This window comes from Engystomops pustulosus, chromosome 4 (assembly GCF_040894005.1).
Source record: "Engystomops pustulosus chromosome 4, aEngPut4.maternal, whole genome shotgun sequence".
NCBI classification, from domain to species: domain Eukaryota; kingdom Metazoa; phylum Chordata; class Amphibia; order Anura; family Leptodactylidae; genus Engystomops; species Engystomops pustulosus.
In genome coordinates this window covers 107,886,211-108,135,938 of record NC_092414.1, presented here as the reverse complement: position 1 = coordinate 108,135,938, position 249,728 = coordinate 107,886,211, and the positions used below count along the sequence as shown (strand labels likewise).

General features: G+C 41.2%; 1 protein-coding gene and 1 long non-coding RNA gene across 8 annotated transcripts; one reads left to right on the top strand and one right to left on the bottom strand.

Moving 5' to 3' along the window:
- Positions 1 to 43,346: 43,346 nt before the first annotated feature.
- On the bottom strand, positions 43,347 to 166,129 carry LOC140126957 (uncharacterized). 2 transcript variants are annotated; one of them, XR_011854932.1, is made up of 4 exons: positions 165,731 to 166,129; positions 164,434 to 164,567; positions 68,447 to 68,510; positions 43,347 to 43,387 (listed from the first exon to the last, which is right to left on the bottom strand). It is a non-coding gene; the product is annotated as an uncharacterized lncRNA (long non-coding RNA). The 2 variants fall into 2 exon arrangements; XR_011854933.1 differs by lacking the exon at positions 43,347 to 43,387 and adding an exon at positions 58,635 to 58,797.
- On the top strand, positions 165,728 to 201,781 carry POT1 (protection of telomeres 1). 6 transcript variants are annotated; one of them, XM_072147031.1, is made up of 16 exons: positions 165,731 to 165,907; positions 165,991 to 166,105; positions 169,058 to 169,158; positions 172,143 to 172,273; positions 173,586 to 173,876; positions 177,178 to 177,333; positions 179,038 to 179,207; positions 185,221 to 185,285; positions 187,468 to 187,527; positions 191,544 to 191,700; positions 192,363 to 192,568; positions 193,313 to 193,445; positions 195,045 to 195,133; positions 198,972 to 199,066; positions 200,841 to 200,946; positions 201,346 to 201,781. In XM_072147031.1, the coding sequence occupies exons 4-16, from the start codon at positions 172,196 to 172,198 to the stop codon at positions 201,459 to 201,461; spliced, it is 1,722 nt and encodes a 573-aa protein (XP_072003132.1). In that variant the 5' UTR covers positions 165,731 to 165,907; positions 165,991 to 166,105; positions 169,058 to 169,158; positions 172,143 to 172,195; the 3' UTR covers positions 201,462 to 201,781. The 6 variants fall into 6 exon arrangements, with proteins under 6 accessions (XP_072003134.1, XP_072003132.1, XP_072003131.1 ...); XM_072147030.1 differs by lacking the exon at positions 169,058 to 169,158 and having other exon boundaries at positions 187,471 to 187,527; XM_072147029.1 differs by lacking the exon at positions 169,058 to 169,158.
- The last annotated feature ends 47,947 nt before the right edge of the window (positions 201,782 to 249,728 follow it).

The window sequence follows — 249,728 nt, the reverse complement described above, 5'->3', positions numbered from 1 at the left end:
TCATCCGTGGGCACGGCGCCATCAGTCGGTAGCTCTAGGCACAGCAGCAGTGCCGTCGCTAAGCGACAGCAGGCGGTGCTCAAACTGCTGAGCCTAGGCGATAAAAGGCACACCGCCCAAGAGCTATTACAGGGCATCACGGCGCAGACTGATCTGTGGCTGGCACCGCTGAACCTGAAGCCAGGCATGGTTGTGTGTGACAACGGCCGTAACCTGGTGGCGGCTCTGCAACTCGGCAGACTGACACATGTGCCATGCCTGGCCCATGTGTTAAATCTGATAGTTCAGCGTTTCCTCAAGACATACCCCAATCTGTCTGATTTGCTCACGAAGGTGCGCCGCATCTGTGCGCATTTCAGGAAGTCCAGCACAGATGCTGCCACTCTCAGGGCAGCGCAGCGCCGCCTCCAACTGCCCGCTCACCGACTGTTGTGCGACGTGCCCACGAGGTGGAATTCAACACTGACCATGTTATCCAGAGTTTACCAGCAGCGCCGAGCCATTGTAGACTGCCAGATGTCAACTTCCACCAGAACTGGTAGTCAGGTCAGTCAGCTTCCTCAAGTCTACAATGAGGAGTGGACGTGGATGTCTGATATCTGTCAGGTGCTGAGTAACTTTGAGGAGTCAACACAGATGGTCAGTGGCGATGCCGCCATCATCAGCCTCACCATCCCGCTGCTTGGCCTGTTGAAAAACTCTCTGATCAGCATGAAGTCGGAAGCTTTGCACTCGTCACAAGAGACGGGGGAAGAAGATTCCCTTGTTGATAGCCAAAGCACCCTTAGGTCTGTTTCTCAGCGCATATCGGAGGAGGTGGAGGTGGATGAGGAGGAAGAGGAGGAGAATGTTGGCGAGACACAAGAGGGGACCATTGTTGAGTCCTTCACTGTTCAGCGTGTATGGGCAGAAGAAGAGGAGTTGGAGGAGTTGGAGGAGGAGGAAATGGACAGTCAGGCCAGTGAGGGGAGTGAATTCTTACGCGTTGGTACTCTGGCGCATATGGCAGATTTCATGCTAGGCTGCCTATCCCGTGACCCTCGCGTTCAAAGAATTTATTCCAGCACCGATTACTGGGTGTTCACTCTCCTGGACCCACGGTACAAGCAAAATCTTTCCACTCTCATCCCTGGAGAGGAAAGGAGTGTGAGAATGCATGAATACCAGCAGGCCCTGGTTCACAAGCTGAAACAGTATTTCCCTTCTGACAGCGCTAGCGGCAGAGTGCGTAGTTCTGCGGGACAAGTAGCGAGGGAGAGTAGGCGAGCAGGCAGCTTGTCCAGCACTGGCAAGGGTACGCTTTACAAGGCTTTTGCCAGCTTTATGTCACCCCAGCAAGACACTGTCACCTGTCCCCAGTCTCGGCAGAGTAGGGCTGATCTTTACAGAAAGATGGTGAGGGAGTACGTAGCTGACCATACCATCGTCCTAAATGATCACACAGCGCCCTACAACTACTGGGTTTCAAAGCTGGACATGTGGCACGAACTGGCGCTGTATGCCTTGGAGGTTCTTGCCTGCCCTGCCGCTAGCGTCTTGTCCGAGCGGGTTTTCAGTGCAGCTGGTGGCATCATCACCGATAAGCGTACACGCCTGTCGACTGACAGCGCTGACAGGCTGACGCTTATTAAGATGAATAAAGCCTGGATTTCTCATAATTTCCAATCTCCACCAGGTGAAGGAAGCTCAACCTGAATAATTTATCCACTCCTCCTCCTCCTCATTTTCCTCCTTCTCCTCCTCTTTGTACAGTAAGCAGAGGAAACTGGCTATTTTTTGACAGGGCCCACTGGCTCTAGCTATAGTACTTTATGCATTTAATTTTTCTGGAGGGCCACCTACCCGGTCCTCTGTTTTAAACAATTTTTGGGAGTGCCACATACAGGCACTCAATCTATTAAATTTTTCTGGAGGGCCACCTACCCGGTCCTCTGTTTTAAACAATTTTTGGGAGTGCCACATACAGGCACTCAATCTATTCAATTTTTCTGGAGGGCCACCTACCTGCTCCTCTGGTTTGAAAACTTTTTTGGACTGCCACATACAGGCACTCAATCTATTCCATTTTACTGGAGGGCCACCTACCTGCTCCTCTGGTTTGAAAAGTTTTTTGGACTGCCACATACAGGCACTCAATCTATTCAATTTTTTCTGGAGGGCCACCTACCCGCTCCTCTGGTTTGAAAACTTTTTTGGACTGCCACATACAGGCACTCAATCTATTCCATTTTACTGGAGGGCCACCTACCTGCTCCTCTGGTTTGAAAAGTTTTTTGGACTGCCACATACAGGCACTCAATCTATTTCATTTTTCTGGAGGGCCACCTACCCGTTCCTCTGGTTTGAAAACTTTTTTGGACTGCCACATACAGGCACTCAATCTATTCAATTTTTTCTGGAGGGCCACCTACCCGCTCCTCTGGTTTGAAAACTTTTTTGGACTGCCACATACAGGCACTCAATCTATTCCATTTTACTGGAGGGCCACCTACCTGCTCCTCTGGTTTGAAAAGTTTTTTGGACTGCCACATACAGGCACTCAATCTATTTCATTTTTCTGGAGGGCCACCTACCCGTTCCTCTGGTTTGAAAACTTTTTTGGACTGCCACATACAGGCACTCAATCTATTTCATTTTTCTGGAGGGCCACCTACCTGCTCCTCTGGTTTGAAAACTTTTTTGGACTGCCACATACAGGCACTATCCAAATTAAATTGTCTCCATAGCAGCCTCCACACGTTGTCTCCATTGCTACCTCCAAAAGTCGTCCATATAGCTGCCTCCATACATCGTCCCCTTATCAAACGAGGTGTGTCAGGCAGAAATTTGGGTTGTTTTCATGGATTCCACATCAAAGTTGTTAACTTTGTCGCCACCCTGCTGTGTTATCCACAAAATATACTGGCAAACTTTTATCATTTACCAATATTATTTCAGCGCTTCTTGCGCATCTGTTTACATTCCCCTCACCCGGCATATCCTAAACTTATAAGAACGCTACTACACTTGATCTTATACAAAAGGTTCTTAGAAGTGCTGTTTGGGGAGTAGCCTAGAGACAGGGGCTTGGATTGGCGAAAGCTCGCCTGGCAGCGGAGCGCCAGCTCCATGCGCATCATGCGCTTCTTGCGCATCTGTTTACATTCCCCTCACCCGCCATATCCCAAACTTATAAGAACGCTACTACACTTAACTTGGTGCAGGCTGGGACCGAGTCTGACCCTGGGGCTGGTCATATACTGCCGACGCAGAGAATTGCGGGGCCTACCTCGGTCCAGGTCTCAAAGGTCTAGTATACCTCCTCCTCCTCCCACCCCTCCTCCACCTCCTCCTCCTCCGAATTACCATCCGTGGCCATGGCGCCATCAGTCGGTAGCTCTAGGCACAGCAGCAGTGCCGTCGCTAAGCGACAGCAGGCGGTGCTCAAACTGCTGAGCCTAGGCGATAAAAGGCACACCGCCCAAGAGCTATTACAGGGCATTCCACATCAAACTTGTTAACTTTGTCGCCACCCTGCTGTGTAATCCACAAAATATACTTGCAAACTTTTATCATTTACCGATATTATTTCAGCGCTTCTTGCGCATCTGTTTACATTCCCCTCACCCGCCATATCCTAAACTTATAAGAACGCTACTACACTTGATCTTATACAAAAGGTTCTTAGAAGTGCTGTTTGGGGAGTAGCCTAGAGACAGGGGCTTGGATTGGCGAAAGCTCACCTGGCAGCGGAGCGCCAGCTCCATGCGCATCATGCGCTTCTTGCGCATCTGTTTACATTCCCCTCACCCGCCATATCCCAAACCTATAAGAACGCTACTACACTTGATCTTATACAAAAGGTTCTTAGAAGTGCTGTTTGGGGAGTAGCCTAGAGACAGGGGCTTGGATTGGCGAAAGCTCGCCTGGCAGCGGAGCGCCAGCTCCATGCCAAGATCCAACTAACATAGTTTTAACTGCAGCACCTTTAATCTACTACTAGTTCACTGCCTCCATACATGGTCCCCTTATCAAACGAGCTGTGTCAGGCAGAATTTTGGGTTGTTTTCATGGCTTCCATGTTAACTTTGTCGCCACCCTGCTGTGTAATCCACAAAATATACTGGCAAACTTTTATCATGTACCGATATTATTTGAGCGCTTCTTGCTCACCTCCTTTGGTTCCTCTCTGCCACCCATTGGTTTGAAGCCTGAGTCCATTTAGGGTATGTCGCCATGACACTCTCTAGTCTGCTGCCGCTGCCTCTGCATGCCGTCCCCTATAGTGTCAGGGTCAATTATTGGATGTTTTAGATGCTATCTAGCTTCATTCTGTCACTCTGTCATGGCCATGCTGTTGCCCATAATTTTGGCATAATGGTGCGATTAAGCAGCCTCAGAGGCATCCATGCATGCTGCCCCTGCTGTTTCCTGTCCATTTCCGTGGTGTTTCCATCCTTTTCTGAGGTTCCCAGGTGTTTGGCCAAGCTTCCCTGTGCAGAGCCTTGGTCCCCTTGAAAAATGCTCGAGTCTCCCATTGACTTCAATGGGGCTCGTTATTCGAGACGAGCACTCGAGCATCGGGAAAAGTTTGTCTCGAATAACGAGTACCCGAGCATTTTAGTTCTCGCTCATCTCTAATCTTCATCTATTCAGATGGTGAATTAAGTATTGAACATGTAATTAATTTATTTAAAGTAAATATATTTCGAATGGTGCTAATAACACGAAAATCTTACCAGATGTTAGTAACAACCCATCCAATCCGCACTGGCAAAGAAATCAAACCATAAATGTCTATGAATTATGTGTAATCATGCAAAATGACACAGGAAAACACTATTGAACTCACTGAAATGTATTTCATACATTGTACAAAAACCTCTGTAAGTGACAAAGGCTTCAAGATACCTCCTGCCACATGTGTTGCTCAGATGTGATTTTGGCCCATTCTTCCAATTACTCTTCAAATCCTGGCTGGGCCATCTTTGCAACCCTTATTTTTTGGAAAACAAATGAAAGATTCCTTGGCTGTGTGTTTAAGTTTAATGTCTTGCTGAAATGTCCACCCTTATTTCATCTTTATCATTGTTAGGGATTTTTATGCAGGGCCCCAACAGCCCTCTTGACTTTTGTAAGGTGAGTCCTAATTAACCCTTTGAGGGAGGATGAGATAAAGACCAAGACATACACGTCAATCTCTTAGTCAAGATCTTCTATCCACATCAAAAACTTTGAAATGTCCCTTATCGCCTGTCTCTTTCTTCATTGGGCACTCTGAAGGATTCCTGTCACTCTGTCCTGGTCCGTCCGTCAAAGTCAGAGGCTATAAGTGTCTGTTTCCAAATCTGATCAAGTTTTCTCACTTGTACAATCATCAGATCATCTGACACATCCCAAAACCTTCAAACCTTCAATATTACTTTTCATTTCAACACAAAACTACCAGCCCTTATGTCCGATCATGTCAACTTACACTTTTCCATCAGTCCTACTTAACTCAACAACCTTCTGTCTCTGTGCATCTTTCCCCTCCATGTGGGACACAATCTGAGTAGCTTTTCTAGGTCCGCACCCTTGGCTTACTTTACTTTGCTTACTTCCCATCACAAATGTCTACAACTGCAACACTGCCAAACCTGTCCCCCACAGATACAACGAATCCGACACCTTGTGTGACCGACCCCAAGGAAACTAGATACCAGACTTCCACAGAGGACTCTTTACCAAGTCTCCCTTATTGACTCTTAACCAAATCAACTCTCTTTACTGAACTACTCTCTCCTTGACTCTTTACCAAGTCAACTCTCTTACTGACTCTTTACCAAGTCACTACTAGTTCTTACAGTCATCCACAAAGTCGTTCAGACTCCAAAATGAAGCTAAACGCACACTTGATCAGAGTGGGTCTCCGCTGCATGTGCACAAATTGAGCTCTATACCTCTATGGGTAACCCTATTGACACTAGTCAAACAGTACTATAGACACTATGATAATCTGACAATCACAACAAAGTATCTCCTACTTTAGCAGTGCGGACCTCTAAGGGCTACTCCCTCCCGTCCCACAGTTTCAGCTAACACCACAGACTGTCTGACCATCCGTCACTGTCCAGTCTCTGTCCAGTCTCTGTCCATCACCTTACAAAGTGGTTCTTTGCCAAAAACTATGAGCTTAGGTTACAGTGAACAACAGTCTTACCCGGTCCGTCCAACCAGTGAACCAGAAGTGACATATCAAGGTAGACAATAAAAAACAGCTTACCCTGAGAGCTCTCTGGTCAGTTCTGTTCACCAAGCCGGCGGGGACACTTCACGGAGGCTGTCTCGGTGCTGTTGTTGCTCACTCCTAAACCCACCCAGGAAGGACGCCAAATATTGTTAGGGATTTTTATGCAGGGCCCCAACAGCCCTCTTGACTTTTGTAAGGTGAGTCCTAATTAACCCTTTGAGGGAGGATGAGATAGCTGCCGGCAGCGAGCTGACAGAGTTAATGAAAGACACAGTCGGTCTTCCGATGCACTCAAATCAAACTGTTTATTTCAAACAGATACAGCTATATACAGATACAGTCCCCGGGTTATTTACAAGATTTCTGTAGGTTTGTTCTTAAGTTGAATTTGTTTGTAAGTCAAAACTATATTTTAGAATTGTAGCCATTTTTTTTTTGGTCTCTGTGACAATTGGATTTTAAAAATGATGGAATGTCATAAGAAACAGGATTATCAATTGCAGACACCTTTGATAACCGTTACAATTGACCATTGTAGCCTGGGGCTAAAGTACAGTAAATTACCAACATCCATAGGTCCGTGTCACGGGTGCTCCCGCGATCCATGTCTCGGATCGCGGGCGCATCCGTGCTCCTCCGTGCCCCCCCCCCACCCCACTGCAACTCACTCACCTCTCCCGGCTCCTGCCGAAAATTTAATGGGCTAGCGCACCGCTAATTGGTGCACTGGCTGAACACCTCACCTTTAAGAATCCTGCCTCTTCCTGTGTCCCCTGCCGGATCTTTGTGCCTCACAGCCTAAGAGAAAGCTTCCTGGTGATTATTCCTGCGTTCCGGTGTATTCCTGCGTTCCGGTGTATTCCTGCGTTCCGGTGTATTCCTGCTTTCCTGTGTGTCTCCGCTCCTGAGTCCTGTGTTGCTGTGTTACCAGAGTTCCTCTGTGTTGCTGTGTTCCATGTGCCTGTGTTCCCATTCCTACCTGCCTGGACCTCCCATTGCTGACCCCGGATTTTGACTTGACCTTGCACCTCTGCCGCCTGCCCTGACCCCGAGCCTGAACCTGACTACGAGACTTCTGCTAAGGTACCTCGACCTCGGCTGCCACCATGGGCTAGTCTCACCTGAGAGCGACCTGGTGGTATCCTGCCGCAGCAAGTCCAACCCGCTTTGCGGCGGGCTCTGGTGAAAACCAGGTGCCACTTGGATTCCGGTCCCAGGTGTCGGCTAGTTCCATCTCCCGCGGTGGTCCAGAGGATCCACTGATCCTGACAGTCCATTTGTGACTTGGGGTCGTCTGTATAGTCAGGTGTAAGTAGGGGACTGCCTGTATATTCTCCCAGTATTTCATAGGCTTGTCTAAATGTATACAAATGGAGTTTTGCACAAAGGGCATGCATACTGGCAATTGAGATTGATTGCATTACTTAATGTTTTCTTTGAAACAATTTTACCTGCTGATTATAGATCTTTTTGTAGTGCTGCACAAGTGGTCCTTGACTTTTATAAGGCATCTTGATAATGATCATTGTCTTAGTTTGCACCTAACATAATTTATGGATATATATGACTTAAAACGACCAATTTGGCATGCTTTGTGCAGTGCTAATCTGTGTGTGCTATATAAATAAAGAATGATTATTAATTACATTAAATGGGCTGTTATCCATTCATCTGGTGAGAATTTCATATCAATAGAATCTATACATATACATACATATACTTAGGTTTAGAAAAGACAATATTCAATTTTTCATGCCAATGGTGTATGATGAAAAAAATGCCACACAGTGATGTTCCCACCACCAGTTCACTGTTGGTATGGTTTTTTGGAGTAATGTGCTGGGTTGTGCTTAGTTTACCCTACTTTAATACCATGGTCCATGTTCTACAGCAGTGTCAAAGGGATTAAGCACCCAAGAAAATACAGCCCAGCAACGGTCACAAGCAGGACACGTCTTCTGATATGCCATAAAAATTCAAAAATTGGATATGAAAAAAGTAAAATTATTATGCACTATGGACATTTAAAGTTTATACACTTATATACCTACAGATGAAGGAATATATGCCATCAGCAATAAATTATGTGAAGATCCTTCCCTTTCTAATGCACAAATTAGTTTCTTACTAACACTACTAGAAATTATACTCAAGAAGAACTACGTATATACTCGAGTATAAGCCTACCCGAGTATTAGCCAAGACCCCTAATTTTACCACCAAAAACGGGGAAAACTTATCGACTCGAGTATAAGCCGAGGGTGGGAAATGGATTAGTCACAGACCCCCCCCCCCACTATATAGCCAGCCAGCCCCCTATAGTACACAGCCTGCCCCCAGTAGTATACAGCCATCCCAGCCTGCCCCCAGCAGTATACAGCCACCCCAGCCTGCCCCCAGTAGTATACAGCCACCCCAGCCTGCCCCCAGTAGTATACAGCACTGCCCAGCTTGCCCCCAGTAGTATACAGCACTGCCCAGCTTGCCCCCAGTAGTATACAGCACTGCCCAGCTTGCCCCCAGTAGTATACAGCACTGCCCAGCTCGCTCCCAGTAGTATACAGCACTGCCCAGCTCGCCCCCAGTAGTATACAGCACTGCCCAGCTTGCCCCCAGTAGTATACAGCACTGCCCAGCTCGCCCCTAGAAGTATACAGCACAGCCCAGCAGTGGCTGCGTGGCTTGCAGTGTCATAGTTTGTGGAAAAGAATTCACCAGCAGCACCACAGGCACTAGTTACAACATCAACATCTTCATTAATTGTCGCTCCAGAGGAGTCATTTACCTAGCAACCTGTATATGTCAGAAACAGTACGTAGGGAAAACCTACCAAGAATTCCGCCGCCGGGTCGGTAGCCACCTAGGAGACATCCGAAATAATCGCGATAAAACCCTAGCCAGACATATACATGACGAACATAATGGCAACATAAGGGGACTTACTTTTATGGAGATCGACCTAGTAAAACCCCCCATAAGAGGGGGAGACTGGGATCGTACCCTTAGACAGAGAGAAGCAAAATGGATCTTTAGGCTTAAGACAGTGACACCAAGAGGCCTTAATGAGCAATTAAGTTTTGCCTGTTTCCTCTGATCCCCTTACCTCAATACTCAGCCATAACCCCTTCTTGACCCTGTTTCGATGTTTAGTTTTTCAGTCCTCCGACTTTACCTACTTTGACAGCCCTTTTAGGCCCAATCACCAGCCAAAATCCCTCATACTACTTGGTATCCGTATACCTTTTGCTTTTGTGTTATTTATCTCTAACAGCAAGTATTCGGTTCCCTTTCTGAGGAAGTATTCGCTTCCTCTGGCGTAGGGATTGGCGATATTGCCAATAATCCCACCCCCAGGTCCGCCCGGCCTATTCACCTACAATAGGGAACGGATTTAGCAGGTACCACTAATATTCACATATTATAACTGCATCCGTCAACCCTAGCGCCCAGTGTCTGTCAGCTGGACGCGCGCAACACTTTTTACGCGCACGCGCAACACTTTTTATGCGCATGCGCGAACACTGTACACTGAGGAATCTGGCGCATCTCCCAGACACGATACTGGGACATGCGCAGTAGATTAGCTGGCACACCGGTACTCGCACGATGTCTCCGAACATCGCGAGACTAGGTGTCCCTGACGCATCTCCTCCAGGCATGCGCAGTTGACAGACCGACACACCGGCACCTGGAGTAAGTCATGCGCATACACATGGGCGGGCCTTGAAGGTAAGCGCCTTCCGGTTTATTCCTTTAAATACTCCAATACATAATCACTCTTGAGGGACCCACTGGTTCACTCAAGACAGCGGATGCTCCTCACCGAAGGCACCGCCAACAAGACACACTCCTTCGGGATAAACACTTATTTCCCGGATAGGAGACATCTTCTCACACAGCACCCTTGTTATTGATCAAGGTAAGAGAAACTTTGCTCATTTTACACTTATGTTTATTGTCATATTGACTTTTTGACATATTGTTCCTATAGAAAGTAATCTTACCCCCATTTTTGGTTTCTTTAATTTTTTGTCAGGTGGCTGCATTATTTATGTCCCCTGATGAGCCTTAAGCAAGGCGAAACATGACATGTTGGGACTTCCACCTGATTATTCCATGAAATATACTTGTACATACCTTCCCCTAGACCTCTAGTCTTTTAACAGGGCCAGATTTACCAGGGATAGGTTCCTGTCGGGGTGGCAGCTTTATAGGGCTGCGGCTCCGAGGTTAGGTTGCACAGGGAATAATAGCCATCTGTCTCATCAGGGAATAATAGGGTCAGTACTGTACGATATTCGTATCTGTCCTTCTTCCCTCTTGACAGCTGTATCCTTGTGCACACTCTATAACCTGCACTGTTCCTCCGTGACTTCTTTTGGACCACCGATTGGATTATCTACACCAACTCCAACCTGCACAGACAACACGGAAAGGTCTGGACGATGGTGCCCCGCTTTTGGTCCGAACACTACTTCTGGTGAGTCCGCACCGTTTAGAGATCAGTTCTACTTACGTAAAAAAATTAACGAAGTTACTGATAGACTCCTCACGGTTAGAAAGGACACCAGGAATTTAGACATCTGACGTTTTAGGCAGTCATTTTGTTTAGGAGTAACCGTAACCAACATACATCTTTGCACTACTTTTATTTAAACCTCAACTATGGGAAGTTATTTAAAGAGAAGCCACAGTTTGTTTATAGAAAAGGGAAGTCATTAGCAAATTATTTATTGAGAGCTGATATAGAAAAAAAATACCACCAAATCTAATAAACAATCATTTATTAAAGCACAGCAAAAGGGGACATTTGCATGTTTAACATGTCAAAATTGCAACTCTATTATCAAAGGAGACAAACTATATCATCCTATACAGGGTACACCAATTCCAATCAAAGGGTGGCATTCCTGTAAGATTAAAAATGTTATATACATGCTTAAGTGTCCATGTGGGAAAGTATATATAGGACAGACATCTAGGAACATCAAGATTAGATTTAATGAACATAGAAGTGCTATCAGATTACATCTAAGAACAGGTCCTAAAGAAGATAAAAATAAAAAATATGGAGAGACTACAGTTGCAAGGCACTTCCCAGATGCTCACCATCAAGTATCGGACCTTAGATGGATGATAATAGAAGAGGTAGAAGGTAGCGATAGCGAACAAACTAAACTACGATTGTTACAAAGAGTCCAAAAGGTCTTAACGAGGAATGTAATTATAAAGTATTCTTGAAATAACATATAAAACATAAAAGGGAGAGTGCAATATAACTGCTCAACTATATACCTCATGTTTAGACCATATGTTATGTCATTGCTTGTATTGTAAATCTATTTATAAATAGTGGTTTGTTTTTAAAATAAGTATTATATCTAGTACCGGCTTCCGGCCAACAGGGTTTAAATAACCTTGGAGGAGTGTATCGTATACGTCTGAGGAAGGGGGCGTGTTCCTCGAAACGTCACTGCATGTGGATGATGCCACTCTGTCCCAACAGTCAGAAGAACGTACGTCTCAGCCCTGAGGTTTCCGAAACAGTGAGTGCTATGATTGCCGAATAGGAAACTTAATAAAACTATGCATATAGCATCAACATTTACAAGGAGTTTAAGAATGTTTGCTAGCCGATAACTATATTTATGACAAGTGAAGATACGTTGACTTGTATGAAAATACACAAGAAAATGTATATATGTTAATATTCAAGCAAAGTAAAAAAGTTTTGAAAACGCTGAAAAAGTTTTGCTGGTCAATTAATAGGACATTATTCAATACTGCATATTTCAGGAGGAAGAGGAGATCCTCCAGTCCTAGACCAATCGTATACTATACAACTCGGTACTTTATTATCTTTATCCCTATTGCACTGTCCCACTGTACTCATTATTTCATGATATATACAATGGAAAAAAATTATTTAGTCAGCCACCAATTCTACAAATTCTTCCACTTAAGATGAGACAGGCCTGTAATTCACATCATAGTTAGACCTCAATTATGAGAGACAAAATGTGAAAACAAATCCAGAAAATCAAATTCTCTGATATTTAAAGAATCCATTTGCAAATTATGGTGGAAAATAAGTATTTGGTCAATAATAAAAGTTCATCTCAATACTTTGTTATATATCCTTTGTTGGCAATGACAGAGGTCAAATATAAGTCTTCACAAGGTTGGCACACACTGTTTATGGTATATTGTTCCATTCCTCCATGCAAATCTCCTCTAGAGCAGTGATGATTTGGGTCTGTCACTTGGCAACACAGACTTTCAACTCATTCCAAAGGTTTTTTATGGGCTGAGCTCTGAAAACTGGACCCCTTCAGGACCTTGAAATGCTTCTTATAAAGTCACTCCTTCATTGCCCTGGCAATGCTGAAAGACCCAGCCATGTTTCATCTTGAATGACCTTGAAGGAAGGAGGTTTGCACTCAAAATCTCATGATATATGGCCCCATTCATTATTTGATGTATATGGATCAGTCGTTCTGGTCCCTTTGCAGAGAAACAGCCTCAATGCAGTCATGCTTCTATTAAAGCGTACTAATTTGTTTTAATCTAACCATATGACATTCTCCCAATACTCTTCTGGAACATCCAAATGCTCTCCAGCAAACTTCAGACCGGCCGGAATATGTAATCACTTAAGCAGGGGAAAACATCTGGCACTGTAGGAGTCCCTGGCGGTGTAGTGTGTTACTGACGGTCGCTTTTATTATGTGGGTCTGAGCTTTCTGCAGGTAGTTCACTAGGTTCCCCTGTGTGGTTCTGGTATTTTTACTCACTGTTCTTGTGACCATTTTGACCCCCACAGGGTGATATCTAGTGTGGGGCCCCGATCGAGAGATTGTCAGTGTTCTTATATGTCTTCTATTTTGTAATTATTGCTCCCACATTTGATTTCTTCACACCAAGCCACTTGCCTATTGCAGAATCAGTTTTCCCAGACTGGTACAGGTCTACAATTGTTTCTGGTGTCCTTTAAAAACTCTTTGTTCTTCAGCATTAGTGGAATTTGGAGTGTGACAAGTGCCATTGCTACAGGTAATGTGTGGAGGACATAGGAGCCTCTTAAAGAAGAAGTTACAGGTCTGTGAGAGCCAGAAATCTTGCTTGTTTTTTAGGTGACCAAATACTTATTTTCCACCATAATTTGCAAAAAATTCTTTAAAAATCAGACAATTTGATTTTCTGGATTTGTTTTCACATTTTGTCTCACATAGTTGAGGTCTACCTATGATGTCAATTACATGTGTATCTCATGAGAACTTGCACAATTGGTGGCTGACTAAATACTTTATTCCCAACCATATATAGCAGTGATGGCAAACCTTTTACAGACCGAGTGCCCAAACTACAACAAAAACCCGCTTATTTATCGCAAAGTGCCAACACAGAAATTTAATTTGTGATTTATACTCCCTTCTCTGTCACAGTTTTCATTTATACCAGTCCCTGAGGACACCAATAAAGCAGAAAATAGTCCCAGGTAGCGCTGTCACTTTAAAATAGCTCTGTGCACAGCATGTCCTGGGCTGTCTGGGACTGTAGGAAGATACCTGGAGTCATCTCTGGTGATGGCCTGAGTGCCCACAGAAAGGGCTCTGAGTGCCACCTCTGGCACCAGTGCCATAGGTTAGCCATCACTGATATATAGTATTAATTCTGGTGTCTCTTTATACATACATATGCTCTACCGTACCAAACTATGCTGTATTTGATCGAGTATTGTTTTACTAAATCTGCCAAATTTGTATAACCACGCTCAAGTGTTTGGGAGAGGTTTGTACTTACCCCATATTGTTTGGAGTAATTTAAATGTTTTAAATAATTGTGTTATTTTTAATGAGTATGCCTGCTGCAGTGCTTGCAATACGTCAACAATATGGTCAGCACTGATGATGCCATCATTAGCTCTAACATCCCTATCCTTTATCTGCTAGAAAAAAACACTTTAGGCCATGATGGATTATGCAATGGTGGCACAGGAAGAAGCAGAGGAGGAAGAGGTGTCAGGCCAGTTTTCACATAGCTCGCAGGGTGGATTGCTGGTCCAACAGTGGACAAGTACCTTACTGTTCAGCCAAGGAACAGTTTTGTAAGATGAGGAAGAGAAGTAGTTTATCTCATAACAGGGTAAATCCCAGTGCAGATCATGGGCATAACTGGAGCATGTCTAGGGGGGATGTGAAAAGGGAGTAGGCACCTCCCAATGAGGACAGCTTGTCCTTGCATGTGGGCAGTAAGAATTAGGATCAGGTTTTTCCCATTGTGTCCTTTATGGCAGCAAGTAAAAGGGTCTAGAGAGTATATATATGTAATTAGTACTGTCACTGCAACATACTACCATATGAGCTTATAGATGTAATTAGTACTGTCACTGACACTGTATGGATTCAGTGAATATGGCCACTGCATTTAAGAAATACATGGATGCAGGTAAAATTTCAAACACAGGGTTATGGGTGCCACACCACCATGTTCAGTATGGACCCAAATTTGGGCATACCCATCGCTTACCACTAGTGACTACAATACAATGAGCCTCACTACAATCAGCATGGAGCTGTGTGATTCTTGTTTCATTCCCACAGCTAATCTGTGGAAATGCTGGGTATTGAGCCCCCAAAAATCTCACCTAAATTTAATTTGACCTACAATATTTAATGGTAACACCCTAGTTTAATTGAAGTATTAAGTATTTTATTTCTATTATAAGAATACAGATAAGATGCATATAATTACTATTCTTTTTCATGAACTACTGTTTATCAGTCTATAATTGATGAATATGCTTAAATTCCCACTGTCATCTGGCCTTCACTGCATTATTGGGTTACACATCAGAGTACCAGATAATGCCGCATAAAACCTACTGTCTGTCACACACTGTTCTTCTGATCAGATGACACAAATCAGCCAGCTTGTCGTGCATACCAGGTACAGGAGGATAATTCAGAATGTGTTACTGTATATATCTCTATAAATGAAAAATAGAAAAGCAACCTGTCAAACTCATCTTTCTGCTACATGTATTAAAGTTTTTAACAAGGGATAAAGTTTGAAGTCCATGGACATAAATCTACCAATATCAGCTGGTAGGGGGCCCAAGTGGGTCCACATATAGAATGATGGCTTGCTGCCATCCGGCACTTGGGCATAGAAGGAAACAAGGGTTGGATCCACTGTGGAAGCAGAAATTACAACTCAGCTTATGTACATTTCATAAGCGGTTCACATATATTACATTTAGATGAGAAAAAAGAATGTTAAAAAAGACACATGACTAAATAAAAATAGGACAAGTTGAATAAGGAACCTGATCATGAGGGATCACAACTTCCATTATTATTATTATTATTTAAATTTAGAGAGTTTTTAGTTTTCCCCTATTCACAGGGGACCTTCATAGATCACAATAACAGGGCTCCAATGTACCCCAGTAGGTTGGACTTGCATGTTGCAACTCCTTTTTTTTATTACCAAAGAGATGAATTAAGTAGCAAGTGCATATGCGACAAGCTACCCTGTTTATTTGGGGGCTCAACAGACCCCGTTCTAATGATCCTTGAATGTTCCACCACTGGGACCCCCACCGATCAACAAGTACAAACTCTTTGTCAGTACCTGTCCAGCAACCGTACAACCACAACCAGGCTTGGCGCTAGCTGTCAGACTAGGTAAGTTGTGGCGAACTCACCCTGAAACGTCCCCGCGGGCTAAGGCCCTGTCTAAAGCAGATAAACCGCCCTGATAAGGACGAACCCACTATCAGGAACCTAACTGCTGGTCCCTGAGTCACCCTACAAGATGACAGGAAAGACTTACTTTGTCTGACACCTGCTGGATGATGGAACGGACAGGTAACAGTGTTCACACTGGTGCACAGAATACTAACACAGGTCCGAGAAAGTGAAAGTGGAATAACACTGGGAGAGACACAACACTGAGGGACCAACAACCGATTCAGACAGACAAGTCAGATGGAACCGGGTCAAAACCAAGATGGCAGCAAAAGTACAGAATCATTTAGCAAATTAGAATGGTCAGTAGGCAAAGCATAAGTCGATACACAGTATAGCAAGAAACAAGCAAAAGCACTACATAACACAGGAGAATGAAATAACCAGCAAGGTCTGATGGGAGTAGGCATTACCATAAGGCAGTTCCCAGACACGCCTCCAGCAGCACACTGGGGGAACTGTCAATCAGACTAGTAACCCTTGCTGGGCAGGGCTGAAATGGAAGTAGCAGGGTGTGGCTCACATAGTAAAACCCAAACACTAAGCAACAGTTCACACACAAATAAACACCACCTATTCTGACAACTGTGCAATGTTTTGGCACGGACGTTACACTCCTGGTTTCACTTTACATATAAAAAAAAACCCCACTTTTAAGGCAGTTAAAGAAAAGGTTGAAAATAGAATCTTTATCTGTAGCTTTCATTCCCAATGAATTTATCTGCCCATATCTCTGGTTCTGCTGCTTAAAAAACTCCACGCCTGATAGGTTTGGAGAGATAAAATTCTCTTCTTTAATCTGATACCATGAGTTTAGCTGCTATAGAGCCCAAGATATAGGCATCTAAAATTACATTACATTCCAGCCCCCAGGCCTGCCTCATCTGTGGCAAAAGATAACAGCTTTTTTCTAGTTTATTGGGATAAATATAGTTGACAGGCTTCCTTCAAGGTTTGAGTAAAAGACACAGTGGCACATTTACTTACCTGTTCGACGATACTGCACTCTGCCCCAATTCACAAAGATTGTGCGCCCGATATCCTGCATGTGTTACTTCACCGCTCAGGTACGCCGGAGTTCACCTTCTTCTTCCTGGTGCATGTGAATGCATTGTCTTGTGACACAATCTGCAAGTTAAATCCAAATCAGTTGGATCGTCCGAAGGCACGCCCCCAAATTACTGTCGCATGGAAGCCAGCATAGCTGTGCCAAAATCCAATCACGCGCGACACAATCCCAACGCAGACCCCTGTTAAATACCTGTCAAAGCCGTGCAATCCCTGAAAAACGCAAATATGCTTCATAATGCTTTCCAAATTTAGAGTACTAAACTTTTAAGTTTAGTAGGCAAGCGGACATATTACTCTCCAATACTATAACAATACCATTGCCTGACATATAATGTTTAGCTCAAGTAGAGATACTTAGAACTACAAAGACATCTGTTTGTATTTCTTTGTTCTAGGGGCGTTTATGTCTGATTTACGACCTTCTGTTACTAGATGCTTCCAAAATTTAATTAAAGCCAACAATTACAAAATGACTGCATTTCTGCCCTATATGTCTGGCAAAAATGAAAATGCAGTAAGTGAATATGGACTACTGGCAATTAATATTTTTATTATTGCGGCAATTGTTAAATCTCAGCATGCCTTATTGCTATAAGTGTAACTTGAGATTGCTGTAAATTGAATCGACTGCAAAAGGCTTACAGTTATATTATAAAAATAAATTAGATGATTTTATTCAGACTGAAATCAGCCAGCAGGACTTGCAATATAACCGAATGAAAGTAATTAAGTCTTTAAATGAAATTAAATTTCAAATTTTAGAATAATAGAGAAAGATATTACTTTGTCATTTAATTCATTCCGAGTTAGTTACTTTAATTAGTTTAGTTATCTGTTTGCATTAAGTGGAATGAATGAGAATACAATGCCATTAAATTTATGAATTAGTATTTTCGTCTGACTACAGATAAATGTAATTATTCAGTAATGTAGAAAAATGTATAATGCTTCAGTGCAGTTTCATGCTAAAATAATCCAGTTAGAAGTATAATGAATACATAATTCATGATGGATATTACATGTCCCCGCCTGCAGTCACTACAGTCCAGTATGTGTTGTGATATTGCTCTCATTATCACTCACTGATCTAAACATGCAGAGAAATATTATATTTTATCTTACCAATGTAATATTTAAGACACAATTAATATCCAATTTATCGAAAACAAAATTATCATGAAATAACTTTGATTATGCAATTTACCTATAGTAAGTGCAATTTTAACTATAGTGCTGCCGTTTTAGAAAATTAATAGTCACAGCATTTATCTTTTATGCCTTTAATTTCCTGTTAATACATGTGATTTCAATATATCAGCATTTTGATAGTATATAAATGGACTTTTTCATTATTCATAGGTATATGCCATCTTTGTAATAATGTGATTTGTAATGAGTCTTTTGTGGGCAGTTTCTTACTCAAAGTCACTAGGGTTTAGTATGAGATGGATTAACCATATCATGTGCCAGAAGAGCAAATTATAGGGCAAATCTGTGTCTGCCGATAGAAGGCATAGATTAACATTTCTGAAATAGATTAGGTACTCTGCACCTGCTATTAGTTGGTCCAGTTCTCTAGTCACACTATTGAATTTTGTAATGCAAAAACTGAATTTTCTGGCACATGAGCTATACCACACCACACCAATTTTTACCATTGGCACCCCTCTTTTTCAGACAAGTCAGAAGAATGGCGTAGGCAGATTTCTACATATCCCTTAATACATATGGTGCATATGAATAAAGTAATTTAGTTTAAAATTAAATAAAATAGTATAATAAATAAAAAAGCATGATAATTAGAGATGAGCGAGCACTAAAATGCTCGAGTGCTCGTTATTCGAGACAAACTTTTCCAGATGCTCGAGTGCTCGTCTCGAATAACGAGCCCCATTGAGGTCAATGGGAGACTCGAGCATTTTTCAAAGGGACCATGGTTCGGGAATAAAATGTGTTAATTAATTGAAAAAGAATGTCTTCTGATAAGTTATCAGGTGTATGCAAACATCTGCAATCTATTCTTCACTGTTCCGCGCGTATATTATCTCCCGACAAGTTAGCAGATGTGAAGAACAGTGAAGAATAGAATAAAAACAGTGAACACAGTGAACACAGGCTCATTTAAGTGAAAAACGCAGTGAAGAATAGATTGCAGATGTTCGGCACATCTGCTTACTGTCCCGGGATCCGCTGCTCTTCTTCCACTGAAGTCTCCCCGATGTCTCCGTACTGCTCCCCGATGTCTCTGTGCCGCTGCTCGATGTCTCCTTGCCCCGATGTCTCCGTGCCCCGATGTCTCCGTGCCCCGATGTCTCCGTGCCGCTCCGTGCCGCTGCCCGATGTCTCCGTGCCGCTCCCCGATGTCTCTGTGCCCCGATGTCTCCGTGCCGCTCCGTGCCGCTGCCCGATGTCTCCGTGCCGCTCCCCGATGTCTCCGTGCCGCTGCCTGATGTCTCCGTGCCGCTGCCCGATGTCTCCGTGCCGCTCCCCGATGTCTCCGTGCCGCTCCCCGATGTCTCCGTGCCCCGATGTCTCCGTGCCACTCCCCGATGTCTCCATGCCGCTCCCCGATGTCTCCGTGCCCCGATGTCTCCGTGCCCCGATGTCTCCGTGCCGCTCCGTGCCGCTGCCCGATGTCTCCGTGCCGCTCCCCGATGTCTCCGTGCCCCGATGTCTCCGTGCCGCTCCCTGATGTCTCCGTGCCGCTCCCCAATGTCTCCGTGCCCCGATGTCTCCGTGCCGCTCCCCGATGTCTCCGTGCCGCTGCCCCATGTCTCCATGCTGCTCCCCGGTGTCTCTGTGCTGCTCCCCGGTGTCTCTGTGCTGCTCCCCGGTGTCTCTGTGCTGCTCCCTGCTGTCTCTGTCCTGCTCACTGTGTTCTTCAATGTGTTCTTCACACATATATATTGTTCTTCACATGCTATTTTGTTTGCACCGTTCCGCGCGTATCTTCCGACAAGTAAGCAGATGTGCCGAACATCTGTAATCTATTCTTCACTGTGTTTTTCACTGTGTTTTTCACTTAAATGATCCTGTGTTCACTGTTTTTATTCTATTCTTCATTGTTCTTCACTGTGTTTTTTTAATTAAATGCTCGATCTCGAGCAGGGGAAATACTCGTCCGAGCAACGAGCCGTTTCGAGTACCTTAATACTCGAACGAGCATCAAGCTCGGACGAGTATACTCGCTCATCTCTAATGATAATTCCTCAGTGGGGAGAACAGTGTATAACAATTATTATCTCAGTCGTCATAATTGGCTGGAGGCTTTCTATATATGTAAAATATTGATGGGGAATCATATATTATGTAACTAATTGGTGGCACAACATCTACAACAATTTTGTAGTTGTGTGTTTATATATACATCGATTTTATTATTTATTACTATTATTCAGGGGCTATAGTATATATTATTTATTGAGTGGTTGCAGTTACTGGTTGCAAATTCTGCAATGATATGCTACAGTGTGAGAAGATGCAGTTCTTTATCTTAGTCACCTGTACGTTGATGGATGCCAGTTTTACCTGTGATTAGAGATTTAGTTACTGCCTTCTAGTGTGCAAAACCATTCTCAGCATGTGTGGTGTAATTTTCAGTGTCATTGGGCCATGTCTGCCTTCTGAATGTGGTGCAATGACCTCAGCTGTACAGGTGGGTATGGTCATCAGTTATTATTAATGTAGGGATGCATTCTTTTTTTAAATTTGCCTGGTAGTTTTAGTTAACATAATATATACTGGGGGAGAGGGGTACATAGAGGATACATGTTGTTTATGGATCTTCCAGTACTGGTAATTTTTCTATGTGGTTCTAGTAGGGTGGACCCAACACTGAACACTAAATACACATTACAGTGTTTTACACTTTCATAGAAAGATCATTTTATTTTTATTTATACCAAACTTGAAATAAATGTTGTTTATTTACAGTATGATGTAGTTAATTACTTATATACATGAAATACAAATATTTAATAATCTTTAAAGCAAAAGTTTTAGGGCTTTTCTGCTAACACTTCAACCAATTTTATAATATTTAAAGTTACTGTGGAACAGAAAAACTTAAAATTTTGAGTGACAAAAATTTATGAGGTCATGTCGTTTGCAGATATTCATTTTTGTGGGAAAAGAATCTCTGTCACAAGGAACATCAAACTGTGGCAAACAGTGCTAGTTTTATACTTACTGCACATCTTTGATGTTGAATGAATTGTGTTCAGGGAGGCAAAGTTCACCGTACCTAAGCTATTTCCTTCTCCTGCTACAGCAAGTATTGAAAGGATAGGAGTACACTGAGGCTTGGGTCTAGTTAGTTTCCCTTCACAACCAAGATCCAAAATGAGGCCAAAGTGCGCAAACACAAATTATGGATGCATCAGAATAGTTCTTGTATAACTTTCACAGTACTACACGTTATTGTATATTCTTTAAAGTGCACAGAGCAGCACATGTAGAGTCTGAACTGTTCCTTTTAAAGATGTAAAAATAAGAATTACATACTGAAATTGTTCTTTGCTTTGGTTGATTTTGCTTTAATAAATTATCTGTCATCTCTATGGCATGCTTTTAACTTACAAGGAAGGTGATAATGCTTCCTCACCCAAAACTTAACTGAAAAATGGGTGTTCAACATTTCTGGGGTGGGGGAACATATTTGCCACAATACTGCCTGAGCTCTTGGACCCTTTGACCCCATCATGAGGCAGTAATCTTTTACTCTCTGAGGTACCTATGGTTGTCAAAGAATAATTTGAATTGGTTGAAATTGGTTGAAAAGCTGAAATAGTAAAAATATATTCAGGTAAGGTAAAAAGACAAAACAAAGAAACAACAAAATTAAATAAATATTCTCATAAACATCTTAGATATCCCTGTATCCCAAAATATAAGAACAATTATCCCACGTGGTGAACCCTGTAAAGTGAAAAGAATTGGACAAATTGACAAATCACATAAATGTTAGTTATATAGAAGAATTTAAATCAAAGTGACAAAAAACTTGTAAAGTCCCCAAAATGTCGAAATATCAATAGAAACGTTTTGTCTTATAAAGAAATAACACATTACTCAGCTCCGTACATCAAATTACTATAATTAGGGAACTGTGTTGAAATTTAAACAGGACAAACGACATAAGTGCAAACGACATGTAAATATAAGTGTAAACATGACAAACATAAACACATGTGATGGTACGGAAGTATGAATGCAACTTAAACACAAGAACAGCTTAAGCATAAACACGAGAAATACTCGACATAAACGCAAATGCTGCATAAGCGTAAACGTGATGCAAACAATGCGTAAGCATAAATGTGATAAACGTAAGCACATACACCACAAAATCTTAAACACAAAGCAAACTCGACATACACAGAAATTCTGAATAAGCATAAAAGCAGCGCAAATGCTGAGTAAGCAAGCCACAAATTGCGCTTTACCATAAATGCAACACAAACGCAGCGTACACGTAAAAGTGGGGAAAACGCCACATGAATGGAAACGTGACACAAACGCTATGTAAGCATAAACGCGACACAAATGTGATGCAGATGCAATGTAAGCTTAAACACAGCACAAACACAATAAACATGACGCCAATGCCTTGTAAGAATAAAACACCACGCAAATGCTGTGTTAGCGTAAACATGACAGAAATGCCTTGAAAACGTGATGCAAACACCACATAAGCATAAACGCTGCACGAATCACCTGAAAGTATAAATGCGATGCAAACACCACATAAGCATAAACGCAATGCAAACTCCACGTAAATTGAAACGTAGTGTAAACAAGCCATGTAAACGTCAATGCAACGCAAATGCCACGTAAGGGTCAACAAGTGAAGCAAACACGACGACATAAAACACCACATAAGCACACTGTTTACAATGGTCAGAAACTGGGAATTATATCTCTGCAACCGCGGGGGCGAAGAAGAAAAAGTGCCCCTGAAACTATGTAGCAGCCCCTACAGAATGCTATGCTAATCTCCACATGTGTGAGGTGGCGAAAGGTCATCTTTAAGCAAAGTGATGTACAGTCATTACTATTTCCTGAAAAACAGCTTTTTTTAGAGCACTAGCCATTCTGAATTTCAATTTTATTGAAGAACCCTAGTAAACTGTCAAGTGAGACACTTGCATAAAGCCAATCAATTCAGCTGTTGAAAAGTAATACGCTCAATGTGTGTGAAATCTAAATGAGATTGTTCTTTTTTTAAGACTTGAACAGAAGAGTCATTTAGGCTTTGCCTGTGAGGTGAGCAGGGTGCACCAGATTCAAGAATTGTGGCACACGTTCATCACGAATCTGGCGATCCCTGCACTGCTCCGAGAGAGTGCACCATCTTTTTTTCGGTCACCTTTAAAGGGAACCTGTCACCAGGTACCTCATTTTCACTAAAGACACGTTGCAGGAGCACATTACAGCTGCATTTCAAACATGCTTTCTGCCCTTTCTAAGCACTTGCATGACAATATAATTGTGTTTTTTTTTAACTTACCTTGCATCCTGTCAGAATCTTCTGCTAAGTCCTAGGGGTTGGTCTTTGGTTTGGATGCATTTCAAAAAACATGTGACTTGTCTGTGCTGCAGACTGCTCAGCTCTCAACCTCCATCTTTGTGCTCCTATACAGCTCCTCCCTCCCCCACTAATGTCAGCTCACCAGGCTGTGAGCTCTGCTAAGGAGCAGGAGGGAGGAGTTGTACAGGAGCACAAATGTGGAGACTGAGATCTGAGCAGTCTGCAGCATAGAAAACTCACATGTTTTTTGGATTGCAACCAAACCAGAACCAACCCCTGGAACTTCTATCAGGATGCACGGTGGGTTAAAACACACAATTATATAATAATGCAAAAGCTTGGAGAAGGCAGAAAGGCATATTTGCAATGCAGCTATAATGGGCTTTAGTGAAAATGGTTAAGCTCCTTTTCCAAGCTCAAACAAGATTATAGCAAAACAATGGCCAATCAAACATACATATAAGTTGGAGGTTGAAGTTAAAAATTTAGGACCAGCATACATAATAGGCCATCTAAAACTAATCCTAATTCTGCTTCAGTTTCATTTCCATTGTTCAGTTATTTCCTTTCATATATATTACTTAACATTAGATAAGATAATACTTTATTAGTCCCACAGTGAGGAAACATGTAGTGTGCCATCCCAATTGGAGGGAAGATTGGGCAAGGGCAAGATGGATGATAGTGAGAAAAGACTGGCATGATAGTTGTTGTGATAACTGCAATATAATATTTATTCATATTTATCATATATATAGACAAAACAAAAATATAGGAACAAAACTGAAACTATTCCAGATAAATATTCACTGGTGGTCAAAAGAAAGGAAGATGTCAATGTCCTTTACTGCACACAATATCTTTCAAATACACAAGCAGTAGTGACATACTGTACACAAACAAACATTCCTGCTCGAAACAAAGTGTAAATACAGTATATGTATACACTCAGCACTAATTCACAGACGGGCTGTGCACAGCATATTCTCATATCACAAACACTACATGCATACATACACAGCACTGTTCTGGTCATTTCCAGAGTACATCACTATACATTATATGATGATATACATGTTCTTTACATTAGTACCTAGTCCTGTTTGCCAGGCCCTGCTTTCTCTTTCTCCTAAATTGTGCATATGTAATGACCCTCTGGATAGAGGATTATTATGAACTAAGCCAGGACTCAGTAGCTACCTGTTTGATCAGGTATGCACAGCTCTGGGTAGTAGCACATATGGCTGCTAACTTGCTCAAGACTTAATGGGGTTCATGAAAAAAAATTCTCAAATTTCAATCCCCTAGTGATGTTTACACAATAAAGATCATTTTTAACCCTTTACTTTACAATTTTATGCAGTTTTATTGCTGACTTAGCTCCTATCACTCAGTGATGGTCAGTGTAAGATTTCAGGGTGTGAGTGGGGACTCTCTAAGCAGACATTTCACAATTCTTCTAGTTCTGTGTGCTGACAATGTGATTATATTATTACAAGATTTATATACACTTTCAGTTAGCTTCTGAACATTCACTAGTATCTGACACATGGAAAGAGAGATGAGACAGATCATAGATGATGAGATCAATGAGATGCCTATTACACACAATTTTCCAGCTCTTGCTACATGTCAGCTATACTAGCATACTAGCAGATCTGCTGTGCCTCCCTCCCCGGATTGATAACTTATATTCCTGTAGCTTGTAGCCCTCCTCACACTGTGTACATGCCGGCAGGAAGTTAGTGTCTGTGTTTCAGTGAGAGCACCATCCTCTAATTCAAGGGGAGTGGCCCCTGCAGAGAGCAGAGAGAGATGAGCTCCATGAAGCCTCAGGCAAAATGGCTGCCAACCCTAAAGTCAGTCGATCCAGGGCCATGTCCAGGGCCATGTCCAGGGGCAACTGAAATTGTGTATGCCAGGACTGGAACAGACAGGTTGGAATTATATCTGTGAGAGCTGTATTTTTGTTAATAACCATGAATTAGAGAATGTGTTATTTTGTTATCCTGAGTAAATTTAAGAAACTTGCCTTCATGGGAATACCCCTTTAATAAATGATCCTTCACACTACCTGTATACCTGTAGCATGCTGTGGGCTATGATTCTTACAACTCTTCTTAGTACTCTCCATAACACGGAGCGTGCACTGATTGCTTTATCAACAATTTTAACAATGGTTAAACCTTTATCTCCGGACCTCTTTTCCACATTTATGACCAGGCTATTTTAATTTTTTTTCCTTAATGCCTTCTACAAGCTATAACATTTTTCTGTCTCTTTAGATGTATGGGGACTCTTTTTTTCAGGACGAAATGTAGTTTTTCAATTTTGGGTTTCATATATCCTATGAGCTTTTATTAACCCTTTTTGTACAGTATAATTTTTCTAAGACAAGTTTCCTGCATTTATCATGGAAGCTAAATAACATAAGAATATTTCCCCTGGAACAATGTGCACTGTAATAGGACCCTGTAGTGCTATCAGTTAGTATGCGTTATAACAATTAAACTGTACTGTTTACAACAGGGGTCTCAAACTCAATTTACCTGGGGGCCGCTGGAGGTAGATTCTGGGTAAGGCTGGGCCGCATCAAGTTTTCCACACAAAATGCACTTACAAAATATCATTATTCAGATTCAAATGTCATGGCGTCTCCCAGCGCAAGGAAAGCCCCAAGCTGGGAGACGTGTTTTCTCTATGAACGGTTCTGTGCACCGAGGGGTCCCAAGCTCCTACCGCACTGAGCCCAGTCAGGGACACTCCACCCCCCCTCCCCCCCGGTACTTGCCCCCCCCGTGTCCCTCCCATCGAAGAAGATGAAGTCGCCGCTCTGACCTGCACCAAGTGCATTCAGAGCGGCGACTTCATCTTCTTCAAGTACCGGAGGGAAGGGGATTAACCGGTTACGGGCCCTTTCCTGTTTTTTCATGTCCATTTTTCACTCCCCACCTTCAAAAATCTATAACTTTTTTATTTTTACACGTAAAGAGCTGTGTGACGGCTTGTTTTCTGCGTAACAAATTGCACTTCATAGTGATGGTATTTAATATTCCATGCCATGTACTTGGAAGCGGGAAAAAAATTCCAAATGCAATGAAAATGGTGAAAAAACGCATTTGCGCCATTTTCTTGTGGCCTTGGATATTGCATCTTTCACTGAGCGCTCCAAATGACTTGTCTACTTTATTCTTTGGGTCGGTACGATTAAGGGGATACCAAATTTGTTATAGGTTTATAATGTTTTTTACAAAAATTAAAACCTCCTGTACTAAAATTATTTTTTTGATTTTGCCAACTTCTGGCGCTAATAACTTTTTCATACTTTAGTGTACGGAGCTGTGGGTGGTGTCATTTTTTGCGAAATTTGATAATATTTTCAATGATATCATTTTTAGGACTGTACGACCTTTTGATCACTTTTTATAGATTTTTTATATTTTTCAAAATGGCAAAAAAGTGGCATTTTCGACTTTGGGCGCTATTTTCCGTTACGGGGTTAAAAGCATTGAAAAACCATTATCATATTTTGATAGATCGGGCATTTTCGGACGCGTCGATACCTGATGTGTTTATGATTTTTACTGTTTATTTATATTTATGTCAGTTCTAGGGAAAGGGGGGTGATTTGAAATTTTAGGTTTTTTTATTATAATTTTTTTTTTTAAACTTTTTTGTATTTTTATTTATACTATTTTTCAGACTCCCTAGGGTACTTTAACCCTAGGTTGTCTGATCGATCCTATCATATACTGCCATACTACAGTATGGCAATATATGGGGATTTTCCTCCTCATTCATTACAATGTGCTATCAGCACATTGTAATGAAGGGGTTAAAACGAAATAGCCTCGGATCTTCGGAAGACCCGAGGCTACCATGGAGACGGATCGCCGCCCCCCGATGACGTCACGGGGAGCGGCGATCCCAGGTAAGATGGCGGCACCCATGCGCCGCTATCTTTTTGAGGCTGCTGGCAGCTTTGCCGGCAGCTATCGCTGTGCAAACACCCGCGATCGGTGCTAGCACTGATCGCGGGTGTTACCGGTAAGCCTTTGCTGCAATATGCAGCAAAGACTTACCGGCTATGGAGAGGGCTCAGCCCGTGAGCCCTCTCCATGCAGCGTGACCCGACCGCCGCCGTGAATACACGGCGGGCGGTGCTTTTCCAGGTGGGGGCCGCAAAATATTGTCCCGCGGGCCACAGTTGGCCCGCGGGCCGCGAGTTTGAGACCCCTGGTTTACAATATACTGTATCTTCTGTTTCTAGTTTCCCTGTGTTGTGTACTAGCATTTACCACACTCAGGGTTGATACTAAAATATTAATTAACACATTAAAAGCATGCAATGCTAAAACGCAGTACTCACAATATCCACAGAACCACCCCACAACACTGTATACACATCCACACACATATAGTAAACCATACACCTAATTATCCCTATTATTACAGAGAATGAAGGGGAGCAGAGAAGAGGGAGATTAACAGGGGAACATATTAGCAGGTTAACAGGGGAACAGATTAACAGTGAGATTAACAGGGAAACAGATTAGCAGGTTAACAGGGAAAAAAGGGACAGAGGAATAGATTAACAGAGAAACAGGATCGGATTAACAGGGAGAAAGGAAGGGATACAAGTACTCAGCCAGCTCAGGGAAAGAGGTATGGTGTCTTCTGTGTGGTAATCCTCCTAGATGGTCTTGAGGGGAGAATCTTCTCTTCTCTTCAACCACTTTGCCGTTATACAAGTCTATCCTTTGTATCTTCCCCCAAGATGGTGGACAGCATATGTTTTTCACATCCTATACTGCAGTGATGGCAAACCTTTTGGAGCCTGAGTGCCCAAACTTCAACCAAAAGCCACTTATTTATTGCAAAGTGCCAGCACAGCAGTTTAAGCAGTAATGTATTTCTCCTTGTTCATTGACAACTTTCAATCCTTCAGCCTCCCAAGGACACCAACACAGTTGAAAGGAGGAGGGCAAATTCATTTATCATTGTAGGAAGGTTCTGCAAGCAGATTCTTTGAGTCCTGTCTAGTGAGCTTCATTCTGGGGTGATGGCCTGGGTGCCCACAGAGAGGGCTCCGAGTGCCGCCTCTGGCACCAGTGCCATAGGTTCGCCACCACTGCTATACTGTATATCTAGTACAGGATGTGTATTTAGTCACCCATTCAGCCCCCCACTAGTGGGGAGAAACAAAAGAACCCAGATCCCCATTCTGACATAGAGAAGTGAAGTGCCTTTTAATAACTGGCCATTGGAAGTTGGAATTATTGTTTCATAATAAAAAGAGGCTGAGGTGTGAGGTGGCTTTCAGAACATCCTGAGTATATGAAACAGGAACTATTTGGTGTGCCACCATTTATTTATACACATACATACCAATAAATACCTATGTAAATTAAAATAGCCATGGAGATCTGGGATGGGGGATCGAGTGGTGTTCATAGGGCACCCCAGTGCAAAAAAAAATGTATATATATAGAATAAAATTGTGACACATTTCAGCTCCGGACCGGAGCCTTCACCAGGTATGAGGAAAACAGGACAAATCATAGAGTTATACATACTTATAGCATTAGAGAACCAGATATATGCGAGGAATCACATGATTTAGCGGAGTTCAAAGGATCACCATTTCGTGATCTATTAAAATAGTTAATAATTTCTTACAAAACTAGATAAGCATATAAAACATATGTGTTAAAACAGGGACATATATACATTGGCAACACATTTCTACATGAAAAAAAGAAGAAAAAGGCTATCCTGTTTTGTCACGATCGAGGTCATTGGTAGGACGAGATGTGTACCTGTGTCTGGAGTGTGAAAGATCAAGAGGTGTAGAACAGATCCAATGATAGAAGTTGCTATGGCTGGATACATAGTCTGGACGTGCATAAAGATTTCGGAGTAGAGCTTCGGTTGTTGCTATGGGGATGAAGGACTACGGATCGCAATAGGAGTCAAAGGTATACAAAATTAATTTGTCAGAGCTGGCTGGGAAGTGAGAGATTGTTGGGTAGAAGCAAAGGACTACAGGAGCAGAGAATGTGAATGTGATCGGCAAATGAAGGTAAATGAGTAAGTTATAAAGACTCAATCACTTCATTTAGTCCATTTGGGCTCAATGTACAGTATTCAACTGTATAGGAATAGGATTCTCTGCGGTTGAGTGTTTTTACCCAATCCCCTGTTTTTGTTGGGATTTTCTCTATTGGGGTAACTCATATAGAGTTGAAGTTACCTTCATGTACTGAAGTAATATGTTTGGAAATGCTTTGTTTTAGAAAGCCTATTTTAGTTTTATGGCGATGTCCATTCAGTCTCATTCTATCCTCAATCATCTATCCTCAAAAAAGGTTTAGAGAGAAAAATTACCGCAAAAAACTGATAGATGAAGCATATTTAAAATTTGCCAATAAAACACAAGCAGAATGTCTGGTAACTCGGAAAAAATCGTCAGAAGACTTGGAAGAGCACAAACGCTTTTTTAACTTTATCATCACGTATGATAGAGGGAACAAAAAATTAGAGATATTCTTTCTAAACACTGGAACATCTTAACAAAGGATCCTATTCTACGTGATATTTTACCAAAACAACCTAATATCACGTTCAGGAAAGGCACTACCATCAAAAATATAATAGCACCCAGCAGACTAAAAACCACCATGAAAACACGATCTAGCAATAATAAAAACACTCTGGGCGTTAAAAAAATGCAAGCAAAAACAAAAACTACCTTTTCATCCCAGAACACTGGGGAAGTTTTCAAGATAAAATACTGTTTATCTTGTTCTTTAAATTTTGTAATATACCTGGTAGATTGTATGTGGGGCCAACAGTATGTGGACTGCACAATTCAGTCGCTAAGAATGAGACTGAATGGACATCGACATAAAACTAAAATAGGCTTTCTAAAACAAAGCCTTTCAAAACATATTGCTTTAGAACATGAAGGTAACTTCAACTCTATACGAGTTACCCCAATAGAACAAATCCCGACAAAAACAGCGAATCGGGTAAAAACGCTCAACCGTAGAGAATCCTATCGGATTGGTGTTTTTTTCTAATAATTTTTTAGACTTTTTCCCAAAAGGGAACAATGACAGGAGATCTTTTATATACTGCACTACAGGAAGTGCTCGCTGCACAAGTGCTAAGGGGGCCGGGTGATACAGTGTAACAATCTGAACAGTCATATCTTAGAGGGAATAGGGTAAACCTTCATGGGCATAGGCATAATTAAAAAGTTAATTTTAGAAAGAAGAAGGCCTTCTTCATACACGGAGAGTATTTGCGGCATATTGCAGCCAACACCCACTGGTAACACCCGTGATCGAGATTAACTCTGCAACCACCACAGGCAAAGCTACCAGTGGTGCCATAAAGCCGGTTGGCTCCTGAGTGCCGCCATCTTGGAATCGCCATATTGGCTAGCACTGATCGCGGGTGTTAACTCTGCGATCACCACCAGCAAACCTGGCAGTGGAGATAAAATGCCGGTGGCATGTGGGCGCCACCATCTTGGCTTCAATCGCTTGGCTTCAATCCCTATAGACTGCCATACTGTAGTATAGTATTATATGGTAGGATCAATCAGACAACCTAGTGTTAAAGTACGCTAGAGAGTTTGAAAAAGAGTAAAAAATAAAAAAGTTAAAAAATAAATAAACAAAAAAACTTCAAAACTTCAAATCACCCCTCTTTCCTTAAAACTGATATCAATATAAATAAACTGTAAAAATCATAAACATGTTAGGAATCCCTAATGTATCAAAAACGACACTTTTTCCCCTTTTTCAACATATAAAAAATGTTATAAATACAGTAGTTATGGACAGGCTATACAATCCTCAAAATAGTAGCATTGAAAATGTTATATCATCTTGCAAAAAATGACACTACACACAGCTCCATACACTGAAGTATAAAAAAGTCTTCAGCGCCAGAAGAAATTTTTTTTGTACAGGAGGTTTTCATTTTTGTAAATGTATAAAAACATTATATAACCTAGACAAATTTTGTATTTCCATGATTGTACTGAACCAAAGAATGAAGTAGACATGTCATTTGGGGCTCACAGTGAAAGCTCCAGCTTCCCAGTACACAGCATGGAATATTAAATACCATCACTATGAAGTGTAATTTGTTACACAGAAAACAAGCCATCACACAGCCCTTTACATGGAAGAATAAAAAGTAGTTTTTGAAGGTGGGGAAGGAAAAGTGAAAACTCAAAAATAAAAAAGAGTGTTAATGGGTTAAGCAAGGTTTATAGTTTAAAAACAGTCATTTTTCAAAGTTTGTTTCCTGATACTCAGCATATACCGTATATACTCGAGTATAAGCCGACCCGAGTATAAGCCGAGACCCCTAATTTCAACACAAAAAAACAGGGAAAACCTACTGACTCGAGTATAAGCCGAGGATGGGAAATGCATTGGTTACAGCCTCCCAGTATATAGTCTGCCAGCCCCTGTAGCATACAGCCTGCCCAGCCCCTGTAGTAGGAAAAAAATAACACTGTACTCATCTTTCCGACGTCCCCCATAGGTCCTCTTCTGTCTCAGACTGTCTCAGACAGAAGAGGACCTACGGGTGACGTCAGAGAAGTGAGTTTTGTCTTTATTTTTTTAGTTGACTCGAGTATAAGCCGAGTTAGGGTTTTTGAGCACAAATTTTGTGCTGAAAAACTAGGCTTATACTCGAGTATATAAGGTATATGTTATGTCAATATATTTCTGTGTGCCAGAGGTCAAATGCAAGGTGTCAATAAATCCATTATACAGAACTGATCACTAGGACATACTATTATATATTTCATATTCTATAAATGAAAGCATTTATTCTTTGGATGAAAGATGACATACATGCATTTTAACCAGATTTAACCACATTAAAATATTCTAAACATGTTAGAATTAAGTATAATAAATTTGGCTCTGTCACAGTTTCTATTTATTTCTCTGCTGTAACATTATATTCATGGCCCCCACTGTAATTTCTGCACCGGTCTTGGTACACACATACCCATAGGACACACGGCAGGAATAGCCCCTATCTAGTCTGTGAGATATTTCACCCACTGATAAGAAATTGCAGAAAGCACCACTTTGAATTTTAAACCTAAGTGGATTCAAAAGTCTTTGCTGTGCAAATGAAGAGACATTAATAAATCTAATTCAATTAGCCATTGCCATTATGTTTGGTGATTTTTCCTTGTAATTATATTTAAATATTTTCATGCCGTTCAAAGCTCTGATGAAACCAGGACCTTTATCTAGAGCAATGATTATTGTAACTATTACACAAATCATCACTGCTTATGTAGTCACTTTATAAGAATTCTGAAACGTAGTATAGCATAATAAAGTCCAAGGAGGTTATTTATAATTGGTTTTCCTGGGCTTTTTTGCTGTAAAAAAGTCTCAAAGTAGTCACATTGAGGTTTTTTAAGACTTTTCACTGCTAAAAAGTCTCACAGGACTATATACTGTACAACTCTTCAATAATCTGACCTAAACATACAAGTACTGCTAGTGCAACACTGTGCAAAGCCAGATTCATGACTTGAGACTTTTGCAAAAAGTCTCCTAGTTACTCCAGTAACCCTGCTGGTCTATATGCCAAGACTTTATATACATTTTGAGACTTTTTTGAAAAAAAATCCCAGACAGAAAATAGACCATAAAAACATTTTTTAAAGTGCCAAAACGACTTTAATAAATCTGATGGGCAGCTGAGATCCAAAAATAAACAGAGCTCTCCCAAGGAGCTGGTCTATTGAAAAATAACCCCCCTAGAGTCCAAAGTCTTAAAGAAGGTTAGATATCCTGTATAAAAAAAACTGTGGCCTCAAACTGTTGTACTGTACAGTGGCAGACTTGTAAATGTTTTATATGGCATCATGCTCTAGTATCTGCACAGATTTTCAGCTGTGTGTGATCAAAGGAATATAAAACCCAATTTACTTGTATGGTACTATCTGATTTTGATACTTGGCATAAAATCAACACCACAAATCAACAATGAATTTCTCACTTCCGGATATGACCTGTTGTTCATGTTATGATTTTACAGAAGGTATATTGTTTATACAGGTCATTTTCAATGTAATTTCATTTTTTTTGAGCAGAAATACTAATGCAAATTGCAAAGTTAGAAGTAGGAAATGAAGACCACACAACAGGGCAATTTATTCCATCTGCCAAATGCATCATTTTCATGATTTCATTTTTTTTTAATCTATAGAAAACATCAATTCGATCAACACTAGCAAAGCATTTGTAATTGTAATTTTCTTTAGATATCTCATTTAAATATTCTCGATTTAATTTTGCTGTATAATGGATGCATCATTTTAATTCACTACAACATGTCATTGTTTGTGCATTAAGACCACATCAACTTATTTCAAAATTGGCACAAATAAGCAAGCTGGCATTTGAGGTTTTGCCATCAGCCTGAATTATAATTAAAGAGGGGACACGTACAATATACAGCCTAGAGACAATTTACACAATGAAATATGTTTGTTGACAATAGAATCTACAAGCTTGAACCAAACATCACAACCCATCAAATCTGTTCTATTATTCTTTCCAAGGGAGTTTTCAGCAAAACTGATTACTGATTGCAATATAAAGAGCGGTGTAAATTAATGTAATTGTCATGCTTCTTATAACTGGGAATTGGATCACGTTGTGCTTTTTTTTTTCACTAGCTTTCTGTTCGGTAGGAGATTTTTACAGTTAAATATGGCAGCTTAGATGTAATTTAAATGTGCTATTACCTTTTATAACAAACCGAATGGTTTGATTTGGGGCTAATCTCAGGGCACAATCAAAGTGATCCTTTTAGTCATTACCTTTAACCCCCTCCCCCCGCATCATAAATGATTTGGACCTTGCTGTGACATGATCACAAAGCCACTACCTCTTACAATTGTTTAGGTACTGGTAGTAGTTAGGGGATGCTAGTGCAGAGTAGCAAGTGGTCAGACAAGGATACTGACAGACAGAACAGGGCAAGAGAGGGAGGTGGATAAAGAAAAGTATTTGTATACTGACCCAGTGTGGGAGCCAGAGTTTACTTCCTTTCATTTTCCTGTTGTATGCCTTAAAACCCAGGTTCTCTGTTGCAATCCGCAAAATAGGTTGTGACTAAGCCAAGATTTCCAGGTGAGCTTATTCTCCGTAGTTGTTGTGTGTTGAAAGAAAAGTCTAGTACAAAGCAAAGGTCAGGGTGGGGAGCAACAAAATCACAGGTCAGTCTTACAACAAAGATGGGGTTAAGAACTAATCCGGTTTTAAAGATACACCTAGAGACTAGTACCTATATAGCAAATGCACATTTTAAGTTATCTAAATCCTTTTCCCATACTATTATTCCTTACTTGGTGTAGCCTAGGTCTTGCTTTTGGGGTATTATAACTTTCTTTCTGAAGAAGGTGGCTTTTATCACAAGTGATTTGCTAGGATTGATCACACATTACACATGGCTGCACTCTTCCTATAAATTTCATATCTCAGATCCCATTCTGAAGTGGGTTTTGATATTCAGATCATCAATTGTAGTTTCTTTGTGGAATAGGGGAGTTTTCCCCTTTAGTGTTGCCCTTTGCTAAACATTATTCTGTACAGCATACAAAGTATGTAGTGTTGACACTGCATGCATCAGAAACAAGCAAATTATTATCTCAGCATATCTGAAAGCAGGAGAACAGCTGTAGTCAGACACATATGCAGTTACTGAATAAATACAACATACAATGAAAGCCCGAAGATATTAAATATTAATGGTTAATTTAATATATACAGAAAATCTCATTGTCTGATTTAAAGGAATTTATTTGCAAATTATGGTGGAAAATAAGTATTTGATCAATAACAAAAGTTCATCTCAATACTTTGTTGACAATGACAAACTTAAAGGTCAAACTTTTTCTTTAAGTTTTCATAAGGTTTGCACACACTGTTGCTGTTATGTTGGACCATTCTTCCATGCAGATTTCCTCTGGAGATGGGCTTGAGATCTGGAGACTGTATAGGCTACTCCATGAAATGCTTCTTACAAAGCCACTACTCCATTACCTGGCACTGTGTCTGGGATCATTGTCACACTTAAAGACCCAACCACATTTTATCTTCATTGCCCTTGCTGATGGAAGGAGCTTTGTACTCAAAATATCACAAAACATAGCCTCATTCATCTTTGGATGCAACTTAGCATTCACTCTCCTCAAAACACAACAAGTTGTGTTTCTACTTTGGATTCATCTGAACATGTGACGTACTCCCAATACTCTTGAGGAACATCCAAATGCTCTCTAGGAAGCTTCAGACAGGCCCGGGTAGGTACTGGCTTAAGCATTGGGACACGTCTGGCAATGCAGGATATGAGTCCTTGGTGTTGTCGTGTGTTACTGATGGTATCCTTTGATACCTGATATGTTGGTCCCAGCTTCCTACAGGTCCCCCCATTCATTAAGTCACCCCATGTGGTTCCTTGGAGTGTGACTGTTTGGGATTGTGGACAGGTGTCTTTTATACTGATGCAAGTTAAAAAAAAGTTCAAATAGGAGCCATTTCTACAGGTAACGAGCGGAGGGCAAAGGAGCCTCTGAAGTTACAGGTGTGTGAGAGCCAGAAATCTTGCTTGTTTGTTGGTGACCAAATACTTATTTACTTATTTGTATATAGTCCACCATAATTTAATTATTTACAAATCAGACAATGTGATTTTATGGATTTGTTTACACATTTTGTCTCTTATAGTTGAGTTCTATCTATACTTTACAGGCCTCTCTTATCTTTTTAGGTGGAAGAACTTGCACCATTGGTTGCTTACTAAATACTTTTTCCCCAATGTAAAAAAAGAGGACAATTGTATATATATAATAATATATTGATGGAAAAGAGGTAATGCTTTTTTCTCTATACAGATGCATGCTCAACTTTATAGGGATGTGAAAGGGTTACAACTACATTAACCTGGCCCTTTTTTGTTTTTTCATTTTCATTTTTCACTCCCCATGATCAAAAATCCATAACTTTTTTTATTTTTCTATGTCCAGAGCTGTGTGACAACTTGTTTTCTGCGTAACAAATTACACTTCATAGAGATGGTATTTATTATTCCATGCCATGTACTGGGAAGCGGGAAAAAAATTCCAAATGCAGTGAAATTGGTAAAAAAAACGCATTTGTGCCGTTTTCTTGTGGGCTTGGATCTTACAGATTTCACTGTGCACCGCAAATTACATTTCTACTTTATTCTTTGGGTTGGTATGATTACTGGGATAACAAATTTATATAGGTTTTATAATGTTATCATACATTTTTTTTTGGGAGATTTTGCCATCTTCTGGCGCTAATAACTTTTTTATACTTTAGTGTACAGAACTGTGGGTGGTGTCGTTTTTTGCAGATTTTGATGACGTTTACAATGTTATCAATTTTAGGACTGTTTGAACTTGTGATCACTTTTTATAGAATTTTTAATTTTTTTTTAAATGACAAAAAAGTGCCATTTTGGACTTTAGACGCGATTTTCTGTTACGGGATTAAACGCAGTGAAAACCCGTTATCATATTTTGATAGATCGGGCATTTTCGGACGCTGTGATACCTAATGTGTTCATGATTTTTACTGTTTATTTATATTTATATCAGTTCTAGGGAAAGGGGGGGGTGATTTGAGTTTTTAGGGTTTTTTATTATAATTTTTTTTTATTTTTACTATTTTTCAGACTCACTAGGGTACTTTGACCCTAGGTTGTCTGTACGATCCTATCATATACTGCCATACTACAGTATGGCAGTATATGGGGATTTTACTCCTCATGAGACCCAAGGCTACCATGCGACGGATCGCCGCTGCCCAATGACGTCACGGGGAGCTGCGATCCTCGAAAAGATGGCGGCACCCATGCGGGAAAACAATATGCAGCAAAGACTTACCGGCTATGGAGAGGGCTCGGCGCATGAGCCCTCTCCATGCACCCGCGGCCGACCCATGATGCGCTATTACATCATGGGTCGTGAACGGGTTAACAGCCGACTTCAAAACAACCTTTTGTCAGGTGTAAGTTAGAGTTTTAAAGCTCTAAAGACCACGTGGATGGCTAAAACTCTAACTTGGACACTGTTTAATTTTAAAAAACGGCTAAGCATATCATAGTTTGGTGTAAAATGCATTTGTTGTCATAGCACAATTCCAATGGGGCACATTTACTTACCCTGTCCTGCATGATCCCCGATTCGGAATATCCACCTGAATGCACATCTGCCGCAATTCAAGAAGATCACGCGCCCTATTTCCTGCCTGAGTCGCTTCCCCGATCAGGTCCGCTGGAGTTCACCATCTTCTTCCCAGTGTATGTAAGTGCATTGGATGCAACACAAATTTAAATGTTAAATCCTGTGCTTAGTCTGAACATGTCGGATCGACAGACAGCCCTCCCCCCAATACCTGTCGCATGAAAGCCGGCGCCGATGAGTCAAAATCCGATCGCACGTGACTCAATCCCCGGCGCAATCCCTGCAGAATCGGGAAACACAACGAAAATGTGGCCGCGGGACCCTTAGTAAATAAGCCCCAATGTCTTATCAAATTATTTGTAATTTCTGCCTCTGGCCGGTCTCTTGACATATATGGCTGGAAGTATTATGATCCCGAGTTGGATGCACATTAGTGTTTTTAGAATACCTTTTATCATATTTGATCCATCAAAGTATGTCAAGCTTTAATCATTGACAGGAAGTTCTGTTCCACAGCTATTAAATGACATGTTTTAGCTAGATACATACTTTGTAACTTTGCCAAATGAAAGTGATTTCACATTTTCCCTACAAAATGATACATTTAGAGCAATAATGAACTATGCCACTTCTTTTACAAGTTCCATTAAAAGTGTATATAAAAACATCTTTAAGTGTTTTCTAGATTGTTATATAATAGAGGGAAATTATATCCAAGTCTACAAAAACTTTTATCCTCCATTAGCTGTACACATAAATTGTTATTTCTTTTAGCTTTCTATCTGAATGAAGAAGATGCAATATGAATGTCTGTGTTGTCTTGTGCCAGGAAGGAGGCATGTCTTCTGAATTCTACACTCCATAATTAAATTGTTGATATTTTTTGTTATCATGAACACTCGTATCAGTTCTGAGAATATTCTGTGCAGATGGATGACTTACTTGCATACTTGTTTCACTGTATGTAATATGCAGGAAAAGTGAGGCTGTTGTCATCAGTAGCAACCAATTTGATTGAAATGTTATTGTTTTTGGTGAAATAGACAGAAATGAATACTATCTATATATATATAATATCTAGAAATTTAAGCCATAAATGAGGTCTCATCGGATTACTCAACAACCTATTTTTTTAAGATAAGATAAAATAAAGCCATTTTATCCTACTGCAAGAGCACACAGACAGCAACACTGGTCCTCAGCTTGAAGAAGTGCATATCTACATGAAACAGCCAGACACCATGGACTGTACCTCCTTGAGCATGAAACGACTGTAGTTTGCTTTTGTGAATTTTTTCCGATTAAAAAGATTAAGAATTTTAAATTTTATAGACAAGTGTCGGAGGTCCAATGGGGGAGAGAGAAGATGAAGGTCGATGTAGCAATGTAAGTGGATGATGCGGAGGAGCAGGAACACTAACAAATTAGACACATGGCCAAACCTTGCCCTCTATGCCATGCAGGTGCTTTCCTGCCCTGCAGCTAGTGTGCTGTCAGACGGCGTATTCAGCACTACCGGTTGTCTCATCACCTATAAGAAGGTCTACCTCTCTACAACCAATGTGGATATCCTAACATTTATAAATGTAATCCAAGTAAGAAAGAGTATAAGTGGCACATCCCATAAAACTTCAAAACTTTATTCTTCTAACATTAAAAAGTGCAGGAAAAGTGACAAGTAGGTAATCCACCTACGCGTTTCAGCTTGCTCTCAAGCACTTTTTAATGAAAGAAGAATAAAGTTTTGAAGTTTTATGGGATGTGCCACGTATACTCTTTCTTACTTGGATTACTTTAGGACAAACAAGCCAGCAACACGTGGGCACTCCAAACAAGCCTCCACTATCCTCAAAGCAAGTTTCTGGATATAAGGGTATGTGAGATATTTTTCCCTATTTTTCTCTACGTTTAACATTTATAAAGATGAACATGGATCCCACACAACTTGGTTTTGCCAATGTCTGAATAAGTCACGCATTACCATAACATCACTTACTTACTTCAAATTCAGTTATTTTTCAATTCCGGTATAATGGTAATTCAAATAAAAAAAATTTCAATTCTAGATTAATGGAAATTTAAGTTAAAAATGTTCAAACCCAGATTGATGGAACTTCAAATTCAAAAAAAATTTAATTCCAGATTAATGGAAATTCAATTATTTTTCAGTTCCAGATTGATGGAAATTCAAACAAAATTTTCAATTTTGGTTAAATGGAACTTTAAATTCAAACATTTTTCAATTCTGCATTCAAATAACTGGGACTGAACACCCAGAATTCCTTTGACCTGAGTGAGAAGAATAATTTGTGGTTTCATATTGCTTCCAGAATGACCAACTGGGTCTGAATAGCCAGAGGACCTGTCACCTGAAATAATCAATCAAGGAGCTTCTTACTGAAGTAAGTAGCTCCCTAGCCCTACCCCAGTTATAGCAGTGTTAAGTCACTAGCTTTATCGGAACATACTGATAAAGATAGCAAACACTGCACTACATAGCCCATCGAATGCCAGACAAAGCTTACAGCGGTCCCGCTGAGGAGGTGGTCATGACTGCTGCATGAAGCCTGGTAGTCACCATCAGCATATGGTGCTGGGAGTGGCGGTACGGAGCAGAAGCTGAGGAGAGGGATGTGCCTCAGACCACCCCTTTATTAATACGCCAGACTGCTGTAATCTTGCGATATAACACTGCTATTACTTGGGTAGGGGCTAGAGAGCTGCTTCCTTTAGTAAGCAGTTCCTTGATTGATTATTTTGGGTTTAACTGCAGTGAGAGAAATGGTTTGTGGATTCCCATTGCTTCTTTTAATGCAGAGAGAATGACTAACTGGGTAAGGACACCTAGAAGCCCGATAATCACAGTAAGAGGGAGGGTCTTATGGTTTCCCATTGCTTCTTTTAACCCTTTAAGGACCTTGCTCTTTTTTGTATTTTCATTTTTATTTTTCACTCCCCACAATCAAAAATCAATAACTTTTTTTTTTACACGTAAAGTGCTGTGTGACTGCTTGTTTTCTGCATAAAAAATAGCACTTCATAGTGATGGTATTTATTATTCCATGTCATGTACTGGGAAGCGGGAAAAAAATTCAAAATGCAGTGAAATTGGTGAAAAACGCATTTGCAGCATTTTCTTGTGGTCTTGTAATTTACGGCTTTCACTGTGCGCCACAAATGTCAGGTCTACTTTATTCTTTAGGTTGGTGCGTTCATGGGGATACCAAATTTGTATAGATTTTATAATGTTTTCATACATTTACAAATACATTTTTTTATTTTGTCATCTTCTGGCGCTAATAACTTTTTTATACTTTGGTTTACAGAGTTGTGTGTGGTATCTTTTTTGTAACTTTTGATGAAATTTTCAATGCTATGATTTTTAGGACTGTATAACCTTTTGATCAATTTTTATTGATTTTTTTAAATATTTTTCAAAAGTGTCTAAATAGTTCCATTTTCGATTTTCTGTTTTTTTCCCATTACGGGGTTAAATGCAGTGCAAAATGGTTATTATATTTTTCATTTTTGGATGCAGCGATACCTAATGTGTTTATGATTTTTACTATTTATATTTATATCAGTTCTAGGGAAAATGGGGTGATTTCAATTTGTAGGTTTTTTTATTATAATTTTTTTAAAAACTTTTTACTTTTACTATTTTTCAGACTCCCTAGGGTACTTTAACCCTAGGCTTTCTGATTGATCCTATCATATACTGCCATACCACTGTATGGCAGTATATGGGGATTTTCCTCCTCATTCATTACAATGTGCAAATCAGACATTGTAATGAATGGATTGAAACAAGAAGACCCAAGGCTGTCATGGCAAAGGATCTATGTGCCGCCATCTTTTTGAAGCCGCCGGCAGCTTTGCTGGCGGCGATGTGCGGGTTAACCCCCAGCAAAGACTTGCCGGCTATGAGCCTGTGAGCCCTCTCCAAGCACCCACAGCTGACCCGTGACATGCCATTACGCCACAGGTCGTGAAAGGGTTAATGCCAAGAGAATGACTAACTGGGTCTAAACAGCAACAGCACCTTTAAACGATGTGACTATTTTAGAGCCATTTTTTGGTTGTTGAAATACAGGTCACCATTGACTTCAATGGGGATCTTGTTCGTGTCAGAATGAATGAATCAAATTTTGTTTGATAATTCTGATGAATCCATCAACCCATTTATCACGAATCACTACTTTATATATATTTTTTTTTAACTATGTATCAATAAATTTTATTGAATTTGAACTTTTTTGGAACTAGTCTCGCTGGTGCTGAATACCAAACCAATTTTTCTTTTATGCTTTCTCACTGGGACCGCAGCAGCCATTAGGTTTCCTGTGTATATTGAGAAAGACTTGGCACTCGTATTAGTTGCGTTTGCAAGTTAGTGAGTTTTATTTCACAAGTGTATAAGCGTGGCAATCCAAAACTTTTATACAACATTTCGGTCTACATACGGACCTTCGTCAGGCACTATATACAAGAAACAGAGTGTATACAAATCAATAATGGTGAAGTAATATATACATAATATACATAAATGTACAAAAAATAGGAAACACATATAGGGCGATAAGTTTGGTCAAGGATGATGCGTTGTTGCCACTTGGTACGTGATCAAGGTGAACCTTGAATAAATGTGGTCTCCTGGAGTTTTTTAGCCAAGGTCAGTGGGCTTGGAATCACGGCTCCTGGATGTGTGAGACAATCCTCATAGGACTATGTGTATAGACCTAGGGGTGTATGGACAATAGTTGTCTATGTAGGAACGATAAAAAAGTATGCACGTGACAGTATACTGGAGGATACAACGGGTATAGCGGTACATAGTAATATACACTGATATACATGATGGGTACATGTTTTGGGCCATAAGGCTCAGGTACTCTATATACATAAGGACATATTCGCTATATTCACTAAGTACATAGTGATATCCATGATGGGTACATACTAAGGATATATAGGCACAGGTTCTCTATACTTACCGGATTGCATGGTATATGTTAAGGAAGAGAATGGATAGATTAGGCTTGCGGCGCAATGGCCGCTGCAGCGCTGGAGAGTAGGTAGCGGAGGTCCGCTATGGAGGAGAGCGCTGGCGTTCTGGGGCGATCGCTGTGGTATATGAAGGAGCAGACCGGAAACCGGAAGTGACGTTCCGGTTTCAGCTGTCGGTCGCTTGCGTTCCAGAGTGGAACGCGGAAGTTAAACAAGACAATCAAGCGATCGCGCAGGGAACGGAGCTGAAGATAAGGTAAGAAGGTGTGAGCGATATGAACATATGCTGTATGGAGATCTGGAATGTAAATGTGATAGTGCCTGTAATTAAAGAGTGTAATCAGTGTGTGATATGAATATGGGAGTAGGGTTGTACTATGTGTATGTTGTAAATGATGTGGTCTGCGTCTAATAAGGGATGGGTGTATGACTATATTGTCACCGGTGTGTCAAATATGTCAGGAGTGTGTCTATGTGGAGAGAAGAAGGGGGGAAGGAGAAGAATATATACCTATTGCAATGCGGTCTTCAGGAAATCAGGTAATCTGAAATGAAACAAAGCATAATTAGTGAATAGGAGGTTTTCGGGATTAGTACATATTTTGTATCTCGTATTCCCTGTTAAGTCCATATGGGGACATTGCATTGAGACGATGTATCCAGAATGCTTCCCGTCTCAATAGTTGCTTGATCCTGTTGCCTCCACGTCTAGGTATAGGAACATGTTCTACCACCTGGAATCTTAGTTGGGAGATCTTGTGTTTTGCTTGGGCAAAATGGTATGGAAGGGGTAGTAAAAGTTTATTGCACCGAATGTCTGATTTGTGCTTAGATATACGGTCCTTAATGTGCTGGACTGTTTCGCCTACATATATTAGGCCACATGGGCACTTGATGACGTATATTACGAATGATGAGTTGCAGGTGAAGTAATCTTTAATGGGGTAAGTCGTACCAGTTCTGGGGTGGGATATTTTATCCCCCCTCAGTACGTTGTTGCATTGGGAGCAATTGAGGCAAGGAAAGGTACCGTATTTGGGTGTTGACAGGAATCGTTGTCCTGTTTTGTTTTTAGAGGAACCTTCGTCCGCTTTCACCAATCTGTCCCTCAGATTGGGCAGACGTTTAAAGCAGGGGCGAAATTGTCGCGTGAACTCTGGAATAGAGGGATGGCTGTTGGAAAGTATTGGCCAGTGTTTACGTATGCTCTTATGCAATTTGAATATTGTGGGGTGGTATTGGTGTATAAAATTGATACAGGGTTCCTTCTGTGTTTCCAGTCTCATTGTGTGTCCCTCTGTTTTTAGTACATGTTCGGGATAGCCACGTGTTCTGAATTTATTGCGCATCTCTTGGAGACGTGTTTCTCTTTGTGTGGGGTTAGAGACTATCCTGTGGATCCTCTGCATCTGAGAATTTGGTAGGGATCTTTTGCAAGGATTGGAATGACAGCTAGAGTAGTGTAGAAGGCTGTTCCTGTCTGTAGGTTTAGTGTATAGATCTAATGTGCCTAATGTGTCCTTGATAATAGTGGTGTCCAGAAAATCAATTTTTTGTTGGCTATAATTGATGGTAAACTGTAACTCTGGCCATATAGAGTTCAGGTGGGTGTGGAAGTCATTGAGTGTGTCTAGAGGTCCTGTCCATATACATATAATGTCATCTATGAATCGTTTCCATAAAATGGCATGGGAGTGGAAACTGGTATTAGGATAGACAAATTGTTCTTCGAAGTCTGTCATGCAACTATTGGCATAAGGGGGGGCTACATTAGAGCCCATGGCTGTACCCCTTACCTGCAGATAGAATGTGTCCTGGAACATAAAATAATTCTCACGTAAGACGAGAGAGAGTAGGTCAAAGCATAATTTTCTAACTTCAGGGGGATGTTGTGATTCTTCTAGTAGTTTGTTAACTGCCTGGAGCTCTTTGTGGTGTTGTATGCTCGTGTACAAGCTTGATACATCCCATGTGACCAAGAACGCTTCTGGTGGAATGGTGTGTAGATTGCGAATATGGCGTAGGAAGTCGTTTGTATCAAGTAGAAAGGAACGAGATTGTTTGGTTAAAGGAGTAAGCATTTTTTCTATAAAGATGGCTAGTGGGGATAATATCGAGTCGGTCGAGGCTACTATGGGTCTGCCTGGTGGTTTGTGAAGACGTTTGTGGATCTTCGGTAAGACATAGATGACTGGTATGACGGGGTTCTGATTGAAAAGAAAGTTATTAGAGATGAGCGAGCACTAAAATGCTCGAGTGCTCGTTATTCGAGACGAACTTTTCCAGATGCTCGAGTGCTTGTCTCGAATAACGAGCCCCATTGAAGTCAATGGGAGACTCGAGCATTTTTCAAAGGGACCATGGTTCGGGAATAAAATGTGTTAATTAATTGAAAAAGAATGTCTTCTGATAAGTTAGCAGATGTATGCAAACATCTGCAATCTATTCTTCACTGTTCCGCGCGTATATTATCTCCCGACAAGTTAGCAGATGTGAAGAACAGTGAAGAATAGAATAAAAACAGTGACCACAGGATCATTTAAGTGAAAAACACAGTGAAGAATAGATTGCAGATGTTCGGCACATCTGCTTACTTGTCGGGAGATACGCTGTCTCCGTGCCCCGCTGTCTCCGTGCCCCGCTGTCTCCGTGCCCCGCTGTCTCCGTGCCCCGATGTCTCCGTGCCCCGATGTCTCCGTGCCGCTCCGTGCCACTCCCCGATGTCTCCGTGCCCCGCTGTCTCCGTGCCCCGCTGTCTCCGTGCCCCGCTGTCTCCGTGCCCCGATGTCTCCGTGCCCCGCTGTCTCCGTGCCCCGCTGTCTCCGTGCCCCGATGTCTCCGTGCCCCGCTGTCTCCGTGCCCCGCTGTCTCCGTGCCCTGATGTCTCCGTGCCCCGATGTCTCCGTGCCCCGATGTCTCCGTGCCGCTCCCTGATGTCTCCGTGCAACGATGTCTCCGTGCGGCTCCCCGCCGCTCCCCGATGTCTCCGTGCCCCGATGTCTCCGTGCCCCGATGTCTCCGTGCCACTCCGTGCCGCTGCCTGATGTCTCCGTGCTGCCGCTGCCCCATGTCTTCGTGCTGCCGCTGCCCCATGTCTCCGTGCTGCTCCCCGGTGTCTCTGTGCTGCTCCCCGGTGTCTCTGTGCTGCTCCTCGTTGTCTCTGTCCTGCTCACCGTGTTCTGCAATGTGTTCTTCACACATATATATTGTTCTTCACATACTATTTTGTTCGCACCGTTCCGCGCGTATCTCCCGACAAGTAAGCAGATGTGCCGAACATCTGTAATCTATTCAACAACGTACTGAGGGGGGATAAAATATCCCACCCCAGAACTGGTACGACTTACCCCATTAAAGATTACTTCACCTGCAACTCATCATTCGTAATATACGTCATCAAGTGCCCATGTGGCCTAATATAGGCATATACATCCTCCATATCAACCATGCCAGTATCTCAATAGCAACATAGATATCAATCAAAGATCACTAAATAACCCCCTTAGAAGAGAGGGCAACAATAGACAGGGAAAAACAGGCTCTAATAAACAAAAAGTAATCGGTAGGTCTCATAGATGTCCAGGGATTCTTGAGTTCTTAGTGCCTCCAAGAGTGAGCATCACCTCTCTGTCCCTCTTATACTGAGGGTCCCTAACCCCCAGTGAATTGACTCACGTCATAACAACTCTTCTTTTACAAACTGTTATGCCCTAAGGTCCCTATGCCTTTCATGTACCACAGGGGTACAATCATCATGGGAATATTTTTTTTTAGATTTGCCACAGAGCAAATGCTCAGGTAGCCTGCATTGGTGTAAGCATTGCGGCACAGACAGGGGTGTAGCAGAGGTTTGGCAGTGGCACTAACTTGACCATAGGGCGACTTAGTGGCAGGTCCTAAAACATTGTGACGTGCAAGCTGTTTGATCGTGCTAACATGCCATTTAAAAGATATGGCTACGCCCCCTCAGTAGTGCCTATCCATACATGATAGGCTAGAATATGCAAGTGTCCAAAGTAAACATGAGGGGTGTGGCATTATTATTTGGAGCACTATCAGCGTCTCTATTGGTATGGTCACACCTCTCTAATGACGTCCGTCCTTACATGACAGAATCAGCCTACCCATTTGCTCCAGAGGCTGGTGAGGGGCGGACATCTATGTGACTTAGTGCATGGTGCACTGTGAGGAGAGGACGCATAGGTCTGCCTTTTACAATGTGCTTAAAAACAGCAAATATCCTCAAGTACTGAAGTCATCGCTTAGTTAATTGCTCAATTAAAAGAAGGCAAGCTCTTATGCAAATTCCCAATGCTAAAGAGCTGGATCAGAAATACATTAAATGTTTCAGTAGTGAAGGGGGGCGCTCTGAGAGTATATATTCTGCTCATATAATAGAATTAACTAATATTGAAAGTACACTTAGCAATATGAGTATCAATGAACCAAGCATATATGGAACAGATTCCAGCTGTAATGACACGGGACATCTATGAACAACCGTCATTATTCACTAGCATAATAAACAAATATTACACTAAAACTCAGTTTGGAAAAAAGAAGTAAACACATTAAACCCTAAGATTATTTTTGGTAAAAAAAAAAAACACACATAAGACAAATGACAACTACTTTCAAGTGACCAAATATTACAGCTACAGAAAACATCCATAGTCCAGGGCTTCATTGATGATATTGGGGTGATATATATATATATATCCTGCAGTGTAAAACTAAATCTAGATCTTTACCTTAAAGGAAACCTACCAGTTATAATGGCAGGGGTAAGCTGTAAGTACCGAGCACCAGCTCAGGGTGAGCTGGTGCCGGTACTTACTTTTGTTAGTGTTATAAACCGCGGTATCGCGGTTTTAACACTTTTTAAACTTTAGAGCAGAAGGGGCTTCGGCGCTGCGCGCGACCGTGCGCGCGCAACATCTCCGCTATTTCCTATGTAGGCGCGCGCACGATCGTGCGCTCACAGCGCCGAAGCGTCTTCTGCTCTAAAGTTTAAAAAGTGTTAAAACCGCGATACCTCGGTTTATAACACTAACAAAAGTAAGTACCGGCACCAGCTCACCCTGAGCTGGTGCTCGGTACTTACAGCTTACCCCTGCCATTATAACTGGTAGGTTTCCTTTAAGGTAAAGATCTAGATTTAGTTTTACACTGCAGGATATATTTATCCCAGTCACCTGGTAGTGGAAGTGCCTGGATGCCATGAAACTGAATCTTCTATATGTCACCATTATGTACCATATTAATATGCCAGTCCAAGGGGTTTTCTCTGTGGTTTCTCTAAGCCTGCATATTGTTTTTCAAATATATTCTATTTTGCAATTGCAGATTGCACTATAGATATACCCTTCTGTTTTGCAGTTTATAAACTGCTTGATACAGTAGGTTTGTTGGGCAACAGTCGAGGTGAATGATTTTCAACTTAGCATGGAAGGACATGCCACACAACCACTACCTTGGTTTTGGCCCTATCGAGCCAGGTTGTGTTGGGAACTTGTTTGTAGTGGCTATGAACTAGCCTATCTTTGAGTGAAGGTCCCTTCCTATAAGTTATTGTAGATCTATATGTTAACTGATTACTTTAGTTAGATTAGGGTCCATAAGTAAGATGTTCCAATGTGAGGCCAGAAACTTTCTGGCTTCATCGGCCCTATTATTGTAAGTTGTGATGAGTCTTATTATTTAACACTATTTTTCCACAGTTCTCTTTTTATTTAAAAGTTCACGTCGATTGCCATGTAAAGCCTGTTGAAATGCTTCTCTTAGGATTTTATCTGGGTACCTTTTCTTAGAGATGTTTTGGATTCCGAGCAATTGCATCTAAGATGCAAATATTGGCCCTTTGATATGCCATTCCTCAAAGGTGCAAGGTGGGAGCTTTCCCACCTTAGCAATGAATTGGTCACTGTTCTAAAAACCTCTATTATGAGGTTACCTCCAGTCCCCTTAGTAATGTGTACACCAAGAAAGGGAAAAGAGGTATCAGAGACTTCATGTGTGAAGCTTAATCCTATTCAATTTGTGTTAAGACATCAAACAAACTCAATGAGAGATGTCTGGGACCACTGCCATATCACAAAGACATCATCCATTTTTTATAGATGCCAGGCTTCTATCCTGCATATCTGGGACAGATTGGCATAAAAAAAAACACCAGGGTTTCTTCCGACCATCCTAGGAGTAAATTGGCATAGGTTGGTTCACATGGCCAGTTGCTGTACCCCTCTGCTTGTGGTAGAATTTCCTATTGTTCCCCCTGCGAGGGGCATATGTTTTGGCTGTCCTATTGTAAGGCATCTTTTTGCTTATTGATCAATAAAATTTTGTTGAAACTAAACAGAAAGTAATTCCTATTGAGGCAAAATTCTAATGCCTTGAGGATGAAGATGTTCTGTTTGGCCTGCTGTCGGCCCCTTCACCTTAGGAAGTGTGCCACCGCTCTAAGGCCAACCTTAGAAATATATGGCCTCTGCATCCACACTTCCCAAAATCTGTTCTGTCCTTCAAAAAATTAAGACGTATATCCTTATATTTAAAAGTATTGAATATAACAATATTAACCCTTTTGTCAGATGGCATTATAGTAATTTATCAGTCTCCAGAGCTTTCCCCTCATCACCATGGTAGTACTTAACTCTGTTAAGAAATACATCCAGAGGACGGAGGTCTCAATAACAGTTAAGGGATGTGTTGACAAATTAATTATTAGGTCAGTGTCTGATGAAATCCCTGTTTAAGCTTATGGGACCTTATTTCCACCTACTGTATTCTCTTTATCCTTACCTAATTTGAGACTTTTTTCATTGCTTACCTTGTTGCTTTCTTTGTGGAGAACCAGCTTGGCAACTATTCTTATATATTTGTATTGTTTTTGTTTACATGTAGATGTACTTGTACGTTTAGGGAGGAGTTGTCAACTAGTTGTCCCATACATGAGTACAAGGTACATGAGGCAAGCAGGTAGGGCTCTTGGATGGTACGGTTTTGAGGCTCACGGTCTTCTGTGTTCCTGTATCTGCTCCCTTCATTACATTTAAGATGCCATTTTTATTTGTTCATTTATATATTTACGTTCAATCAAATATCATTAAACACTTTTACATGCAGGGCCTACAAATTAAAGAAATAGCAAAGAGTTTAGGGAAGGGATAGCAGTACAGGAAACTAGGTATGTGTCATAGTACCTATGACGTTGTGACATAGCCAACATGTATCAGGCACACCAGGGTAGAAGCGGCTTTATTGTGTTGGGACACTTTACTAACATGTCAAAGCTTGCTTGTCTCAAGCAGCTTGTTGCCCCATGAGCGCTGGCCATTTTCCAGAATCCCTTATAAACCAGCCTCTCACTGCACACCCTACCGGAACTTTGTGCCTGACAGCCTTGCCACATGCTATTGTTCTGTATTTCCATTGTGACCTTGGTTCTCCTATTGACTTTGATCCTGTTCCTCCTGCCTTGACCTATTGCTATGTTCCTGACTCCAATCCCGTACTTCCGCTCCTGACCTCCCGCCTGTCCCTGACTACAATTCTGCCTAACATCTGTGTACCTCACCTTGGCTGCCACCGCAGACAAAGTTGCACCTGTGGTACCACACCGCAGCAAGTCCGTGTTGCAGCAGGCTCTGGTGAAAACTGGGTGCCACTTAGAATCCAGTAGCAGGTGTTGGCTTACGTCATCGTCCGCAGTGGTCCAGTGGGTCCACTACCCCTGGAGCCTGACAGCAAGACCGGGGCATGGATCCCGCCAAGGTTCCACTTCCTGAACTGCCCACGCAAGGTCAACAGCTCGGGCAAGTTACTACCATGCTGCAGCAGATGATGGCTACTCAGCAACAGTGCCAGGGTCCTGTGACTTTGTCTGCCACTCTGGTTTACCTGCCTGCCGCTGAACCCAGGTTGAGACTTTCCATGCCATCTAAGTATAATGGGGAACCCAAGTTGTGCAGGGGCTTTATCACTCAGTGCTCCCTGCAAATTGAGCTTATGCTGACTTAGTTCATCACAGAACGGTCTAAAGTAGCATTTATCATCAGTCTCCTCTCCAGGAAAGGCCTGGCATGGGCTACTCCCCGCTGGGACAGAAAAGACCCAGCAACAACGGACATTACCTCTTTCTTCACTGAATTCCATTCGTCTTTGAGGAACCTGCATGGGCACCTTCAGCTGAGACAGCAAAGCTGAATCTACATCAAGGGGATTCATCCGTTGGTGCCTATGCGGTTCAGTTCCACACTTTGGTCTTAGAGCTAGCCTGGAACGAAGCAGCCCTGATTGCAATCTTTAAGACAATGATATACTGAAAAAAGGATTTGTTTTGCTATCTTTGGCCACCTGTCTTTCATTTTGTACTTTGGCTGATTTTATTTCCTACTTACATATTTTGGCAAGTGTTTTGTATTTATTGAATGCCTCAGATAATCCATCAGATTTTTGCCCTTTTTGCCCTTTTAACTGTAGCTGTAAGCCATGCAAGGTGTAATCTCGCCCGTCTATACTTGTTACCTTTAGGAATAAATTTAGAAGTATAAGGACCCAGTATAGATTTGGATGTCCCACATTTAACATAAGTATCATAATGTTTCGATTTTCCACGTTTTTGCTTTTTAAGAGGAAAATAATTATGTTATGATCCCTATTTACGAGGGTTTCCCAGACAGTGACATTTTGGACAATTTCCCCATTGTTAGAAATCCCAAGGTCCAACAAAGTATCAACTCTTGTGGAATCTTCTACAAGCAGCAAAACGTTGATAAAATGTCTAACCTTCACAGATGATTATTTTTGGAATAGTCTCCCGCGATGATTACTACTGTCCCTCCCTCTCCCACCATTTGTTTATAAAGGTGAACCTGTATTTCCTAAGAGATATTGGGGGGTCTATAAAATTGAGCCATGACTAAGAGCGTGTGAAGCGCTTGAAACGCGTAGGATTATGCCTGTAGCCCACCATCTGGACACAGTGCTGTAGTGCGCTTTCCCATTGCTTTATCTGGAGTTTGCAATAAAATTTGGAGGCATCTTTTAATCGTATGCGCTGGATCGTTTTTTCCCTTGGGATCCTTTCACTCATTGAACACGCTGGTCACTCGCGGAAGTCCTCGCGGAAAAATCTTCCAAACGGGTGAGCCATACGCTGCTTCCATGCAAATTTTTCTCTTATAGACTTGTCTATAAATTACACCAACAATATTTCTCAAAGCTATCCTTCTTTTGAAAATGTTTAAGCCTCCTCATACTCTTCAGTGACCACTGTCTCATTCACAACCCCTTTAGGTCTTTTCTGACATACAGACATATGCCACATCCTCTCCTATTTGCTCTGTCTTTCTGAAAGACTGTAAAACCTTGAATATTAACACCCCAATCATGTGATGCATCGAGCCATATCTCTGCTACACCAACAACATCTAACTGTTCGTCTAATACCAGAGCCTCAAGTTCACCCATTTTACCTGTGATACTTCTGCTATTTGTGAACACACCCTTTGATTTTCCACAGTTATTTATTTGATTTATAGTAATTTTACTGGCACATATATATTCACTATTGTTTTTAACTTGTGGATTTCCCTATCCACTGCTTACTCCCCCATTAACCACCCACTTCGCCACCCACCAACATAACTTGCCCCCTCTCTGACCTGTCTACCCCTTTAGGTTCTTCCTTATCCTCCTCCCCAAATCCTAGTTTAAATAGTCAGCACCCCTGCTAGGATCTTCTCCCCCAGCACAGCAAATATCTGCAGAAAACAGCTTGTACCCCAATGAAAAGTCAGCCCAATGCTCTAGGAACCCAAATCTTTGCTCAGCTCAAAACCAGGATTTAACTCCCATGCATTTAACTCCCTAAGTAATATTCCACCTTTTCCACCAAATGCCGAACGCAGACACCATGGAGACAGCAAACCATTCGGTTGAGACGGTTTATTCTATTATTCTATCCATCTTCCTGATTATAGAGTCCCCTACAACCACTAGCTGCCTTGGCTTACCTGCACTACCACCCCCCCTACTACTAGCTCGTCTGCTCTCCCGGATGTTCAGGAGAGCAGGATCCGCTAGGCCTGCCATTTCTGACACTGACATCCTTACATCATTGCACAATCTTGCTAGGGTGTTCAGAGTCAGAATAAGTCTCTCTTTTCTTGGACCCCTTTCTATCCCTCTATCTCTAGTAACCCAGCTACCTACCTGGTCCTCCTGGCTTTCTTTTCCACCCTACACTTCTATTCCGCTTATTGCTTGCTCTGTAAGCAGAATACTCCTCTCAAGATTGTTGATTGCTTACAGGCATACAATATCTTCCTCTAAATCTCTAACTCGAGCTTCCAGCAGAAAAATATGGGCCCATCTATCGCAGTGGTATTCACCCTGAAACTCCTTCTCCAGTAATGTATACATACAGCAGAGAATTGGAGCATACCACCAATCTTGTTACAGATCATCCTACAATTCTGTGAACTCCTTGTTTTTTGAACTTCACTTGTTTAAACTTCACTTATGTCCACAAGTCACTTAAAAGCACAGGCCAAAATAAGCAAGCTTAAACGGAGTTGCTATCCCTTAATTTATCACCTATGCAAACTAACCCCTCCTTCCAATTAGCAGACCGGGCAAAGAATGGAAAAAAAAAGATATTTACATTGTGACACTAAGGCCCCTTCCACACTTGCGTTGCAGATCACGTCAGAGTTTGATCAGGGTGCGATGAGTGTTTGGTCAGTGAAAAACGCACATTTTGCATCAGAGTTCAATCAGTTTTCAGTCAGAGTTTGTTCAGTGTCTCAGTTTTTTACGCACGTTTTCAATGCAATTTCAATGCAATTTCAATGCGTTTTTCACACGCAGAAAATGCACGTGAAATGGACTGAGCTCTATCTTTTCTATGGCAATTGATGCATGAAAAACACATTGCACTTGCATTGCACTTGCAAGTGTCTCAGAGTGAAATGCGTTTTTGGTGCGTCTCCGTAGACTTGTATGGTGCGTTTTTCACGTGCGTGACTTGCAAAAGTAGAGCATGCCGAGATTAAAACACACATTAAAAAAAAAGCGTGTGTGTGCGTGAAAAAAAATGCAAGTCTGAAAAGACCCATTGGTTACAGTGGGTTAGAGTGCAATGCAAGTTCTGCGCATCAAAAGCACGCGCAGAAAACGCGCGTGAAAAACCCAAGTGTGAAAGGGGCCTAAGGGTGGTGTCACACGTGGCGTTTTGAACCCGTTTTTAGTCCGTTATTAGTGATGCATCTTTAAGTCCGTTAAAAACCGCATGTGTTCAAAAACGTGTGCGTTTTTCAAAACGCGTGTGTTTTTGCCCATTTTTATTTAAGATAATTGGAGAACAGGACAAAAAACTGATGTGTTTTCAAAAAAGCATGACTAAAACGAACTAAAAACGGATTCAAAATGCCACAGTTGTCTGAGAGTAAAACTGTTCTAGTAGCTCATGACAACCAATGAGAGCTTATTTTTATCTAGCTCCAGCAATTTATAAAATGAAAGCTGAGCTCTGATTGGTTGCCATGAGCAACTAGAACAGTTTTACTATCAGACACTTCTGATAAATCTCCTCTAAAGAGTTGTATTATTGTTTTGTAGAAAGTTGAATTAGTAAAGTGTAAGGGAGAAGGGCACAATAACACTTGTATGTTACTTACAAGGGCACATTTACTTACCCGTCCAGAGGAGTTCACAGAAAGTGCATTGTCAGACGATCATGCACTCTGCTGCGATTCACTAAGATCGTGTGCCCGATATCCTGCATGTGTCGCTTCCCAACTCAGGTCTGCTGGAGTTCACCTTCTTCCTGGTGTAAGTGCGCAATTTGTTAAATACCTGTCACAGCCGTTTAAAACCTGAAAACGTCGGAAAGTCTGACGAAAGTGCGTCCACGGACCCTTAGTAAATAAGCTCCATTGTGTGTACATAAAATGTACTATTCTACTATTCCAATTTTTGGGAACTGTCATGAACATGAATGCAGTAAATGCAATACTTTTTAATATATAAATGCACATGTCCATTATTCTAAAAGGTGTGCATATCCTAGTATGAACCATTTTTCATGGATCACTCATAGACTGCAATTTATGAGTATCCATGAAAAGCGGATGCCAAACAGATGAAAAGTAAAGAATTGCTGGGTATTAATACCTATATAGGCGGTCCCTACTTAAAAACACCAGATTAACAGACGGCCCCTAGTTACAAACAGACCTCTGGATGTTGGTAATTTACTGTACTTTTGCCTTAGGCTACAATAAACAGCTATAGCAGTTATGAAAGGTTTCTGCAATTCAGCTTTATTGTTAACCCTGATTCTGATGGCAATCCAACATTTTTAGAAACCCATTTGTCAGAGACCAAACAAAATTTCGCTGGGGTTACAATTATAAAATATACAGTTCCGACTTACATACAAATTTAACTTAAGAACAAATCTACAGAACCTATCTTGTACAGACCCAATCATTTAAAAATATGAACCCTCAGGTTGGTTCATCCGGGTTTAGCCATAAACATATTGGGGCACATATACTAAGGGCTTTGCACCTGTTTTCTGTCGGACTTTGCACGTTCTTTTAGGTGTAAATGGCTTGCACAGGTATTTCAAAAGTGTCCACGCCGTTATTGTGCGGCACGCAACCCTTTTGTGGTGCAGCTGCGCTAGTCACCATGCAACACAAAGTAGTGCATGTTCCAGCACTCAGTCAGACCTATGTTAAAGGTGCAACACAAAAAAGTTGGTACACTCTGTCGGGCCACTGCAGGGAAGTGATAGATTCATGATATATGGTGCACATTCTTAATGAATCTGGTGCAGCATTATACACAGGCAGAGCACTTTTAGTGCAGTTTCCGACAATCTTAGAAAATGTGCCCCATTGTTCAGTTGTGGTTAATGCTATGCGATATCATATTTTGCATGCTGTGATGCATTCTGTTTTCTTACACCTTTCTATCATAGTCACCATTAACACCATTAACTTTATCAGAAATCCACAATTGTCTTTAACTGCCCATCTATGTAGTGAATGCCCTTCATAACATTCCAATCATTTTCATGGTTCTTCCCGCTAGAAGTTAAAAATAGATGTGTAGAGAACCTTTCACTTTGTGCACTGTCAATCTGATGTGTTTACCTGCATCAATCTGCAGATAGGGAAGAGCTGATGGTATTAGAACAAAGTTATATCAGTTCTAAGTCCATTGGGAAACAGCACTTTGGGGTCAAGAATAAGCCATATAAAGTAGAGCTTGTTTTTTCAATGCATCATTTTGTCAGAATAAAATATAAAGAAACATATTTATGTTCTCATTTAAATAAGCGCCTATTACGAAATATTATAGTTACGATTAGAGGGATGTCCTCATTCTAGACAAGTGATTTTGATGTAGTAATAATGCTCTTATACAGTAATAATACTGCTCTTATACATTTGAGTATACAATGGTAATATGGTTGTATAACAGCAGAAAAAAGGCCTACTGTATTTTATCCTGAAAACATGCCACTATATAATACTCGCCTTTATATTTTTAGCATTGGCCTAAAAAGGATACAAGTAACTCAATTATTTATATTAATACAGAACAAACCGGTATTATATACTTATTAATGATTGATATCACCCGTTAATCTTCTGTACAAGAATAGAAATTCATACATAAAAAATTATTTCTCCATGGCAGCACCTTTCTTCAAATTGTATATATACCGTTTTTTCTGGAGCAGGAGCTAGGTGTGATGGTTACTCCCACATTCCAGGCCAGGGCTTACAAACCCTGTACATAGGGTTTGTAAGCCCTGGCCAGTAGTGACAGATGACAGTTGGTGTGGTACCCTACCTGAGAGTGAAAACCTGAGGACAGAAAAGGTGCGCCTATGGCTACATTCACACGAATGGCTACATTCACATCGCAATGGCCTCATGGCTCACGGCGCTGTGCAGGAGCAGTACAACAGCGGCACTGTTCCGTAGCCTGTAGAAAGATAGGGCATGTCCTACCTTTCGACGGAATACAGCGCCGGACTCTATGTTTTAAGCTATGGAGAGGGGCGGGGGTGAGTGTTCTCCCGCTGCCGATGTATGCCTGCCGTACTACAGTATGTGAGCATTCATTGTGTGCATGCAGCCTAACCCAGTGGGGGTTAAAGTAAAGACTGTGCTTTATAATATGGACTCAGTCTCATAGTAAGGACTGTATTTTTTTGCTGGCTGGAGCAAGCCTTTGCAGTTTTTTTTAACATTTTTGCTGTTTTGTCTTATTCCAAAAATAAAAACAACTATTTTTTTCATCTGAAGAAAAAGCTACCTGGTGTTTCATTAAAGGCTACTCTTTAATCTGAACCCCAGAAATTATATTTAAATTTTCATAAACATGCACATTTTTTTTTGGCTAAGAATGCATGTGTTCTGAAATGAGAGGCCTAAAGGGGGCAAGGCCGGGGGTGGAGTGAGTCTGCAAACTTTCTTGACTTCTTGGTAGGGCTGGGTGTAAAATTTTGAACTGTGAAGCCCAGCCATGGCCTCCTGATGTATCTGGTGCCACTGGAGAACTTCTTCATATGCCAGCACATAATAAATCCCCCAGGTTAACTACTAAAGAACCAGAGCATGAAGGAGACTGTACAGGTATGGTGTAGAAAAAGTCAAGGCAGCCAACAAGCATAAACTAGTGTTAATATAAACCAACACAAATCAATACAATGATCAAATAACTTCATGATATCAAGATTTTTTATGCCTAAACCGAACATATAACCTATAAATCATATAACCTATAAAAACATTGATACAAAACAACAAGATGTCATAGATCAATATTTATTAATTACAGACAGCAATTGAGATAAAAAAATACCCCAGATAAAAACATCATATAAAAGCATACAAGAACCATGGACAGTGAGACATACATAAGCACAATGAAAAAATATTTCCATGTACAGGCTCTATGTTAATAAATGTTAAAGAAATCCAATGCCCAAAACCACCATATCAGAGCCGTGGAAAATAACAAACAATATACATGGATACAATATACTGGCTTGTAAAGATTCCCTTTAAAGTGCAAGTGCTAACACTATCAAAAATCACACATGTATAATACTAAGAATCAATATTATTTACATTATCACAGCATCATTTTATATACGGTAAACTCAAACATAACATGTGCAAAAAGTGTCACTTCTACAGACAAGCCACGTCCAAAGCCAAAAATGAATAAATACTAACCACTGCCCAACATGCTGTGTAAAATGCAGACATGCTGTCCAGCACCCCTGGGCAGCCAGCCAGCATAAGCCAGTGTTCACACAGCAAAGTTAGAGTGAAACACAGTGACACAATCAACGCCTCAGATGCATTCCACAGATATGTTACAGAAAGCCTTTTCTTTGCATATAATACATATGTTTGCAGAGAACAATAAAGAAAACTTTATTCCTGCTTCCTCCAAACATTTTTACACCTCTCGGAATCTAATTTGCTTTAGCTGTGCTTTCCTTGCATAATCTGGAAATCTGACATCCTGGCTCCGAGAACCCAACTGTTAGAGAAGGATTTAATATATCCTCTTTATAGTGCGTCAATTGTTGTGTTTCAAATCAGTTTTAAATGCATTTGTGCACAGTCGTAAGAAAATGATTCAGACAACAGCTGATGCAAGTCTCGCTAATGCTATTGCCCTGGGCAAAAATCAGCACTGTGCAAGCTTTATTTGTTCTATCAGTCTATATAGAAAAGCAAGAGAAAAGCAGAAAAAGGAGGAGCATTCAAATCATAACAAATCAGGTTCCAAGATCTTGATTGGAGAGTTTCCCTGCCGTCGCACATTTGCATCACACCCACATTCCTTTAGCCTCAATGTTTTGGCTGCGGTCCACAATGCCAGCGGCATCATAAATGTATTCTCTGTTACAATGCTTTTAGGAAAATAAGACAAGTAGAAATGACAGGATTGGATGTATCAGCTAGGTTTACCTTAACACAACAATTTAGCAATAATGGCTTTGGTAAGGCTTCCAGGGGTGGACACTTTCCAGGCACGGGGTACAAGTCCTACAACTCTAAAAAATTTCCAGAACCACTTACACAAGAGTGTTTCCAAAGCTATGTCAATATCTTTCTTTGGGAAACCACCAATAGGTACATTGGATAGCCTAAATCTATTTTGAAGATCTGTTAACTTGTTATTTAGTACCTTATTCCTTTCATCACATTTTCCACAGATTATGTAATAAGCAGTGTCTTATTCTCTAAAGTATTTGCATGTGTAAAACAGTCGGAGAGCTTGTCCCTAAAAAAGTCTCAAAAATATTATCCATGGTAACAAACAGCATAAATCTGCATGCATAAACAAGTCTCAGAACTATGCTAATTTCTAACTATAGGATATAACAATAAAGCATATACAGAACACAAGGTAAAAGAATCTATTTAAAGCTAATAAATATACATCTGTAATTTCTACATTCACGACCAATTGAACTGTCTATTGGAATCCAACTGTTTTATGGATGCCTTAATCTCTATGTAGAATTATACCATTATGCTTATACTGTTCTTTTTAAGGCATAGCAGACTAAAGATCCAAATGAGAAAGTAATTTGCACTAATGGTAATGGCAAATTCTGTTCTCGATTCAATCTAATTTCACTCCACTTGTAACAAACTAGAAAGAACTCAAAGAAATAAACAGTCGCTTCTTCTTGTAAATGCAATGCTATTACTTTTACAAAACTTTCAACTAAATGAAAATTGATAAGCTGTCAACAAAACCCCATACTATACTTAAAAATATATTGTTGAAGAGTTTTCGTCTGATTACTTTCTCCTGACACATACAAAGATTTAAAGACTTCATGGGGGGATTTATAAACGCACTTGCACCACAATTCCGGTGGTTTAGCGCCAAAAACACTGTCTTGCTTTGTACCACAGTTATCAAGGCTTTTAGATCTTTTTTCCAGCACTTTCCCGACTTGTCCAATTAAGGGGACGTGGCCTTCTGGAAACGGAAGTGACCTTGTGAGAAATGGGAGTGGCTTGGGAAAATCATCTGTGCACACAAAATTCTGGTGCACAGTTTAGACCAACTGAAAGTAAGTCTAAACTAGGAACCTACAGTCTTGTACTGCATTAGAATTCATCATCACAATGATAAATCTGGCGCAGCTAAAGACTAGTGATTTATCCATCTAGAGAATGGCGGAACCTGAGACACATTGTTAAATCCCCCCCCCCCCATGTCTCCTGAAGAAATCAGGGCACATTTACTAAAGGCTTTGTGTCGGTTTTCAGTCAGACTTTGCACGTTTTTCTAGGTGGAAACTGCTGGCAAGGGTAATTAAGAAGTGCCTGCACCACAATTGTGTTGCATGCGATCCTTTGTGGCGCAGCTACACTAGGCATCATGCAAAACAAATTTGGGGCTGTTCTGGTGCCAAGTCGGACTGTGCGCCAGATTTATCATGCAAAGTCCAACAGAATTGTATTGCAAGCTCTATGTTACAGGTGCACCAAAAAAAGTGGTGCACTCTGTCGGGGCAGTGCAAGGAGCACCAGATTCATGAAGAAGTAGCTCCAGAAATCCTGAATCTGGCGCACTCTGCACACTACACAGGCAAACTGCACATAGTTCAGACTGCACTGTTCTTAGTAAATGTGCTCCTATATTTCTAGATACATAGGTGCACATTTAAAGACTTCATACTTTGCCGCACATCTTTTAGGGAATGGAAAGATGGGACACATTAGGTAGTGGATATACAGCTTCACAACTAACCTTTAACAATTGACAACCCCTTCCCATGAACGCATCAATACTCCAGACTGTGGACTATTAACAGAGCTTACAACATTGAACAGAGCAAACTAATGGTAAGAAAGAGACAAACCTCATAATCCACAAATGGGTTGGTACTAACCTACTGAGGCACAAAAAGATATATTTTTCAGTAGATGCTTCTCTGGAGAATCCACTCAAAACCTATTTCCTTTTGAAAGAGGTGACCAAACACACACAAAGAATACAGCAAGTCATATCACAGATCTTCTAAGTCCCCTATTATAGCACCTCTATGTAGTTCACTGATCTAGCAACACTTTTTTATATCTTTTTAAAAAGAGATCACATTTATACAGCACTGTTATAAAAATAGAGGAATAGACAAGGGCGATTGTAGGGTATTTGCTGCCTGATATATATACAGCCCCATTTTCTATTCTATATAGACCCCCTGTTTCTATTATGTACAGCCCCCTTTTGCATTATATACAGCCCTCCTTTCAATATATACAGACCACCTCTTTTTTATATACAGCCCCCCCCCTTTGTACCCAATTATATCTGGTGCAAATAGTTACTTCTTTTATGTACTCAGCATTGCAAAGGTTTGTCTCACTTGGATCTTTATCAATACTTATTAGTTATTTTTTATAAGTATAAAAAAAATAACAATTTGTATCAGATACAACAAAGTGATCCTTCTTCCTTCAATTTCCGTGCTACATCATTCAAACACAATGGAGTAGATTTACTAAGGGCTGTGCGCCAGTTTTCTGTTGAACTTTACACATTCTTTCAAGTGAAAACTGCTTGCACAGGTATTTAAGAAGTGTCTGCACCACATTTGTCGTACATGTGACCCTTATGGGGCGCAGTTGTACTAGTCTTTGTGCGACACAAATTAGGGGGTGTTCCGGTGCTCAGTCAGTCCATGCACCAGATTTAACATGCAAAGTCCGATAGAATTGTGTTGTATGTCCTGGGGGGATTTAACAATGATTCTCAGGTTCCCGCAGTCTATAGCTGGAAAACACTAGCCTTTTGCTGCGCCAGATTAATTACTATGATGATGAATTCTGGTGCAGTATAAGACTGTCAGTTCCTACTTTAGACCTACTTTTAGTTGATATAAAATGTGTGCCAGACCCGGGGACCCAAATTTATGAAGAATTTGCACCAGAAATCTTGTATCTGGCGTACTCTGCACTATGCACAGGCAAACTGCACATGGTAAATGTGGCCCAATGGGTACATAAGCATACAATTGTCACAGATTGTAACTGATTCTCAGATCACAGCGGTCCCAATCTCAAGCACAGAAGATAACAGAAATAAATTACAAATAGAATGGAATAGAACAATAAAAGTATATATGATTACAAACATAGTACAACCACATGCAAAAACAGAGGATAGCTACATTCACATTAGCTCGTCTCGGACCACCTGCTGACTTTAGATGTCAGCAGATGCAGCTACAGCAACGTCCTTTGATGACCCAATGGTCACATGATTTCCAGGTCTGCAGGTATTAATCAGAGCTACTTGGTCTGATCATCCCAGACAGGGGGTTGTTTCCCCCTCTAATTGAGGCTCTGACTTATATGTATGTGAAAAAGTTCTCAAATTTTAATCCCTCAGTGATGTTACAACAAAGAAAATCATTTTTAACCCCCTTACTCTACAATTATAAGGCTTGTATAGCTGTTTAGCTCCTTTAACTCCTAGAAGTGATGGTCATTGTAAAATTCTACAGTATGAGCAGGGACTCTCTAAGCAGACACATTGGGGGTCATTTACTAAGGGCCCGAATCGCGGTTTTCCGATGTGTTTCCCAAATATTACCGGTTTTCCCTAAATTTGCCCCGGGGCTTTGGCGCACACAATCGGATTGTGGTGCATCAGCGCCGTGATGCACGCGGCGGAAATCGGGGGGGGGGGGGGGCGTGGCCGTCGTAAAACCCGACGGATTCAGAAAAATTGCCGTATTTAAAAAAAAAAATGTATCACTTACCTGCACCCAACCTAGCTTGGTGAACTCCGGCGGACCTCGGCAGACTTCAGCTCAGCAGCGATACCTGATGGACATCGGGGGCACTACCTTAGTGAATCGCCGGAAGACCCGAATCAGCGTCGGAGAACCGTCGCTGGATCGCGAATGGACTGGATAAGTAAATGTGCCCCATTATGATTCGTCTGTGCTATGAAATGAAATGTGCTGACAATGCGCATAGATAATCAGGGTACAGGTTTATCTATACTTTTATTTAGCTTCTAAACATTCTACTAGCATCTGCCAAAGAAGGAAGAGAGATGAGGAAGATCAGAAATGAGAGACAATGAGCTTTATGAAATAAAATGCAATCACACTCTCAGCTCTGCTAACTTACCTATAAAACACACAGAGTCAGATCTGCTATGCCTCACTCCCAAATAAAGACCTTATCTTGTCTGTAGCTAGTAGAGTAAAACTCTGCATGCTGTTTACCGGCAGAGAGGAGGGGTAGGAGGCAGAGAGCACTGCAGCACGTAGACATGAGAAATTCATGAGAAGATAGAGACAGGTTGGAATTGCATCTGTGATATGCTGTATTTTTGTTAATAAAACTGAATTTGTAAATGTGTTATTATATTATCCTGAGTATGTGTAAGAATCTAGTCTAGGTGGGAATAACCCTTTAATGCGTTAATTCATTGATAAACTAGTGACACATGTTTACGCCATAACACAAAAATCTGGTGGAGTATAGCGTGTATTCCTTGTGCTGTAGTGCAGTGGGTGCTGCTATAGGTGTTACTTGGTGGTATTTACTTTCCTTGTTATGTTAAAGTCATAGTTTGGAGAATAGCAACATTTTCTGCATATACATTACATCTTACTTTCTATCTGGGAGGTTTACACACTCATTTATATTTATGAAATAATTATTTTGTTCCAGAACTTGACATGCAGTTTTGTCTCAGGAAAATGTGTAAACAATTACAGCTGTGGTCGGATTAGACCCCTGTGCTTTGCTACAAGAAAGTGAAAAAATAGATGTCTCTACTGCCTTATTTAAAGGGAACCTGTCACCAGGAGACCCATTTTAGCACTCCCCCAGTCCCCACAGAGCATAGTACATACACTGCCAAAGTGTTTTTGTATAAAAAATAGGTTTTACAGAAAAAAAGATATGTTATATTGTACCTTTCATTAGCATCTGCTGTGTGACTAGGCAGTTGCCTTTTGGGAGGAGCTGGAAAGGAGCAGTTTCCCCCCACCCTTGGGAAACATGTGACCTTTTCAAATATATGGATAACTCCCAACACTCGGGATTGGCTGTAGAGGAGCAGGGGGCGTCACTAAGCCCAGTGATGGGTGTTTTCACATATTTGAAAAGGTCACATGGGGAAGCTGTTCCCAAAGTGTGGGGGGGAAACTGCTCCTTTCCAGCCCCTCCCAAAAGGCAACTGCCTAGTCACAAAGCAGATACTAATGAAAGGTACAATATAACATATCTTTTTTTTCTGTAAAACCTATTTTTAATACAAAAACACTTTGGCAGTGTATGTACTATGCTCTGTGGGGACTGGGGGAGTGCTAAAAATGGGTCTCCTGGTGACAGGTTCCCTTTAAAGGCAGAGGAGATACATTTTGTGTATCGTACCTTTTGGTGTAAGATCGTTAATTGTCAGACATCCCTCTACAATTACCTCATAGATATAGACTATGAGAAGGTGCACATTATTGGACTAAAGGAAGCAGGACAGTTGTTTTGACAAACTTCCCAACAACCTTGGCCATTCTGATCTAGCTGTTAGGAGGTGTTGGGAGTAGTAGTCACTTGAGGACACAAACACAAGTTTGAACAGGCCCCAGATGGACAGTAGAGAGGATATTTTTTTCTCCTGACAAGCATGAGCGTCCTCCACTTTTATTATCGACCATACAGACTATGGGTACATACATTGACCTCGGAATCGTTTAATATTCAAGTTTGGCTTTGTGCATCCCTTTGCAATATATGGGGCTCGATATTTATATCTGAGGTGCCCTATCTGTCCTGCTGTGGGTATGTATAGTACCCCGAATTTACTTGTTCTGTTCTTCTCTTATCCTTGGAGACTCTGCTTTTGGCAGATATTCTTTCTACTTATTGCTCTGTCGTTTAGGCATAATGGTAACGCCGCAATACGATCCCCCGTTATGTATATGAATTATGATAGGAGGATGTCGGGACTAACATATTTTATGTCCGAGCCCCAACTACACGATTGTGGTTTTGGTATGGTAGAGGACATTGTTCCTGATACGTTGGATTCTCCACTCGGCATATTTGGACTCATTGTGAGGTCCTGTATATGCCGTGCTTTGTACCTGGAAGCAGCGCGATTGGTCTTCTGAGGTACGAGCCCTCTTCTCTGGGAACGCCCCCTTGATCCGGATTGGTTAGGCGGCTGTCGAGGACCGCCCTCTGGGCGGGTGGTTCCCTTTATATTCTCAGTGTGCGCTCGCCGAGAACTTTCAGGCGGCTGCACATGAGAGAACAATGTGATGTGCAGTCGCTCTTGTATTTACATCCTTTCATATGTTTACATGCCTCTGATGACACGATACCCACACAATGGGATTGTAGAAACGTGTCAGGCGTAGAGTGTGTTAGGCAGATTAGGAATGCTGACCAACCAAGGCATAATTAGCATCCAATGAATAATACTCGGCAGAGTGCTATGATCTGAAACGGGAGTGGAATGTAGCACTTTATCTTCAGCACTACTTTCACTTTATATTAGCACCTTGGTCCACTGTGTGCATAGGCATCAAAGAGGAGCGTTATTTTAGAAGCTATCTTTACAGAGATAACGCTGGTTGCCGCACATGGTGGATTAGATAACACTATTTAAAAGCACTTTATTTCAGTGTGTAGTTACGGACTAAACAACCCTTGATCTGAGATACACACTGGATAGCCTGAATAAACATTCAGTTTACTGAAGAGTGGCCTTCGAATTTTAATATGGTAATAAAAGTTAGATTTTAAGTGTTCCTATTTCAGGCAGATTTAATTTTCAAACAATCGAACACAAATTTTTGTATCAATTACTTATTTTGAGCATACAGACTATTTACTCAGCACTTTGTAGACACAAATTGGGTGGCAGGTCTTTGTCATGAATGAAAAAACTTTATTCTTCTTTATGGCTGCAATGGTCTGGAACAGTTTGATCTCTAGCAATTAAAATAAGGCTCTCTTTGGGATCCAACAATGCACAAGTTTGAATATTTTATATGAATTCCAAGGACCAAAGCAGTGATTTATTCAGACAAAGCAACAAGACAAGACTAAGAAAACCAATTGAACAAGTGATGTTTAATGTTGACAACAGGACAGCACAAATGGGTACAAAAGAAAAATCATAGTTACCATGCATTAGGAATAATAATAATATTATATAGGCCACTATGTTCTGGCATATACATACAGAATATAGGACATATGCATGATGCCATTAAAAAACACGGCATCTTGTAATCTTGCTTTTTAGAGATTGGATACTTACATAAATATACGAATTCAAACAATAAAACCCAATATGTCATTATACACCAGTAACTTTCAACAAGAGCTATAACTGATAAATGGCAAAATTTACTACCAACTTGATCTATTTTCACAAAATGATCCATAATTAGGCTCAAAATTATAGAAGATGTAAAATAATCTTGTGCATTCATATGTGAAAAAGGGTTTACTATCCTTTATTAACAGATAGGGAAGATATAAGATGCCAAATGTTAAAAAATAATTAAAACAATGAAACTTACAGACTGCAATCATATAAGATCCTGCAACCCACCATCGCCATGTTCAAAAACTGATTAAACATAACACCAAGAAAAGCAAATATCAGGTGTTCCATAGAAAGAGGTCTATAATATACATATATCATACAAGGTGTCACAGAATACTAAATTCTCTAAATTGAGGATGTAAAAGTATGAAGAAGAAGACCAGTAGTGTTAATACTTAAGTTTATGGCGCTGGCATACTCTGCCACTGGCTGTGTCCCTTCATGCCTTAGTCGCCAAAAAATTGAGCATAGCAAGAAATGGTGATTATTTCAGTGCTTCTATATCTGGCTTAAAAGCACTAGTAAATCTCACCCAATGTGAGTAAAGTTACAATACTACGTGATTGCAGTAAGTAGACACCAACTACTTGCCTAGTGCTGTATCACATAGGCAATGTCTAGAACCACTGTGTGTTGTTAAGCCAGCCACAGGATAGTGACATTTATTGATCATGGCTAGATGTTAGTAAAGCAGAGAGATAATTTGAAGCTACAGCATCTAAAAGTTCATATGAGGCGCAGACTCTTCTTTAATACATGTGTAAGCAGTTTTCACATAAAAGAACAGGCAAAGTCCAACAGAAAACTGGCGCTTTAGTAAATGTGGGCCATTGTGTCTCACCACACCTGTGCCTGAGCCATGCGTCCACACCGGGAAAAATAGAGCAGGTCCTATTCCTGCCCGGCTTTGCAGCGCGCCTGCTCAGCTCCATATGGAAAGGAGAGGGTTGAGGAGCTCTCACCTTTCCTCTCTCCCCAGACTTGTGGCTCACACATGTCTGCTGCTGCGGATGTGTGCATGTAGCCTTACTCAGTGGTATTCTTAAATGCCATTAATTGTTTGTAAATAAAAAAAATGAAACCACCAATTCATCATGAAAAATGATTGCCCCTTTTAGTGCAGAATGTTGTTTTGCGTTGGGTATAGAGCAGTCGCAAAATGAATTAGTCAAGCAGTTTTCACATAAAAGAACAGGCAAAGTCCAACAGAAAACTGGCACAGGGGCTTTAGTAAATGTGGCCCATTGTATCTCATCACAATGTGCTTGAGACATGCGGCCAAGCTCCGTATAGAGGGGGGGGGGGGTGAGAATCTCTCACCTTTCCTCTCTCCCCAAGCTTGTGGCTCACACATGCCTGCTGCTGCGGATGTGTGCATATAGCCTTGCTCAGTAGTATTCTTAAATGCCATTAATTGTTTGGTAATAAAAACATGAAACAACCATTGCATCATGAGAAATGTTCATGCTGTGACCCTAAAAGCAAAGTAAAGGTTATGCATTCTGTATAAAGATGAAATTACCCAAACTCAAATTAACCATTAAAATTAATTTGTCCTGGCATTTCCACAGAATATGACTCTGTGAATGTAAATACCACTGTTACTTTTCTTGAGCGCCTCCATATCGCACATGAAATTAGATTAGTTCCATTCACCCGGGGTAGATATTCATCCCAAACATTTGATTTTTCTGTGAATCACTAAATTCACTGAGGAGTAAATTAAATCTATAATGAAATTATTTATTGCTAGCTGCATGCTTACAGCAAGCACATTTCCCTGGAATAAAACGTAACTATCTACCAAGATACCAACATACCGTATTAAATGTTTATGCAGGCTTCTCATGCATTTGCATAATTCCCCTTACACTAAGTTCGTGTAACTATTAATTCCAAGTTACAAAAAGTAAAAGTGAGACATAATTACATCTGATATGTTAACAACTCCCCAGTCTAAAATCAGAAACATATCTTTCCGCAGATGGTAAGGACTTTTGATTTCCTGTTAGCCAGAAGCAACACAAAATACTGCAGTATATGCTTGGTTTTTGAATTCTGACAAATTTCATTAGTTTGCTAAGGATTATTCTGTCAGGCATTTTAGGTAGACATTTTATTAGACTTGTCTTTTTAAACATTAAGTGACAGCAAGACAGCTGCATGCTTACCTTGGAAACAACATGCTTAATTTCTGCACGACTGAATGCTTCAACTCTGCCTTCATTTAGTTTCCTTTAAGAAAACAAACAGCTTCATTCATCAACAGAAATCCATAATTGAAATTAAAACAACAACTTCTAAGAGATAAGGATGAATATGGTGGTGTAGAATGCAATGTGTATTATTGTCTTGGTGTACCCCATTGATGAAAACTCTATTTCTTTTACACACCAGTAATCATAAAATGAGAACAGGCAATTTACATCACAACTTAGATACAAGAGAGAACGGAACAAGAGAAAATGATGAAAAGTGAATTCTTGTTGAAGCATTCCCGGGCATGAAATCACAGATCCTGAACAAAGCTTGCAGTAATGTACAACTGAATTAAAGGGGTTTTTCCATGAAAGAAAATTCCCACATCTCAACCCCCTAGTGATATTAACACAACATAGATCATTTTAACCCCTTACTTTAAAATGTTACTCAGTGGTTACTCGGCTTCTCAGTGCAAAATCCCAGGGACTCTCTAAGCAGACACATTATGGCCCATCTAGTTCTGTGGTGTGACAATGTGGTTAGATTATCAGGGTACAGGTGTATACACACTTTCAGATGGCTCACAATGTACTAAGACACTGACACATAGAAAAAGAGATGAGACAGATGAGAGATGCATGAGATCAATGAGATGCCTATTACACACTATGAGCACTGCTACATCTCACAGATATGTGCCTGCCTCCCCCTTCTCCCAGATCACTTATCTGCTTGTAGTTTGTAGTTTGCAGCTCATCTCTCCTCACAATCTCCAGGCTGGGAGTGAATCAGTGAGTGTCTCTGAGCTTGTGCAGGGGGCGTGGCTACAGGCACACAGCAGAGAGAGAAAGACAAATGCACAGCAAAATCCAAGATGGTGGCCTGACCCTAAAGTCAGAAGTAACAGGGTCATGTCTAGGGCCAACTGAAATTGTGTACACCAGGACTGATAGAGACAGATTGGACTTATATCTGTGAAATGCTGTATTTTTGTTAATAACAGTGAATTAGAGAATGTGTTAGTTTGTTATCCTGAGTACATATAATAAACTTGTCTTTGTGGGAATGCCTCTTTAACATCCAGTTGAACAGGACCAAACTATTTCCGTAATGCAACTTCTTTGACACATGAAATGCAACTTTGTAATGAGGTATTTTTTCACCTTTCATCTGTGGTGTGCTGCTCATTTCATTGGACTTTTGTGTGAAGCACCCGACGCCCAGCCTAATAGACAAGAACCCATTTTGTACTTGCTCCTCTATGTTTGATTAGTGCTGCTTGAAAACTTCCTTGTTGCAACTATGATTAGAGATTCTTATGTAAAATACACTTTGGTGGGTGTAAGAAGAACAACACAAGCACACAACAGAAATATAGAATAGTCCAACCAGTGCATCTATAATAAAAATGATAACAATAAATAATTGATCTTTGAAGTATAGTAACTGAAATTACACATCATCCAATGCTGCTAGAGCATGTCCTTGAGGTTTATCCACCAGGAATATTGTCCCTGCAATTCTAAGACATGTGGCTACATCCATAACGTGTCTATTAGTGAAGTAATCTGTGTCCAAAGTATTTGGATGGCTTGAATTAGTACCGTGGACTATTTCAATAAAGGATTGACATACCATGCCTTTTATAGTATTTATTCCAAACTTTTTTTTAATGATAAAGTGCCTTGTTTAATTAATTCATTCAAAAGATATGGTCCAGTTTATATATAAATCAGTTCATGGACAAAGGGGTGGTGACTTATTGGGGCAGATTTACTTACCCGGTCCATTCGCGATCCAGCAGTGCGTTCTGTGTGGAGGATTCGGGTCTGCCAGCGATTCACTAAGGTAGTTCCCCCGATGTCCACTAGGTGTCGCTGCTGCACTGATTTCCATCGGAGTGCACTGAAGTTCACCAAGACAGGCCGGGTGCAGGTAAGCCCGTGTCAAGCGACACTTTTTTTTTTTTAATGCGGCTGTTTCTCCGAATCCGTCGGGTTTTCGTACGCCCACACCCCCCGATTTCCATCACATGCATGCCGGCGCTGAGGGGCCACAATCCGATCGCGTGCGCCAAAAACCCGGGACAATTCAGGGAAAATCGGCGCAAAACGAAAAAATTCCGGTAACCCACCGGAAAAACGCAATTCGGCCCCTTAGTAAATGACCCCCATTATTTTGTACTTTGTTGCAGGTCCTCATTAAGGGCACATTCACACTAACACTATTTGATCAGCAATTCCCATCAATAATTGGAAGCCAACACAAGTGGAACTTTCACAAAGGAAAGATATAATTGTAAGATTTGTATCTTTTCCATGTTTGCACCCACTTCTGGATTTGGCTTACAAATACTGATCATGTAAAAGTGGCCTAGCTCTGTGTAAGTATATGACACGTGACTTAAAGTGTATTAACCCCTTATCACCAACGCTTGTTTTCAGCTTCATGACCAGACTCCAGGTACAGGTGATTTTGAGATAGTTTTCTCGTGACACATTGCACTTCATGTTAGTTGTAAAATTTAAGTGAGAATTTTTGCGCTTCATTCTCAAAGAAAAATAAAATTTGGCAAAAGTTTGGTTTATGTCTTCTTTATGTTGGATTGATATTTTGTCTCATTTTTCTAGGATGTTATGAGGCTTAGAACTTTAGGTGCGATTTTTCCAATTTTCATTAAAATTGCCAAAACTCACATTTTGAGGGACAACTCAGGTGACTTAGAGGCCTAAATAATAGTAAAACCCCATAAATTACCCCTCTATAGAAGCAACACTCCTCAATGTATGTAAAACAACTTCTAGTAAGTCTATTAACCCATTAAGTGTTTCACATGGGTTAAAACAAAATGGAAGTACGATTTCACAAAATTACACTTTCATAATATATAAAATGATAAAATGCTCTGCAAAGTTGGATGCCAAAGTTCTACCGAGTGTAATGATACCCCATATGTGGTGGTATCCTGCTGTATGGGTGCACGGCCGGACATAGAATGAAAGCAGCGCTATTCAGAGCAAATTTGTATTGTCACATTGTACAGGCTATAAAATTTTCATTTTTTTTTTGTAATTTGAATATATGAGGGCTTATTTTTTGGGGGATGAGATACAATGTATAGATAATTCATTTTGGGGGTCTATAGCTTATTCATGAGATTTTATCAACTATTTCAATGGGGACACAAACAAAATCATCAATTTTTATTTTGGATTTTAAGCACTTTTTTTACCGCTCGCCATAACATTAAAATAACATTTTATCTTTATATTCTGGTTTACTGCGATTAAGGTGATACCTCATTTATATATTTTTTCTTACCTTTGCTAAATTTTACTGTTCAAAACCAATATTGGAGAAAATCCCATTTGTTTTACTATCAACAAATTTTCAGGGGCATAACTTCTGTATTTTTCTGTTGACAGATCTGGTTGAGGGCTTATTTTTTGCAAAAAGAGTTGTTCTTTTTCTTCGTATCATATTAGGGAACTTTTTTTGAGGGTATTTGAGGAAAAATTGTATATTACCGGTAGTTCTTTGTGTTTTTTATTGTACGTCATTCGAGGTGAGGTTAATATTGATTTAGACTTATTGTACAGAATAATACATATATGGTATGTATTACCATGTAGCTGCAAAGTGGTTGATTTGCTACTTTAGCATCTCAGGGTTTGTGAGTCGGCCAAGGGACACCACAGGAGGGCGCCTATCAACCCTAACTTTATGGTTGTGCCTCATACTTACCCGAGGCGGATGTTGTTGACTTTTGTGCATTGTTGTAATTTTGAAAAATGGAAAACAGACTCCTTGGCCTGTTTACTGTATATAAGAAACAAAAACAAAGGGAATCAGCTCACTTCAACATGTGCACAGTCCAAATGCAGATGTTGCTTTACAAGAGATAAAAGCATATCAAGACAAAAATTGGGCAGCGCTTCCCACAGTGAAAAAAATCTTACTAATAAAAAATTCTAAGAGCTGGTGTATTTCTGATCCAGTATATCTATTGTGATAGAGAACCATCAAAACTACAATGTAATGAAGTATAGAAATATTGCAGTATATTGTGCAGCATACTTAAAATACAATTAATATAGAATAATGTCAGGCACCAAGTTTTCTGCTAGACAGTGAAAGTATTTTCACTCGGCATGTCAGGTAGCAATGCAGTGCTGAGGACAAGGACAGAAGAGATGATGGAAGAGCGCATAAAAATATCATGAGACCTGCAATCTTGTTGGTTGCAAAAGCTTTGATAACTCCACCTAATATATCTTTTAGTATTTCCATATTTTTACATGCCTGGTATTGGCACAAGTAAAAAGGACTCGCACGAGAATATAGGCGATGTATAAAATGATACAATATTGCTGTGAAGTAATTATAAAAAATACATGCCACAACTTTTTAAGATATATTATATTGTGCACATTTCTAAAAGGTTTTATATATTGTAAAGATATCAAAACATATTTATGAATATGTCTTATAAGCAAAAATCATGTTGCTAAGGCTGGATTTCAATGCCCAATTTACTCTTTCATCATATTACCCATATCCCCCAATGTGTGATGATTGTTCCTAAAACTACAGCAAGCGTCACAAATCAAGAAACTAGCATTACACATACACAATAGAAACGTCTATCAACGTGCAACTTTTACAGCCGGCTGTTTTAAACATAGAAATTTTATGTTTTTATAACTGCGCCAAATGTGTTATTTCAATCATTTTTCATTTTTATTATCTTTATTTTTAAACATTATAATAATAAAATGTTGATACTTCCATAGAGGCATATTTGAAATTAAAATGCGGAGCTGAGGTACGGAAATATTCATCACATCAGTGGACGTTCTGCAAGGCAGAGAACTGTTCCAGAGATAACTGTTTTATGGTAAGATAATGATTAATCTATTGTGTTGTCCGCGCATGATTACCCTTTATATCACAGCTAGCCTTGTATTTCAATAACTTTAAAGCAAGTCATTAAATGATAATTTGTATGCATTGCTATGTTTATTTAGAAATATTGTGGACCGTACAGTTATCGCTGCAGCAGATGAATTAGTTTAAACTGTTACATTTTATTTCCCAAGTCTGTAGATTTGCTCACAAAATTCACGAACATAAAAAAGAAAGTTGTATTTGAAGTAATTCTCACGTCAAGTGGACAGGAAAATACATAATACTTAACATCCAGAGAATTGTTTGTATTTGTGTGCAGTAAGATCATGTGAACTGTGTATAAGAACCATAAACACTGTCATGGGGTAAATATGTTTTGCAATTTTTACAACCTGAACAAAATTACTGATATATTTTCCTAAACCCATAAATTGGAGAAAGAATTTCGAGCGAATACGATGCAGAAGTAGAAATCACAGTGAGAAATTGTAGATCATATTGAAGCTGGATTTTATATTTCAGAATAATGTTGCTCTATGCTACCATATGTCTCCAAGTTGTCTATGCATAACAGTATCAGATAAATATGTCCTCATAGCACATAAACAATTTACTATACAGCTCGTTCAGCAGTGCCGAGATAGATCGTTTTATACTGACAACCAAAAAGATAAAGCTGTTTTCTGCCACCTAAAGTTGTGTCAGAACAGGGTACGCGCCACTTCACTTTAGGACTTCACACATGCGTGTCCACTTGAAAATGAATTTATTTTGTTTTCAATTTTGTTCCCATTTTGTATCCGCATCTGTTTTTTTTCCCGACCTCTTGATTTCTATTATCATCCTTTATCTGTAAAGGTGGAAAATATTGCACATAAATGTTTTCAACAGCCAACAAATAAAAACCATAAATAAACATGTGTGGATGTTGTGTGTTGTCACACAGCACAAACCCTTACCATTTTTTCTTAACTGAAAAGCTACTACATTTCTATATTAAAGATGTCTGAAAAAAATGTCAGGGATAGTAGAAAATTGCATGGATAACTATTGTCTGAGCAAATTAATCAAATCCCAAAACTAGACTACTGCCAGTACTGGTCATTTTTAAATTGGAGCCTTACAGGGGGAGATGTGCACAAAATGTGTAAGAAAAATCTCATCTTTTGGACAGTGATGGCAAACCTTTTAGGGACTGAGTGCTGAAACTTTTTCACAAAGTGCCAAATGCCAATTTAAAGTAACTAAAGTACTTTAGTACTTTCAGTGGTACAATTAAGGGGTATTCCCATATCGGCATACATATTTAATGTAATACATCTGCCATACATTTCTTCAATTGCATGTGATAATTTCCCATAAAATATCCATAAATGTGGTCATATGATCCCTTAGAAATTAAAGACAACTGTCCTTGGATATGCCCACATGCATGCATATGCTATTGAGGCATCTGACAACCTGGATTCAGCAATCATTACCACAGGACAGCTGTGGGACATGCAGCAACTCCCAGCCATTTTTTTAGCCAAAAACAGTTTGTTTCTTTGCGCCATTACTCCAGCAGTGGTGGCCGTTTCAAAGGACAACAATCTCGATTACATGACTACATTTATGGGTATTTATCTTTATAAAGGTACAATTTTTAATAACAATAAATGTATATGTCCAGTTGATGATATCTAAAAATCCAAAATTGAATTACAAAATGGTCTTTTTAAGGTGGTTTTCTAAAACAATGGCTAGAATACATAGAAGATATAACACTGGAATTTTTGTCTGCATAAGTGGGTGGTCTTCACAAAGAGATGATCTTTTGGGGACTTTTCACTACAATGTATTTCTACAACCTGCTTTATATTTTACCTAAGTAGGATGTGCTCACTGGATAGGAAATAATCGTGCATGCTACAGTGACACACATTTCATTCGTAGTTTATAACAGTCACATAATTAGTGGAAGGGATAGATTAACAATTAAAATGAGCTCTATGCTCCTAGGAAACTGCAGTAAATTAATATAAATATCCCCATTTATAGTTAATCTGAATGATGTATAATTAAAAATTCAATTACACTGATTCAGCTTAATTTCTTCAAAGACATGTGACTATGAATTGGTAATGACAAAATAATTCTGCTGTAATTATAGGGCACAATTACAATCTTCAAAAAAAATATTCTTAGCACTATTGGCCATAGTTGGTGAATCATTTTTACAAGCGTGCAAATGTTTAATATATCTATTCAAATATGGTTCAGTACATAACCTACAATCAAAGTCCATTTTAAAAAATGTAATATTTAAAAACAATATTTTAACCCCTTCCCGCCGCAGCCCTTTTTTGTTTTTGCTTTTTCATTTTTCACTCCCTACCTTCAAAAATCTATAACATTTTTATTTTTTGTACAAAGCTGTGTTATGGCTTATTTTTTGCGTAACAAATTACACTTAAATGGTGGTATTTAATATTCCATGCCGTGTACTTGGAAGCTGGAAAAAATTCCAAATGCAGTGAAATTACACATTTTTGCCATATGCTTGTGGGCTTAGATTTTACAGATTTCATTGTATGCCCCAAATGACATGTCTTTTTTTTTCTTTGTGTCGGTAAGATAAGGGGGATACCACATTTCTATAGGTTTTACAATGTTTTCATACATTTACAAAAATTAAAACCTTCTGTACGAAAAAATTGTTTTGGATTGTGCCATCTCCTGGCGCTAATAACTTTTTATACTTTGGTATACAGAGCTTTGGGAGGTTTTGTTATTTGCGGCTTTTGAAGACATTTACAATGTTATCGTTTTTAGGACTGTACGACCTTTTGATCACTTTTTTAGAATTTTGTTATTTTTTAAAAAATGACAAAAAAGTGCCATTTTTGAATTTGGGCGCTATTTTCCGCTACAGAGTTAAACGTAGTGAAAAACTGTTATTATATTTTGATAGATCGGGCATTTTCGGACACAGCGATACCTAATGTGTTTATGATTTTTACTGTTTATTTATATTTGTATCAGTTCTAGAGAAAGGGGGGATTTGAGTTTTTATGTTTCTTTATTATAATTTTTTTTTTTACTTTTTTTTATTTTTACTTTTTTTCAGACTCCCTAGGGTACTTTAACCCTAGGTTGTCTGTACGATCCTATCATATACTGCCATACTATAGTATGGCAGTATATGGGGATTTTGCTCTTCATTCATCACAATGTGCTGATAGCACATTGTAATGAATGGGTTAACACGAAGCAGTCATGGTGACGGATCGCCTCAGCAAGATGGCGGCGCAAAAGACTTTAACCTGATTTGTCATCTGAAAAATAAAAAAGTTATGCATATGAAAAGATGGTGATGCTAAAATGAACAAGATTTTCTCCAAATGTTTTTCTTTTTTGGCTAAAATACCCAAAACTCCCACATATTTGGTATCACTGTGTCCATAGCAACCTGTATAAAAAAAACTGAATCATTACTGGACCTGCATAGTGAACCTCGTAAAAAAAAAAAAATAGGCACTTCAAAAGGTTTTAAATTAATACCCTTTGAAAAATGCTCTAAAAAGTGATTTCAAAAATGTTACAAGATAAGATAAGACCACTAAAAAGAACAATGCTTTTCGCATAAAATAAGCCCTTAACCAGATTTGTCAGCCGAAAAAAAAAAGTTATGCATATGAAAAGATGGTGATGCTAAAAATTTGAAACGTTTTCGACAAATTACTTTTTATTCAGTAAATTGGGAAAAAAAAAAAAAAATCTTTTTAAATGAGGTATTTTCGTAATTGTGGCGACCCATAGAATAAAAATAATATACTATTTTAATGGTATAGTAAACAGGCAAATTTTCCTAAAAATTGATGATTTTCATTTCCTCCACCAACAAAGAGTTAATAAAATTTCAGCAATTTTCATACAATAAATGTTGTACAAAATTGTGTACCAGAAAAGTGCATCTCATGTGGCTAAAAAAATAAGCTCCTATAGGCCCACATTAAAAATTTTTTTAAAAATGATAGCTTGCATAATTTGACAACACTTAAAAGTGATTTTTCATATGTTGAGGTGTATAGCTTCCATAATGGGGTATTTTACTAATCTTGCTATTATTTAGGCTGCATTCACACGACCGCAAGGGGGACGTATATACGGCCGACGTATATACGGCCAATATACGTCCCCCATAGACCGCAATGGGCGTGCGGTGGGACATGTCCTATTTTTTCAGGGCATACGGCGCCGTGCACCATATATCCCTTTGGAGAGGCAGCGCTCTCCCCCTCCTCCTCTCCCCGCATGCTGCCGTGTGCCCGCCGTGCTACGGTACGGCGGGCATCGGTCTTGTGAATGCAGCCTTAGGCCAGTGAAAAATGGCATTGTCTGGTTTCTGGGGTAGTGGTGCCACTGGACCACCACAGATCATGATGTAAGCCGACACCTGTGACCAGAATCTAAGTGGCACCCGAATTTCACCAGAGCCCGCCGCAAATCGGGTTGGACTTGCTGCGCCGTGGTACCACCAGGTCGTTCCACAGGTGCAACTTTGTCTGCAGTAGCAGCAAAGGCGAGTTACGAGCAGAATTGGGGACAGGCAGGAGGCTAGAGCAAAAGATTAGAGTCGGGGACGTAGCAATAGGTCAAGGCAGACAGCGGAGGAGCGTAGTCAGAAATGGAACTGGTGTCACAAGTGGAAATCACAAAACTAGCAAAGTGCATGGAACACAGCTTTCTCTAGGGCACAATGCAGGAAGGTCCGGCAGGTTGTGCAGGGAGACGCAGGTTTATATAGAATTCTGGGAAATGGCCAGCGCCAATTAACGGTGCGCTGGCTCTTTAACTTTACTCAAGACGCACATGCCCTAGGAGACGAGTACGTACACACACCCCGGGGACTGGGTTCAGGATTGGGGGGGGGGTAAACCAATTTAAAATACAGTGTCTGTCAAGAAAACAATCTCAAACTCCCATGGATATGTTGTAGCATTCCAAAGCTATAACCACTTATAGTGACACAGGGCAGATTTGAAAAATGGGGCCACGTCTTGGAGGCAAAAATATGCTTAGTCCCAAAGGGGTTAACTGATCAAACAATGACCAATGACCGTAACTCTTTGGCAGCAGGCCTTCTGTCTTAGGGTGGTGCTTGATTCCGACCTCTCATTTATATTACTTATATACAAACTCTTGCCACATGCATCTCATTTCAAGAATCCACCCTTTTCTAACCATGGAAACCTCTAACACCCTAATTGTCACTCTAATTCACTTTAGTCTACTAATCAATTTTCCAATCTATTCTTAACAAACCATATACCAAACCACCGAAAACACTGATAGAAAACCAGTCTGATCACTATTTAAGTCACAAAAATGTATGAAAGCTATGATAAAAAATTACTAAACTTACACACATAAAATGGTGAATCGCAGGTGAGATAATAGGTACTACTAAGTAGCAGAGCTCAACAGTTATAAAAAAAATATTAATATATATCACCACATGTATAAATATATAATGACAGACCTTCAGAGATAAAACACAGTAAATGAATGCAGCAGGTTACATTTTGCAAATTATATATTTGCACATGCAGGTCTAAACATGGAATAAAGGATCATCTGCACTAGGATGATAAATTATACAACATGCCTTTAGTGGCTACACAAAGCTGACACAGCAACTAATCCATGATTGCAGGTGAGCAGATCATGAAAATCAGGGTAAAATACTACCTGGCCTGCCTCCCTGACATGCGTTTCAACCGCAGATGGACTTTGTCAAGGCTTTAACAAAGGCCATCTGCGTTTGAAATGTACTTGTGTTTGAGTGTATATATATTGAAAATAAAAAGGCATAAGCAAAGTACACTGTAAAGATTGTTAAATTTGACTTCAGTATTTTTCGGACTATAAGGCGCACCGGAGTATAAGGCGCACCATCAATAAATGCATGCTAAAATGCCTAGGTTCATATATAAGGCACACTGGACTATAACGCGCACCAGACTATAAGGAGCACCTGAATATAAAGATGAATGACCAACAGGTGGCAGACCTGTGCACAGTTCAAGGCAGCTGTTGTCTGTAAGTATGGTTCAAATATAAGGCGCACTGGACTATAAGGTGCACCTTTGATTTCTAAGAAAATCAAAAGATTTTTTGTGCGCCTTATAGTCCGAAAAATATGGTATATATAATAAAATTAAAAAGGAAATTATGCAAATGTATCCTTTTGTCCTTTAAAGGCTCCCAATGCTAAATGAAGATATCAGAGTGCGACTTCAACAGCTCTTAATTCAGCAAAGCTTTACAATAAAACTGGGTGAATAGCCACTATAAAACTCTAAGAACAAACAATTACATTTTGTGCATATTTTAGAATTGTGTTTACATCGCAAAAAAAGTGATGACAGATCTTATAATTCGAAAGAATTGTCTTTTTTAGTATCTCTTTCACTGAAATGATGATCATATAACACTCAAGAACTAGGCTTTAGATGTAAATGTTATCATAAAAAAAATCACTTTGACAGTATTGTCTCCTTGTAAAATAAGTAAATTACATCAACAAAAACAAAAATAGTCCAAAAAAATAATTACAGTTTAATAAATTCTGAATACGTGTTGTGTCAAAGCAAAATGCAGATGAAGTGATTGGTTTCAGCGCTCATGCACACGAATGTTGTTTCCTGCCATGGTTTTTGTATCTGTCTCATGGCTTGTATTTCAATGGGCTCATACACACAGCAGAGAATACCTCATCTCTGTTTGAACCTAGTACTCCTGAGAAAAGCTCAGAGCAGGTCCTACTCTTGGCCATATTGGCAGCTCTGCTCTTCCATGAAGTTTGAAAAGGTTGAAAAAGTCGGATGACACACGTTTTTCATCTGTGTTGCTAGGTAACACAATCATCTGCCACTCTGAACTGGGTCCTGACACCAGCACATACAACTATCATCAGGAGGTAGTAGAGGACCAGGGAGTGGTGAATACTTGTCAGATATGCTAATTGCTACCTGGCCTCCTGAAAAACCTTAAAATGTAGCCTGCATCCTGCTGCCCAGTAGAGACTAATGAGCGTTTCCTTAACTGAAAGAAGCACTCATGAGTCTCTACTGGGCAGCAGAGTGCAGGCCACAATTTAAGGTTTTGACAGTCATGGTTGTACATCCCAGCTCTATAACAATAGTTATGAAAATATTTCCTATGCTCCCTAAAGTTTAAGCTACAAATCCTTGTGCTATGTTTTCACGGTGGCAATACTTCCATCATCTGTTTAATATTACTTTTAAATATGTACTTTAACCGTAGGTCTCTGCTCTTTTACACAAAAGAGACCTTGGCAATAGTCCTTGATCTGAGACAACTCCAATCACAGACCATTAAACCATCAAATTCATGGGCGTGTCCTAGCACCACATGGTATAGGTCGCATACTGCTCAGCTCCTGCTCCCGGGACCTCTTTACAGCGACATAGCCTTTTAAAACCTGACTGCCCAACCTAAAAGGGTCCCAAGAGGGGACTAAGTACTGTACCATACCCACCCATACCTTGGAGGTCGCACTGATGGACCTGTTCCTCTTGCCTGCACAGAACTCCAAAGGGCACAAGGCGGCTCCGCCACATGGCTAACCAGCCCAGACAAGAAGATTGGGTACATCCTGCCTGCAGATTCAGCAGCCCCTGCTGCTGTCCAGCTATGCAACAGTCACGGCTTGTTCTGGCACTGACAGGTCCCATGGACTGCCACAAGAAGCACAGCACAGTACTGTCTGCAGTGACAATGACTTCCAGTCAGCCGCCACCAATACAGCAGCAACACCTCCCACCACAACATTGGGGAAGGGTAGAGAGCGAGGGGTATGTAGAGAATTGGCCATCGGAGGACTCCTCCTTACCAGCCTGCAAGAAATCAGGCAGAAATACAGGCCCCCCAATAGAGACCCCCAGTGGCCCCCAGAACTGAAGCCTGACCCCCCACCCCCACCACCTTACACAGACATTTGATATCAGTGGGGATTCCCATTTCCTTTACTGGCATCCCTTAACCCTGTTGGGGCATGCGCTGTAATAGTATGGCACATGTCGGCTGTGGGTGCTTGGAAAGGGCTCACAGAGCCCTCTTTATAGCCGGTAAGTCTTTGCTGCATGCTGCATATTGCAGAAAACACTTACCGGTAACACCCGGGATCGGTGCTAGTACTGATTGCAGGTATTAACCTGTCCATTACATGGGCATCGTCATCTTGGTACACCTGTACACCGTAGTATAAAAAAGTTATTAGCGCCAGAAGATGGCAAAATAAAAAAAAAAATCTACTCAAGTTTTAAATTTTTGTAAATGTATGAAATCATTATAAAACCTATACAGATTTGGTATCCTCATGATCGCGCCTACCCAAAGAATAAAGTAGACATTTGTGGGCACACAGTGAAATCCGTAAATTCCAAGCCCACAAGAAAAAGCAGCAAATGCGGTTTTTCACCAATTTCACTGCATTTTGATTTTTTTCCTGCTTCCCAGTATACGGCGTGGAAAACTAAATACCATCACTATGAAGTGCAATGTGTTATTCAGAAAACAAGCCATCACACAGCTCTTTACATGTAAAAAAAAGTTATAGATTTTTGATTGTGGGAAGTGAAAAAAAAAAAAAAAAAAAAAAAAAGAGCGAGGTCCTTAAAGGGTTAAACAAAGTTTTTCAATAAAGTATTTATTTTTGGTTATTTTATTTGAATGATAGGTTACCTTTAAGTAACTTTATGGTGATTGTTGCTTCCACAATCTGGCTATTCCTGTCCATATAAATTGAAGAGTATAATGAGATTATGAGAGTCTGGGTCCATTCCATTATATAGTATTTTTGTAGGCTGTAGTGAGTATAAAAACAGAACCCTGTTGTGCAGATTGACACATCATTTGTAGAATTGTTTGTATAACATTCATGCTGTATTACTGCATAATAATGAATTTGTGTAGTAGGACGCATTGCGTCAATAAGCCACTGATAATTGAAGAGGTAATGTTTCTTGTTTGGCTTAAAATGAATGTCTTATCCCTCCAGTTCTTGTTTCCTATCTTGTCCTCCAGTCATTTTTCATAGAAGCTTTTCAGCTTACACAGTTAATTTCATTTTTCTTGCTTTCAGCTGTGCTGTTTCAGGTACCTTATAAATTTCATTCTGTCTTCTTTGTGTTCCTGATATCATTCATGCTTACAAAAAGCTAAGTTACAGTTGGTAAAAATTTCATTTTAGGCATCTAAGACTCTGGTAATTTTATGTCACTTCAAAGGGCAATCTTTTGCAAACATTTCATCTCCACAAAGGTCACTGTATAAATCAATGTTATTCTAAAATCATATGGGAAAGGATCTCCTATATGTTGGACCTATTATGAATTAGAAGATGAGATGATTTTACTGTAAAACTGCCATTAACAAATCTATGACAAATCTATGATTAAGATTCTGTATTATTCAAGATACTGTATAACCGGGATAGAGTTCAATAGAATTGTACATCTGTAGCCCACAAAGGAGGCGACTGGTTTTGGCCATTAGGACCTATCTTCTCCTTTTATTGTTCCCAACAAGTTCTAAAAGCTTTAGCCTTTTTTTATATGTTTTGCTGATTGAGGGCTTCGTGTTTTGCAAGACAAAGTACCGTATATACTCGAGTATAAGCTGACCCAAGTATAAGCCGAGGCCCCTAATTTTACCACAAAATACTGGGAAAACCTATTGACTCGAGTAAAAGCCGAGGGTGGGAAATGCATTGGTCACAGCCTCCCCAGTATATAGCCAGCCAGCCTCTGCCCCAGTGTATATAGCCAGCCAGCCCCTGCCCCAGTGTATATAGCCTGCCAGCCCCTGCCCCAGTGTATATAGCCTGCCAGACCCTGCCCCAGTGTATATAGCCTGCCAGACCCTGCCCCAGTGTATATAGCCTGCCAGACCCTGCCCCAGTGTATATAGCCTGCTGCCGCTGCCGGACAGATCGCACAGAAGATATACAGGGGTCGCTGGAAAGGTGAGTTTAGATATATATTTATTTTTTTGACTCGAGTATAAGCCGAGTTTGGGTTTTTCAGCACATTTTTTGTGCTGAAAAACTAGGCTTATACTCGAGTATATAAGGTACTTGTAGTAGTAATTATGAACTCATTCTGGAGAGGAAAAACACAAATTTTGGCATTTTGTTAAAAATGTATTATATATAATTCTTTATATTAATTTACTGTTTACCATTTGGCATACATTTTGGCATAAATTTAGCATAAATAAAATTCTGTAGGTGAGCACAACTCCAACGATATTATTATTTTATTATTATTGCTAATGTTATACAATAAAAACATTTTTGCATTAGCATCTTCTTAAAGGTTTAACTTATTTTACCACCAACACAGCTAGTTAAGCGCATGAAAAGCTGTTATTTTCATTGGTATCATATTGGTGTGTATTTGTCACTTTTTGATCACTTTCTATAAAGCAAATTATCAAAACAAAACATTTTTATACAATTGTATTATATACTATGTACTTCTTCACAGCCCTTACTAAGCGATTTCAAGTGAACCAGTCACCAGGAATGTCATTTATAGCTGGTGGCAGTTTCCAAAAGCCTATGGTATGCTGATTTTAAAAATGCCTTTGTTGGCCTTCTCAATCATTTAATTACTTTATAAAACTTTATTTCACATTATTTAGCTCATTGCCAGCAGCATGTGGTGGTGAGTCCAGGGAGGGGTGCAGCATTCTTCCTCTACTCCTCACTCATAATTCCTTAGATGTGCATACAAATTAGATATAGAATATCATGCAAAAACAAGTTTAATGTGAGTTATTTTTTCATAAAAGTTATGAGTTGCTAATATAAATTATTCTAAATGGATAAAAATTGCACATAGCCGTTTCACTATTTGGGAAGGTATTCATGTTTTGTCCCCATAGTGTTTCTTTAACAGAGTTATCTTGACTGGGTTTCTCTGCTTATTGGGGCTCATTTGCGCTGGCTTCCATGGGGAGTGCCGTCGGATGATCCGACTGATTCAGACTGAGCCCGGGATTTAACTTCCAAATTGTGTCACATGACAATGCGCTTACATGCACCACAAAGAAAGTGAACTCTGTTGGACCTGAGTGGGGAAGCGGCCCATGCAGGATATCGGGCGCACAATCGTAGTGAATCGCGGCAGAGTGTATTATCGTCGGACAATGCACTTTAGTTTAACTCCACAGACCGAGTAAGTAAATGTGCCCCATTATGTCTTATCCTTTTGGGAAAATATTTTACTCTCTTTTAAAACAATTAACTATAACGTAATAAGACTCTTCACCTAGTGTCTCTAGAATCTCATTGATTCTCAGCCTGCAAAACGTATTTACCAAAGATGTACCAAAAATGTAATACATACCACTCCCTGTCCTGTCCTGTTGTGTCTCCCAGTGAATTTGCTATATTGCAATGCAAACCTATCCAGTTATGATAGGAATGAATAGAAAAAACAACTTTCTGTGCACATATAAGATGCCTTGTCAATTGATGAGTTCAGAGGTGAAACTTGATGGGGGTGAAGGGTGTGGTTGAAACAGTGCACCAGTGGCTTAAAGGACCCCTAAGTTGTATTTTTCCCATTTGAGACAAATAATACAATAAACCATACTTTACAGTTGGAGGCCTAGTATAGATTTTGCACTAGGTCACTGAGTCTGATTGCTGATGATAGGATATAACTGAGCACCATAAGGGAATTAATAGTTCAAAAATACAGACCTTCATTAAAATTCATACATGTATGTTCTAAATGTCCATAGAATTAAAAAAGTAGAGTGTTGGGACATATTCCATAAAATTGTAATTCTGTATATGTTGGGGCAGATTTATCAAGTGTCTGAAAGTCAGAATATTTCCAGTTGCCCATGGCAACCAATCACAGCTCCCCTTTAAAATATTCATGAACACTGGTAAAATGAAAGCTGAGCTGTGATTGGTTGCCATAGGCAACTGGAAATATTCTGACTTTCAGACACTTGATAAATCTGCCCCATAGTCTGGAGCAACAATTATAAAATATACTAGTTCTGATTCAGATACAAATTCAAATTAAGTACAAACCAAAATAACCTATCTTCTACACATACTTGCTATATCGAACAGAATAGTAGAGCTGTATTCAAAAGATTTATTTTTTGACCACTTAAATGGATTGAAAATGAGTGGAATACTGAATGTGCTTTAACTGAAACTGATGTCAAAAATAGCGATCTGCCCTTCACACACAACAGGCAGTTGTGAATCCATAGAAAACCTAGTTCCTGAAATATATCATGTAACAATGTAACTTTTGTCTGACACTATAATACAACCTCTGTCAAAAGCAATTTGCCAAGCTTATTCAAAAATCCAATAGTAGTTATTGTTTGTTGATCCCTTTGGTGAGCATGTAATATTTTTATTTTAGCCTTAGTGTTCAATAAATACTGGGTATTTTATTAAATACTGTTATAGTTCAAAAATATGAAGCAAATTTAAATTTGATGCTTAAGTGGTATTCAGTTGCCCCTGGTTTCCGACCCTGTATCTTCTGCCTTTAGGGTTGGCAGATATCTTGTCTGACACTGCGGAGCTGAGCTTCTCTCTCCCTTTGCTCCCTGCGGCGGCCCCTCCCCCCTGCATTCCAGGACAAGCTCACACTGATACATACTGACTTTATGCTAGCAAACAACAGCAGAAGAGAGCTACAAGCTAGCAGAATGGAGAATGTAATTTTGGGTAATATGCATCTCATGGATCTCATCATCTCATTTCTGATTTGTCTCATCTCACTCTATGGGGGTCATTTACTAAGGGCCGGAATCGCGTTTTTCCGACGGGTTATCAGAATATTTTTGATTTGCGCTGATTTTCCCTGAATTGCCCCGGGATTTTGGCGCACACGATCGGATTGTGGCGCATCGGCCCCGGCATGCACACGACGGAAATCGGGGGGCGTGGCCAAGTACAATTTTTATAAAGTAAATGAAAGTGAATATAAGACCTTCACACTGACCTTCACTGAGAGTTAGAAGCTAAAACAACAATAAAACGGAGTAAAATTCTAAAGTAAGAGGTAAAAAATTATCTTTATTGTGTAAACATTGCTAGGGGATTGAAATTTGAGAATAATCTTTTGTGGACAAACCCCTTTAAGTAAGAAGACAAAAAAAACTATTCCATGTTGTATCAAATTTATGTTGGCATTAACTTCTTTACAAGGGGTGTAGCAACAGCGTTGCACAGGGGCCTGGGATGGACAGCAGAACCAAAATTTATACATGCAGTTCTCTGGCTGGGAATTTAACAGAATTGGCAGCTGTCCAGCGGCAAATATCAGTGTGTTGGCCCTTTAAATCTCCGGAAGCCAGCACACATGCGTACCCACCTTCAAGGGCGCGCACGCCGGCTTCCGGAGATTTAAAGGCCCCACGCGCAGACAATTGGTGGTGAGGAGGTCCAGGGGAGCGGAAAGGAGCATGGGCTCGCTTGTGACTGGAGACTGGGTCGCAGGAGCACCCGTGACAGTACCCCCTGCCCTTTGGCCTCCCCCTCTTCTTGGACTGGAGTGATTTTTGCAGAAGGTCATGGTCCAAGATGTTATCCATGGGCTCCCAGGATCTCTCCTCTGGCCCGGACCCTTCCAGTCAACAAAGAAGAAACACTGCCCTCTAAACGTCTTCATATTCAGGACTTCCTTTACCTTGAAGACATTGGTGGATTCAGCCTCAGGAAACGAAGGAGGCTATTACCAAGAGAAGCAGTTCAGGATGACTGGCTTCAAGAGAGAGCCGTTGAAGGAGTTCGGGATGCGCATGGAGGCAGGAAGGCGAAGCTTATACGCCACAGGATTAATGCATTTAGTACTTCAAATGGACCCAGGAATCGAGGACCAAGTTTATAGCTGGGAATCTTCAAATGGACGTACCTAGAAGACAGCCATACTTTGTCACCTGGGGATTTTGGAGGAGACCTGCGCTTCTTGTCCGCTTGGGTTTTGATGCGGGTGGATACCCAGAGTAAAGACGGACATGTTTGCTGCAAGATGGATCGGAGATCTCGGACCAATTCTTCCACAGCAGGAACATCAGAGCTCTCAGCAAGAGGGAGAGGAGGATGTTGTCCATACACTATGAAAAATGGAGTGGAGCTGGCAGATTAGGAGTCTAAAGAGTTGTTGGAGAATTCAGCCCATGGCAGCAGAGTGGACCAGTCGTCCTGTCAGGCAGAGAAAAAATTGTGGATATCACCAGAAACGGGAAACAACCTGGACCTAACGGTCCAGGACAATCAGCTTAGCGAAAGCCTCTTCAGCTGCCGGAGGTCAGAGTTTAAGATTAGTGTTCTTCTTGGTCAGCACCACAATAGGAGATACCAGAGAGGAGAAGTGTGGAATAAATTGCCGGTAGTAATTGGCAAAGTCCTACTGGGCGAGGCGACTGAAGAACCACAGATAACTTAGTGGGATCCATCTGTAGGCCCTTGTCGGAGATGATGTACATGAGGAACAGAAGGCTCGTCTGGTGAAACTGGCACTTCTCGAGTTTATCATAAAGCGATTGGACCTTAGACGTCTGTGGACTTGCCATATGTGGGACCTGTGGGATTCAAGAGAAGACCAGGATATCATTGAGGTAGACCATGACACAGGTATATAGCAAGTCTCTGAAAATGTCATTGACAATCTTCTGAAACACCGCTGGAACATTGCAGAGTCCAAATGGCATGTAGAGATAAGTGTTCATCATGAATATTGAAGGTGGTCTTCCATTCAATGCCTTTGCAGATGCGGATGAGATTATATGCCCCACATAGGTCCAATTTGGTAAAAGACCTCGGCTCCACGTAGGTGGTCTAAAACTTCCGTGATATAGGGCAATGGGTAGTGTTTCTTCACGGTTATTTTAAGGCCGCAATAGTCAATACATGGATGGAGTGACCCATCCTTTTTGGCCACAAAGAAGAATCCTGCATCATCAGGAGAAGGGGATTTGCACATCAATCCCCTCCTTCATGTAGTCTGACAAAGCAGCGGTTTCAGGCATGTATAGAGGAAACACGATAACCTGTGGAGGAGACGTGCCCGGAAACAAGTCTATGGGGCAGTTGTATGGATGGTGTGGTGGCAGAGTCTCTGCTTGCTTCTCCTAAAAGATATAGACAAAGTCCATATACGGATCGGAGAGACCCACCAGAGACTTGGAGGACAATGGAAAAGATACATTGGGGACAGGACAAGGTACCACAAAATAGCGTTACAGGCATTCTGGGCCCCAGCGGAGAACTTTACCGGTAAACCACTTGAGCTCAGGAGCATATCTTTGCAGCCACAGGAGGCCCAGTAGAACTGAAGATGTGGACTGGGGTAGGACATAGAAGGACAGTCTTTCCTTATAGAAGGCCCAAACTTGCAGGCACAGAGGCTCTGCACGATACTGGACTGAATTGCTGAGGAACTTCTCACTTAGAGAAGCAGTGAATTCTCTAGGCGAACCACGGGGAAATCATTCTGGGAGACCAGGGCAGCATCCACGAAGTTCCCCACAGAGCCGGAGTCCAGGAAGGCTGAAGCCTGAACCAGATCGCTAGTTCCATAGCTGAATAGGACTGGAACATTCAGACGAGGAGAAGCTTTGTTCTCACCTAGGGGTGCTTTTCCCAGGAACCCTATGTACATGCATTTCCCGGATGCTTAGGACGAACAGGACCCATCTTAAGAAAGTGCTCCGGACTAGCACAATAGAAACAAATTCTCCTGCCTTCGTCGGGAACGCTCTTGAGTAGACAGCCGAGTTCTATCTACCAGCATCGGTTCCTCTGCAGCTGACATGGCAGGTGGCCGAAGTAATCTTTGGAAGGCAAGAGCCAGGTAGAGCAGACGTGGATCCTGACTTGCACTTGTTCTAGACACTCCTAAGAAAGCTCAGTAAACTGGATGTCAATATGAGTGGCCAGAAAGATGAGACCACTCAGGGTAGATGGCAGGTAACATGCAGACAGGGTGTCTTTAATTAGTCCAGAAAGTCCCTTTTTAAATGCAGGTTCAGCAGTGCGGTCTCAGCAGAAGACGACCGTGCAGGTTCCTCAATCCCTCTGAGACTGGAACAAGTGATCATTTGATTATTTGTTCAAATTAATACACTGTCATATATTATGTATGGCCGTGTATTAGAAGAGTCAGCCTATGCACATGCACTGCTAGGTCCTGGACCCCAAAGTTGCTGTGGAGGGGGTGGGTCCGGTCACCAGGTGGAGAGGTTGGTGACACCTTTAGGTGCTGCTGTCATGTTTGACCTTGGCGCCTATAGGGTTAAACAGCTGGGATTGCGACTATCATGATCCTGGCTGTTGGTGCAGAGGCTCAGCTATCACATACAGCCGGCCTCCTGCGCGGATCGCACAGGCTTTGCCTCTGAGCTCATTTGAATGACGTTGGAGAATGTCATGGTGCACTAAATAAAAGCTCACCATAATATTCCACAACATCATGATGTGGTAAGAGGTTATAACTTTAAAGTGCAGTCAATGGCAAACAGACCTTAACCAATTTTTCCTGTTACAATAAACTTATACATGCTATATTCACAATTCTAGCATGCTACCTCATTTAAAGTACATGGCAAATCAAATGATGAAATGGTAATGAAAGAATACATTCAATATTCAACTTTTTTACTTAACATTTTATATTTACAATGAACTATTCAGGGTTTTAGGCAGAGCAGTGTTATTGAAGAGAGATGGCCTTTTACACTACACTATATTTCTTGTCATTATGAAACACATTTGTATTTGTATGTGATCTAGAGACTGTTTAAAACATTTCATGCAAGTGATTTCATTCTGTATTTTCTAGGATTTCTAAACAGCCATTTATGAATACATCTTTTAGCATTTATATCTTACTTACATGTTGCGGAGCCAATATTAGATATACGGTATTGTCTGCTTTAAAGCGGGAAGCTAGTTTCAATGTAAGAATGGGTACTCTTTAGAAACTTTCCCATGCTGCATAATCATTAAAGCACTCATGTAGCTCTAGTGTACCAGTAAGTATTAATGTATTTTGAAATAAATAGATTTACATTTCACATTTTGGATGTAAATCAAAAAAAGAAATTTCTAGGAGCCCAATAAATCTCTTTAAATGTTCATGCAGCTGATATGTATGTGAATCAGTTTCATTTTTGGGCTAGAACAAAGCAGTTATATGCAGATAAATCAATAATCGTGTTGTCATGACTGGTGCCAAGGTAATGACTTGATTTACATTGTAATAATTTAAGGAAAGTTGAAAACATTCATGTATTAATTTTAATAATATTTCAATCAAATTGAATAAAAAAATATTCCAATATAAATTATTCTGATGATACACATTACTGTAGGCAACAGTATGTCTCGCTAACTCATCCCGCACATGTATCTCCATTTATCTTCCTGTCTGCGTATTCTGCTCTCCTTGTAATTATGGGGCACCTGTGAAAATATCAGCATAGTGCCTAAAGGGCAAGCAGATCTGTTTATGTAACACTTCATTTAAAACTGCAAATAATTACACAACAACAAAGCCCTAGCGTTAACATCTTTGCCAAGACAGTGAAGAGTTCATTAGTTTGTTATTCGAAGAAGAGTTATTATTGTTAATAGTATCCTTCTCATAGCAATACAATGCTATGTCTTTACTCAAGAAAAGATCACTAATATTTCCATCTAATATACACTCACCGGCCACTTTATTAGGTACACCTGTGCAACTGCTCGTTAACACTTAATTTCTAATCAGCCAATCACATGGCAGCAACTCAGTGCATTTAGGCATGTAGACATGGTCAAGACAATCTCCTGCAGTTCAAACCGAGCATCAGTATGGGGAAGAAAGGGGATTTGAGTGCCTTTGAATGTGGCATGGTTGTTGGTGCCAGAAGGGCTGGTCTGAGTATTTCAGAAACTGCTGATCTACTGGGATTTTCACGCACAACCATCTCTAGGGTTTACAGAGAATGGTCCGAAAAAGAAAAAACATCCAGTGAACGGCAGTTCTGTGGGCGGAAATGCCTTGTTGATGCCAGAGGTCAGAGGAGAATGGGCAGACTGGTTCGAGCTGATAGGAAGGCAACAGTGACTCAAATCGCTACCCGTTACAACCAAGATAGGCAGAAGAGCATCTCTGAACGCACAGTACGTCGAACTTTGAGGCAGATGGGCTACAGCAGCAGAAGACCACACCGGGTGCCACTCCTTTCAGCTAAGAACAGGAAAATGAGGCTACAATTTGCACAAGCTCATCGAAATTGGACAGTAGAAGATTGGAAAAACGTTGCCTGGTCTGATGAGTCTCAATTTCTGCTGCGACATTCGGATGGTAGGGTCAGAATTTGGCATCAACAACATGAAAGCATGGATCCATCCTGCCTTGTATCAACGGTTCAGGTTGGTGGTGGCGGTGTCATGGTGTGGGGAATATTTTCTTGGCACTCTTTGTGCCCCTTGGTACCAATTGAGCATCGTTGCCATCCCTTTGTGACCACGATGTACCCAACATCTGATAGCTACTTTCAGCAGGATAATGCGCCATGTCATAAAGCTGGAATCATCTCAGACTGGTTTCTTGAACATGACAAAGAGTTCACTGTAGTCAAATGGCCTCCACAGTCACCAGATCTCAATCCAATAGAGCATTTGGGATGTGGTGGAACGGGAGATTCGCATCATGGATGTGCAGCCGACAAATCTGCGGCAACTGTGTGATGCCATCATGTCAATATGGACCAAAATCTCGGAGGAATGCTTCCAGCACCTTGTTGAATCTATGCCACGAAGAATTGAGGCAGTTCTGAAGGCAAAAGGGAGTCCAACCCGTTACTAGCATGTTGTACCTAATAAAGTGGCCGGTGAGTGTATAAAGCTGAGTGTATGTCTTTGTGTGTATGTATGTATGTCCGCTGAAGGAATCTGCAATGTCGCGTTTACACTCACCAAATTTAGAACAGCCGCTCTCTGTTTTGAGCCGAAATTTTCACCCCATGCTTTTCAAAATCCACTTATTAACCACCGTATACAGGAGCCATTGTCTGTTGCTGTGGCAGTTTGAAGCTGAGCCGTGATTGGTCGCTGTTCTATAGGCAATGAGCATAATTCAGCTTAGGTGTGAGGTAAGATGTGAAGTTATACGTGAGGTAATATGATAACCTCCATATACAGGAGCTTTTGTCTGCTGTGGCAATAAGCAACCCATCACAGCTCAGCTTCTATTTTGCCACAATTCTTTAATATGAGCTCTGAGCTTTGATTGGTCACTATAGGCAATGAGTGTACTACAGCTTACGTGTGAGGTAAGATGTGAAGTAATATGTGAGGTAATATAATAGCCACCATAAACAGGAGCCATTCTCTGCTGTTGCTGCTGTGGCAGTTGGAAGCTGATTGGTTTCTGTTCTGTCACAGGTCATTAATATGAGCTTTGATAGGTTACTATAGGCAATGAATATAATACACCTTAGGCAGTGTTTCCATACTGCGTTTTGTTTGCATTAATGCATGCATTTTCATACGCATCACAATAGCTGAGAAGAGGAGATTTGCCTAATCTCATTTTTTTCAACATTGCATTTACAAAACGTAAGCATTAGCTCCTCATTAGAAACATATGTTAACAAAGTATTAACACACATATATATTAACAAAATGTTAACAAATGTGTTAGCATTGCATTAACGCAATGTTGACAGCAATGTAATTAGGCACATCTCCTGTTCTCAGCTGTTGTGTTTCAAAACGCATTCGTTAACAAAATTTAACATGTATATGCAGTCTTAGGTGTGAATTAAGATTTGAAGTAATATGTAAAATAATATGTGAGGTAATATGATAACCACCATATACAGGAGCCATTGTCTGCTGTGGCAATAAGCAGATCTCAGCTTCCTTTTTGCCACAGGTTATTAATATGAGCTCTTACCTGTGATTGGTTACTATAGGCAATGATTATCCTACAGCTTAGGTGTCAGGTGAGATGTGAAGTAATATGTGAGTTAAGATGAGGTAATATGATAACCACCATATACAGGAGCCATTGTCCGCTGTGGCAATAAGCAACCAATCAGAGCTCAGATTCTATTTTGCCACAGGTCATTAATATGAGCTCTGAGCTTTGATTGGTTACTATAGGCGATGCCTATAATACAGGTTAGGTGTAAGGTAAGATGTGAACTAATATGTGAGTTAATTTGATATACCTCTATATAACCAAAGAAAGACATACAAACAGATAAATAGATCAGACAATGAGATATATCAGACAATGAGATAGATCAGACATGCAGATAGACAACTGTGCAGACAGACAGACATATATGTATATATAGACAGACAGACATACAGATAGATAGACAAACAAACATACAGATAGACAGACATATAGATTTTGTTATAGCTGAAAGCAGTTATTTAATATCCGGGGCAACGCCAGGTGCTACATCTAGTCTTTTTATATATAGCTGAAAAACAGAAAATTATAAATCATGTTGGTTTTTGTAAGTCATGGCATTTAAGAGGTTTACATTTATACTTTGAATGTATATTCAGAGGGTACAGAGAGCATTCAGATGCCTTTAAATTTTGCACTCTTTGTTTCATTGTAGCCGATTGGTAAGATCAAAAAAGTAAAAAAGATTAAAAGTTCTTTTTTTTTTTTTTTGGTCATGATTGAACAGTCTGCTTAAACACAGAAACTTAGATATCTATAGATATTTGTGCTTATTTATTAAACAAGAAAAACTGAAATATCTTCTTAGTAATGATGCATCAAGTTTTGTACACCTGAATTTGGGGATCCTCCACCATTCTTCCTCGCAGATCCCCTCCAGTTCCCTCAGGTTGGATACGCAACACAACAACAAAGGTCTTTATAAAATCGACATGCCAGAGGCTATAAGAACTTCTCATCATTTAAAAATGAACCTTCTGATGACAGGTTCCCTTTAAAGGTTTGTAAGGAGGCCTATTCACATTACAGCCTGGCAATTAGATGTAATTTATATTCAAGTACTGTGGTTGAGCATTACAGCTTACATACTCTCTTAAGCAGCTCATATTATACATCACCTATTTATAACTAATATGTTTTAAAGGGTTGAAAAGGTAACAATGCAATAAAAGACCATAATAAATTGGCTATCTCCTATCAACAGTGCTTCAGAGAGGAATAAAGCAGCAGGGTGAATATGCAACCAGTTGCTCTATAAGTTTAGGAGCACAACAGACCTGTGAATAGGGAATAATTGATGTCCCTGGCATACCACCTTTCATCCAGAGTCGTTGGAGCCATTTCTTTAAGCAGCTCTTTACTGTGTACGAGTGTATCATTTATGACATTTACATACTCTTTGTTTTGACAAGAGGTTGTACAATGTTAGCAATTTAATTTTACATTAAAAGGAACCCGTCACCACATTTTTCACAAATACAGGTAGTAACAGGTTCCCATAGAGCCCTAGCAACTAACTGACACCCTTCTTTTAACGAAAAATAATTCCCCTGAGATTCCCATAAGTTCAACTTTATAGTTTTACCTGGTATCTAAGCATGGCTACAGCAAGTTGAGGTGGGCGTGGCCTGCTCAGACTGAATCCAGAAGCTACTCTCTATTCTATCTCTGTATGCTGCTGTAATGTCTTGTGACCAGGGTGACATCATCACAGGTCCTATAGCTTTTGTAGCATTAGAAACTGTACACCAAGCATATATATCATGAAATCACAGCATAGTTTGCATGGAGAGGAGTAGGAGTCCATGGAAGCTGCTGTGATTTTTTTATGTGGTCAGATATGTACATGAGTACAGTTTGCCAATATTAAGTAGCTTAAAAGAAACCTACCATTTCAAATGGTAGGGGTAAGATGCTCAGGGTGAGCTGGTGCCGGTGCTTACTTTTGTTAGTGTTATTAACCGCTGTATAGCGTTTTAAACACTTTTTAAAGTTTATAGCAGAAGCTGCTTCAGCGCTGCGCGCTACCGTGTGCGCGCAACGTCTCCGGCATTTCCTATGTAGGCATGCGCGCGGTCTTGTGCATGCAGCGCCGAAGCAGCTTCCGCTATAAACTTTAAAAAGTGTTTATACCGTGATACAGCGGTTAATAACACTAACGAAAGTAAGTACCGGCACCAGCTCACCCTGCTCGGTATTTACAGCTTACTCCTACCATTTGAAATGGTAGGTTTCCTTTAAGGACCTTTGAATATGTCACCTGGACACATGACATTAGGCCACCCCTCGCCATCCCCCCCCCCCGCCAACTAGCTCCACAGATGCATAGATACCAGGCAAGATTATAACGCTGATTTTATTGGGATCTGAGGGAAACTATTGTTAGCTAAAAGGAGGGTGTCAGATAGTTACTGGAGCTCTATAGGAAGCTGCCACTACCTGTATTTGCGAAAAATTGTGTTGACGGGTTCCCTTTAAGTATGACACAAAGGATCAGTTTTCTTAATTCTATATAAGATTTAAGTCCAAACTTAATGTAGTTAAGTCTTAAGTTGTGCCAGATTTATTACTGTAACTGATACTGAATGATAAAAAAATTGGTTTAGACTGTCTAGCCTAAATTTACATTTTGCCTTCTATTGTAGAACCAACAAAACCAAACTCATCAAATAACATTAATTATATTCAAAGTATATTAAAGTATAAATTATTGTTTTACGCTCAAGAGCTTTGCTTTCATAGAGGTCATCTATTATTTACTTACTTTGTGGCAAAAAATTTCCCCAGAATTTTTTCACACAAGGGCTAAACTAAAATCTGTTTTAGAATATGCTGATCTTCCCCCTTCACAAGAAGCAGTATGCCCTATTTTCCTGCTTTAGTAGTGGAATTACTAAAACTGTGGCAGATAAAAACTGTTATAGATTAAACTGTGTGCAAATAGCAAACTTTACAACTAACTTTATTATATCCTACACACCATTAACCTGTTTAAATAAAAGTATAAAGTGAACTGCATCCCACTTAGTGTAAAGTGCTCTTCAGTAATCTCTCACAACATTATATTTCCTTAACCCATTGGGGTCAATGTGTTTAAATTCAAAAACCCTCTCTTCTATTGAGTTTGATATTAATATTATTGCCCCTCCAGTGTCCCATAATTTTTTCTATAGCCTAAAAAGGCAGAAAGGATGGACTTCCCATCTGTATATATATATATCTGTATATTTAAAATGGGCAGAAACACGGGGGCAGATTTATCAAGCTGTCTGAAAGTCAGAATATTTCTAGTTTCCCATGGCAACCAATCTGATCTGTTCAGTTCTGTTATTGCTGTACCACTGTCTAAAATCTTCAGGGATTCCGTAATGTCTGGTGTGGTGCCAAGTGACTGGTGCAAGGCAAATGTGGTGCCAATATATAAAAAGGGCTCTAGAACTTCGCCAGGCAATTACAGGCCTGTAAGCTTAACTTCCATTGTGGGGAAAGTGCTGGAAGGGTTAGTAAAAGACTACATACTGGAGTATGTGACATCAAATAGAATAATAAGTGATAACCAGCATGGGTTTACTAAGAATAGAAGTTGTCAAACTAACCTTATCTGCTTCTATGAAGAGGTGAGCAGGTGCCTGGATGGAGGAGCAGCTGTGGATATTGTGTTCTTGGACTTTGCAAAGGCATTTGACACTGTCCCTCATAGACACCTGATGGGTAAAATTAGGGCTATTGGTTTGGCAGAAATCATTTGCAATTGGATTGAAAACTGGCTGAAGGATCGTATCCAGAGAGTTGTGGTCAATGATTCCTACTCGGAATGGTCACCAGTTATGAGTGGTGTACCTCAGGGTTCTGTGCTTGGCCCACTACTATTTAATATATTTATTAATGATATAGAGGTAGGAATTAATAGCACTGTGTCTATTTTTGCAGATGACACCAAACTGTGTAGTGTAATACAGTCTATGGAGGATGTTCATAGGCTGCAGGGTGACTTGGTTAAACTGAATGTTTGGTCATCCACTTGGCAAATGAGGTTTAATGTGGATAAATGTAATGTTATGCACCTGGGGGCCAATAATCCAAAGGCAAAATATGTCCTTGGGGGAGTAAATCTGGGAGAGTCCCTTGTTGAGAAGGACCTGGGGGTACTAGTAGATCATAAATTGAATAACAGCATGCAATGTCAATCAGCTGCCTCTAAAGCTAGTAGGATCATGTCATGTATCAAAAGTGGAATGGACTCTCGTGATAGGGATGTAATATTACCACTATACAAGGCACTGGTTCGACCACACCTGGAATATGCTGTCCAGTTCTGGGCACCTGTCCATAAAAAGGATGCCCTGGAGCTGGAGAGGGTTCAACGTAGAGCCACAAAACTGATAAGGGGTATGGAGGGTCTTAGTTATGAGGAAAGATTAAAACAACTAGATTTATTTAGTCTGGAAAAGAGACGACTACGAGGGGACATGATTAATTTATATAAATATATGAATGGTCCATACAAAAAATATGGTGGTAAGTTGTTCCAGATTAAATCAAATCAAAAGATGAGGGGGCACTGTCTCCGTTTGGAGAAACCAAGGTTTAATCACCGGAGGCGACAGGGCTTTTTTACTATGAGAACTGTCAATCTGTGGAATAGCCTGCCTCAGGCGCTGGTCACAGCAGGGACAGCGGAGAGCTTCAAGAAGGGTCTAGATGCCTTTTTACACCTAAATAACATTGATTGTTATGCTATATAGGATTGTTTCCCCTAAATCCCTTAATCATCCAATCCCTACCCTTCCTTGGTTAAACTTGATGGACAAGTGTCTTTTTTCAACCGTATACACTATGAAACTATGAAACTATCAACGCAGGAAGTTTTCTTTGAATCATGTAGCACAAAGACCCGGTGGGGATAGATGGGAACAGCCAGTCTTTAAGGAAAACTCGGAAGTGGCCGAGGCATGGATCACAGGGACACCCGTGACAGTAACTTCCCCAACCCCCCACCCTTCGGCCTCCCCCTCTTCTTGGCCTGAAGAAATCTTTGGAGAAGACTACTGTCCAGGATATTCTCCTCAGGCTCCGAGGATCTCTCTTCGGGTCCAAACCCTTGTCCAATACCTCCTTGACATCGTAGATGTCAGTGGAGTCAGCCTCAGAAGCAGGAGGAGCAGATTGCTGAGAGAAGCGGTACAAAATGACTGGCTTCAGGAGGGAGACATGGAAGGAGTTCGGGAGGAAGGCGGAGTTTGTAGACTACTGAATTGATGCACTGAATCAACTCAAAGGGACCAAAGAACAAAGGACCAAGTTTGTAGCTACAAATAAAAATAGGATTCACCTCCACTATGAATAGTAAAAGGTAACGAAAATAAAGCCGGCTCACCCAACCTTCGGACCGTCTTGGCCGTACTCTCACTGTGGCAATGTCCTGGTGCTCGGAAAAGGCGAACCATAGCCATGTAGCATAAGTGAAACAACGTGGAACCGGCACGACAACGAAACACTCCACAGGGGTAATATGCCAAATTCTTCTTCTTTATTGAATAAAATTCAAACAACATGAGGAGACAACAACGGTTGACGCGTTTCGACGGTTCCCCGTCTTAATCTTAACCTGTCTGCTGTATGGAAATACGCTCACCTTTATAGTACTCTGTTAAATGAGTGAGAGAGGGGAAACGCCCTCCTTCCTGTGTGGTTGCTCGGAGACCGGGCCGCGTCTTACGGTCACATGACCAAGCCACATGACCGGAAAGGTGCCGCCCCCACGGTCACATGTCCAAGCCATATGACCGGGAACGCAGCCTAGCAACGGGACAACCAAAATATTGTATAAAGATCAGACAACGGGCCGTGCCTCCAATAAATTGCGAACCACTTATATCGGGTCTGCGTAATCGGAAGCACTACCCGGGATCAAGATTCATAGGTGAGTAAGTAATTTAAAAAAAGGGAACATCTATAAAAATTGTCACTGTCTAATACAGGAAAAACACATGCTAGCTAGACATAAAATTCAATGTACTAGGGAAATAGAAAAATACATTCTTACTGAACATCTAGATATTGTGTCTACTATTGCATGCACCAATACACTGAGGATGATCTTTTGTCATTAGGTTGCCAAAGCGAGTTAAGCCATATTAACATATATAATCTCAAAATGTAAACAAATTGTAAACAAATTGTTAACAAAGCAACAGAAGGAGTAGAGGGAGTATAAGATCAAATATGCGAAATATGCAAAATACTGCAGTAGAAAATACAATACATATATAATCTCAAAATGTAAACAAATTGTAAACAAATTGTTAACAAAGCAACAGAAGGAGTAGAGGGAGTATAAGATCAAATATGCGAAATATGCAAAATACTGCAGTAGAAAATACAATACATATATAATCTCAAAATGTAAACAAATTGTAAACAAATTGTTAACAAAGCAACAGAAGGAGTAGAGGGAGTATAAGATCAAATATGCGAAATATGCAAAATACTGCAGTAGAAAATACAATACAGGGTTATAATGACTCTTAATATGACAGTATGATGTCCTGTCTCTTACTCAAACAATACAGGGTTAAAATGACTCTTAGTATGTCAGTATAATGTCCTGTCTCTTATTCATACCATGTGGTATCCTGCTCTCCAAAACAAAAATCCAATAACTCTCCCTGTTTAATAATTTTCTCTTCATATTGCCACCCCTAATTGGAAGTGTAACCTTTTCAAAACCCGTCCATGTAAAGTGCCGGGTAGATTTGCCATGTATTTCTCTAAAGTGTCTCGACGCTGCTGAGATACCAACTGAATCATTAGTGATGTCTGACAGATGTCTGCGGATCCTAGTTTTTAGAGGACCCGTGGTATGTCCTATGTATTGTGTCTTACACATATTACATTTGATAGAATAAATGGCATTATTGGTATTGCAATTAAGGTATGACTGAATAGGGTAGCTCTTGCCCGTGCTGCAGGAAGTTATGTTGGTGTCACTTGTTATGTGTCTACAGGCCTTACAAAGTGTGTGTCCACATTTATGGCAGCCCTTGGTACTTAACCATGTCGTGTTGATTTTTTGGCTTTTAAATAAACTTGGTGAGAGAACACTGCCTATCGTGGGAGCTCTCTTGGCCACACATTTGACACCATCATTCAATAGATCATGGAGAGTCGGATCCTGTAGTAAAATCGGGACATATTTCTGAACTATTCTGGTTATGTCCCTATATTGCTTGCTGTATGTTGTGGAGAAGATGATAGGGGACTTACTCTCTCTCTTTTTTTTATCTCTTACAACATTACTGTCATTTAATCCTCTCTGTTCCAATTTGTCCGTTAGTAAATCCTCCTGTTTCAAATTGTGTATTTTATTTATGGCTTTTTCTACTGTGACATTGCAATACCCTCTCTGATTAAGTCTGCCTTTGAGACTTTCCATCTCCTTCTCATAATCAACATCGTCGGAGCAATTTCTCCTGAGGCGTATTAATTCTCCATAGGGTATGTTTCGTGTTACATGGGGAGGATGGCATGAGGACGCTAGCAGGGTAGTGTTCCTAGACATTTCTTTTCTATAGGGCACAACTCTGACCCTATTTTGTTCTCCAATTAGGGTAACGTCCAGGAACGGGATTTTGTTCCCTCCAAACATAAATGTAAATTTGAGGTTCATTGAATTATTATTAAGATAATTAACAAATTCTGCGAACACAGATTCTGTACCCCTCCACACCCACACCAGGTCGTCTATATATCGACCAAACCAGATTACAGACTCCCGGTGCGGGTTGGAGGGTGAAAAAATGTATGTCTCCTCCCATTGCGACATATAAATGTTAGCAAGGGAGGGGGAAAATTTCGCTCCCATTGGGGCCCCCTCCACTTGCAAATAATAAGTGCCATCAAAAAAGAAAAAGTTGTTTTGGAGTAAAAATCCGGTGGTAAGAATTAAGTATTCTTTTAAGGTTGTACTATATGTACTAAACCTATCCAAGTGCCTCCGCAAAAGGGAAAGACCTAATTCGTGCGGGATAGAAGAATATAAGGCAGTTACATCGCAGGACGCCCATTTAAAATCCTCCTGCCATTCAAAACTTTTCATGATTCTTAACAAATGTTTTGTGTCTCGTATGAAAGAGGGGGTGACTCTGGTAATAGGCTGGAGGAAATGGTCCAGCCATTCACCCAGTCTCTCACCCACCCCCCCTATTCCCGCCACTATAGGTCTTAAAGGTGGCGGAAACAAGTTCTTGTGAACTTTGGGGAGTGAATGAAAGACCGGAGTGATGGGGTCTGTAACATATAGATAGTCCATTTCTCTCTGTGTGATGATACCCAGTGCAACTCCTTCCTCCAGTATTTTTAATAATTGTTTTTGAACTTTATTAGTGGGGTTGAAATCTAAAGTTCTATACGTGTTGTTATCTTTTAACATATTTTCATTGAGGATCTTATAGAGGGCGGCATCCATCACTACTACAGCCCCCCCTTTGTCTGCAGACCTAATAATTAGGTCTGGATCTTCCTTTAGTTGTTTTAGAGCCTCCCTTTCCCCCTTTGATAAATTCTGACGTGTATAATGTGAACGATTATCCTGCAATTCTTTATGTAGAGCTACCAATTCTTTCTCAACTATATCCTGGAAGTGATCTAAAACAGGCACTCGTGAGTTAATAGGATAAAAATCCTTATTTTTAGTACAAAATTCATTATTGACACAATCATTGTTCTCTCCTTGTTCACACTCCAATAACCGCAATGCTAATAAACTGTTTTGTTCTTGAAATTTGTCTATAATGACATCTGTTCTCATAAGATCTGCTATATATTCATTATGGTTATTGGAAGTGGACATGGAACTCTCCCCATCTTCTGCTACAAAACTGACTGATGAATTTACACCATGAAAATGTTTTTTCACCGTGATATTACGAGCTAGTTTATTGACATCCAAAAGTGTATTAAACAAATTAAAGTCCACTGTAGGAGAAAATTTTAAACCTTTCGTTAATATTCTAATTTGATTATCGGACAATATTCTGCTGGAGAGATTGATGACAGGTTCCATTAGGTATTCTTCTTGGCCCGGGTTTTCACTCCTGGATCTTTTGTGTTTGCTTCCTGCCCGTCTAACCCGTTTTTTGACGGTTTATTCAATTGTCTCTGGTTTTCACCTGGTTTTGGTTTATGCATAGAGTCTTTATTTTTGCGCTTAGCCCCCGTGCGTTCTTCTTCCACTTGTAGAGACAGCTGGTTCGACGTGACACTATCTCTAGAGTCCTCTGTATCCGAAAAGCTGACTCTGGAGTTATAGTATCTTTTGTTGCCCCTTTTATTACGTTTTTTCAAAATGGATTTAGGTGTACTCGTACTGGCATATGCACCTTGTTCTCGTCGTTTCCAGACATAGACCTCGTCGTTCTGGTAATCGATGACATCACGCTCAAATTTCTTTCTTTTAATTGCGGTAATGTTATCTTCCATCGCTTTAACTTTCTCAGCCACAATAGATATTTGTTGCGTGTATGTTGACTCAGGTACCTCCTTATGTAGTGAATCTCTAATGCCATTGATTTCTGTTTTAATATCCGTTAACAGTATTTGTTCTTGTTCTATTATCAAGCGCATCAATTTCATCGAGCATTCACTTAAGGCTTCATGCCAATTCTCTAGAAAGGTTTTTGAGTACTCGGTGGTGGGTATCTTTTTTATTCTCAACCCTCTGGGTATCATGTTCTTCTCTACGTAAGAGCTTAAAGTTTCAGAATCCCACCAAATACGAGCCTCTTTTTCACACAGTTTCAGTAATTTGTCCCATAGTACAAAATCATTAGACATAGAGTCAGAGTTTGCGGAGCCTATATTGAAAATTGCAGCTGCTCGATTTCTCCTGCTATCATTTTCGGAGATGTTCGTGCTTCCGGACTCTATGTCTGACTCCTCTGGTTGTGACATCTTATAAAAAATCTCAATATAGGGTCTAGGGTTTACGGGGAGACTACGGCTCCTGGCTATGTATAAGCACAAATAAAAATAGGATTCACCTCCACTATGAATAGTAAAAGGTAACGAAAATAAAGCCGGCTCACCCAACCTTCAGACCGTCTTGGCCGTACTCTCACTGTGGCAATGTCCTGGTGCTCGGAAAAGGCGAACCATAGCCATGTAGCATAAGTGAAACAACGTGGAACCGGCACGACAACGAAACACTCCACAGGGGTAATATGCCAAATTCTTCTTCTTTGTTGAATAAAATTCAAACAACATGAGGAGACAACAACGGTTGACGCGTTTCGACGGTTCCCCGTCTTAATCTTAACCTGTCTGCTGTATGGAAATACGCTCACCTTTATAGTACTCTGTTAAATGAGTGAGAGAGGGGAAACGCCCTCCTTCCTGTGTGGTTGCTCGGAGACCGGGCCGCGTCTTACGGTCACATGACCAAGCCACAAGTTTGTAGCTAGGTATCTTCAGCTGGACGTATCTGGAAGATAACCACACCTTGTCCGCTGGAGAGAAGACAGGAGCTTCTTATCAGCCTGGGTCTTGGTGCGACCAGTGGCCCGGAGGAGAGACTGGCGGGTCTGTTCCCAAATGGATTTGAGGTCCTGCACCAGATCCTCTACTGCAGGGACATCAGAGGAAGTGGGCAGCGGAAGAGGAGGGCGAGGGATTTGTCTATAGACAACAAAGAACGGGGCTGTGCCAGCAGACCCAGAGTCCATGAAGACGAAGTGGCGGAGGTAACAACCCAAAGTCTGATTCACCCTTTCTACTTGACCATTCGACTGAGGGTGATAGGCAGAAGAAAAGTCCAGATTTACTTGCAGCTGGTTACACAAGGAACGCCAGAACTTGGACACAAACTGGAACCCTCGATCGGACACGATTTGTTGGGGAAGTCCATGCAGGCGGAAGATATGCTGGAAGAACAAACTGGCAAACCATGGAAAAGACAGAAGAATTGGAAGGGGAACAAAATGAAACATCTTGGAAAACCGGTCCATCACCACCCAGATGACAGTATTGCCAGAGGAGAGAGGAAGATCAGTGACAAAGTCCATATCCATGTGAGACCAGGGGCAACTGGGTATCGGCAATGAAACCAACAATCCAGCCGGTTTGAGACGAGAGGCTGGGATTCAGGTGCTGTGCTGTCTGAAGGTACAGTAGGTTTGTGTGGTTTGTGTACACACAAACGGGATGGAGAGCTCCCTCCAGTAGATACCGCCACTCCTCCAGAGCAAGTTTGTTGACTAACAGTTCTCTGTCACGAATACAGTAATTTCTCTCTGCGGAAGAAAAAGTTCTGGAAAAGAAACCGCATGTGAGAGTTCAGCCCTTAGGCACTTTCTGGGTGAGCACCAAGCTCCCGGCTCCCACGGAGGATGCATCCACCTCAAGCATGAAAGAGTTTCTCAAAGTCTGGCCTAGTGAGAACAGGAGCCGAGGCAAAGGCGGACTTCAATCTGGAGAAGGCTTCTTCAGCCACAGAGGGCCAGCAACTTTCTTGGTAAGTGACAAGATGGGAGACACCAGAGAGGGAAAAATGCGGAATAAACTGTGGATAATAGTTTGCCAAACCCAGGAACCTCTGCATGGCTCGTAGAACTTCTGGGCGTGGCTACTGAAGAACTGCAGACAGTTTAGCAGGATCCATCTAGGGGCCTCTATCGGAGATAATGTAGTCGAGGAAAGGGAGGCTCCGCTGGAGAAAAAGACATTTTTCAAGCTTGGCGTAGAGATGGTTATCCCGTAGCCAGCCAAGAACTTGACGTATGTGTGACTGATGGGTCTCAAGGTCTGGAGAATAGACCAGGATGTCATCCAGGTAGACCACAACAGAAGTAAACAGAAGTTCCCTGAAAATGTCATTCACAAATTCCTGGAAGACAGCAGGAGCATTACAGAGTCTGAATGACATCACTAAATGTCCAACCACCTTCTTCCATTTGTCTCCCTTACGGATTTGAACGAGATTGTAGGCCCCGCGAAGGTCCAGCTTGGAGAAAACTTTGGAACCGCACAGCAGTCGAAGAGCTCTGTAATCAGTGGCAGGGGGTAACGGTTTTTAACCATGACCTTGTACAGCCCGCGATAGTCTATGCAGGGACGCAGAGAGTGGTCCTTCTTGGTGACAAATAAGAAACCTGTGCCAGCAGGAGAGGAGGACAATCGTATGGACCATGAGAAGTCTCTGCTTAATTTTTGGAAAAAAATGTCAGCATAGTCCTAGTAACACATTGGTAGCCCCTCCAGGGACTTGGAGGTCACGGAGGAAGTCAAGACAGGCAGAGGGACCACCATACAGCGGGACTGACATTTTGGACCCCAACGTAGGATCTCCCTAAGTCTTCTAGTTGAGGACCGGAGCATGGAGTTGCAGCCACAGAAAACCTAGGAGAAGAGATGAGGTGGAGCGTGGCAGCACGTAGAAAGAGAGTTTTTATTTCTGAAGAGCTCCAATTTGATGAGAGTGTTTCAGTGCGGTACTGCACCAGATTGGACAAGATTTGTCCACTGACTGAAGATATGGCTACGGGCTTTTCGAGAGGAACCAGAGACCAGAGCGGAGACCAGAGCGGCATCCGCAGAGTTCCCCGCAGAGCCAGAGTTCAAGAAAGCTTAAAACTTGCATAGTGCACATACCGACACTGAGGAGCACAGGAAATGTCAGGAATTTAGAAGCTGTATTCACACCTAGGGACACTTCACCCTAGGGTCTGGCGTTTCCCGGATGATGGGGGTGTACAGGACAAGCCCCAATGAAGTGCTTAAGACTGGCACAGTACAGGCACAGATTCTCCTTGCAATGTCTGGAACGTTCTTGGCGGAGAGACGGACCTTGTCCACTTGCATAGGCTCCTCAGTAGACTGTGCTGCCGGAGGCTGGAGCGGCCTTTGGAAAACTGGAGCCAATTGAGGTAGACGTGGTAGCTGGGCTTGTGGTTGCTCGTGACACAACTCTTCAGCATGCTCCATGAACCACATGTCTATCCGAGTGGTCAGGTTGATGAGACCACTCAAAGTAGCTGGCAGGTCACGGCGGGCCAATGCGTCTTTGACGGTTTTAAATGTTGCGGAAATGGCTGCGTCGTTCCGAAAGAGCTCAGAAGCCAGGTTACGGAACTTGCCAGCATATTCGCCTACGGACGAGGCGTCCCCTTGGCGTAAGTTCAGCAGTCCCGTTTCAGCTGAGGAGGCTTGTGCGAGTTCTTTCAATCACGAACTGGAATGCAGTATGGGTAGCCGTGACTGGATTGCCTCTGTCCTTGGGAGGCGGGCGTGGCCTAGCCGGGACGGGAGCAGGAGCAAGGAGAGGTGAGTACGGGGCAGTGCTGCCACGCAGAGCGTCATGAGTGTGCCTGCGATCCGAGGCATGGGCGCAGGGACACCCGTGACAATGATAATGAGGCTCTGCCACTCCTGCGGCTGCCCCAGCGTTTCTTCTCTTACCCTAATTATGCACTGCTTCAGAGAACACTGTATTCACTGGGGCAGATTTATCAAGCAGTCTGAAAGTCAGAATATTTCCAATTGCCCATGGCAACCAATCACAGCTCCCCTTTAAAATATTCATGAGCACTGGTGAAATGAAAGCTGAGCTGTGATTGGTTGCCATGGGCAACTGGAAATATTCTGACTTTCAGACTGCTTGATAAATCTGCCCCACTGTGTTGTCCCTGACAGGTAGAAGTTATCAATTGCTGCACCATCCAGCTTCCAGGTTGATTAGTCCTGCCTGGACAGTTCGGGAAGCACTGTGTAATGTGTTAGCCAGTATAAACCCATCTTTCCCAAGGTTGAATTTTATAAATGTTTTTTGACATCAAGGATTAAACAAGATATGTTTCTGCATCAGTGTAGCTACAGCATTCTCAAGGTATGTTTGGTTCACAATTCATAAAAACAAATGGTAGATTTCCTTTAAAATTCCTTTCCTAATATTCCTAGAGTATTCACTTATCCTGGTCCTTATTTTTCTCCTCGTTTTCCCAATACGCCAATACTATTTTTATAATTTCTACCTGTGTCTGAGATTGCTCTACATGACTGCAATTCTTTTCTATTCTTTTTAGTTGTCCCCTTGGTATACATATCCATGGCCAATAATGACAATAAGTAAAATCAATAACTATTTACATAAACCAGCTTAAAATAGTTTTTATTAAGTTTTTCATAAAAATGTCTAAATCAAAAGAAACTAACACTTTCTATACCTCTTTCATACATAAATTTTAGATATCATAATCATTAATAAAACTTAAAGTACTTTGAGTACAATATAATCATTAAAAATATATTGCCTTTCTTAATATACTGTATATACTCGAGTATAAGCCTACCCAAGTATAAGCCGAGCCCCCTAATTTTACCACAAAAACCTGGCAAAACCTATATTTTTTTACTCGAGTATAAGCCGAGTTTGGGTTTTCAGCACACTTTTTGTGCTGAAAAACTAGGCTTATACTCGAGTATACATTCAAATAGAAATTTGGCGAAGCAGGCGATGAATTTCGCCCCCATCACTGTTTCTTATTCTTGAACAAAAAATGTTACATCATACCAGAAATAGTTATGATTCAAGCAAAATTTAACCCCTTCTATACCAAAAGTTTTTTTATCCACATGTAGTCAACTCTCCGATACCTTCACACTCAAATCCAGTGGGATCGATGTGTACAGAGAGGAGACATCACAAACTTCCTCCATTCTCTCAATCTGCATATCCCTCAATATTTCTATTAGACATCCAGAATCTCTAATATACAACATAATATCTGTAACTAAGAGTTGAAGGAAAACATCAACATAATCCCCCGTGCTGCAATGTAAGGGAATTTATCCCAAACACAATTGGTCGACCTGGTGGATAAATTAGGCTTGTGAGCACCTTGGGCAGATAATATATCTCAGGTTTTTTATACATTAAAGGGAACCTGTCACCAGTGGGTGACCACATGCTGAAATATCACCTTATATTCTAAGTCATCTACTACTCAGGGGGGGGGGGCTTTGGGGTCGACTAGTCACGCATGCACCCAGCCTCTGGACAGGTGTGTCATCAAAACTTCGCCTATTTCTCTTTTCAGATGATTCTAGCACCACCCTGTCTTCTGCAATTTCGTCCGTGCAGTGCATTTAGTATCTCTTCTCCTGCGCGTATCCAGAGAGAGAAACGCGCACAGAGCATGTACTGCAAGTTGTGCACCTCAAGTCACTTTCGAGCAGGCACTGAAGGCAGGGCAGGAATCGCCTGAAAAGAGAAATGTAGATGGAGTTTTGATGACACACCTGGCCGGAGGCTGGGTGCGCGCTTGACTAGTCGACCCTGAAACCTGCCCCCTCCCTCCCGACTAATAGATGACTTGGAATATAAGGTGATATTTCAGCATGTGGCCGTCACACTAGCGTTATAAGGACATGCCTGGATAGCATTTACTACACCCTATAAGGTGTTTAGGGGATTAAAAGAAGTCCCGCTGGTGACAGGTTACACAAATGACTTTTTTCACCTTTTCAGCCAGTCAGCTCTAACAACATTTTTCTATATGTATTAGTTGGGTCACCTCTTAATTTTAAATGTTCATAATCCTTCATATTCAACAAAACAACCCCCCCACCTTTATCTGCACTTTTTACTACCACATTTTTGTCTTGTTTTAAGTTTTTTAATGCTTTCCTTCCACCATTTATTAGGTTATCATTCCACCATGGGTTTTTCCATCTGATTACACTCCTTATGCAGTATTCTTTTAAAAGCATCTATACAATCATTATTTCCCACCGGAGATGGAATAAAGCCTGATATTTCTTTTAATGAGGTATACACAGAAGCTAAATTGGTTTTAGCAGGTACATCTCTACTCATAAAATATTTTTTCAAAATAATATTTTTAATAAACTTTGAATGTCTTCATTTGTTTGAAATGTATTTATTTTTGCTAAGGGGCATATTTCAAACCCTTTTCTAATAAAGATATAGGGTCAAAAGAGAGTATTTACGTGCTCAAATTAAAAATTCCTACTTTTTTATTCCCCTCTGACTTTTTCTCCTTTTTTTGATGGAAACAATTTTACTTATTTATCGTGGGGCTTTCTTGGGTCATCAGGGCAATACATCTATTTTTAGTTTGTATGTTGGTATGCCCATATATTTTTAAACTAGAATTATCAAGTCTATCTGGGTGGGAACCATAGTTACAATTATATCCCTTGAAATATTTATTATAGGGCTCTCTCCATTTCCTCCAGAGTTCCAGTGATCATAGTGGAAAATCTACTATCCTGAATATTTCCTCCCTCCTATTCATACTAATAGTCCTGTAATTAATGCTTTCACTATAATTCCAATTTGTCTTCTTTCTTTGGATCTCCCACTTTTCTCTTTCTATATGACTAGCCATTTCCTCCTTAACCAGAAGATTTTTTTCTCGCCAATCCAGTTTTCTCCAAGAAGCAAGCAAAGACTTTGCCACCGCATTGTCCCTATGATTGCCCTGTGGATTTCCTTCCGAGTGCCACTCTTCCCAGAGGTAGTGTCTATCTGCTTTCTGTTCCCAAGACGGCTGCCATGTCCGAATACATCAAGGAGAATACCTTGCCGATACCCAGTCGCCCTTGGTCCCACGTGGCAATGGATTTTGTCACCGATCTGCCTCCTTGGGCAGTACTGTCATCTGGGTGGTGACGGACCGGTTTTCCAAAATGTCCCATTTTGTTCCCCTTTCAGGTCTTCCGTTTTCCCCACAGCTTGCCAGTTTGTTCTTCAAACATATATTCCGCCTGCATGGTCTCCCACTACACATCGCGTCCGATCGAGGAGTCCAATTTGTCTCCAAAATCCATGTCTAATCAGCTGCAGGTTAACCTTGACTTTTCTTCTGTCTACCACTCTCAAGTCAAATGGTCAAGTAGAGAGGGTGAAACAAACTTTGGGCTGCTACCCCCGCCACTTTGTCTCAGCCCATCAAGACAACTGGTCTGACCTACTATCTTGGACTGAGTTCTCCTACAATTCCCTGGACTCAGGGTCTACTGGCTCGGCTCCAATCTTTGTGGTCTATGGACGTATTCCTCGCCCTCTTCTTCCGCTGTCTACTCCCTCTGATGTCCCTGAGGTAGAGGATCTGGTGCAGGACCTCAAGTCTATTTGGGACCAGACTAGCCAGTCCCTTCTACAAGCTACAGACCGTACCAAGAACCAGGCTGATAAGAAACGTCGAGCTCCTCCTGTCTCCTAGTGACGAAGTATGGTTATCCTCCAGATATGTCCGGCTTAAGATACCCAGCTACAAACTTGGTCCCCTTGAGGTAATCAAGCGCATCAATCAAGTGGCCTACAAGCGCCACCTCTTCCATCTACGTGCATCCCGAACTCCTTCCTGAAGCCAGTCGTCTTGAACCGCTTCTCACAGCACTCCCCTCCTCCTGCTCCTGAGGCGGATTCCCCAGATGTCTATGAAGTTAAGGAGGTTCTGGAAATAAAGATTGTGAGTGATAAGCAGTTATTTCTTGTACACTGGAAGGGGTTCGGGCCTGAGGAGAGATCCTGGGAGCCTAAAGAGAACATTTTGGATCAGACTCTTCTCTGGAGGTTTCTTGGGACGAAGAAGAAGAGGGGGAGGCCAAAGGGGGGGGTACTGTCACGGGCACCCCCGGGATCCATACCGCAGATCGCGGGTGCTCCTGTGCCCCTCTCCACTGCCCCGGCCCCGCTCCTGTGGACTTACCTCTCCACGCTCCTGCTCTCGTCCGGACTAGGCCCCACTCCCTATGGGGCGTGCATGGCAATACTGCAAGATTTAACGGGCCCTGCCACATCTTCAAGCCATTTCCCTGAAGAGAAAGCCCTCCTGTGTATCCTGCATTCCTGTGTATCCTGCGTTCCTGTCCTGTGTGCCAGTCCGTTCCTGTTTTACTGATCCATGTGCCAGCTCCTGTGTTTCCTGACGTGAGTCCTAGTGTTCTCCTGCTGGTGGTACCCCGCCGCAGCAAGACCATCCCGCTTTGCGGCAGGCTCTGGTGAAGACCAGGTGCCACTTAGACTCCTGTCCCCCGTGTCGGCTAGTACCATCTCCTGCGGTGGTCCAGAGGGTCCACAGACTCACAGCCCTGACAGCTCCTAAATGTCTCTAATCTCTTCTTATATTTCAGAAGAAAAAAGGAAAGAAATAAAATTTTCAACGCTTTATTCTTGAATTAAAAACCGCACATGGTTGCCACAGGATACATACAGTACAGCAAAAACAGTCTATAGGTTTTGGATATCACATACCCTTATTCATGACTACCTCTAGCATATACCTCCAGCAATATATATTGATTAGATAGAGTCACATGGTAAACCAATCGGATCAAAATACAGTATTATACCTGGTACATACATAGAAACACAGGAACAAACACAATCTAACAATAACATACGTATATTTAATAATGGCAAATCTATATCTAACCTTTTATTAATGCCTTTAGCAAGGTGAAGATCCAGAAGGTCTCGCGATTAAGCAATTTCCGTCTGTGATCTCCACCTCGGACAGGTTTCCACACCTTCTCGATACCCATGAATGTAAAAGAACTTCAATCCCCATGATGCACCACTTAAAAATGACGCGTGGCCATGGACATATTAACTGTGTCCAGGTTCCTCGAATCAAGTAAGTGTTTTCTAATACGGACTGCATATACTGTTTTTGCTGTACTGTATGTATCCTGTGGCAACCATGTTCATTTTTTAATTCAAGAATAAAGCATTGAAATTTTTATTTCCTCGTGCATCCTTGGAAGCTGGATTGAAAGAACTAGTTTCTTTCCTTTTTTCTTCTGAAATTTTTCTACTATCAAGCCAAAGTGATCCGTGCTTGGATGATCCCAAGTGCTACGAGCCATTTCATCAGGGTGAGCCGACTACAATTTTCTCTTTGGTTCTTCTTAGATACTTCCATAAAAGCATTCTATTTTGCATTTTTTCTTTCTAATTATTTCTTATTTATATTATATTTATCTGTATAAAAGAGCTTTCACTTTAAAAACATGTACATACTTTCTGGCAGTTTTAAGGGCAGTTGACCTCTTATACCCTCAGGAATGCACCTCTCCTTAATTACACTGGGTACAGAAAGTATTCAGTTTTCACTCTTTACATTGTTACATTGTAGCCTTTCGGTAAGATCAAAAAGTGTGGTTTTTTTGTTTGCTCATTAATGTACACTCTGCACCCCAGCTCGAAAGGTAATATAGAAAAATGGAAATGTAAATATTTTTGCTAGTTTATTGAACAAAAAACTGAAATATCAGATGGTCATAAATATTCATACCCTTTGCTGTGACACTCATGTTTAACTCACATGCTGTCCATTTCCTTCATTTGAGTCCAGCTTTGTTTAATTAAACTCATTGGACTTGATTAGAAAAGGCACACACCTGTCTATATAAGACCTCACAGCTCACAATGCATGTAAGAGCACATGAGAGTCATGAGGTCTAAGGAACTGTCCAAGGAGCTAAGAGATAGAAGTGTGGCAAGGCAGAGATCTAATGGTTTCCAAAAGGGCACAATTGCCTCCATAATCCTTAAATGGAAGAAGATTGGGATGACCACAACTCTTTCTCGACCTGGCCCTCCAGCCAAACTAAGCAATAGTGGGAGAAAAGTCTTGGTGAGAGAGGTAAAGAATAACCCCAAGAGTCCTGTGGCTCCAGAGATGAAGGGATGGAAGAAAGTTCCACAAAGTCAACTATTACTGTTGCCCTTCACCAGAGTGTGCCAACAAAAGCCTCTTCTCAGTGCAAGACATATGAAAACCTAAAAAGAAGGGACCTATAGAGAAAAATGATGTTTGCTTTCTGAAAAATGTGGACAGATAATAATAAGTCTTCAATTTTATACTAAGGGTTTTCATTAGATCTAAAATGCGCCATGACAAAAAAACCTCCTCTAGTTCAGGTCTGCAGCTGGCTCACTCGGCTCACAGTTGCATGAAACAAAATAATCCTTGATTCTCGGGCACTGGGCTTTGCAGAATCATGGGTGTGCACTGAAAACAAGAGGACACATCAAGAACTGGCACATTGGCCTTTAAATCTTTAGACTTACCCAGGAGCTAGCTTGGGGCAGCAGTGGAGAGTCCAACTATTTAAGTTTCACTAATAGTAAACGGAGCAGAGGTCATAAATGCACTGCTTGGGGATTTCTGAAGACTGGGGTCCAAGCAGCCAGACTCTCAATTATCAAACTTTACCACATATGTGATACATTTACTGTTCTATTTACTACATAACTCTTCTAGATATCAATATAGAGGACCATATACATGAATGGTCAAGGTTACGATATGTGACTGAGGTAACTCGTATGGTAAGAGCTCATGTTAAAAATATATCCTGAATCTAATTTGCAAGCACCTTTTTGGGAAAAAATGGTAAACAAAGAGCACAGTTTAATGATTAATAAATGTAGAATAAAGGATTAAGTAGAATGAACAGCAAAGGAAGTACATAGGAAAAATCTATTACTATAAAGGACAAATGATGCACAAGTCTGAATCTTTTAGCATTATCCTTTATCTTATTTCATCCATGAAACATGTATTTATTTAACAATAATTTAATTTTATGTGTCTGTGAAAGATTTTGTGTAAGAAAACATTTGCCAGAATTCACATAAGGTGCCACAGTTGATAAGTTATTAAGTCTAAATAGTTTAGTATTCTGCTAATGTTTTTAAGAAGTAGATCCACAGCACATATTAATCTACTACTATTTACAATATTAATGTTTTAATGTGTAGTAACATAAAATTTACCAAAAATGCTAATTCAAAGAATAAATGGGGACCCGGTAATAAAATACAAAATAAAAATGTCAAGGAATTTTTTTTCTCTAATGCTTTCATAACGTGTTGGTTGTGAACTGCATAAACTTTTATAAGATCATAAGACTGTCATTTAAAATATTATAGTTTGTTTATAATAAAACAAGTTCATCAACAACAAATATAATGCAAAATATTTTAGAGGAATGAGTTATATTAAAGAAATAAATAAACCTGTAATCCTGAAATTAAATCTTAAACCTATTTTTCTGGCCACAAGCTATTAACACAAACATACATACCAATTATTTTACTATCATAATCACTTACTGTATTTCATATTGCTTGTGCTGTAGTATGTTTCATAAAAAATAGAATATCTCACTTCCAGATCACAGTAGTTTTTGTGTCTCATGTAGCTGCATTTGTTCTCATGCAAGTGCATAAGACACATAGCCCCTATACCAGTGATGGCGAACCTATGGCACTGGTGCCAGAGGTGGCACTCAGAGCCCTTTCTGTGGGCACTCAGGCCATCACCAGAGATGACTCCAGGTATCTTCCTGCAGTCCCAGACAGCCCAGGACTTGCTGTGCACAGAGCTATTTTAAAGTGACAGCTCTACCTGGGACTATTTTTGCTTTATTGGTGTCCTCAGGGGCTGGTATCAATGAAAACTGTGACAGAGAAGGGAGTATAAATCATAAATTAAATTTCTGTGTTGGCACTTTGCGATAAATAAGCGGGTCTTTGTTGTAGTTTGGGCACTCGGCCTCTAAAAGGTTTGCCATCACTGCCTTATACCATGGAATTAATGGTGGTCAATAAATAACTAATAAATATAATGATGAGCCAGAAAAAATAGGTTTTATCCACAAGTAAAATCTAATGTATTGTGTTACATTAGGCTAACATGGCAATTAGGTGTTATCTTTTATTTATGTTTTTCAGTAATAAAGGGGTTTGGGGAATGGGTCACATTAATGTCCTTTCACATACTAAATACAAAATTTATGTAGTCAGTCATTCAATGGGAAAGGTAAAGAATAATAGAGGATAAGAACAGAATAACAATATAAACATTGTACAATCTTCTGGTGAAGTGACCTAAAAGAAGTCTCTTTTGGGAATTCTGCTGACTCCCCTGGTCCTGTGTCAGGGCTATACTATGTATCAGGACTATTACTATGTACATACACCGGAGCTGCAGGAGGGGAACGCCTAATGTGACATGTGTCAGGATTTGAACCAGCGGCCTTTCTATTTGGTTCTCTACCACTGTGCTGTGTAGCCTGATTGTTTTTACCTGTCTTTTTGTTGCTGGTGCTTCTGCATTACCTGCTGGTGTTTTTAAGTCTCAGCTGTGCCAATTTGTATTATCCTATCAGAAGTGGCCAGGCTCCATTTAATGCTGGTTTTATCATTCAGCATTTGCTAGGTATTGTTATATCAGCATGTCATCCCTGGCTCTGTTCTGTAGCAATATCTATGTTTAACCCCTGTAGGGTTTGGGGGTAACTTAGCATCAAAGGTAGAAGCTTCCGGACCTCACAGGGGACTTTTGTGGTGCTGAGCGCCAAAAACAGTAACGTAGGAGGTTGTAGCAATCCAAAAGAAAACGGCTTTATTCAGCTTTAAAACATTTACAGGAACAAAAATAACAAACAGCCTAGCCTCTACTTAGGGCACTACCTCACTTCTTGAACCCTAACTCCCTTCTAGGTTCAAGGAACATTGCTGGGGTTCCTCCTCAGCGCTCTGGCTCTCAGTGAGCTCAAACAAAACAATGTCCTTAATGGATTCCAGTCCTCTTGGGACAGACCACCTGTCTGTCTCCAACTGGTCCCAAGTCCTCCTGCTGACTGCAGGACACACAGCACTGGCTTGCTGTGAGCTCTCCCTCTGGAGTTGGCCAGGGATGGGAGTGGTCAAGGTCCTTTTCAACCCTGGTTGTGGGTTGCTCTCCAGCGCCTCCTAGGTTCACACTCTTACACCCCTTAACACTCTGCGCCATAACTCTACAGCACAGAAGTGCAGGGAATGTATGAAGAGCGCTCACGGGCTGAGTCCTCTTCATACAAGGGTGGGGGTTGTTGCATATTGCAGCAAACCCCAACCACTAATAACCGCTGTCGGTGCTTGCACCGATCGCTGCTATTAACCCTTCCGTTGCCGGCGGCATTTAAAAGACGGCGGCATGTGGGCGCCGCCATCTTTATTACGATTGTCGCTCCCCCAAACATCATCGGGTGGCGGAGATCAGTTGCCATGGTAGCCTCGGGTCTTCGTTTGACCCGAGGCTAAATGGCTTCTGCAGATTCGTTACAATGAGCCAGTATATGGTAGGAACAATCTGACCATCTAGGGTTAATATACCCTAGATCAGTGATGGCTAACCTATGGCACTGGTGCCGGAGGTGGCACTCGGAGCCCTTTCTGTGGGCACTCAGGACATCACCAGAGATGAATCCAGGTAACTTCCTGCAGTCCCAGACAGCCCAGGACTTGCTTTGCACAGGGGTATTTTAAAGTGACAGCGCTACCTGGGACTATTTTCTGCTTTATTGGTGCCTCAGGTGCTGGTATCAATGAAAGCTGTGACAGAGAAGGTATAAATCATAAATTACATTTCTGTGTTGGCACTTTGTGATAAATAAGCAGGTCTTTGTTGTAGTTTGGGCACTCGGTCTCTAAAAGGTTTGCCATCACTGCCCTAGATGGTCTAAGAAATAGTGAGAAAAAAATATTATGGACTGCATCTCAAAATCATTTATATTAAAACGAATGTGGGGTGTAAACGATTGTGGGGATCAAGGCATTTCCATCAATGTTTTGTCTACAAAATTGTTTTGTTTACCAACCCACTAAACCTTTCAATTCAGTTAAATAACTCCAGATTTATCATGTGAATCCAGATGTGGTATACAGATTCATGGGGGGTTATTTATCATGAAACTAGCTTCTTGGGACAGTTTTATGTATATTTTTGGATCTCTGCTCCCATTCAGGTTCACTAAGGGGCTTTGACCCTTTAATAAATGTACTTATTGGGGCAAAATTATCAGGGCCTCTGTTCCATGTTAGTGGCGTAGAAGCCATAACATAATAGCAGATGCTAACTTATTGCTAGCACCTGTGATTATTTAGCCCAATCCGCCACCTTCACGCCAGTGATGGCGTGAAGGGGGAAAACGGGGGGCACTGTCAGCCTTTTCCCATGTGTGAAAATGCCCTATTGTCTATTTTCTGTCTGGGATTTTTTTTTCCACAAAGTCTCAAAATGCATAAAAAGCCTCAGCACATAAGCCAGCAGGGACTGGAGTGTCTATGAGTTTTTTTTTAAAAAAAGTCTCAGGTCATGGCTTGAAGTACTTCTATGTTTAGGCCAAATTTTGGTCAACGTCTTTGTTGGCTTACGTCATCGTCCACAGTGGTCCAGTGGATCCACTACCCCTGAAATCTGAAATACAATAGACATCTACATGAATCCTAAGCACTATATAAAAAGAAGTAAGATGTCTGTATAAATAAATATCTCCCTAATTGTTTTAAAAAGATTTTAAAGCAAAACATAATAAAAACAAGAAAGGGATGTGTTTTAGTGTAGAGAATGTGAGGAGTAATTGAAGGGAGAAAACATAAATAAAAAATAGGCTGCAAGACAGGTTCAGGTCATCCAATATCACTGGCTGGTTTGTGTTTACATATTTTATTGGTCTACACTTTTAGCTGTCTTTTTTATCTCCTTAACCACTTGAGTCGAGTGCAAGTGTTTGGATCTCTCCAAAGCCGGTGAGCTTTTGCTGCATTACACCCACCAGTTACAGCCACAAATGGTGTCAACCCATCGATTACAAAGCAAAGCTGCTGGTGGCATTAAAACCAGCTGGCGGTTTGTTGCTATGACAGCATCAGGTCTCTATTTAATCCATGTATTACAATGGTAAAAGGTAGGATCAAGCAGACAACCTAGGGTTAAAGTACCCTAGACGGTCTGAAAAAAATGTTAAAAGTTTTTAAAAAATTAAATTAAAAAAACATAAAAATTCTAATCACCCCCTGATATACATATAAATAAACAGTAAAAATAATAAACATGTTACATATGACCGCATTTCAAAATGTTCGATCTATCAAAATATAATAATGGTTATTCCTCATAACTGAAAATAGTACCCAAAACGTCCCAAAGAATAAAGTAGACATGTAGACATGTCATTTGGGGAACACAGGAATTCCAACAAGGAATTGGAATGTTTTCCCAGTTTCCAGGAATATTAAATACTGTCACTAAGAAGTGCAGTTTGTTACATAGAAAACAAGCCCTCAAAAAGATCTTTACATGGAAAAATAAAACAGTTATGGATTTTTGAAGGAAAGTATAAGGTAAAAAGTCAGCTCACCCCGATTACGTGGCCATTAGCACCTGTGCAAATCATGAGCAAGGATCACTCCGCTTCAGAGTTTTGAAGCACATAAGAAAAAAAAACGGATCCAGCTTCCAAATGATTGTAGAAATAGGATAGAATGCAAGGCTTTATTCCATCACATTAAAAGATTCCATGCCAAGGGATACAACCAGCAGTTAGTCAACGCATTTCGGGTATAAGCTATCCTTATTCGGGATTCATGTTTTTTTTCTTATGAATTTTTGAAGGTGGCGAGTGAAAAATGAAAACTCAAAAATGAAAAAGGCCCTGGTCATTAAGGGGTTAAAAGGAACAAACACGATGGGAGAATCTGATAATATAATATCCCTGGATATTTAAAAGACAGAGTAGATGGAAAGTATATTTTTTGTACAAATAAAAAAAAATCTATAATGAATAGATATTAAATAGTTATAACATAAAAGATGTGTTCCCCTGCTTCTATGTCCTCCTCTTTTGACTGGTGCAAAATATTAAGAGAGACACAATACCTTTCAAATGTACGATTAAACCTCACGGGTAAGAGTAAAATCCAATTGCGATCTCAGTGCTCTGAGGCGGCGTTACATCGGAATATCTCAGTGGTATTGCGGATGGCTTCTGTGTTGTTGCTAACTCTTTCGACTGGGAAACCCAGCTTCCTCACCATCAGTTCTCGCCCCTTCCGTTCCCCCCCCCTTGCCCATCCACCCCGATTCGTTTCGCTGTAGTATGGCAGTATATGATAGGATCGTGCAGACACCCTAGGGTTAAAGTACCCTAGGGAGTCTGAAAAATACTAAAAATAAAAAAAAGTTAAAAAAAAAAATTATAATAAAAAACCCTAAAAACTCAAATCACCCCCCTTTCCCTAGAACTGATATAAATATAAATAAACAGTAAAAATCATAAACACATTAGGTATCGCCGCGTCCGAAAATGCTCAATCTATCAAAATATGATAACGGTTTTTCACTGCGTTTAATCTCGTAACGGAAAATCTCGCCCAAAGTCGAAAATGGCACTTTTTTTGTCATTTAAAAAAATTAAAAAATTCTATAAAAAGTGATCACAAGGTCGAACAGTCCTAAAATTGATAACAATGTAAACGTCATCAAAATCCGCAAAAAAGGACACCACCCACAGCTCAGTACACCAAAGTATAAAAAAGTTATTAGCGCCAGAAGATGGCAAAATCCCCCCAAAAATTTTTGTACAGGAGGTTTTAATTTTTTTAAATGTATGAAAACATTATAAAACCTATATAAATTTGGTATACCCGTAATCGCACAGACCCAAAGAATAAAGTAGACATATCATTTGGGGTGCACAGTGAAATCCGTAAGATCCAAGCCCACAAGAAGACGGCACAAATGCGTTTTTTTACCAATTTCACTGCATTTGGAATTTTTTTCCCGCTTCCTAGTACACGGCATGGAATATTCAATACCATCACTATGAAGTGCAATTTGTTACGCAGAAAATAAGCCATCACACAGCTCTGTACATGGAAAAATAAAAAGTTATGGATTTTTGATCATGGGGAGTAAAAAATGAAAATGAAAAAACAAAAAAGGGCCAGGTCCTGAAAGGGTTAATGAAAAAACGTTTCTCTCCCCCTACCAGGGGGGCCCACACCAGTATCAGGGCCCACCGGAGGATTCTCCGGTCCTCCGCTGGGCCAGTCCGACACTGTGTACAGGCTCATAACAAAAGGAAACAAAATACAAAACAAAAGACCTGCCCATCCGGGTTCTAGCTAACACAGTAGCTTTTCCTTCTATAGCTAATAATATAAAACAAATGCAATTGCAGTCTTTACCTCCAGGCTTTCTTTACTCACAGCATCAACTGTAGCTCTTGTTAGAGAGAGACCTCCCATGGTGCAGCTAGAGTTTATAAAGACCTGGTTCAGGTGCAGGCAGGGTCGGACTGGAGTACCTTGGGCCCACCAGAGGAAATAATTTTTTGGGGCCCATTTTATCTTTTTACTACAAAGAGCACCAGACTACCAATGGAAGTGTAAAACACACAGATAACATTATACAGTATTAAACACGTTGGGGCAGATTTACCAGAAGAATCTAAGAGCAGAACTGTTCTAGTTGCTCATGGCAACGAAACGGGGCTCAGCTTGTATTTTCAGCAGCTTATGAAATGAAATCTGAGCTCTGATTGGTTACCACGAGTCATGTTAAAAGTCAGACCACATGTTACAGCTTGAAGAACACAGATGTGTTAAATGCATTGTGCTCAAAGCATTTGAATTGCAAACGTATCATCAGAATGCGGCCTGTGACTGTGTTCACACTCTGCGCTTGAATTACATTTAGGAAGGCAATTAAGCAATTCAGCATAGTGCAGAGGAGATTCTACCGATCACATCTGGATTACAGTGAAACGCTTGAAATCAGGAATGTCCATTGTTCACATGCAATCGGAGACACTCCTCCCCAAATTGTGTTCCTAAATGTAATTCAAAAGCAGTGTGTGAACACAACCATCAGGAACCTATATGTAGCCACTTACCCTTTGTCAACTATACCCAGCCCCGATAACCCCTAGCTACTGACCCACAAATATATACAGTGCCCTCCATAATTAAAGGGGCTTGGGGGTATAAGAACAAGCAGTTGTACCTACCCTGTTCTGGTGCACTGGTCAAGTGCTGTGCCCCTATCACCCCATGTCTGTATGTATAGGGGTACAGCAGTGACATCACAACCAGAGTTGCAGCCTGTGCAGGACCTGGCTGGGATTACACAGGCCGCATACAGAGGCTGCAGGGGGAGCGCAATGTTGCTGTGACCATCACTGCTGCATCTCAGTATACATACAGGGACTGGTGGCTCATCGCTGAACTGGAGAACCACAGCGGGTAAGTACAACTGCTTTCTCCACTTCATTGGTAAAAAATATATATAAATGAAGGCCATATGTGCATTTATCATATATATGTGTATTGAGTGGAAATTGGAAGATAATGGGGCTCATTTACTAAGGGTCCGAACGCCGCACTTTAGTCAGGTTTCCCGAATATTTCTGATTTGCGCTGAATTGCCCCGAGATTTTGTCGCACTCGATCAGAGTGTGTTGCATCAGCGCCGGCTGTCACGCGACAGAAATCTGGGGGCGTGGCCATCAGACAACCAGACGGATTCGGAAAAAACACGGAATTTAAAAAAAAATTTGTGTCGTAAGATCAGCACTCACATAAACCAGGAAGAAGAAGGTGAACTTAGAAACACAAAGTTAAGTTCCTCATTTTATCATCATCTCCTCCACCTTCTTAAGACAAATGCAATTGTGTTCTGTTGTTCCCCTAGAGATCACAATTATTCTCCTATAGTGGATATAGTCCGTCCCCAAGTAGTCACAGGAACGCCCCCAAGTAGTCACAAAGTAGCCCCCAAGTAGTCACAAGGTAGCTCCCCAGAAGCCAATGATGCTCCAGTAGCCAGTAGCCACAGCACTTGCCCCCAGGTTGTCAATGTGCTGACCCAGTAGCCAATAGAAAAGAAAGTATACTTACCTTGCCCCTCTTTGGTGCCTTCTGTAGAGCTCCACCGCAGGTGATGTATGATAACATCAGCCTGTGAAAGGTCCGTTCCAGCCATAGGCTTTTGACCTGGCACATGCAGACGAATCATCACACATTGCCTGCAACGCATATTCCCTCTATGTCACACACACCTTGCACCCCACATAACAGCCACGTCACGCTGAACCCCTCATAACAGCCACATTAAGCTGCACCCCCACAGAACAGCCACGTCATGCTGCACCCCCAAATAACAGCCACGTCACGCTGCACCCCACATAACAGCCACTTCACGCTGCACCCCCACATAACAAACAAGTCATGCTGCATCCCCCATTACATAAGTGTCATGATGAAATCCCTCACCCCCTGCACCCTCACATTATATACATAACACACTGCGCCCCACAACCCTCCTAACACTGTACCTCCACATTTTCTCCCTTGCACTGCCTCAGTATAAGTTCTCATACCTGGGCACCACACATGTCAGAAAACTGTAGCCGGGTCTTCCTGTGCAGTCTTCCCGCAAAGGTCACATGGTAATGACCTCATCAAAGGTCCTTTACCATTTCCAGCTATTTTGCAGACAGTCATTAGTATGTGCAGCGCAGCAGCCACAACGGGCAAATGGCCGGGCGCCTGTTCCCTCAGCTGTCCCGACCAGACCTAGTGAGGGATGGGTCATGCATGTGATGGCAACGCAAATTTTTTTTTTTTTTTTATAAAAAAGTAAATTTTTTACCTAGTGGTGAAGTTGACTAGAGGGGCCCCCACTACTGTCAGGGCCCACCGGAGGTTCCTCAGGTCCTCCGCTGGGCTAGTCCAAACATGGGTGCAGGCTAACGAGCTGCATTAAGGCTGCCCCAGAACCTGGATTAATCATCAATGGCCATCCCTTTACCAAGTATAGGTGAAAAACCAAGCTAGAATATAAAAGCCATTGATGACCTTTCCAGCCACTGCCTTTCAATTTGTATTCTTCACCTTTCCTCTAAGATTAACGCTGTATATTCAGGAGATGGGTCATTCATGAATAGAAATATGTATTTACTATTTATAAAGGAAGTGACCTGTATGCCAACTCCTTTATGAGGACATTAGGCTGATATTTTGACTTTATAATTCCTATGTGTGTTTTTATCAGGTACATATATTTTACCTGGATATTTATAATCTCAAAAATGTCATTTTACAGTAATGGTTCACTGCTTAAGTAATAATTACAATGTGCGTTCCTATGGTAACAGATTCAATATGTACAAAAAGCATTTCCTGTACCTTTGCTCTACACGTTTGTCAGATAATAATTTAGTGCATTCCTCTCACTTATCGTCAGCTTTGTAAAATGGGATGCCTATTGTGTTATAATGCATAAAGAAGTTCATTTAACATTCTTAAAAAATACAAGTTAAGTGGAAGCTAAGTTCAAAAAAGTCAACAGATCTCACGTAGCTACAATTAAAATGAGGGTAATCATGCTCTTTACGCAATAGTTCACATAAATGGCCAAACTAGATTCAACACTATTGGAAAAATAAACTTATTCTCATGGAAGTTATTGGAATTTTTCCTTCTGGAATAACTCCCTGCTGCCATCTGCTGATAAGTTCCCTGTATCTGAAAAACATCTGGTTCCTAGCTAACATGTGTGTGACAATATCTATTACTGTGTCACACATACTGCTATTTGTGGATTGTGTTTTAAGATGTGAAATATTATGCCTGTCTTCATTGAGGTAGTTTTTGGGTTATTTAGTACAGTACAGTATAATGAGAACTTCAGCAACTTTCTGATATTTGGGCCCAAATATATTAGAACAGGTTCACTGTGCAATAGTTTTCTTTGCACTTGCTTCATGCAGGTTGTGACCCATTATTTAATAGTGTCACATGCTCTTAATTGATCAGGTCACATATTAGTTATAAATTTGTTGAAAACTATGAATACACACACCCACGCCCCTTCAGGTCAACAGTAATAAAAAGTGTCGGACAAAATGTATCAGCGACACAATTGTGCCAGATGGACATAATAAATATGCACAAGCGCCAAAGCTATGCAAATCAAAATACCGACGCAGGCAGAATAATATATCTGCCCCACTATGTTTCAATTCTTCACTGTTTTCAAGATAAGACATCATTTCAGCGGAAAAGGAAACTTCTTGCTTGCATTGAGAGGCCAGACCCAGCATTTACTTTAAAGATACTTTTCACAAATGATTGCTCGCTACATTGTTTCTGGTCTAGGCAATAGTATGCAACAGGGTGTTCCTTTCCACCAGGTAACCGTGCATACAGGTATCCAGTGCATAGTTGTGTATCATTTAGCACCTTATGTATACTACTATATATATCACTTGTGTCTTTTTTGGTTAGTATGTCTGTGTACTGGATGGGCGCATATAACATATGTCTATTAGTGAAACATATGTCTATAGTATTGAATTCCTGTATACCGCATGTCCTGGTGTGTACAAACTTTCACCTCTCCTGACACCCTTGATTTTCAAAATGGTTTTATCATGTTGTATTTAAATGAAGTAATAAAGATATTTTTTCTACTCTATTCCTGTTTCCTCATATGTCTTGTTGTGGCAGTATTATAGTAGTTATATTCTTGTACATAGGGGGCAGTATTATAGTAGTTCTCAATTTTATGAGATTACAGATATTATAAAAAGACACCTACCTCTTCTCAAGCATGAACCAACTTTGAAAAAAATTTTGGACAATGGTGTTTCATTTGTATCCACCAGAGCAAAAACTTTGGGAGATATTTTATCTCCCAATACATTCACTAACATTACACACAAAATACTCATGGCTACAAACCACAGGTAGTTATTGCTGTGGTGGATCACGTTGTAATATATGTAAGTACATGAATAAAACCACACATTTTTCCTCGGTCACCATCAACATTACTTACAGAATTAAAACTTATATGAATTGCGAATCATCACATCTGGTTTATCTTATACAAAGCACTAAGTGTTCGTTACAATACATAGGTTGTACAATGAGGAAACTAAAAGATTGCATTAGCGAACATGTCACGGGAGCTAACCCCAAGACCATTTCTAGCACTAAAAATCTGTCAGGTATCTCCAGACACTTCAAGGAAATCCATTCAGGAAATATGAGTGGCAATATGAGAGCAAGTAGCACGCCCCACAAGAGGAGGAGATTGGAAGCAATTGCTTCTATCGAAAGAAGCATACTGGATCCTAAGTTTGGATACCCGTTATCCAAAAGGGCTTAACTACAGACAGGATTTATTGTATTTCTATTAACGATACTGTCAACTGCCTGTAGACTTACAAGCCAGCCGATAACACTAAGAATACCCCCTCCCTTTGTAGGGGGCGTGGAATTCCCACGCCGGAAACCCGTACACGCATACCACAAACAACACTATTTAACTTTGCCACAGGTTAGAGCTAGTTAGGTATGACTAAGGACTAACACGCTACAAAGTCCGAAACGCGTTACCTCTGCCAATTTTTGTTTTGCACACTGCTTGCCTTGCGTGTCCATGTTTTTGTATCATGTCAAGCAATTTTTTAAATTGATGAATTAAACTTTTTGAAATTTTACCCTGGGACTTGCTTGTATGGAAGCTGGATTCCCTGTTCTCTTTCCTTGCTTGTTTTTTGCTATTATAGTAGTTATATTCTTGTACATAGGGGGCAGTGTTATAGTAGTTATATTCTTGTACATAGGGGGTAGTATTATAGTAGTTATATTCTTGCACATTGGGGACAGTATTATAGTAGTTATATTCTTGCACATTGGGGGCAGTATTATAGTAGTTATATTCTTGTACATAGGGGGCAGTATTATAGTAGTTATATTCTTGTACATAGGGGGTAGTATTATAGTAGTTATATTCTTGCACATTGGGGACAGTATTATAGTAGTTATATTCTTGCACATTGGGGGCAGTATTGTAGTAGTTATATTCTTGTACATAGGGGAATTATTTAGGAGCAGTATTATAGTATTTATATTCTTGTACATAGGGACAGTATTATAGTAGTTATATTCTTGTACATAGGGGCAGTATTTTAGTAGTTATATTCTTGTACATAGGGGACTGTATTATAGTAGTTATATTCATGTATGTAGGAGCAGTATTGTAGTAGTTATATTCTTGTACATAGGGGAAGTATTTAGGAGCAGTATTATAGTATTTATATTCTTGTACATAGGGACAGTATTATAGTAGTTATATTCTTGTACATAGGGGCAGTATTTTAGTACAGGCGGTCCCCAACTTAAGAACACTCGACTTACATACGACCCATAGTTACAAACGGACCTCTGGATATTGGTAATTTATTTTACTTTAGTCCTAAGCTACAATAAACAGCTATAACAGTTATCAAATGTGTCTGTAATGAAGCTTTAGTGTTAATATTGATTCTTATGACAACCCAACATTTTTAAAATCCAATTGTCACAGAGACCAAAAAAGTTCTGTCTGGGATTACAATGATAAAATATACAGTTCCGACTTACATACAAACTCAACTTAAGAACAAACCTACAGACCCTATCTTGTATGTAACCCGGGGGCTGCCTGTAGTTATATTCTTGTACATAAGGGACTGTATTATAGTAGTTATATTCATGTACGTAGGGGCAATATTGTAGTAGTAATATTCTTGTAGATATGGGCAGTATTATAGTAGTTATATCCTTGTACATAGGGGCAGTATTATAGTAGTTATATCCTTTACATAGGTGGCTGTATTATAGTAGTTACATTCTTGTTTATGGGAGAAGGGTTTATGGGAGAAGGTATTGTAGTGTTATGTTTGTATGTATAGGGTAGTATTAAGTTGTGTTCTTTTAAAAAAAGAAGTTTTATTCATGTACAAGGGAGGCAGTGAGTCTCTTTCTCTGCACTGTACATGTTGATTAAGACCATATATCTATCTGCTTGGTAACTCCTACTTGGCACGCCTACTTGTTTTGACCCTGCCCACAGAATGGGCACACTTTTAGAATTTTTTCCAGGGCCCATTTAAAGGGGTATTCCCATGAAGACAAGTTTCTTAAATATACTGGGAATAACAAAACAACACTTTCTCTAAAATCCAGCATTTCACAGATATAATTCCAACCTGTCTCTATCAATCAAGTTCAGTTGCCCCTGGTTTCCGACTCTGTATTTTCTGACTTTAGGGTCGACAGCCATCTTGCCTAATGCTGCAGTGGTGAGCTATTCTCTGCTCTCTGCTCCCTGCAGTGGCCCCTCCCCCTGCATTCCAGGACCAGCTGATTTCCTGACGGCAAACTGAAGCAGAGAGAGGAGAGCTACAAGCTACTGGCAGATAAGTTCTTTATCCGGGGGAGGGGAAGGGAGACACATCAGATCTAACAGTGTGTGTGGCAGAACAGAGATGCAGAGCTGATCATGTGATATACATCTCATCATCTCATGTCTGATCTGTCTCATCTCTTTTTCTATGTGTCAGATACTAGTAGAATCTTTAGAAGGTAAACAAGTCTATATAAACCTGTACTCTAGATGGATCATAATGTGCCTGCTTAGATCATCCCCGCCCACACTCTGGAATTTTACACTGACCATCACTGAGGGATATAAGCTAAAATAGCAATAAAACTGAGTCAAATTGTAAAGTAAAGGGTGAAAGAATTATCCTTATTGTGCTAATATCATTAGTGGATTGAAATTAGAGAATTTTTCTTACATGCCTTATAGTGATTGGGGTCATTAAAAGGTGACCCTGCAATGGTGAGATGTGCTTTCCGCCACGTGTCCACATGTCAGCCACCCTTCCCCTAGAGTTATTTCAGGAATGTGTCCAATGCCCGGGGGATGGTGTTACTGTTAACCACTCCCCCTTGTAGAGGGGTGCCATCTCTATAAGTGCTAATAGCTCACCCTCTCCCACTCCTGTGCCCTTGTGTCAGTCCTCACTTTAGTTCTGGTATTCTATTCATAAATTATCAAACATGGAATAAATAGTCACTGTCGTCTTCTCCTCCCTTAGAGCAAGGGACTGTGGGAGAGAATTCAAGAAGTACTTGCAGATATGAGACTGCAGCTCTGGATGTGACTGGAGTATCAGAGATTATATAGTGGTAGATTGATACTCCAGTCAAATCCAGAGCTGTAGTCATCTGAGATGCTATAACAATAGATAGATGATTGCAGCTCTGGATGTGACTGGAGTATCAAAGATGATATAATGGTGGATCAATACTCCAGTCATATCCAGAACTGTAGTCATCTGAGATGGTATGGCAATAGATAGATGATTGCAGCTCTGGATGTGACCAGAGTATCAGAGATAATATAATGGCAAGCATAAGACTTCAGCTCTAGGTGTGACTGGAGTTACAGAGATGATATAACATCAGATTGAAAGATTATGTACAATGTACAGGGGGAGGGAAAAGAAAAAGACAAAAATCCAGCTCACAGCACTCTTCTGCATATTATTGCAGTTCCATAAAATCATTTACTGCAGGAATTTTAGGTGCACGGACATGAATGCCTTACTGTCTGTGTCTTCGGTCCATTCCCAGACCCTACATTATACGGACATTGTATTGGATATGCATGCTGCTCACCACAATTATTTGTGTGATACTCTTGCATTCAATAAAGTTTATATGTTTGATAATAAATGTGAGCCCTCCTCCTCCCCCAGGTTATATTTCCAACTGCTGCAGAACATCCAAATATACACCACTGTTGTTCCAATACATCGCAATACAAATCTTAGCTTTAGCTTCTGATCCTCTTTTTCCCATTTCTGAATAGTTCAATAACTGTTACGCTTGATGCTTGCCTTGGTTAACTTCTAAGTTCAACCTAGTATTTCTTGTAAAACATTCTAATTAAATTTTTTTGCTTACTGCACCTGACTGTCCATAATTTAAAGGGTAATAAATTATTACTAGAGTCCATTTACATTTTAAGCCCTGGGCTGACCTACTCCACCTCAGTTCACTCCCTGTCAAATTCTATTTTACTAGTCTGCCTTCTACCAACATTGCCAGTTTGCCTGCCTCAAGCACTGTCGATTCTGTCTGTCTGCCTTGTGATCCACTGCAGGTTTAATCTATAATTTTTTCACCAATTGCAACTAGCTACATTGCTAACATAGGGCTCTAATACATGCAGCTCACTGGGTTGCTTGATTCATCACACATAAGTTGTGGTAGAAAAATGTGAAACTATAGAACTGATTTCATAAAAGTAAGGGGCTAGATGCCAAAATGCAACATTCTGTAGCCCTTCTTCAAAGTTACGTATAATTGACTTGACGACACAGATAATGGGCTTGCAGCTATTATTATTAAGTCTTAACTATCTTAATATTGTAAAAATATCACGTCCCTGTCTACACGGGTCTACAATACCATTCGCAATGGTAGCTAATGATGTCTTTTTGGTTGCTTGCATTGTCATCTAATACAAATAAAACATCTCACAATAATCTCCTAAACACTATTGCTTCAGAGCCCATTTTAATAACTGTTAACAGTTGAAAAGCTATTTTATGCATTCAACCTTTTTCACTCTGATCAGTAATGTTATCACTTACACTGATATAAAAACATTTTACTTTTAAAGGTCACGTATTTATCTGTAAGAAACAAATGGCATTGTATTGGCAGGTACCCTTTCAAATGAGGCTTCCAGCATTAACATTTGAAATTGTTGAATGCCCTGAAACATTGTTTTGCTCATATCAGATTTTAAAAACAAGCAGAAAAAAAGGGAATATTCTACTTCTGCCTGGCGCATATATGCAAAATACAGAATAATAAATCATCCAATTAAACATAGAAAGCCCTGTGGGAAAGTGACAAAATGTCAATGTCATACATCATCCATACTGTATACAGCAGCCTAGTGCTCTTCTAATGACATGTAGCAAAATATACTGGGTAATAAAGTCCTCTAATTACATAAATGAAATGGAACTGGAAGTTGCTGGATCCTCATGCCCAATCTGCAACATAGAGACCCAACTATCACATGATAGATTGCACTGATCCTGTCATATAAGAATATTTTTTATTTCCCCTTCAACAACCAATAATTTATTTGGTTTATCATTACAGCACATAGGACTAATGGCCTTTATAACATTAAAATCCATCATGATAAACCAGAATCACTTAAAGGGGTTGTCTGAGGGTCTAAATAAAACCTAGGGTGGCTGGGATGGGGCGGGATAAAAAGCATAAACATGTACTTACCTCCCGGCACCCTCCCGGCATCCAGCACTGAGATCTCTCCGGTCAGTGCCGTAAACAAACAAGTGCACGGAAGCTGCACTGCGCCAGCCACACCCACCTATCCTTATTCCCAGTATTGCATCATGCGGGATGGGTGGGCGTAGCTGGCCACCTTGGCAGGGCAGTATCTGAGCGCAGCGCAGCTTTCATGCCCCTGTTTGTTTACATGGGTCACGGAGCAGAGAGATCGCAGTGCTGGAGACCGAGAGGGACCAGGGAGGTAAGTACATGTTTATTTTTTTTAACCCATCCTGGCCACCCATGGGGTTTTTTATACTATCGGACAACTCCTTTAACCATAGATCCAGGCACTGTGATCCATGGCCTCCTTTATTCTAAACTCCTGCAAATTATTTTACAGGTGATTATGCAGTCTCACCCTCTCCCGGCTTCTTCAGCAACTGTACAGTGAGCAGGGGGTAGGGTGAGGCAGTGTAAGCCCGAAGTGTGAAAAATGAATTGTTGTAAAATAAAAAATAATTAATTATGTTACATTGTATTAAATATTTTTTAACTGAAATCTTTTTAAAACAAATTCTGTATAATTTTACACACACTTTATGGTATCTGAGGCTCCTTTTATTCGCTCACAAAATATCCATCTAATATGTGCCATGAGGCATTTATTTAAATTATTCAAATTATTGAATTGTCTGATCTAACTTAGTAAATGAAAATGTATATGTGGTACCATCCCTGGTACTATATTCTGCAGCATTTTCCATATGTTGGGAAACATATACAGAGCTGTAAAATAGTAAAATGAAACAGGGATGAATGAGCCACCATCCATAAGTACAGAATTACAGGTGCATGTTCCTGCAGAGTAACCTGTATGATGACATTGGGAACTGAGGAATCATATAGAAGGGATAAGTAAATATTGGGGCATATTTTTAAGAGAGTGTCAGTGAGATAAGGGAGCATCCTAATCCCACCGGCCTGCCAAAATAGACTTTTTAAACTTTGGAAATTTGATATAGGTCTGCGGGGTAGGGCAGATGTCCTGAAGTCTTAACCAAGTAATTGTAACACATGGAATTTTATGTTGTTATATTTTATAGTTGTTTATGTTACTTATTTTGTTAAAACATTGTTTTCCTTGTAGTTTAATTCCGAAGATGAGACTGGAAAATAAGACCTAATTGCTTATTGAAATTTCAAAATGATGGGTAATAAACCCAAAATGTAAGCACCTTGATCCAGGATAACAATGTTACCCATGCTACTAGACCAAAAGTACCTAATCATAGAAAACCAGCATCCAAAAACATTGGAGGAGATTTAGCAAGCTGTCTAAACTTAAGAATGTGCTGGATTTGCCCATGGCAGCCAATTACAGCTCAGCTTTCATTTTACCAATGCTCATGAATATTTTAAAGGGGAGCTGTAATTGCTTGCTATGGGCAACTAAGCACATTCTTAATCTTAGGTAAATCTCCCCCATTATTCTTTTCCAACATCATTTAATCATATAAATGTAAAGGGTCTTTGTTAAGCCTGAAAAGTATTTCTATGTTTTTATATTTCTCTTATAAGTTTATATAAGCATAGTGAAGATGGAAAAAGATATCGATTTATAAGAACATCAAATGTTTAAACCATAATCCAAAAATAAAACAGTCCAATACAGTATACTTGATTGGCCATAATGTTGTAGTATTTTACATGTACATAAACAAAATGAGACATTGCTGAATAATAAAATAGAAGTGTGTTGCTGCTGTTTTCCTTTTTGACAAGGGAAATCAGCAAAAATAGGGAAGAAGTTGTACTGTGACAACAATGGATCTTTGTGCAGAGGTAGGGCGCACACCTCAGATGAACCCAGCTCCAAGTTTCTAGTAAACCACAAATGAAGAATAGAATGAAGCAGCGCTCCTGTAAAGTGTGACTTTTAATTCACATTTGTATTTGTAGCACTGAGCCATTTTCAACATAGCATTTTCAATGCAAATGGCTCCAAGTGAGGGCCTAAACATATTTCTTTATGGAGAATAAAACAATCATAATTTTGAAGGAGTGCTGCTTCCTTCAATTATTAATTGATGCAAACAGGTGGGGCTTTGTGGGGAAAGAAGTAATTATGCTTTTAAAGTTTCCATGGGGATGTCCATATTGGATGCACATACATGTGTGTATTTCCAGTGAAGCATTAAAGCAGGGTGCATGAAGTTTATAGTAGCGGCAGTCACTGATAGAAAAATGTTCTAGACTAGTGCAGTCTCCATGAAATAGTGGAGTACAGGAATAACATAGGCTTTGCTTATCTGTGTGTAGAATACTTTATATACATATTCCTACCACGCCTTTTTAAAAGTCATTTTTACAAGAATACCTATCAATCTAGTAAATATGAAATGTTCAGACAGCCTACTTCAAATAAATGTTAAAGTGAACCTGTCACCAGGAATGTCATTTTTAGCTGGTGACAGCTTTCAATAGCCTAAGCTATGCTGATTTAAAAAATGCCTTGTCAGCTATCTGCATCATTTTAGTTGTTTATAATTTTACATTACCTGGTTGCCTGCTACAGCATGTGTTGAATCACGGGGGAGCAACGGCTGCAGCCTGGGTGTGCCTTTGTGGGTCCCCGTTCCTCCACACTCCTGCAGCTCCTTCCCCACTTCCTGTCATGTGACTTGAGCAGGCAGGGGAGGAGAGGGATGTGGTGGAGTAGAGGAAGAATACATGAGGAGACACAGGCACAAACAGGCTGCAGCTGCCTCTGCCCCCGGGGGGGGGGGGGGGCTTTCGGCATACTGCTGGCAGGGAGCCAGGTAATGTGAATTAAACTTATACAAAGTACTACTTACAAAGGCATTTTAAAATCAGCATAGCTGGAACTTGTCAGCAGCTAAATCACATTCCTGGTGACATGTTCACTCCCCCAGTCCCTACAGAGCATAGTACATACTCTGCCAAAGTGTTTTTGTATTTAAAATTGGTTTTACAGAAAAAAAGATATGTTATATTTTACCTTTCATTAGGATCTGCTGTGTGACTAGGCACTGGGAGTGGCTGGAAAGGAGAAATTCCCCCCCCCACCCTTGGGAAACAGCTTCTCCATGTGTTCTTTTCAAATATATGAAAACACCCATCACTTGGTTTAGCAATGCCCCCTGCTCCTCTACAGCCAAGCCCGAGTGAGGGGAGTTATTCATATATTTGAAAAGGACACATGGAGAAGCTGTTTCCCAGGGGTGGGAGGGAAACTGCTCCTTTCCAGCCACTCCCAGTGAAGGAGTGCCTAGTCACACAGCAGATGCCATTGAAAGGTACAATACAACATATCTTTTTTTCTGTAAAGCCTATTTTTTTTTTACAAAAACTCTTTAGTAGTGTATGTACTATGCTCTGTGGGGACTGGGGGAGTGCTAAAAATGGGTCTCCTGGTGACAGGTTCCCTTTAAGTGCCATTAGAATCAGTCTGTTGAATTTCTACATTTCCAATCCGTCAAACCCAAGATAAATGAGATGCCTCTGGCTTCCTCCTGTCTGGCCATTGAAAACACATGCATTCTTATTAAAACCAAATATGTATGGTTGTGTGGAGGATGAATAGATATAAAACATATTTTCCATGCTAGAAGCTTAACTTATATGTATATGGCAATAAAAAGAGGGTTCAAATGAATGTCAGCCAACATATAAAACTCTTATTGATTAAGTTACAAATGCAGACCCTAACAAGCCATAAATCAAGTAAATCAACTAATCTAAATCAGAAGCAACACTATGCAAATTACATCTGGCATGACCATTATTGAATTCAACTGTGTCAAGCTTAAATTAAGCCAAGTTTATTTATTGCTTTTCCTATATTGTAAAATATTCAGTTTTCCATCTTAAGAAAAAATAGAAACCAATGCGTTTTCAGATTACTATAGGACTTCTGGCTCAGTTTATTTTTAGATAAGACTTTATATGTCCCTCACAAAAAAAGAAATCCTATTTAGTGACGATATTTCACTATTTAATTCTTAATAGTGTACTGAAAGATGCAGTCAGTCCCTTTCTCTACACTCCAGTTCAGTCAATATTCCCTTGATAAATGAAAGCCTGAAATGTGTTAGCAAAGCAAGCAGCCTGTCTCACATAAGCAATGACAAATGAAGATCACTTTCACCGCACCAAGTTCAACAATGAAAACCAAACGACATGTTGGCCAATAAAGTATACTGCATTGGACTGTTATTATTTTCATTTTTGGATTACAGTTTAAACATCTGATGTTATTGCAGTTCTTATAAATCGATATATGTGCTCACAGACCCAGGAAGACTTTTTCCATCTTCACTATGCTTACAAAGCTTAGAGGAGAAATATAGGAGAAGCACAGAAATGCTTTTCAGCACTTAACAAAGGCCCTTTCCATTTATATCCAAGCACAAATTATCAGATGATGTAGGGAGGCAATAATGTTTTTGGATGCTGGTTATCTATGATTAGTGAAAGATACAAAAAGCCATATAGCTCTACAGAACAATATTTCCCCTGAATGAGGCTGGAGGACAGGAAATTGTTATAAATAGAGAATCTATATCTATTTATCTGTCTGTATACTGTATCTTAAGAAAAAAAAGCACTGGTTTTATTTATCAGTATAAAAATTAGGCAAAATGAGGTGAATACAACAAATTAAAAAATAACCAGATGTCATCATTTATTTTAAGCCAAAAGCCATGTGTAAAAAATGAAAGCACATCTCATGAATCATAGAGAATCCCCTTTAGCAACAAAAGCATGAGTTAATTCCTTTCGGTATTACATATCAGTCTCTAGAATCATTTTGGAGGCACTCTTCTTTTTTTTTATATGACTGCATCCAGATGCATTCCTTGGCCCTCCTTGCATTCCTTGTTTCTAAAGCAGACATTTCAAGTAAGTAGAAAGATCTTTTTTAAGTCTTGCACCTAATCAAAATATAGATTTCTTTTGTTTACAGCAAAAAACATACAGTAGAACATAAAAATAAAGGAAGTGATCTGATGTTATAGACAATGTTGTTATAGACAATGCTGCAACTTATGATAAAGGAATCTTGGCCCCATTATATGCCTTCTTCAGTCATGGTCTTTCTTTTGGTGCTTCTCATTAAAGGAGTGTGGCGCTCGGCAATTTCCGTCAGCTTCATAGAGATTAATGGAGAAGAACGGTCATGCGCGGCTGTCTGCTCCATTATTCTGACGGAGCAACGAGGGGTCCAACGGAGGTAAGTGGGACCCCATTGGACCCCTTGTTTTCATGATCTGTGGGGGTCTCATCACTGAGACCCCCACTGATCAGCAAGTTAGGCCCTTTCCCGTTTACTTTTCCCACCTAACTTTTATTCATGAGAAAACCCCTTTAAGCTTTCTGTTACTGAAGAGTCAAGAATATAAGCTTTTACAATCTTATATGCAACATTGGGTGGCAAACAACAAGGCACCTGTCGTTCCTGGTATTAGGACACTGGCTGTGGTAGCACTGACATGTACTACTCATTCTGATCTGCTCAGACAGACTATGAGATCTTGTTGATCTTTTTGAAGACTCCAGAAAAGAAGAAAAAGACCATGTGCTTCCACCCACCATGGCTTTATATATTCTCTAGGTCAGGTGGTAGCACTCCTCCACTCAGCTTCCAGCTTGCTTTACAAGAACATAATTGGACAATAGCATTAAGTATTGTTAACTGTTGCCTTACAAGGCAGTGGCTACAGCTGCAATTACAAAGTTCTCCAGTACTTAGAGACCTCCTAGAGGGGTGGTCCCTAACAGCTCCTAACTTGGAGAGGGCACTATTCACAACTACCACATTGCCTATGCACTGGCAGGGGTGTTGCACATGTTGCCTTAGAAGGACTTATACAAATGTACCATAACTAGTCACAAGAGCAGTTTACTCTCTTTTATGGTTGACAGACTTCTCAATGCCTGATGACAGCCCAATGTCTTCAACATCTTGCAAGTTTTTTGTGATATGACTCGGTTACTAGATGAAGCTGTTGCCTGCCCCCCTGATTAGTTAAAGTAAATTTGCATTTGCTATCAGTGTTTAAAGCTTGGTGACGAGCAACATAGATCCTTACTTGGTGCTGCATATGCTGGGGTCAGTTTAGTGGAAAAACCGCGAACAGTCTTATTTTATTATGTATTTTATTAAGTTCTATAGTATGTGCAAATATTTCTGTTTACTTCATTTAAATCACATTTTGTTTTATCTTTTGTCTATTAACCCCGCAAATATTTGATGAATGGGATGCCCAGAAGAAAATCTTTTTACAATGCATTCATAACATGAAAAGAAAAAGACCTTTAAAAACTAATTGACAAAATAGACTGTCAACAAACATTAGGATCAGAAGTGGCAAGTAAGAAAAGGTTATGTCACTTTCAAATACATTAAACATTTATTATCGTAGTTTTAAGGGGGAAAGAAGTTTACAAAGATTTCTCATTCACAAATCTCTACTATTTCAGAACATAAATGCAATAAATGTCATGTAGAATAGTTTGTGTCATCTAGTAACTAAATTGTCGATTCTAAGTCGATATCTCAGTAATCAAATGGCAGAAACATTTGCGAACAAATAGAGGAAATGTTTTCTTGATTCCTGACAGAAGTTGAATGATGGGAATTAAATGTAAGGTGTTCACTGCTAACATCGAAGCTAATAATTAGATCTTAATTTAACACAAAGTAGAAGGAAAGATGCGAAGACTTCCCTTATTTAGACACACAATACAAACAAAAACTTAACCCTTTACTCTATTGTAATTTTTATGGCAGTTGCCATCCTGAGCTGTGATTGTCAACTGTGACTTTTGGGGCATTTCAGTCTTAATCAATGCCAAAAGGATTACCGGGGACAATGAATTTGTTCCAAAAAGTTATGTCACTCATCAATTCAGTTCGGTGATTAAAGGTTTGGTTGGAAAATTCTGCAAGTACACATAGCAAGTTTTCTGTACCAAACTTGTTTGTGTGCAGTGAGCTTAATACATCCTTATAAGTCTATGTTCTTACCTTGTTTTTGCACATGTTTAGCATATGTGTCAGGAAAGCTCCCGGCTCCCTGCTAGAGCGTGCGCGCGCCTACTCTCTAAGAATTTAAAGGGCCAGCATCCTCCTTATTGGTGCTGGCATACCTGGCTCTGCTATATAGCCTGGCTACTCCCAGCATCCCCTGCCAGATCTTCATGTCCTGTTACTGAAGAGAAAGCCCTCCGTGTTCCCGAGAGTTTCCAGACCCCTCTGTGGATTCTGTGATTTCCGTGGTGTTCCCTTGTTCCGTGGTATCCTGTGGCGGTCCTGGTATCCTGCCAGCCATCCGAGGTCCTGCCAGCCATACGTGGTCCTGCCTGCCGTACGTGGTCCTGCCTGCCATCCGAGGTCCTGCCTGCCATCCGAGGTCCTGCCTGCCATCCGAGGTCCTGCCTGCCATCCGAGGTCCTGCCTGCCATCCGTGGTCCTGCCTGCCATCCGTGGTCCTGCCTGCCATCCGTGGTCCTGCCTGCCATCCGTGGTTCTGCCTGCCATCCGTGGTTCTGCCTGCCATCCGTGGGGATAGCTCCTTTCCAGCCCCTCCCATTGGGCAACTGCCTAGTCACACAGCAGATGCTAATGAAAGGTCCAATATAACATATCTTTTTTTCTGTAAAACCAATTTTTTTATACAAAAACACTTTGGCAGTGTATGTACTATTCTCTGTGGGGACTGGGGGAGTGCTTAAAATGGGTCTCCTGATGACAGGTTCCCTTTAATGGTTAAACTTGTGAAGATGGTGCATGGTACAGTAGGAACTATCTATGAGCTCTTGGAAGGCTCTCTTTTAGAAGGGGAGATTTATCATGAACAGCTTCTAGGTAAGACCTTGAAGAGAGTATGGAAAAAGATGCTGGATAATGGTGTATGGGTTCTTAAATGATACTCTTCTTTGGTTTAATGCTAATCTGACGGTAGTTATGGATGTACCAGAACAGGTACCAGGTATGTATCACAAATTATGATAGAGGGACAATTTATATCACTTTCTTTGATGCAAAGGTTATATGGATTAAAGTCGGAAGACTGGCTTAGATACTTTCAACTAAAACACGTAATGAAATATTGCACGCACGGGATAAAAATGAAACTAGATTCACATAAGTGTATTGATTTTGTTAAAACAGAGGGGAATAGTAAAAAGATTATATCTAAAATATATAGGTTTTTACAGGACAATTACTCAATGAATATGACACATAAATCTAAAGGTAAATGGGAAGGTGTGATAGGGATTCTAAGTAAGGAAAGATGGAAAGCAATACATAGAAACACTCAATTTTGTTTACCAAATTGGAATCATAGATTAATTTATTTTACTGTTCTGAACCAGGTGTATTATACTCCAGTGGAACTGTTCAAAATGAAACTACAGGAGGAATCCAGGTGTTGGAAATGCCAACTACCGGATGCAGATTTTTTACACATGGTGTGGCAGTGCCCGATCATAAGGGACTTCTGGAAAGACGTATTTAGAAGGATAGATGATATTCTGCTGATATTATAGTATGTCTATTTGCTTGTATTTTTGTATTATGTGTATATAAATAAAATTTGGTTTATTATAAAAAAGGGGGGGGGGCTGGCTGTATACTACAGGGTAGTGTATAATGTATATATGAGTATATAATGTGTGTATATGAGTTTATAATTTCTGTGTGTGTATATATGTGTGTTTAATGTGTATATGAGTGTATAACGTATATATGAGTGTATACATGTTTACATATGAGCCTATGATTGTATGTGTATATGACTTTATACATGAGTGTATGAGTGTTTTATGCATGTGTTAATATGCACATATAAACAAATCTAACATACATATATCCGAAGTACACTGTCAAAACCTTAAAATACATTTGAAGTCAAGTTTAAGGGAGTTTTCCAGTTACAGTATATTACCAGCCTATCTGTAGTATAGGTTAGTAATGAGGATGTGACCCCTGCAGTTGCCCTCAACCACCTGTACAAAATGGGCAGCACTGTTTATTTCTGTCTCTGCTCTGTGTGTAGTAAAGCTGCTGGAAGCTGCTCTCTGATCAGTGTCACATACCTATGCATCTCTCTAAGTAATTTATCCTACTGAAAGTCCCACCGACTACAGGCATTCTGCCTTCACCCCCCCCCCCCCCCCTCCCTTGCATGCACAGTTGTGAGTCTGTCTTTCCTCCTGTAATGTGAAATAAAGAGCAAGAAGATTTTTTATCGAAGATTGTTGAGTGCCGTCCATTCCTTCTCTGAATTTGAATACTGTACCACTGACTGTTCAGGACTCGAACACCACCTACTCGACATAAGTCACTGCAAGCAGGACACTGCACAGGACATTATCTTGTGATGCTTTTTTTTTTTTTATTTGCCTGAAAGAGTTCCCAGAGGAGACACCAGGTGGTGCTGTTGCCTTTGTTGAATATGTTATCCTACCGAAAGGCTGCTAAATTTTGTGACAGTAAAACTGTAGGTCCCATTATACACAACACAAACCTGTATTTGAATATATATGCTGGTTTGTTTTTGAGAAATCACATTAAGAAAAGTTATGTATCTCTATACAACTTCTGGAGTCATGTGGGCGGGTGTCCAATGGTCACTCCATGACTCCTCCAAGACTTGGGTCCCAGAAGCTGAATAGAGATAAGTACCTTTTCTAAAAGTGATTTCTCGAAAATAATCTTAGACAAATACATGTTTCTGCTGTGTATAATGGGACCAGCAGCAGCTGCCATTAACCTGAAAATCCTGCTGACAGCTTTCCTTTAAGGTTATGCAGCACCATATTATGTATAAGGATTTAGAAGACTAGCAACTCAATTTATATCCTTTTAATAAAATTATGTTTAAGGGGAAGGGGGCTCAGAAGTCTGCTATGGGGCCCTGCCTTTCCTAGTTACGCCTCTGATTTACAGAGAATATGTAATGAGCTAAAGTAGTGTAAAATGAAAACAGAAATGCAAAACACCAGCAAAGCTTTAGGCTTGTTATAGTTGTTGTAGTAAAGAGCTGCCTGAGTATTTCAGAGGCAATATATATTCATATATATCAATGCATCTATTTAAAAGTTAGCGAAACAGATGGAAATACAGTAGAAGCCATTTTGTCTTTTTGGTTGAATTGTTTTATGTTTCCATAACAGTTGGTGCTCTTCGCTCACAGCCAATAATATTTAAATTGCAACATGGTTTTACATATGGTTTATTCAGGTGCTCCATAAGTTTTGTCTGGTTGTCTGCCAGGTTAATGTAATTTATAAATACAGCTATTTTGTAGACCTAATTACAATACAATTTATGTCTAGTGGTGCATTGTGTTTTCCCAGTTTATATGCTAATAATGCCAGGCTCTAGCTAGTAACTCCACATCTTAGCAATCAATTTTAAATGCAAAGATGCTTCTTTCCACAACAAATTTTAAGCCAATTGAAAAACGGACACAATCCAACAAACTTCAAGTCAATACTACAGTATGTGTACATGAGAAATAACCTGTTACTTAACCCTTTCAGGACCAACTTGAAAATATAAGTCAGACAGTGGTGAAGTGATGTATGGAGAGGCACTAAAATCTCTTAGGTACGTAGTTGTCATGGTTAGATTTTTGTCATGGTAAGATTCGACCTTGGTATCCAAAGTTGTCATGGTAAGATAAATGCCAGGTCCTCTTTAACCCACTCATCCCTGATACCTGCTGGAGGTGTGACGAACCTGGAGCATCTGTATTTTATATATTCTGGGAATGTAGACTTATTCAACCCTTCTGGAATGAGGTACACACAATATTAAATAAAGTTCTAGAAGTAGCACTGGAAAAAGACCCGGTGACGTTTCTTTTAGGACTCCCACCGATCGGACTAGGGAAACCCCAATCTAGACGATTCTTGCACATTCGAAGTGCTGCAAAAACTCTTATCTCACTATTTTGGAAGAGATCGACGCCCCCCCCCCCCCCTACCTTGACAGATCTATGCTCACGCATACGGCACATGCGGTCACTGGAGTATATGACTACTTCTTTACATGAGAAGAAAGACCAGTTCTGTACGACATGGGCCGCTTGGGATACTGTAGGAGACAACCTCCCTTAACGGTATAAACCTCACTATATTGCTGGGATATTCAGAGATCTATGGGTAGTTTTTTCTTATATGCTGGCTTATTATGGGCTTATTTAACTTGAGCTTAATGTGCACTTTCAGTGATTATATTGTTACTGTATTGCAATTGGCTATTTCTGTGAAAAATTTCCATTTATTCTATAAAATGTAAGTTGGAAAAAAAAAAGAAAGGACCCGCATCTGCTGGGCAGCAGAGGTGGTCTCTTTTAAGTGCCAGGTCCCATTGCATACCCTGTGACCGTGATTGTTACGTCCCTTCCACATGGTAAACATCGTAAAAAAATTAATAAATCAATAAAAAAAACTGAAAGTTGATAAAAATATTTTTAAATCTCCTCATCCCACAAAAATGCAATAAAAAGAATCACAAAAACATCTACATCATGTGCAAATAGCACATTGTAATGAATAGGTTAAAACTAGGCAGCCTAGGGTCTTGGTAAGACCCAAGGCTGTGATGGCAACAAATTGCCGCCCACCAAAGACCCCACAGGGGGCGGCGATCGAATCAAAGATGGAGGCGCCCACACGCCACCAGGATTTAAATGCCTCCGGCAGCTTCGCCCGAGGCGTTTGCAGGTTTAACACCAGTAATCAGTGCCAGCACTGACCGCGGGTGTTACCGGTGGGTGTTTGCTGCAATATGCTCAGCCCATGAGCCGTCTTCATTCACCAGCAGCCGGTATGTCACATAATAGTACATCATATGTCAGTAAGGGGTTAAACCGTATCTCTAAACAAGTCTACAGAATCACAGGAGAGATCAGAGCAGCCAGGAGACTCAGCTACTGCAGACCTATGGTAAACTGAGGAGGATAGCGAAAAAAACTGCTGCACATAGGTAATCATGATAATTGGCAAAGCTGTTCTACATCTCAAGAGCTATCAATTTTTGAGAAAAAACTATTGGAGTTGAGTTTCAATATAATGCAACCTTTGGCCTTTAACCGGTGACCTTTGGCTCATTTTTGTCCCAGAATTCATGGCCACTCAGTATTCATCCCCATTGACAACTCTTGCATAGTTCCCAAAAAGGGCCATACACTTCATATTTTGTGACATTCCTGACCCCTTTTGTACAGTGTTTGGGGATTTTATGTCCTTCATCGTCGAAAACAAGATTGTCTGACTGGGGGACAATATGTAATCCTGTTCAATGAACTTGCTTCAGAATAATGATTCCTTGGTATCCACATTTTGGTATGGTCACATTAAACATGAGTTGGGGAAACAAGATAATGCCAACAATTTGGATGTTCCTAGACTATTATATAAATATGCATATTATGAAGACATCTAGAAATCAGATGAGTGATAGTGACAATACTCTAACAAGGAGCTCTTAGGTGGTACCGTAACATAATTTGTTTATGACCATTGGTGCACCCTGCTTGTCTAAGTGTTCATGGTCTCTAGGTTACTAACTGCACTGTGTATAGTTTGCATTAGAGTGCCTCCTCCTCTCTCCTATTCCCCCTATACCAGTGATGGCGAACCTACGGCACGGGTGCCGGAGGTGGCACTCAGAGCACTCCTTGTGGGCACCCAGGCCACTACCCCAGCACAGAGTTTCCAGACAGGACTCAAAACTCCTAATGTCCCTGGCCACCCAGGGCATGCTGTGACCAGTGCTATTTTAAAGTTACACATGCTTAGCAGCCTTGGACTATAAGAGGAGCAAGGAGGTGCAGACAAGGCTGCTTAATTATTGCAGCTTCTGCTCTGCGCCCCACATTTTTTCCTGTTCAGGGTGCCCTGGAAGGAATCTACAATGATAATCTACAATGAGAATAATTTCTCCTCTTTCTTGAAACTGTTTCTGTGTCCTCAGGATGCTGATACAATTAAAAGCCTTGACAAAACAGGTAGCAACATGTTACCCCTTAAATTGAAATGTTGGCACTTTGAATTTAAATTAGTAGGTTTGGTTCTAGTTTGGGCACTCGGGCTCTAAAAGGTTCGCCATCACTGCCCTATCCTATCCTTGCCTGTAGAGATATTTCTGATAATTTAAGGTCTATTGCACATCTCGTTGAATCAGTCCTACGGGAAAAAGCCTCCTTCCCTTACAGATAAGTTCCTGAGCAATAAAGATTCCAAGCATGCAAGATATTTTTAGGATATATATACGGAATTCCTGCCTGCTTACAGTTACCTGTGACCCTTAAAGGAAATCTACTATTTGATTTCATGCATTATGAACCAAACATACCTTGGGAATGCTGTAGCTACACTGATGCAGGCACATATCTTATTTAATCCCTGAGCTGAGTGGTTTTGCTGATACAATTATAAAATTCATGACCATGGGAAAGCTGGGTTGCTTCAGTCTGCTGTTGGTAAACACATTGCACAGAGTTTTTTTGAACAGTCTAGAAAGGACTAATCAACCTGAGCTGGATCACTCATACACAGCAGCTGGGGGATGGTGCAGAGATTGATTACTCCTGCCAATCCATGAGAAGAAGCATGCGAGCTGGCACTCACCATAAAAATGTAGACTTTATTCCAAAAAATAATTAAAAGTAGGTGCGGGAGGGAAGGATACAGCAGGAGTCCACTGAAGACAACAGCCTGTTTTGTGCTTCACGAGCAATTCAACCTGCCGGATGCAGCGCTAAACAGGCCATCACCTTCATTGGACTCCTGCTCTATCCTTCCCTTCCGCAGCCACTTTTAATTTTTTTTTGGAATAAAGTCTACATTTTTATGCTGAGTGCAAGCTCGTTTGCTTCTTCTTCTTCTCGTGGATTGTCTTATATATTCTATGGACTGTTTGAGCTAGAGCATCGCTGGTTTCACAGTTAATATACACTCTCAATTCCATTTTGCTGAACTGACTTGCTTTTAATATGTCTCACAAAGCAATTGAAGTACAATGACCCTCATATGTCTTCTTTTTGCTAATTGATTACTTCTGCCTCTCAGGGAAAACACTGTGATTGCATCATTCTCTGGTGCAGTGTGTAGATAATGTAAGAGGAAAAGCACTGAGCCAGACAAAGGAGTGAGAGAGCTTCATTGACATAATCTTATTGTTTTTTTCAGCAAAGCCACTCAACACAGAAATGAAACAAGATATGACTCTGCATCAGTGTAGCCACAGCATTCTCAAGGTATGTTGGGTTCATAATGTATGAAACCAAATGGTAGGTGTTCTCTAATTCTTCTTTAATTGTTAATGTATCAAAGTTTCATGTTTTCTGAAAAATAGATTTTGCGTCACTAAAGCAAGATCCTAAAGTATAAAATAAGTTTGTAGTTCATCTAGGATCTAATGTCAGAAAAGTGAAGGGTACAATACAGTACTCCCAAGCGTCTGTCTAATAGCTTGTTTCACACATGAAAAAAAAAAACACTTAATTTCTCCTTGGCACAAGGGACACCTTCAATATTCTTATGAGTAGGGCCAGATCATAGGGGGGCTCCAAGGGCACGCTCCCTCTTAAAGGGGCCCCACCAAATGTGTAAGAAATTTGCATGGATCTGTGCATGGATCTGCACATTTTAGAGGAATCCAGTTATATATTATTTAAAAAAAAAATATGTATGTGTGTAAACTAGAACAAAAAACACAAAATGGTTGCACCCTATAGATGTGGCGTGAATTACAAAGGATCACATATGTTACGTTCTGTAACAAAACATAAATTACAGGGAGGCTGTATAAACTGAATGTGGGGGCTGTATATACTGATTGCTAGGGGCTGTATATACTGATTGCTGGGAGGATGTATATAGTGATTGCTGGGGGGCTGTATATAGCAATGGCTAGTGGGCTATATATAGTGATTGCTAGCGGGATGCATATAGTGATTGCAGGGGGCTGTATATACTGATTGCTGGGGGCTGTATATACTGATTGCTAGGGGCTGTATATATATGGGGAACCTCACACCCCCATCAATTTTTAGGTGTTAGTATGGGCATTGTCACTTTTGTTTGACCACTGTTTCTCCCGGGTGTTGGGCCGCATTGGAGCCCAGCCCAGACAAGCTGTCTTAGAGGTGTAGTTGACAATCAGCACTTTTTTGCACTTGCACTTTATCTGTTGTTTACATTTTTGCCTCATTATATTGACAGCTGTGGGGGGGTTTTGGCAGACAGGAATTTATTTCTTGCGAATATATGTACCCATTTGTATTGTGTTTTGTGGTCAACAATATTGATATTGATAGGATATTTATCTTTGGCACCTTGTATACGCCTCTATACCTATTGTTAGGGGTGGTGGGTGGATTGGAGCCACTGTTCTTCGTCCATCCAGTGTGTTTTTTTGTGTACTTATGTACTTTTAATTGATTTTAACTCTTATGTAGTTGTAAGTTTATGAATTAATAAAGATTACTTTATACCTCATTTTCTTTCTTCCAATTTCTAGTTGCTCAATTGCCAGTGTGTGGACCAGTGAATACTAGAGCTGTTCACGCCCCAATAGTCTGTTTGGTATAGGGGCTGTATATAGTGATTGCTGGGGGAATGTATATAGCGATTGCTGGGGGGCTGTTTATAGCGATTACTGGGGTGCTGTATATAGCAATGGCTAAGGGGCTGAATATAGTGATTGCTGGTGGCTGCATATACCGATTGCTAGGGGCTGTTTATACTGATTGCTGGGGGGCTGTATATAGCGACGGCTAGGAGCTGTATATAGGGATTACTGGGGGCTGTATATATTGATTGCTGAGGAGCTGTATATAGTGATTGCTGGGGGGCTGTATATAGTGATTGCTGGGAGCTGAATATGGTTATTGCTGGGGGGCCTGTATATACCGTATTTTCCGGACTATAAGGCGCACTTAAAAGCCTTGGATTTCCGTGGAAATCCAAAGTGCGCCTTATAGTCCGGTGCGCCCTATCTATGGCACAGGGCACAGGGCAGCGGACCATACTTACATAGGTCCCCGCTACCGGAGACCGGAGATCTCCAGCGGGAACTGCAGACCACGCGGCATGAACAACTTCTGCCGCGTGGTCTGCAGTTCCCGCTGGAGATCTGCTGTCTCCGGTAGCGGGGACCTATGTAAGTATGGTCCGCTGCCCTCCTCCACACCTTCCCCGCTCACCTTCCCCGCGTTCCCCGTCGCGTCCCGGCCACGTCCCCGGACCTCCGCCATGCCCCCGGACCCCGCGCCTTATAGTCCGATGCGCCTTATATATGTAATTATTACATATATAAGGCGCATCGGACTAATGCGCCTTATAGTCCGGTGCGGCTTATAAGCCGCAAAATACGGTAGTTATTGCTGGGGGAGCTGTATAAATTGATTGCTGGAAGAGCTGTATATAGTGATTACAGCGGGCTGTACATAGTGATTGCTGGGGGGCTGTATATAGTGATCTCTGGGGGGCTGTATATAGTTATAGCTGGGGAGGCTGTATAAAGTGATTGCTGGGGCGGTTGTATATAGTGATTGCTTGGGGAGATGTATATAGTTATTGCTGGGGGGATGTATATAGTGATTCCTGGGGAGCTGTATTTAGTTATTGCTGGGGGCTGTATATACTGATTGCTGGGGGGCTGTATATAGCGATTGCTGTGTGGCTGTTTATAGGGATCACTGGGGTGCTGTATGTAGCAATGGCTAGGGGGCTGAATATAGTGATTGCTGGTGGCTGTATATACTGATTGCTAGGGGCTGTTTATACTGATTGCTAGGGGGGCTGTATATAGCGATTATTGGGGTGCTGTATATAGCGATGGCTAAGGGCTGTATATAGTAATTACTGGGGGGCTGTATATAGCGATGGCTAGGGGTCTGTATATAATGATTGCTTGGGGGCTAAATAAAGTGATTGTTGGGGGGCTGTATATAGTGATTGCTGAGGGGGGATGTATATAGTGATTGCTGGGGGGCCTGTATATAGTGATTGCAGGTGGCCTGTATATAGTGATTGCTTAGGGGCTGTATATAGTGATTGCTTAGGGTCTGTATATAGCTATTGCTGAGGGGCTGTATACAGTGATTGCTGGGGGGGCTTTATATAGTGATTCATGGGGGAGCTGTATATAATTATTGCTGAGGGACTGTTTATAGTGATTACTGGGGGGCTGTTTATAGTTATTGCTGGGGCTGTATATGGTTATTGCTGGGGGAGCTGTATAAATTGATTGCTGGAGGAGCTGTATATAGTGATTACAGCGGGCTGTACATAGTGATTGCTGGGGGGCTGTATATAGTGAATACTGGGAGCTGTATACAGTTATTGCTGGGGGCCTGCATATAGTGATTTCTGGGGGCCTTTATATAGTGATTGCTGGGGGGCTGTATATAGTGATTGCTGGTGGCTGTATATACTGATTGCTAGGGGCTGTTTATACTGATTGCTAGGGGGGCTGTATATAGCGATTATTGGGGTGCTGTATATAGCTATGGCTAAGTGCTGTATATAGTAATTACTGGGGGGCTGTATATAGCGATGGCTAGGGGTCTGTATATAATGATTGCTTGGGGGCTAAATAAAGTGATTGTTGGGGGGGCTGTATATAGTGATTGCTGAGGGGGGATGTATATAGTGATTGCTGGGGGGCCTGTATATAGTGATTGCAGGTGGCCTGTATATAGTGATTGCTTAGGGGCTGTATATAGTTATTGCTGAGGGGCTGTATACAGTGATTGCTGGGGGGGCTTTATATAGTGATTCATGGGGGAGCTGTATATAATTATTGCTGAGGGACTGTTTATAGTGATTACTGGGGGGCTGTTTATAGTTATTGCTGGGGCTGTATATGGTTATTGCTGGGGGAGCTGTATAAATTGATTGCTGGAGGAGCTGTATATAGTGATTACAGCGGGCTGTACATAGTGATTGCTGGGGGGCTGTATATAGTGAATACTGGGAGCTGTATACAGTTATTGCTGGGGGCCTGCATATAGTGATTACTGGGGGCCTTTATATAGTGATTGCTGGGGGGCTGTATATAGTTATTGCTGGGGGGGGGCTGTATAAAGTGATTGCTTGGGGAGCTGTATATAGTGATTCCTGGGGGAGCTGTATTTAGTTATTGCTGAGGGACTCTATAAAGTGATTCCTGGGGGGCTGAATATAGTTATTGCTGGGGGAGCTGGATACAATGATTGCTGGCAGCGCTGTATATAGTCATTACAGGGGGCTGTACATAGTGATTGCTGGGGGGCTGTATACAGTGATTTCTGAGGCCTGTATACAGTAAATACTAGGAGCTATATATAGTTATTGCTGGGGTCTGTTTTGAGTGATTGCTGGGGGCTGTATATAGTGAATACTGGGAGCTGTATATTGTGTGAGACACTGAAGGGGTTAACTGTGGATGGGCGGTATGTTTCCCCTAGGTTTTGCTATTATGCAAGGCCTTAGTGCTGAGGTTGTGTTGTCCAGCACCTTGGACACAGGTGGTGGGAGCAGCCTAATCAGTCTGCAATAAGTGGCTGAGTAGAGCTGATAGTGTTGTCTCTCTCTGAAAGGAGGCTGGAGAGCACACAGCCCTGACCTCTGTGCCTGGAGCAGCGACTTATTTTATGTACTAGTGGTGAGTTAGAGAAACTCTGTTAGTTAGCACCCTGACCGGTAGGATTTTGTTTTGTTTAATGCCTGAATGTAAAGGCTGTTTTATTTTGCTGCTGCAATAAACGCAGACGAGACCTGTTTTGGACTGTACCTTGGTGTCACTGTCTTGAACTGCATCCCAACACCCCGCTACCTCAGACTCTACCGGGCCAAATCTCCCACAATTGTTATTGCTGGGGGCTGTATATAGTGATTGCTTGAAGGCTGTATATAGTAATTGCTGGGGCAGTTGTATATAGTTATTATTTAGTTATTGCTGGGGGGCTGTATATAGTGATTGCTGGGGAAGCTGTATATAGTGATTGCTGGGGGACTGTATATAGTGATTTCTGAGGGCTGTATATAGTGAATACTGGGAGCTGTATATAATTATTGCTGGGGGAGCAGTATATAGTGATTGTTTAGAAGCTGTATATAGTGATTGCTGGGGTGGCTGTATATAGTTATTAATGGGAGCTGTATATAGTGATTGCTGGGGGGCTGTATATAGTGATTGCTGCACCCTGTCTGGACTACATTCAATGGGGGCCCCTACCAACTTTAATCCGGCCCTGCCTATGAGGATAGCTTCTTAATTGAGAATAGCTTCCCATAAATCAAAAACTGTATCCTGTGAAATGGTAAGGCCTAGAAAATAAAGCTAGCTTCTTTAAAATATAATAAAAGTGGTCATTTAAGGTAAATGTAAGGACACGTGCATTATAAGCTCAGTCATGCTTATTTCAGAAAGAGGATTATTAAACTAAGAGTACATATATATTGGTAGGTATAATACATATAATGTAGAATTGTACCTTTACTTTCACACAGTTTTTCACCTACTGTGAAAATTACACACTAGAGATTTAATGGATAACGTTGTTTAACGTAGTTATACAAGGCCGTACAAAGAAAAGGTCCCATGCTCTTATTCAAATCTTAGTCCATTCAATGGGTTCTAAGTATGTTTAATACATAGAGTGGTTTAGTCTTAAAAAAACATAGAAAGTAACTTCATGGTCTCCAGAAAGCCGTTTCTGTCCACAATTTGATCAGCCAGGCAACTCATTCAGAGATAGTTTACAGGGAACCTGTCCCCAGGAGACCCATTTTTAGAACACCACCAGTCCGCATAGAGCATAGTCCATACACTGCCAAAGAGTTTTGTATAAATAATAGATTTTACAGAAAAAAAAGATATGTTATATAGTACCTTTCAATGCCTTGTGCTCTGTGACTAAGCAATTCTTCGCCTGGGAGTGGCTATAGAGGAACGGTTTCTCCCCAGTCCTCTGTGTGTCCTTTTCAAATATATAAAACGCCTCATCCGGCTTAGTGGCACCCTCTGCAGTATACCCCTTCAGAAGGCATCAAGTGTTGTTCCACCACGCTGTCATCAATTCTTGCTGACGGCATTTTCGTGCCTGCACAGTCAGCATGCCTAGCAAGCAGCGGAATACACCAGCAGCTGGCTCTGCTTCATCTGCGCATATTCACGGACACACATTGAAGGATGCTGACCGCATAGGTGCGAGAATGCCTGACACTATCAGCGAGAGTTGATGACAGCTGGCGGAACATCACTAACGTTGGCGTTGGCAGGGGGGATACTCCAGGGGGCGTCGCTAATTTGGGTGATAACGTTTTATATATTTGAAAAGGACACATGGAGGAGCAGTTTCCCCGAGGGAGGGGAGAAACTGCTCCTCTATAGCCACTCCCAGTAGACAAATGTACTAGTCACAGAACACATGGCATTAAAAGGTAATATTTAACCTATGTTTTTTTTAGCACTGTATGTACTATGCTCTATGGGGACTGGGGGTGTTCTAAATTTGGGTCTCTTGTTTAAGGTTCCCTTTAAGTTTATGCATATATTTAAGCAAAGCTTTTACAAAAAAAACTAGCTGGATTGTGAAGTAGACATGAGATCATTATGTCAGTTTATGTAAAGTGGGTTGCAAAAGTATTCATTCCACTTTTCCTAAATTTTAAACATAGCTACCACAAACTTAAATGAAATTTATGGATGTTGTATGAAATAAAGCAAAGGAGAGTATCAAGTATTAAAGAATGTAAATAAAGTAGGTGTTTGTTTAAATTATTGTAAATTAAAAAAATGTAAAAGTATGTTTTGCATGTACCTTCAGCATTCAGCCTCCTGAATCAAAATTTAAAGGGACACTTTATCTGCAATGACAGCTTTAGGGTTGTTGGGGTATATCTCAACCACCTTTGCACATCTAGGAGCTGGAATGTGAACAGCAATTTTAGAGTAAAGCCACAGATTCTTAATGGCATTTAGGTCTGAATTTTAAACCATTTTACATTTTAAAGAATTCCATTGAAGTTTTGTCTGTATGTTTAGGGTTGACAACGCCCTGTATTGAGCTTCATTCACCTTTCCATCAATTCAAAGCAGCATCCCAGTCCTTAATAAAGCAAAGCTTCCCTAGAGCATAATGTTGCCACCATTTCCATTCTTTGTAGGGATGGTGTGATCAGGCTGATGTGTTGGCTTTCGTACACACATAGATATTCACTTCTGATTCTAGCTTTTAGCAAACTGGAAACAGGACTTCTTATAGCTTGCTTTAAAAAATGTCTTACTTTGTGCAACTGCTGCCGCTAGATTTGTGGAATATATGACTAATAGTAGTCGTGTGTACTTTGACTTGAGCAGTGTTAATAACTAAAGAAAAAAATAGTATAGACTACAGGAGGATTAATGCTGGATCTTTTTTGCAGAAATAAACAACTGTTTCAATTATAGAAAACACTTAACATTCATTAAATATTAAATTATACAAAAAAATGACATTTATTTGCAGAGATGGGACCACCCCTTAAAAAAAACAACATTTTACACCAACCAGTCTGTTCTAAGCTTCCTCAAGAGGTATGCTATGGTGTTGCCACAAACCCAAAGTGGGCTTGTTATTCAAATATGAGTCAACGGCCTAAATGTTTAAGAGGAAGACTAAAAAAACTATATATAATGCATATAATAAGAAATCATGCCTGATAATCAGAGTATAGTAGGAGTAGTTGCTAGTTATTATGGTCCTGAAGAATTGTCAGTTCTAAAAAAAATATTGTGCAGTTTGGCTTGGTTTATGGAGGGATAATGTGATGATATAGTTGGCAATGGTATTGTTATTAGTTTTCAGTAATTTGGTTATAGACAGTCCCCAGGTTACGTACAAGATTCTGGTAAATTCAAAGTTCTGTAGGTTTGTTGTTAGGTTGGATTTGTATGTAAGTCAAAACTGTATATTTTATGAGCAAATTTTTTTTTTTTCGTCTGTTACAATTGGATTTTAAAAATGTTGGATTGTCATAAGCACCAGGATTAACTATAAAACTTCATCGCAGACACCTTTGATAACTATTACAGCTGATCATTGTAGCCTAGGACTAAAGTACAGTAAACTACCAGTATCAGGTCCGTTTGTAACTAGGGGTCGCCTGTAAGTTGGGTGTTAAGTAGGGGACCGCCTGTATATTACAGTTATTCAATGTCTTAAGCGATATTAAATCATATAAGTTTTTTATGTTTCAGTAAAATATGATTCCAGATTAACAAGAATTATATTTTTTCTTGCCAAGACTGATATTAGGAGTCATAGCATAAATCTTCCACTTTATCTTGCGATAATTTCCATTAGCTTCCATATTAGATATTTTACTTATGCGACATTAACGCTTCTTGCTGCTAAAATTATATAATAGCCGAAGTTAAATCCAGAATGTAGAATGTCCGGCTGGGAGTGGGATGATGCTAACTGTAATCATGTGATTAATTGCTTTGCATTTTGTGAACCAAAATGGTTCAGTATTGTGGCAAGAACGCTAGGTGTGTAAGTAGCATAGAGTATTACAATTTGCCTCATATGTCCATAGCTCTAAAGAAGAAAAATATTTTAGCCCATTCTTAAGATGCTCCTTTGACTTCTTTGTGTAAAGAAAGGGTTTTCTGACTATCCTTACCAATAGTTAATGACACTATAACGCTGCACAAGACATTCAGCTTTTGCTTGCAAAATGAATCATATTTGGATGCATCCAAACCTGTCACATTAGTTTAAGAACTATGCATCATCAAGTTCTATATTCCTCTTTTATTTTAAATACTCATACATATTTGCATATTCTTGTGTATCTCATTAGGCACATGAATCATGAACTTGACAACTTTCTACATTAGATGACAAAAAATGCTAATTCTTCAATGTGTTAAAAACAATCTGTGTACATTCTTCAAACTTCATCAATATACAAATAATGCAATTAACTGCTTAAGGACATAGATCATAGCGATCTATATCGTCCTGCTGATCATGCTGACACTACCAGTGTGCATGCGGGATCCGCATCAGGAGACTGGCTATTACATACAGCCTGGTCCCCTCTGCTTCTGCCTGGCAGGGAAATCTCTCCTTCTCAGGCAGTTTAACCCCTCAACTGCCACCTTCGCAATTGCGGCAGCTAATTGAGAGACAGAGGAAACAGCCAATACCTGGGAGCGGAGTCTTAGTGGCACTTGGTTTTCACCAGAGCCCACCGCAAAGCGTTTTGGACCTGCCGCAGCAGGATACCACCATGGTGCTCCAAAGGCGCAAATGGCGGGTGCCAAAGTGAGTTACAGAATCAGCAAGCAGAATCAAGTCCTGGTCAGGCAGAAGGTCAGAACAGGCAGCAAGGAATCAAGGTCAGGAACATAGCAACGGATAGTACTCAGGAATAGCAACTAGAAAGCTTTCTCAATGGCAACAAGGCACAAAGATCAAGCAGGGGTCGCAGCAAGAGGCTTCCTATTTAACAGGTCAGCTGCCATCCAGTGCCAATTAGCAGCGCGCTGGCCCTTTAAATCTCACAGAGCTGGCGCGCTGTTCATGGATTTCGGGATTTGGGCAGTTTTGACAGGTATTTAATAGGGGTTTGCACTGGGATTGTCTCGCATGCTTGTGTCCGACTGATTTGGACTGAGCACATTATTTAACTTTCAACCTGTGTCACAAGACGTACACTTACATGCACCAGGAAGAAGAAGGTGTACTCCGGCAGACCTGAGCGGGGAAGTGACACATGCTGGATATTGGGTGCACAATCTTAGTGAATGGCGGCGGAGTGCATGATCGTTGGACAATGCACTTTGGATGAACTCCAGTGGCCGAGTAAGTAAATGTGCCCCAATATATTTGTAGATGTAGATTTTCACTTTTATTCAGCTTAAGTTAGTAAATTTTGGGGCCAAATGAATGAATTAATGACTAAATTAGAAACTTCCAAATAAAATCTTCATTTTGTTTTAATTTCAGTATTATACTTAAAGGGAACCTGTCACCAGGTGAATCAGGTGTACCTTATGTGGCTGGTTGCCTGTGTGCTGGATATGTCTTTAGAAAATAAGAACGTTGCCTGCAGCCATAAAAATTAACTTATATTCATGTTCCGCTTCTAGTCAGGGGTGTGGGGTTCCGGGCACAGCAGTCAAGGAGGCGCCGGCCCTCATGCCACATCTTTACATAACCACGCCTCCTTATTTCTCTGTAATCTCCATCTCGTCTCAATTCTTGTGCATGCACTGGTCATCTCCACTCTGGCCCTGTGTGTATTTGGAGGGAGAAAACTGCGCTGCGCGTGTGTGAGACTTAAAATGAGAACGCTGCAGGCTAGGGAGAGGTCACAAAGCCGGCAGGCCCGGACCTGCTACAACTACAAGGAGATAATTAGGCGTGGTTATGTAAAGATGTGGCCGTGAAGACCGGCGTCTCCTTGACTGCTGTGCCCGGGAACCCCACCCCCCCTGACTGGAAGTGGACCATAAATATAAATTAATTTTTATGTGCCGTTTTGAATCATTTCATAATTATTAGAATGGGTGATTTGTGGAGGTTTCTATTAAACCTCTATAAAAATATATCTATAAAATGAAGTCAACACAAAGCCGATATGGTTAATGTTAATTAATAACTAATTGAAAAACTGAACATTTTGAATTTTGGAAATAGATAATCTCAAAACTAATTGGGTAACTTAAAGCATTCTAAGGTCGTTACCAGATAAAGTGAAATAGGACAGTATTGAAAAATAGGGGTTAGTCATCAAGGCACAAATGAACTTCATTTTTTGGGGTGGGGGCATAACTCTCTGGTTTATTTTACTTTATTAATTTTTTTTTGTATTTTTTTTTAATTACAGGGCCACATTTTAACTAGGACAACGTTATCTATGTGTTCCCTGCTTTTCCTATATACAGATCACACATATGAGTGATCTAATGGTAACAGCCCATTGGATCACTGTTCTCATTGATCTGTAAATACAGACTTGTATAGAGGATGCACATTGCATTTTCCCTGCATGCCTCTCACCTCCTCTCCGCTGAGTATAAGCGCTGTATATGGGGGCTGCTGTGACAGGGAACTGATAATGTCAGCTCCTGTCACAGGATCGGGCTGTAAGACAGTTCCAACCTCTGATGCCTGTGTATACACAGGTCAAGTAACTGAGCTCCGGTCACATGAATTTCTATTGGAGCCGCAAGCTCAGCTGCGAGGAGTGTGAATAAGATGCTGCTTCCTCCCTCCCCCCCCCCCCCCCCCCCACTATGCCAAGAGCGGCAAGCCTGGTGGAGAGGGAAGGGGTGAATGCTCCTTGCCCCTTCCCTCTCCATAGGGAGCTGTGCAGCTGCATCACAAAGCCTGGAAGGAATAGGACCTGCTCTATCCTTTGTGGTGCAAAAGCACAACTCGATCACAGTGCTGTGAGACACAGTGGGGCAAATTTATCAAGCTGTCTGAAAGTCAGAATATTTCTAGTTGCCCATGGCAACCAATCACAGCTCCCCTTTAAAATATTCGTGAGTACTGCTAAAATGAAAGCTGAGCTGTGATTGGTTGCCATGGGCAACTAGAAATATTCTGACTTTCAGACAGCTTGCTAAATCTGCCCCACTGTACTCACCGCATAGTGTCCATGCATAATTCATGTCTATGGCAGCCATGAACTCGCTGTGTCTTTGCGGAAGAGTACATTCACCGTAAATCTGTTTTAAAAAAATAATTTTAATTATAATCGCTTTACAGATAACTGTGCAAAAAGTGCATCCATACGAATATAAATTGCCACTGTTTGCTTAGAAAAACTCAAGCAGGCTGCCAAAATCCACTGCTTCAACCCTACTGAACAGCATTCCAGCGCATTGGTAATCCATTAGCCTGTACAGGGCATGCAGACCAAACAAGTTGATTATGATCAGTACTAAGGAAATAGAATAACAAGCAATGATCTGGCTGGACATCCCATTATGCAACCCCCACAGCCTAAAAAAACAAGATAGCCTTATGGTACTGAGGATTATTTCTTAGGGCACCAACTGTACTACTAACATGAAAGAACACAGACTTTTAGAGTGATAGCTTTTTTAAAAAGTAAAAGCAAATGGATTCATATAAATAACATAGCAGAAGTTTGTAGAAGAGAGAGTACACAGTTTGTGGTGTTTAAAGCTATTAAAGCAATTTAAAGCTTCTGTGCTGTCAAATCCTTCAAATTACAGGGATTAAAGTAAGAGATTCAGGCAATTCATGTAGTGCACCTGAATTCAAGCTGCATTATCATCAGAAAAAAACTTTATTTCACACTAACACGTTCATATATCTTAACCTTTTCAATTCTTCTGATTTCAGTCTTCCTGGATTTAACGCGTGTTTTGAGTTAGGCATTTTATAGGGAATAATATACATAATATTCTACATCATACTTTGCTTAAAGAGAATCCATTGAGCAAATTAACCCCAAAACTAAATATAATTTCATAAACTGCCATTAGAATGCATTGCCCATATCCATTCATTGAGTTAACAGGCATGTAGAGGGACAAACTATCAGGTACTAAAGCTGTTTGCAAATGACCTGAGAGAGGTCCAATGAGTCATTATCATATTCAGCTGTTCATGAGTGGGTGGCACAGCCACACCCACCAGTGCTTGACTGACAGCCTGTATAATGTGACTCCTGGTGCTGGCGGCCACACCCCCCGCAGCCTGTGTATGTATGAGATACTCCTGTACACAAGACTGACAGCCTGTATAATGTGACTCCCTGTGCTGGCGGCCATGTCCCCTGCAGCCTGTGTATGTATGAGATACTCCTATACACATGACTGACAGCATGTATAATGATGTGCCTCCTGGTGCTGGTGGCCATGTCCCTTGCAGCCTGTGTAAGTATGAGAGATACAACAGATCCAGGATGCAGTCATGTGTATAGCAGAGCATGTCAGGTACTTGTGTAGCTGATTTGTGTGTCTCTCACGTGTGTATAGGAGAAGAGAGCAGCATGTTAGGTGCTTGTACAGCTGATGTCTGTGTCTCTCACATGTGTATAGCAGACCATGTTAGGTACTTGTGTAGCTGATGTCTGTGTCTCACATGTGTATAGGAGGAGATAGTATGTCAGCTACTTGTGTAGCCGATGTCTGTGTCTCTCACATGTGTATAGGATAACAGTGCATGTCAGGTGCTTGTGTAGCTGATGTCTGTGTCTCTCACATGTGTATAAGATAACAGTGCATGTCAGGTGCTTGTGTAGCTGATGTCTGTGTCTCTCACATGTGTATAGGAAGAGAGAGCATGTCAGGTACTTGTGTAGCTGATGTCTGAGTCTCTCACATGGGTATAGGATAACAGTGCATGTCAGGTACTTGTGCAGCTGATGTCTGTGTCTCTCACATGTCTATAGGAGGAGATAGCATGTCAGGTACCTGTGTAGCTGATGTCTGAGTCTCTCACATGGGTATAGGATAACAGTGCATGTCAGGTACTTGTGCAGCTGATGTCTGTGTCTCTCACATGTCTATAGGAGGAGATAGCATGTCAGGTACTTGTGTAGCTGATGTCTGTGTCTCTCACATGTGTATAGCAGAACATGTCAGGTACTTGTGTAGCTGATGTCTGTGTCTCTCAATGTGTATAGGAGGAGATACCATGTCAGGTACTTGTGTAGCTGAGGTCTGTGTCTCTCACATGTGTATAGCAGAACATGTCAGGTACTTGTGTAGCTGATGTCTGTGTCCCACACATGAGTATAGGAGGAGAGAGCATGTCAGCAGGTACAGCAGACACTAGCAATGCTTTACTATAGATTACACACAGACATGAGGAGGGGAAGAAGAGGGGAGCGTAACAGGGGTGACATTATGTTCCATCTCCATGTGCCTAGGCTTATGTACATAATAGAGAAAATATGATTTTAGAATGATTAATGTATGAAGTGACTAGATAAAGGCTGGGATGGAATCCTTGTAAGCTTCTTCAACAGGTATTGGTGACATGATTAGTGACAGAAACCTGATGACAGGTGTCCTTTAATTGTAGCTATATAAAATTAGTCCTTGTCCATTGCATCCCTGACCGTCAGGAATTTTTTTCTGCACTGCTGGAAGTGTCAACCCCTAGAATGAAAATGTAAGTCTTCTTTTATTTCCACATGACTTCCCATCTTTGCCAGTCAATAAATATGGAAATCTATATTATGACTTTTAGTGGGGCCTAAATTCTTCCTATGGTTCTATGTCTAAAGTAGACTTATATACAGCTTTGTGCAAGAAAAATCAATACAGACACATTGTGTTAGGGTCAAGTTGTAATGTAATATGCACTTAGCTGTTTTTTTTTTTATTGATGATTTCTTGTCATGCATTCATACATCATAATTTACAAGTTGCTGCCTCTTCTCTATTGGACTTCTGATTGTGGTGTGTTCTCTGGCACCGGTCATATGTTGTTTGCAATTTGTCTATATCAAACTCTCATATCACATGGTATTTTATATATACTGATACTGAGAAGAAATTTCTTCTCAGGGGGTAATGACTGAGAAGAAATTGAACTGCATCATACTGAGACGTCTTCTGTGAAATAGTACAGGGCGTGGCCAAGTGAGGTGGAATGGTTTAGAAAGGGTTTGAGCCTTATAATGCTGAGCCATTTGCTGAAGATGGGGGTTGAAGGAGATCTCCACAGCCGCTGGATCTTGTACAGAGACTCATGGATTAGGAGAGAGAGTTCACCATCTGAACCAGGAGATTTAAGTGAGAAAGGTCTGCTGTGTATAGCTAGTAAAGCAAACTGACTGAAAATGATAGGAAAGTTTCCTTTTGGTTAAATGATTTTAGCTTGTAGATAATAAGGAAAAAAGTTGGCAAAGCCTTTAACCCCTTCCCGCACCCTGACGTGATACTACGTCATAGGATGCGGGTCGTTCCCGCACCTTGACGTAGTATCACGTCATGGCGATCACCCGGGCTCAGAAGCTGAGCCCGGGCGATCGCCGCGGGATCCCGGCGGTACGCGGTAGCCGGGATCCCGCAGTAACAGCCAGGATCGCGACTATCGCGATCCCGGCTGTTTAACCCTATAGACGCCGCGGTCATTGTGACCGCAGCGTCTATAGTGAATCGCCGCGACGATCGGCACCCTCCTTGCATGGCACGGAGGTGCCGATCGTTGCCATGGCAACCCTGAAGCCCGATAAGGCCCCCAGGGTTGCCTTCACTAGAAGCCTGTTAGGATCGTGCTTACAGCACGATCCTAACAGTGCTGATATCAGCCTATGCAGAATGCATAGGCTGACTATGTAATATGCTGCAATACATTAGTATTGCAGTATATTACAATGAACAAGTGATCAAATGATCACTTGTTCATGTCCCACCCTGGGACAAAATAAAACAGTAAAAAAAAGTTAAATAAAAAAAAGTGCAATTAAAAAAAATTATTAAAAAAGAATAAAAGTCCCTTGAAGTCCCATCCCATGCAATAATACAATAAAACATAAAAAAGTGAAAATCACAAAAAAAACACAACATATTGGGCATCACAACGTCCGTTACAACCCGTACAATAGAATAAAATCGTCACTGAACCCGTACGGTGAACGGCGTAAAAAAAAACACAAAAAAACTTGCAAAAATTATGAAATTTTCACATCTGACCTCATAAAAAGCGCATAAAAAGTAATCAAAAAGTAAAATTTACCCCGACATGATACCAAGAATAAGTACAGCTTGTCCCGCAAAAAATAAGCTATAAACCAACTCTGTAAACCAAAAAATATAAATGTTCTGCCCATTGTTACACGGCAAGCAAAAACAAGCAAATTTCTCACAAAATTAGTTCTATATTCTGCAAAACAAGTTAACCATAAAAAAGCCATATAAATGGGGTATCGCTGTCATCGTGATGACCCGTAGAATAAAGATAACACATTATTTTTATGGTATGGTGAACGTCCGGCGAAAAAAATGCTAAAAACCATAAACAAGAATTGATTTTTTTAACCACCACCAAGAAAGAGTTAATAAAATCTGATTATTGGCTATTGAGCCCCACCGTAAATGATGTCCCTGAAAAGTGGATTTCATCCACAAAAAAAATAATCCCCCATATGTCCAAATTACAAAAAAATAAACATTTTATAGCCTGTAAGATGTGACATTGCAGATCTGTTCTGAATGGCGCAGCTTCCCTTCTATGCCCGGCCGTGCGGCCGTACAGCAGTCACCACCACATATGGGGCATCCTTATACTCGGGAGAAATTGGGTATCAAACTTTGTGGAATTTTTTGTCATTTAATACTTTGTGACGGTTTAATTTTTGGCCAAAATTAATATATTGTCTAAAAAAAATGACAGCTTGTAAATTAGACCTCCATTTTGTTTTAACCACTGTGAAGCATCTAAAGGGTTAACATACTTCTTAAAGTTGATTTTTTACACATTGAGGGGTGTAGTTTCTAAAATGGCGTGATACATGGGGTTTTACTGCTGTTTAGGCCTCTCAAAGTCACTTAGACCTGAGCATGTGCCTCTAAATAAGGGTTTTGGCGATTTTCATAAAAATGAGAAAAATTGCACCCAAAATTCTGAACCTCCTAACAACCTAGAAAAGAGAGAAGATGCATAAAACCCTGCGCCAATATAAAGCAGACATTCGGGAAATGTTAGTTATAAAGTTACTTGGGTGCTATGACTATCTGCCTGAAAAGCAGAAAATTTTGAACTTTGAAAATGAAAATTTTTCAGAAATTTTAGCCAAATTTCAATTTTATTCATAACTAAACACAAAAGATATCATCAAAATTTTTCTATTACTTTGAAGTACAATGTGTGACGGTAAAACAATCTCAAAATCCCCTGGATATGTTAAAGCGTCACAAAGTTATAACCACCTATAATGACACAGGGCAAATTTAAAAAATCAGGCCTGGTCCTGAAGGTCTAAAATGGCATAGACGCGAAGGGGTTAAAGGGAAGGTGTAATTGCAAATTACCTATATTTTTAACCAAGTTCTTATGATAAAAAAATGATACAATGTCAAAAATATTTTAAGTAATTATTTTTTGTTAATTCCATAGGGGCGATTTATCATAGGATTTCCTAGACATTTTGGCCTTAAAAAAGTAGCATAAAAAGTTGCTTCATATTTTTTGCGACTTTTTGATCACAAAAAGTTGAAATTTCAGGCCAAATATACAGAGAAGTGCACTAACCTATCAAGTTATCATTATGTTGGCTAGTGCACGGCCATATTTATGAACTGCAACTTGTTAATAAGCTGTATAAAAAGAAAAATGCAACATTTATGGGACTTTTGAGGATAAATTTGCTTCCTGAGTGTTCCACTGGCTCTGAAACATTTTGCCTTCTAAGTGTGCACCCCATCCCCACGGACATGCATCCGTTGTGATGATTTTTTCTGGACTTCTTACCCAGGGGAGACCCTTTTCTAAATTTTCCTGAATTAACCACCAACTTAGGGACTCTAGTACTAAGACTGGTATCTTTATCTCTTTGTCTAGGGAAATAGGATTTTTGTCCCATACTTGAAGTAGAAAATTCTGTAATACTCTAACGTGAAAATTAGCCCAGGGAATTGCTGGAAACGGTGGCCACTAAACTTCCCAAAAGGGACATACCCCCTGATGGTCGTTTGGGAGAACCTTTTTATTTTGGTTATATTTATTTTCCCTTATACTTCCTTGTTTCTCTAGGGAAGAAAAGATTTTTGGCAACTCGAGTCTACAAGAACCCCCAGGAAGAGCTTCTGTTGGGACGGGGTTATTTCTGATTTCTCTATGTTTACTATTCATTCCAGAAATTCTAGTATTTCCCGAACTCTGATAACCTGATTTCTCACTGCTTCTTCTGAGGGTCCTACCAAGAGGAAGTCGTCCAGGTAGGGTATAAAAAGCCCCTGATCTAATCTTATGAAGGCTGCCATTTCCGCAAATGAAAATGGATTATCTTTTGCCCCAACTGAACCGCAAACCTTAGGTATTTCTGATATTCCGGATGAATAGCTACATGGTTATAGGCGTCTGTGAGATCTATTGACGCCATAAAACATCCCGGATATAAACAGATTTACTATCGATTTTAGCGTTCCCATTTTGAAAACTGGTACCTGTAAATGCCTGTTTAACTCTTTCAAATTTATTATAATCGTCAGGGCCCCACTTGATTTTTTTTACCCAAAATAGAGTTGAGTAGAACCCTTGACGTTCCTCTCCTATTGGGACTGGACACTGTACCTTTTTGGAGAGTAATTCGGCTATTTCTGACACCATCGTGTTGCCTTTCTCTCCCAATGGAACCTTTGTTATCTTGAATCTTCGAAAGGGTAGGTTTTTGAAGTCCAATGTTATCCCTTGTGATACAGATCTGAGAATCCGTTGGCTGTTTGAAATGTGTCTCCAGGCAGGGAAGAAGTGGGATAGCCTTCCTCCTACCTGGGGCCTCGCGTCATTGCGGCAGAGAAGTGGTCTGCCTGAACTGCATATACTGTTGGCCGAACAAATAACCTGTATTTGTCTGCATGGATCTGGACGGACCTGGTCTGTTCTCTCGATCTCTCCTCTGGTGCCTTGATTTACGAAAGGCCCAAAAGGATTTGGCTCTTTAGGGAGCGGAGGTAGTGGGGAAACCTTTTTTCCTATCTCCAGCTTTTTCCAATAAATCATCTAGAATGGGACCAAACAGGAAATTTCCATCACAAGGAATGCCACATAATTTGCTTCTGGAGGCTATGTCATCCGACCAGCTCTTCAACCATAACGCTCTTCTGGCCGAGTTAGACAGTGCTGCAGATCTAGCAGAGAGTCTCAAAACATCCACCGAGGCATCCGCCAGAAGCGCCGCCCCTTTTTGAATACCTAGGTTCTTTATTTTGGATATCCCCCCCCCTAGCTGGTCTAACCATAATAAAACTGAGCAGGCTACACAAGTTGCCGCTACTGCTGGCCTAAAGGAAGTGGTAGCATATTCCCATGATTTTTTTAAGGAATCCTTCCGCCTTCCTATACATGGGGTCTTTTTAGGAGTTAATATCCCCAAAAGGTAAGGAGGCGTCACGGGAGATCTTAATAATGGAGGCTTCTACCTTCGGTGGAAGGCCCCAAGAAGACGTAGCACTCTCCTCAAACGGGTACTTTCTTTTAATGGCCCTAGGGATATATGACTTTTTATCAGGGTTTTGCCATTCCTTAGTAATAAGGGCTTGTATGGTATTATGGATTGGAAAAGAACGTCTTTTCCTTTCCACTAACCCCTCAAACATTATATCCTGGACTGATTTATGTAGTTTCTTTTCCTCTATATCCATGGAGGATTTGACCATTCTTATTAACCCTTCTGTATCTTCCACTAGAAATAAAGGGCGCCCCAATAATTCCTCTTCCGAGACTGAAGAGGCATCCCCCTTTTCTCCCTCTTCCTCTGACAACACTTCAATGGGATTTGCTGAGGAAGGTCCCGGGAGGTCTTTCTCTATTAGGGTTGGTCTCTGGTCAATAATATCTTTGACCGTCACTTGTACCTCCTCTCTTATTACGGATCGCAGAGATTCTAGTCAAGAAGAGGATTCTTCTGCGATAATTTTTGCAATACATGCTGAGCAGGTACTTGTTTCATAGATTGAAGGTAATTTCCGATTACAGATTCTACAATCCCTAGGGGACCTCTTCTCCCTAAAAATTTTGTTTATAAAAATTGCCATCAGTATAAGGAGTCAGAAAAATTACCCTTAGCAAACACTCACCACACTGATTACCGGAGTTGGGGTTCTCAAAGGCTCAGGAGCTTCAAGTCCTCCTGCAGCCCGGGCTTTTATAAGAGTTAGGCTCCGCCCCCATTCCGGGTCCACCCCTCGACTCTTCTGGGCTCATTCAAACCCCAGAAAGTGCAAGTAAAAAAGGGAATAATCTAAACTACAAACTAAAACACTCACCCAAGGAGGAGTACTATAATCCCTGGGCTCCTCCTGGACTTGGCGGCGTGTTGAAGATCGCAGCCCCGCAAACCGGAAGTACTTAGTACTTTACTTCCGGTCACGTTCGCTGCTCCCCGCTGGAACTCCGGCGTCTGTAAAAACACATTTTTATTTTTTTATGCACAGCTTTTATTTCTGACTGTAACTTTAAGAGTGAATATCTTCGGTTCTGTTAAAATGCAAAGTTTTCCAGGATGGGATAAGGAAACCATGCCTCTTTTAGCTGCATTGTAAGGCAGCTCCCTTGACATCAAGCATGACCTACAAGAGGCCTTATGACATGATGCGGGATTAAAACCAGACCAGTATATCTATTCCAGAAGGAAAAGACTCCCAACTGTAGACAGCGCTGTAGAAAGTAAGAGTTCTCCTTATGGAGACTGCCAATGAAGGTTCTGTTAAGCATTCATACACAGGGATACTCTCCTGTTTAATAATACACAAGAAATATGTTTCTAGGTGGAAGGGTGCAGGAGATAAAGGTGGTTGAAGTGTGCCACCCTCCAGCTGGTCAGCTGAAGGCAAAATATAGAAGAAGCTGCAAAGACTTCCAAAAATCCTTAAAGATCTTAATTCACATGTATTAAAATATGTATGTGCAGTCCATATTCTATGCAAAAGTTTTTTCAAACCCGGATGGGTTTCTAATCTATTTCCTGTCCTAACTACCTAACTAACTGGTAGCCTAGCAACATTTGAGATGGTGCCCAATACATCTTCAGAGAACAAACACAGTAAAAACCCCGTTAAACAATATAGGTATAAAAGACATAAATATAAAGTGCTTAGTGCATGTAAAATTCTATACACCAAGTGCCCTGCATCACAATCACCTAGTGATGAAACAGTAATACCCCAAAGCGCTTTTCGCGTTCTACTACCTCTTCTCCTGGGCTCTGTGACTCGGAGGTGGGGAAGGGCCAACTTAGAGGAGGAGCTATCCTTTTTTTGGGAGGGTATATCCACCACTGTTCTGTTTCAATAAATTAAATGCCCTACTATCCAAATAACTGCAACTTTTTGAGTACAGCATTCCATCTCATACGGCAGCCAACATAAAGCCCTATACTTCCTGTAGTTCCCTCATATATAAAGGACACCTTTACCTCTAATCCCTTACTCCCGCCCTCCCCTATTAAGCACATCCTCAGTATCTCTTGTATTCCACCTTCAGGAGTTAAATAAGGGGCGGAGTCTCTGAAGATAAGCTTCTGCTGTAAAGAAAATACATGACACGACACATGTGACAACGTACACACACGACCCATACGAAGCGTCAGTTCCCGCTTCCCCATAGACGCGTGGAAACCAAGCCCCTCCCAGCCTGTTTTTGCCGGGTCACGTGAGCTCCGATCCGGAGACTGGGATGAGCGCGCGCCCCGGAGTGTCACGTGTCTTTATGTTGTGGCGGTGAAATGCGAGGAGGATGAGTGTATGTGCCTGTCCTGTCCACTACAATGGACGCGCACATAGTCCTGCATCTGGTCACATGGTGTTCTTGTCTTCATGTTTTAGGGTCCCCCGCAGAAGTACGTGTATACGCCGCTTGATCAGCTGAAGGAGGGCACAATCGCCAACGTCTTTGGGGTGGTGTCATTTTTCAAACTTCCGTATCGAAGTAAAGGCACAGGTAAGAAATACTGCAAAGAGGTTATTCAACGGGCATGCGTGTCATATAGGTCCCGCCCACATTCACTGTGACCACGCCTGCAATTAAAGGGCCCCTCCCCAGAACCCATTACTGTGCCAGGTGCAGCATAAATGGCGTTGTGCCCACCAACCCTCCGGGTTCTGCTGTTTTCATTGCTGGCAGTGACTAGGCTTTCACTTTGCATTTCTTCTACCACCAGGGGGTAAGAGTGGGCCCCATAGCAGACTTTTGTATGGGCTACCACTTCTCCTTCAAGGGAACCTGTCAGAGCAATTTGAGACACTAAGCCACCCACTGTGTCCCAGATTGCCCTGTATGATTTTTAAGCATTTTTAGGGGGAAGGGGAAACTTTATACTTTTCAAATACACATACATGGGGAAGGGGGGGTTGCACTGACGAATGATAGCAGTTCATCCTGATGTAGTTTAGCATAAAAACCTACGAACTAAAGGTTTTCCCGGAAAGGGGCGGAATGCCCAGCGTCCCCCTCCGTCTATGCCCCTCTAAAGCCCACATTGCGTGGAGGTGGCGTAGTTGCTACCATTATCACAAGTACAACATTTACATGCACATTCAGTCAATAACATATACAAATACATAAAGTATATACACAATGTAACGGCACATACCATATATACACATATACATACACTATATACACATGGTGGAAGTTGGTGCCAGGAAATTCCTACTCCTGCTCTCCTTTATACCTTCCGAAATGTAACAATATGTCCTAAATGTTTCACTCCACTGTATGGATATGATGGCACTGCGGCAATGTATCGATCTAACACCTGGCAGGACCAAACTGTCTGCTTTCAGTCTATGCAAGTGCATAGGTTGACATTACTAGTGCATGCGCTTTTTGACTCTTTTGATAGCGACCGAGGAGGTAAGTACAGCTCCAGCTCGTCTGCAGGATTTTCAAGAGGTGGACAACCCCTTTAATGACCACCCATACGAGTTTCTCCACCAGCCCTTCCTAAGTTCTGCATCGGTCCCAAGTGCGTGGGAGAGCAGTTGCTCAGTTGTCTTATGATAGCCGGGCCCTTGCTCTAACAGGTTAACCAGTCCAGTTAGGATATCTTTCCGATCCAGACTGTTTAACCTGTTAGATCCCGTGGATAATGCTGAGCCTGTAGACTCTACTTACCTGGTGAGAAAGGAGCTCCCTTCCTTAGCTTATCAGCACCTCCCTGGACAACTGCCTGCTCTATCTTGCACCTGCCTGTGACATTACTAATGCACTCCAATACCTGGTTATTTCAGTGCATTAGTATGAACAAGGGATCTCTAGTTCATATCCCATTACTGTGCAAGTAAAGAAGTAAAAAAACATAAAAATTGAAATCACTATCCTTTTTTCTAGAACTGATATAAATATAAATAAACAGTACATATGATAAACATGTTAGGTATTGCTGCATCTCAAAATGTCTTATCTATCAAAATATAGTAACGGTTATTCCCGACGTTTAACCCCGTAACGAAAAATAGCGCCCAAAGTCGAAAATGCCACTTTTTTTCCATTTTGTCACAGTCTCCCAGTATGTAGCCAGCCAGCCCCAGTTTACCCAGCACTTAAAAAACATAAACTTGCGTACTCACCTTTGGGCAGTCCGGATGTTTGGCGCGGCTCCAGGATGCTTGACTTGACTCCGGTCCCGTCAGCTCCTCTTCTGTCTGCTGTAACATGCGCCTGTTACAGCAGACAGAAGAGTAGCTGCGGAGAAGACAGAAGAGGAAACTTGCCAAACATTAGGAGCACCGAAAGGTGAGTATGTACGTTTATTTTTTTTGTCTCATGTATAAGCCGAGGTGAGGTTTTTCAGCACATTCTTTGTACTGTCACAATGAAGTACAATTTGTTATGCAGAAAACAAGCCCTCACACAGTTCTTTAAAAAAGTTATGGATTCTTGAAGGTGGGGAATGAATAATGAAAACGCAAAAACGAAAAAGCGCCTGGTCGTTCAGTGGTAAATTTTAAGGCTAGAAAATTTCAACTAAAACCTCAATTTTGTTTACATTTCAGAAAAATTATTTAGTGTTAACAAGCTTGTTCTTTGCTGTTTTGATAGTTTGAAAATGGTAATTAGTAACTAATTTGGGTTCAAATTGGTCCTAATTTTGAAAATGGTTCATTTTGCCAAATTCGCCCTTTTTTCATAAATAAACAAATAAATACAAAATATATGAACCAAAATTTACAAGTCCAACATGTCACAAAAAACAATCTGCTAAGTAAAAGCATTCTCAAGTTATAAAGCGACATATGGCAGTTTTGAAAAATAACTAATGCAAGAAACTCATGGATTTTACAAGGTTTTTCTAGGAATTATTTGATTGCCTATTCTCAATAGTAGATTGGTTACTTGATGGAAGTCACCGCACCACAAAATGGAGCACAGGACAACAGTTTTCTGACTTGCATGCCCTGAAATATTCGCAGTTCGTCTTCCTTTATAAGACCAGTGGGCGTATGGTTTCTGCAGAATCATTACAATGTGCCAGTGGCAAATCATGTATAAAAACACAAAGATGTTGCCTATGTGGTTGCTGCATTGCCGTTAACCCAAGTCAGTGTAGAGAGGCTGTGCTCTAGCCTTAAAATAATTAGATCAGACTTGAGGTCATCTATGAAGAAGTATCAGATGGATATATGGACAGTATACTGTTTCTAAGAACAAATTCAGAGAATCGCTAAACAAATATTAAATCGTACATTTTTGTTAAACTTTTTTTTTTTTCTAAAGTGTTTTGCATAATTCCAATTTTTTTAAAGTTATAGTTCTAAGATTATATTTTAATAAATATGTTTTATGTTCTACCTAAATAATAAATACAATGGTTGTTGTATCATAATGGTGATAAAAAGCCTTATTAATGTGGATGTGTCACTTAAACATTCCCATGTACTGTATTTTCAGGTGTACAAGATGACCCCCCAACTTTTCCAGTTACCGTATATACTCGAGTATAAGCCGACCCAAGTATAAGCCGAGGCCCCTAATTTTACCACAAAAACCTGGTAAAACCTTCATTTTGTTTACTCTAGTATAAGCCGAGTTTGGGTTTTCAGCACATATTTTTGTGCTGAAAAACTAGGCTTATACTTGAGTATATAAGGTAATATATAGAGTTTGGGATATCCTTGCTGTATAAGAATACCCTTCTTCCAATGCACATGTGGTTAAAAAAACTGATTTTAAAATGGGAGTTTAAATTAAAACTTTCTGTACAAAAATATATATATATCTATTTCCCCATCTTCTGGCTAATAACTTCTTCATACTTTGGTGTACGGAGCTTTTGTGTGCTACGGCCCAGCGGGCATACGTTAGTGTGAATGTAGCCTAAGAGCTGAATGTGGGAGTTCTTTGGGGATCAGTAATATCTATTTACACTCATTTATTTGCGTAATTCTGTATGCTGTATACTTTTTATTGTATTTTGCATGATTTTTTTTATTTCATTATGTAACAATCGATCTATTTATCTTTATTTATTTATATGCATTTTAAACATTATTGTATTTTATGATCATGAACTCTTACAGTAATACTAGTAATGCCTTAAAGGAAACCTACCACTTTAAAATGACCCTTCTGACCCACAAATACCTTAAGCTAGCTCAGGATGAGCTGATGCCGGACCATATTTTCAATTAAACCAGAAACCGCTGTATTTGTAGAAAAATGATTTTCTTGTGGTAGTAAAATCTCTCTTCGGCGCTTCTGTAAGCGTCATACGGCGCGCACCCCGGACCCTGCTCCGCGGTCACGCTCTCGTCAGCGCCGATCCCGTCACTAATTTTGCTGTGCCCGAGAGACGGTGACGTCACCGAGCTCTCGGGCACACTAGCGCATGCGCACCACCTCCTCCCGGCGCGTCGCGGCCGGATCCCATTGCGCATGCGCGAAGTCCCGAAGCCTCGTAGTATCGCGAGGCTTCAGAGAGAAGACCGTGGGGGTGAGAGAACATTAAGAAAACACTATGCTCGCCGCTCCCACCAACGAAAGGGGGGGCTCCCTCCACTGCCACTACGAGGCTTCGGGACTTCGCCCATGCGCAATGGGATCCGGCCGCGACGCGCCAGGAGGAGGTGGTGCGCATGCGCTAGTGTGCCCGAGAGCTCGGTGACGTCACCGGCTCTCGGGCACAGCAAAATTAGTGACGGGAGCGGCGCTGACGAGAGCGTGATCGCGGAGCAGGGTCCGGGGTGCGCGCTGTATGACGCTTATAGAAGCGCCGAAGAGAGATTTTACTACCACAAGAAAATCATCTTTCTACAAATACAGCGGTTTCTGGTTTAATTGAAAATATGGTCCGGCATCAGCTCATCCTGAGCTAGCTTAAGGTATTTGTGGGTCAGAAGGGTCATTTTAAAGTGGTAGGTTTCCTTTAAATATTTATTTATATTTATTTCCCTGTTTGTACCTGTTAGACCCGATGAAGGGGGCGATCCGCCCCAGAAACACTTTGTCATATTTTGAAAACCCTAATTAAAGGAATTCCATTCAATCCAATCCCATGAATCCTTCTTATTGGTAGCAGCGAGTCAATCTACCTGAATTTTTTATACATGCTCAATTTGCATCGACTTATCTGGCCTCAACCAAGACCAGATCCTAGGAGGACGCTGCAGCTCCAAGGGGGAATCATCTCAGTTCTTACCATTTGTACTCTACTAGTGACTGTACTATATTCATTTTGTTGTTTTTGCTTCCACTGGGTTAAAAGGGTCAGTTCTGTAGTAGATAATTTTTACTTGAAGTAAGGATCTTGTTAGTCAAGATTTTTCTCAGTAATACATTTTCAATGAGTTCTAGCAATAATGTAACTCTAATTAAATATTCCAAATTACCTAGCTTTCCCTTGAAGGTACAAAATAATGAGTGTTACAGGAACATAAATAAATTATCCATTAGAATGCATTCTAGGATATGTTGAATGGCAAGAATTTTTTGTGAACCACATAGATATGACCTATAGAATAAAATGTTTGAAATGAAATGTAAGAGACTTCTGTGGGATATCCTGGGTTATTGAGATGTATGTCAGTCAGCGAGTGTTCGTTTCTCTGTATGAATCCTGCCCCAGTCACCTTTGTCATCTTGTCTTGAAGATTATTTTCAGCACTAAGTCCTGACCCCTCCTACATTTCTTGTACAAATGTAAATTAATGTTTCTTTGAAAAACCTCTTGGGGCTAGTGCCTGGGGCTTTAAAAAGAGTGTTTGTATGTATAATAAATATAGATAAGAAAATCTTCAACGGCACTAATAGATGCAAGAAAACGCTATTAAAGGCCAGACGACAGGTCCCCCAAATGTAAGAAAAAAATGGCAGCACTCCAGGGATGTAAAGTGATCAGGTGGATTTATTCCATGTTAGCAGCTAATCTACCTGATTGATTCACCTGAAAGTTTACATCCTTGGAGTAAATTTTTCTTTTTCTTAGCTAGATATTCTGCATAAGTGGACATAATATATGTGTGTATGTATCTTCTGTGTAAGTGGATACAGGAGAGAGGACAGTGATGTTCAGCAGTTTTGATGTGACCCCCAACTTTTCACGGCCGGAGGGTATAAATAGGATGTCGGAGCAAGGAAAATGCAGGGTTGTCTGGATGAGATCAGGAGGTTTACCGAGCCAAGTCAAACCTGAACTTTTTGATATGTTTCTTACACCATTTGTGATTTTTTTATTTTTTTTTGCAATTTGACATGTAAATTATCTTGCTAAAAAGACCATACTGTCGCAGTGAAGTTGGGTGAGACCTTTAACCCTCGAACCAGCAGTAGCTTTTGTGTGTGTCTCTTACTCACAGAAGCTCCAACATGGTGTCTCTGAGATGCCCAAACCCCTTCTTATTTTTGCCTCTGACGATTACACAAGTGAATCTGGAATAAATGATCAGTGTAGGAGGTGAAGATGTTGTGGATAAGTAGATTGTAATACATCATAGAACTGCTATTCAAAGTCTTATCTTTCCTTTTTTTTTTCTTTCAGATTTTTGCTCTGTTGTTAATATAGTAGACCAATCCAATGCCAAGCTCAAGTGCATGTTTTTCAGTGGAAATCAAGATGCACTTCCAAAAATTTATAAAATTGGGGATATTGTTAGATTTCACAGAATAAAGGTATGCATTTTAGCCTTTATAAAGGTCTTCAATTTGTAGCTCCGATTTTGCAAGTGTCCTCCCATGCTTCTTGACCATTATACCCCTTACCACTCCGAGTGCTATCCAGGTTCTTTATAGTACAAATAAGGAAAAACATTCTGATCATGCTGTCATTTGTTGGATGGGTGGGCTTGTCCTATTGCATGTGCACAATATTCTACAAATCCCATTGATAAAATATGTTTCACAGCATCTTGTAGTGTTCTTCAACTAATAAATATCCATAGCTTTACCTATATATGATGTAAAACACCACGGCAGCAGCCTGTGTCTAGTGTATACACATTTCTGCACAGTAGTAGCTCAAGGTTAATGAGTTTTTTTTTATTTTTTAATCGCTATAGGCAGTCCCCTGGTTATGTACAAGATAGGTTATGTAGGTTGGTTCTTTAATTGAATTAAATATGTAAGTCAAAACTATATTATATAACTATTTTATATTCATAATCCCAAATTTTGAATCAAAAATTTGTATAAAAGGTTTTAATTTTTTAAAGTCTATTAAAAGATACTAAAACGTATAAATTTGGTATTGCTGTGATTCTACTGAACCAAAAAATAAACTTGAGGTGTCATTTGGAACGCACAGTAAAAGTTTTAAAAATCGTGTCTACAAGAAAATTACACAAAGGTGTTTTCACCATATGTGGATTTTTTTTTACAGTACATGGTATGGAATATTAAATAGTCACTAGGAAGGACAATTTGCATAGAAAACAAGCTTATACAGCTCTGTACACGGAAAAATTAAAAACGTTATGGGTTTTTGAAGGTGGGGAGCAAAAATGGAAACCGAATGAAAAAAGGCAGCAGCACTTAAGGGGTTAAGTGTATTTATAAGCATGACAACCAGCCCACTCAAAAAACATTAGTCATTAGTACAAAAATGACACGCATAACAGATTAAAAAGGTTATATACCTGACTAGGTCACAGGAGGTACAGGGGCAGAAATCCCATGCATATGACTTGAATCCACAAGCTTCATCATGGGTATAATTGTGGCATATAATTTTTCGTTTGGCATTTTAATATTTCATTTAACATTTGGCACATCCCCTTGACCCACCAGAAGTCTGCAGAACACCAAAACCCACTTCCGGTGGGTCATGGGACCTGCTCCAGAGGCTGAATGAGCAAGTTTACTAGGGTAAGTGACCTTATTAGTGTTTTGTCCTTACCTTGGTAAACATTCTTATTTGTTGCCGACACTTCAAAATTTTTTTCAATTTTCATAATACAGAGATAAACATGTGGTTTATTTTTCCTAGATCCAGAAGTATAACAATGAATTTCAAGGCATCAGTAGCAGTGGTTTCTCGGCTTTAGTATTTGAAGGTATCATTGATGCTCCATTGGTTCCAAGAACATCTAGTAAATCTTACAACTTTACTACAGAAGACCAGAAAGAGGTAGAAACCTTGCGGAGTTGGCAGTTAAGACTGCCAAATATTTCTAGCTCAAGACAACACTTATCAAATGTTCAGCCTGGACAATATTTCGATTTACTCTGTCAGCTTGTTGGAAAAGCTGAGATTGACAAAGCTTCATATCTTCTTAAGGTAATGTACTTCTATAAACTTTTTAGCCAATTTTAACTGCACCTTAGTTATCATTTCCTGTATACTGCAAAATGTTACACTTATAACTCCTACAGAAATTACATCAGGAATGGAAAGCATGTATAAATTAAATGGGGGCATGTATCTTGCTTGTACACATGTTTTTTGGCTTGAAGGGCATGATAACTGTTTCACTGCTGGTTTCTACTGTTTATTACATGCATATTCCTGCTTTTAATGAAAGCTACCAGGGTAATCACTATATCGTCTTGTACATGCACACTACGCAATGTTCAGTGTATTTAGTTGTAGGAATTTCAGTGGATTTGCTGCTAAATTAATGAACGAGAGAACACAAGATCTCATGGGAAGTGAAGACAACCTCAGTTTGACTCGGTTTCAAGGCAGATATAGGAAGAGGTTAGTCTCTGCCCACTTCACTGCTGCTGAGAGATTTTGATAAGCAGCCTCATAACATAAAATGCCATAGCTCTGGAAACACTGGCGTTCAGAAAAATAATGGGCATTGTGTTGTTTGTTTTTAATTGGGAATAACTTATGACAGTTTATTAAAAACTATTTTAACATTGGAGTTTTGACTTAGAATCAACAAATTTTAATGTGGACATACAGGCATCAACATATATTGTTGGTGCACGGGTCAATTGAACTAACCAAAATGTGATTTGCTTTCTAACCTTTTGTGTATGTGGAGTTATTCAGTACAAAAGCTATTTATAGTGACTTTGATTTGCTTCTGTTAAACATTTTCACACAATATGTTAGTGGTGTATACAGGATTTCCTTTTGAAAGATCTTACCTCGGTGGGTGACCTTTGCAATCATATGTGCTGCAGGGCTAATAAAAACCTTAAAACAAAATGGCCCATAAGCACTGCTTGTTGCAAGTAACATGTGAAGCAGAAATATATGTTAAAAAAATTAAAGCATATACAGAAATTTTTAGCTGCTCATATTTAGTAGTGGCTGCGCAGCACTTTCCCTTTTAAATGAATGTTACAATCTTTCAATCTTTAAATGAAACCTGAGGTCGTATTAATGCCTGTACAATTGTCATAAATTGCCTATGTACCAGTAGTCTTACATTTTTTTTTTAGAAGAGCTTTGGGCAGTACAGAAGTACTGCTTATTATCCAGTAATAAAACTCTTTACTCACAGCTAATGGTAGGTCAGTAAAGAGCTTTATGCGTCATGGCCCCATTCCAAAGACCTGGGGAAAGGCAGCGTAGATGTCCACACGTGTAAAACATCTATCTGCTATCACTGAGGCGAGGGGAGAAGTATGCTTTGCCTGCATTTATCACTGGTTCTCCCTCACAACAAAATGGCTCCATCTTAGAAGAGGTCACACAACACACAGATGCTGAGACAAAGCAGAGATGAGGAACGGGTCTGATTTTCATCCCCCTCCTGTCTATTATTTAGACTGTTTTGTTGCTCTCGGCCTCTCCCTAATATTTTGCCTTTCATTTCTTCAGCCTAAAAAGTAAGGAGAGTTTGGTGAATGAAGGAGACTGACCACAGTGTTTAACAGTGACATATGGCACAGACATGCAACTTTTTATAAAGCTCTGATAATTCCCCCTCTTTGCTTAATACATCAATATGATGCACAGGTTCTGGTACTGGTCAGTCTGTGAAACTTTACATTTGCTACAAAAAGTAATAATGTAAGCAGAATCCTATGCTCTGCAGGTTCCCTCACAAAGTGAGAGACCCCACTGGCTTTTTTTTTTTTTTTTTCATTTTGTCTGTGCTTTTATTTTAAAAATTGGGTGCCAGGCTGGATTGGAAGTTTGAGTTGCTTGGAATACACTGATGTTAAACTAGCCTTTTTTGCTACCATTAGATAACGTGTAGAAATGTGAAGAAAAAAAATCCTGCCACATATAATACTATGTCACCAGAGTTGCTGCTGAAATTAAGAACCGTAACATTGTGTCCCTAGTCCTGTCCGATGCAGCATTCTGCAGTAATTGAAACATAAAAAGACCTTGCATTCACAATGATGTGACTTTACAAGATTGGGCTCACAGGTTGAGCTCGGGCTGTAGGCCAAAGCATCAAGGTCATGCATCCTGTAATATACTAGAATGGCTGAATGTAGACATGATCAATTCTAAGCTCAATAAAATCAATGTGTACAAGGCTCCTGGACCAGATGGGTTACACCCCAGAGTTGTTAAAGAACACAGTTCTGTTATTGCTGTACTGCTGTCTAAAATCTTCAAGGATTCTGTAATGTCTGGTGTAGTGCCAAGTGACTGGCGCAAGGCAAATGTGCCAATATATAAAAAGGGCTCTAGAACTTTTCCAGGCAATTACAGGCCTGTAAGCTTAACTTCCATTGTGGGGAAAATACTGGAAGGGTTAGTAAAAGACTATATACTGGAGTATGTGACATCAAATAGTATAATAAGTGACAGCCAGCATGGGTTTACTAAGAATAGAAGTCGTCAGACTAACCTGATCTGCTTCTATGAAGAGGTGAGCAGATGCTTGGACAGAGGAGCTGCTGTGGATATTGTGTTCTTGGACTTTGCAAAGGCATTTGACACCGTCCCTCATAGATGCCTCATACAGCCAGCCAGCCCCCTTAAGTATATAGCCAGCCCGCATAAAACTTACATACTCGCCTTCCGAAGTCCCCAATGCTCAGCGCGGGTCCTCTTCTGTCCATGCGATCTGCTGGCCAGCGCACACTATGATGCCACTGGTGATGTCATAGTGTACGCTGGCCGGGAGATCACATGGATGCGTCCCTGCCGGCTAATACAGCTGAAGGGGAGACAGGAGACCTACAACGGGCATCAAGAAGCCGCAGCGAGCATCGGGGATGCTGGAAGGTGAGTATGTAAGTGGTTTTTTTTTTTTTTGACACGTGTGTAAGCCGAGGTCAGATTTTTCAGCATATTTTTTTCTGCTAAAAAAAACTCGGCTTATACATGGGTATATACGGTAAATTAAAAATACCAAATTTTAACAGATAAAAAGGTTTGGTGGAGGCAGTGGAAGGTCCTGTATGAATTGTGCATTGGATTTCCAGAAATAAACTCGAATGTCAAACACCTAAACATAAGTAACTTAATAGTCAGGTGTTGATATGGACTCCTTTTTTTTTCTTCTGTCTGTACTAGTGAAGTTGTTTAGCAGTAATCTTGTTGCTTAGTAGGCAATGTAGTGTGACAGCAAGGCACAACTATTCTTCTACATCATTCTATAGCCATACCTATGGTAACCATCTGGACTTTGAAATATGCATGTCTCCTCTCTTTTTAGGTTTGGGATGGTACTAAATGCGCTTTTCTACCATGGAAGGTTTATGTTGAAGATGATGCACTTGAAGGAGACAGAGATGCTATAAATCGGCTACAAGGCTTTACCATTGATGTTTTGGTTTATGATAATCATTTGGCACTTGCAAAATCTTTGAAGGTAAATCTTTAAGACTACACTATACATGATACTAAAGGGAAATATGGTAATCGTAAATTAACTACTACTAACTTACTACATTTCTCAAAAAGCCAATTGTCTGATTACTTTTTGCCTAGACTACTGTAACTCCCTACTAACCAGTCTTCCACTCTTTAAACGCTCTCCTGTCTTTTTTTTTTTTTATGCAACCTCCAGGCTTGTCTTTCAGACCAAAAGCTACACTGAATTAGTCACTGTATTAGTTGCCTGGCACTTTATTTATTAACCCCTTAAGGACGCAGGGTTTTTTCACTCATTTTCTCGCTCTCCACCTTCAAAAATCCATAACTTTTTCATTTTACGTGTACAGACCTGTGTGAGGGCTTATTTTGTGCGTAACAAATTTTACTTTCCCGTAATGTTATTTATTTTAACATGCTGTGAAAAAAAATTCCAAATGTGGAAAAATTGAAAAAAAAAACGCACATGCGTCACGTTCTTGTGGGCTCAGTTTTTACGACTTTGACTGTGCACTCAAAATAACACCACAGCTTTATTCTTTGGTTCGGTGCGATTGCGGTGATACTAAATTTATATAGGTTTTATTGTGTTTTTTAATACATTTTGAAAAATTAAACGAATGTATAAAAAGCTAATAACTTTTTCATACTTTGGTGCACGGAGCTGTGTGAGGTGTCATTTTTTGCGAAATGAGCCATCGTTTGCATTGCTACCATTTTGAAGTCTGTGCAACATTTTGATCTTTTTTTATTCCATTTTTTTTATGTGATGTAAAAAGGTGTAAAAGTCGCATTTCGGACATTTGAGCGCCATTTCCCGTCTCGGAGGTCACCACCGCCCGTAACCGTTTTTATATTTTAAAAGATGGGGCATTTTGGGACACGGCGATACCTAATTTGTCTGATTTTTACTGTTTATTATGTTTTATATCAGTTCTCGCGAAAGGGGGGTGATTTGAATTTTTTTATTTTTTAAACCCTTTTTTTTAATTTTTTTTTTTTTTTTTTTTTTCACTAATTCTTAGACCCTCTAGGGTACGTTCCTAGCATATACTGCAATACTTCTGTATTGCAATATATGGCATTTTTGCAGCTCATTCTTTACAATGAGCCACTGGCTCATTGTAACGACTCTGCAGAAGCTAGATGGCCTCGGGTCAAACGAAGACCGAGGCTACCATGGCAACCGATCACAGCGGTCGGAATAAGGATGGCGGCGCAATGAAAGGTTTAATAGTGGTTATTAGCGGTGGGGGTTTGCTGCAATATGCAACAACTCCCGCCCCTGTATGAAGAGGACTCAGCCCGTGAGCCCTCTTCATACATTCCCTGTACCTCTGTGCCGTAGAGCTATGGCGCAGAGCGTTAAGGGGTTAAACTTTTATTCTGTTCCCTTATTAAGACTGACTGGACCATTATACAATCTCTTTTATTTCTTGTGTCACCCCTTACCCTCATAGAATGTAAGCTCTTGCGAGCAGGACCCCCACTCCTATTGTTCCATATAATTGAATAAAGATAGTAGATAATATACATTTTTTTTTTTTTTTTTCTTCTCTCCTTTTTGTTTTCCTTTTTATTGGATGGACCACGTTTAGGACCTAGCTTGAGCCTGTGATGGCCAAGCAGCGTTTACATTATATAGTTTACAGTGGCATATATACTGAATCCACACACAATATTTATACTTTTAACATTTCAGATTGGAAGTTACATTGTAATTCAGAATGTGCATGCAAAATTACACAGCACGCCTATTGAAAACCCTGGTCATGATACATACGTGGAATTTCACCTTCATGGGGGAACATGCTATGGACGAGGAATGTCTGTGCCACCAGAAGACAATTCAGATGTTAAAGAACTGAAAAAGTAAGTAAATGCTGTATTATTATTATTTTTTTTTTTTTTTTGGATTTTAAAAAATGCCTGTATCTTAGACCACGTTTACACGACCGTAATGGGCACTATGATCTGGCGCACATTATGAGGCCAGATCTCCATCCCCATTGCGAACTATAGCTCCCGGTCAGAATGTGGTAAGCATGCAGTGCTTCCTCTGGTCTGGGCTAGATGCATGTGACTGATTAGCAGAGCTGAGTGTGTGTACAGAAGTTCTAAGTGAGTTCATTATGTCTCTTGCACACGTCACTCCTCTGGGGAAGCAGGTGCTTGAGTAGGGTACAACCCCAATCAATAGTAAAGAGATAACTCGACACTCGTCATGCTTTATTCTTGTTTTATTTCATCACAAACAATCCATATAATTTCTTTGATGTTTTGGTCAAATTATGACCTTCCTCATGAAACAATGAAACAACATATAAACAATACAGTCAGAGATTGAAAACATAACCAGTGTCATGAAAAGGTATTGTTGATACAAATGTACGAGACATCCAAGGACTTGTAACACTACATATGAAAATACATAGGGGTCAATCAAATGTCATGTGTCTCCATGGGGCCCAGAACAAAATAAAAAGTCATGATTAGAAATACATAGAATAATGGTAATTATCGTAAAAGTCATGGTTACATAGAATAATGCTTACACAATGGTTATTATGGTAATGGTCATGATTACATAGAAATACAAAGAATAATGGTAACACAATGGTTATTATAGTAATAGTCATGATTACAAAGAATAATGGTTACACAATGGTTATTATAGTAATAGTCATGATTACAAAGAATAATGGTTACACAATGGTTATTATGGTAAAAGTCATGATTACATAGAAATGCATGGCATAATACACTCACCGGCCACTTTATTAGGTACACCTGTCCAACTGCTCGTTAACACTTATGGCGGCAACTCAGTGCATTTAGGCATGTAGACATGGTCAAGACAATCTCCTGCAGTTCAAACCGAGCATCAGTATGGGGAAGAAAGGTGATTTGAGTGCCTTTGAACGTTGCATGGTTGTTGGTGCCAGAAGGGCTGGTCTGAGTATTTCAGAAACTGCTGATCTACTGGGATTTTCACGCACAACCATCTCTAGGGTTTACAGAGAATGGTCCGAAAAAGAAAAAACATCCAGTGAGCGGCAGTTCTGTGGGCGGAAATGCCTTGTTGATGCCAGAGGTCAGAGGAGAATGGGCAGACTGGTTCGAGCTGAGTACTGTTGCTGACTATGTCCATCCCTTTATGACCACAATGTACCCAACATCTGATGGCTACTTTCAGCAAGATAATGCGCCATGTCATAAAGCTGGAATCATCTCAGACTGGTTTCTTGAACATGACAATGAGTTCACTGTAGTCAAATGGCCTCCACAGTCACCAGATCTCAATCCAATAGAGCATCTTTGGGATGTGGTGGAATGGGAGATTCGCATCATGGATGTGCAGCCGACAAATCTGCGGCAACTGTGTGATGCCATCATGTCAATATGGACCAAAATCTCTGAGGAATGCTTCCAGCACCTTGTTGAATCTATGCCATGAAGAATTGAGGCAATTCTGAAGGCAAAAGGGGGTCCAACCCGTTACTAGCATGGTGTATCTAATAAAGTGGCCGGTGAGTGTATATCGGTGTATCAGATAATGGGCCACCTACTTGATTGCTGGAGGGTAAGGGTATGAAGATAACATGTACCGTATATAGTGTGTGGAGTCTTTTGAGGAACTCGCCACAGGTGGACGGACGTTGTGGGTACAGGCGCTGGGCCAAAAATAAATTGAGGAGAAATGAGCGGGGAAGTGGCACAGAGATGGGGGCGCCAATGGTCCTTTACTTTGATTCCCTTTTCATGTAACTCTGCCCCTCAGACTTTAATACCCCTTTTCTCCTCCCTTCTCTTCTCTTGTTGTTCTTTCCTCTCATCTAGGCATCTTGACTCTTTTTATGCACCTCAGAACCATTTATTTCTTTTAGAGGTCTGGCTCTTCTATTTCCATTATTCTTTCTTTATCTGGTTCTCCCTTTAGGGATTTCCTCATTCTCCACTTTCCATTTTAACTTGCCTTCCAGGCTCAAGCGATTCCGCTCTTTAGTTCCTCACACCTTTTTTCGGCTACAGCCAGTGTTCTCCTCCCTACTATCTCACCAACCGAAAGTGCATATGAGGTGGCACAGCATCACTTGCGGCCTGGTGGCTACCACTTGGTGGCTGAGCAAACAAGAGGGCATTCAAATAGGATGAGGCAGTAGGGAGAGCAAAACCATGCAAGGCTCGTTGGCCAGAGAAAAGCCCAAAAGCTTCTTAACTACAGCAAGAACCTTGTCCCAAAAAACTTTTGTCGGACATCCCCACCATGAGTCATCGTTCCCACCTCTTGAAAGCAATGCTTACACTGATCAGAAACTGAGGGAAAGAGTGCAATTTAGCAGGGACTTTATACCAGCGAGACAATATTTTGTAGTTTGGCACAAATTGTTTGATCTTTGCCATCAGTTCTCAATATCTTGCAAAGCGCAAGGGATAAACAGCTTCTTGGAAGGTTTTGCCTAATTCACACTCCCAACTGTGGAGAAAAGACATCAGGGAAAAGGACTGTGAGGATATAATTATGGCATAGATTGCAGAAACTCAGCCCTTTGAGAGTCTTTATGTGTTACCTTCTGTGGCAAACAGGGTAAGATTCCTATGTAATTTACGGCTCGTCTTTTGAGAGGTTTAGTAATGCACAAGTTGCTGGTATTCCCAGGATGACCTTGCAGGGCTTCTGTAATCAGGAAGAAAAGCTTCAATAGGCCAAATACCGGAGGTCAGGAAGACCTCCATGAAGGTCACAGAGGTGTCCCTTGCCCTGGAAGGAACCACTCTCGCCAGGGGCAAAGTCAGGATTACCCGTGACACCTCGGCTTTTCAAAACGCAGCAGAGGTTAACCAGGGGAGGGAGCGGGTGTGAGGATAGTTCAGCTTCCAGACACACCAAAAGTTTGGATTTTGCATGGTGCCAGCAGTCCAGTATCCTAGTCCCAACAGCAACTATGAAGTACGCTCTACAGTTTTGGAAGGGCCAGCCCACCAGCTGATTTCCTACATATTAAGATCGCTCACGCTACCCTATATGGGGATGAAGCCCACACAAACTTTCCATTTACACCTCAGAAAAGGGAAGCAGGCAGGCTAACCATAGTCTGGAATAAATGCAGCAGCCTCGGCACGACCACCATTTACTGTTATTGGTATGTCCCAGCCATCTGTAAGCCCCTCAAAGAGGCAAAATCCCTCTTCAGTGTGAAAAGAAAAGGAGTGTATTTCACAGAAAAAGTCTTTTTATGTCAGCAGGGAATTGTTTGCGTAAAAACCTAATGGATTGTGACGCCCAAGATAACATAAATCGCACTGAGTGGCCGCCAAAGTAAGGTCCATGCTGATTCCCATCGCCACACTTTTGGAAACATTGGGGCAAATTTACTTACCCGGTCCATTCGCGTTCCAGCGGCGGCTTCTCCGCTCTGGATTCGGGTCCGGCCGGGATTTAATAAGGTAGTTCTTCCGCCGTCCACCAGGTGGCGCTGCTGCGCTGAAAGTAAACTCATCGCGCCGGAATGCACCGAGCTGGACCAGGTGAAGGTAAGCGGCCCTTATGCGACACATTTTCGGTTTTTAAATGCGGCGGTTTTTCCGAATACGTCGGGTTTTCGTTCGGCCACGCCCCCCGATTTCCGTCGCGCGCATGCCAGCGCCGATGCGCCACAATCCGATCGCGTGCGCCAAAATCCCGGGGCAATTTAAGTACAAGCGGCGCAAAACGGAAATATTCGGGTAACACGTCGGGAAAACGCGAATCGGGCCCTTAATAAATGACCCCCATTGACTTTGTAGTTACTAAAGTAGCTGTACTTTTCAAGCACTCGCATAAGAGCAGGCAAGGAAGTGAGTGGCCTGCTGATATATAAAAGCACATCATCTGCGAATGCAGAACATTTATAGTAACTGGATCCGGTAGGCCGGAACCGACCAAGACCCCACTGCCGGTCCTAGCACAGATCACAGGTGTTTGCTGCAATATGCAGGTATGGGGAGGTTTCAGCCCGTGTAACTATACGTCACACGTTGTTAAAGAGTTACCTCTTTCTGTCCCGGTCATAAAAAGGCATTTTTAGCAAATGTTGGGGCCACCATTTTGCATATGATCACTGCCCCAATGGGACGTCATGGGGTGGGGGGGGCAGCACTCAGATGCCATGACATGCTGTTTGGTTTTAACCCATTCATTACAATGTGTGTTTTGTAAACAGTAAAAAATCATAAACCTGTTACGTATCGCGCCCCAAAATGTCAGATCTTTTAATATACTATAATGGTTATTCACGGTGGATAACCCTGTAGCGAAAAATAGCACCCAAAGTCGAAAATGGCACTTTTTTCCATTTTGGAAAATATAAAAAATTCTATAAAAATTATCAAAAGGCCATACAGTGCTTAAAATGGTAGCATTGAAAACTGCTTCAAAAGTCGCAAACATGACACCACATACAGCTCCGTATACACCGAAGTTTAAAATGTTTTTGTACAGGTTTTAATTTTTGTAAATGTATGAAAACATTATAAAACTATACAAATTTGGTAACCCGATGATCGTACCGACCCAAAGAAGGAAGTAGCCATGTCATTTGAGGCGCACAGTGAAAGCCGCAAAATCCAAGCCCACAAGTTTACATAGACTCTATGCAGAGTCGGCGGCTGCGCGTACTTGGCTGTGAATCCGGAGCTACTGCACATGATTAATAGCTCAGGCTTCGGAGCCAAGTATGCGCAGCAGCCAGCTCTGCGTAGATCTATTATTAAAGCGGTTTGCCCACAAAAGAAAGTATTCTCGTATCTTAATCCACTAGTCATCCTAACATGATAAAGGTAACTTTTAACTACTCGCTTTGGAATTATACTCAGTTTTTTGCGTTTTTTCTTCATCCCAGCATCAGTCTAAGATTCAGATGTGTGGGCGTGGTCTAGATGAGTAGTCACAGCAGATACTTCCTGAATCTTTTGTCTGCAGTGTTTGTACACTTTCCTAGACTATCATTCCCCAGGGTTTAGCCTTTCATTTAGTTTCCTAATATCTGACCCACAGAAAAATTTGATATGACCAGGATATTAGACATTACCTCCAAACTTTTCACAAAGAGAAAGAGGGACATAAACCTCGCCCCTGGTCACACACCCTAGGCACACCCCTTTTGCATATGTAGACACTTACAATGATTTCATTCTTTTAAGGTGCTGTCCCACATGGCGCTTACAAAGGGGGGGGTTCATCATGGGGGGGGGGGGGGCTTGCCCTGCCAACCAACTGGGGGGAGGGATATACAGGGTGTTGTGGTCTCTCAACGGCTGGACGAAAACATGTTGGCAGTGTATGCTGGAAGTTCCTCATCCCCAGCAGCTGGAGGACAGGATGGCAGTACAGCCTCTGGTTTTCTGTACACTACCTGTGTAGCCTGCATCGCCCCACACCAGCAGGAAGGCTGTGCTACAGTCAGGGGGAATACAGGACCTTCTGTGATGTTTTCATGATTTGGGTAGAGAAGATACATGTATAAATATACGTACATTTACTGTATAAATAAAAGTATACTTTTATACTGTTAATGCGAGGACAGGAAAAAAGGCTAGAAATGCACAGGAGAGACACACATACCTCAGTTCTGCCCCACGTACACATGAACACTACACCATACTCACAAACCTAAGCACTGCAGGCTCTGCTACACACATGTTACTGTTAGAGAATCCGGCCTGACAGGAAGACCTGCGTGACCGTAGTCAGATCTACAGGCAACCAAATTACATTTTATACATATATATGTGAAATATTTTATTTTTAATAACTTCAAATTACAAAATATTTTAAATGCTATGCTGAATGATATTTTGCCATCATGGGAATACCCTTTTTACTTTTTTGTCTGCTTTATGATAGCGTCCTGGATGCTCTAGACCTTCAACAAAATCAAACATTAAACCCTGTGTTGGATATTCAACTAGGTATGTATACAGAAATTCATTGTTTGACCATGTAATAACATAACCAAAACAGTGTTTAATCGTTGACATTTAGGCGTATTGATAGTATATTCTGAAATGTTTAGCCAGTTTCGGCCTTAAAGGGGTTTGCACATGAATAAATCTCCTAGTGATGTTTACACAATAAAAATCATTTTTAATCCCCTTACTTTACAATTTTACTCAGTTTTATGTTTGTTTTTGCTCTTCTCACTGATCATCAGTGTGAGATTCAGCGGTGTGCTCAGGCACTAGCTAAGCAGACACTTCATGCTGTGTGCTGACAGTGTTAGATTATCATGGTACAGGGTTTATCTACACTTTTATTTAGCTTCTGAGAATCTTTCTAATATTAGACACACAGAAAAAGAGAGATGAGACCCTTGGCTCTGCTGTCTCACCTAATCAATAAGACACAGAGGGGCACATTTACTTACCTGTCCGACGAAGTTACTTGAAAGTGCATTGTCCGACAAGAATGCACTCTGCCGTGATTCACTAAGATTGTGCGCCTGATATCGTGCATGTGTCGCTTGCCCGCTCATGTCTGACGGAGTTTACCTTCTTCTTTGTGGTGCGTGTAAGTGCATTTTCTTGTGACCCAATTTGAATGTTAAATCCCGCGTTCGGTTTGAATCAGTCGGATTGTCCGACGGCAAGCCCCCTAAACACAATCCCCGCGCAGACACCTTTTAAATACCTGTCCGAGCCAAGTAATCCTGGAAACAGACGAACCGTCTGACGAAAGTGCGATCCGCGACCCTTTGTAAATAAGCCCCAGAGTCAGCACTACTATGTCACCCTTCTCCATGGATCAAGAGGCTGCAGTGCTCTCTACCTTCTGCCCCTCCCCATTTCAAGAAAAGCAATTCATTAGCATCAGGAGTTTATGATCGGATCCAGGGACAAACGCCAGGACTGATGGAGACAGGTTTGAATTATATCTGTGAATTATATCTGTGTTGTATTTTTGTTAATAAAAGTAAATGATAGAATGTGTTATTTTGTTATCCTGAGTATATTTAAGAATTTTGTCTTCATGGGAATACCACTTTAAATGCTCACTCACTTCTCAATGAACATTGCATAACTCTAACACTGCTGAGTGAATACTAAAGCATTACTGTTAAGTTTCTTGACAAAAAAATAGTTTTAGCACAGCTGGAGAGAGCAGCAATTCTAATGATACCTGTATAATGCTTCTCACTTTCTTCATGTCCAAAGATCTAGGCTAATAGATGCATCATGGTCAAAAATGATCATATAGTAATCTACTACACCAGAAGGAAAAAGATGAATTAAAAATGTCCACCTATACCAAAACACCTACATAGAAATCAAAAGATGCTGAGCCTGAGCTCTCTTTATGTGTGCATTCAAACTTTCATGCATAAACATTTCTGCTATATTCAAACTTTCAAACACAGACAACACTGCTACATACCATTTCTGGTATGTAATGGATGACCTGAAGCATGTCTTCAGTTTCATGCTAAGGACGTCACTCAAGGTCGTAGTTTTTTTTTTTTTTTTTTTTTTTTTAAATGATAATATTCTCCTACACCCAGCATGCTACTGATCAGGGGCATACACATTCCCCAGTAAACTCTACCAACAACATCCACCCACCCTCTACGCTTCTCCACCGTTTATTATTAAAGCTTCATTACAGACGCCTTACAGCTGATCATTGCGACCTGGGAATAAAGTAAAGCATCCAGAGAGCTTCACCAAAGGTCACAGTGGGCAGAGAAGTCTTTTACTAATGGTCATCTGTAAGTCCGCTGACCTTACATCGGGGACGTCTGTAGTTCTCATCTCTGCAGTCTCTATGAGGAAGTTTGCAGTTGCCTCATAGCTAGTAGGAGGAGACCTAGCTCCTTATATTTACTGCTCCCCCGGCATAGGGGGAGGTGGTAATGTGAGCACCATAGGCCCTATCTTTGATGTGATGTCTGGTCCAAATCATATGTGTGTAGCGAGCAGCTTAACAAATCAATACGAGAAACAAACTGGTGTCAATTTACTTTTTTTCTTTTTTCAGGAAAAAGTATCATTAATAATATAAATCAAGTATAATTAATGTCATGATTTTCAGAAAAATATTGAGAATTGTTTGTTGAGGTGCAATCTTACAGTAACTTCTTTTCTTTTATCTCCCAAGCAGGTCAGATGTCGCCATCCTTTGATGCTCTGGAGGGATGCCAGCAGCTTTCTGTGACAGGTATAAAGCCATTAATGGATTTGAAGATCACAGAGAAAAAGCTTCCTGCACAGCAGGTTGTGTAGTTACCTGAAATGAGCTATTCTGCTGTTGTAGGGTCCATATCAATCTGGACAAACGTCATTTTCTTTATCCTACAGAATGTTTTATCCTTTATGTTTTTTGTAGCCTGTTTTCTCACTGTTGTGCTCAGAAACTTTAAATACATTTTAGCTCAGTCATATTAGTCAGAAAACATTTTAAAACTTGTTAGGATTTAGATCTGGACTTTGACCAGGCAATTTTGGAGGGAAACTGTTACCATGTTCACAAGCTCCCCTTATCCCCCTTACAGTACCTGGATTAAAAGCCCATCTCTACTTCATATTGCGCCCTCTCACACACCAAAATCAGACCCTGAAGGTTTTGCGCCACTGCTGCTGAAATATCCCTCAAAATCCTCCGGCCACTCGTCACATGCCACTACTGACGCATCAACAGTGTTACTACATGTATACTCTACCCTCAAAGCCGTTTTACTGTGCTCACTATGCTGTTGTCTTTTAAAGGACACCTGTCATCAAGTCTGTGTCACTAGTCCTGTCACCTCTACCTGTTGGAGCCGCTCACAAGGATCCTTAACAGCCTTTATCTAGTTATTTCATACATTATTCATTGTAAAATCATCTATTTTTTATCATGTAAATGAGGCTGGTCACCTGGTCAGAGGCAGTGATGTCACCCCTGTTACCCCTCCCCTCTCCTCCCCCTGCTCATGTCTGTGTGTAATGTATAGTAAAGCATGGCTAGTGTGTGTGCTGCATCTGCTGACATGCTGCATCCTCCTAATATACAGGTTAGGGACACAGACATCAGCTACACATGAATCTGACGTGTTCTGCTGTAACATGGCTGCCTGGAGCTGCTGTATCTCTCCTAAACACACACACATGCACACACAGGCTGCAGGGGGTGTGGCCACCAGCACCAGGAAGCACATCATTATACAGCCTCACATCATTATACAGGCTGTCAGTCAAGCACTGGGGGTGTGGCTGTGCCTCCCTCTCATGAATAGAGTGGACAGCTTGAATATGCTAATGCTTCATTGGACATTTCACAGGTCATTTGCATACAGCTTTAGGACCTCATTGCTTAGGTTTACAGGCATGTAGAGGGACAATGAAGGGATAGAGGCAATGCTCTCTAATGGCAGTTTATGAAAATATATTTAGTTTAGGGGGGTTATTTTCCATGACGGGTTCTCTTTAAGCAAGAACACATACTGCAACTTTTAACAGTTTACCAGCAGGCAAAGGGGGGGGGGGGGGGGGTTCTGGTGACAGGTCTTCTTTAACACTTGAAGGTGCTTTGATGTAAACCGTTCAATTATAGCTTTGCCTGTATATGTAGTTTGTCCTGCTGGAAGGTGAACCTTTTCAGCATCTAACAGGTTGTCCTCCAGAAATGCCCTGTATTCCGCACCATCCATCTCCCTTGAACTTTGACCAGCATCCTAGTCCCTGCTGAAGCAAAGCATCCCCACAGTGTAATGCTGAGAGCACCATGGTTCACGACGATGTGCTGTGCATTGTTTGCGGGGAGATTTGTCAATCGGTCTATGCCATAATTCTAGATAAATTTGCATTTGAATTGATGTGCATGGTGTGGTGTCGGGTCAAGGCGTAAGGCTACATTCACACACAGGTATGGGGGACATATATAGGACGTATATACTTCCCCATAGCCGGCAATGGGCACACGGCGCCTTAAAGAGAACCCGTCATGCAAAATAACCCCCCTAAACTAAATATATTTTCATAAACTGCCATTAGAGAGCATTGCCTCTATCCCTTCATTGTCCCTCTACATGCCTGTAAACCTAAGCAATGAGGTCCTAAAGCTGTATGCAAATGACCTGTGAAATGTCCAATGAAGCATTAGCATATTCAAGCTGTCCACTCTATTCATGAGTGGGAGGCACAGCCACACCCCCAGTGCATGACTGACAGCCTGTATAATGATGTGAGGCTGTATAATGATGTGCTTCCTGGTGCTGGTGGCCACACCCCCTGCAGCCTGTGTGTGGGTGTGTTTAGGAGAGATACAGCAGCTCCAGGCAGCCATGTTACAGCAGAACATGTCAGATTCATGTGTAGCTGATGTCTGTGTCTCTCACCTGTATATTAGGAGGATGCAGCATGTCAGCAGATGCAGGACACACTAGCCATGCTTTACTATACATTACACACAGACATGAGCAGGGGGAGGAGAGGGGAGGGGTAACAGGGGTGACATCACTGCCTCTGACCATGTGACCAGCCTCATTTATATGATAAAGAATAGATGATTTTATAATGATTAATGCATGAAATAACTAGATAAATGCTGGGATAGATCCTTGTGAGCTGCTCCAACAGGTAGTGGTGACAGGACAAGTGACAGAGACCTGATGACAGGTGTCCTTTAAGGGAGCGCCATATATTGCTATGGAGAGGGGCGCTGGTAAGCGGTGCTCAACCCCTTCTCCTCTCCCCGGCGTCGATGTGTGCCTACCATGCTACGGTTCGGTGGGCACACATCTGTGTCAATGTAGCTTTCAACTGTTGCATATTTATCACAGTGTATGTTGCTGGATAATAAATCTGATGAAGATTTAGACAACCTATCATAGGTGTATACCTGTGTTAGCTCCTTGTTAGCTCAAGGTGGGTGATGCTGGAAATGACACGTCTTCATCTTCACGTGTTATGTTTTTATTCATTCATCTTTTGAAAAAAAAAACAATAAAAACAATTGACCAAAAAAGGCCATTCTCCCTAGTCAGAATTTTAAAAAAAAGTGTCTAAAATGATTAATAAATGTGGCAAAGAATGTATACCAATTTTTAAATTGAAATCATGTCAAAGCTCTCTGGATGCTTTACTATAATAATTCTTTATTTATATAGCGATGTATAGTACCTTTGTGTTATGATACTGTAATACAGGCAGGCCCTGGGTTACATACAAGATATGTTCTTTAGGTTTGTTCTTAAGTTGAATTTGTATGCAAGTTGGGACAGTATATTTTATAATTGTAGATTCAGACAAAAAAATTTTTGTCCCTGTGACATTTGGAGTTTCACATTTTTTTGCTGTAATGGGACCAAGGATTATCAATAAAACTTCATTGCAGACACCTTACAGCTGATTATTGCAATCTGGGACTATAGTAAAGCATCCAGTGACTTCACCAGAGGTCACAATGGGCAGGGGGGTTCATCTTTAACTAGGGGTCGTCTGTAAGTTGGGTGTCCTTAAAGAGGATCTGTCACCCGGGAAAAACACCCCCACCAAATTAGCTCCACCTCTTCCTGTCCCCAGCCCCTTTATATTTATTGAATTTTTATTAAAATTTGTGTTTTTATACTTAGTTTTAAACGCTCCGACCTCTTATCGTTGTAAAAGTTCCCTAGCAGTTGGCCGTATTCATGAGAGGGCCGGCCGACACACCCCCTTCACGCCCCTGTCAGTCAGGACCTGTAAGAATCCGGGGGGGGGGGTTTCAGGGGGTGACAGGTCCTCTTTAAGTAGGGGACTGCCTGTACTTTGAAAACACAGGTAAACTATGTTGTTGCAGTGAAATGTACTAATGCAACTTACGCTTTACTTTCCACTTATTCCCACCATGCTTATTTCAGTAAAAGTATTTCAACACATAGGGGAAGATTTAACAAGCTGTCTGAAAGACAGAATATTTCTCGTTGCCCATGTAAACCAATCACAGATCCCCTTTAAAATATTTACGAGCACTAGTAAAATGAAAGCTGAGCCGTAATTGGTTGCCATGGGCAACTACAAATATTCTGACTTTCAGACATCTTGATAAATCTGTCCCATAGAGCTTGCAGATGTGCATAGTACTATGTGATGTCAAATGCTGCTTTTCTGCAGTAATTGACTTAAAAATGTTGAATACTGCAGTGAAAAGACTTTTATGAAGCACATTTTAATGTAATAATTGAAATTTTTACTTGAATTGCCTTTTATTGGTAGTGGTTTCATCTCATCAACAATGGCAGATAACGCCTCTTGCCAGTATCATTACAAAGAACGCTCCTCAGAAATTCCATGTCAGAGTAAAGCTGAGAAGTTTCCAGCCCCATCCGCTGTATCAGTCTGTGAAGCTTTACTGCAGTAAATGTCATTCATTGTAAGTATGATTTCATACCTAACAAATAGTGTAACTCTGTATGCTCTCTGTTGTTTGGAATATACGTGTTTAGGGGAGAATCTGTCTATTGTGTATGGCTATCTTTTGGATTTGTTAAAAGGGCAGGAATACATCTACCGATACTTTCATATGCACTGCCCCACTTTCACTGTACTTCAGTCAGTCCCATGTGCAGTCCCCATACAAACTGCAGCTCCAGCCAAACTCGTCCTGTCAGGCAGTAAGAATGATTCCAGCTGTACTGATTGTTGCGGTTCTAGTTTAGTGGCCATTAGTCAGGCATTTATAACATACACCGTGGTTAGTATAGGATATTATTATCGCTGTTGCCACAAGTGACTTTGTTCCAGCAAATTCTCTCCTTACACATACAGTTTTTAATGGACCAAACCTAAAACCACTGACCGGTACAGTACAGTACATCACACTGATACTTATGGGCAGTGGACCTTAGAAATTTTGGAAAACCACAAGTTTGATATTTTAATCTTAGTAATTACAACCATGTTACAATGTGTCCTAGCTATTTGTTCTTATGTTTCTCTTTTTGTCAGACTTTCTAATAACTATCTGGCAGGTTTATGTATAATATTTGTCTCACAATTATTACTGACATGGGTATTCTCTACCTACTGTCTTAGACTGGATTCACCAGATGAACAAAGCCTTAACAAAATATTTGAAGATTTCTATAACTGTAGTCCGAATACGAGTGCTCCAAATACATTTTGGTATCAGTCAGCCATATGGAACACAGTAAATCTTGATAACCGGACTGTAGCTATTCATTTTGTGAAAAAATATGATATTCTTCAGAGTCCAGAAGACTCTCTTATCATGGTAGAAGGTAAGAGCTCTGTATCTAAATGAAAGCTTGGATTGTAGTTTACTATGCAGGCCTCTGGGTGGCAGCATTGTTGCATGTAACTTTTTCTAATGCATGTGGTGCATAGTGTTTTTACTTTTTTTTTTTTTCCTGCGTTTTTTTTTTTTTTTTAAAGTTTATACTGAATGTGGAGAATCGTAACATTTTTGGAATACCTTAAATATACAACAAAATTTTAATTATATGTAAAATGTTTATTTTTTTTTTTTTTTTTCCCCTCCAAGTCATCCTAAAGCACGGCAGTAAATTTGCCTGACCAGGGCACGGTTCCCCCCTGTGACCCACCTTCTTTTGGCATGTGGGGTATAAAAGCCTCAAAAGTTGCTGAGTCTGAGGCGTGCTCCCAGATTTGCAACTTTTAAATCCCTTGTATGGCAGAAAATTGGTAAACAAGATATAATATATATAATATATAATTATATTATGTTTATAAGAATGAGGAAAACATAGAACAGGTAGCTTATTTTTCCTAAACAGAATGGATCTCACTGACTAGTGAAGGTTGCTGGGTTTGTGCATTTCTCAAATTTGCCTACTCCTCAATTCTGTACCTGCTATTCCCATCTATTCTAAAGCAACTTTTTTAAACTACTCTGGAGTTCTCAAGGAAAATACCTAGAAAGACCAAATGTTAACCAAATCGTCTTTAAAAAGAATGCAATTGTGGCATTAATAGACATATCTTGTCTGGTGTTTTATTCAAAGGTGGATCTTTCAAGCAGATCTGTAAACTGTCAAGTCAATTCAACACTATAATACCTGTGAAATCAAAAGAAGAGCACTTGGAAATTGACCTCTCAGCTCCATTTCTCATTCAAGGCAATAAGTGGCTTTATGGGTATGTTGTATTTGAGGGTTGACATGTCTGTTCCTTTTTTGGTACATATATTGAATTGCCATAATTTTTTGACTATGAAGCGTTCTTTACTATAATACGCACCCCAAAAATATATTTGAAACCCAAATTCCCTGGTAGTCACATACATATGAGTGCACCTCTGCTGCATCCTTTCGCACACACAGCCCTGCTGCATCACTAAGGTCCTTAAAGGGATTTTCCCATGAAAGAAAATTCTCCCATTTCAATCCCCTAGTAGTGATAACACAAAGATCATTTTAACCCCTTTCTTTACAATTTTACTCAGTGTTATTGCTGTTTTAGCTCCTATCACTCCCTGGGCTGCTCATTGCAAAATCCCAAGGTGTGGGCTGGGACTCTCTAAAGTACATACCGTATTTTCCGGGCCATTAGGCGCACCGGAATATAAGGCGCATCAGTCCGATGCGCCTTATATATGTAATAATTCCATATATAAGGCGCATCGGACTATAAGGCGCAGGGTCCGGGGGTGTGGCGGAGGTCCGGGGGCGGAGCGGAGACCCGACGGGACGCGACGACGAGACGCGGAACGTGGGGAAGGTGGAGATTGGCATACTTACATAGGTCCCCGCTACCGGAGACAGCAGATCTCCAGCGGGAACTGCAGACCGACGCGGCAGAAGTTGTTCGTGCCGCGTGGTCTGCAGTTCCCGCTGGAGATCTGCTGTCTCCGGTAGCGGGGACCTATGTAAGTAGGGTCCGCTGCCCTCCTATAGGGCGCACCGGACTATAAGGCGCACTTTGGATTTCCAAGGAAATCCAAGGCTTTTATGTGCGCCTTATAGTCCGGAAAATACGGTAATCTAATCACATTGTAACCCCACAGAACTAGATGGATTATAATTTATCATGGTACAGGTGTATATATACTTTCATCTGGCTTCTGACATTGTATAAACACAGGAAGAAAAAGAAGTGTGCTACTGAGGATCAAAAAATAAAGCAATATAATCTTTATTGAACAATTCATGCAATACACTTCACATTGATTAAAATCAATTAAAAATGCCTAAACAAAAACTCTGGATAGAGTGAGTGCAATGAAGTAACAAGGTAAAATACCCGGGTTACAACTGGTGTGTGTGGCAAAAATACAATACACATATACTAGGTCGACACCTACATCAATGGTAAATCAGAGATGGATGGAACCTTTCTTGCCAAAGGGCCCAATGTTACCAATCAACACGACATAGTATGTAAACACATAAAAGTAAAGTACAAGTGCTAAATACCACTACCTGTCACCATATAACTGAAGCAAACTGGGCCCAACGCCCAGGTGATACCGCAGGAAGACCAAGGCCACACTATACATATAAGAAACTAGTCTTTGTGAGAATACCCCTTTAACTGCTCACTCTCAGATCCTCTGCCAGCGCTTCACTCAATCTCCAGGACAGCGGTCAGGGGGAAATGGCAGTGCAGGATCCTTCTGACTTCAGACTACAAGACGCAGGCTTGGTTTTAGCTAGACTCTTTCCTGTTAAAAAGTTTCAGTGAATATTCTCAATTGGGCTATTAGTATTTTGCTCAGGTCATTATGTTACTTTATAGGTGCAAAAAGTGTTCCAATATTAAGTCATTGGAGGAGCTGAAGTCCTTATCACTGAAAGGAGGATGGGATGTTACAGAAATTGCAGAAGGTGAGAATAAGAATCAATTTCTAACCCTCATTTGTCATAGAAATCTGACCATGGTCACACAGTTGCACGCTCGTTATAACCCAAGCTGTGATTACTCTCTGATTATAACGAGCCATGCACCTGTGGGACCATGGACAGATTTCTGTCCACTAGAAATAAACAATGAATCTTTCCATAGAATGACAGCAAGCAGAGATCTAGATAACTGTGAGCAATTGATACAGAAAGTATATAGGAAAATTGTATAACTTTTCATCATACAAAGAATAACATTAATTTGACGAAATGGGAATACCCCTTTAACTTTTTTTTATTTTTCCATATCCAGGGGGTTGTTTTCTGTGTAACAAATTGTTTCAAGTGACAGTATTTATTTGTCCATGCTGTGTACTTGGAAGCTGTAAAAAATATTCCAATTGCGATGAAATGGTAGAAAAGATCACATTTCTCTTGTATTCATTAGGTTGGTGCAATCACACAGATACCAACTTAACCCCTTAATGACCGCCGTATCGGCTTTTTACGGCGGTCATTAAGGGTACTTCTTCTGGCGCGTACGCCTTTCTACGGCGGCGCGTCAGAAGAAGATTTCGGGACATCGGGTCCTGCAAGTGCCGGTGTCGGGCTGTGATATCACAGCCCAGACCCGGCACTAACACCCGGGATTGGAAAAACTCCGATCCCGGGTGTTTAACCCCTTACACGCCGCGGTCAAGCTTGACCGCGGCGTGCAAATGTGTCCCCTGTGGATCGGACCCCCCCATCCTGCCTCAGCCCCGGGTTCCACAACAAACACATGAAAAATGTACATATTTGGTATCTGTACAATAAATCTAAATCAATATTGAACCCGCTCAGTGAACGACGTAAAAAAAAACTCAAAAAAATTCCTGTGAACCTTCTTTGTACAGTCTTAAAGGTGGTTGTCCACTTTCAGCAGATTATTGATATGATTTGTATAAGAAAAAGTTATACAATTTTCCAATATACACGGTATCAGTTCTTTGCGGTTTTCTAGATCTGTCATACCTGCATGTCCATCACATGACCATGGACAGATTTCTGGAAGTAAATGTAGAAATTTACTGTAGCAGGACAGCAAGCAGAGATATAGAAAACCATGAGGAATTGATACAGAAAGTATATTGGAAAATTGTAAAACTTTCAGCAAATAATTGATATTGTTTGTGTAAGGGGACATCCCGTTTAACTTCTTGAGGACATTCATGTTCCATGGACAGTCCTCCAGAGGTTAAAGGCGTTGTCCAATTTCAGCAAATACATTGTACAATTTTTTAGATCTCTGCTTGCTGTCATTTTACAGAGGGCTTCTTACCTAGCAAACAGTGTATAGAAATCTGTCCAGGGTCATGTGATGTCACACAGGTGCACATCTTGTTATAATGCACAGGTCTAATTGTCTGATACTTCCTGCTTAAACTGTTTCCACTCCATGGCATACTATTACAGCATGGAGATCGACAGATCATTCTCCATGCCGTAATAGTATGTCATGGACCCAATGCCAGTTCAACTCTTCACCAGAGCTATTCACTGACATCGTTGTGTAAAACCCACAGTCGGAGCGAGCTCCGATTGCGGGTGTTAAGACTTTAAATGCCGCTGTCAACATGACCATTAAAACGCAACCGCAGTCAACGCAAGCATTTAAATTCCTGTAAGGAGATTCCCTGTCCGATAGGCACCCCTTCAAGTTTTTTCAGGTGGCAACAATTGTTGCTATGGCAACACTGTGGTCTGATCTAAGAGCTCTAGGGGCTGTCCATAGTAAATGCCTGTAAGGTCCATTCCTTGGCTGGAGCGTCTTTGGTGAAAGGGGGGAGGATTGTTGCTATTGCAACCCTGGGGTCTGATATAAAAACCCAGGGCTGTTCATAGTAAATGCCTTTAAGAACCTGTCTGTGACAGGCTGACGGTGATAATACCTGCAATACATCAGGGTATACCTGTGTGTCATCATGACTGCTTATTCATGTCATTTTAACTAAAAATAAACCTATAAATTAATAATGAAGCCGCAATATGTATTATTATTTTGTTAACACTAATATGTAACATAAAAAAGCGAAAATCAACACACAAACCCCACATATAAGGTATCTCCGTGTCCATTATATTTTCTATAACCCTGAGCCCCAAAAGTTAGCTAAACTTACTCATCCAGATCCAGACACCATAACTGTAGTAACCTTCTTCTATTTGTTATCCATGCCCTCCTTCTTTCTAAACTCAACTCTTAAAATGATGCTAATGAGCCTAAGAGGCTACTCTAGCCCCTCCGTGATCTAACTTTATAGGCTATTACACTGTATCATCATCCTCCGCTCTGCTTCCTGAGCACTTGTGCAGTGAGCACTTCCTGCTGTATTCCAGGGAACGAGTGTAACTGCCTGTAAAGCCAAATTACTGGCAGGCTAAGGTAGCCCCACAGGCTGGTTAGGATTATTTTAAAAGTTTATTTTAGAAAGAAGGAGGCCATGGATAACACATATAAGAAGATTACCACAGTCACAGATACTGGATCTATGAGTAAGTTTCCCTGGTTTATTATGCTGGATTTTGATGGTAGTTTTCCCTTTAATACATTTTCAGCAATAGGGTCTAAGACACCCCAAAATATTATTGCTGAAAAATGCATCTCATCCCTCAAAAAATAAGCCTTCACATGGCAGCATTAGCGGAAAAATAAATATTTTATAGCTCACAAAAGTGCATCCAAGTACCAACTAAAATAATTACATCCTATAGGGAAAAATTGTCTGCTGCATGACTCTCCTTTTCGTCTTCACCCACATGCCATCCACATGTGGGGTGTCACGGAAGGAATTAATCAACAAATTTTAAGAAGTGTTTTCTCTTTATCTTTTGTCAATGTGTAAATGATAGGGCTAAATGAATATATTAATGACAAAACTGGGCCATTCAAAATTGTACTTCTTTTTTGTTTTAAGGGTCTCTAAGGGTTAACAATGTTCCTTAAAGAGGACCCGTCACCCAGGAATTTGGTACTAGGAGCGCGGCTTTCCGGGGAAGAGGCAGTACCTCGGACCGCTCCCTAGTTTGTAATGTTCTCCGCGGCGGTGTTAGATAGAGGTGTTATCGGTGACAAATTTCTGGGTGACAGGTCCTCTTTAAAGCTTTTTCAAAAAATTTAAGTGGTGCAGATTCAAAAAAATGGAGTGATATATAGTGGCTTTCTAATATTATATATTTCAAAGCCCATTAAAAACAAAAAGGATTCCCAAAAAAAAGTTAATTAAACTTAATTAAAGCTCCTTGAAAATACAAAAAAAAACAAGATTCTATTTGCACATAAAAATAAAATATCCAGACATCTAAAAAATTATGAAACCATAAAGCAGGCATATGGGAAATTTTAGCTTTGCATTTATTAATTAAAATATTAAATCTCAAAATCACGTTTGGTAAGTTAAAGTGTTCAAAAGTTATAACCATATAAAGCGACACATGCCAGATTTCACAAAATGGGGCTGAGCCTTAAACTACAAACTGGCTGCGTCTTAAAGGGGTTAAAATAGCTGTCGAATTGTAGACTCATTCGTCTAATAAAGATTTTATTCATGAGATATTGGGTATTGTAGTCTTTTATACCCCTGTATATGTAAACTGTATTTACAAATTTCACAATCTCCCAATGTTGTTTTTAGAATTTACTAAGCCATTATGGCACCAACTCTGATGAACAGTATATGTAGTTGTTGGCTACCGAGTAAATAGTATAACATTGAAAATCATGAAAAAGGGCTCTGAAAATGATATAATAATTTATAATTTTGATATATTTCTCCTATATTAGCTTTGGGTGTTGAACTCTTAAGACATCTCTTTGTTATGAATTTCACTCTTGAAGATGAAACTGGATCTCTTAATGCTTATTTATGGCAACATTCTGTGAGTATGACTTTCTAATACTGTTAACTTCTTTTTGCGATAATATCTTGGCCCCACTACATGTAAACTATATAACAAATCTGTAGCCCACATCCATTCTTTGTACAGTATTCTATACTGCCCATGTTTCAGCATTTGTAGGAACTTTCATTCAAATCTGATCTACCATTAAAACCAAGCATAACAAACCAGGGGCACTTACTCATAGAACCAGGCAACATGACTGTGCTTCTTATATTTGTTATCATTGACCTCCTTCCTTCTAAATCTTTAAAAATTATGGTTATAAGCATTAGGGGCTTGATGTCTTTTTACAGGCTGTTACAATGAGCAGAAAAGGTCTCCCCTCCCCCTGCACTTTCGTAACAGCTTGTGCCTCTACAGCACTGAGGGGCTCTGGATACCCCAAGAACCCCTAGGGCACATAAGTATAATTTTAAAAGGGTATTTTAGATGGAAAGAAGCCATGGATAACACATATAATTTGTCCCTGGTTTATCCATGCTTGATTTTGATGGTAGATTTCCATTAATTTTCTGTTACATTAATTATACAAACTGAGGGCTCGTGAACAACATTTTCTGGCTGTGTGCTAGCTATTCCTTCAACTACTTGTTCATATCCCAATGTATTTCTGTGGGCTCATACACACAGCCATGGTTTCCACACCCCCATGTATGAACAACTGCCTGAGCCACAGTCTTTTCTTCTGTCACCTGCACGAAAATGGATCTCACTTTACACTGTCAGTTTTGTATGAAAGTAGCATAAAATAGAAAAATAGTTTTGTGTCACCAGTTCTGTAAAGAGCTATATATTCCTTTTCTAATGAAGGCTAATAACCGTTGGAGCAGGAAGCTCATAGTCTGATCCATAAAGTATCAGCCAGACTGCAGAACTCATAGAAGTGAATGAAAGATGCACCCTCGATTCTTGCTTATTCTTTATTGTTGGTGATCTCTCGTGCTTTCTCTGTTCCTGTAGAGGTGCGCAGGCATTAGCACACTGGTCAACTGTACCAGGTGTTGAACTCCAACAAATCAACCTTGAGGTTGTCTTGTCTGGACTGCTCAATCACTCCTCTGCTCTCAGCCCCCACAAAGGTATCTTTGCAATGCAGGTGTAATTTAGCTGTCTTTGGAGCTAATTTTCACTAAAATTACAGGTTCTCTTTAAATAGGGCCCCAATATTCAGCTGCATAATGGCATGCCGGTGATTTAGTGGTCTCAAACTGGCCAATCGGTTCCCTGGTCTAGTTTACCTTTTTTTAATTCACTGTGGTGACCTCAGACACTTTCTTTGTAAGGAGCTGCCCTGAGACATTGGTCAAGTGTTCAATTATGTTGGCTGCATTTTCTTCCTAAGCCTTAAGGCCAGGAGTGTGAATAGTGTCAATAATGGTCTTATCTGTTGCTATCACTCAAGATTGGAATAACACATGATGCCTATAAGATAACTCATGCAAGAAAGAAGAGCCCATGCAGTAAGGATTAAGTCACTTTCTTATTCATCTGGATGGGACATGGAGAAATAATTGCATGTCTTATAATAAACTACATTCAGATGTATTTAGTGAACTAATTTTCTTCAAGGGATCCTTACAAAATAAAGATGATGTTCATGCCTCTAAAGCCCCGTTTTGGTGCTTTTCTGTTGTATTAACTAGAATTTACAGACACTTCCTGTGTATTAATAAACTATCAATACCATAAACCTAAGTATTTTCATTAACTGTATGCTAAAAAAAATGTATTTTGTGCTGTGCCAATATAGGAACAATTCTTTAGGATTCCTCCCTCAGATATACTCATGGATAGTAACCTTCAAGAAAGACTTCATGAGATCATGAATGTATTGTGTCCACCAGAAAAACAGATGAGTAAGTGCTTTTTGCAATATATTTCTTTCTGTATACCAGAGTCGGATGTAAGAGCTCTCCTCATGAAGACTTTGCTAATTAAGACCGCCTTTCAGGGGTGTGGAGACTTAGAACCATTGATTCTCCACAGAGGGATTCTGGGAAATAAGTAAATATGTTTTCCAGTATGCCAAAAGCGGTGATATTTCCTTCTCCCATCCTGGTAAACATATTTGCATATTTCTCTAAACCAGTAACACTTTTCCACTCATGCTAGATCTAAACTGTAGTGTTGCCCTCTTATATGTTCAATATTGTTTTTCCATCTCTGGTAACACCTGCCACTGCTTTAAGAAATAACAAATGTTTCACAACTTTTATTAAATGATTACGATATTCTTTTTTTTATTGTAATTTTAGGTGACTTTCCCTGGATGGATTGTTGCATAAGATCGTACAATGCTAATAACGAAGGCAAAGAACAGATATGTTATGAAATATTTGACACTTTCATTTCTATGTCCCATTTGAACTGATCACCATAAAGTAACATAACCTAGATGCACCAAATGGAAAAATTAGCCATTTTTTAGGCTCTGTTCACACTGCCGTAGTATTTTTTTTCTGAAATTTTTGATTGCAAGCAAAGTCTGTAGAATTATCCTTGCATTGAGAGAAAAAAAACAAACCTCATTTTGACCTGTCAGAATTCTTTCATATATATTTGGGATGGCCATGATTTTGTAATGGGAGCCTGGGAATCTGTTCTGAGGATGTTTGTTTCTAACATCTAAACTTCTAAAACGTGTTCAGTATTTGTAGTTTTGTACAATTAAATATCTACATTTGTTTAATATCCCATGTCTTACAATGTCTTTGAAGACCATGTCTAGTAGAAGTCACTGACCATTTACTCTTGGCTAAATAATGTGAGTATTGGACTATGTTTTACATCTTTAAGCCTCATGCACACATATCTATATGGCGGGCAACTAGCATATGATCGCCGTAGAAGTTCTTTGTGCATGGCACGGTACAGTGAACTCACACCCTACTGTGCCATCGCCAGAAAAAAGATTGGGAATGCACTGTAGCCGAATGTGCTGCACGGCTCCCTATGGAGGGTTAAAGAACTCGCTGGCCGTAGACATATGTTTTTGTGCATGAGGCCTTATATTTTCTTTACATTTGGTAAAAACTAAAACAAGCAGTTAACACAGTTGGCTGTGCCATGACACATCACATTTATTCATAATGGTAACTAATTGGTTTGTTTGAGTTGACATATTGATACATCGTGATAACAGCACATGCCCCAGATAGGCCGGGTTCTCCTGACTGAAAGATGTGACTAGACAGTTAGATCCCTAAGACTTGATACTTTCAATACTGATAATTTTCTGGTTAATGCAAAATCGTTTCTGTTACAATCTACTTTGATTTTAAATCAATCTACATAAAAATTATACACAGCAGACCACCTTCTACCATTGCTATATTCTGAAGTTCTTATATTTGCATGCCTGTAGTATAGTTAGGCAGCTGAATATGCAGTATTTACTCCACATACTTGGGTGCCCATGTACTTTTTATTAGTTGTGCTTACTTTGACGGGTCTTTTTGCAACTTTATCTACTACGATACATTTAACCACAGTACCTACCAAAACCAAAGGTCCATCAGGTCCAAATGTTAAGTGAAACGTTGATAATCAACAAAAATACAAAATAAACCCCTATTCAAAAAATATTAAAACTGGTTCCGCTAACAGAAACAGGATGATCTGCAACTTAAAACACTTAAAGGAGTATGTTTTGTATAGGAAGTTCAAGCTGGAGTCGGTGAGTTCGGCAATCACAGAAATTCATTCAGAGGCATATACATGCACGATTGACCTTCAAGATGCATACTACCATGTGCCTATATAAGAGTCATCCCAGAGGTTCCCCAGGTTTGCTGTACTCACACCTAAAGGAGATTTTCATCAGCTCCAAGAACTTTCTCGAAGATCTTAATAGAGATAGTGGTCTGAGGACAAAGGAAGTCGTCATAGTCTCATATCTAGATGATCTCTTAATAATAGCATGTACAGAACAGAAGTTGGTCCAGCACAGAAACCTCACTATTGTCAAACCCCAATTTATGGATTGGTATGGATCATAAATTGGGCCAAATCAAATCTAATTCCCAGCAGGACGACTACATTTCCTGTCTTAACTCAACGCTCTCAAATAATTCAAGTTGATCCATCAGATAAAGAAATTTCAAGAGAAAAAACATCTGCTCCATAAGGGCAGCAATGAATATTTCAAGTCCGTTAACAGCCTGTATTCAGTCGGTTCATTGGAGTCAGTGTATCTTCCTGTGGCAATAACTTTTCAACACTTTAAGATATCCCTGTGATTTTGAGATTGTTTTATTGTGAGACATTGTAGTTTATGTTAGTAGTATCATTTTTTTTTACAGATGTGAGAAGGTTTCAATTTTTAGTAGCAACTTCTCAGATTTTCAAGAGTTTGAAAAAAAAATGCTAAATTTTTGGTGATCAATTCAGTTTGGAAGCGCCCTATAAAGGCTTATGTACTATATACCCCCACAAGTAACACCATTTTATGAACCTAACATCTCAAAACTATTCAAATCAGCATTTTGGAAGTCTGTTAACCCTTTAATTCTTTCTCTGGAAGCAAACAAAAATGGATTGAACATTTTGAAGTTTACATTTTTGAATAAGATTAGACATCAAAATAGACACATTCAGAAGGAATTTGAGGAATTTGCCCTGCTTCTTCCGAGTACGGCAATACCAGACATGTGGATGTCAACTGCTGTTTTGTCACACAGCGATGTCCAGAACAGAATTAGTGCTATTGGATATTTGACTACAAATTTTTAGTGGTGCCACAGTGTACTTGAAGAGCCCCTGAAGTAACAGTACAATAGAAAACCCCCAAAGATGTCACCATTTAGGAAACTAGACCCCTCAAAGAATTTATCTAGGGCTGTAGTTAGCATTTTAACCCCCAACATGCTGGTAAAAATCTAATGCAAAGTAAATGGTGCATAGTAAAAATTGTGTTTATCTCAATGTAATTTTAGTGCCTAATATATTGTGCCCACCTCATGCCACTTCAGATTAAAAAAAACAAAAATCATTCTACAGGTTGTCCCGAGTATGAAAATACCACACGTGCCAATAATTGACAGGCTGGGCACAAAGCAGGGCTGTGAAGGGAAGGAGCAAAATTTTGCTTTTGGAGCTCTGTTTTCACACGTTTGGATTTGGAGTGCCATGTCATTTTCGCAGAGCCTGTGAGGTACCAATGCAACAGAAACCCCTGTGAAATTATACCATTTTGGAAACTAGACCCCTCAAATAACTTATCTGTGGGTGTGGTGAGCATATTAACCCCCAGGATGCTGGTCAAAATCTAATGCAAATTAAATGGTGCATAGTAAAAATTGCATTTATCTCAAAAATGTAATTTTAGTGGCTAATATATTGTGCCCACCTCATGCCACTTTAGATAAAAAAACCCAAAAATCATTCTGCAGGTTGTCCCGAGTACGAAAATACCACACGTGCCAATAATTGACAGGCTGGGCACACAGCAGGGCAGAGAAGGGAAGTAGCAAAATTCTGCTTTTGGAGCACCCATGTCGCTAGACAGGTGTTGGGGTGTCCCTGAGGTACCACTGCAGTAGAAACCCCTGAGTAGTGACCCCTTTTTAGGAAAGGGCACCCCTCAAAGAATGTATGTAGGGTTGTATGAGCATTTTAACCCGTGAGATGCTGGCCCAAATGTAATACAAAGTGTGGGGGGGGCAGTGTAAAAATTGCATTGTTTTCTCAAATGTGTCATAGTAGAAAGAAATGTATTCAGCCCAACTCATGCCACTCTGGATAAACACTCCCAAAATCATTCTGTGGGTTATTATGGGTATGGCAATAACCAATGTGTAGCAATAGTCTATAGGCTAGGGACACTGCAGGCCTGGGAAGCAACAAGCAAAATTTAGCTTTTCGAGCACCATTTTCACTAGACAGGTGTTAGGGTTCCCCTGAGGTACCAGTACAATAGAAACCCCAAGTAGTGACCCCATTTTAGGAAAGGGCAACCCTCAAAGAATTTATTTAGGTTGTATGAGCATTTTAACCCATAGGATCCTGGCTCAAATGTAACAAAAATTGGAATGCATGCCACTGGAGACAAACACCCCAAACATTGTCATGTAGGGTCTCCCTGGCACGTGGCACTAATCTACAAGATAGAGACGCGGCAGGGCTCGGAAGAGAATGGCATTTAGAGCACAGACATTTAAAAAAAAAAACAACACACCTCCATGAATTAATCTAGGGGTGGACACCAAAGATCTCAGGTGGACACCAAAGATGAAGCATAATGGATAATGCATTGTACAGAATATCCATTATGTCATCTTGTGCCCAGCTTAAAGACAAAGACCCCAAAAAACATGTCGGTTCTCCCGGGTACGGCAACACCACATATGTGGCACTAATATACACAATCTTTCATACATAACCCTGGTTTCTCGGGGCACATGTCACACTGGTATATGGTTTGGTTTTTTTTAAGTTACTTTTGGAGCACACCCTGCACCTCTTTTGTGTCCTTCCCTTGCTGGCAGTTTTCGGGAACTTCTCCTGGAAAGAGCTGGAACAATGCGTGATGTGGCCTTGCTTCCAGACGTACTAGCACTCCCCCCTTCCTGGTCTCTAAAAGTTAACTGCTTGACTACCACTTCTAGAAATTTCAGGCCTGCACATTGATGTAACATGTAAGCATTATATAGTGTTATCTGTATGATCTGCACACCCAGCTTCTTGTACCACACCCTCGACTTCCGCATGGCGTTATATGGCTGAAGTACCTGGTTTGACAAATCCACCCCTCACACTTACTGATTGTGCGGTTGTGGGGGATAGGGAAAATGGACAATGGGTGGTAATCGTGTGTTTTCGGGTACTGTAAAAGGATCACTAGCAGAACTCTCTCCAACATCATCAAACACAAAATAGAGATGTTGGAGAGCGTTGGGCTCTGTAAGATCTGCCCAAAAATTGTCACTGATCGCTGTCACTAGCCAGTCTAATCAGATTGGTCCTGTGATGTCATCGAAGGGGTGTCGGCTGACGTTGCGACAGGGTGGCGTCCAAAATGCAAGTAGCGTGAACAGGTTCATTTTTGTGTGTGTGTTTTTACTTTATATGTTCCCCATGAGGCTCCCTTCTCCCTAGGGTCTCCGGGTGCTTCTGACACCTGGAGACCGGGTCCTGCTCCCGCCATTAGCGTGGGAGCAGCAGAAAACTGCTAAAATTTTCTAAAGTCAGCGGGTACTCCGAAACAAGTTAAAAGGGGAAGAAAACAAAATAGCAGACTTTATAAGGAGAAATACAATCAACCAGAATGAATGGTGTTTGAACGATGAAATCTTTCTGCAATTAACATAGAAATGGGGGACCCCAGAGAAAGATGTGTTCATTACCCGAACCAATGCGAAGGTGGAATCTTTCTTCTTTCTAGACGGAACAATTACAATTTCCCAGCTGGATGCCTTCAGTCACCTTTGGAATGCGTCTCTAATGTACGCTTTTCCTCAAATACCAGTACAGGCGGTCCCCTACTTAAGAACACTCGACTTGCATACGACCCCTAGTTACAAACGGACCCCTGGATATTGGTAATTTATTGTACTTTAGTCCTAGGCTACAATGATCAGCTGTAACAGTTATCAATTGTGTCTGTAAAGAAGCTTTAGTGTTAATATTGATTCTTATGACAACCCAACATTTTTAAAATCAATTGTCACAAAGACCAAAAAATGATAAAATATACAGTTCCGACTGATTTCCGGGATTTAAACCCGCCCTGTATCACTGTTTCACTATGCTTGAGAATGGCTGCATAGAGTCAGCCGAAACGTAGCTCTTACCACTAGTGGAATAAACATTCACTATTTATCTTGGAGTGCTGCTTACTTCCTTGGAGTTTGTATGCATATGAGATCCTGAGTCAGTTCCTTGAAGCCTGCACCCACAATGGATTTAATCCGGTTATCCACAGTGCTGCTCCGTCTACCTATTTATTTGACAGTTCCGACTGACATACAAACTCAACTTAAGCACAAACCTACAGACCCTATCTTGTATGTAACCCGGGGACTGCCTGTAATATCAAAAGTGGCTTAAATAAAATTCAATACAACTCAAATTCACAGATTAGTCAGCTCAAACTTCTCCCACCTGATTAGAGACTGGTCAGCCGTGCTCAGATTGCCCAAGGCAATAGCAGCAGAAAAAGTGAAAAAACTCTAGCGGAGGTACCTGGGTCTTCTAAAATCCAATTCTTTATTTGCGATCGACACGTTTCAGCTGAGCGCCTTAAATATAGATTTAAATAGAACTCCCAATCAATCTCACCTGGTTTTAGTGGGAGGAGAAAAGACATGAAACTAAAACATTAACTCTTAAAAGACCATGACCAATGCTTATTTAACATAGGTGGAATAGACAATATGGCACTGCAATACACAGATATGTGAAGACATATAATACAATGAAATATTAATGATATCAAAAATAAAGGTGGATGTATACAGTAGGAAAAAAAGATAACGGTAGTATTCCAAGATGTAATCAAGATGAACATTTATGTAACAGTTCACACCTCAGTAACTTGTGATGAGATCATGTCGTGCATTTAGACCCCTAGGCTGTCTGGTGTCCAGTACAAAGATCCAATAGGATTCTCTATTTAGTAGTTTTTTGTGATGGTCAACCCCCCCCCTTAACTGGTTTACTGATTTTTTTTCAATGCCTGTCCATCTGAGGTCAGTAACAACCCCTTCATGTATGTCCCTGAATGACGTTTGAGAGACGACACATTGACGGAAAAATGTTACATCTGTGATGTGCCGTCTAATGAGTCTTCACAGGACAAATCCTGCAGCCTACATAGTGAATCCAAGATTTAATACAGGTCAATCATGTAAGACGTGTTACAATTAATAACATTTTTTATGTTGAATGTGGTTTGTGTAGTATAAGACGTGAACGTATTTCTTTGGTATATTTGATCACATGATTTACATTTTCTATGGCCACATTTGTGGCAACCTGGATGGTCTAGCCTGTGGGTCTATACGGGGCTGGTATGTCACTTTTAAACAAGCTGGGGGATAAGATGGTTCCCAAGGTGGTACCTCTTCTAGGAGCACCTAATTCCTTGTTACACTACGTTATGTAAATCTTTGTCCTTAGATAATATAGGTAAATACCTTCTGATGATTTGTTTAATCTCATTGAATTGTCTACTGTACTGGCTTACAAAAGTGGCAGGTTTAGGCTTAGTATAGCATGTAGCATATGATGTATCATTTATGGGGACCAACAATGATGATCTCGGTTTACTTTGAACTTTATGATGTAATCGTTTTGGTATTATACCCTCTTTCTCTCAATCTCTTTCTTTCCACCAGACGGGCTTCTTCTACGAAGCGGGACTTATTGGAACAGTTCCTTTTAATTCTAATAAATTCCCCACAGGGGATATTTCTTGTTACATGTTTAGGGTGGCATGAGTTGGAAAATAGAATTTAGTTATATTTCAATTACATCTCCTATAATTTGAAGTTTGACGTCCAAGAAAATTGAACTAGAATCACCAAAATCATATGTAAACTTGAGATTCATGTTGTTGTCACTTATGAAGCACATGAATGTTTGGAATTCCTGCTTAGTACCTTTCCAAATCCATATGAGATCATCAATAAATCTACCAACCCATTTGATAGGATCTTCCAACCCCTGTAAACCCACTATCATGTAAATCCTATCATGTAAATATTTGCAAGTGAGGGGGAAAATTTGGCTCCCATAGAGGGCCCCCCCTCACTTGCAAATAGTACTCTCCATCAAACATAAAAAATTATTCTCCAACAGAAATTTTGTGACCATAACAATAAATTTTTTTAAGGCAGGGCTATATGTACTGTAGCAGTGTAAATGTCTTTCCAAAAAACTAATGCCCAAATGGTGGGGAAAAGAGGAATATAGTGCCACCACATCGCTGGTCGTTAAACTACAACCATCCATTATCCCAATCTTTTTAATGGTCTGCAACAAATGTTGGGTATCTCTAAGGTAGCTAGGGGTTACTTTCTCTCCCAAAAATCCAATCCCCGCCACAATAGGGGAGAGGGGAATAGCCCTTTATGGATCTTTGGGAGAGAGTGAAAAATGGGGGTAATGGGACAGTCAGGGATAAGGGTGTCCCTCAATTTCATGTTTATTGCTCCCATTTGGAGTCCCATTTCCAGTAGGCATTTTAGTGCAATGGTACAAGATTTTGTAGGGTTGAGGGGGAGTCTGCAGTAAGTCAGTTTATCATCTAAAACATTCAAATTCAACTTCATGACTCAAGTTCATGACTACCACAGACCCCCCCCCCCTTATCTGCGGACCTTACCATTAGGACCTTATTATTTTTAAGTGATTGAATAGCCATATGTTCTTGTTTTGTGAGGTTAGTTCTGTCGTAAATTTTGCCTACATTGGCTGAGGGTTGTTAGATCCCTTTCAACCAGCTCCTGGAATTTATCCAATTCACCCGTTCAGGATGACAAAGGATAGAAGCCTGGATTGCTGGCTCGGAAGGTTCTAGGGACTAAATCATCATCCTGGGCTAGTTTCTAGTTGTCCATGGCAACCAATCATGCCCATGGGCAACTAGAAATATTCTGACTTTAAGACAGCTTGATAAATCTGCCCCATTGTCTTGATATCTGATATCTACGTAAACTTCATTGTCTAATAGGATATTCTGTATATTGCTATGTTCATCTACTTGTTCATACAAAATAACCTCATCAACAGGGTTAGTTATACCAGAGAAATGTTTTTTACAGTAAGATTGCATGCAAATTTGTTAACATCTAATATGGTATTAAAGAGATTAAAATCCTGGGTTGGAGAAAAACTTAACCCATTATTTAACACAGATATTTGTTATGTTCTCTTCCAGCCCTCCTACCCCGTTTTTTTTAAACATTTGGCCCTTGTGGAACGTGTGGCTGTGGCTGTTATGTCCATGCTTTGGCATTCCCGAGGGGACATTCTCCCCTGAATAACTAGCAGATGAGCTTTCTTGCGTGTCAGAAAAACTTACTTTGGAACAAGACTTTCTTTTGGAATTATTACGGCGTTTTCTTAAAATTAACCTCAATCCTGTACTGCCGTATGATCTAACACGGTCTTTCCAATCATAAACTTTATTATTTTCACACTCCATGACATCCCTTTGGAATTTCTACTATTATATTCTCTAAATCCCCAAATTTGGTTTTAATATCTGACATAATAGTGTCCATATCCATTGTGGGTTTACTATCCAACATTGCTCTTTTCACATCTTCTATCTATGTTTCAATGTCCTTTTAGCAAATCATGTTCATATTGTACGATTAGATTCATTAACTTGTCTGAACATTCACAAAGTAAGTCATTTCACTCAGCCATGAACTTGTCACTGTAGATCAGTGGTTCTCAACCTTTCTAATGCTGTGACTCCGCAATACAGTTCCTCATGCTGTGGTGACCCCAAACTATGCAACTTGCAGTAAAATTTCGGCTCTGATGGCTTTAGGCGACCCCTGGTTTTGGTCGTTCGACCCCCGCTGGGGTCCCGACCCACAGGTTGAGAACCACTGCTGTAGATGATAGTAAGGATCTTTTTAATTCACAGTCCATGGGGGATCATTTTCATTTCAATGTACGTCTGTAAAGTCCCACCAAATACGTAGTTCCCTTTCATGGTGTTTAAACAGCTGTACTTTAAAAGCAGAGCAGTCTTTGGTCAAGGAACACATTGGTGCATCTTCATTGAAGATGGCTGCTGCTTTATTGCAGCATTCAGAAATTGTAAATCCATTTGATTGACTCAACACCAGTATGTCCATCTTAACTGTGTATACCCAGAAAGTGGATCATTAAATGCTCTTGAACGCCTCTTTAAGCTTCACACAACTCAAAGTCACAGATTAGTCAGCACAAACTTCTCCCACCTGATTGGAGACCGGTCAGTCGTGCTCGGAGTGCCCAAGGCAAAGGCATTAGCAGCAGAAAAAGTGAAAAAACTCCAGTGGAGGTACCTGGGTTTTATAAAATCCAATTCTTTATTTGTGATACAGCATAGCAAATTACATTGGGTAAAACACAGAGTTACGATCAACGCGTTTCGGCTGAGCGCCTTAGTCCCGATCTAACATGACTCTCTCTCTAAACATACTGTATTTGAATAGAACTCCCAATCAATCTCCCCTAGGACCACCTTGGGAACCATCTTATCCCCCAGCTTGTTTACAAGTGACATACCAGCCCCAGATAGAAAATGTAAATCATGTGATCAAATATACCAAGGAAATACGTTCACGTCTTATACTACACAAACCACTTCTAACATAAAAAAATTGTATTAATTTAACACTTCTTAAATGATTTCCCTAGCAGCCTGTATTAAATGTTGGGTTCAATATTTAGGCTGCAGGATTTGTCCTGTGAAGACTCATTAGACGGCACATCACAGATGTAACAATTTTTTCCGTCAATGTGTCGTGTCTCGCATGTCATTTCAGGGATATTCATGAAGGGGAATGTTACTGACCTCAGGTGGACAGGCATTGAAAAAGTCAGTAAACCAGTTGGGGGGGGGGGGGAGTGACCATCACAAAAAAACTACTAAATAGAGAATTCTATTGGATCTTTGTACTGGACACCAGACAGCCTAGGGGTCTCATCACTAGTTACTGAGGTGTGAACTGTTACATAAATGTTCATCTTGATTACATCATTGAGACCAGACCTAACATCCTCATGGTCATAATGAGGTTCTATAAGATCATTATGGGAATTAACTACGTCTCCCATTTTGTCTTCAAAGTGAGTGACCCTGTCTCCCGAAGACCAGCACTTCAGCTTTAACAGGTGCAAATATGGAGGTTATGTCAGTCTGGAAGGATTGCCTCCAGACCATCAGCATGGGATTCATTGTGCAATTAGTCTGGATGTTATCTGAGACGGGGGAGGTCAAACACTCTCTAGGTTCAACTGCAGGGGTTAAGTCAGCTGTAGCACATCTTATGTAGAGGAGAAACTGAGGTCTCTGCTTTGCCTGGTTCTGAGCATTAGGAAAGGGAGGGGACCATGTTGCAGAAATAATGGGGCAGATTTATCAAGTGTCTGAAAGTCAGAATATTTCCAGTTGCCCATGGCAACCAATCACAGCTCCCCTTTAAAATATTCATGAGCTCTGGTTAAATGAAAGCTGAGCCGTGATTGGTTGCCATGGGCAACTGGAAATATTCTGACTTTCAGACACTTGATAAATCTACCCCAATGTGTTCTCATACCTACTGATATGTGATCCAGGACACAGCAGATGCTTGTTGGAATTCCTGCAGAATTGTTCTCCCTTTTGATGTTTCAGACGAGGGGGAAGCAGGAGCCGAGCTAGATCTTCTGCTGGATTGTGGTGAGGCAATAGATTTCTCATTTCTTCTCAACTGTTGTTGAAGTGATGAGGGTCTTGCATTCTGCTGGTCAGGCCCGAGGGTGGTGAGAAATAAAAATCTGTCAGTTTGCATGGTTGGGTGTTGTTTTTCCAGAACTTGGTATTGGTATTCTGCTTTGGATAGTCTCTTTGTAGGGAGTAGAGCACTGGAGCTGGCTCTCTACACGTCCATGCAGTTAGGCAGCCAGACCACGCCTCCCCTGCTCTTGGCATTCTCTTAATGAGCTTCAAGAGATAGTCACCTGAATTGGTCTTCCAAAAGTCTTTAAGGAATTCCTAAAGATGCTTAGCACTTGTTGGCCCTTTTGCCTTCACATTGCAGTCCAGATCACCCCAAACCATCTCGATTGGGTTCAGATCTGGTGACTGTGGAGGCCAGGTCATCTGGTGTAGCACCCCATCACTCTCCTTCTTGGTCAAATAGCCATTACACAGCCTGGAGGTGTGTGGGGATCATTGTCCTGTTAAAAAATAAATCATGGCCCAACTAAACACAAACCATATGGAATAGCATGCCGCTGCAAGATGTTGTGGTAACCAATCTGGTTCAGTATACCTTCAATTTTGAATAAATCCCCAACCTTTTTGAAAGAGACGTTGTGAACAAACTTTTGGTCTGTAATATGTATGTGTGTATATATATATGTGTGCGTGTTGGTATGTGTGTGTGTGTGTGTGTATATATATATATATATATATATTACACAAATAAATTTGGTATGTGTATTCTAAAAGGGCAAATTTATTTATCAGCATTAATGAGAATGATAATGACATTTTTAAAATGAAAGGCATATTACTCTGCTCTGCAAGTATGCATGTCTGGCGCTTTTGTTACGTTGGTTCATTTGCAAGTATTTTTCAAGTCTTTCTATTCCCTACAGTATGTTGTATGAATGCAGTTATTGTCCTAACTATTCATCCACTAATAATGACGTATCTTGAGGATGTTGCTTTTAGATGCATTGTCCATTTTCAATTGTAACACTGATAACAATTCTACCATTATTGTTACTCTGCTTGTAAGCTTTACATGTTAGGTAAAGAGCATTGATGATGAAAATCATGATGATGAAAATGTTGACCACTTAAAATGTACCCTAAAGATTAAAAATAGATTTGGGATGCTGTCCCTTGTTCATATATTCTATTGAAAAGGCATTTTGTAGTGTTCGTATGAAGCATGGCTCCACATAGAGCATAGATAATTATATAATTTTGTATTTGTCAACTTATTTTAATACAACTCTGCATTCAAAATCTGTCAGGTTCACCCCCGCCCCTCTCCATAGGAACATATGGGCCACAGTGCCATACTACGGGAAAAGATAGGACATGTCCTATCTTTTCCCGGGCTACGGAGCAGTATGGTGCCGCACGTGTGCTGCACCGCACCGCTCCCGTACAGGGCCGTGAGCCCATAGAAGTGTATGGGGGACGTATATCGGCCGTATATTCCTCCCCCATACATGTGTGGGAATGTAGCCTAAGCCAGTGTTTTGCATTGCAAGTAGGATGCTAAAAAAGAACAATGTAAAGCACATATTACAGTCAAAATGGAAAAACTGGATTCCCGGGCAAGCCAATGCTGCCACCAGAAAAGAATCATAAGGTAAGTTTATTTACTTTTACAAGCATCACGACATTACCGAATGTAGTGGTGAGAGTTTGCTTTACCACGACTTACATTGTTGCAGCTCTCAAAGTAAATTGTCATAGCTGGGAACAGGATCCTCTGCTCCTCCTCCACAATAATGGGAAACAGGATAATAATAATTCCTTTATTTATATAGCACACACAAATGACACTGCTTCCATGGGGCTCACAATCTAATCAACTTACCACTATGTTTTGGAGTGTGGGAGGAAACCCACACAATCACAGAGAGAACACACGAACTCTTTTCAGATGTTGACCTGGATGGGACTCGAACCCAGGACCCCAGTGCTGCAAGGCTATTTTGCTTACCACTGAGCCACCATGCAGGATGATCTGCTTTCACTGACAGCTGACACTCCTCCTTGCTGTGATTTGTGGGTGTGTACAGACTCGCCAATCACAGTAATCATAATTGGAAATTCAAGTGCCACAGTTCTCTTTCCAAACTACTGAGGACCCCATAATCATAAAATAAGTTTTGAATGCGCTCCTAGGTTGAGACTATGGATGCCAATGGATAGGGATTCCACCCCATTAAGTTATAGAAAGGGTTCCATGCACTCCAGTTTTCTTGAAATTCAGAAAACCATTTTAATTGTGGCAGTTACAAATGTGAAATGGGACATTTAACCATAACTGTTTCTTATCAAACATTGTGAAGTAGTCACATAACGGATCAAAAGTCTGGTGTTATAAACTGCATATCTTGTCCAGATGACCAAATGTGCTTCTTTTATAATCAGAAGAGATGTCCATTATTGTACCTACTTGTCTAGACCAAGAGAAAATGATTAAAGGGGTATTTCGGGAATATGAAAGTCTGATATAAAAACCCATGATGTTATAAATAAATTAATATTCCAAAACTCAATGTCATTAGTCACAAAATGGAGCTTAAATAGTTTAATTTTATGATTCACAAAATGTTATGGGCTCTCTAAAGTAGGCACGGTTATTACCAAGATGGCCGCCACTGGAAACTACAAGTCCCTTGATCCTTTAGTTCTCAGTAACTCCTCCTCCCTATTATTTCCTGCCCCCACTGATGATGTAACAGACTGTCCTGCTCTGTTACCATAGTAATGATGTGTAAGTGCCACAATGGCACATCACCAAAACGCTGGCCATACTGCATGCACTGCAACCAACCGACTACAGCCAAACATGGTGAAGATCACATGACCTGCGCAGGCAGGTGCAGGCCATGTGATGTGGACATGTGACCAGCGGCCATCTTCTGTCCTGTGTCTTCTCCGCACGGAGGAGATTAACGGACTGATTAAAGGACCAGTAGCATTTACATTTTTCATTACAGTCTATGTCAACAACACTTTTCTCCTAAGGGGAGCAACATTTTAAATAACGAATTACATATTAGCTTATATTTTACTGACTCATTTGTAAATGAATTATGCTGATTCCTGGAATATCCCTTTAAAGTTTTTTTAGATAATAAGATAATAGGAGGAAAGTCTTCTTTAAGCAATGTACCCTAAAATGTTCTAGAGCAGTATTTTCCCAATGCAGTGCAATCCAAAAAAAAAGTTGCTTTGCCTGAAAGCATACTATGTACCAGTGCATCACCTGCCCATCCAAAATTAGATTGTGAATGTAACAATCCCTCCAGATTTACGATACTATTCCTTTTTTTTTTTTTTTACTTGGGTGTGTCAATATTTTTAAAATTGTCCTCTAACTAAAAATGACATTCTCATTATACCTCTAGCTTAAATATCTATTACTTTAAAGCCTATTGCCCATGAGCGAGGTGATGAGTGCAACTGGGATTGCTTGCTGACTGAGACTTAGGGCCGAACACTTATAAACCAGAACTGAAGTCACGGTTTATGGTCGTTGGGGGACGTAGTTTCCAGTAAGCACACAATGCTAGTTTGATACCTGTTGCACGCCTTAAACTTGTGGGCAATAGGCCCAACAAATGTGTATAATGTGCACATTTATTAAGCTGTGCCAGTATAAACATTGGGCCCCTCAAAAAAATAAAGGGAACACTTAGACAGCACAATATAACCCCAAGGAAATCAAACTTCTGTGAAATCTAACTGTCCATTTAGGAAGTAATACAGACAATCAATTTCACATGCTGTTGAGCATATAGAATAGACAATAGAAGAAGATTACTGGCAATAAGCAAGACACACTCAATAAAGTGGCTCTGCTGGTGGGGACCACAAACCTTTTCTCCGTACCTATGCTTTATGGCTGATGTGTTGGTCAGTTTTGAATATTGGCGGTGCTTTTACACTTGTGGTAGCATGAGACGGACTCTACAACCCGCACAAGTGGCTCAGGTAGTGCAGCTCATCTAGGATGTCACATCAATGCGAGCTGTGGCCAGAAGGTCTGTTGTGTCTGTCATCGTAGTGTCTAGAGGCACTACCAGAAGACAGTCCAGTACACCAGGAGACGTGAAGGAACTGTAGGTGGGCCAAGTAGGAGGAGAACAACCCAGCAGCAGGACGTCTACCTTGCCTTTGTCCAAGGAGGAGCACTACAAAATGACCTCCAGCAGGCCACAAATGTGCATTTGTCTGCACAAATGGTAAGAAAATGAGGACCTACGTCCACAGATGGGGGTTGTGCTCAAAGCCCAACACCGTGCAGGATGCATGGGATTTGCCAGAGAAAGCCACAATTGAAAAATTTGCCACTGGTGCACTGTGCTCTTCACAGATGAAAGCAGGTTCATATTGAGCACATGTGACAGACATGAAAGAGTCTGCAGACGCCTTGGAGAGCAATGTGCTGCCTGCAACATCCTTCAGCATGACCGGTTTGGCAGTGGGTCAGTAATGGTGTGGGTTGCCATTTCTTTGGAGGGCCGCACAGCCCTCGATGTGCTCACCAGAGGTTGCCTGACTGCCATTAGGTACCGAGATGAGATCCTCAGACCCCCTTTATGAAAATGTCTGTACAGAAAATGCATTTTAAACATTTCAGTTGTCCACCCTATGAATTCCTTAACCATTACAGGATTTTTTTTTAAATTTATATCAATTTGGGATACACATGACTGTTTGATAATTACTTTTATTCAAATATTTATGAATGGAAAAATGTTGAAAAAGTGGTGATTCATACATTTGGGCACTATTTTCCATTACTGTGTTCACGGACGGGTGTTATCTTTTTTATATTGTGATAGAAAGGGCATTTTGGGAATTGGCGATACCTAACATGTTTATAGTAGGGTAGTTTAATCCTGCAGGGTCTGATTGCTCATACTGCTAATTTTACTGCTGGTCTCTAATAGCCTGGCATCGATCACTATTCATGGCAGGCCTACATGAGAATGTAGGCTACCATTGCAACCGATCGGCGCCCTCTGATGAGGTCATGGTGGAAGGCGGGATCGGCCATCTAAGACGGTGTTGCCCAGCAGCAGTTCTGTTAGATGCCGCAGTTTTTTTTTTTTTTTTTTAAATCCTCTTTATTTGATTTTTTACTATTTTTAGAAAACCTTACACACCCCCTTTAGGGGTATAATTTTCATTCTTTACATATAAGCATATCTTACAAACCTTCTTTTATTAACATTGTTAGTTTATCATTACATCATTCCCCCCCCCCCCCTCCCTGCGGCAGTTACAGGCAAGTGTCAGCTGTGTTAAGCAGCCAACACCCGCTGTGTATGGAGAGCTGGTGTGCAAAGGTGTTAAAGGGAACCTATCCAGGAACATGTAGCCAACCAAAACAAAAGCCTTACCTGATTTACTGTAGAGAGTTACTCTGCATGATTGTATTGAAATGAGTGAATAATTTCTGTGAATTATAATTTGAAACCCTCCCTCTCTGCATTGTCAGCCGGTTGTTCCTGAGCTGTCCTGAGTCACACTACAGATTGGGAGGGCATTTCACAGGAGCCGCTGACTCATTTGAATCTCATCATGCTGAGCAACTCTGTGTTGTAATATGGAGGAATATGTATATATATAAGAGATGCCAAAAAGATGTATGTGTATGTACGTGGTTATTGTGGCAAATATTCATTGTATACTGGCATCTCTATATTAGTGGCCACACCAGGTCTGGTGCTTCCATGGATAATATTAGAAAAAAACAATTGTACCCCTTAACATGAGGGGAGAGGAAGACAGCATTCAATGAATGAAACTATACCAGTAAAAAAAATATAACTCTTTATTGTTGCAAGATATAATAAAATATAATAGTAAAAACATTTGTTAACACCCCGAATTAGGTGCTTTGGAGATATGCGGTACAATGATGGTGACACAGAAAGAGAGGCCGTCAACCCGGACAGACTTGGAGGAAATACAAAAATACAAGTAATAAATGTTTACAAACACTGATGGCAAGGAAAAGCAGGTGAAGTATAATGAAGTACTTTGTCCTATACTGAACCATATGTGGAAAACCAATGAACTACTTATAGAACCTTACCGGTGAGGATAGTGCAGAGCTACACTGCCCGTGATGACGGCAGCCCCGACGCGCGTTTTGGCTTAGAATGAGCCTTTGTCTGGGGGTGGCGTCATCCTGGTCAGAGGTGGGATTTGACGAACCATCGGGCCAATTAAATCGCGCTACTGGAGACATGTGGTAGTGGGCGCAGGACTGAACGATAGTGTAGTACAGTGATGGGCAACCTTTTGAGCTTGGTGTGTCAAAATTCGCCAAAAAAAAACGACCATAACTCGGGTGGTGTGTCACCTTGACAAAAAAACATAATTTTGTGATATTTATAGTTTAAATAACAAATATGTATAATTATTTAACTTCTAGGGTACTTTAACCGTAGGTTGTCTGATTGATCCTACCATGTACTGCCATACTACAGTATGGCAGTATATGGGGTTTCCCAATCATCTAATACCATGTGCAAATCGCACATAATAATAGATCGGTTACAATCAGACACATGTGGAATTGCTTAGTAACCTGCAAACTTTCAGTCATGAAAGTTCACAGGTCATAGCTGATTATTTATTTCAGGGCTTGTACGTCACTGACACACAAGCTCAGATGACTGTTTTCTATCATACAGTGCACTGACCTTACTCACTGTATGATGGGAGTGGACCTCCTCCCTGGCCCCTGCTGTGGAGATGGTCAGTGTAGAGGTGGCAGCTGCTGGGGCATCACACAAGGCAGAAGCGATGTGGCCTCTGTCTGTGCTGCCATCCTCCCCCCACCACAACTATCAGGAGCTGCAGAGGAGTCTCATGGGTGTATGGCCAGGTCACCTCTCCTGCTGTGTCCCATGCTGATACCTGTGCTGCCTGGAGACACTAGGCACAGCTCACACATGGGGAGGGGCCGGCCCGTGGGAGGAGGGGGGAGTGCTGGAAGCTCAGTGCAATCTCTCAGCCTCCCGGCTACTGCACCTGGTCATGTAGGATGAAACTTAACTCTCAGGCAGCCGCGTGTCAGTGAAAATGGCTACGCGTGTCATAGGTTAGCCATCACTGGTGTAGTATTTCATGTGGTGACCGGTCACGTGATCTGAGATCACGTGAGCCTGGTATCACGATACTTCACTGTGACTTGACAGAACGCGCACATAGTGAAATGTACAAGCGGCGAGAGGCAAAATGATGTGTAGACGAACAACAGGGTAAGTATAAAGAGACTCAATTCAAGTACAGGATGCTGTACAAGTATATATATAAAAAAAAAAATTTCATTGGGCAGATGGTTCTTCATATCCCACCTCTGATCGGGATGACGGCACCCCCAGACGAAGGCTCATTCCGAGCCAAAACGCGTGTCAGGGCTGCCATCATCACGGGCAGTGGAGCTCTTTACTATCCTCACCTGTAAGGTTCTACAAGTAGTTCATTGGTTGGCCACATATGGTTCAGTATAGGACCAAGTTGTTTTCTCTCCTATACTATATACATGCCAAATTACTTCATTATACTTCACTTGCTTTTCCTTGCCATAAGTGTTTGTAAACATTTATTACTTGTATTTCCTCCAGGTCTGTCCGGTTTGACGGCCTCTCTTTCTGTGTCATTGTACCGCATACCTCCAAAGCACCTCATTTGGGGTGTTAACAAATGTTTTTACTATTATATTTTATTATATCTTGCAACAATAAAGAGTTATATTTTATTTTACTGGTATAGTTTCATTCATTGAAATTTGTCTTCCTCTCCCCTCATGTTAAGGGGTGCCATTGTTTTTTTCTTACTGCTGGTGTATTTAGGTAAAGCCTCAATGTTCCTTTAAATAGCATGTTCTTATGGAGACGGCTGCGAAGAAAACAATCTAACCATAAAGACTATTCTTTTTTACATTTCACATGACTTTGACTTTTTTCATGTCTCATAAGCCTTCCCACATGCACTCTAAATGACTGCTTGCATTAAGCAAAACATATTTGATTTTTTCCGTTGTACCCACTGCTTTCTTTATTGCTGTAGGTGAATATCTATTCTTTCTGTGAAACATCCACGTACTCTGGCTTCTTCTCTGTCCACTTCAATCAGCTCAGAACTGCTAGTTAAGCTCAGCTGTCGCTTGTGTCTAATGCCTGAAGACATTGCAGGGTAAAAAAAAACACTACCGGGGAATCATTGAAGCTTTTCATTTGCTTTTTTTTTATTTTGTTTTACACTTTTATTACTTTTTAATTCATTTTGTATTATTATAAGAGACAAAATTATTTATTGTAGGTACCTTTAGGTATTGTTTTCTTCAGATGTACTCATTCCTCTGGTGTGTACCACAAACGTTGCCAAATGGCTATACACATCCTATTTACACATCTGCCCTGCACAGAAAGACCATTTATAAACTGCATGACAGTGACTAACTTCAAATGGCTAAATCTCCTGGACCCTGGCACTTAGATACACAATTCTTTAATATGATATATTGGGGCAAATTTACTTACCCAGTCCTACAGAGTTCACAAAAATGCATTGTCCGACGATCATGCACTGTGCCACGATTCACTAAGATCGTGCACCCGATATCCTGCATGTGTCGGTTCCCCACTCAGGATCGCCGGAGTTCACCTTCTTATTCCCAGAGTATGTAAGTGCTTGATCCTGTGACGCAATTTGAAAGTTAAATGCGTGCTTAGTCCGAATCAGTCGGATCTTCCGACGGCCTGCCCCCCCATTTCTGTCACACGAAAGCCAGCGCAGCCCCGCCACAACCCGGTCAATGATCCTCAGTCACAAAGGTATAAAAGTGTGCATTTTACACAGTGGTCCAGCGATCTTTTGTAGGAAATAGTATGATCCCCACACCCAGACATTGGGGGACATTCATCAGGGGACATTTGCCAGTTTTAATAATAATCACAATTGCATGCAAACTGCCAGTAATTGTAATTCTTTTCCCCTTCACACCACCTCCACACCAAGAGATCATGAAGGATATATGGCCAGCGCCGGAAACGGCCATTGCGGGGCTTTCCTGCCCTTAACCTGCTTGCTTGCTGAAGCCTGAGTACATTAAACTTTTAGAGGTCCATGATGTGCTTTAGGCTGCAAAAAAGACTTCAAAATGGAACAGTAAAGGGCAAAAAAAATTCTTGTCATTTACTTTTTACTAACCATAGTACAATTGAAAAAGACCTGTTTATCAAGCGACGAGGCTGAGGGGGATATATCTGAGGAAACAGAAATACTTTATATAAAGTTATCAATGTTCCGGTCAGAAGCCCTTGAAATTCCTGCTGTGACCAACTCCATGGGAACCTGTCAGGCAAATCTAGCCCCCCAAAACTGAAAGTTGTTCTTTATTGTCTGTAGGGAGTTGCGCTTCATAGTAATGATGATAATTAAATGAGGCAGGGGCGGACTGGGAATTTAAAGTGGACCGGGAAAAAAATGCAAAAGTGGCCCCATTCTGTGGGCGGGGTCAAAACAAGTGACCATATAATGTGGGTGGAGTTACTAAACTTCACACAAAAAAAGAAAAAAGACAGCAACCAATCTATTTAGCAAAAGCTGTTTGTTTGATGCACACAGCCCAGGGTCCTAGTGTGCAGGATCCATAGCATGCTTGACAAAGATTCATTGTGAATCGAAACGTTGCACTTTTTTCTATGGACTTCAAAAAGGTGAGGAGACGCGGCACATCCTTTTTAAAATGTTGAAATTTTATTGAAGATTCTTTAAAACATCACGGGTGGTAGTGAAATCGCCTACGCGTTTCGAGCACGTCCGTGCTCTTAGTCATGGCATACACTTCAATACACAGGTAAAGTATTTAAAACCATAAACCACCAATCACCGTGGAGGGGGTGTGTGCACATACGTAACGTGTGACGTCACCGGAGGTGTGAACTTCCTGCGGTGGTGCCGCATGTGTGTGGATCTCCTAGATGTCAGCATGACAAAGTAGGGAGAAAAAAACACCCACGTGACGAATTACCTCACCGGAGGTGTGGACTTCCTGCGGCGGTGCCATACGTATGTGATTAACCTAAATATCCAAAAAATGACAGTATAACAACATTTGCAAAATAGACACGTTAGTCTAAAACCTTGAGAGATAATAGTTATTGGTGTAGAAAACAAAAGAAGGAATGACATGCAAAAAATAATGATGTCACAAAATGTTGTGTTGTAATTAGAGATGAGCGAACATGCTCGTCCGAGCTTGATGCTCGGTCGAGCATTAGGGTACTCGAAACTGCTCGTTGCTCGGACGAATACTTCGCCCGCTCGAGAAAATGGCAGCTCCCGCCGTTTTGCTTTTTGGCGGCCAGAAACAGAGCCAATCACAAGCCAGGAGACTCTGCACTCCACCCAGCATGACGTGGTACCCTTACACGTCGATAGCAGTGGTTGGCTGGCCAGATCAGGTGACCCTGGGATAGACTAGCCGCTGCCCGCGCTGCTCGGATCATTCTGTGTCTGGATGCCGCTAGGGAGAGAGCTGCTGCTGGTCAGGGAAAGCGTTAGGGTGTTCTATTAGCTTACTGTTAGGCAGGAGTGATTCTCAAAGAACCCAACAGCCCTTCTTAGGGCTACAATAATGTTCTACTTTTTTTATTTTAATTTGCATCTAGTACCATTTTGTGAGGAATTAGCAGGGGGACTTGCTACCGTTGTGTTTAGCTCTTAGTGGCACACATATCCATAGCAAAGACCGAAGTGGGAAAATTTAGTAGGGGTTGGATTTCAATTAGGCACTAACTCAGTGTCATCTCATCTGGCATAGTAGTGTGCTTTGATACTTGGCTAGAAAATAGCCATAGGAGAATACAAAGAGCTTACTTACGCCTACAGTAGCGTTCTATATATTTGATTTCTGGTTGATCTGCTGGTGGCTGTACTTTCTGCAGTGCATGTACTAGCCAATTCTGAGCAATTTGTAGTGAGACTTGCGACCGCTGTGTTCTGCGCTTAGTGACGCACATATCCATAGCAAAGACCGAAGTGGGAAAATTTAGTAGGGGTTGGATTTCAATTAGGCACTAACTCAGTGTCATCTCATCTGGCATAGTAGTGTGCTTTGATACTTGGCTAGAAAATAGCCATAGGAGAATACAAAGAGCTTACTTACGCCTACAGTAGCGTTCTATATATTTGATTTCTGGTTGATCTGCTGGTGGCTGTACTTTCTGCAGTGCATGTACTAGCCAATTCTGAGCAATTTGTAGTGAGACTTGCGACCGCTGTGTTCTGCGCTTAGTGACGCACATATCCATAGCAAAGACCGAAGTGGGAAAATTTAGTAGGGGTTGGATTTCAATTAGGCACTAACTCAGTGTCATCTCATCTGGCATAGTAGTGTGCTTTGATACTTGGCTAGAAAATAGCCATAGGAGAATACAAAGAGCTTACTTACGCCTACAGTAGCGTTCTATATATTTGATTTCTGGTTGATCTGCTGGTGGCTGTACTTTCTGCAGTGCATGTACTAGCCAATTCTGAGCAATTTGTAGTGAGACTTGCGACCGCTGTGTTCTGCGCTTAGTGACGCACATATCCATAGCAAAGACCGAAGTGGGAAAATTTAGTAGGGGTTGGATTTCAATTAGGCACTAACTCAGTGTCATCTCATCTGGCATAGTAGTGTGCTTTGATACTTGGCTAGAAAATAGCCATAGGAGAATACAAAGAGCTTACTTACGCCTACAGTAGCGTTCTATATATTTGATTTCTGGTTGATCTGCTGGTGGCTGTACTTTCTGCAGTGCATGTACTAGCCAATTCTGAGCAATTTGTAGTGAGACTTGCGACCGCTGTGTTCTGCGCTTAGTGACGCACATATCCATAGCAAAGACCGAAGTGGGAAAATTTAGTAGGGGTTGGATTTCAATTAGGCACTAACTCAGTGTCATCTCATCTGGCATAGTAGTGTGCTTTGATACTTGGCTAGAAAATAGCCATAGCAATAGGATAGCATTGTTTGGTTTTAAAAACTAAAAAAAAAACAAAAAACACAAAAAAAAACAAAAAACACAAAAAAAAGTTAAAAAAAAAATAAAGTTATAACTCTCATTTTAAAAATGTTTAACCCGAGGGCTAGGGGTAGAGGACGAGGGCGGGGACGTGGGCGTCCAACTACTGCAGGGGTCAGAGGCCGTGGTCCTGGGCGGGGTGAGACACCACCTGCTGATGAGGGAGCAGGGGAACGCCGCAGAGCTACACTCCCTAGGTTCATGTCTGAAGTTACTGGGACTCGTGGTAGAGCACTGTTGAGGCCAGAACAGTGCGAACAGGTGATGTCGTGGATTGCTGACAATGCTTCGAGCAATTTGTCCACCACCAGTCAGTCTTTCACGCAGTCCACCCATGTCACCGAAATCGCCACTCCTCCAGCTCCTGCACCTCAGCCTCCTCCCCCCCAGTCTGCCCCCTCCCAGGAAAATTTGGCATTTGAACCGGCATACTCTGAGGAACTGTTTTCTGGACCCTTCCCACAGTCACAAACCACTTGTCCGGTTGCTGCTGAGCAATTTTCCGATGCCCAGGTTTTCCACCAGTCACAGTCTGTGGGTGATGATGACCTTCTTGACGTAGTGGAAGTGTGTAAAGAGGTGTCCGACGATGAGGAGACACGGTTGTCAGACAGTGGGGAAGTTGTTGTCAGGGCAGGAAGTCCGAGGGGGGAGCAGACTGAGGGATCGGAGGATGATGAGGTGACAGACCCAAGCTGGGTTGAGAGGCCGGGTGAACACAGTGCTTCTGAGACGGAGGAGAGTCCTCGACCAGAACAGGTTGGAAGAGGCAGTGGTGGGGCCAGACGGAGAGGCAGGGCCAGAGCTGGTGCATCAGCGCCAAATGTGTCAACTAGTGAAGCTCCCGTGGCGAGGGCTCTTGTGGCGAGGGCTAGATCTTCAGAAGTCTGGAGGTTCTTTAAGGAAACACCGGATGACCGACGGACTGTGGTGTGCAACATTTGCCAAACCAGGCTCAGCAGGGGTTCCACCACTACTAGCTTAACTACCACCAGTATGCGCAGGCATATGAATGCTAAACACCCCACTCAGTGGCAACAAGCCCGTTCACCTCCGGCCGTGCACACCACTGCTCCTTCCCCTGTGTCAGCTGATAGTCAGCCCCCTGCCCAGGACCCTGCCACAAAAACCCCATCGTCGCCTCCACGATCCTCCACAGCATCCACCAGCGTTCAGCTCTCCATACCCCAGACGCTGGAGCGGAAACGCAAATATAGTGCAACCCACCCGCACGCCCAAGCCCTTAATGTGCACATCTCCAGATTGCTTAGCCTGGAGATGCTGCCCTATAGGCTAGTAGAGACCGAGGCCTTTCGCAACCTCATGGCGGCGGCCGCCCCTCGGTATTCGGTCCCCAGCCGCCACTACTTTTCCCGATGTGCCGTCCCAGCCCTGCACCAGCACGTGTCAGACAACATCATCCGTGCCCTGACCAACGCCGTTTCTGACAAGGTCCACCTGACCACGGACACGTGGACGAGTGCTGCCGGGCAGGGCCACTATATATCGCTGACGGCACATTGGGTTAACTTGGTGGAGGCTGGGACCGAGTCTGACCCTGGGGCTGCTCATATACTGCCGACGCCGAGGATTGCGGGGCCTACCTCGGTCCAGGTGTTTCAGGCCTACTATGCCTCCTCCTCCTCCCACCCCTCCTCCACCTCCTCCTCCGAACTACCATCCGTGGGCACGGCGCCATCAGTCGGTAGCTCTAGGCACAGCAGCAGTGCCGTCGCTAAGCGACAGCAGGCGGTGCTCAAACTGCTGAGCCTAGGCGACAAAAGGCACACCGCCCAAGAGCTATTACAGGGCATCACGGCGCAGACTGATCTGTGGCTGGCACCGCTGAACCTCAAGCCGGGAATGGTTGTGTGTGACAACGGCCGTAACCTGGTGGCGGCTCTGCAACTCGGCAGACTGACACATGTGCCATGCCTGGCCCATGTGTTAAATCTGATAGTTCAGCGTTTCCTCAAGACATACCCCAATCTGTCTGATTTGCTCACGAAGGTGCGCCGCATCTGTGCGCATTTCAGGAAGTCCAGCCCAGATGCTGCCACTCTCAGGGCAGCGCAGCGCCGCCTCCAACTGCCCGCTCACCGACTGTTGTGCGACGTGCCCACGAGGTGGAATTCAACACTGACCATGTTATCCAGAGTTTACCAGCAGCGCAGAGCGATTGTAGACTGCCAGATGTCAACTTCCACCAGAACTGGTAGTCAGGTCAGTCAGCTTCCTCAAGTCTACAATGAGGAGTGGACGTGGATGTCTGATATCTGTCAGGTGCTGAGTAACTTTGAGGAGTCAACACAGATGGTCAGTGGCGATGCCGCCATCATCAGCCTCACCATCCCGCTGCTTGGCCTGTTGAAAAACTCTCTGGTCAGCATGAAGTCGGAAGCTTTGCGCTCGTCACAAGAGACAGGGGAAGAATATTCCCTTGTTGATAGCCAAAGCACCCTCAGGTCTGTTTCTCAGCGCATATTGGAGGAGGTGGAGGTGGAGGAGGATGAGGAGGAAGAGGAGGAGAATGTTGGCGAGACACAAGAGGGGACCATTGTTGAGTCCTTCACTGTTCAGCGTGTATGGGCAGAAGAAGAGGAGTTGGAGGAGTTGGAGGAGGAGGAAATGGACAGTCAGGCCAGTGAGGGGAGTGAATTCTTACGCGTTGGTACTCTGGCGCATATGGCAGATTTCATGCTAGGCTGCCTATCCCGTGACCCTCGCGTTCAAAGAATTTATTCCAGCACCGATTACTGGGTGTTCACTCTCCTGGACCCACGGTACAAGCAAAATCTTCCCACTCTCATCCCTGCAGAGGAAAGGAGTGTGAGAATGCATGAATACCAGCAGGCCCTGGTGCACAAGCTGAAACAGTATTTCCCTTCTGACAGCGCTAGCGGCAGAGTGCGTAGTTCTGCGGGACAAGTAGCGAGGGAGAGTAGGCGAGCAGGCAGCTTGTCCAGCACTGGCAAGGGTACGCTTTACAAGGCTTTTGCCAGCTTTATGTCACCCCAGCAAGACACTGTCACCTGTCCCCAGTCTCGGCAGAGTAGGGCTGATCTTTACAGAAAGATGGTGAGGGAGTACGTAGCTGACCATACCATCGTCCTAAATGATCACACAGCTCCCTACAACTACTGGGTTTCAAAGCTGGACATGTGGCACGAACTGGCGCTGTACGCCTTGGAGGTTCTTGCCTGCTCTGCCGCTAGCGTCTTGTCCGAGCGGGTTTTCAGTGCAGCTGGTGGCATCATCACCGATAAGCGTACACGCCTGTCGACTGACAGCGCTGACAGGCTGACGCTTATTAAAATGAATAAAGGCTGGATTTCTCAGAATTTCCAATCTCCACCAGGTGAAGGAAGCTCAACCTGAATAATTGATCCACTCCTCCTCCTCCTCATTTTCCTCCTTCTCCTCCTCTTTGTACAGTAAAGCAGAGGAAAATGGCTATTTTTTGACAGGGCCCACTGGCTCTTGCTATAGTACTTCATGCATTTAATTTTTCTGGAGGGCCACCTACCCGGTCCTCTGTTTGAAACAATTTTTGTGAGTGCCACATACAGGCACTCAATCTATTCCATTTTACTGCAGGGCCACCTACCTGCTCCTCTGGTTTGAAACATTTTTGGGACTGCCACATACAGGCACTCAATCTATTCCATTTTACTGGAGGGCCACCTACCTGCTCCTCTGGTTTGAAAAATTTTTGGGACTGCCACATACAGGCACTCAATCTATTCCATTTTACTGCAGGGCCACCTACCTGCTCCTCTGGTTTGAAACATTTTTGGGACTGCCACATACAGGCACTCAATCTATTCCATTTTTCTGGAGGGCCACCTACCCGGTCCTCTGTTTTAAAAAATTTTTGGGACTGCCACATACAGGCACTCAATCTATTCCATTTTACTGGAGGGCCACCTACCTGCTCCTCTGGTTTGAAAAATTTTTGGGACTGCCACATACAGACACTCAATCTATTCCATTTTACTGGAGGGCCACCTACCTGCTCCTCTGGTTTGAAAAATGTTTGGGACTGCCACATACAGGCACTATCCAAATTAAATTGTCTCCATAGCAGCCTCCACACGTTGTCTCCATTGCTACCTCCAAAAGTCGTCCATATAGCTGCCTCCATACATCGTCCCTTTATCAAACGAGGTGTGTCAGGCAGAAATTTGGGTTGTTTTCATGGATTCCACATCAAAGTTGTTAACTTTGTCGCCACCCTGCTGTGTTATCCACAAAATATACTGGCAAACTTTTACCATTTAGGGATATTATTTCAGCGCTTCTTGCGCATCTGTTTACATTCCCCTCACCCGGCATATCCTAAACTTATAAGAACGCTACTACACTTGATCTTATACAAAAGGTTCTTAGAAGTGCTGTTTGGGGAGTAGCCTAGAGACAGGGGCTTGGATTGGCGAAAGCTCGCCTGGCAGCGGAGCGCCAGCTCCATGCGCATCATGCGCTTCTTGCGCATCTGTTTACATTCCCCTCACCCGCCATATCCCAAACTTATAAGAACGCTACTACACTTAACTTGGTGCAGGCTGGGACCGAGTCTGACCCTGGGGCTGGTCATATACTGCCGACGCAGAGAATTGCGGGGCCTACCTCGGTCCAGGTCTCAAAGGCCTACTATACCTCCTCCCACCCCTCCTCCACCTCCTCCTCCTCCGAATTACCATCCGTGGGCATGGCGCCATCAGTCGGTAGCTCTAGGCACAGCAGCAGTGCCGTCGCTAAGCGACAGCAGGCGGTGCTGAAACTGCTGAGCCTAGGCGATAAAAGGCACACCGCCCAAGAGCTATTACAGGGCATTCCACATCAAAGTTGTTAACTTTGTCGCCACCTTGCTGTGTAATCCACAAAATATACTTGCAAACTTTTACCATTTAGGGATATTATTTCAGCGCTTCTTGCGCATCTGTTTACATTCCCCTCACCCGCCATATCCTAAACTTATAAGAACGCTACTACACTTGATCTTATACAAAAGGTTCTTAGAAGTGCTGTTTGGGGAGTAGCCTAGAGACAGGGGCTTGGATTGGCGAAAGCTCGCCTGGCTGCAGAGCGCCAGCTCCATCCCAAGATCCAACTAACATAGTTGCAGCACCTTTAATCTACTACTAGTTCACTGCCTCCATAATAATAATAATAATAATCTTTATTTATATAGCGTCATCATATTCTGTAGCGCTTTACAAATCATAGGAAACAAATACAAATGTAATGTAACAGAGCACAACATTTGTATGGAACAACAGGAGTGAGGTCCCTGCTCGCCAGAGCTTACGGTTTATGAAGATGATGGGGTAACACGAGGTAAAAGAATATTTAATGGTCAAGCCATTCTTCTTAGGGAATAGAAAAAAATATAATAAATGGAATTGCTGTCGCTTGAACCACTCAGCCGTCATCTTATATACCAGGTCCAGGGTGAATGGGACTGCAGAGAAGTCTGGTGCCTGTTGGTTGCTGGATAACAGATGGGAGGACGACACAGGACGGGTTAGTAGAAGAGTTAAAACTTCATGCAGTTAATGAGTGTTATAGGCTTGCCTAAAGAAATGGGTTTTAAGAGCACGTTTGAAACTTTGGAGGTTAGGTATTAGTCTGATAGTCCGGGGCAGAGCATTCCATAGAATTGGTGCAGCTCTAGAGAAGTCTTGGAGACGCGAGTGGGAGGTCCGCACTAGGGTAGAGGTTAATCTAAGATCACTGGCGGATCTAAGAGCACGGGTTGGGCGATAGACTGAGATAAGAGAGGAGAGGTAGGGGCATTATACAGAGCTTTATGGATGAGGGTTATTATTATTTTAAACTGTATTCGAAAGGAGACTGGCAGCCAGTGCAGCGACTGGCATGAACTGTAAGCATACATGGTCCCCTTATCAAACGAGCTGTGTCAGGCAGAATTTTGGGTTGTTTTCATGGCTTCCATGTTAACTTTGTCGCCACCCTGCTGTGTAATCCACAAAATATACTGGCAAACTTTTATCATGTACCGATATTATTTGAGCGCTTCTTGCTCACCTCCTTTGGTTCCTCTCTGACACCCATTGGTTTGAAGCCTGAGTCCAATTAGGGTATGTCGCCATGCCACTCTCTAGCCTGCTGCCGCTGCCTCTGCATGCCGTCCCCTATAGTGTCAGGGTCAATTATTGGATGTTTTAGATGCTATCTAGCTTCATTCTGTCACTCTGTCATGGCCATGCTGTTGCCCATAATTTTGGCATAATGGTGCGATTAGGCAGCCTCAGAGGCATCCATGCATGCTGCCCCTGCTGTTTCCTGTCCATTTCCGTGGTGTTTCCATCCTTTTCTGAGGTTCCCAGGTGTTTGGCCAAGCTTCCCTGTGCAGAGCCTTGGTCCCCTTGAAAAATGCTCGAGTCTCCCATTGACTTCAATGGGGTTCGTTATTCGAGACGAGCAATCGAGCATCGGGAAAAGTTCGTCTCGAATAACGAGTACCCGAGCATTTTAGTGTTCGCTCATCTCTAGTTGTAATGTCTGCCAAAAATATATAAGAATATATGGAGAACAGCAAGAGAAGAATATAAGTTGAAAAAATAATGAATAGTCAAGTTATCTAATAGAGAAACGAAAGATCTGATCTTAAGTTCAAACCTCCAGGAGCCCTAGTGCCCAATTTAAAAATCCAGAAGGCTTCTCGTTTCAAAAGGATTTTATGTCTGTCGCCTCCTCTCTTGCCCTTATGAATTTTTTCAAGACCAAAGAAACGAAAAGTAGAAACATCCCCCGTATGGATAGTGGCAAAATGCCTGGATGCTCCCGACATGTTACTTTCAATGTTTTTGGAGCAATCCCAGAGGTGTTCTGCAATACGTGTCTTCAATTTTCTTGTGGTGCATCCTACATAGGATACATCACATATTTCACATCTGATAACATAGACTACAAATTTAGAATCACAATTGATAAATGTTTTTATGATGTGTGGTCTGTCGTCACTATCAAGTGTTAAAGATGATGGATCAATTCCAACAGGTAGTGGAACGTGACTTATTAAATCTAAATAAAAAAGAGTCACAATCCTACAATGACAACTTAACCCCCCGCTTGAGGCGAGCCCTCACTGAATTAGAATCGAATAAACAAATTATCATAAGGATGGCGGATAAAGGGGGTAAGGTTGTTGCTTTGGGTAGGAACCTATACAAAAAACTAGCCATGAACATACTTGATGATAAATCAACTTATAGAAAAATTGATGCAGATCCTACGCCGATATTTCAGAAATTAATTTGTGATCTTATACAAGAAGGGGTAGCTCTGGGTATTATACCAGAGAATAACGTAGATGCTTTCTGTCCGCCCCACCCTGTTACACCCATATTTCATGGGTTACCCAAAATACATAAGAACACCTTTCCCCCGTCTCTGAGACCCATAATATCGGGAATAGGCTCACTTAACGAACATTTATGTGAATGGCTAGACAGATTGTTGCAGCCTTTGGTACTTAGGTTACCGGGATACCTGAAGGATAGCAAGGAGGTCCTTAGAGTTTTTGATAAATTTGTATGGGATGAACAGTACATATGGGTCACTTGTGACGTTAGTTCTCGTTATAGTGCTATTCCCCATGACCTGGCAATTACCGCATTGGCACATCATTTATACAAATCTAGTCTGTACTCGGTGGAATTGTGTGAGTTCTTAATTGATGTGACTAAATATCTACTCTCACACAATTTCTTTTCATTTGATGACGTTTTCTTTTTGCAGACCAGAGGAGCACCAATGGGGGCGCGTTTTTCGCCTTCATTGGCGAATCTCTTCATGTCTTGGTGGGAGGAAGAATTCATTTATTCGGAACAAAATCCATTTTTGGAGAGCATCGCCTGGTACGGGCGATACATCGACGACATACTCATAGTGTGGTCGGGAGGTGTGTCGTCTGTGCCAGGTTTTGCTGCCCATCTAAACTCTAATAATGTTAACCTCCGTTTCACGTTCGATTGGAATGTAAAAAAAATGGCCTTTCTGGACCTCATGTTAATAGGTTGCGCATCGGAACATAGGGTTAGGACAACTCTGTTTAGAAAAGCAACAGCGGGCAATACGGTCCTTAGCGCCAAAAGTAATCATCCAGCCCACACTCTAAAAGCTATACCAGTAGGGGAGTTCATCAGACTCAAAAGAGCCTGTTCAGATGAGAAAGACTTCCTAGATCAAGCCAAATTCCTGAGTGCGAGACTTTTGTCTAGGGACTATCCTCAATGGTCCATCAATAGGGCATTTAATATAGCCTCATCGAAGGACCGACAAAGTCTTTTAAAGATTAAAAGTAGATCTACCATACATAAAGTTCATAACCCCAAGGTCACCTTCTCTACCCAATACAGTGTGGACTTCCCCCACATTGTGAGCATTCTGAAAAGTAATCTACCCATTTTGTGTCAAGATGATAGACTGAATACCATACTCAAAAACGGCTGCAACTTTGTGTCCAAGAAAGGCCCCACCCTGGGCACTAAATTATCTCCTAGCCTTTTCCAAAATTATGCCAATAGAGATAGCAAAAATACTTGGTTAAGCACAAAAGGCTTCCACCGTTGTGGCTCTACAAGATGTAACATATGCCCATATGCCAAACAGACATCATCTTTAACACTTGATAGTGACGACAGACCACACATCATAAAAACGTTTATCAATTGTGATTCTAAATTTGTAGTCTATGTTATCAGATGTGAAATATGTGATGTATCCTATGTAGGATGCACCACAAGAAAATTGAAGACACGTATTGCAGAACACCTCCGGGATTGCTCCAAAAACATTGAAAGTAACATGTCGGGAGCATCCAGGCATTTTGCCACTATCCATACGGGGGATGTTTCTACTTTTCGTTTCTTTGGTCTTGAAAAAATTCATAAGGGCAAGAGAGGAGGCGACAGACATAAAATCCTTTTGAAATGAGAAGCCTTCTGGATTTTTAAATTGGGCACTAGGGCTCCTGGAGGTTTGAACTTAAGATCAGATCTTTCGTTTCTCTATTAGATAACTTGACTATTCATTATTTTTTCAACTTATATTCTTCTTTTGCTGTTCTCCATATATTCTTATATATTTTTGGCAGACATTACAACACAACATTTTGTGGTATTTTAGGTTTTAGACTAACGTGTCTATTTTGCAAATGTTGTTATTCTGTCATTTTTTTTATATTTAGGTAAATCACATACGTATGGCACCGCCGCAGGAAGTCCACACCTCTGGTGAGGTCATTCGTCACGTGGGTGTTTTTTTTCTCCCTACTTTGTCATGCTGACATCTAGGAGATCCACACACGTGCGGCACCACCGCAGGAAGTTCACACCTCCGGTGACGTCACACGTTACGTATGTGCACACACCCCCTCCACGTTGATTGGTGGTTTATGGTTTTAAATATTTTACCTGTGTATTGAAGTGTATGCCATGAGTAAGAGCACGGACGTGCTCGAAACGCGTAGGCGATTTCACTACCACCGGTGATGTTTTAAAGAATCTTCAATAAAATTTCAACATTTTAAAAAGGATGTGCCGCGTCTCCTCACCTTTTTGAAGTCCAAGAATTTCGCCCGCAGTCCAAGCGGCAGAACGCGATTGCACTCCCACACGTGCCAGCCATACGTGTTTGAATGTAACCTCCCAATGTGAATTGTTCCTAAGAAGCATGACGAGTGGGTGAGCTGCATACAAACTTTTTTTACTATTCACTTTTTTCTATGCCTGTGTGAATAAAGGTTTAACCTTTTTTCATCATATTGGATGCTGTGGCCTTCTCTCCCTTTTTGTCTTAAACTCCACACAAACTATTAATTGATGGTCTAAATGAACATGTAGAGAAAGAGACTGCCTCCCTTATACAGGAATAAAGCTTCTTTTTAAAAAGAACACAACTTAATACTGTCGTATATACACAAAAAAAAACTACTACAATAACTTCTCCGATAAACAAGAATGTGACAACTATAATACTGCCCCTAAGTAAGATATATTCTAATACTGCATTTTATGTTCAAGAATACAATTACTATAATACTGCCTCCTGTGTGGGAGAATATAACTACTATAATACTGCCCCCTATGTACAAGAATATAACTACTATAATACTGCTCACTGTGTACAAGAATATATCTTATATAATACTGCCCACTATGTACAAGAATATAACTACTATAATACTGCCCCCTATGTACAAGAATATATCTTCTATAATACTGCCCACTATGTACAAGAATATAACTACTATAATCCTGCCCCCTTGCTGTGCGGACGTGTGTGAGCTGAGCTCCTGAGTCTCTGCACGTCTGGAGCTAGCCCAGGGCGGGGCCACCCTGGGTGGGGAGATTCCCCAGGCAAGGCCTAGGCTTCCAGGCCTACACCAGGAGTGAACTCCCAAAAACCTTCTAGGGATGCAAATCCCAAAGTAACCAGTAAAGATTGTGGACAGATTGCAGACAATGCAGTTGTGATGAGACAGAGTGAAGAAGTGGAAGTAACTGAAGCAGCAATGAAAGCAGCAAGTTGTATGACCAGTCAGCGTGGAGGAGCACGCTGATGCAGCATAGTGTGAGAAAAGCAGCAGGTGCACAGCCCCCCACTCCTGCACCCAGACAGAGGAGAACATCCCTAGAGAGACAGACTCTGCGAGAGAACCTGCAGCAGAGGGAGGTGGTGTCCAGCATGTCCGCTCTAGGCCTGGAGCAGCAGTAAAGCAGTAAAGCCGCAGACTGTTACTACAAGCCCTGCTAAGTGTGAACAGGCCCTTGCCAGTGCAAGCCACAAGCCTGGGAAGGAGACGAGTGCACCAAAACCATCTGGAGCTGCACCCCGACCAGCACAGCAGGGGAAGGAGACCGCACAGGCACCAGAGCTGCAGATGACGGAGGAGATAAGAAAAGATAAGATAAGATAATCCTTTATTAGTCCCACAGTGGGGAAATTCACAGCGTTACAGCAGCAGAGAGGGTACAGAGAGTGAAGTACAAACTATGACAACAATAATATTAGGAATAAATATACCGACCCTGGTAAGAAAATGCTGCAGATGCAAATAGACTGTATGTACTCTCTTACACTGCACCCTGAAAGCAGCACCCTGTATAACAACAAGCTGCAGGGACTAAGCATAGAGCTTGCACAGGTGGTCAGGGATATGGACTGTGTCCTGGAGAGGATGGGACCCCTAGCCGAGTCATACAGGAACCAGGAGCGCTTCTACCAGCAGAGGCAGAGCTGTGACTCTGGGCCCCGGGCCCCTACAGCACAAGCAGGACCCATCCCCCCAGATGTCCCCCCACTTGTTACACAGATTATCAAGCCTGCAAGCTTCTCATTCCAGAAGGGACAGACACCAGAGCAGGTGCATGGACCTGTAGTACCACAAGTCCCAACAGTGTCTGTGCAGCAGCAGGATGGTGAACTTTCATCTATGGGTCAGGGTGATGCGGTGACCCAGGAGAACTCTAATGTGCTTGAGACTGGGGACACTGTAGGACATTCTGCTGTACCTGAGGGGCCGGAGGATGGAGAGGACCCTCAGTCTATCTGGGAGGTACAGCCACTGGGGGATAACATAGAGGTGGATGGGGGGCAGGGGGTTGTACAAGATAATGTGTGTGACTTCCCCCCTTTAACATCCACCCCCTTTGTAAAGTCAGGTCCCTCTAGATCAGACCCTCCCCCCAATACCAGGAGTGAGCCCCATCCGGAACCTCCTAAAAGCGCCTGGAGCCGCGGCGCTCCCTCCTTCTCCGGCGCACACTACACAGGGCAGGCGTTCAAAAGGAGGAATGTGGTGCGCTTTAAAAACAGAGGCAATAAGGAAGATCTCACAGATGGGAGGTTTGTGGTGCGGGATCTCCTGTGTCGCCAGATGGGGTTCTCCCCAGATGACATCCTGTCGGTCATCAACCTGCCAGACAGACAGGGCTACGATGTCAGCTTTAAGCTCATGTCAAGTCTGGACAGGTTCTGGGATAAACTCCCCCGGTTCAGGGACACTGATGGTTGGAGCAAGTTTGTGTTTGTCCCCATATCCAGACCAGGTACCGTGGTGGTCAATATAATATTCTGGAACAAGTCAGTTCCCCCTCAGGACATTCTGGTGTGGCTCAGGCGCCATTGTGATCTGGTGTATGACCTCACTAAGAACCGAGACGCCGACGGTATCTGGACTGGAGGGTGGAAGGTTCTGGTGAAGTTGAGGCAGTTTAACAACATTACCCTACACGTCCCCAACTCCTTCTATATAGGCAGAGAAAAGGGCGTCTGCTTCTATCCCGGGCAACCACGAAAGTGTTTTAGGTGTGGTAGGATCGGTCACGTGGCCAAAGTATGTACTGTAGTTAAATGCAACTTGTGTGGGGAGGTCGGCCATCTCAGCGCCACCTGTGAGACGGTCAGATGTAACCTCTGCGGAGAGATTGGGCACCCACACAAGGATTGCCCGGAGGCCTGGCATAACATCGCCAGGGACTTTTCTGATGATGAGATGGTGCAGGAGGCAGACGCCTTAGAGGAGGGGGCCTTGGTGTCAGGGCAAATACTGACTAGGCGGGAGGTACAGGGGTCAGGTGATGCAGAACCCCAGCAGTCAGACAGTGCTCAGGGGAGTGTGGAGGTTGTAACAACCCACGACCAGCCTCAGGCTGCCACCTCTGTAACATCTACTGAATATGAGGAGGTGAAAAAGAATAAAAGGAAGAAAAAAGACAAATCCTCCCGTAAGCCTGAGGAGTACAGTGCGGAGCCTAAGACCAGGAGAAAGTCCAGTGGTGATGCCGGGGTCATTGTCCTTTCCAACAGGTTTGATGCTTTGTCAGACTCTGATGGGGACTTTGAAAAAGAGCTGGAAAGAAGTGATAATGAGTGTGAGGTGGACACAGGGGATCCTCCAACTAAGAAGAAGCCCCCTCCTGTAGATACACTGAGGATTCAGACATGGAGGACTTTGACTCTGACTCATGATGATGGGGGTCACTGCTCTGCTTTTTTTCGTTGTAATGGCTGGGTTCTCTTAAAGTTACTTCTAGCAATGTCAACAGCATTAAAGTAAGAAGGACTAGACACGCTGTGTATGACCACCTGAGATATCTGGACGCTGATGTCATCTTCCTGCAGTAGACCCATCTGACCACATTTGGGCATCTCCGTGAGGCTGAGTGTGAGTGATGGTCTGGTCCTTCTTACTGATCACTGGCTGTGGAGCCGTACGCTGGGGTCGCCATATTATTTAACACCACAGACGTGACGGTGCACAGGCTGACGGAGGTCGCTATGGGGAGGTGCCTGGTGCTAGAAGTCACCATCCATGGTAGTCGGCTCCTACTGATCAACAGCTATGACCCATGGACAGTGACAGAGAGAATCCAGCTATTCAATGAGGTTTAGCAGCATTTATTTACCTCTACTAATGGCGGGTGACTTTAATGTTGTCATGACTTTAGGTGACAGATCCTCAGGCAGAGCAGTGGTCAGGGACTCCAGGGTCCTACAGAGCATAATATCACAGGCAAACCTACGCGATGTATTTACCTTGGACGGGAGGAAACCTAGGTACACCTATACGTGTGCTGACAGGCATAGCAGGATCGATATGGCATTTGTGAGTCCCTCAGAGAATGTTAGTGGTATAAGCGAGAAGGTTGTCCCATATACTTACCATCTTGTCTTATTGTTTCACCTAGGAGCCACTAACCGCTAGGATATTGGTCGGGGGTTATGGAGGCTTAATTCCAGTATCCTGGATGATGCCTATGTCCAAAATTGTATCCAATCCCTTTTTCAGGACCAGCTCCAGAGAGTATATTTCTATGACAACATATCTGATTGGTGGGAGAACGTCAAGGAGGAGATCAGGTCCCTCTTAAAGAGACTGTCAGTTAAGAAGGATAAGAGTAAGTACAGCCAGTATCTCAAGCTACGGAAAGAATTGGAGCCACTGTATTTGACGCGTGGGGATGAAAAACAAAAGATTGACTGACTGAAATCTGAGATAAAGCAGTATCAGTACAGCAGCTACACGTCCCTGGTTATCGAGCGGGACTACGGAAAACTGGGCGTTCCTGATCCGTATGAAAATTGCCGGGAACACGTGGCCAAGAAATCGGTCACAGGTCTCACCAACTCCCAGGGAGTTTTACAGGAATCTCGGGAGGGTATCCTGGGGGTGGTGAGATCCTATGCTGAGTTATTTCAGAAGAAGGTTTTGGATAAAGAGAAAATGGCTCAATTCTTGGAGGCAACTCCCAGTCCTGACACTTTTCTCCTTTGCAGCAGGAATAACAGAGGAGGAGGTTAAAGAGGCCTTCAATAAGTTACATCTGAAGAAGGCACCAGGTCCTGATGGGATAACATGTGAATTCTATAAGAAGTTCAGAGACCTCTTAGCCCCGATTCTTGTGGATGTGCTTACCAATTGTATAGAAAATCACCTAATGCCTCCATCCATGAGAGTGTCCTCCCTTATTCTGCTGTCCAAAGGTAAGGAGCCTAGTGACATCAAGAACTGGAGGTCGATCGCCCTCTTGAATGTCGACAGGAAAATTCTGGCAAAAATTCTATTCTCTAGGTTAGTCTGTTTGTCCCCGGCACTGTTGGCAGGCTCTCAGTACGGCACAGTAAAAGAGCGGAACATCTGTGGAGCAGTCATCTCGATTAGAGAGATATTTGAGAGATGTAAAGCTCTGAGGTGTGGGAGATATGTTGTAGGTCTGGACCAGGCTAAAGCCTTTGACAGGGTTGATCACGATTATCTATGGGCCACTTTGTCAAAGTACGGTATTCCAGGAGAATTTATAGATTGGCTGAGAACTTTGTACAGAGAGGCGAAGAGCTTTCCTCTGATCAATGGTTGGCAGGGGGACACTTTTGAAGTAGAGGCAGGGATGTGATAGGGCTGCCCCCTGAGTCCACTGCTCTATGTGTTTGCCATAGACTTGTGTCTGCGATCATTGCAGCGGTGTGATTTTCAGGGGGTGCCGGTCCCCCATTGCTTGCCTTTGCATGTAGTCACCTATGCGGATGATGTGACTGTGGTGATATCTGAGCCTCATGAGGTGGAGATGTTGTCTGCAGCCATCAGAAGTTACTCAGAGGCCTCTGGGTCTTTGGTCCACTTTGAGAAGAGTCAAGCTTTCTGGACATTGGATACTGCTCCTGGCTTTGATTTGCCACAATTCGCCAAAGCCTCCACCCATATTAAAATCCTTGGGGTGAAATTTGGGAGGGAAGATAATTCCATACTAAATTGGGAAGAGAAGTTGGAAGCCGGAAATATAAAGGTTCAGCGATGGAAGAACTGGAGGCTGACCTATAGAGAAAGAGTTACTCTGATGAAAACTTACCTGGTCCCTGTCTTCCTGTTACGTCTTTCCTTTGCCAGAATCTTTCTCCGCTCGGCTCTTTAGCCTGTTCTTCCAACTTTTATGGGGAAACAGGTTGAACACAGTAAAAAGAGGGATCACCTACCTGCAGAGGAGAAAGGGTATTTTTTGACTCCATGTTTCTGAAAGTAAATTTTGGTTGCCTGGACTCAAATAATGGTCTCCCGTGGGTAAGTAGTGTCATGGACTGGATATTGCCTTTTGCAGAGTCTTGGGTGCGAGGCGGCAGTCTCAAGAGGGGTCGATGGACTCCTGGCTTCCTCCCTTAGTAACTGGAGTATGGTCTCAGAAGTGGAGGCTAGACAAGACATTTTTGGAGAGTAAGACCAGGAAGGACCTTTATACCAATATCTGTAGGACCTTCTATACTGTTCAGCCAGCTCTGAGGGACTGCACAACGGCCACCCTGCAGGAAAGCCTGAGGTTCCTCAATAGTCCGAGACTCCCTGCAAAGCTCTTTGATATCGCCTGGTTGTCACTGCATGGGAGGATTTTTGTCAGGGGCAATTTAAAATTCTTGAATCTCTCTGAGCGTTTGTGCCCCTTGGGATGTCAGCAGGAGGATACCATGGAGCACTTTACTACTGAGGCAGATATGGCAGGAGGTGTCCCACAGACTCAAAATAGCAAAACTGCAGTCTCTGACATACCCAGACATAATCTATGGGGTGACACCACAGGTAGCCGGCATAGACCAAGGGACCATGTACCTGATCATCACTACAATTAAATACTACCACTGGCACACCAGGACCAGAGTGTCTGCACACAGCGAGTCCTTCCAGCCTATGAACGCAGCTGAGGTGGATACGATCCATAGAGGTTAAAAAACTGGTAATAATGTTAAGTTATGGAGGAACATATGTCTGGGATAATTCTTCAAGTAATTATATTAATTTCCACATTTTTCTTTTTACCAGTGATGGACTTTTTGAGTTAAGATTATTATGAATTTATTATTCTCTGATCTGTATGATATTTGTCAATTAACTGTTTGTTCATTCTGATGAGAATGTATTGTAATATTTTCTGTTTGTTTATACTAATAAAAATTGCCCCTATGTACAAGAATATATCTTCTATAATACTGCCCACTGTGTACAAGAATATAACTACTGTGTGCCTCCGGTGTGGGAAAATATAACTTCTATAATACTACCCCCTATGCACAAAAATATATCTTCTATAATACTGCTATGTACAGGAATATAACTACCATGCCATATAACACTGCCAGCCCGTCTCCTGTATATAGACAGCCAGCCTCCCCCAGTATACAGCCAGCCAGAACCTCACCAGTATACAGACAGCCCCCTAGTATATAGCCAAACAGATCCTCCCTGTATACAGCCAGCCAGTCCCCTGCCCAGCACATAATATGTACTCACCTTTCCAACACTCCCCTGCAGCTCCGCTACTTGATGCAGTCATTCTGACTGGCAGTGACCACTCCATACGCGCCGTCGGCTCATAGACTATGATATCAGCCACTTGCCACCATAGTCTGTGCGACAGTGGCGCACACAGAGCTATATCACTGCCAGCGGGACTGCATCAAGTAGCGAAACTGCAGGGGAGTGTCGGAAAGGTGAGTGCATAGTCTTTTATTTTTCCACCGGCTCCACCAGTCCCAGAGCGGTCCTTGACTGAAATCCCGGTGGGTCATATGGCCAGTCTGCCCCTGGTCATCCCCACCACTCTGCATTGTAATCCTTCCTCCTCTATTCTTTGTAAGCAAGAGTGTCTGCACTAGAGGACAGAGGAGGCTTTGCAGCCTGACTCGGCAACATCATTTTATTATTTTTTTTAAACTGTAATGACAAACACAAAGAATTAAAGGGGTTGTCCGAGTTTAAAAAAATATATATATATATGTGGCCGGGAGTGGGCTGACTAAAATAATAAAGCTGTACTTACCTTCCGGTGCCCTCCCGTATCCAGCGCTGCTGTCGCTCCGGTCCGGGCGCCATGTAAACAAACATGGCTGCCGGAGCAGCGCTTCATTCAGCTTCCGGCCGGCAGTGGCCGGGTACGCCTATCCGTCCCTATACACAGCATTGTGTATGGGGGCCAGAAGGTTGTCGTGTCCGGCCGGAAGCTGAATGCAGCGCTGCTCCGGCGGCCATGTTTGTTTACATGGCGCCCGGACCGGAGAGACAGCAGCGCTGGATACGGGAGGGCACCGGGAGGTAAGTACAGCTTTATTGTTTTAGGCAGCCCGCTCCCGGCCACATATATTTTTTCATCAAAACTCGGACAACCCCTTTAAAGGGATATTCCAGGAATAAGCATATTTCATATACAAATGGGTCCTTATAATATAAGCTAATATTTAATTAGTTATTTCATATTTTGATCCCCTCAGCAGAATGATGGAGTATTAAAATGCTACTAGCCCTTTAATCAGTCCATTGATTTTCTCCATGCGGAGCAAACACAGAACAAAAGACGACCGCTGGTCACATTTCCAAATCACATTTCTTGCACCTGGATGGGTTAGGGTTATCATGCGATGATTACTAAGTTTGCCTGTAGTTGTTTGGTTGCGTTGTTATGGCCAGTGTTGTGGTGAGACCCATCTCAATGAGGTGATGTGCAGTGATGGCAGTTACACATCATTACTATGGTAAAAGAGCAGGACAGTCTGTTATATCATCACTGGGAGCACAGCATATGAAGGAGGAGCTGTCACTGAGAACTAAAGAATCAAGGGACTTGTAGTTTCCAGTGGCAGCCATCTTGATGATAACTCATAAAATCAAACTAATTAAGCAACATTTTGTGACTAATGAGATAGTTTTGTTATATTCATTTATTTATAGCATTTTGGGTTTTTGTAAAAATTTAAGAAATGCTTTAAAGTTAAAGAATTTTTTTTTAATAAACTTGGACAACCCCTTTAGATCTTTGAGTGCCAATAAAGCACCTGGACCAATTTGGATAGCTGGTATGCCATAATATCTATACATTTCTGGTAGTAGGCTGCTGAAAACCCAAGTTGTTTAATACCTATAGAAAGGGGGTCCAAGTTCCTTCTTACACCAATACTGTCTATATTCACATGTTTCCTAAACCAGAAAAAGATCATTCTGACATGGCTAACTATAGATCTCACATATCTTGACCTCAAATTAATGACCAAGTTTTTAGCTTTTTGTCTGATTATATTCATGAGGAACAGGTAGGCTTTATGTCAAGCTGGTGATTAAACACATAGAGCCATAGATCTTATTTCTTTAGCTTGAGTCAAGATGGGATGGTAAGGGCACGAGGCGAGGCATGTTACTGAGTTTAGACCTCCAATAGTCCCTCAAACTTGGACTATTGAGGTTTATACTCCTAAATGGGCTTTGCCAACCAGCACCTTTTGAGGCTGTTCTATGGTTGTAACCCTGTGATTCTAGCTCTGGTCCTTTCCCAAATGATGGCTCTGTAGGAGCAACATTCTTTAGGCTACCATCTGCAGTAATACTGACTTCATACCTGGACTGCATAAGATGGTGGTTGAAAAAGGTTTCTATAGAATTTGCGACTACTCGGTGGTAGATGGTTGTAGAACACTGCAGTTTTTTCAAGATTCTCACTCTTTTACTTGCTCTGGAGTCCACCATTATCATCAAATCTGTAGCTTCATGTTGGCTTGGAAAGTTACTACATTGACTCCATTAGTCTGACAGAGCGTTAGGGATCTGAGTTACGTGGGACCCCATCAGACCCCTCGTTATCGTGATTTTCGGGGGTCTCAGCACTGAGACCCCTACTGATCAGCAAGTTAGGCCCTATCCCATAGATAGGGCCTAACTTTTGTTTGTGGGAAAACCCCTTTAACACCTGGCTGATTGAAGATGGCTGTAAAATGCTGTTGAGGGGGTACATGATCCCTTCCAGATTATTTGCAATGCACCTTTCAATTGATTCCAAATGTTTCAGGCAATGCGGACATGAATGTTCATTCCTACTGGTTACTAACGGAACTGCCAGGTAGTAACAAGCTTCTGGACAGCAATTTGGGATCTTATTTACTCAATAATGGGGTTCAGTCCCGATATCCCCTGAGGACGCAATATAATCCCGAAACATGTTAGGGGGCTGCCTAAGTGTGTCTATATTTTAAATAAAGCGATGTGACTGAGTATTGAGATTAGCAGGACTCTCGGTCTAGCTTCAGTGACCACTGTATCCTGCAACACTAACATCAATGTTGTGATTTGTAAATAAATCTATGTGTGTCTATGAATACGAAGTATAGGATCTAACAAATATCCTGATACTTAATCAGTGAAGTTTCAGTATAAAAGAGTTCTGTTATCACTAGATTTAAAATAATCCCTTCTCTATAAAATCATATACCCTAGTCATCTGTTAAGATATTACTGTAACAACAAGCAACTCTCTTTGTCACTTTACCCATATTAAATATATTAGTTTATTGAACCATTAATCCAAGAAAATGTAAATTTTTAAGCGGGCCCCATTTATATATCTGCAATGGGGCCTTGCCTCTCCTAGTTACGACCCTGGCAAGCGGTATTATGTTTGGGTTACTCATCTCTGTAGTGTGCTGAACAATGTCATCATCCATGTTTGTAAGACCTCATGCACAAGAACACGTCTGGGGGACCACACAGTTTGTGGCTGGGTATCGGTCCCCATTGACGTTTATGGTGCCTGGTCATGGTGTGATGAGCACACATTAACTGACCATGCATGAAAAAATATAGGACGTGCTATATTTCACTGTACTACAGCGCCAGCTTCAGCATAACTAGGAAAATAAAAAAATATATATATGAGGTATCGCTGTAATCACAGTGACCAATAGAATAAAGATAACATATGGTAACATATGGTAAGGTAAATGGCCACCAAAAAAATGTCTACAAATCCAAAAGAAAAATTGATTTTCTTTTCCTCCACCCAGAAAGAGTTACCGTATATACTCGTGTATAAGCCGAGTTTTTCAGCACAAAAAATGTGCTGAAAAACGTCCCCTCGGCTTATACACGAGTCAATACTACCAAAAAGTAATTAAAAATGGACTAAAAAAATAATAAACTTATATACTCACCCTCCGGTGGCCCCGATGCGCAGCGCTGCTCCCCCGATGTCATCGCGGCTCCTCTTCTGGCTTCCCAGCTGCTCTTCTTGCTTCAGCGTGCTGGGCACCGCCATGTTCTTCCAGCACGCTGAAGCAACAAGAGCAGCCAGCAAGCCAGAAGAGGAGCCGCGATGACATCGGGGGAGCAGCGCTGCGCATCAGGGCCACCAGAGGGTGAGTTTATAAGTTTATTTTTTTTATTCTGGGCTGTGCTGTATACTAATGGGGGCACGGCTGTACTGTATACTACTGGGGGCAGGCTGAGGCACAGCTGTATACTACTGGGGGCAGGCTGAGACACGGCTGTATACTACTGGGGCACGGCTGTATACTACTGGGGGCACGGCTGTATACTACTGGGGGCACGGCTGTATATTATAGGGGGCTGGCTGGCTATATACTGGGGGGGGGGTCTGTGACCAATGCATTTCCCACCCTCGGCTTATACTCGAGTCAATAGGTTTTCCCAGTTTTTGGTGGTAAAATTAGGGGTCTCGGCTTATACTCGGGTCAGCTTATACTCGAGTATATACGGTAATAAAATTTCATCATTAAGCTAAAGGTACCTGAAAATAAGGTATCTTTAAAGTGTATCCATAGGGCAGACAGTATCCCTGTAAAAGAAAACTGACTGTACTTGGCAGAAGGTATTGTTTAGTAAAGTAGGTCTAAATTGGTGACAGTATGTTCACCATGTGTCTAAATAAGAAAACCTTTTATGTATATTGGTGACCTTTAAAACATCATTACAAAAGTAATCTTATCGATGTGGATAAAGTTCTTGCTGCCTATTTGAATACCATATTTTTCCAATTATATAACACATCCCTGGTTTAAGCAAGAGAAATAAGAAAATAAAAAATATATTTTATACTATTTTAACCTTTCCACTGCCTTCTCCTGTGAGGCCCGAGGACCTCCAACATGAATGGTACATCTCACCCACAGTCTTCTGGATAACTGGACGCTCAAGATGATATAAACATTGCATTTACCTTCCTCTCCTGCGCTGATCTAACATATTGGTGCCAGACAGGTATTGGAGCATTGTCTAGCTCTATGGATTCTACAACTAGCATTACCTGACTGCATAATATAAGGCCTTATTCACATGTGCTGTGTGCTCGTCCAGACCAAGATTTCATTATGCAGCTAACACCTACGATTGTAAACCCCTTAAGTTCCGGCATCAAACATGATGGTGGCAGTTTAAAGGAAACCTACCACTTGAAGTGGCAGGCTTCAGATGGAAATACCGAGCACCAGCTCAGGGTGAGCTGGTGCCGGAGCTTATTTTTGTATTGCTGTATTGCGGTTTAAAACACTTTTTAAACTTTATAGCCGGCGCACTTCCTATTTAGCCGCGCGCATGGTCGCGCGCATGGTAAGCGCCAAGCGCGTACCTCCCTGCGGCTATAAAGTTTAAAAAGTGTTTTAAACCGCAATACAGCGGTTTAAAACACTAACAAAAATAAGCTCCGGCACCAGCTCCGGCACCGAGCTGGTGCTCGGTATTTCCATCTGAAACCTGCCACTTCAAGTGGTAGGTTTCCTTTAATGATGGTGCCTCGTAGATGCCCCAACTTGGATCCAGCCAACACCCCATGTGACGTCTATAGAGGGCTCTCATCAGTTACTATGACTGCCGGGACCCATACCAAGGGTTACATGGTTGTCATGGCTAGCAATACAGTTTTAAAAAAATTCTAATAACCCCCCCCCCCTTTCACCAGATTAAACATAAACATGTTAGGTATCACCGCATCCTAAAATTCCTGATCTATCAAAATATAAAAATTGTTCTTTCTGCCGATGAACCTCATAATGGAAAACCGCTCTCAAATCTAAATTTTGACTTTTTTTGCTATTACACAACACGTAAAATCTCAAATAAAAATCGATCAAAACCGACCCAAGATTGTAACAATGAAAACAACAACTTGTCCCTCAAGAAATGACACCTTTCTCAGGTCCATACACCAAACTATGAAAAAGTTATTGGCTTCAGAATATGGCAAAAAAGGTTTTTATCTTAATATAATGTAATAAAAAACTATATAAATTTGGTATCCAGGTTACCGTACTAACTCAAAGAATAAAGTTGAGGCTGTAAAAACAAAGCACACAAGTATATGGTTTAAATAAGTTTTCTCATAATTTTCCCAATATTTTGGAATTTGTTTCCCTCATCCCGGTACACAGCATGGAACATAAAACTGTCAATTTATCATGCAGTGAACAATCCTCACACAGCTCTGTATACATTGGATTATGTATGGATTTTTGAAGGTATGGAGAGAAAAACTTAAAATGGAAGTGGTCATATGCTGCAAACGGGGTTATGCTAACATGAAGTAGGTTTGATATTGGTAGTAGCAGTTCTGCTGTGAGGTCCTTGTCATGTCAGTTGTGGCATTGGCCTTCCTGGAGCCCCTTTTATCCCTCCCTTCCTCTATTAGTGTTGCAGCAGATGGAGGAGTGGCACCAACAAACAGTTGGTGGACTTGGTGATACTTGAGACAGGGTTGTATTGGACATTAAGAACCACTAGATTCGGGCCTTCTGCTGTTTTTTTACAGTTAGTGTCTAGAGTATCTGATCAACACTACCGTAGTCCCGCATTCCGTTGTAGCTGTAATCGGTGCCAGATTAAGGTGGGTGGGGACCCCACTGAATATAGCATACTACATAATACATACTACATCTACCCTGTTTCCCCTAAAATAAGTCATCCCCGAAAATAAGACCTAGTACAATTTTGTTCAGGCTTAGAAATATAAGGCCTCCCCTGAAAATAAGACCTAGTGGCAGCCATTGCAGAAGCTCCCCCCGAGACATACATTAGTATTAGTAGATCTTTAAGATGCTGCAGAAGGTTGCGACATGGGGAAGAATTCATGGAAGTAAATCACTGGTTGTTGTGCTACAAATGTGATCCCAGCAGCTTCCAGGATAAGAAGGGTCATTTATGGAAAGTGCTTTTACTAAACATGAGATATTGGGGGTTATAAGGATGTTAGAGAAGTTGATTTTTTGTTCAACGATAAATGTAAATTCTTGTTCATGGAAAAATAACACATCCCCTGAAAATAAGACCTAGTGCCTCTTTAGGAGCAAAATTAGGAGCAAAATTTAAGACACTGTCTTATTTTTGGGGAAACAGGGTATATACTGCCTCCCCCAACCCCAGTAATACATCCCTATGAAAACAATAACGTTGTACTCACCTATTCCAGATGCATGCCGACCTCTGCTACTTTCAGGATGTTGGTGTACTGGCACAGGTGACACGGTGGGTGACTCCAGGATGCCGACAACCTCTGCACTCCGCGGTCTAGAAACAAGTTTACTGCCTACAGTTCTCTAAGACCTTCTGGCAGAGTCTGACAGGGGCAGGTTAGAGAAGAGATCCATGTTCTTAATACATTTGAGACAAACTTAGTGTTTCCAAAAGTATTACAGTTGTTATATAGGACTTTGCAAGAGATGTATGTTTATTGAATATAGTAGAAACAAATTCACCGTAAGTAAAATTTTGCTTGCTTTTAAAATGTCTACATTGCTGATATGCCCTTTGTTAAGAATTTTAAGGCAGGATCATATGGGAGGCTACACTAAATATTAGGTTACATGCTAACTTAATGTATTTTCTTCCCACTTGTTGCATAAAAGCAGCCTGCAAAGGGGTTAATTCTTCTGGTGAACCACCTCTCTGGCCTTCCACAGTGTTATCCCAGTGTCACTAGGCATCTGGAAAGTTACTATTGATCTAGAGAGCTGTCTGATTGAATGTATTAAATATTTGCAACAGACCCATACTTGTCACAGAGCATTGTTGAGTGCCCTTTAGCAAGAAGTGCTTGAATCATGTTTTTTGTATTCAATAAACATACTTGCACTCTAAATAAGTCATATTTGGTTTCCTTTTAGTGTCTATGTTTAATTGGGACACCAAATTGTGTTTTTGGTTTAGTGTTTCTAATTGAAAAGCCTTACAACACTGGTAGCTTGTTGCTTAATAATTCCCCACCCCCACCATTGAATCAAATGTAATCCTATGAATAGTATAAAATGTGCCTTCATACCTTATTCATAGATCTGTTGTTTTCACCCCTTTATTCTTTCTTAGGGACTGTTGGGGCCCTGATGACCAATAGGTTTGGAGTATACTATTCACGCCTCTTTGATGATTCTTCTGTTATATATTATGCACTTTGATTATTAAAGAGGAGAAGATCTTGACTAAGAGATTGACGTATGTCTTGGTCTTTATGTTCAATCATGGGTTAATTAGGACTCACCTTACAAAAGTCAGGAGGGTTGTTGGGGCCCTGCATAAAAATCCCTAACGGGGACTTAATATAGTTTAAAAATAAGAGAGTGGGAAACATTGCAGAGATTTATCAGGACATCACATCATTGTGGAATCTATGCTAACTGAAATGAGTGGTAGCACAAAAGCCTTTAGACCTGGATTAGTGGGAAATGTGAAAGAATTGTATTGACCTATTTGTTATGACAGCTATGATGGAAATGTTTGATGATCTATTCTAATTACCCAAATCCCCTACTCAATCCCGTTGACTGAATGTAGCTTTTTTCTAGTTCACTGGGTATTATACAGCAT

Excerpts from the sequence above, each read along its gene's own strand:
- POT1 (XM_072147029.1), top strand. Across the intron at positions 187,528-191,543 it reads CCAGCAGCTTTCTGTGACAG|TGGTTTCATCTCATCAACAA; the intron begins GTATAAAGCCAT and ends TTTTATTGGTAG. Across the intron at positions 192,569-193,312 it reads CTCTCTTATCATGGTAGAAG|GTGGATCTTTCAAGCAGATC; the intron begins GTAAGAGCTCTG and ends TTTTATTCAAAG.